The sequence below is a fragment of the Piliocolobus tephrosceles genome, chromosome 11, assembly GCF_002776525.5.
Source record: "Piliocolobus tephrosceles isolate RC106 chromosome 11, ASM277652v3, whole genome shotgun sequence".
NCBI lineage: Eukaryota > Metazoa > Chordata > Mammalia > Primates > Cercopithecidae > Piliocolobus > Piliocolobus tephrosceles.
Genome location: NC_045444.1, coordinates 105,844,778 through 106,074,106, shown reverse-complemented (window position 1 = coordinate 106,074,106; position 229,329 = coordinate 105,844,778). Strand labels below are relative to the sequence as shown.

Sequence of the window (229,329 nt, the reverse complement as noted above, 5' to 3'; positions counted from 1 at the left end):
CCCCCCTCGCTCGCCCCATCTACCCCCTCGCTCGCCCCACCCATCTACCCCCCTCACTCGCCCCATCTCCCCCCTCGCTCACCGCATCTCCCCGCCTCACTCGCCCCATCTCCCCCTTCACTCGCCCCATCTCCCCCTCGCTCACCCCATCTCCCCCTTCACTCGCCTCATCTCCCCCTTTGCTCGCCCCATCTCCCCCCTCGCTCACCACATCTCCCCCCTCGCTCACCGCATCTCCCCAGTCACCTTCAACAGGTACAGCCTGTGGTCAGACACAACCACAAGGCACATGAACTCCCCGGTGTGGCCTGCCAATGCCACTGGCACCTGAGGGAAGAGGAAGTTGGTGAGACACCTGATGGGAGGTCTGGGGAGGTGGGGCCAGACTGAAAGCCGAGTTCCTGGTGACAGCACCCTCGGCCTGACCTTCCCACTGCCCACCCACCAGTCTAGGGAGCTTCCCTGACACTCGACAGCCTCTTCATCCACCATCGCTCCGTGCCTTGCAGCCCCTGCCCGCTCAGACTGTAGGCAGCTGGCTTCCCTGCCCGTCACCTCACCCACTCCACGCTCCACCAGACTAACTGTTCTAAGGCACAAAACTGACCATCAATGCCCCATTTCAAAGCCTTCAGTGGCTCCCGGTGGCCCTCAAAACCAAGTCCAAACTCCTTGGCAGACACAGGAGGCAGCTCCTGACCTGGCCCCTGCCAGCCCCCCAGAGTCCTCTCGGGACCCTGTCCCTCACCCGGCACATCCAGATGCCTTCATCCTGGGCAGTTCCCCCTACCGGTGACAGTCTTGGGCCTCCATGCATTTGCTGCTTCCTTTACCTAATACATTCTTTTCCTCCCTACTCCTTAACTTATCCTTCAAGACTTAGCTTAGACATCACCTCCCAGGAAGACTCCTTGACCCACTCAAGCTGGACCAGATACCCCTTTTAGGGCCTTAGCCTGATTACAGCACTTGCATATTGCACAATCATTGTGAACTTCTCAAACCAGACTGTAAGATCAAGGGCAAAATGGATCTGTAGATCCTCAGTGTCTAGCACAAAAGGTGCACAACAAAGGCCTAACAACATCATGGGTTTAAAATAATGCTAGGAGGCCCCATTGATGAGTGCCAGGGGCTGGGCAGCTTTAACACGACCTCTGACGCAATCCAGTGTGTAAGGGAGGCATCGCTATCTCCATTGCAGATGGGCAACAACTGGGACTCAAATACCAAGGAATGGGTCCACAGCCACACAGCAAGCAGCTGCTGGGGTTGAAACCAGAAGCCAACATCAGGTGACTCCAGAGTGTTTGATCTGACTCAGCTGGCTATGATGGAAACGAGTGGGCGCCCTGGCCAGCTGGGGGCATGGGCAGTGTCAGGGAGCACAGACCTTGAGGCAGCACTGGAACTCCTCCTGGGCATCGCTGAACACCTCAACATCCAGGAAGAGCCGGAGTCGGTGGTCCACAGAGCGGAGGCCACAGCGCTCAGGGGCTGAGGGCAATGATGGGGCATCAGCCTGCCCGTGGCAGGCCCTGGGCTCCATCTCCACCTCCCCATCAGTGTCCCTTCCCTTCCCCAAACCCATCTATGTCTTGTTTTGCCTATACTCACGGGGACTGAGGCTCCAACTACTGTGGTCACAGGTGCTCGGTGCCTGAGGTGGGCTGTTCTTGGCCCTGTCATGGTGGTCACCATGGCCAGGAGGGTGGCAGACAGGGCTGGCAGACGAAGAGGGAGGTAGAGACTGCTCTCCCTGTTTCTGCTCACTGTTGGGGGTTCCCCCGGACACAGTCAGGAGAACCACGTGGTCACTACCACAATTAGGACACACAGCAGGAGATTCTGGAGGGAGGATGGACACGGTCCCCATGAGCCTCCCCCACAAAGTGCCACAACTCCCACCATGCTCACGATGTTCCTTCCCCACTCTCAGGTCTTCCCCGAGCCCAAGTCTCCAGCTTCATACACAACCACCACGCCCCAGCCCACCAGCTCCCCCTCTCCCAGCATAGCTGCCGACTGATCACTCCCCATCCCAGGGAGGGATGAGCTAACCCTGGCCCACTACCTCCTCAAAGTACACTCTACCTTCTAACTCTAGGCCCTCTCTGACTGGGTCAAACACAACCAGGCCCTGCTCTAACGCCCTTCTACAGACTTGGGCTGATCAAGTACTTCAGGGCTCTCCTAGCAACGTCTGAGGGACCAAAATCAACAGGTCTCGAAAGACAGAGAGAACTCTCTTGCCATATTTGGGTCCAATTCTAGGCTCCATCAATTAATGGCTCTGTAATCAAGGGCAAGTCATCTAAGCTCTGTGAACCTGGTTCCTCGTCTATAAATTAGGGATGACAATGGAGTCTTTCTTATACCCATCCTTAGTGTCAGGAAGCCGGGAAGGAATCAGGACATGGATCAGCAATGAGAGAAGCAGCACTCTGAGCAGCTGCACTGTGCTGGGCGTGTGCTGGCTCCCATGCCAGTATGATCTCATTTCATTACCAGAGAAACTCTCCCTATCCCATTTTGCAAAGAGGAAAGAAAAGATTAAACCCTTTACACACGCTGCCCAGGACCATATAGCTTGGGGCAACAGCAGCAGCTACCATTTACAGGGGACCTTTGTGTTGTGCCAGGCCCTCTGCTTGGTGCCTTACTGTCACATCGAAATAGCATAACAGCACCATGGGGTGAGTTCATTCCCTTCTTTGTTCAGAGGAGGTAACTGAGGTGCAAATGAAAGAATGGTTGGCCAGGCACGGTGGCACATGCCTGTAATCCCAGCACTTTGGGAGGCTGGCAGATCACGAGGTCAGGAGATTGAGACCATCCTGGCTAACACCGTGAAACTCCTTCTCTACTAAAAATGCAAAAAAATTAGCTGGGCGTGGTGGCGGGCGCCTGTAGTCCCAGCTACTAGGGAGGCTGAGGCCGGAGAATGCCGTGAACCCAGGAGGCGGAGCTTGCAGTGAGCCGCAGTCGTGCCACTGCACTCCAGCCTGGGCGACAGAGCGAGACTCCGTCTCAAAAAAAAAAAAAATGAAAGGAGAACAGAGCCCACAGTAGTGTTCACTAATAACGCCATCATGGAAGAGGCTCCAGAGTCCACAGCGACTCATGGTGTAGAGCCAGGGTCCCGGAGGGTCTGGCGGCTGTTTCTGTTTGCGCTGTGTCGCTAAGGCTGCATGCCCAGGCCAGTTCACAGTGGGGAACAGAGCTGGGCTCCATTTTCTGAATAAAATGTAAACCCCTGCTCCAGCTGCCGCCAAGAAGAGAAAACTGGCTAATAAAATTCTGGCATTTCCACATAGCTGTTACCAAGAATATTTATTTCTTCTTCAATGTCTTCTTCAAAGATAGTACTTTCTGACTGGTCTACAACAGAAACAATTCTTGTTTTAAGGATTAGCGCATGAAGAAATGCCACAGGACATTATGTAGCTTCCAAGGTCAGCCGGGAAGGACAAACCAAGCCAACTCCCTGAGCATGTCACTCAACAGCTACACTTGCTGGCAGGTGCAGCACCACCATCCAATACTGCGTGAGGGCTCGTCAGGTTTTATGTAGTGTCTGAAATATCAGCCAAAAAAAACCCCAACACAACAAGGTTTCAAGTTATAAAAAAATAATGAGTTCAAGCACAGTTACAGAGATTGCACTTCCTGACTTTTAGAATTAAAAGAAAAAAATCAAAAAAAAACAAAACAGGATATAGTTTCTTCTTTTTTTCTGTTTTCCTTTTTGTAAATGCAGCAGGCAGGCGGTTTTCTTTTTCCTCCAGGCAGAACAACTGGTCTCCACTCTAGCCCCTTCTCCCTGGGGCTCCCCCTTCACACTCCCCTACACAGAGCCACTTTCCCTGCAACCGTGGAGGCGTGTGGGCAGAGAGGTCAAGGGCAGGCCTTGTACCTGTCTTTTGGAACAGAGGCCTCCAGCCTTCCTCACTGTCCAATCCCAGCCTGGGCTCCTCTGGCTTGAACTCATGGCCACAGCGTAGACACTGGAACCTACCCAGCAAGAGGTCCCTGGCCTCCCCAAGCTGTTCCCGAGCCACGTTGGTGACTGGGGTCAACACGGCCAGCAGCTCCTGACAGAGGGTGGATCAGAGGCAGCTGTGAGCAGGCGGACCCCAGATGGACACCTCCCACAGGCCCCTGGCCCTCAGGCCTGCTGCCACTCCCCTCTGGCTGTCTTAGTCCCCACAGCCTCCTGGGCCCCTACTCTAGGCCCCATCACCTGGACAGCTGCGTGGGCATCAGGCTCCAACACCAAATAGCGACGCAACTGCCGGTCAGGGCAGATGTAGGAGAAGCGCAGACTGAGGACGGGGGCTCCAGGGAGCACATCTGAGCCCTGCACAGAAGAGGGGGACCGGGTGAAAAACAGCAGGAGCGGTGATCAGAGGGATGAGGGGATGCTGAGAGCGTGGAGGACGGCAGGAGCTCTGGAGCCTGTTAAAGGCCTGTGCTGACGTTCAAGCTCGAGCACGGAATCCCTGCTCCTCAGCCAGCCTCCCGAGCGCTTGTGACCTCTGAGGCTCCCCTCCTCGACTCCTAGTGCCTAGGAGAGACTGTGGGAAATGCCCAGCCCAGTGCAGGGCACACAACAGCCATGTGCCCATAGCTGGCTCCTTCAGAGCCCTGCCGCCCCCAACTCACCGTGGGCCCAGGTGACCTCTGGGCCTGGGCCTCTAGCTCTATCTCAGCAGCCTCCAGACTCTGGAGCTCCAGTCGCTCCAAGGTGCGAGCTGCTTGGAGTTCCACCTCAAACAGGTGGGCAGAAGTGACCCTGAGAAAGCATTCCCTGCCCCGCATGCCCTCAGGCCCCTCCAGGGGACACACCAACATGGGGCGACAGAGCTCCGCTGTGGAGAGACCGAGAGAAGCCCTGCAGGGAGGGAAAGTACCCACACGCTGCCCTCCCCCGTACTGGCCCTCCACCCACCAGGCCCCACCACTCACAAACATCCCAACGGCCCCTGGCCCAGCTCGCCCCAGCCCACAGCGGGCTCACCTTCCACTTCCTTCTGGTCCTGCTCCTCTTCTTCCTCCTCTCCTGCCTCCTCTTCTCCCTGTTCCACCATCTCCCCCTCCTTCTCCTCCTCCTCCTCCTGTGGCTCCGCCTCTGACATTTTTTGTGGTGACTCCCGGGGGCCTCTGGCTTCCTCCTGCAGGGGTGAAGGTCTGGGTGTAGTGTCGGGGCCCTGGGAGCTGGCTGGAGGTGCGCTGGGGGCAGGAGTGGTGGGGGTGGCCGGCAGAGGGTTTCCAGAGGCCTCCAGGTGACTCCTGTACTGCAGCCAGTTGCGGCCAAACCGTTCCCGGAAGCTGCTCATGAGCTCCAGCTCCCGGTGCTGCTGCACGAACCATCCTGGGCAGGAGGAGAACCCAGAGCTGAGCAAGCCCACCCCACACAGATGGCCCCAAATCCTTCAATGGTGCTCCTCAGCAATGAGGGGGCAATGGACTGTGTATGGGGACAGGGGCAAGGGAAGCTACAGGCGTCTCCTCCACGGCATGTACTGAAGTGTGTCCTATGGAACACTGTGGTCAAGTGCAATCAATCCAAGCTGTGCATCCTATGCTGCTTCTGGAGACTCAGCATGCATGACAGCATCCTAAAGGTCCTGAGATGGCCTGCAGCGAACACATCTATTTCTCTTCAACCTCACATTTCCCAAACTTCTCTGGCCACAATCCTATTATTTATTTATATATATATATGTACTTTCTTTTGGTACTTTATATACACACATATGTACTTTCTTTTGGTTTTGGGTTTTAGTTTTTTTAAGAGATAGGGTCTTATTCGGTCACCAGGTTAGAGTGCAGTGGCACAATCACAGCTCACTGCAACCTTGAACTATCAGGCTCTAGCGATCCTCCTGCCTCAGTCTCCCAAGCAGATAGGACTACAGGTGCACACCACCATGTCAGGCTAATTTAAACATTTTTTTGTAGAAATGGGCATCTCTCTATGTTGCCCAAGCTGGTCTCAAACTCCTGGGCTCGGGCAATCCTCCCACCTCGGCCTCCCAAAGTGCTGGGATTACAGATGTAAGCCACTGCACCTGGCCTACATGATCTCTTGACACCCCACAAAATTAACGTTCCTCGAAAAGTTTTCAAAATGCTCCCAGAAGCAGTCTTCTCCTTTCTCTAAACGAAAAGAAAAGAAGAAAGACTAAGAAGCCCTCTATAATACTCTACCAACAAAAAATAACATTTCTTCCAGCAGACCTTCACCGTAACTTAAAAATCAGAGTGAGCTGGACGTGGACAAGAGAGGTTAGTGGGGTGAAGCTGACTTACCAGCTGGAGAGGGGTTCAGAGTTCGGGGCTCCGGGTCCGTATCACTGGGTTCAGAGATGCTTGCCCGCCTTACACGGACTCGGCTCTGAGGTTAGTGGAGGGAAGAAGTTCTGTGAAAGCCAAGCCTCCAGCCCTGCCACCCACGGCTGGCCATCCAACCTATCAAAGAAACCCCGACCACGTGCAAGCACAGTTCCTACCATTCCCTGCCCACTGCAGCCCAGAGTCCCCAGAGAGACACCCAACCCACCCCAGGCATGAGGCAGTGGAAGACGCTGCTTACCTTAACCTTATGAAGTGGGGCCTGGGCCAAAACACCCCCCGAGGAGAGGCTGTCACTCAGGTCAGGGCCACCTGAGGTTTCAGGAGTACTCCCCACTGGCCAGGGCAAAGGTGGGCCCGTGGGGCTGAGCCCCAAGGATGTGTGAGTCTGGTATTTGACAACAGGAAGGAGAGAGAGGATGGAGACTGGGTGCACCTCTGCCTTGCCCAAGCCAGTCAAAAGGCGGGACCCTACTTTCCACTGACCAGGAAGACCCTGTCACCAGCCAGCCCTCTGTTCTCTCCCCAGGGCCCTCCCTTCAAGTCTTCCCCAACAGTTCTTGCCCCCTGACCACACCGACCTGAGAATCTGTCAGCGACAAGACCTTGCCATCGAGAAGGAACTGAGCAAAGACAAAAAGGGTGGGGAAGGGAGTATGTGGTGGGACCCATCCTGCTGAGTTCCAGGTATTGACAACACAGTAAGCAGGGTCCAGGTCCTCGGCCCCTCACCCAGGGATGGCAAGAGGGTGCAAGGTAGGGGAGGACTGGGCAGGAAAGAGGAAGCAGAGTGGACACAGGACGATCACTCACGCCAGTAGCAGCCTCCCTGGCCCGAGGTGACAAGTACTGGGCAGTGGTCACTCGGTGCGCAGGGTGGAACCAAAGAGGGTTCCCCTCCAGGTAGAGCTGAGGGGCAGGAAGGGGAGAATGAGGAGGGCCTGGGGCCCTGGCCCTCCCTGTGTGAAGAAGGCACTGACCAAACCAGCATGGGGGGGTGGGTGCAAGGGTGGCTCTCAGGCCCCTGATGCACTGCCATCTTACCTTGCGGAGCTCAGTCAGCAGCCACAGTGGCGACAGCTCCCTATGTCCTTCCAGTAGGTTGTATGCCAAATCCAGGTGCCGCAGATTCCTCAGCTGCTCCAGGCCTGGGACGGGGGCAAGAAGGAAGGAAGGGCATGCGGATGAGTACGCACAGGTGAGTGTGGTACATGCACTCGGGGAGGGTGAAGCAGAAAGACCAGCCGGAGCACCCCTGCACTCCCCATAAGCCCTCTCAAGGCTCTAGAGGCACGTGGTACCCAGGCCAGCCCGAACCTCACTCTCCCCCTTCCCCTCCGTGCTTGCCCCATCACACACCCCCACTCACCATGCAGGCTCCGAAGCTCGTTGCCTCGCAGTATCAGGATCCCCAGAGCAGCCCCTGAGGGTCCCATTCTTGGCACCAAATGCAGGCGATTATAGGAGATGTCCAGATGGTGGAGTTCACACAAATCCTGGCAGGGGTAAAGGGGTGAAAAAGATTCTCTCATTGACCAAACTCTAGTCAGGGTCCTCTGAGATCCCTTCTAGACTAGGCCTCAACCTTGGCCTATATAAAACTGCACACGCTCGGCACAAATGATTTCATCCACCCCTACTCCCACGTTAAAAGACTTGAACAACACCAGCACTGTTCCTAACAGTTCAAGGTCACATCTTGAGCATGGCGACTCCAACCCCCTTAAGTTCCTGCCTGGGAAAAGTCAAAGCTGCCAAAAGAATTTCCCATTTGTTTCAGCCAGCTCCTAAAGATAGGGCCCCATCTCCCAGTCTCTGTAAAAGGGTAAGGGTCTTATTTTGATAAGTGCCAGTTAGTTAGCAAACCCAGATGGGTTTCACGTGGACCAACCTGATTTCCACTTCCCCAGCTCTGCTCAAGGCCCCACCATTCCCCTGCCCACTCCCCCACCTTTTAAAATGCCCAACTGGCCAGGCACAGTGGCTCACGCCGGTAATCCCAGCACGCTGGGAGGCCAAAGAGGGCAGATCACTTGAGGCCAGAAGTTCGAGACTAGCCTGGCCAACATGGTGAAACCCCATCTCTACTAAAAATACAAAAATTAGCTGGGCGTGGTGGCACACACTTGTAATCCCAGCTACTTGGGAGGCTGAGGCACGAGAATCACTTGAACCTGCAGGCACCACTGCACTCCAGCCTGGGTGACAGAGCAAGACTCCATCTAGAAAAAATACATAAAATAACAGTGACCCCTGCACAAAAATGGGCTACACTTGACCCTCTTCACTACTGCAATTGTTTATTACTGATTAAAATCTAGTGTCCAGCATTATCCATGACAGCCACCTAGTGCCATGACTTGGATTGGGTCAGATTCATTGTCAGACACCCCCAGCCCTCTTACTTGGGACCCCAAGCTGCATACTTTTGATGCCTTTGCCTTCGCTCCTGACTGATCAATGGGGATTCATCAGTGAGTCTGACTCCCAGCCCAGTGCCTGTGACAAACGTCCACTGAAGCACAGTGAGGAAGCTTTTGACTCTCATGATTCCAAGTACACTCACGAAGCTTGGTTAGAGTCCCAAGCTTGATGTGAAAGGCACCTCCTAGGCTGGAAGTTCTTCCTCACTCTGTTTCAAGCAAGAATTCACTCCCTGACTCCTGGGCTAAAAGTACTTCATGGCTGTGTTTTGAGTCCTCTCTGTTTTCCATCCTTGATCCTGTTCCTCCCATGAACTTCACAGCCAACTGAAACCCTCTTCTCAAACCACTGCTGACTATACAGTATATGTCACCACTACGGCACTAACTCTGTCCATTTCCTTTCCTGTTGGCAACACTCTACTAAGGATAATCTGGAACTTCAACGGCTTATTTAGGAAACTTAAGATCTCCCCAGTCTGGCTCCTCTAAGAGCCCCCATCCGCATCACCTCTTCTCCCCTTTCCTCCTTCTCCCACCTGTCCTCTTTCCTTCAGCTCCCCTGACCCCTGACAGGTTACCCTTCAAGTCCCCTCCTTCTTCACCCCTACTCACCCTGCTAGACCTTTCCCTTCATATTCCAGACCCTCAACTCCCTACAGTCACTCAAAGTTTAGGTCCTTTGCCCCCACTGGGGGTCTCAAGGGACTCAGAGACCTTCAAAAGCAACCAACTGAGGGTTTAAAAAAAAAAAAAAAAAAACTCATGGAATCAGACCATTTAACTCTTGTCATCCAGAGAGTTACTGCTTTACCCTGCTTCCTAAAAGTTCTTACAATTGGCTACAGCCCAGAGTACTCACCTTCAACAAAAAGAGACTGTTGCAGAGACCCATAGAAAAGGACTATGCTAGGTCCTCCAGGGCAAAGGCTTCTGGTGGTATTGCTTAAACAACTTTGATTATCATACCACTGGACCAAGTCAGAATTTCCAAAACTCTAATGAAAAAGCTGATGGATTCATAACACTGCTAACCCAAGATCAAGCACAGTAAGAATTGACTACATAAAACTGAATGAACTGGTGAAGAATGAGTATAGTTTTAATGGCTTTTGTTTAAAATACTGTTGGTTCTTGAATGTCCTATTTTCTGGATATAAGGAACCTCTTTCCCTTTTCTTTTATGTGATCTATCACATGAAACAGTTTAGTAAATTATACTTTTATAAAAAATATATATGAAGCATTTATCTTTTCTCCATGCCTGATCCCTCCAGAATTCAGGAACTCCCATTGGACATTCTTATTTACGTGGCAATATGGTTATTTTCACAGGTTCAGTAGGGTCAGCCCTCCTTGTAACAGGACATAATTGGGAAAATTGGTTACATAACTAGGTTTTGACTGGACTTTTAAAATATAACTGGAATGGCATGTTTTAAAATAATACATAAAATCAGATATGGCCAGACAGTTTTAAGGAACTAAAGCTGACTCTACGGAGCCAATGCTTACAAAGCCCTCTTGGAAAAACCAGCCTGCTACTTGGCTTACAGGGTTCCCAGACTTACAAATTAGTGGCAAAGGCTAGATCCTGGCAGGCCCAGGAATCTTAGGATATTTTGGAGACGTTAAGAAGAGAATTCACAAATCTACAGGTACTCTACGTGAAGTCTGATGGCACATTCGAGGTTGGCTTCCTAACCTCGAGAGGGTTTAAAAGTCCAGTCTGAGAGTCCTTATAAAAAGTTCCAGGAAAGCAAACTTAAAAAGGGCCTCTGTGGTCAATTACCATTCTTACTACACTGATGTAAACAGGCAGACCAAATCTAACAGGATCAGACTTATTCTGTAAAAAAGAATAATCCTACTTTCACTGTTTTTAATCAAAAGGGGAGTGACCTTAGAGAAATCTGTTTTAATGAAAAAACTATTAACATATCCTTATGGGTTACCAGATTCTAGTCCTGTTCATGTTCTTTGAAGTTGTATTATCTACCTGTAAATTGGAATGGGTCCTGCTAACTTACACATCAGCCCTTACCAAAGTCTCAATTCTTCTCCTTTTCTTCATTATTTGGCTGCAATTTTCTAAACTAACATTTCCAATTTTCTTCCTCCCAACTTGGCATCACTGAGAACTAAAACCTGAGTGCCCAGATCCTTAGTGGAATTTTAGGTGACTTATAGCTGCCCTTTCCCCCAAGGATCTTTTTTTTTTTTTTTTTTGAGATGTAGTTTCACTCCTGTTGCCCAGGCTGGAGTGCAATGGCGTGATCTCTGCTCACTGCAACCTCCGCCCCCCGGGCTCAAGCGATTCTCTTGCCTCAGCCTTCCCGAGTAGCTGGGATTACAGGCATGCACCACCATACCTGGCCAATTTTGCATTTTTGTAGAGATGGGGTTTCTCCATGTTGGTCAGGCTGGTCTCGAACTCCCGACCTCAGATGATCCACCCACCTTGGCCTCCCAAAGAGCTGGGATTACAGGCATAAGCCACTGCACCAGGCCTCCCCCCAGGATCTTAACAAAAGCCCTATGAGCTAAAGCTGGACTAGGTGATACAAACTTCAAAAGATACATCATCTACAGATCACGTGTGGATAACCTACATGCCTGGAGCTACTGTGATATGAGCCCCTTAGAAAGTCCACTGAGGCCGGGTGCGGTGGCTCACGCCTGTAATCCCAACACTTTGGAAGGCCGAGGCAGGCAGATTACCTGAGGTCAGGAATTCGAGACCAGCCTGACCAACATGGAGAAACCCCATCTTTACTTGTAACCCCATCTTTCACTTTTATTTGTAAAAATACAAAATTAGCTGGGTGTGGTGGTGGGCGCTACACAGGAGGCTGAGGCAGGAGAATTGCTTGAACCCAGGAGGCGGAGGTGACGGTAAGCCGAGATCGTGCCATTGCACTCCAGCCTGGGCAACAAGAGCAAAACACTGTCTCATTAAAAAAAAAAAAAAAAGAAAGAAAGAAAAGAATAGAAAAAAAGAAAGTCCACTGACACTCCTGTATCTTCCAGACTCTGTTCAGGGAAATAAGCATGACTGCAACACTGTCTATGCCGTCACCACAAACATTCAAACTACAAACCAAGAAAGCCGTTGGTTGCCACCGCTATCCTCATTCCACCACCTAAAGAAACATAGAGCTCAACACCTAGAAATCTCAACTGGCTGCCCTCTGGACTCAGAAAATGGATTTACAGTCTGTTTCAACCATTCATCTGTTTTCCTTTTTGTTTCCATAGAAATGTCCACCATTAAATGCCCGGTCACTCGCACCATCCAGCAAAACTCATCCTCTACCAACTCCCAACGAATGGCTCAGTTGGTTTTCAGTGAATAAAAGGAAGTGATCAAGGAAGAACAGGATTGATATTGTTCGGGGGAAGGAGGAGTGTCTCTTCTTTCCTCGAATTAGAGGAGGGACTGACAAAAATTCTCACCTTGATCAAACCCTACTCGGGCCCCTCTGGGCCTTCTTTTTGACTAGGCCTCAACTTCGGCCTGTTAAGAACTGCAGACTTGGCTGGGTGCGGTGGCTCACGCTTGTAATCCCAGCACTTTGGGAGGCCGAGGCGGGCAGATCACGAGGTCAGGAGGTCGAGACCATCCTGGCTAACACAGTGAAACCCCGTCTCTACTAAAAATACAAAAAATTAGCCGGGCGAGGTGGCGGGCGCCTGTAGTCCCAGCTACTCGGGAGGCTGAGGCAGGAGAATGGCGTAAACCTGGGAGGCGGAGCTTGCAGTGAGCCGAGATCGCACCACTGCATTCCAGCCTGGGCGACAGAGCAAGACTCCATCTCAAGAAAAAAAAAAAAAAAAAAAAAAAAAGAACTGCAGACTTGTTTAGCGCAAATTCAACAAAATTCAACACAAATTATTTTTTTGACTCCTCCAACCCCCACAGTAAAAAACTTGAACAAAAACAGCAAAGTTCTAGCATAAGGATGCATCCCTAGAATGGCGACTCTAGCCCCCTTAAGTTCCTGCCTGGGAAAAGTCAAGGCTGCCAAAAGAATTTCCCATTTGTTCCAGCCAACACCTGATGACAGGGCTCCCGTCTCCCAGTCTTTGTGGGAAGGTAGAAGCCTAACTTTTAGCAAACCCGGAAGGGCTTCATGTGGTCCAACTTCCACTTCTGCTTTTTGTACATTTCCACTTCCCTTACACTGCTCAAACCCTCACAGTTTCCCTTCCTATTCCCTCGCTCTCCTTTTAAAATGCCCAGTCACCTCCGCACAAATTAAAGTGGCGTTCAGTTCACATTGCACCCTCCTCCCCGCTGCAATAGTTTATCACTGATAAAAATCTGTCCTTACCACTTTAACTAGTTCGGCTTTATCTCTGACAGGTGGATGGGAGGACCCAGAAGAAAGGTTCTTCGTCATGATCACAAAAGCTGCCAGTTTCTGAGCTAGGCACTAGACTAAGTAACATTGGGTACTTCTTCACAATCATTTTAATACTATAAAAGCAGGTATTTGGCCAGGCGTGGTTTGGGAGGCCGAGGTGGGTGAATCACTTTGAGGTCAGCAGTTCAAGACCAGCCTCACTAACATGGTGAAACCCTGTCTCTACTAAAAATATAAAAATTAGCCAGGTGTGGTGGCATGGGCCTGTAGTCCCAACTACTTGGGAGGCTAGGCAGGAGAATTACTTGAACCCAGGGGCAGAGGTTGCAGTGAGCTGAGATTGCACCATTGCACTCCAACCTGGGTGACAGAGCAAGACTCCGTCTCAAAAAAAAAAAAAAAAAAAGCACGTACTCTTGTGATTTCTACTTTACAGGTAAAGAAACCAAGAGGTAACTAACTTGCTCCAAGTTGTACAGGTATTAGAAGTTGAGATTTGAACTCTGGTTTGTCTGATGCTAGTGCCTAAGCAGTGCTATCTCCCAGAATGCAGCTCCACCCTCATGGCAAGAGCAAGGTGGGAGTAAAAGCCAGTCATGGAGAGAGAGTGAGAACAGAGCAATCAAAGACCCATGGTGTACCAGCTGCCAGACTGCCCATACTCACCATCAGGAATCCCTGACAGTCCTGGACTTGATTGTGGCTTAGGTTCAAGAAACGCAGAGCTGACAAGAGGCGCTGAGAGAGATGGGAAAGAGGCAGAGAATCGATGTTCACTACAATACTATCTGGTCAACCAGCTGGCCCTCCTCCCCAAAGGCCTGGCCTTGCCCTTCCTGGAAACCCTCTCCAGGCACTCACCAGGGAGCTGTCTAAGGCGGTCAGTGCATTGTAGCTGAAGTTGGCAGAAACCAGAGCCAGCCAAGGGAGGGCAGAGCAGAAGTCACCGCCGCAGGCTGAGAGGAGCTCCTGAGTGGGCAGATGGGTGCTTCATTACCCCACTCTCCCCCTCCTCCCCATGCCAAGGCCAAGCTCTACCACCCAGTCACTCATTCATTTTTTATACACTGAACTCCATCTGAAGATACAGGCTTAAAGCCCAGGTCCCTGACCCAAGAACTCACTGTGGGGAGAGTGGGAAAGTAGACACTAGAATATATAATGTAATACAGTAGGTACGACTATAAATATACAGGCAGGTACTGAGTGCCGTGGGAACACAGAGAGGGAGTGGGGACACTGTCTAGCAGGAAGCAGGAGGCAGGGAGAGCTGCAGAGAGGGAAGAACATCAGAGCTCGGTCCTCTACGTCTCTCAGGATGAGGCGTCTGAGCTCACCCCTCACCCTCCTTACCTCTAATGTCTGGAGGCTCCTGCTGCAAATCAGGGTCTCCAGCTGGGAGTAGATGCCTCGGAGACCATGCAGAGAGCGAAGGGGAACACCTCGGAGCTGGGACAAGGAAAGGGGAGGGAGGAAGGCAGAACCCCACAGAAGACAAAGACCTCATCCCCATATCTCCTAGTTGGGAGGAGGGAGAAGACCACAAAGCCCAGCTATGGTTTAGGGAAGCAGTAAATGGAAAGACAGTGGATATCACATTACTGCAGAGCAATGGGTATACTCAGGCCCGGCCTCCTCACCGAAGAGGCCCTTCTCTTTCCCATCCCCAAGGGGCATCCTCAAGTTGGGTGCTGTGCACCAACATCCCCCCGTGTCCTCATACCTCCAGGTGCCGAAGGGATTTGAAGGGGAAAATCTTGATGGGCCCTGGGGGGCCAGGACCAGGAACATGGACCAGCTGAAGAAAAAAAATAAATAAATAACTCCATTTACTGAGGCACAGCAGATCTCCCTGTCCTCAACATTCCTTTCTTAGCACAACCACTGGTACCTCTGATATCCTCTGGATCCTGGCAGTGCAGACTTCTGCACCCCCACCCTACCCCCAACTTCCATCATTCTCTTGGGCTCCTTGCACATCCTGCCCCTTCCCCACACCCAGAACCTTGAGTGAAAGCGTTTTCTGCAGCACATCGAAGAGAAACTGAAGCTGAAGGATGACAGGGGAGTCAGCAGGATGAGAGGGCAGAGCCACAAAGCCTGTCTGGCCAGGGCCCCATGGCCCCAGGTGCAGCTCAAATACATGGTTCAGCTGTTGCAGTGTGGGAGTGAGTAGGCTCAGGGTGCTACAGCCACACAGGACCACATCCCCTGCAGAAAGAGGGGCAGACAGGAGGGAAGACACAGTGAAAAGATTTTTCCCTTTATTCTAAGACTCTGCTATGCCAAAATATACCCACTCCAATCCATATTGTAGATGTTCTATTGCAGGATCAAATTTTCTATCTCCTTCACAGCTCAAAAGCATTCAATGGCTCCCCTCATCTTCAAAAAAAAAAAAAAAGTCCTACCATTTCATTCAGCCTAATGAGACTGCTTGGCTACACAACTCCAACCAACTCTTCCAAATTTTCTTTCACCTTCTGCTCAAAAGAGCCTCATCTACTGACAGTGCTGGAAATACAGCCAACTTGGTTCACAGTTCTCTCATGTTCTGAAACACCCCCTTCCACCACCCAGCTTGAGACCAGCCTCCTCCAGGAAGCCGCCTCAAGAAGTAATATTGCTGAATTTTCACATTGCAGTCACTCATTATTACATAAAAGTTAATTGGATGTCTTATCTTTATTTCATTTTCTGATTGCAAAGCACATCTGTAGAAACTTTCAAACAATACTAAAAAGTATGCCATAAAAAGAATAACTATTTGTTACAGCACTAAGGCATTGTTACCGCTGTCTGTTAAAAATGCTCTCTCTAATGAGACTTTCATCCTTGAGGGCATCTTTTGATCACCCTGGTATTCATCACTGCACCTAAAAAAGTGCAGCTACAAGCTAGGCATGAAGGAATTTTTTTTGGCTTAAAAAATACAATAAGTATAGAGTCAAAGGATGTTGCAGAAACAGTACAGAAAGGTCCCCTATATCCTTTACCCAGTTTTCCCTAACGGTTACATTTTATATAGCTATAGTACAATATCAGAGTCAGGACACTGAGCTGGGCGCCATGGCTCAGGCCTATAATCCCAGGACTTTGGGAGGCCAAGGCAGGCCTTAATCACTTGAGGTCAGGAGTTCAGGACCAACCTGGCCAACAAAGTGAAACCCCGTCTCCATTAAAAATACAAAAAATTATTCTAGGACTCTAACCTCGTCTCTACTAAAAATACAAATATTCTAAGCTGGGCATGGTGACACACGCCTGTAATCCCAGCTACTCGAGGGGCTGAGGCAGGAGAACAACTGGAAGCCAGGAGGCAGAGGTTGCACTGAGCCGAGATTGAGCCATTGCACTCCAGTCTGGGTGACAGAGCTAGACTCCATCTCAAAAAAAAAAAAAAAAGGGCAGGCGCAGTGGCTCACGCCTGTAATCCCAGCACTTTGGGAGGCCAAAGCAGGTGGATCACGAGGTCCGGAGTTCAAGACCAGCCTGGCCAATATGCTGAAACCCCGTCTCTCCTACAAATACAAACATTAGCAGGGCATGGTGGCACACGCCTGTAGTCCCAGCTACTCCTGAGGCTGAGGCAGAAGAATCACTTGAACCTGAGAGGCGGGGGTTGCAGTGAGCCAAGATCACACCATTGCACTCCAGCCTGGATGACAGAGCGAGACTCGGTCTCAAAAGAAAAAAAAAAATCAGGACACTGATGTTGGTACAATATGTAAATATAGCTATATGCTGTTTATATACATTCCTGCAGCCACGCAATCAAGATACAAAACTATTCTGCTGCCATAAAGCTCTTCTCCTGCTACCTCCTTGTAGTCACACATTCACACACCCACCATTCATCGCTGAATAAATTAACAAGTCCTGCAACCTGACATGAAGGATTCTGTATGTACTAGACACTGAGGATGGATACAGACATGGTTCAAGGACTCTTCCCATGCTCAAAGGGCCTCCTAGTTGTCTCCTCCCAGAGAAGGATATAAGACATTTGCAAAGTTATCAATACAAGCCAGGAAATAAAACTACTGGCCAGGTGCCGTGCCTCACGACTTTAATCCTAGCACTTTGGGAGGCCAAGGCAGGTTAATCACTTGAGGTCAGGAGTTCAAGACCAACCTGGCCAATATGGTGAAACCCCGTCTCTACTAAAAATACAAAAATTAGCCGGTCATGGTGGTGCACACCTGTAGTCCCAGCTACTCAGGAGGCTGAGGCAGGAGAATCACTTGATCCCGGGAGGTGGAGGTTGCAGTGAGCTGAGATTGCGCCACTGCACTCCAGCCTAGGTGACACAGCAAGACTCTGTCTCGAAAAGAAGAAAAGAAAGAAAAGAAAACTGCTAGAAAGAGAGCTTCCACAGATATCATCAATAGGAGCATGGAGTGATGGAGGACAGCTAACATTAACTGTAGTATGTGCCAGATGACTTTGATATCTCATTCAAACCTTCTCAGAATCTCCCAAAGAGCACTGTTAACCCCATCTTACAGATATGAAAATTGAGGTTCAAAAAAGTGAAAAATCTTGATTGAGATCATATAATTGGCAGGAAGTTACTTCTCCTATTTAATCTCAAAGCTGAGGCTTTTTCTACCACAATTAATGCCAACCAAGTACTCAACAACTACTGTGGCTCCACTATGCCCAGGCACAGTGCCAAGCACCAGGGAAGTCATTACAATAACAATAGCTCCCAAGTGTAAGCAGTTACTATACTTGCAGGCATTGTACTAAATACATGAATTACAACGAATCCCCACAACTGTTAAGTACAATCATTTTGGCAATGTGTGAGGAAAGCTGAGCCTCAGGAAACAGTTTGGCAAGTTTGAAAGAGGGTTGATATTCCAACCCAGATGGGTCCGACTCCAAATCTCGTGCTTCCATCTACTGTACTTAGTACCTTGCTACACAACGATTATGACCGAGATCAGTCCCTGGTCCTCAGGGGCTTTTAGTCAGGTAACGATCACTTCCTTCTGACAGAGTCAGAGAAGGCACAGAGGGAGGGAGTTTGGCCTCAAAGGACGGCTAGGGTTTGGGGCTATCACAGGCAAAGGTCACTGTAAGGGCGAACAAACCTGGGAATAGTAAAGAAATTGAACTCTGACACCTGGTGACCCTACCAGTCGTAACTCCGTGACTCTCAGGGCGTGTCTGCAGAAGGCACCACCCCCACCTCATCCGAGGCCCAGCTCAACCGGAAGTCCACTCACCGGACTCCCGCAGCAGCCCCGCGAGCTTCCACACCAGGGAGTCCCGCTGAGCGGTCGTCATGGCCACGGGACGCTATGGGGCGGAGCCTGGGGGGGAAAGAGGAAGCGGAAGAGCCTCAGGTGGGCGGTAGTGCCAAAAGCCCAGGGCGTCCACGCAAACCGAGGCGTCGTGCACAGAAAAAGGCGAGAAAGAAGAGCGAGGAGGAGCATCCTCCTGGCCGCCCTTTGGAGGAACATAAGCCCTGGTCAGACATACCGACCCTCCCCGTTTGGTCCTCCTACCAGCTCAGCTGCCCGGCGCCTATCAATGATGGAAAGGAAGTCCCTCCCCGGAAGAAAATCGAGCCAAGGGACGACCGGAAAACACGCCTCTGCCGCCGGAAACCGCGCCCTAGGTCATGCAAACGAATCGAAAAGGGGCGGTGCGGGGGCTGGCTCGGGAGGGGCGGTCTCTCCGCGGTTGTGGCTGCGGTGGCGTCCTGGGCTGCATGTCCCCTATCTGGGCCCCCATTATTCCCCCGCCCTGCGCAGCGTGGGACTCTCGCTTGGCTTTTGGCGAGCCTACCCCGCCAGTGAGGAAACCCTGACTCGTTTGCAAACTGGGCGGGGAAGCCAAGTTTAGAGAAATGGAGCTTTCTGTTAGAGAATAATTATTTCAAAGCAGTCATTTTCCAGTGGAAGGAGAGCGTGTCCGCCGTAGGATGGACTTAGATCGTGTAAAAGCTGAGGCTACCAAGGATATCACCTCTGGGGTCCTTTGCTGCTTTTCCTTAGTCTCCCTCGAAACTCGTGTATCTTTCCTTCAGCAGTACTGGGCTCCACGCGAACCTAGTCCTTTGTCTTTACCCTAGTACCTTTCATAACATCCTAGTTGAAAAGTAGTTATTCAACCGCGTTTGAAAATGAGAAAACAGGTTCACAGAAGCTAGGTTACTTGCGAAGGTCGTTCAATTAGTAACCAGTAGCGCCAGGACTGCGAAAGTTTCCTGCTTCCGAATTCTCATAGCTTTCACCAGGCTCCCTGTCAAATGCTATCGTTAACTACTGAACTACAGTAGCAAAAAGGTCTTTTAACACAATTCCTGGTTTTCAGGGAAAGTTTCTTTCATGTAGTGCCCCGTTTCTACAGAGGAAAATCAAAATGAATCATAAGCCAGTGGAAAGGAGGAATAGGGTCATAGTCATCTTTATCCCAAGTTGCCAGATTTGAAAGATTTTATTTTCTTAAGACAAAATATTTGAAATGGCAAATATTTTGAATATTTGAACCACACAATTTTGCATTCATGGCATACTAGTGCTCTGAGCTGAAAGCCTTTTAGGTTAAATAAAGCAAGTGGAGATACATCTGAAGCAGTGTTGGAGCTCAGAAAAACAATACCCCAAAATATGGCGCTTTGGCATGCTGACTATTTTGAACGAAAAGATACTGGAAGCCTCAGGCACAGTCTCCCTGACCTTCTCCTGCCCTCCTGTCTCCCAGCCTTCTTTCTCCCCCAACGCAAGCCATAGAAACCAGAATTCCTCTTCCCCAAGATGAGTCATAGAAACTAGAAGCCCTCTCCTGCAAAGCCAGCCATAAAACCTAAACTTCCCCCACCTTTCTATGTAAGAGGTGGCTGTGGCCAGGCATGGTGGCTGTAATCCCAGCACTTTGGGAGGCCGAGGCTGGTGGATCACCTGAGGTCGGGAGTAGGAGACCAGCCCGACCAACATGGAAAAACCCTGTCTCTTCTAAAAGTACAAAATTAGCCTGGCATGGTGGTGCATGCCTGTAATCCCAGCTACTCAGGAGGCTGAGGCAGGAGAATCACTTGAACCCGGCAGACAGAGGTTACCGTGAGCCAAGATCACACCATCGCACTCCAGCCCGGACAATAAGAGGGAAACTCCATCAAAAAAAAAAAAAAAAAGCTGGCCATAAAGAACTTATCTGGCCTACCTTATCTGATAGTAGGCCAGTAAGACCCTCATTTTGGAAAAGATCCTGCCTTGTACCTGGGAGGAAGGAATGCTACACAGAAAGGCTTTGTTGGGTTTCCCCCTGCTGTCTGTTACTATTAAGTGGCACACTTTTTGCCCAACCACATTACTCCAGACTGTCCATTCTTCATAGAATCTAAGCATTAGAAACAGTTTTCCCTGGCTCTTTGGGTAGCCATTTCTGAAGGCTGTGTCATGTAAAACTTTGATTAAATAAACTTCTTAGTTTATTTTAGGTTTTTCTCTTAACCTATCTTTTGTTATACGAGTGTCCGCTCTGACCCTTATGATGAGGAAGAAAGGTATCACACCTTTTCAGCCCCTGCAACAGCTAACTAGTATGCAAATATAAAGTCAGAGTAAGAGCTCAGTATATTTTGTCGAAGCATTAATCCCATAACCTGACGATTGTCAGTCCCTGTTTATTAATCATCTAGAACTTAGAAGGGCAGATTCTCCCAAACAGTAACTGCCAACTCTGCCCCTCTTGGGCAAGAAACAGATACTTTTGAAGTCCCTGACATCGCAGTGTCTTGATATCCGTTTCAGCCGTGCCTTTTCAACCCATAGTTATTTTCTGAGAATTGCTCCACCTATATGGGTAGCCCCTGTAGCCAGGTTTGCTCTGTATCCCTTTGCTTCTCAGAAACGTGGAAGTGGGACAAAGGCAGAAGCAGAGAAAGCTGAACTACAGAGGGAGAGAAAACTAGATCTACCAAGGGAAAGCAACAGGAGACTCAGTAGTTCTTGTTTCCCTCCCCCTTGTGAGGCCCACTCTCCTTTCTACCCTTGGCCTGTAGGGGAGGCCTTGGCTGCCTTCCAGAGAATTCTCCCCCGCTTTTTCTGTTTTTGTTTTTTCTAGGCCTAAGAATCTGAATGTATTTCTGTAAATTGCTACCATAAGAATCTCAACTAAGACAAAACGTTTATAAAACAAAGTCTAAAAGGGAAAAAAATTCCCATTCATCATAGCAGTCAAAAAATAAATTCTAGATATAAATACACATACACGCATGCTTATAACGTTTTGAGAAATAAGCCAGATCTATGTGAAGAGAACAAGAGAACTTTAGGACATTAAAAATGACCCAGCCAGGCACAGTGGCTCGTGCCCAAAATCCCAGCACTTTGGGAGGACAAGGAAGTGAGTGACTTGAGGTTAGGAGTTCGAGATCAGCCTGGCCAACATGGTAAAACCCTGTCTCTACTAAAAGTACAAAAATTAGCTGGGCGTGGTGGCAGGCGCCTGTAATCCCAGCTACTCTAGAGGCTGAAGCAGGAGAATCACTTGAACCCGGGAGGCGGAGGTTGCCGTGAGCTGAGATGGCGCCATTGCACTCCAGCCTGGGCAACAAAAGCAAAACTCCTTCTCAAAAAAAAAAAAATATATATATATATATCTTTATTAAAAAGGTATGCAGCCGGGCATGGTGGCTCCTGCCTGTAATCCCAGCATTTTGGGAGGCTGAGGCAGGTGGATCACGAGGTCAGGAGATCGAAACCATCCTGGCTAACACAATGAAACACCCTCTCTACTAAAAATACAAAAAATTAGCCAGCCATGGTGGCGTGCGCCTGTAGTCCCAGCTACTTGGGAAGCTGAGGCAGGAGAATGGCGTGATCCCAGGAGGCAGAGCTTGCAGTGAGTCGAGATCACACCACGCACCCCAGCCTGGGTGACAAAGCAAGACTCCATCTCAAAAAAAAAAAGGGTATGCAATGCCATTTCAAAAATTCATGTTGCTGGAAAGTAGCATAACATATATGGGCTGCTATTGTATAATTTCATGCTATCATCAATGAGTTTGCGTTTCTCAAAGGCATGCTATGATATCACTGTTAACTTGCAAACACTCTTCTAAGTTTTAGTCCCCAGGACTAGTACTCCACCTAAAATCAGAAATGTCCAGTTGGTTCTTCCAAGCACCAACACCAGCTGCACATGACGAAGAACTCCTGGTACTCTGGTACTAGAGAGGCACTACTTATCTGCCTGGGGCTCCACCCCCATGTTATTGTGTGGAGACAGAGCGGCTGCTGGTAGCTTCCCTGCCACCCCTGAGTTTCCTGGAGTAGGCTCTACAAAGTGCTGACGATTAAAGAGGGTAAGGAAAGGTGTGCTTGTTACTAGCTTAGGTTTCAGGGATGAAAAGAAGGTAGAAGGCTGGTGTGATGGCTCCTTGTGTCCGGAATTGGTTCCTTCCTGTGGGTTCTTGGTCTCGCTGAATGGAGCCGCAGACCCTCACAGTGGGTGTTACAGTTCTTAAAGATGGTGTGTCCAGTTTATTCCTTCAGATGTTCAGATGTGTCCGGAGTTTCTTCCTTCTGGTGGGTTCGTGGTCTTGCTGACTTCAGGAGTGTAAGCCGCAGACCTTCTCAGTGAGTGTTATAGCTCTTAAAGGTGGCACGTCCAGAGTTGTTTGTTCCTCCCGATGGGTTCATGCTGTTGCTGATTTCAGAAGCAAAGCCACAGACCTTCGCAGTGAGTGTTACAGCTCTGCGTCTGGAGTTGTTTGTTCCTCCCAGTGGGTTCGTGGTCTCGCCGACTTCAGGAGTAAAGCCACAGACCTTCACAGTGAGTGTTACAGCTCATAAAAGTAGTGCAGAGCCAAAGAGTGAGCAGCAGCAATATTTATTGTGAAGAGCAAAACGAACAAAACTTCCACAGAGTGGAAGGCGACATGAGCAGGGTGCCACTGGGGGGGTGGCCAGCTTTTACTCCCTTGTTGGGTTAGCCCACATCCTGCTGATTGGTCCATTTTACAGAGTGCTGATTGGTCCATTTTACAGAGTGCTGATTGGTCCGTTTTTACAGAGTGCTGATTGGTCCGTTTTTACAGAGTGCCGATTGGTGTATTTACAAACCTTTAGCTAGACACAGAGTGCTGATTGGTGTGTTTACAATCCTTTTGCTAGACAGAAAAGTTCTCCAAGTCCCAACCTGACCCAGAAGCCCAGCTGGCTTCATCTCTCATCATGACTTTAGTCCCAGCACTTTGGGAGGACAAGACAGGTGGATCACTTGAGGTCAGGAGCTCAAGACCAGCCTGGCCAACATGGCGAAACCCTGCCTCACAAAAATTAGCCAGGTGTGGTAGCGTGCACCTGTAGTCCCAGCTGTTTGGGAGGCTGAGGCAGGAGAATTGCTTGAACCCAGGAGGCGGAGGTTGTAGTGAGCTGAGATTGCACCATTGCACTCCAGCCTGGGAGACAGAGTGAGACTCCATCTCAGAAAAATAAAAGAAAGAAAAAGAAAAGAAAAGAAGGGAGAAGAGAGTATCTTCATATAAGAATGAAAAATGACAGCCAACCACATAATACACATCTCAGATCCTGCTTGTTTCTGATACCTTGAACCATGTGAGACCCAGGAGCCTTGCCTACAGGGGAACAAATGTCATAGTTCACCTTTAGGATGTGAGCCATTTTCCTGGATCTAGACCTCCCCGCTCTGATGCTGCAACCTCCAACAGATCAGATAACTGAGACCTACAGATTCCACCAAAATGAAAATGTTACACTTGGATTGGGGGTGATGGGGGTGAAACTGAATGATCTATTTGTTTCATTTGTTTCATCATCTTGGTATCGTTAGCTGGGCATGGTGGTATGTGTCTGTAGTCCCAGCTGCTCAGGAGGCTGAGGTGAGAGGATTGCTTGAGCCCAGGAGTTCAAGGTTGCAGTGAGTTGTGATCACACCACTGCACCCCAGCCTGGGCAACAGGGTGAAAAAACTTGCTATCTTTGTGGAGTAGGAAAGGGAGAAGGATGGAAGAGAATGAAAAGGTATGACTATTACCTCCAAATATAGTTTTGGTAAAAAAGAGTTTGTACCAGAGAGGAATCCGTATGCGTAGTAGCCACAGCCCCAGGATTGAGTGGCCAGAGGTAGTTCTTTCTATAAGTAACATTGGCTCTGCTACTAGACTTGGCCACAAAAGACTGGCCCAGGAATTAACTCAGTTACCAAAGTCAAAAACATATAGGACACATCAGCCACACTGGAGGAGGTCTGGCATGAGAACTCTGAGTTAGACTGTGACCAGGCAAGCTCATCAGAGCCTGATTCTGAAAGAGATTTAATTTGAGGCACACAGAGGGAAAGCTTGAGAGGAAGAAACTAAGCTCACTGAGAAATCAGAGAAGCTGGGGCCTGAGAATGACTGACTGAAAAGAAAGCAACAGAATAACAATATTCCAGTGACCCAGCATCTGCTCTGCTCTCCCCTCCTGAGAGGACTTGACCATTCTGCACAAAATGAACTGAGGGCTTCCATGAGGAGCTCTGCAGTAAACCTGAGGTTATCTGAGAGTACCTTTGATTCTTTTCACTGTCTATCCTGGAAAGCCATGGAACCATTTGGGAAGAGGGTTAAGAAGGGCTATAAGAAAGACCAGAACTATGTGCTTCATTCAGGACATAAGAAAAGGAGAGATGAAGACCCCAAGAATATTGTAAATAAGTAAAAAAAGAAAAAATGGTCTTCAAAGGACAGAAACTTGATACAAAATATGGATAGAGGTGGTTATGGAGAAGAGAGGAAAGCAGACAGAATCCAAGACAGGAAGGAAAACACAACCTGCTATTTCAGGCATAACCCACAGAAGGCTGGTTGGTAAAATCACCTATAGTGTGTGACAAGTGTCTTCCATCTCAGTGCTCCCTACACACATGACCAGAGAGAGGAAGGAAATGATCCACAGCAAGGAGGAAACTGCACATAGAATAAGCAGTCAGCCAGGCGCAGTGGCTCACACCTGTAATCCCAGCACTTTGGGAGGCCAAGGCAGGTGGATCACAAGGTCAAGAGATTGAGACCATCCTGGCCAACATGGTAAAACCCTGTCTCTACTAAAAGTGTGTGGTGCACGCCTGTAGTCCCAGCTACTTGGAAGGCTGAGGCAGGAGAATCGCTTGAACCTGGGAGGCAGAGGTTGTAGTGAGCTGAGATGGTGCACTCCAGCCTGGCGATAGAGCAAGACTCCATCTTAAAACAAACAAACAAAAGAATAGCAGTCAACCTTGCAGTGTTAAGCATGGGCCGATGGGGAAAAGGAAACAAGGAAACTGAGATCACATGGCTTAGGGTCTCCAGGACTGAGGTAAGCGTAGAGGCTGCTTTTTACTCTCAAAACCTCTGGAGAACCACAAAGCTGGAGCTGTCTTTCATTCTTTTGTTCATTCGACAGATATTTACTGAGCCCTGACTGTGTGCCAGATCCTATGTTAGATTCCGGGTGAATACGCCAGGTGTGGTGGCTTATGCCTATAATCCCAGCACTTTGGGAGGCCGAGGAGGGCAGATCACCTGAGGTCAGGAGTTCAAGACCAGCCTGGCCAACATGATGAAAGCCCATCTCTACTAAAAATACAAAATTAACCGGGCATGCTAGTGCACGCCTATAATCCCAGCTACTCAGGAGGCTGAGCAGGAGAATGAATCACTTGAACCCAGGAGGTAGAAGTTGCAGTGAGCTGAGATCACGCCATTACACTGCAGCCTGGGTGACAAGAGCGACAACAAAATTTATTATCTTTACAGTTCTGAAGGTCAGAAGTCCAAAATGGGTCACACTGGGTTAAAATTAAGGTGTCAGCAGGGCTGTGTTCCTTTCTCACGAGGGGAGAACCTGTATTTTTTTTTTATTTTACTTTATTTTATTATTTTTTTTTTGAGACGGAGTCTCGCTCTGTCACCCAGGCTAGAGTGCAGTGGCACAATCTCGGCTCACTGCAAGCTCCGCCTCCCGGGTTTACGTCATTCTCCTGCCTCAGCCTCCTGAGTAGCTGGTACTACAGGCACCCGCCACCTAGCCCGGCTAGTTTTTTTTTGTACTTTTTAGTAGAGACGGGGTTTTACCGTGTTAGCCAGGATGGTCTCGATCTGCTGACCTCGTGATCCACCTGTCTCGGCCTCCCAAAGTGCTGGGATTACAGGCTTGAGCCACCGCGCCGGGCCTTTTATTTTATTTTTTAAAGACAGGGTCTCGCTTTGTTGGCTAGGCTGGAGTGCAGTAGTGTGATCATGGCCCACTGCAGCCCCAATCTCCCAGTCTCAAGAGATCCTCCTGCCTCAGCCTCCCAGGCAGCTAGGACTGAATGTAGGGGTGATATGACTGTGACTTCTGTCACCCCATTGATTACTAGGGTTGATTGGGCTAATCTGGTTGGCTAGGTGGGTGTCTCCTTCCTCCCTCACCTCTCCATGTGCGTCCCTTCTGAAGCTGTGTGCTCAGTTGAAGAGGATGGACATCCCTGATAGAGGAGGACTGGTCTTTGGTCAAGGGTATACAAGTACTGTGCTCCCCTGCTAGAACTTCCAAACAAGCTCCCAAGTAGCTAGGACTAGAGGTGTGCACCACCACGCCCAGCTAATTTTTTATCTTTTGATCTTTTGTAGAGATGGCTTCTTGCTGTGCTGCCTATGCTGGTGTTGAACTCCTGGCCTCAAGTGATCTTCCCACCTCAGGCTTTCAAAGTGCTGAGATTAGAAGTGTGAGCCACCATGCCTGGCCAGAGAACCTGCATTCTTGTCTTTTCCAGCTTCAAGAGGCTGCCATCTTCCCTTGCCTGTGACCCCCCTCCATCTTCAAAACCAGCAATGGCTGCCTGACTTTCTCATATCACATCACTCTGAGACTAACTCTCTTGCCCCACTCAACATTTAAAGACCCTTGTGATTGCACTGGGCCCACCTGTATAATCCAGGATAATGTCCCTACTTTATAGTCAGGCCAGGTGCAGTGGCTCAGACCTGTAGTCTCAGTGCTTTCGGAGGCCAAGGCAGGTGCATCACTTGAGCCCAGGAGTTCGAGACCAGCCTGGGCAACATGGGGAAACCCCGTCTCTACAAAAACTACAAAAATTAGCCAGGCATGGTAGTATGCACCTACAGTCCTAGCTACTTGGGAGGCTGAGGTGGAAGGATTGCTTGAGCCTGGGAGGTCAAGGCTAAAGTGGGCCATGACTGCACCACTGCATCCAACCTGGGCAACAGAGTAAGACCTTGTCTGAAAAAAAGAAAAAAGAAAACGATTTTAAGGTCAGCTGATTAGTACCCCTAATTCCATCTGTAATTCTCCATTGCCACGTAACATAACATATTCACAGGCTCTGGAGATTCAGATATAGGCATCTTCGGGAGGGGAACCATTTTCCTGCCTATTACAAACATGGGGCAAGTTATGGTAGTGATAGCACTGTAGGAGATGGTTCCAGTCCAAGACTGCAAGCTGAATACATGTCAGAGCCTCTCCCTCCCATCCCAAATGCCCAGAAATAGTAGTCCCACCTTACCCTCAGGGGGTTACTTTCTAAGACCCCCTCCACCGCCAGTTGGTGCCTCAAACTGCAGGTAGTATACTGCGTTGTATACCAGATAGAATACCAAACTTTCTATATACCATGTTTTCCCTACACCAGGGTGTCCAATCTTTTGGCTTCCCTGGGCTACATTGGAAGAAGAAGAATTGTCTTGGGCCACACCTAAAATGCACTAACACTAACAATAACTGAAGAACTTTTAAAAAAAAATCTTTTTTTTTTTTTGAGACAGAGCCTCGCTCTGTTGCCCAGGCTGGAGTGCAAAGGCATGATCACTGCTCACTGCAACCTCCACCTCCCGGATTCAAGCAATTCTCCTGCCTCAGCCTCCTGAGTAGCTGGGATTACAGGCGTGCACCACCACACTAATTTTGGATTTTCAGTAGAGACTGGGTTTCACCATGTTAGCCAGGCTGGTCTTGAACTCCTGACCTCAAATGATCCACCTGCCTTGGCCTCCCAAAGTGCTGGAATTACAGGTGTGAGCCACCACACCTGGCCCTCCTAATGTATTAAGAAAGCTTATGAATTTGTGTGAGGTTGTATTCAAAGTCACCTTGGGCCACATGTGGCCCACAGGCCGTGGGTTGGACAAGCTTGCCCTACACATAGAGACTATGATAAAGTTTACTTTATAAACTAGGCACAGTAGGCCTGGTGCAGTGGCTCATACCTGTAATCCCAGCACTTTAGGAGGCCTAGGCAGGCAGATCACCTGAGGTCGGGAGTTGAAGACCAGCCTGACCAACATGGAGAAAACTGTCTCTACTAAAAATACAGAATTAGCCGGCTGTGGTGGCATGCGCCGGTAATCCCAGCTACTCAGGAGGCTGAGGCAAGAGAAGCGCTTGAACCGAGGTGGCAGAGGTTGCAGTGAGCCAAGATCGTGCCACTACACTCCAGCCTGGTGGCAGAGTGAGACATTGCCTCAAAAATAAATAAATAAATAAATAAATAAATAAATAAATAAATAAATAAATAAATAAATAAAGACACAGTAAAAGATTAACAACAATAACTAATAGTAAAATATAACAATTAAACCATATGCTGTAATAAAAGTTATGTGGATGTGGTCTCTCTCTCAAAATATCTAGTTGTCCTATGCTCACCTATTTTCAGACCACAGTTGACCACGAGTAACTGAAACTGTCATGGTGTTCGAACCTGAGGGACTCCATCTTTGGTGAGGGCGAAGAAAATGAGGCTGGGACTTGCTAGGTTGCATTCCCAGAAAGTTAGGTACTCCTAGCCTCTAGAGGTTTACTAAACAGACCCAGATGTGGGAGTGTCCTAATATCCTGATTTTTTTTGTTTTTTTTTTTTTTGAGATGGAGTTTCGCTCTGTCGCCCAGGCTGGAGTGCAATGGCACAATCTTGGTTCACTGCAAGCTCTGCCTCCCAGGTTCACGCCATTCTCCTGCCTCAGCCTCCCAAGTAGCTGGGACTACAGGCACCCGCCACCACGCCCGGCTAATTTTTGTATTTTTAGTAGAGACGGGGTTTCAGCACGTTAACCAGGATGGTCCTGATCTCCTGACCTCGTGATCTGCCCGCCTTGACCTCCCAAAGTGCTGGGATTACAGGCATGAGCCACTGCACCTGGCCTTATCCTGATGTTTTGAGAACAGAAGCACTTCTAATTTTGCTTTAAAAACAGTAATATAGATTCTTGCAAAATATATTAAGAAAACTAATCCTTTATCACAAACCCTTGTAGCAGAGCATATCTCCCCATGATCTTTTTCATCCTATATAAAAACAAGTGGTGTACCTAGGGTGGACACGTTCCTCCTCTTACTTTCGGGAATGCCCTACTCTGTCTATGGAGGATCTGTACTGTCTTGCTCTTTTTTTTTGAGACAGTGTCGCCCAGGCTGGAGTGCAGTGGCACGATCTCGACTCACTGACACACACCCAGCTAATTTTTGTATTTTTAGTAGAGATGGGGTTTCACCATGTTGGCCAGTCTGGTCTCCCAGCCTCAAGTGATCCACCCCCTTCAACATCCCAAAGTGTTAGGATTACAGGCATGAGCCACTGTGCCCAGCCACCACTTTATTTTCTTAATAAACTTGTTTTGGTTTGCACTATGGACTCACCCTGAATTCTTTCTTGCATGAGATCCAAGAACGCTCTCTTAAAGGTCTGGATCAGGACCCCTTTCCTGTAACATCTTTCTGGCAAACCATGGAAGTGACAATACTGAAGAGACACCTGGTCCAAAGGAAAATCATCTGTGCACACCAGCTGACTGACTTTAGGTAAGTGGAGTTCATATACCTGGGTAAAGGATGGGATTGAGTTAGAGGCTCAACTTAGGGGACTTAGAATCTTTCCTAAGACAGAATGGGTTAGAAGGCCCTCTTAATAAAAGGGAAGGATGCTTGACCAGCTTTGGGTTAGAGGCCCAACTTAGGAAGGTTACAGTCCCTTCTAAAATGTAAGGGGTGAGAGGTCCCTCTCAGTAATGTCTCTCTTGGCGAAGAATGGGTTTGGCACCACAGGGTGTTAACTGCCATGCTCTTTGTATTAATCTGCCTTGTGCTCTTCATGGCATGAATCAATTTATTGGTGCTGTTTCTGTTTCACTGTCATTTTCAGGAGACTTTATTTAACTGGTCTTAGGGATTTTAACATACTCTTCCCCTCCGTGCCTCCCAATATCCATTCGTTTAATTGTGAAACATTGGGAACAAGAAAGCATTGAAGGCCCCATCTCTAAAATTGCTGATTGAGATTGGGTATTTAACAGCTGTGCGCAGTAAGATTAGATAGATGCGGTTATGTTTTAATGCCGCTATGCCTACTAGGTGTGATCTAGAGGCACTAGGATGGAAATCAGGGGACTTTTCTTCTTGCTGTTTGTTTTATTTTGCACACTAAACAAACACTTCCTTCCTTTCTTGGATTTGGCCAAACCAGCTTTGCCTGGCCAATCCACACTGCCACTATTGCCCAGAGCCTGCTTGCTCTGGTTATTCCCATCGAAATCCTCTCTTTTTCCTTTGCCTTATTCAACATTTCTTTTGTCAGAGTCCACATTGTGGTTTATCTAAGATTCACGGCTCAGCTCACTTATACTATTTAGATGGTATAAATAAGAGAATTCAATTTTTGGCAGGGATCCCCTCATTAATGCAGCTGGCCTTAAAAACCTCTTACCCTTTTCAGTGGAACTCAGTGAGTGGCAATACAATCTTGCAGGTTTGGAACTTTTCTTTCAACATCACCTGCCTCTTTCATGGGAACCACAGCATCCATCCCAAAGGACTCCCCACTAGGATATATTCTTGAACATTGGGACCAGTTTAAACTAAATGGGCTTAAGAAGAGAAAACTGTTGTTTCTATATAATACTATTTGGCCTCAGTATTATTTGGGAAAACAAGAGAAATGGCCTCCTACTGGAACTATGGCCTTTAAAACTGTACTTCAACTCGATTTGTTTTGTAAGCGGGAGGGAAAATGAGATGAAATACCATATGTTCAAGCATTTTTGCTGCTCAGTCCAGATGAAACCCTGTAGCAGGCGCATGCGTGTTTGATGAGAGGAAAGGAAGAAAAAGAACTAGACATCTTAGATGATCCTTTGACACAAGCTCCACCCCCAGTTCAGCAGGCATTTTTGGGTGGACAAGAACCTCCTTCTACCAGCTTTGAAGGTTCAGATTTTGTCCATCCTTTCTCCCTCTAGTCCACCTGAAAGTTCTGTTGAGAACCCTTGGTCCCCTCCTTCTGACCTGCCTAGTCCCACTCTATACCCACCACTCCCTGAGGAATTTGGCCCCTCGAGTACTACTCATAGTGGAGCCTCTTATCAACCTCTGAAGGGAAATCTTTGTCCCCTTAGAGAGGTGGCAAATGGGGAAGAAGGCACTGTGTGAGAGGACATGTCTCCTTTTCTATGACTGAGTTGGCTCTATGTAAAGAGAAGTTTGGTCATTTCTCTAAAGATTCAGGAAAATTCCTAGACGAGTTTGAGAAACTAACTGTCTGACCTATGGTTTAACGTAGCAGGAGCTGCATGTTTCATTGTCTCTGTGTTGCACAGTGGAAGAGAATCCATTTGCGGGACAGCCAGGACCCATGCAGATGAGGTATTGGCTCCAAACCCGAACCATAATGTATATCAGGCAGGAGGTGTAGCAGTTCCAGATCAAGATCCAGAATGGGGCTGGGCACGGTGGCTCACACCTATAATTCCAGCACTTGGGGAGGCTGAGGCGGGCAGATCACCTGAGGTCAGGCGTTCAAGACCAGCATGGCCAACGTGGCAGAACCCTGCCTCTACTAAAAATACAAAAAATTTAGCCAGGTGTGGTGGTGGGCACCTATAATCCCAGCTACTTGGGAGGCTGAGGCAGGAGAATTGCTTGAACCCAGGAGGTGGAGGTTGCAGTGGGCTGAGATCATGCCATTGCACTCCAGCCTGAGTGACAGAGTGAGATTCTGTCTTAAAAAAAAAAAAAAAAAAAAAAGATCCAGAATGGAACTATCAAAGGAGCAGTGAGGACACTTGGGGAGGAGAGATCATATGGTCACTTGTTTGTTGGAAGGGATGAAGAAATGTATAAAAATGCCTGTTAACTATGAAAAGGACACCAGGGCCTGTGGGGGGGGTGGGGGTGTGGGGAGGGAGAGGACAAATACCTAATGCATGTGGGGCTTAAAACCTGGATGATGGGTTGATGGGTGCAGCAAACCACCATGGCACATGTATACCTATGTAACAAACCTGCACATTCTGCACATGTATCCCAGAACTTAAAGTAAAATTAAAAATAAATAAATAATGAATAAAATAAAATAAAATACATAAGAAAAGGTTGAGGAAGTTTCTCAGGGTAAAGATGAGAATCCAGCTTTGTTTCAAGGGCGTTTAGTTGAGAGAATCAGAAAATATACTAACACTGATCCTGCCTCAAAGGAAGGATAAACCCTTTTGGGAGTACATTTTATAACCCAGTCTGCCCCTGATATCCGTAGGAAACTACAAAAAGCAGCTATGGGTCCCCAGATTCCTATGGAACAGTTTTTGGATGTGGCATTTTTTGGTTTTTAGTAACAGGGACAAAGCAGAGGAAGCAAAAAGAGTAGGAGGTACCTCCCACAAGGTGTAGTTCTTGGCTGTAGCCTTAAGCTCACCTTCCACATGGGGTTGCCCTCCTGGCTCTTGGCCTGAACAAGGGAAGCTAAAAGGTGGGAATCCCAAAGCTGGTGTCCGAGTCACTGTGCCTTGGGTGTAAATCAGTATGCACACTGTAAGAAAACTGGCCATTGGAAGGACTACCCAGCGCTTCGACAGGAGCCATTGGCACCTGAAACAATGATGGCTGAAATAGCCAGACCAGCTCAAGAGTGATGGGGCCGGAGACTTTCTGCCAGAGCCCCTGTCGGACAACTACATATATCTCCAGAGGAGCCATGAGTAACACTTGACGTGGCAGGTAAGAATATTAACTTCCTTTTGGATATGGGGACTGCTTACTCTGTTTTGACCCGTTATAATGGGCCTCTGTCACCCCAAAACTGTATGGTCATGGGGATAGATGGACAAGCTCATAGACACCATTTTACCTATCCTTTAAGCTGCTCTTCAGGGACTTTGATTTTCTCATGTACTTTTCTTTTCATGCCCTACCCCCTTGTTGGGAAGGGATTTGTTGACTCAGCTGCAAACAGTGGTATCTTTTGGTTTTTGTTTGTTGGTTGGTTTGTCTGTTTGAGACAGAGTCTCACTCTGTCTCCCAGGCTGGAGTACAGTGGCGTGATCTCAGCTCACTGCAACCTCCACCTCCCAAGTTCAAGCTATTCTCCTGCCTCAGCCTCCCAAGTAGCGGGGACTACAGGCTGCTTGCGCCACCATGCCTGGCTAATTTTTATACTTTTAGTAGAGACAGGGGTTCACCACATTGGCCAAGCTGGTCTCGAACTCTTGACCTCAGGTGATCCGCCCGCCTCAGCTTCCCAAAGTGCTGGGATTACAGGCATGAGCCACCATGCCCGGCCACAGTGGTATCTTTTGGAAACCACCAGGCAGACGAGGGATTGCTCTTTCTCCTTTCCTGTGATAAAGGAAGAAAAGCAATAGGGGACTTAGCTACTTTACCTATTGAAGTAGCCTCCCAAGTAAATCCTATACTATGAGACAGTAAGGTTCCAGGCAAAACATTAAATGTTCCCCCAGTTTACATCCAACTTAGGCCTGGTGTCCCATAACCCTGGAAAAGGCTTACTTAAAACAGTAAAGCAGATAACTCAGGCCTATGAACTATGTGCCTGGAATAACCCAAATAACCAATCTTTACCTCCTTCTTCAGTAAGGCCTGTTCAGCATAAGAGAATGTACCCTGGTGAAGACTGGCAAATAGATTATACTCAGATGCCCCCATGTAAAAGGTTTAAATATTTATTAGTATTCGTTGACACCTTTACTAGTTGGATCGAGGCTTTTCCTATGGGGTCCGAAAAGGCAATTGAGGTTTCTAAATTCCTATTAAAGGAAATAATTCCTAGATTTGGGCTGCCTAAGAGCTTGCAGAGAGCTAATGACCTGTGTTTCACAGCACTGATTACCCAAAACATATCTTCATCCCTAGGAGTTCAGTACTGCCTTCACTTGGCATGGAGGCCACAATCTCCAGAGGAAGTAGAAAGAGCCAATCAAAGTCTAAAAAGGACTCTGCCTAAACTATGCCAAAAACCATCATAAACCTGGCTATCTTTATTGCCCGTAGCCTTGTTATGGGTTCCAGCGGCCCCCAAGGGAAAGCTGCAGCTCAGCCATGTTGAAATAATGTATAGAAGGCCTTTCTTAACTAGAGACCTCCTAATAGACATAGATACTTTCAAGCTACAAAATTATGTAATCAACTTAGGACAAGTGCAAAACACACTCCTTGAATATGGAAATCAAAGACTCCCTTCCCCCACTAAGGAAGAGAATCTAGTTACAACCCAGCAGGGAGACTGGGTTCTACAAACACTTGGAAGGAAGGATCCCCAGCAGATCAACTTTTCCCAAAATGGAAGGGACCTATCAAGTTCTCCTTAGTACCCCAACTGCAGTGAAATTTCTGGGAATAAACAGCTGGGACCATTTATCTCGAATTAAACCTGTCTCTCATAAAGTCCCATAGGCTGACAGAACACAAGAGACTGATCCCACTTATTCCTGTAAGCCAACCAGTGACCTCTGGCTCCCATTCAGAAGAAAAGAAAGGGCTGGGTAATCTAAGGATATGGATTGGCATTCTGCTTTTGAGTACAAGTTGGAATCACACAGAGTAACTTATTTATTGAGTGGGCACAGGCTTTAGCCTCTACATAATCAGACCAACTGTTGGGTACATGGAGAATTGCCACTTCCCTCCGCTTCCAGATTGCCCTGGCATATTCAACCGGCCAACCAAAATTTATAGAGATTTTATTATGATTGAGAAACTGAATATTATAAACATAGTCCCTCTTTTCCCATGTATCACAGCTACACAGGCCATAGCCCATTCCCCTCCTGTGGAGAGACAAGAAGGCACCTTTTTTTTTTTTTTTTTTGAGACGGAGTCTTGCCCTGTCGCCCAGGCTGGAGTGCAGTGGCCGGATCTCAGCTCACTGCAAGCTCTGCCTCCCAGGTTCATGCCATTCTCCTGCCTCAGCCTCCCGAGTGGCTGGGACTACAGGCGCCCGCCACCTCGCCCGGCTAGTTTTTTGTGTTTTTTAGTAGAGACGGGGTTTCACCATGTTAGCCAGGATGGTCTCGATCTCCTGACCTCGTGATCCACCCGTCTCGGCCTCCCAAAGTGCTAGGATTACAGGCTTGAGCCACCGCGCCCAGCCAAGAAGGCACCTTTTAAACCTAATTAGGAAACAGCTAAACTCCATCCCAACTTCAGGTTACGCTATACATGATGAACTTGGCTAAATGACAGCTGTTCAAGTGCAGGTATTGGGCAAAGTGCCTCTGTGTTTTTTGTTTGTTTGTTTGTTTGTTTTTGAGACAAAGTCTCACTCTGTCACCCAGGCTGGAGTGCAATGGCACAATCTCAGCTTACTGCAATCTCCACCTCCTGGGTCCAAGCCATTTTCCTGCCTCAGCCTCCCAAGTAGCTGAGACTACAGGTGCGTGCCACCATGCCTGGCTAATTTTTTGTATTTTTAGTAGAATAACACTTTCACCACGTTAGCCAGGATGGTCTCGATCTGACCTCATGATCCACCTGCCTTGGCCTCCCAAAGTGTTGGGATTACAGGCGTGAGCCACCGCGTCCAACCACGCCTCTATGTTTTGAAAGGTGCAGTAATAGTCACCACCAGACTAGAACCCATGATATGGGATGGCTGCCACCTCAACAATGCAATCAAGCCGTAGTGCAGTGGTGCCATCAGGCTCACTGTAGTCTTGACCTCCTTGGCTTAAGCAGTCATCCCACCTCAGCCTCCCAAGTAGCTGGGACTACAGGCATGCACCACCATGCGTGGCTAATTTTTTAAATTTTTTTTCTAGAAACAGATCTTGCCATGTTGCCCAGACTGGTCTTGAGCTCCTGGGCTCAAGCAAACCTCTCTCCTTAGCCTCCCCCAAATGCTGGGATTATAGGTGTGAGCCACTGCACCTGGCCAACAGGAATAATTTTGTCTCCTCAGGAAGTATGCTTGAGGAGTGGAGGAGAGGTAATATGATTATAGTGGGGGATACATGGATTCTTATACCAGACTTCTGGAGTCCAAATCCTGGCTCCATCACTTACTAGGGATGTGACTCTGGATAGGTTTGGGTTTTTGTTTGTTTGTTTGTTTTTTGTTTATTTGTTTGTTTTGAGATGGAGTCTCGCCCTGTTGCCCAGGCTGGAGTGCAATTGCGTGATCTCGGCTCACTGCAACCTCAGACTCCCTGGTTCAAGCGATTCTCCTGCCTCAGCCTCCTGAGTAGCTGGGATTACAGGCACGCACCACCATGCCTAGCTAATTTTTGTATTTTTAGTAGAGACAGGGTTTCACCATGTTGGCCAGGATGGGCTCGATCTCCTGACCTCATGATCTGCCCACCGCCTCCCGAAGTGCTGGGATTATAGGAGTGAGCCACTGCACCCGGCTAAGTTATTTTATCTCTCTGTGCCTCAGTTTCCTCTACTGTGCAATAGGTATAATATGAGTGCCTACCTCAAATGGTTGTTACAAGGATTGCATGCGCTTTTAGTTCTAACATGCATAAGGCACATCATTAGTGCTATGTAAGTGTTCCGTATATAAATAATTGCCAGGCATGGCATGACACCATTTGTGGGGGGAAAAAAGGTACACACCAGATACGTACATGTGTATCAACTCATGGAAATGTGTCTAGAAGGATACCTGCCTCTGTGGAGGGGACTGGAATTGGGAATAACGATCAAGGGGAACTTCAGTTTTATCTTTAATATTTGAATATCTACTGTGATAATGTATCTCTTTGTGGCTTATGAAATCAAGAACAAGTAATTTTTTTAATAAAAATGTAAAAACAGGCCACGTCTGTTTTACATTTTTAATAAAAATGTAAAAACAGGCCACGCAGTGGTTCACGTCGGTAATCCCAGCACTTTGGGAGTCCGAGGCGGGCGGATCACAAGGTCAGGAGTTCGAAAACAGCTGGACCAACATGGTGAAACCTCGTCTCTACTAAAAATATAAAAATTAGCCAAGTGTGATGGTGCACACCTGTAATCCCAGCTACTCAAGAGGCTGAGGCAGAAAAATTGCTTGAACCTGGGAGACGGAGGTTGCAGTGAGCCAGGATTGTGCCATTGCACTCCAGCCTGGGTGACAGAGCAAGACTCTTGTCTCAAAAAAAAAAAATTTAATTAAAAAACAAAGTGACCAGGAAATAGTGAAGAAGGGGTGAAGAGCTTTGCCACCTGGGAGTGAAGGGGAGGATCACAGAAAAGATGACATCAGAATTGGATCTTAAAGGAAGCACTGAGGTAAGGGCACAGCTGCTCATGCCTGTAATCCCAGCGCTTGGAGAGTCGAGGTGTGAAGATTGCTTGAGTCCCAGGAGGTCGGGGCTGCAGTGAGCCAAGATCATGCCATTGCATTCCAGCCTGGGTAACAGAGCCAGACCCTGTCTCGAAACAAAACAAAACAACAAAAAAGGAGGTGTTGCTAAAGACATGAGCACTTGAGAAGAACATTATGTATGTGGAATATGTGTTACCAGAGTTTGGGTGTTGTGGTTGGGTGGGGAGAGGAAAGGAGGACTGGGTAGATCAGGCTGAAAGGAAAGGGTTAGGGTTGGTTGTCAAGGGGTTTCCCACCACATGAAGGAGGTTGAACTTTGTGTAGACAATTTTTTAAGCCACCCTAAGTAACATGATCACATCAGAAAAATCCCGTCAGCCATGTCGAGGGTGGATGGAGGGCAGGGAGTGACTGGTTTAAGAGGCTGCTAAATTGCCCAATCAAGAATTGCAAAATAATGTCTATGTAAGGAGAGACAAAGGGGTTGATTTGAAAGATAATTAAGAGGAACAACAAACAGTACTTGCCCCTCAGCATCTACCCCACCTTTCTGTGGTAACTGTCTCCTGCTTTGGGGACATCACCTTTTTTCACTTTTAGCCCTCGTGCTTTAGGCTGGAGGCTTTATAGGTAGGACAAGTGACCTAGGCTAAGGCATTAACGCAGGCCACCTTTCCTGGAGTAGCACATGACGTTAATAAGTCTAATCAGGCCATCAAGACCTGTCCTGGGACTTTTGTTTTGTTTTGCATTGTTTTAAATACAGACAGGGTCTTGCTTTGTTGCCCAGGCTGGTCTTAAATTCCTGGCCTCATACAATTCTTCTGCGTTGGCCCCCCAAAGTGCTGGGATTACAAGCATGAGCCACTGTGCCTGGCTTTGTCCCAGGACTTTTATAAGTGAACTCCTTCTTCCTGGACCAAGTTGCATAATGATGGAAGCCTGTGCTGCCTGGAGTTGCCACAGACCTGGGACGGAGCTGATCCAGGGAAAGTAGTCTATAGATAGATCCTAGTAACATCTTTTGAGCCCAGAAATGAGCCATACCTTAGCCAGCTGTGCCTGTGGATTTATCATGAGCCAATGAGCCAGTGCTGGTGAGGTTTTAAAACTTTTTTTTTTTTTTTTTTTTTTGAGATGAAGTCTCACTCTGTCACCCAGGCTGGAGTGCAATGGTGCAATCTCTGCTCACTGCAAACTCCGCCTCCTGAATTCAAGTGATTCTCCTGCCTCATCCTCCCAAGTGCTGGGATTATAGGCAAGTGCCACCATGCCTGGCTAATTTTCATATTTTCTGTAGAGATGGAGTTTTACCATGTTGACCAGGCTGGTCTCGAACTCCTGACCTCAGGTAATCCACCAACCTCAGCCTCCCAAAGTGCTGGGATTACAGGCGTGAGCCACCGCGCCTGGCTTAAACACACTTTTTGATCTAATCCAGTTTGAGCTGGGTTTTCTATTTAAACTGACTCCATACAAAGGGTATTCACAGTACGTCCCTAATGATTAGCATTGGGAACAGGGAGCATTTTTGAAATTCACTGCCCTTGGGTTGGTGTCATGATGAGGATAGAAGACAGAACGATGTCTGTAGCCACTGTCGAGCCCCTTAGGGAACTGTGAACATCCTTCCTAATTCACTACATTGGCAGAATCTAGGTCTTAGAGACCTTAGAAGGGGTGGCTCCAAACAGTGCCTGTCAGACGTTGGGATCTCACAGATTTCACAGAGCAACAGAATTCCAAAGAAAAATCTTAAATTCCAAACTAGAATTGCCAAGTTTAAATTTTGTTGGGTAAAAACGCAAACAAACAAAACCACTGCCTTCTACCCTCTTCATAACATCGTGAAAGAGCCAACACTGTCACACACCCACAAGCAGAAAAGGTAATAGGTAGCAATGAAAGATAGCCCTTATAAAATGAATCTATTTGGCTTTGTGAAAGACTCACTCATACTCACTTTTCTCATTTTGTCTCAGACATGTGCACGCTTTTCACTTGCAATACCAGTCTGCTAACTGGCCTCGTGGAGAATCCTGTGCCCCTCAGTAATCTGCCCCCAGCCCTCAGCACCCATCCTCATCCCCAGGACAGGGAGCATCTGGATAACACAGGGTTCTAGGGGGCCCCAGCAGGAAGAATGAAGAACTGAAGCCTAGCAGGAAAATTGAAGGTCCCAGTGAAAGACCTCACTGTTTGCGCAGGGAGGATCTAGCCAGAGAAGCCAGGCAGGCAGCACATAGAACATAAACAGGCTTGGAAAAAACCTCCCCTTCCCACCACTGGCAGAGCCCAAGCAGCTGTCTCCCCAGCCCACTGCCTAAATAGGGATGCACAGAGCCCTGAGCACAGAGATTCCAATGCTGGGTCAACATGAAGGTCCTGGGAGAGACTGGGGACTGTGAACAGGCAGGTTTCCCCCTCCAGAACAGCCTCCTGGAGGACTCAGTGTCAACAGAGACAGGCGTTTACAGGAGCATGTACATGGCTCTGAAGGCTTCTGTGCTACAGGGAACAGTGGGTCATTCAGGTTAGCTCCAGTGGGGGAGGGGTGTTGGTGTAACTGTGATTCTTTCCCACCATACCGCTCACTGGAGCAGGCGCTTACCCTTCCACCCCATCAAGCCAGGCTGGTAGAAGGGAGTCTTTGACCAGTAAAAGACTCTGGTTGGATAAATACACACTGTAGTTGTACAGTCAATATCAGAAAGTGTTCTCAAGTTCCAGTCTGATGGACCCGAACATCCCAGCCCTCCCCCTAAGCGCGCACGGGCACGCACACACACACACACACGCACACACACACACGTTGGAGACTGGATGGAACCAGCGACTGAGAGCAGGGACCCTGGGGTGGAGTACAAGGATAACAAGACCCAGGGGATAACGAGGACAGTGATAAAAGCAGGGAGGAAGGCCAGAGGAGAGAGGGTTCCCAATGGCCAAATCCGGAGACAGAATGGACTGATAGGAAACGCAATGAAAAAAGGAAAGTACTGTTTTGCACCGTGCCCTGCACGCGCAAATTCACAAAAGAGCTTTTCTATTTTCTGGCAATAGCCTCAGTCTTTCCACTCTTCTGATGCTAAGGGCTGAGTTAAGGGATTATATAAAGATGTACAGGGGACATCAAGGGAGCCAAAGAGTTCATGAACTGGAATCCTAGTGCAGGAGATCTCACGGTCTACAGCAAGAGTCAGTGATGGATTCAAAGAAGGGCCCTCGGCAAACCGAAATCCTCAGGTCTTTTGGTCAGGTGATCTGACCTTAACACAACACACCACCTCTTTGCCCTTGTTAATTTCTTTCTGATGCTGCCAACACATATATCTCTCCCTTACATCCCACCCAAGCTTCCCAAGTGACTCCAAGATCTGGCCAACTCTGGACAATTGTCTCAGTGTGGCTCCAAAGGTCACAATCTCTGACCAGGCTACAAATCACCTGACCTTGGGCTAAATGCCCATCAGCTGGGGCGAAGAATGGCAGGGGAGGGGACTTATGGCTGCATTGGATGTGGGCACGTGAGTGCAGCAGTCTCCCTTAGGTGTGCAGGGAAGGCACCCTGATTGACATGTCTGGTTCAGCTTGCATGAGTCCAGTTCTGTCTCCAGGGTGGCTCTCCAAGGAGCACTATTGTGCCATCCCCAAGCATTGTAGATTCCCGACCGATACACATCCAGTTATAGCTCTTGAACTTCATGTCTCCAAGGTCAAGTGTGGCTGAGTGACCTGGGATCTCACAGTCCCATGCTCCTGGGGGCCCAACTCCATATCGGAGAAGCTGGAGGAAGTATGCCAAGTTGTATGCACCGTGTTCTTTATTGAGACAGAAGTGGGATGGGGAGGGTAACCCATAGGCAGAGAAGTGAAAGGAGGGAGGAGTGGAAGCAATCTATTTTCCAACTCTGCCTTTCCTCCCAGCTGATGATGGTGGGGGCTTGGCCACCAGCCATGGGATTAAGGAAGACCCGCCCCCCTTAGACCCCTTAGATACAAGCACAGTGTTGCGTGAGAAGGTTGGGCACTGTCTCATACTTGAAAGAGTAACCTCCATCCGAGGTGGTGCGGACATGTAGGGGCCTCATGGTCCCTGGGAGAGCAGCACAGCAGGGCTGGGCCCCTGGCAGCAAGGAAGGGGGCTGGGCTGGGGTAGGGGGAGCCCCAGGGACCGGAAGGGGCAGGTTTGGTGGGATGTGCAGCCCACAACCACCATGGCAATAGTGGAAGATAAAACTGGGAGGGTACACGATCCACCGTTCCCAGCCCAGCTCCTGGAAGGAGATGTTCAGTGCTACTCTGTGGCAGTTGGCGTGGGCAGCTGGTTCCTCCGGAGGCCTCTGCAGCAGGCGCAGAGCAGAAGGAGACCAAGGCCAGGACATCGGGGGAGTTGAACGTCGGGCTCTCTCCCCTCCACTGGGTGGTCTGGTCCGAGTGTGGGCCACCAGGAAGGGCGTGGCCTCAGGCTGGGCTGAGCAGGTACAGAGGGGACAGCGCAGCAGCAGCACCAGGACGGGGTGGGTCAGCAGAGACAGGGCGGAGGTGGCCAGGTGCAGCACGGCCCAGCGAGGGGGGGCATGGCCCAAAGACATGGGCACAGCCACGGATCCTGCCGGTGACAGTGCCAGCAGGCCTAGCAGGGGCTCAGAGCTATTGGAGGCTGCTGTGCCCTGCCTGTCCAGCCCAGTGTAGAACCACAGCTGGGCTGAAGTCACTTGGCGGCTGCGTGTGTGCTGGGATGGCCGGAACATATATGTAAAGAGGCCCTCCTCGGCCTCCTGGGCCAGCCCTCCGGCAGTTGGCTTGTCCTCACAGCTGGCACCTGCAGGAGACAGAAGAAAAGGGAGAGGGCAGCCCTGACTGGCAGGGCCTGGCACCCCTCCTCTTCAGCAGAAGGGATGTGGCCACCAGTCATGAGCCAATGATAGGCTGCACTCTGCTCCATGCCCTCCAGGATGTGGGGACTCTCCTGAGTTTTGGGAGAGCTTCTGTAGGCTCCCCATATTTAAATTTCATCATGAAAGGACTTTAAAAAATAGAAGACATTGCCAACTTCTCTCTGAAGTGGTTTTACCAATTAACATGCCCATCAGCAGTGTGTAAGAGGCCCTGTCTCTCTCCACTTCACCAGCACTAAGAATTGGTATTAGACTTCAATGCTTACTCACCAGACAGTGTTAAACAGTATCCTGAGTGGTGTCTACATGGATGGTTGTTATGTTACTTTTTTTTTTTTTTTTTGAGACAGAGTCTTACTCTGTCACCCAGGCTGGAGTGCAGTGGCATGATCACGGCTCACTGTAGCCTCTACCTCCTTGGCTCAAGCAATCCTCCCACCTCAGCCTCCTAAGAGACCACAGGCGTGTGCCACCACACCCAGCTAACTTTTGTGTTTTTTGTAGAGACAGGGTCTCACTATGTTGCCCAGGCTGATCTCAAACTCCTGAGCTCAAGCAATCTACCTGCCTTCGCCTTCCAAAGTGCTGGGATTATAGGCGTGAGCTATCACACCCAGCCATATTACTTTTTTTTTTTTCTTTTGAGATGGAGTCTAGCTCTGTTGCCCAGGCTAGAGTGCAGTGGCGCCATCTCGGCTCACTGCAACCTCCGCCTCCGGCTCTGCCTCCCGGGTTCAAGCAATTCTCCTGCCTCAGCCTCCCAAGTAGCTGGTGCCACTATGCCTGGCTAATTTTTTGTATTTTTAGTAGAGACGGGGTTTCACCATGTTAGCCAGGATAGTCTCGATCTCCTGACCTTGTGATCCTCCCACCTTGGCCTCCTAAAGTGCTGGGATTACAGGTGTGAGCCACCGTGCCCGGCCCATATTACTCTTTATATCTTTGGCATGTCAGAAATATTGTATAATAAATTCTTTAAAATAATTCCATTTTTAAAAGACAGGTTTACACCAAAAAAAAAAAAAAGAAGGAGGAGGAGGAGGGAAAGGCGAGTGGGAAGGAAGAAAATGGAGAACAAGGAGGAGGGGGAAGAGGAGGAGGGCTGTAACTCAGAACAGAGGGGAGTCCTTTCAAGAATGTGTAGTTGGCATCCTCACACTGACACACTCATAGACTATACTAATCATCCTGGAGCAGCACCCGTTGATGGACTGGCAAGTGGAACTATACTGTTACATGACTTCTTTCATTATCTAGTCACAATTGGTCCATTTTGCAGGTAAGGAAATTGAGGCTTAGAGAGGTGAAATGACGTTCAACGACTAAGTGGCCAGGCTGGAATTTCGCCTGATCCCAAAGCCATCCCTCTCCCCACTGTGCTGCTAACGGACTGAAGTGAGGGAGGCAGGGGTCTTCTCTAAGAGAAAGGTGGACCAGATGACAAGAAAGCCCAACCGGAGGAGGGCTTATCCATTCAGTCAGTGGAACAAGGGGACACACATATGTCGAGACAGGAACTCAAGAGAAGATAGACTAGTTTTCCAGAAAAGTTTCCCAACTAATCTTTTGCCTGTATCTCTGAGAGCTTCTCAGTCTCAGCTGAGAAGTAAAGAAACAGGGTCTAGAGCAGCGAGCAGAGGCAGAGATAGGAGGAAAGGTGGCAGGAAGGGGCCCAAGCCCAGACATCTCCATCTCTAGAGACCCCTGGTCTCCCAGCGCATACCTCCCAAATGCCTCCCACCTGCCATGCACTCTAGGTACAGCCTCTCACTTAATCCTGAGAGGTTGGCATTATCGCGCATTTTACAGATTGGGAGATAGAGGCATAAGGAGGTTTAATAACTGGCCTATTGTTGCAAAGTCACTGAGTGGTAGGGCTAGGATTCAAACCCAGGTCCATCTGGCCCGCAAACCCATGCTGTGCCTTGCTGCTTCTCAAAGTCACCCTGCCAGTTCCCCCACCCTCATTACCTGTGGCTGGGAAAAGGATGGCCTGGGAGACATCCTCCTCCTCCTCGGGCTCAGAGCCCCTGCGTGTGAAGCCCCCCAGGGCATGTCTTCGGGGCAGTCGCCTGACTCCAGGGTCCTCACCTTCCCTGGTCACCATGGGGGACCCCAAGGCATCCAGGAACAGGGCCCTCACCTTGGCCAGAACAAGCTCCCGGGCCAGCTCCGGCCCTTGGCAGCTGTGACCACCCTGTGGGGCCAGCAGCAAGAAGAGCAGTAGGGGCAGCACCATAGCTCACCTGGCCCTGCTAGCGGGGAACCCACACCCTCCCCCGTACCCTTTCTGCCAGGGTCTGCCCAGGGCCCCTCCACTCTCCCCTTCCCATCCCACACCCACCCTCTTCTACCCTTGTCACCCAGTCTTCTCCAGTCCTTTCCACGCCCCACAGTCCGAGTTGCCCCTGCCCGTGGCATTGAGACCTCCTATCTCTGACGCAGATGTCTGTGGCCATGAGCCTTATCTCCCACTCCCGCCAGAGATGTGGGGGAGGGGCTGGGGAGGATTTCGCCCTAAGCGACCTCACACAAGCAAACATACAACCCTTTCTCCTACACACACACACACACATGCACTCTCTCTCACACACACACACACACACATCCAGAGGTTTACATCAGGTGGTACAGGAGCCTGGGAGCTGCAGCCGGCCAGTCCCGGAAAGTGTCATTTGTCAGGGAGACACAGTGCACCACCCCTCAGACCTTCTGAGGCCCCTTTGAATAAGCAGCTGCTGGGCCGGCCAGCCCTTGGGGGAAGGGCTGGAGCCGGGGCTAGAACCCGGGCTAGGGCCGGGGGCAGGTGGTCCTGCCTGCTCTATACTTAGCCCAGTGGAGCCAGTCTGGGCTCTTGTCCTCCAGCTGTGTCATCAGAGAATATTTTTGGGATTGGCAGCTGCAGGCGCCTCTGCCACTCAGGCCCAAGCCTGGCGGGCGGCTAGGGACCTGGCGGCTGGAGGTGGGAGGGAGGAGGGGGAAGAGGCCCAAGCTGTGGGAGGGGGCTGGGAAGAGAGGCTCCCAAGAGCAGGAAGGCTGCGGGGCCCCTCGCTGGAGAGGCAAACAGGAAGGACTGCCCCCTGAGCGCCAGGCTTCGGCCCGGGAATCGCCGCCGCCGCCGCCGCGGCAGAACTGCAGCTTGGGGCCGAGGGTAAGGAGGCGAGCCGGGAGCGGGAGGCCCGGGAGAGCTTCGCGGGTTCCCGCGCCTGGTCCCCAGCCGCGCCCCGGCCCTGCCGCCCCCGGCCTCGGCTCGACCTCCGCCCACCCTCCCCGTTCGCCGCTGCAGGCGGTCTGAGACAGCCGCGATGAAGGCGAGCTCAGGGGACCAGGGGAGCCCCCCGTGCTTCCTGCGCTTCCCGCGGCCCGTGCGGGTGGTAAGTGGCGCCGAGGCGGAACTCAAGTGCGTGGTCCTGGGGGAGCCGCCACCGGTAGTGGTGTGGGAGAAGGGCGGGCAGCAGCTGGCGGCCTCGGAACGCCTGAGTTTCCTGGCGGACGGCGCGGAGCACGGCCTGCTGCTGAGCACCGCACTGCCTACTGACGCCGGGGTCTACGTGTGCCGCGCCCGCAACGCGGCCGGCGAGGCCTACGCGGCGGCCGCCGTCACCGTGCTGGAGCCACCGGCCTCCGAGCCCGAGCCGCAGCCCGCCGAGCGCCCGCTGCCACCGCCGGGGTCCGGGGAGGGCGCCCCGGTCTTCCTCACGGGGCCCCGATCCCAGTGGGTGCTACGGGGGGCGGAGGTGGTGCTGACGTGTCGGGCGGGGGGCCTCCCTGAGCCCACGCTGTACTGGGAGAAGGACGGGATGGCCCTGGACGAAGTGTGGGACAGCAGCCACTTCGCGCTCGAGCCCGGCCGCGCCGAGGAGGGCCCCGGCGCGAGCCTGGCGCTGCGCATCCTGGCGGCTCGGCTGCCGGACTCCGGCGTCTACGTGTGCCACGCCCGCAACGCGCACGGCCACGCACAGGCGGGGGCGCTGCTCCAGGTGCACCAGCCCCCCGAGAGCCCGCCCTCGGACCCCGACGAGGCCCCAGCGCCCGTAGTGGAGCCGCTCAAGTGCGCGCCTAAGACTTTCTGGGTGAATGAGGGCAAGCACGCCAAGTTCCGCTGCTACGTGATGGGCAAGCCCGAGCCCGAGATCGAATGGCACTGGGAGGGCCGCCCGCTGCTCCCGGACCGCCGCCGCCTCATGTACCGCGACCGCGACGGCGGCTTCGTGCTCAAGGTGCTCTACTGCCAGGCCAAGGACCGTGGGCTCTACGTCTGCGCCGCGCGCAACTCCGCGGGCCAGACGCTCAGCGCGGTGCAGCTGCACGTGAAAGGTACGGCGGCGCCCGGGGCCTGGGGACGGGCCTCTCGTGTCCTCTGAGGCCCTCCGAACACCAGCCCTCCTCGGTGCCCAGCGCTGCCCCGAAGACTGGAGGAGAGGAGGTCCGCGGCAATATTAAAATACCAAACCCGCCCGCCTCCCGCTCTCCAGGGATTCGGATTTAGTAGGCCTCCCGGGTACTCAGGAACTTTTTAGCAAATTCCCCAAAAGATTCCGAGGCAGATGGTGGAACACCACTAAGGAGTGATTGATGTACAAACCCGGAGGGCCGTAGAACTCTTCTCCCCTAGTGGTTTTCAACGTCTTTGTTATTGTACTTCTCCTTCCCCAACTGAATTCACAACCAGAGTCCCAATATATGAGACAGATAAAGGAGTATTTTGTGGGCCTAAATTGCTAAGCCTGCATGTATAACAGGTACTTCTAAAGCATCAGTGAGAATAAGGAGGCTATTTTATTGAATACAGGCATTTGAAGTGAAGACTGCATTCATGAGTCCAGGCTCTGAACCCTGTGGGGACAGCCTGGCTGCATCTGTCACCTTGAGAAACAAGTGATTCAGTAGAAAGCTAGACGAGGGAGGACAAATGTCCTGCGTGTTTTTACTGTTCTTTGATTAAACTGCTCCCCACGTTTGCAAGAAGAGGAAGGTGAAAGAGAGAAGGTTTATATTTCAGTGTTGAATCGCCAACAATATCCAATAAACACTTACATTCTCATAAACAGAAAATTCAAAGGGGAAAAAAAAAGCACACCCCAAACTCACCATTAGGTAACGCTCCCCATAATAGGATTTCATCACAACGCAAAGGATTATACCTTCACTAGTTATTGTCCAGATTTTTCTCTTAGAGGAAAAAAAAGTTGGTAAATTCTCCTGAGTCCTGCCTGGCATGCAGTCAAGCATGTGGCCCCTGGGCTGCGGTGGTGGCCTCACTGGTACAGTTCAGTGGGCACAGATTTGTCAGGCTGGTGCTGATCTGGACCTCCATCAGGAAAGAAAAGCCCCGAGGGGAGGCTGGAGGAGCTTCCCAGAGTTGCATACACACACACTGAAACTGCTTCTCCAGCAGCCCCAGTTAATTCTCTAGTTTCCAACATCCTGTTTTCTTTTCTTTCTTTCTTTTTTTTTTTGGAAATGCACCTTTGAAAGGGGTTAAAATAGCCAGGCGAGGTGGCTCACTCCTGTAATCCCAGCACTTTGGGAGGCTAAGGCAGGAGGATCACCTGAGGTCAGGAGTTCGAGAACAGCCTGGCCAACATGGCGAAACCCTTTTTCTACTAAAAATACAAACTAATTAGCCGGGCGTGGTGGCACGTGCCTGTAATCTCAGCTACTTGAGAGGCTGAGGCACCAGAACTGCTTGAACCCGGGAGGTAGAGGTTGCAGTGAGCCAAGATTGCACCACTACACTCCAGCCAGGGCAACAGAGCGAGACTCCATCTCAAAAAAAAAGAAAAGAAAAAAAGAAAAGGGTTAAAATACTTTAAATTCTACTCAGACCCTTGTGGAATATGTGAAATGCCTGGGGCGGGGGGCCCAGGGAACAGTTTGGAAATCACCAATCTAGGGCCTAGAGGACCCCAGAGAACAGTTTGGAAATCATCAATCTGATCCAACCCCTTTTCTCCCTTTACCCATTTTACAAGTAAGGAGACTGAGGCCCAGAAGCATTGAAATGGACTTGCTCAAGGTGATGTGGCTAGTGTCAGGGCTGGATGAGAACTTAGGTCATCTTAGAAACCACCACTTCCCTTCTGGTAGTTTTCTGTGATTCCACAGTGCCCGCTGGCTCTGCATGAAGAGCACACAGCATGAGCTAATGCACTTTGAGGCGTCCTACTCCTAGTCTGGCCCTTCTCCAGAGCCCTCTCTTGTCTCTCCCCTCTCCACAGAGCCCCGCCTCCGGTTCACACGGCCCCTGCAGGATGTGGAGGGCTGTGAGCACGGGATTGCCGTGCTGGAGTGTAAAGTACCCAACTCCCGCATCCCCACGGCCTGGTACCGTGAGGACCAGCGGCTGCTGCCCTGCCGCAAGTATGAGCAGATCGAAGAGGGCACTGTCCGGCGCCTCATCATCCACAGGCTGAAGGCAGACGATGACGGTGTCTACCTGTGCGAGATGCGGGGCCGAGTGCGCACCGTGGCCAACGTCACAGTCAAAGGTCAGCTGGCCTATGGGGAAGAGGCTGAGGTGGAGGCAGGCAGGTGCTCAGATTCCAGGCTGATGGATTCCCGTCTGCATCTCAGGGCCCATCCTGAAGCGCCTGCCCCGGAAGCTCGACGTCCTGGAAGGAGAGAACGCGGTGCTGCTGGTAGAAACTCTAGAGGCCGGAGTTGAGGGACGCTGGAGCCGTGATGGGGAGGAGCTGCCGGTCATCTGCCAGAGCAGCTCAGGCCACATGCATGCCCTGGTCCTTCCAGGGGTCACCCGAGAAGATGCTGGCGAGGTTACCTTTAGCCTGGGCAACTCCCGTACCACTACGCTGCTCAGAGTCAAATGTGAGGGCAGGAAGGCCTCTGGACGGGCAGGGCAGGGCAAAAGGTTGGCCAGATGCTGCAGTTGGGTTGGTGAAGTAGATTTAAGGTGGAAGGGCTGTGGAGGCCCGAGCAAGGCCGAAACACATCCCTGCCTTGGTCTCAGGTGTCAAGCACAGTCCCCCAGGACCCCCGGTATCAGCAGAGATGTTCAAGGGCCACAAGAACACAGTCCTGCTGACCTGGAAGCCTCCCGATCCAGCTCCCGAGACCCCATTCATCTACCGGCTGGAGCGGCAGGAGGTGGGCTCTGAAGACTGGATTCAGTGCTTCAGCATCGAGAAAGCCGGGGCCGTGGAGGTGCCGGGCGACTGTGTGCCCTCCGAGGGTGACTACCGCTTCCGCATCTGCACAGTCAGCGGACATGGCCGTAGTCCTCATGTGGTGTTCCATGGTTCTGCTCACCTTGGTGAGTTGGTCCTGCCAGACCCGCCCATCACTTCTCCTCCCTTCCCCAGCCCTCAGTGCTGATCCTCTCACAGGCCTGCCATCTGCCAGCCTCTGCCCTCTGCCACCCCTTCTAGTTCTGACAGCTGCAATCTGTCCCTGTCGCAGTGCCCACAGCTCGCCTGGTGGCAGGTCTGGAGGATGTGCAGGTATACGACGGGGAAGATGCCGTCTTCTCCCTCGATCTCTCCACCATCATCCAGGGTACCTGGTTCCTTAATGGGGAAGAGCTCAAGAGTAATGAGCCAGAGGGCCAAGTGGAACCTGGGGCCCTGTGGTACCGTATGGAGCAGAAGGGCCTGCAGCACAGACTCATCCTGCATGCCGTCAAGCACCAGGACAGTGGTGCCCTGGTTGGCTTCAGCTGCCCTGGCGTGCAGGACTCAGCTGCCCTCACAATCCAAGGTTGGTACCAGTGGGGACCTAAGTGGGCAGAGAGGGTGAAGACACAGAAGTCCTGTTGGCAAAACGAGGCAAGTTGGTCCCATTTCTTGTATCGGGGCCAGGAGAGCAAGGAGCATCCGTGATGGGCTCAGGTTGAGGGCTCAGAGGTCCGGAAGGCCAATTTCAACTTACATGCAACATCCAGGGCATTGTTATCTTGATATATGTCAGCATTATATCCCAATTCTCTGGAGTGCTTTGTGGTTTACAGAATTCTGTCACATTTGTCATCTCATTTGAAAGACACAGACCCTGGCTGCTAGTCCCTGACCGCCTCCTGCTAAGTTGTCTAATTGCTGACACTGTCACTGCAACTTTCTACCTGCCAGGCACAGTCCTAATCACCTTACATATATTAACACAATCTTCTCAATGGTCCTGCAAGATAGGGTTTTTTGTTTTGTTTTGTTTTGTGTTTGTTTGTTTGTTTTGAGATGGAGTCTCGTTCTGTCCCCAGGCTGGAGTGCAATGGCGCGATCTCAGCTCACTGCACCTTCCACCTTGTGGATTCAAGCGATTCTCCTGCCTCAGCCTCCTGAGTAGCTGGGACTACAGACGTGCACCACCATGCCTGGCTTATTTTTGTATTTTAGTAGAGACAGGGTTTCACCATGCTGGCCAGGCTTGTCTCAAACTTAAGATAGGTTCTTTTGACATTCCCATTTTACAGCTGGGGAAACAAGCACAGAGAGGTTAAGTGACTTGCTCAAAGTATGGAGCTAATGAGCACAGGTGCTGAATTAGGAACCCAGGCAGTCTGGCTCCTGATCACACTGTGCCACCTGTTGAAAGGGGGAAGGAGGGGAACAAAGCATCCCTGAGGAGGACAGCTGGAGGTGGGGCGCTGAAAGTTCAGGGATCACGCTAGCATGTGCCATGTCACCATTGCTGGAGTTTGTAAGACCAATCAAGGAATCTGTTGGCACCCATGTGCCGGGTCTTGGGGTGATTCGCTGTCAGCATCGCAGGCGGAGGGCCAGGTGAGACCTGACCAGCAACCAGAGCAGCATTTCCCAAAATGGGCACCCTGCTCACTGACATCAGAACCACCTGGAGGGCTGGTTTATAATGCAGATTTCCTGGCCCCTGCATGCTTGGGAGTCCAAGAATTCTGCATTTTTAGCAGGCTCCCTGGGAATTCTTACCCACAGCCAAAGCACTGCTCTTAAAGGTTGGTGTGTAAGCCTAAGCCTATTTTTAAAAACCCCAACAACAGCAGTGGTTCCCTCTGATGCATCCAACAGAGCCCATGCACCGTAGGGAGGGGTGCTTATCTGTGCTTCTCTCCACACAGAGAGCCCGGTGCATATCCTGAGCCCCCAGGACAAGGTGTCATTGACTTTCACAACCTCAGACCGGGTGGTGCTGACCTGTGAGCTCTCAAGGGTAGACTTCCCGGCGACCTGGTACAAGGATGGGCAGAAAGTGGAGGAGAGCGAGTTGCTGGTGGTGAAGATGGATGGACGCAAACACCGTCTGATCCTGCCTGAGGCCAAAGTCCAGGACAGTGGCGAGTTTGAGTGCAGGACAGAAGGGGTCTCGGCCTTCTTCGGTGTCACTGTCCAAGGTCAGGAACCACACCAGCCTGGGCTTCTGCAGCCAATTGTGTGTGGGGCCGCATAAGCCATGCCCTCTGGTCTGCTGCCTACCTGGGGGAGTCCTTTACAGGGAAAGCCCAGTGGCCCAGGGGACATGTTTCAGATAACTCTGCATTTGCTGCTTTTTTTTTTATCTTTTTTTTTTTTTTTTTGAGACAGGGTCTCACTCTGTTGCCCTGGCTGGAGGGCAGTGGTGCGATCTCAGCTCATTGCAGCCTCCGCCTACTGAGTTAAAGCGATTCTCCCACCTCAGCCTCCCAAGTAACTGGGACTACAGGTGCGTGCCACCACACCCAGCTAATTTTTTTATTATTCGGTAGAGACAGGGTTTCACTATGTTGGTTAGGCTGGTCTCGAACCCCTGACCTCAAATGATCTGCTCGCCTCAGCCTCCCAAAATGCTGGGATTATAGGTGTGAGCCACCATGCCTGGCTTTCTTTCTTTCTTTCTTTAAGGTGAGGGTCTCACTGTTGCCCAGGCTGGCCTTGAACTCCTGTGCTCAAACGATCCTCCTTCCTCAGCCTCCTGAACAGCTGGGGTTATAGGCGTGCGCCATGCACCGCATGCCTTTGCCTCCTAAACCCCTGATACACTAACACTGTCTTGCTGTCCACATAGCCTCTGCTGGGTTGGGTGGCGGAACAAAATGCACTTAAGGGGAGGAGAGATGGGAGCGAACACTTTTTGGCACTTACTCTGAGCCAAGCGTTATGCTAAGTATTTTCAGTATACACTGTTTCATTTAATCCTCACAACTAGATGAGGATATATCTCTTCATCAACTGCAATATGTCTCCAATTCACAGGCAAAGAAACAGAGGTTGTAAGAGATTTTGTGACCTCTGTCACACCATAGCTTGGAGACACACACAGGATTGTTCTATTCCTGCTGCCTCAGATAGAGTCAAACAGAAGTATTGAGTGCAGTCACCCCGTGGTTCTCACAAGGCAGTCCATAGGCTGGCTGCTTTAGGAAGCTCCTAGAAGCTGTTTATAAATCCCTGGACTGTCCAGAGCCCCAATATCCAGGGTGGAGCCTGAAGATCCTCTCTTAACAAGTGCAGACTCTCTGAGAGAGCAGCTTGGGAAGCACAGATCCCACTCATCTCACTGAGTGGAAGTCCTGTTTTCCACACTATTGCCAGGGGCCACACTGGGGCCCTGCCCGAATGCACCCAGTGACAGGGCACCCACTACTTGGAGAGTGGCTGTCTCACTGTTGCCACTTGTTGGATCATCCTTCACCTCCTCCCTGCCCTGGGGTCTTGTAATAGAGGCAGTAAGCATAGCCCTGATGTGACTTGTGACAGTGACCTCCCTTCAGCCTAGACAAATGGTGGCTGCCACTCTGTGAACTCTCTGTGCCTCCTTCTCTCCATGTACTCACTCCACCACCTCTGATCCTTTGGGGACCCACAGAGCACTCTGGTGCCACATGATCTCCTGCCACGCCTTACCTGCCATGCCCTCAGCATTCCTTGTCATTGTCCCTGAGTCCCTACACAGCAGGGCCTTAGCCCTCCCCCAGCGTCCTCCTGTGCAGAAACAGTGTCTCCTGGCCACACAGCTAGTTTGGACTCATTGTGCGGGGGTGTCTGTGCGATGCCATCTCTGCTCCCCACCCAGATCCCCCCGTGCACATCGTGGAACCCCGAGAGCATGTGTTCGTGCATGCCATAACCTCCGAGTGTGTCATGCTGGCCTGTGAGGTGGACCGAGAGGACGCCCCTGTGTGTTGGTACAAGGACGGGCAGGAGGTGGAGGAGAGTGACTTCGTGGTGCTGGAGAATGAAGGGCCCCATCGCCGCCTGGTGCTGCCCGCCACCCAGCCCTCAGACGGGGGCGAGTTTCAGTGTGTTGCTGGAGATGAGCGTGCCTACTTCACCGTCACCATCACAGGTGGGGGGCCAGGGGGGCCTCAGAGGCACAAGGGAAGGTGCCCCTGCTCCTGCTGGGGCAGCTGCCACACCTTCACTCCTGGGCCACTGTTCCCCGCCCCTGCTGCCCTCCCACTGGCAGATCAGACCTCCTCCCTTTCTCCTCAAGCTATGGTCTAGTCACACACAAACGTGTTATCATAAGCACATTGGTCTTGGCTAAGGAAGCCCTGCTTTCTCTGTTCTTCTAAAAACCTGTACCAAGGGAAATCTTTGGGGACATTGAGTTTATTGCAGGGTAGGGCAGAGTCTAGGGCAGGTGGTCTCAGGCACTAGAGGGGCCAAAAATTCTTGGAGGAGGAGACCCCCAGCTCCATCTGGGAACCCAACCCTCCTCTCCTCAGTTCCACCCTTCATACCATCCCTGTCCCAACCCAGAGAATGTGGAGTGCTTCTACAGCCGAGGCTGACCCCGTGGTCCCCGCTGTGCAGCTCCTGTGCAGCATAAAGTCTGCGTGCTTTTGTGACAGCTGTATTCATGTGTCTCTAGCTGTGAGTAACTGTTAGCTGCTGTGAGATGCAGTCTCTGGGAGGTCCCTCTTCAACACATGGCCTACTTTCCAGGGGTAGGGGACACAACTGGATCAGGGAGGGCGGCAGGGCACACCTGGCCCACCCCTCATGCCCGGCAGTGGCTGTCCCTGTCCTCCAGACGTGTCCTCGTGGATCGTGTATCCCAGCGGCAAGGTGTATGTGGCAGCGGTGCGCCTGGAGCGTGTGGTGCTGACCTGTGAGCTATGCCGGCCCTGGGCGGAGGTGCGCTGGACCAAGGATGGAGAGGAGGTGGTGGAGAGCCCCGCGCTGCTCCTGCAGAAGGAAGACACTGTCCGCCGCCTGGTGCTGCCTGCTGTCCAGCTCGAGGACTCCGGCGAGTACTTGTGTGAAATCGACGATGAGTCGGCCTCCTTCACTCTCACCGTCACAGGTGTGGGCCCAGCCCAGCTCCCTGGGGTCACAGAAACAGCCCTGAGCCCTGGAGGAGCTGGCCACATAGCCCCAGCTAGCACCCTGGGGAGGAGGGAGGTGTGTGCTGCAGGTGCATGTGCCAAGGTTCTTGCTGAGATGAGCCCAGGGCCCCTATTCAAGGAAATGAGCCCCTCCCCCGTGCCCAAGGCCAGGCCTAGCTCTGCTCCACAGCTCATTTACTGAGCACTTTCCCTGGATCAGGCACTGGGAGTAGCAGGTGAGTAATGCAAACACGGTCCCTATTCTGAGAGAGCTGCCAGGCTAGGTGAGGAGACAGCTGTTTACCAGGGGTCGCAAACAGGCAGTCCTGGGGCCCTGTGCATTCCACACATGTGCTTTGTTTGGTCTGCAGAGTCTTACCAAAGTCAGGACAGTTCAAATAACAATCCGGAGTTATGCGTCCTCTTGAAAAAGCCGAAGACCCGGCGGCTCTGGTCCCGCTTCCCCCCATGGCGACGAACAGCTGGCACTGAGTAGCAGCTGCCCCCATAGTTTGGGGCCCACATTCCTCTGTCCCACCTCCCTGCCATTGCTTTTTGCCTTTCCCCAGACTGCTTCAGCCACTAACCTAACCTGGTCCCTGTGGGCATTTGAGTTTGCGACCCCTGTGTTAAACCAATAAACATGCAAATAAATGTACAGTGACACCTGGTGATAAGTACTGTGAGGGCCAAGGGCAGAGGGCTCAAGAGTGCAGAGCAGAAGGGTCAGGGAGGGCCTCGGAGAAAGTTGCCCTTCCACACACAGGAGCCAACAGCGCGCAGACACAGCTGCTTCCCTCCAGGAGTGCACAGCCTGGCAGGAAAGCCAGACGCCTTCCAGGATCTTACAGCATGGGTTGTCGAGGGTCCCTGGGCTGGGAGCCACCACCCTGGCCTGGCGACAGCAAGTGCTTTCAAAGCTGATACTGGAGCTAAGTGGGGTGGGGTGTGGGCAGGAGGTTGGGTGAGAATATTCAAAGCGGGAGAAGCACAGGACAACTGTGGAAGTGACGGAGGTTCAGTGCTGGAGACTTCGGGGTGACGGCTCACAGCATCCAGCCCAGTGTGTGTGTCTGGGGTTGGGGGTCCATAGGGCTAGGCAGCTCTGGGTGGCACAGAACCCCAGTGGCTGCATTGGAGCCCCCATCCTACTGTGGCTATAGTCCTGTCCTCCCTTAGCCCTGCCCTGAAAGTCATGATTCATGCTGAGCTGTTTAGGGCCCCCCACTCCCTGCACCCCAGCTCGTGCACCCTGCACACACAAGCCCACAATGCCTAAGAGGCCTTCTGCACACATTCTGCCCTGTAGTAATCACCTTCACCCTGTCCCACTCAGCCGTGGCCAGCCGTAATGGCCACAGACACACAAACTCCAGCCCACACTCAGGCTCCCCACAAAACATCAGTCTCTTCACAGGGAAGTTCACACAAACACCACCTCTGCTCTAGGCCAGAGCAAATCAAGTCTGACACCAAGCTGAGGTCCCGGGGCTGGGTGGCCACCCTGGTCCCCTCACTGATCCCTGTTGTCACTCCACTGCCCTCATCACCTTCCCCGCTCCTCAGGCAGCTGCATTCTGGTCTCTCCTGGCCTTGCTTGGCCCCAGAGGACCAGCGTACATCCCCCAGACCCTTAGAGCAAGGAAGTCCATGGGGGAGGCGGGTTGTGTGGCTCAAGGCAGGAATCTCCATGGAGGCGGGGGTGCTGAGTGGGGAGCTTGTGGTTATCCCGGCCCATGAGTGTCCCTATAAAACACCCCGCAACCCTGGCCCCCCACCTACTGGGAAGCTAGCAGTTTCTCAGCTCAGCCACCAGGGGGCTAGAGGCTAATGGAGCACTAGTCTCCCTGAAACTTGAAGATTCTGGGGGAACCTGGGGACAGCGGGGGTGTGGGCAGGCCTGGGCTCCATGCACTGGTCACGTCTAATATTGACATGGTTCCCTTTCTGCAGAGGAGTGACCAGAACTTGGAGATGAGCTCTCAGAATCAGCATTTAGCACCCCTGGGGAACTCTCAGACAGACGTTGAATGCAAAAAGCATTATTGAGTTCCTGCAAGCCTTGGCTTGGAATTCCTGCCACTACCTGTGGGGTCTGAGCCTCCCTTTAACAGAGGGTATTTCTTCCTCCTGCCCCAGAGTGGGTGCAGCCAGTGTGACCTTAAGGAAGTTGTATAATCACTCTGTGCCCAGTCCCTTATATGGAAAATGGGGATAAAACACTACCTGCCTCTTAGGATTGCCGTGACAGTTAAATGTTTCAAGTGCTTGGGACTGTTCCTGGACCTTAGGAAGCGCCATATCAATGTTTGCTATTGCAGATCCACCATCTCTTATCCATAGTTCCAAAATTCCAAAACTCTCAAAATTGAAAGGCTTTTTGTAAGTTTTGTATTCCAAGTCATTTCAGTAAAACCTGAGCTTGATTGCTCTGAAGCTATTTCTATGCTTTAATTATCCTGCCGAGGGTGAATATCGCTATAGCTATATAGCTATAAGATATGAGTGTCTTATAGATATATTCTTGTATCTGTAAGATTCTGTATCTTTCAATATATCCTGCTTAGGGTGAATGTAATATGTGTTACACCATAGACATGTTAACGTGACTGATGAAGGGGGAGGCCCCCATGGGGGCTGAGGAAGGTATGTGATAGATGAGAAATGCATCATTTCTGGAATCCAAAGCATTCTGGATTCTGTAACACCTCTGGCCCCAGGGATTTCAGAGAACAAACTGTGGACCCATTATTGCTTATTATTATTATTATTTTACTTATTATTCTCATTATCATGTGGGTGATGGGGACTTCATGCTGCCAAATGGCTCCAGAGAGGCTGACGGTGAGCTTGTGACAGGCTGTGGTTGTCCCCACCGTGCAGAACCTCCAGTACGGATCATATATCCCCGTGATGAGGTGACCTTGATCGCCGTGACCTTGGAGTGTGTGGTGCTGATGTGTGAGCTGTCTCGGGAGGATGCCCCTGTGCGCTGGTACAAGGATGGGCTGGAAGTGGAGGAGAGCGAGGCCCTGGTGTTGGAGAGGGATGGGCCACGCTGCCGCCTGGTGCTACCTGCTGCCCAGCCTGAAGACGGGGGGGAGTTTGTATGCGACGCTGGAGATGACTCGGCCTTCTTCACTGTCACTGTCACAGGTGGGCAGTCTCTGCAGCACACAGAGGAGGTAGAGAGGTAGGGGGCTAAGGGACAGACACCCACCTAGCCCCACTTCCCCCACCCCATCCTCAGCCTTCCCCTTATCCACCTTCCTCGTGTTCGGCCATCAGAATCCTGCTTAGCCACATCAGGTCAGGACCAGAGGCCTGGTGGGAGGGTGCCCAGCAATTAGAACCATTTGTTCATTCATCCATTCATTTAATACTCATTGAGCAACTACTATGTGCTTGGCACTGTTTTAGATGCTGGGGATACAGTAGTGAACCAATAAGACTAAACCTCCTGTCTTCACAGAGCTTACACTCTAGTGAGGGTGAACAGACAAAAAATAAGGGATGGTTTGTCAGGTGGTAATGAGTGCATCAGAGGCAAGGCAGGGAAAGGGGATAGGAAGTGGGGGTGGGTATGGAGTGAGCTGTGTAGATCTGGGTGTGAGTCTAGATCCGCCTCTTTCTGTCTGTGTGACCTTAGGCAAATCCGTTTCTTCTAAAAAGGCCTCAGGTCCTCAGCTGTGAAGTGCAGCCAGCAGCTGTGCACCTCTTGGGGGTGGTCAGAGTAACTGACTGAAAAACACAGGGTTCTTAGGACAGTGCCTGGCACACAGCAGCTGCTCCATGGACTGCAGCTGGCACCGTTCTCAAGAGCTGGGCTGCCAGTGGGGAGGGCTGAGGATCTGGTGGGTGAGGCAGGAGAGGCCCGCTGGCCAAGCCCATGTACCCCTCCCTCTGACCACCCACCAGCCCCACCAGAGAGGATTGTGCACCCAGCAGCCCGCTCCCTGGATCTGCATTTTGGGGCTCCAGGGCGCGTGGAGCTGCGCTGTGAGGTGGCCCCAGCTGGGTCTCAGGTGCGCTGGTACAAGGATGGGCTGGAAGTGGAGGCATCAGATGCCCTGCAGCTGGGTGCTGAGGGGCCCACCCGCACCCTGACCCTGCCCCATGCCCAGCCTGAGGACGCCGGGGAGTATGTGTGTGAGACCCGGGATGAGGCCATCACCTTCAATGTCATCCTGGCTGGTGAGTGCTCCTGGCCAACCCAGGGCAGGGAGGCAAGGGCAAGCATGCGCTGACACCCTCCTCTCTTGTCCAGAGCCCCCAGTGCAGTTCCTTGCTCCAGAGATAACCCCAAGTCCGCTGTGTGTGGCCCCGGGGGAGCCAGTGGTGCTGAGCTGTGAACTGTCCCGGGCTGGCGCCCCTGTGGTCTGGAGCCACAATGGGAGGCCTGTGCAGGAGGGCGAGGGCTTAGAGCTCCATGCCGAGGGCCCCCGCCGAGTCCTCCGCATCCAGGCTGCAGGCCTAGCCCATGCAGGACTCTACACCTGCCAGTCAGGAGCAGCCCCAGGAGCCCCGAGCCTCAGCTTCACTGTCCAGGTGGCTGGTGAGTACAGCCTCGGCACTAAGCCTGAGAGTGGCACCCCAAACCCTGTAGGATTCCTGCTTTTCCAGCATGTCCTGCCCATCCCTGGCCCTGCTTCTCTTAGTACCCTCCCCATTATGCCTCCCCCTGCCCTCCTCAAAGCCCTGAGCCTCTCCCTCCCAGTGACCTCCAGCTCTGACTCCACAGAGCCCCCTGTGCGGGTGGTAGCTCCCGAGGCAGCCCAGACGAGGGTTCGGAGCACCCCAGGCGGGGACCTAGAGCTGGTGGTGCACCTCTCCGGGCCAGGGGGCCCTGTGCGCTGGTACAAGGACGGGGAGCGACTGGCAAGCCAGGGGCGGGTGCAGCTGGAGCAGGCCGGGGCCAGGCAGGTGCTGCGGGTGCAGGGGGCACGAAGTGGGGACGCTGGGGAGTACCTGTGTGACGCGCCCCAGGACAGCCGCATCTTTCTTGTCAGCGTGGAAGGTAACAGTGTACCCCTCAAACCCTGTGGGCTCTGGCACCCCAAGGACCACCTGGTATACTCTAGGGCTCCCTTACCCCTCCAGCCCCGCTTTGCTGCCTCTGGCTCCAACCAGGGTGTGCATGACCATCACTTGGATAGGGGCTCAGGGCTCCCCTTTCCAGAAACCCTCATGTGAGAGGGTTAAAAGCATAGACTGGTGGTTAAAAGCAGGGGTTCTGGAGTCCACCCAGCCAGGTTCCAGCCTGGATTTTGTGCCCCAGTAGCTGTGTGACATTGGCAAAGTTGTTCAACCTGTGTGAGCCCCAGTTCTGAAAAGAGGGGACAGTGCTTGTCTTACAGGCCTGTTGTGACAAGTAAATGCTGTAAATAGGGTCCCTGGTAAATGATATTATTAGTGTGTCACCGAGGTGGGGTGCTAGGCTAGGATTGCGAGGAACTGACTAAAAGAATTGGCAGGGAGCTGGCATCTTGTCCTTTGGGCCACTCGTGTGGTCGATACATAGTAGGTCCTCACGGAAGGTTTGTTAAATGACTGAGGATGAGGGCCTGTACCCTGAGGAGGGGATGAAAAGGAGAGAGGAGAAAAGACCCAGCCCAGCTCACTGCCTGACCGTGCCCCTCAGAGCCACTGCCGGTGAAGCTGGTCTCGGAGCTGACACCACTCACTGTCCACGAGGGCGATGATGCCACGTTCCGGTGTAAAGTCTCCCCACCAGATGCCGATGTCACCTGGCTGCGCAATGGGGCTGTCGTCACTCCAGGGCCCCAGGTGGAGATGGCCCAGAATGGTTCAAGCCGCATCTTAACCTTGCGAGGCTGCCAACTGGGCGATGCGGGGACCGTGACTGTGCAGGCAGGGAGCACGACCACAAGTGCCCGGCTCCATGTTCGAGGTTAGGTCCTGATGAGGATGAGATGCTCTGTGTCCTGTGCCTGTACTCCCAACTCGGACCCCAGCAGCCTTGCCCGTCTACCTAGGGACAGACCAGTGGGTTGGAACAAGGGGCCAACCTCCAACCCCACCAGGCTCCATGGCCTCCTCCTTCTTCCCCACCAGAGACAGAGCTGCTGTTCCTACGGCGGTTGCAGGACGTGCGGGCAGAGGAAGGCCAGGACGTGTGTCTCGAAGTGGAGACAGGCCGAGTGGGTGCAGCGGGGGCTGTGCGCTGGGTACGAGGTGGGCAGCCCCTGCCCCAGGACTCTCGCCTGTCCATGGCCCAGGATGGGCACATCCACCGCCTCTACATCCATGGTGTCGTACTAGCTGACCAGGGCACCTACGGCTGCGAGAGTCACCACGATCGCACCCTGGCCAGGCTCAGCGTGAGGCGTGAGTGCCCTGTCTTCTCTTAATGCATTACCCACCCCACAGCACAGCCTTTTCTGGCTGTCCTGGAGTCCCTCAGGCCCCCACCAAAGTGCCCCTCACCGCTGAGAAAAGTCACCCATGGCCGTCCCAGCAGCAGCCTGCCCAAAGCAAAACTTTTCTTTTTCTAATATTTTTTATTTACCTTAGAAGTCCATGTGGATTTTGCATTCCATTGCATATTTCCAAGTTGGCTTTGCTATAAACACAAATATTCTCCATAAAGACTTGCCGTGGGCATCCTTCAATCATGTATTCTAGGGATACACATACCCACTTAAGTAGCAGGGATGACTGGCAAACAGCACCCCACATGTCCTACCCAAAGCTGGAGCCCTCTGTTTCCTGTGTGACCTCATGCAAGTTAACCTCTCTGAGCCAAGTCTCCTTAAAAATGGGGCTGAGACCAGGTGCAGTGGCTTACGCCTGTAATCCTAACACTTTGGGAGACCAAGGCAGGAGGATCCCTTGAGGCCAGTAGTTTGAGGCCATCCTGGGCAACATAGCAAGAACCCGTCTCTACAAAAAAAAAATAAAAATTAGCCAGGCATGGTAGTTACTAGGGAGGCTGAGGTGGAAGGATTGCTTGAACCCAGGCGTTTGAGGCTGTAGTGAGCTATGATCATGCCGTGGCATTCCAGCCTGGGTGACAGCAAGACCCTGTCTCAAATTTTTAAAATGGGGTTGATCCCTGTCTCAAGTGTCTCTGGGAACATTAACTGAGATGAAAATTCTTACACAGAGATTGGTGAATGGGTGTCATTGGTGACACATCTGTTCTAACTTATTTCGTTCAAGAAATCATCACAATAAACCGTGTCCCAGTGCTATTCACCTTGTACAGCTGGGGCAACTGGGGCCCAGAGAGGTCAGGCCATTTGCCAAAGATCACACAGCACACAAACTATGTGGTAGAGCGAGGTTCCATTCTAGTGTGTCTGACTCCAAATTCCGTGCTCCTTCAAGTGTCACAGTACCCCTCACCCAGACTCCATGACCCCCTAACTACACTTCTCCCCCTTCCTGTGCCCTCATCTCCTAACCCTAATATAGCCCTCCCCCTGCCAAGTCTGTCCGCTGTGCCCCTTTCTTCCTGCACACTGGTTCTGAACTTTTCTGGTCAGGAACTTAGGTTGGGTGTTGGGAGGTTTAGGCAGGGCCAAGGGATGAGGATCGACTGCAGTCCCTGCCCAGAGCTGGAGGCCTCATCCTCCCTTTCTCCATCTCCCCTGGCCAGCGAGGCAGCTGAGGGTGCTGCGGCCTCTGGAGGACGTGACCGTCAGTGAGGGAGGCAGCGCCACCTTCCAGCTGGAGCTGTCCCAGGAAGGTGTGACCGGGGAGTGGGCCCGGGGTGGAGTCCGGCTGCATCCAGGGCCCAAGTGTCACATCCACTCAGAGGGCCACAGTCACCGATTGGTACTCAAAGGCGTGGGCCTGGCCGACTCAGGCTGCGTCTCCTTCACGGCGGATTCCCTGCGCTGCGCAGCCAGACTCGTTGTGAGAGGTGTGGCTCCAGGACCACAGCCTGCCTGCTGACCTGTGTGGCCCTACTAACCCCAGGCATGAATACTGATCCCCGACTTGTGTGACCCCCACTACCATGCCTGTCTCAGTGTGGCCCTCATTGACATCCCTGCCAGAGTGTGACCCCCCCCCCGACTCTTAGGCCGTGTGTGGCCCCAGAGACTCCTCTGCCTGAGTATGGCCCCTGACTGCCCCAGGCTCAGCCAACCACTGACTCTGCTACTGTGAGCATGCCTGTGCCATTGTGGTCACTGCTGTCTGCCCGCCTGCACACCACCCCACTGACCACTCTTAACTGTGACCCTACTGGCTACACTGCCTGCCATGGCTCCCTCTGCCTGCCTAAGTGTGGGCCCTGTGACCACTCCAGTCCCTCAAATCCACTGACTGCCTGAGGGTGACATCACTAGCAACTCTGCTTGAGTGTCCCCCATGTTTGCTTCCAGCCCCAGGCTGTTCCCACTGACCACTCCACTGGCATCTCTGCTTGTTTCCCCATTGCCCTCTGGCCCCCAGCTTCTCCCCCACTGACCACCTTAAAGTGTGACTCCCGGTTGGCCACTCCTAACCCATTGGCCCTGCCCATAGCCCACTGCCCACCACCGCCCCCCCCACCCCAGTCCCCACCACTGACAGATCCTTCTTGGACCACTTGTCCCAGCTCATCCCCCACTCACTAGTGTCCTCTACTGACACCTTGTGCCCAAGTGTATGTCCTCCTTGTCCCTACAAGATGGGTCCCCATCCTGCTCCCTCTGCACTGTCCTCCCTCTCCCACTCCCAGAGGTCCCAGTGACCATCGTGCAGGGGCCACAGGACCTAGAGGTGACTGAGGGCGACACAGCTACGTTCGAGTGCGAGCTTTCCCAAGCTTTGGCTGATGTTACCTGGGAGAAGGTCAGATTCCAGCCCCAGCCCAGCCTACTTCAACATAACACCAACAATAATAATGCCCCAGACAGAAACAACTAATACTTAAGTGGATGTGCCTGGCACTGTGCTAAGATTTGCATTATATTTTATTCCTTACTCCAAGGACAACTCTAGGAGGTAGGTCTTGTCACTGTGATACCTATGAGGAAACTGATGCTCAGTGGAACAAATTACCTACCCAAGGGCAGACAAAAGGTAGAGCCCATATTTGAATCCAGATTTGCCTAACTCCAGAATCCGTGCCCATGTCCCCTGTGATCCATCCCTGGCTCTGGGCTTCCCGAGCACCTTGGCGGCCCTAAGGTCCCCAAAAGGTGACACTTTTTCAAAGAGGCTCCTGGCACGACCCCAAAGGCGTGGGGACAGCCCGACCCCAGCCTGGGAACACGAGACACGCATAAACGCGCCTCGAGACTGCTTGGCATTAACAGAGGGTGTTGCCGCCTGCCAGGGCCGGGGTCACCTGTGCCCAGCCAGGCCCGCCCCGACCCTCTGCAACTCCCGCCCCTAGGACGGGAACGCGCTCACTCCCAGTCCGCGCCTCCGGCTCCAGGCCCTTGGCACGCGCCGCATTCTCCAGCTGCGGCGCTGCGGCCCCTCGGACGCCGGGACCTACAGCTGCGCGGTGGGGACGACCCGCGCCGGGCCGGTCCGCCTGACCGTGCGCGGTGGGTATGGGGTGATGCGGAGGCTGGGCACTGCTTTGGGCACTAGACTTGAGAAGCGGTCTTCCCCCGACCCTGCTGACAGCGCGTGCTTCTAGAAAGGGGGCGTGGAGGGGGCGTGGCTGGTACCTGCCCTCCGCCCCGCCCCGCTCACGCCCCGGGCTCCGCCCCAGAACGTACGGTGGCGGTGCTCTCCGAGCTGCGGTCGGTGACCGCCCGCGAAGGCGACGGCGCCACGTTCGAGTGCACTGTATCGGAGGTCGAGACCACAGGGCGCTGGGAGCTCGGAGGCCGCCCGCTGAGACCCGGAGCCCGCGTCCGCATCAGACAGGAAGGTCTGGCCTCCTGGTTACCCTCTCGGGCCCCTCGCTGCCCCGCCCAGGCTCGGACAGATCCCGCCCCACCGGGACAAGCCCCGCCCCTGACTCGGACGGGCCCCGCCCCATGGCCCTTTGAGCCTCGTCCCCGGTCTTTCCCTCGCCCCCAGCCCCGAGTCTCGGACCGCTAGTCTTCCCGCTCGGCATCCCAGTTCCGCCCACCCTAGCCTACACTAACGGTGTCCGAACCGACCCAGGGGCCTGCTGCGCCCCCACCTTCGTCCCTAGGGCTCCTCAGAGGTGGCTCCGGCCGCGCTAGCGACCCCCTCACCCCCAGGGAAGAAACACATTCTGGTGCTTAGCGAGCTGCGCGCCGAAGACGCCGGTGAAGTACGCTTCCAGGCGGGGCCCGCCCAGTCCTTGGCTCTACTGGAAGTGGAGGGTAAGCACCTGGGGCGGGAGCGACAGAGAGAGTATATCCTCTGTCTCCTGCCATGGGACTGACGGACTTGGGACTGGCCCCAAGAACGCTGCCTCTCTCTTTCCCCTCCCCCCGAGAGGCTGTCCTGGGCCGGGTCACAGAGGGCAGCGCGTTTCCCCAGGAAGAGGAGACTTTGGGTCTGAGGTGCAAGGGAACGGACTGGTGGCATGGAGGGCTAAGGCCAGGAGTGGAGGCTGCTGGGAGGGAAGATGCATCTCTTCTCCTGGGGGCCATGCGTGTCTCTATTAACTTAAGCTCCTGCCCCGTATCCCCAGCATTGCCTCTCCAGATGTGCCGCCACCCCCCTCGCGAGAAGACCGTTCTGGTGGGCCGCCGGGCGGTGCTGGAGGTGACTGTGTCCCGCTCGGGGGGCCACGTGTGCTGGTTGCGGGAGGGGGCCGAGCTGTGCCCGGGAGATAAGTATGAGATGCGCAGCCACGGCCCCACCCACAGCCTGGTCATCCATGACGTTCGACCTGAGGACCAGGGCACCTACTGCTGCCAGGCCGGCCAGGACAGCGCCCACACACGGCTGCTGGTAGAGGGTGAGTAAAGTCAACTGGGCAGAGGCAGGAGGGCGAGGGCGCCTAGGAGCTGATGGGTTAAGCCACACCTGGCTTTCCAGGACTTGGGGTGGCACCGGGTCCTGGGATACGTTGGAGGTGGGGATGGGGGAGGGGAAGGGTAGCGCACACCCAGGGCTGGAAAGCCCTGGAACCGCTTGGCTCAGATCAGCTGCTCCTAGTCAGCTGTTCCCACCTTTCTACGCCCCTTCCTGCCAGGCTTCTCCTCTCTCCTGCCACTGGACTATGTTTGTCTCCCTTGAACAGCCCTATTTCTATCAGTTCCTTTCCTCCCCACTTCCCCAGCACTGCCTGCCTCCAGCCTGTCCCTCCTCCCTCCTGCCCTCTGCCCAGCTTGCCTCTACCCATCTCAGCAAGTTCCATGTCAGCCTTGGCAGAAGCCTCTTTCTTTCCTCTTCCACCTAGGAGACATCCCACCTGCTATCCCAAATCCCAGCATTCCCTTCAGGTGCTGTGCTGTGCCCCATCCCTAGCTGACCCCCACCTTCCTGCTGCCAAGACAGCCCTGACCAAGACCCAGAAAGGGTAGGGCAGAGCCTGAGGGCCCAGCTCTTCCTGTACTGGTGTCCAGGCTCTGCCAGGGGAGAGGAAGGTGGTACCCACTGTCTCCCCAGCCCCATGTGGAGTCATTCCTCTGCAGGTAACTAGGAGGACCGAACCAGGCCAGGCGGGTGCCCTTGGACAACTTGGAAGGCGTGCGCCCTTACCCTGGGCAGGGGTAGAGAGACAGGGAAACCAGAGGTGTCAGGAAACAATAAAAGTGCTACAGCTCATTTCCTTGCCTCTCTGAGTGATGTGGGAAGGCAGACCTTGCCTGGAGCCTCTGTGCAGTGAGCGACACTGGGCACCGAGGGCTGTAGTGCTTGTACCTGGCCCATGAAAGTGCCAGCCACCAAAGACCACCATTCCTGGCAGAGGCCACGCAGTTTGGCACATTTATAAAAGATGTAAAACAGAGTGGGGTGGGGGAGACAGAAGCATGAGGTGTCCAGGTTGGCATGACAGACACCAGACATGCACCGTGCATTTCAGCCCCTCCCCAACTCCCTTCCCAACCCAGCCCAGAGCAGTACCCCCCACCCCCATCTCCTGCCACTGCCCTCAGGCTGGTGGCTTTGCAGAGGCCAGGGGTCCAGGGTGAGGGGTGCTACAGTTTGCCCCGTAGACAAGGACAAGAACCCTTAGATGAGTCTGGCTGGGAGGCAGGGCGATGGAAGGAAGGCAGCCCCTCCGCAGAGACATGCAGGAGGTGGACCATGGGACCCCGGCAGGGGGTGAGGAGGTGGGGTTGAGCCTGGAGAAACCCTACCAGTCAGAAATCTAAGGCAAGGGTCCCAGCGTCCCCTCCAAGCCCACCCACCCCTGCACACATACACACAGACACACGGGCAGCACACTCACAACCCTGAGCACACCCCAATGGGGTTCACACCCCGAGTTCCTCAGGAGCCTCTTGGGAGCTTGGGAGGGGGCTTTCCTCTCAGGCCAAGACTCGCCTGAGACAATCCTCCCTTCTAGTGACCAGGCCAGCCCTCTCCAGGCTGGGGAGAGGGACAGCCAAAGCCAGGGGGCTGAGTGGCAGCCTAGCAGGCCTCCCCGAGCTGGCAGAGCTGGTGACTGCAGAGTCTAGACAGGCAGATATGGCTATACCCGCACCGGGGGGCCTGAGCAGGCTGTCAGAGCCCCCCGGGACCCATACTCGTAGTCCGCATCTGTGGGTGAGGCCATGAAGGAGCTCAGGGAGCTCCCGGTCTGCCGGTCTCGGAAGCTCTGGATATAGCTCTGTGGGGGAGCAAACATAGGTGTTGAGAGTCCCACCGCAGAATCCTGCCCTAAAAGCCACCTCTTCCTGAATTCCTACACGCCTGACACCCCTATAGACTGCCATAGATCCCGAGTCCACAGCCCTGAGACCCCACCACATAACCATATCCCACTTAAAACCCATACTGAGGGCACCTTTCCCCCAATCCCCCCATCAGCTGGACCCGCCAAGCCCCTGGTGCATGGCCTCCGATGCATGGACAAACAGGCCTTCTAGATAGCAACCAGTCCATGGGGAAAGCCCAGTCCTGTTTGGACAGAGTTTCCACTCTTCCTTCTCATTCTGGCTGAATGGGCTCAGGGAGCTCACCGGGGAGAGGACGTCTCCATTGAAGCGTTTGATGGGCACTGGCCTGCGCCGATAAGCAGGGTCTGGGGGCCCAGGTCTGGGAGGAGCCCGGGGACCTCTGGGGGGAGCCCGAGGAGGTCTCTTTTTCCGCCTTTTCTCTTTGCGATCTTCCTGCTGCCGAATCCGCATCAGTTGCACGCGTCGGCGCTGCCGGCTGATGACCACTGTGGTGGGATGCGTAGAGAAGGAGCTCAGAGGACTGTGCGCCTTATTTCCCCTGAGCCCTCCCTCTCTCTTCCCACCTGGGGCTCTAGGCTTCCAGATTCCTCTTGTCCATAACCCCTTACTCCCACCCTGTCACTTCCTTTCCTGGTCTCCTGCCTCTCAGAGAGGACTTCCCGCTCTTGTTGTTTTCTTCCATAGGTCTTTATGGAAGATTCCTAGGCTTCCAGGTACCCCCTTCCAGGCTGTCATCCCTCTCCCAATCACCTAGGCCAGCCACCATCATCTTTCCACTGGACAATCACAGCTGCTTCTTCACTGGTTTCCCCTACATTTGCTCCCTCTAATGCTTTCTACACTCAGCAGCAGAATGAGCATCCCCAAAACTAAATTAGATTCTATCCTCCCCTACTTTAAACTCTCCAGTGGTGTCTCATTGCCCTTCCAATAAAATGTGGAGTGCTGCTTACGACCCAGAGGGTCCATGCAATCACCCTGGCTCCCATACCTCACCTCCCATACTCCTGCCCCATTTCCTCAAACAAGCTGAGCTCATTCCTTCTCAGGGCCCTCGCCCTTGCTGTTCCCTCTTCTCTAGCTCTTTGCATGGCTGGCCCCTTAGCCTTCAAGTTCCTGCTTACATATCACCTCCTTCAAGTAGCCTTCCCTGACCACCCTAACTCTAATAGCTTCCATAGGTCACGCTTTCACATTACCCTGCATGTCTCTGTCATATCACTCTACACAACTGGAATCATCTTGTTTGTTTGCATCTCTGTTATCTGTCTCCTGCCTGCCCTGAATGTACACCCGTAAGGACAGGAACCTTGTCTGTGTTATCTCTGCTGTATCCCTGGTGCCTGGAATGGTGTTGGTGCAGAGCCAACACTCCATATGTTGTGGAATGAATGATGGCACCTGGGTCCTATCCTCCCAGACCCTGAGCAAGTCAGCTCTCTACAGCCATCAAGGCCTTCTGCTGCTGTCCCCTACTCCCCAGTCACTCAGCCCCCCAGCCATCCCTGGCCACCCACTCCTCTCATGTCCACCTTGTCCTGTGCCCCCTTACCTTCCGTGTGGGAGTCCCCCTCAGCTGTCACCCGCCACTGCACCAGAATGCCCATGAGGCTGAGCAGGGGCCAGAGTGCCAGCAGGGCCCAGCTTCGCCAGCAGAGGGGGGGCACAGGAGCAGCCCGGAGTCGCTCCACCACGTAGCGCCCCAGCAGTAGCAGCTCGGCAAAGTAGTCAGCGGCAGTGGCGATGAGCGCAGCACCAGTCACGGCGGTGGCCAGGGTGGTGAGTGGGCGGGGCCAGCGCAGAGTGAGCAGGGCACAGAGCAGGCCGCCCCCCAGCAGCAGCCCCAGTGGACCCCACACGGAGCCTGGCTGGTAGTAGGGTGCGGAGCCCAGCAGGGCAGCAGCTGCGAGCAGCAGGCCGAGCAGCAGCCCCACCAGGAAGAGGCCCACGCTGCGCACGAGCATGGCCACCAACCCGCAGAGCAGCCCGATGCCCAGCGCGATGCCCGCGCTCGCCCCAGCACTCAGCTGTGTCTCTAGCACCCGCTCTCGGTAGCACAGGAGGAAGATGACCACCGAGCCAAACAGCAACCCAGTGAGGAAGAGCACTGCCTTGAAGCAGCGGTAACCTGGAGGGGAACAGGGGCTAGTGAGGGGCCAAGATGAGGGCACCAGGCTGGAGGGAGCAGGTCTGAGGGGTCAAAGACATGGGATCCCGGGGAACCAGAGACAAACACACTAAGATCAGAGAATTGAGGGTCACTGGGGTCATGAGGGCATCAGTGATGGGGCCATTGAGGTCAGGGGAGGTTAGAGAGACAGGGCTGTTGGCAGTCAATGGGAAAGCAAACATAACCATTGAGATCATGAGGGTTGATATATTCGAGGATCACAAGAGTTAGGATGAATCTTTCGAGTCAAGGGTGAATTCGTGCATTGCTGTCATTGGGATCATAGGAGTCAGAGAGATAAATCATTGGGGTCCCAAGAGGATCAGCAAAAGACTCAATGGGGTCTTTGAGAAGGGATTGCTCACAGAGATGAGGTATTTGGAAATCATCATAAACTCGAGGGCCGGGCGTGGTGGCAGCATTTTGGGAGGCTGAGGCGGGTGGATCACAAGGTGAGGAGTTCGAGACCAGTCTGATGAACATGGTAAAACCCTGTCTCTATTAAAAATACAAAAAATTAGCCAGGCATGGTGGCGCACACCTGTAATCCCAGCTACTCAGGAGGCTGAGGCAGGAGAATCACTTGAACCCAGGAGGCAGAGATTGCAGTGAGCCAAGATCGCACCATTGCACTCCAGCCTGGGTGACAGAGCGAGACGCTGTCTCAAAAAAAAAAAAAAAAAAAAAAAAAGTTGAGAGGTGAGGGTCACACAGGTTCAGAAAGATGAGTTTTTGAGGGTCACAGGGCTTCAGAGATATGGCACCACTGAAAGGTTACAAAGAGGACAGGAAGCAGGGATATTGGGGAGTTGTCCTGGAAAATGAGGTATTTGTAGGTTAGGGAGATTGACAGAAATAGAATCATTGAGAGTATAAAATGATTTCCAAGAGAGAGGAACACTGAGACCAAAACAAGGAATTACTGGGATCACAGTATGGGGAGGGGTGATCAAATGATGAGGTTACAGGAATTAGAGAGGAGTAACCAGGGATCAAAGCTAGGAGTAATAGAGGGGGTCAGAGGGATGGAATGTAATGACATAACTGGAGGTGAGGGGAGGTGGAGGTCACTAAGGCTTACATGAGGTCACACAGAATCAAAGAGAAGGAAATAGTGTTTGTGGAGTTTCAGAAATAAGGAGGTTATAGGGCCATTAGGCCCATTAGAGATACCTGAAAGGGTGAGGGAAGTGGAGATTGTGAATAGTTGGAAAGATGGAAATCAGAGGTGGGGGTCAAGGAGTCAGGGAGAGCCGAAGAGAAAGATAACAGAGGAGAGTCACTTCCAGGAGTAGGGGGAAGTATGAGAGTCCAGGAGGCTCTGTGAGCAGAGAGAGGAGTAGGGCGTGGACAAGGGCTGAGTCCATGAGCCTGGGAGTAGTGGTATACCAAGAGTGGTAGGATGTCAGGAAGCCCAGGAGAGGGAATATGAGGTCGCATCGAGCAACATGCAGAGGGAGTGGGTACAGATATGGAGGGGGTGAGGTGATACAGAATCCTCAGAGGCCCAGAATGTGTCCTGAACCCTTGCGGGGGGCACTTCCTCCTGCCTACTCTTCAGTTGTTCAGCCCAGAGTTTGGGGGAGGAATGGGAGGGACCATCTGGCTCCCAACCCTGTCTACCCACCCATTGTAGGAGGAGGCTGCAGAACACAAGTCTTGCACTACCTCTGCCCAACCTGGAACCCCAGCCCCCAAGCTTCATTTGCCCCCGACAGGTCCCGCTCACCTATAATTCTCCTCCCGGAGGCTTTCTTTGGGCCCCCAGCCCACAGAGCTCACTCTCCTCTCTGAAGTTCTGTAACTCTTGCTGCAGAGCCACTGGTCACTTACTCCCAATACAGTGGGCCACTAGCCCATATGGCACCTTTATGCATATTAGAAAAAGGTGTGCCTTTCTCTAGGCAAAGCAGCTTTGTGCCAAGGCCCAGATTTTGTCAGGTAGAGCATGAGCTGGACTTTAGCCCCCACTTGCCCACTCAGCTGAGTTCCCTTAGTTAGTACCCATCCTGTACAAGTATTCACAGAAGCTCTGATTACCGGAGCCTGCCTTATAGGCTGGATGGATGTGTGTGACCACCATCAGCCCACTCTAATATGTATCCCAGGTGTAAATGCCCCAGGGAGTCTCCTCCCTGTCAGATGATATGCCCTATTGTAAGGGACCATGTGTAATGACCCTGCTAAGTGTTTTCAGCGCCTACCTAGCACAGTGACCCAAACACATCCTCACCACAATAGCTACTATTTATTGAATACTTATTAATTCTTATAACACTACATGAGACAAATGTAATCATTGTTCAGATGAGAAAACTGAGGCTCAGACAGATTAATGTGCCCAAGACATCACAATTAGTAACTGCAAAGCTAAGTAAATTCAAACTCAGGTGTGCCTAATCCAAAAACCTGTGTTTCCTATAATCTAGAGTCTAGACAATCTATAAATGTGTGGGATGAAAGAAAAGGAAGAATTATTCACGATGGTAGAGGGATTCAGAGAAGACTTGGGGGGCCCAGAAAAAGAACTCGGGAAAACACTGGGGAGCCCAGGTGAGGGATGAGATGGGGATCTCACCGAAGAAGCAGTAGACGACTCCAAACAAACAGCACATGATGCAGACGAGGGCCGGCAGTGCCTGGTACCTGCGCTCCAGGGGCTGTTCACAAGGGGCACCCCAGAAGGCATCATCTGGCTCAGGAGGCAGCAGCTGGAACCGCAGTGTTGCCACAGTCCCCGGCATAATGCTGGGAATAGAAGGGAGTCACCCTCCCAAGTTAACCTGACAGAGGGAAAGTTGGGGTCACAGAGGAGTCCTGGGTCCCCACCAGGATGGGGGTGGGAGAGGGGTTGGGAGAACTCAGCAAGGACAGTGGACAAAGGAGTGGTATCCACATTTGTGCAGCTCTGGAAGCATCTCTGGAGTGGAGAGCAAAGACAAAGGGAAACAAAAGTGCCTGGCTAGAGGAGACTGGGATGAAGTTAAAAGAGGGACGGGAGTCAGGGGGGATGAGGGGAGTGTGCTGCCAGTGAGAAGAAGGCAGCCAAGAGATTCGTCTGTGGGCGGCTCAATATGGGATTGTCCAAGATTTACCTGGGCTGGAGGCGACCTGAGCTTCTGAGTGAAAGAGACTGTGTAGAGGCCCGAGGGGCCGGGGTTGCGGGGCGCCACAGGCTCCAATTGACTGGGGTCCAGGGAAAGTCCGTCGTGCGAGGAAGGGGGCTGCTGGGCCGCAGAGACTGGTCTCGGCGCGGTGGCGGCGCCGCTCCACCTCCAACACCGGCTGGCACTCCAGTCCCGCGGCGTCCTGGAACTCGGGCTGGGCCTGGGGAAGGGGAAGGAGCAGGAGCCGGGGCTCGGGCCGCCCCAGAACCGCGGCCCCATGCCCTGAGCCCGCCCGCGGCCTTTGGTGCTGATGGACAGCTCCGGCCTCTGCTCCTGACGTCACTCAGGGCGCACCATCCAGGCAGGGGCGGGCTGCTTCTGACGTCACCCGGGACGCACCAACCACGCCGCGGGAGGCAGGGGACTCCGCCCCCGGCGTCTCCCTCTCCCGCACCGAGGAGGGGGCACTTCCGGGGGTCCTTCCCCTTTAACCTCCCCCTTCTCCTCCCTCTCCGGTAGCGGGAGCTCGAGACCCCACCCCGGGGGCGGGGCCCTTGCAGTGACACGTCGGACAGCTGCGGCCGCGGCTGAGGCTCCGGGGCCGAGCTCAAGAACCCTGCGCAGCCCAGAGCAGCTGCTGGAGGGGAATCGAGGCGCGGCCCCGGGGATTCGACTCGGGTCGCTGGCTCTGCTCTGCGGGGAGGGAGCGGGCCCGCCCGCGGGGCCCGACCCCTCCGGATCCGCCCCCTCCCCGGTCCCGCCCCCTCGGAGCCTCCTCTGGCTGCACTGGGGCTTCGCCAGGGCCCGGGACCCGCGGTCCGGGCGCCATGCGAGCATCGCTGCTGCTGTCGGTGCTGCGGCCCGCAGGGCCCGTGGCCGTGGGCATCTCCCTGGGCTTCACCCTGAGCCTGCTCAGCGTCACCTGGGTGGAGGAGCCGTGCGGCCCAGGCCCGCCCCAACCTGGAGACTCTGAGCTGCCGCCGCGCGGCAACACCAACGCGGCGCGACGGCCCAACTCAGTGCAGCCCGGAGCGGAGCGCGAGAAGCCCGGGACAGGCGCAGGCGCCGGGGAGAATTGGGAGCCGCGCGTCTTGCCCTACCATCATCCCGCACAGCCCGGCCAGGCCGCCAAAAAGGCCGTCAGGTAGTGATCGGCTGCGCCCGCTCCACCCACTCGGCAGCGGCTGGGACGCGCGCGGGGAAGCAGCCCGGGCCCGGGTCGGGCTCCGGAAGGAAGGGGCTGGCGAGCCAGGAAGTCTTTGGGCCCCGATAACTTCCGATGGCCCTGCCTTCCCCGAGAGCCGTGGGGCCAGTCCGAGGCTTTCTCTGGGCCCTATCCCGGCCTGGGCTGAACTTGCTGGCCTGTGTCCTAAACCAGCTCGACCCGATGGCTCCCCAAAGATCCTACTAGCTCCCTGGCTGGTCTTCTGGGGTTAGAGAAATGACTTGAGTGTATAGAAACAGGGAAAGAGAAAGGCGAGAACTAGGATTTACCTGGATCTCTTGTTCCTGAGTGGGTTACAAGGGCCACCTCAGGGTGAGCTGGGGGAGGGAGCGCCCATCCCATTAATGTGTCTGCTGATGAGTTGAAATAATTTCTAAGTAACATTGGGTTCAAATGCTGGTTCTGCAATTTACCTTCTGCTTTAACAAAGGTAAGTTCCTGGAGCCCCTGAGTCCAGTTTGCCCCTCCCCGCAAAAACACTCAGTACACCCCTATGCCAAATGTTCCTTTATATCATTTCTGCGAGGCATTTGTGGCAAAATGACGTATTTATATAGAAATGAGTAGATACATGGTATGTCCAGCATTTGGCTGGACAGACAGATATAATCAGATATAATTAAACAGATATAATCAGTCTCATTTTACAGATGGCTCAGGTTAAATAACACGCTTAAGGACGTAACTACTAAGTAGCGAACCCTGGAATCAGACCCACAATATCTCTGTCCTATCTGGGTGGGTATTGCCATCTCCCAAATGCAAAGAACTACCTGGGTAAGACCATTTCGTTTAAATCCTCATGACCCCTGGGAGTGAGGGTTTATTCTTATCCTATTCATAGGTGAGAACACAGATGCAGAGAAGACGTGACCTGCTGGAGTTTGTGCTGACACCCCCTCCACCCCCTCCATCCCCCGCCCCGTTGTCTTTTTGATAACCTTGTGCCATCTCCTCCTCTAGGACCCGCTACATCAGCACGGAGCTGGGCATCAGGCAGAGGCTGCTGGTGGCGGTGCTGACCTCTCAGGCCACGCTGCCCACCCTGGGCGTGGCCGTAAACCGCACGCTGGGGCACCGGCTGGAGCGTGTGGTGTTCCTGACGGGCGCACGGGGCCGTCGGGCCCCACCTGGCATGGCGGTGGTGACGCTGGGCGAGGAGCGACCCATCGGGCACCTGCACCTGGCGCTGCGCCACCTGCTGGAGCAGCACGGCGACGACTTTGACTGGTTCTTCCTGGTGCCTGACACCACCTACACCGAGGCGCACGGCCTGGCCCGCCTAACTGGCCACCTCAGCCTGGCCTCCGCCGCCCACCTGTACCTGGGCCGGCCCCAGGACTTCATCGGCGGAGAGCCCACCCCCGGCCGCTACTGCCACGGAGGCTTTGGGGTGCTGCTCTCGCGCATGCTGCTGCAGCAGCTGCGCCCCCACCTGGAAGGCTGCCGCAACGACATCGTCAGTGCGCGCCCTGACGAGTGGCTGGGTCGCTGCATTCTCGACGCCACCGGGGTGGGCTGCACTGGTGACCATGAGGTGGGATGAGAAGCTATCCCGCTGATACCGCCTGTCATGTTCAAATCCCTCTGAGAGGCAAAGGGGTGGTGGAGCTACAGGCCTGATTTTCCATGCCAATTCGGGCATTTATTTTCTATCCCTGTGACCCCGGGTAAATTACTAAATATCCTGGGCTTCAGTAGCTTCCTCTGTGCCAATAGAAATAATTATTGCTCGGAGTTGTTACAAGGATTAGAGAAAATAAGGGAGCCTTGTACATAATAGGCATTTGATGTTAGTTATTGTTTTAGCCCTTGGACAGCTCTGAGACAGGACGCATGCCCATTTCGCAGATGAGCTAGCAGAGGCATGCTGAAGGTCACACAGACTCACAACTGGTCAAGGTAGATTTAAACCCTCAGACTCCAAGTCCACAACAGGTCATAGACTGAGGAGATGAGACACTCACTATGAGACAATGGAAGACAATGCCAGCTCATAACAGATCCCCTCCCTTCCTCTCCCCAGGGGGTGCACTATAGCCATCTGGAGCTGAGCCCTGGGGAGCCAGTGCAGGAGGGGGACCTTCGTTTCCGAAGTGCCCTGACAGCCCACCCCGTGCATGACCCTGTGCACATGTACCAGCTGCACAAGGCTTTCGCCCGAGCCGAACTAGAACGCACATACCAGGAGATCCAGGAGTTGCAGGTATGGTCTAGGTCTGGGATGGTGGAGTGAGGGGCACAGGATCTGAGAGGTCACAAAGATCCCAGAGAAATGAAAAGTTAGCACTAGAATCGCAGAACAAAACTACTTCCCAGCCCCTGCCTGCTTCTACATTCTCTGATGAGCCTCCAGGCTCTTAGGCGGTCTATGCTGGGAAAATGATAGGTATGGACCCTGGGGGGCAGGGGACTAGGGACCCATCCTGAGTGGCACCTGCTGCCTACCCAGTCCCCCAGTTGTGTGCTGCTCCTCTGGTCTGCCCCTTACTCATGGCCTGTTTCTCTGATCCAGTGGGAGATCCAGAATACCAGCCGTCTGGCCGTTGATGGTGACCGGGCAGCTGCCTGGCCTGTGGGCATTCCAGCACCATCCCGCCCGGCCTCCCGCTTTGAGGTGCTGCGCTGGGACTATTTCACGGAGCAGCACGCTTTCTCCTGTGCCGATGGCTCACCCCGCTGCCCACTGCATGGGGCTGATCGGGCTGATGTGGCTGATGTTCTGGGGACAGCTCTAGAGGAGCTCAACCGCCGCTACCACCCGGCCTTGCGGCTCCAGAAGCAGCAACTGGTGAATGGCTACCGACGCTTTGATCCGGCCCGGGGTATGGAATACACACTGGACTTGCAGCTGGAGGCACTGACCCCGCAGGGAGGCCGCCGACCCCTCACTCGCCGAGTACAGCTGCTCCGGCCGCTGAGCCGCGTGGAGATCTTGCCTGTGCCCTATGTCACTGAGGCCTCACGTCTCACTGTGCTCCTGCCTCTAGCTGCGGCTGAGCGTGACCTGGCCCCTGGCTTCCTGGAGGCCTTTGCCACTGCAGCACTGGAGCCTGGTGATGCTGCGGCAGCCCTGACCCTGCTGCTACTGTATGAGCCGCGCCAGGCCCAGCGCGCAGCCCACGCAGATGTCTTTGCACCCGTCAAGGCCCACGTGGCAGAGCTGGAGCGGCGTTTCCCCGGCGCCCGGGTGCCATGGCTCAGTGTTCAGACAGCCGCACCCTCACCACTGCGCCTCATGGATCTACTCTCCAAGAAGCACCCGCTGGACACACTGTTCCTGCTGGCCGGGCCAGACACGGTGCTCACGCCTGACTTCCTGAACCGCTGCCGCATGCATGCCATCTCCGGCTGGCAGGCCTTCTTTCCCATGCACTTCCAAGCCTTCCACCCAGCTGTGGCCCCACCTCAAGGGCCTGGGCCCCCAGAGCTAGGCCGTGACACTGGCCGCTTTGATCGCCAGGCAGCCAGCGAGGCCTGCTTCTACAACTCCGACTACGTGGCAGCCCGTGGTCGCCTGGCGGCAGCCTCAGAACAAGAAGAGGAGCTGCTGGAGAGCCTGGACGTATATGAGCTGTTCCTCCACTTCTCCAGTCTGCATGTGCTGCGGGCAGTGGAGCCGGCGCTGCTGCAGCGCTACCGGGCCCAGACATGCAGCGCGAGGCTCAGTGAGGACCTGTACCACCGCTGCCGCCAGAGTGTGCTTGAGGGCCTCGGATCCCGAACCCAGCTGGCCATGCTACTCTTTGAGCAGGAGCAGGGCAACAGCACCTGACCCCACCTGTCCCCGTGGGCCATAGCATGGCCACACCCCACCCCACTCCTCCCCCAAAACCAGAGCCACCTGCCAGCCGCGCTGGGCAGGGCTGGCCATAGCCAGACCCCAAGCTGGCCCGCTGGTCCCCTCTCTGGCTTTGTGGGTCTCTGGGCTCTGGACAAGCACTGGGGTAGGTGCCCCCAGAGCCACCCCCTTCTCGCCCCAAACCCAGTTTCCTTGCCCCCTGACGCTGCTGATTCGGGCTGTGGCCTCCACATATTTATGCAGTACAGTCTGCCTGACGCCAGCCCTGCCTCTGGGCCCTGGGGGCTGGGCTGTAGAAGAGTTGTTAGGGAAGCAGGGAGCTGAGGAGGGGCATCTCCCAACTTCTCCCTTTTGGACCCTGCTGAAGCTCCCTGCCTTTAATAAACTGGCCAAGTGTGGACTCGTGATTCAGAGGTTTTGAAAGGGTAGACGGGCGTGGGGGAGGGAGGACTCGCTAAGCACACAGGCTCCCCTGCCCCTGCTGGGGCCTGCCTTTCCTTTCACCCGGGACCAAGTCATGCATGTGCCCAGCCTCACCCCAGCCCCCAGTGCGTGCCTGGTCACACATACGCACAGAGAATTCTTTATGCCTCTTTATTCCCAATCTCATCAGCACTTTACAAAATCAGACTGGAGGGAGAGAGGCCTGAGAAGGCTCCCTTCCCACCCTCCAACCTCAGCCCAAGTCTGGAAGGTCTCCTGCCCCCTCCCTATAGAAGGGACTCTAGGGGTGGGGCTGGTGCAGGGGGAACTGGGAGCTGGGCCAGGCCTGCTGGGCCATCCTCTCCCCCTGCCAAGAGGGGAGCTGGGCCTGGAGAGGGGCAGGAAGTAGGACCAGTCCAGCACTCCTGAGTCCTGGGGCTCTCCCTTTCCTGCTGACATTAGGGCTGGGACCCTGGCTGTCCCTAAATCACCCACCCCTGTAGCCCTACCCACCTTCTACATCCGTATCCCCCCCCCCCCCGGCTTTCCCTAAATATATACAAATGTACAGAGGGCTCCCCCTCCCCGGCTGGGATGAGCTCTATCCTCCCCTCCCTCTCTCCTTCCTTCCCTTCCTCTCCATGAGGGCCCATGGCCTGGTTTCCAGCCCTCCCAGGGCACCAGCCTGGGGGTAAGGGGTGTGGACAAGAAGGACCTTTGTGCAAAGCAGCTGACATTAGGGCAGGGGAGGACAAGAGCAGGAACTGAGTCCTGGCCCTCCCAGTGAGCACCGCCCCCAGGCCTTTCCCAGGAGCAGGAGGAGAATGTGCTGGGGATCCCAGGAGGGGTCTCAGACTCCTGGAGCCTTTCAGTCACAGCACCATCCTAGCAAGCGAAATCTTCAAAGAGACCTCCTGGGGGACCATGGGGGTGGTGATGGTTGGGGAGCAGGCTGCTGGCCCCCCGACCCTCGGCATGGCCCCGGCTCGGGCAGGGACTCTGCAGGAGAAAGAAAAGAGGGAGTGGGATAGGGAGAACTCGTGGGGGCAGGGACTCTGCCGAGAAAGAGTGGGACAGGGAGAGGTCAAGTGCTGTCCCCAGGGCTCACACCGCCAGCCTTTCCTTGTCACCTTGGGCAGAGGCTCCAGGGCCCACTCCACAGGCTGGTTCAGAAACCATGGGGGTATCAGTCCTGGGGAGGTGTGGCTGCATGCTCTGTAGAGCTCGTCCTCACCTGTTCCTTCAGCTCCTGAAGCCCCAAAGTGGAGATGCCCCCAGTGGAGGTCCGCAGGGGGGTCTTGGGACGCCTCCATACCCGCTTCAGTCGATCCCAGGACACCTTGAGGTTCAGGGTCGGGGACAGCAGTGGGCTCAGGAAATTGGTTGAGGAGAAACGTGAGCCTTACCATGCCCAGCTGCCCACAGGACTCACTGCCACAGCAAACTCCCAGTAGGACACCCCGTCCTCCTCACCTATCCCCTTCTCCTGACTCTGAGCCCTCAGGCCTGCCAGCCAGTCAGGGGACCCTGGCAGAGAATCCTGAACCTGACTTCCCAGCCAGGCCAGCTCCACCAGGCACCCTGCACTGCCCCCTTCTGCTTTGCCCATGGCCCCCACTCCCACCCTGCCTTCCCGGGGCCCTTGCCTCATAGATGTAGTCAAGGATCTCCAGCAACGTGAGGATGCTGGCCCCAATGAACAAGCCCATCTGTCCCCCGAGGTCTCCTGGGAAGCAGGAGAGCAGTGTCAGAGGGAGCGGCCGGGTTGATCCACCCACACACAAGCTGAGGGGGACACCAGTCTCACCCAGCAGGGCTGACAGGCCATAGGCTGCTCGCTGCTCCATGGCTTCAGAGGTCAGGGCCTCAAAGAAGACGTCTAGGACCAGGAAGTTCTCCCTGTGGAGACAGGAAGCAGGGTATCCGTGTGGGCCTCGCTTCCTGAGAAGGCTGGCAGGGGCATCCTGGATCCAGCAGATCCTGATCAGAGACCTCTGCATGGGGAAGTCAGTGACCACCCCCGGACTCCCCAAGGCTGTGAGGGGAGGCAGCCCCGGATGTGTGTCAGCTTCATCTTTTGAGGGGTAGCAAAGGGCCTGGGAGAGCAAAACACAACTCCTGGACCTGAAGGAAACCCTGCTCCCTCCTCTAAAACAGCCAGTGGTGTTGCCTTTGCCTCCTCCTCATGCCTCTGCGGACCCTTCAGTGACCCCTGTTGCCTGTCAGTCCACTCCACAATGCCCCTTCTCAGTGTCCTGGGCAGCTGGTGGCCTGTCCCTGGCACCTTCTTCCGCAGCCGCTGTCTTTTCGCCTTCCTCCACACAGCTGCCTATGGCTGAGGCTCCACACCACACCACTGCCCCGTGCCACACCACCCCTCTGCCCCATGTCCTCTCACTGGACACCTCTCCATCGCCTCCTCTCACAGACCCAAACCCAGGGCCCTAAGAGGTGAGTTCATGCCTCCCCAGCTTCCCTCCCTGACTGAGGCCTGAGAGTCAGTCCTACGTTATCAAACGTGGGCTCATTGACAAATTGTGGCATGGATTTTGTGTCGTAATCATCTGTCCCCACAGAACTCAGCACTGGGCTTGGCACCCAGACCATGCTCCGAAACTGTAGACTGGCAAGAGGGGACCAGACCGAAGGCTCAGGGCGGTCCCTCCTGCCTCCCCTTGCAGGGTACTGTGTTTCTCTCCGGTCTCATCCTGTCCCTCTCCCTTAGAGAAGGGGAGGAAGACGCATAAGCAAAGCACTCAGAAACGTGGCATATGTGTGATGATGGAGATCTGTATGGGTGCTGGGAGCTCAGATGAAAGGTGTTTGGACCTGGAGGTGGAAACACTGAACATGACTTGAGCAATGAGCCGTGCTGCTTAGAAGAAAAGGGCTGTGGCCAGGCACGGTGGCTCACACCTATGATCTCAGCACTTTGGGAGGCCAAGGATGGTGGATCACTTGACGTCAGGAGTTCAAGACCAGCCTGGCCAACATGGTGAAACCTCATCTCTACTAAAAAGACAAAAAAATAGCTAGGTGTGGTAGTGGGTGCCTATAATCCAGGCTACTTGTGAGGCTGAGGGAGGAGAATTGCTTGAACCTGGGAAGTGGAGGATGCAGTGAGCCAAGATTGTGCCACTGCACTCTAGCCTGGGTGACACAGCAAGACTCTGTCTCAAAAAAGAAAGAAGAAGAAGAAGGAGGAGGAGGAGGAGGAGGAGGAGGAGAAGGAGAAGAAGGAGGAGGAGAAGGAAGAGGAGAAGGAGAAGGAGAAGGAAAAGAAGAAGAAGAAGAAGAAGAAGAAGAAGAAGAAGAAGAAGAAGAAGAAGAAGAAGAAGAAGAAGAAGCAGTAAAGGGCTATGAAAGGCATTCCTGGAAGAAGACTCATCATAGAGATGCGGCCCACTCCCCACCTCCATCATGCCCAGCGCCTATTGAGGGCAGCCTCCACCACACACACACACACAGACACACATTCTCTCACACACATACCCATTCACAGATACACACAAAGTGTGCATGTACACACACATACCACACATTCACATACACATACACTCACATACACACCCACAGGAAACACACACGCCCCACACAGATACACACAAACATGCATGCACACACACGTACACACCCACATACACCCCACACACATACACACCCACAGCCACATACACACAAACACATACACACATATGCTCACACACACATACACACACACACAGCCACCCCCCACAGACACACATACCGTATGTAGGTCTCATTGCGGTTGTACTTCCTCGCCAGGTACCGGGCTGAGCCCCTGTTTGGGATCCTGACCATGGAGATTTCTTTCCCGTAGCGCGTCAGGTTGCAGGGGGTGGGGCAGAAGCACGGGCCCTCGGGGCCCCCACCCAGGGAATCTGCAACACAGAGGCAGCAGCTACAGTGGGAGTTGGAGAAGGGTGGTCCAGTGGCCCACCAGCTGCAAAGGGGAGGCCAGGGGGCTGTCCTGAGGCAGACACACCCACACCAAGGGCCTTTACTGGCCAGCCCCGGTGCTTCCTAGAGGGGACTGGCTGCAGGTCCCCGCCTGAACCAGCTTCAGACTGCTCCAGAGAGCAGGTGTAAGCAGAACCCCCCAGCACCCTCCCAACCCCCAGGACTGGGGGGGTCCTCATGGCCCAGAGGGAGAACAGAGCCCATCCACCAGAGCTAATCAACTATGTGAGGCCTCAGACACACAAGGAGGTGTGGAGAGGATGCTGGGATGCATGGATGGGTGGGTGGGTGGATGGATGGATGGATGGATGGATGGATGGATGGATGGATGGCAGATGGCCAGATCGATGGATGGGCGAACAGAAGAACAAATGGACCGACAAGCTTCCCAGGCTCAATGCGCTGGGCTTTCCCTGCCTGCCCCTTCAGTTCCACTCTCCACTCTTCCACCTTGCTCTACACCCTACGAGGCTGATCTCTGCCAAATGCATCACCTCAACTCCCTTGTCCTTTGGCTTTGGGTTGAGTTTGGCCAACAGGAGGCCCTGGCAGAAACAGAAAGTGAGAGGGAAGAGATGCCAGGGTATTTCTCCTGCCGCCTGGCTTCCTCACTGCCAGGCCGTAGGTGGCAGAGGCTGTGCTGCTCCTCCAGCCATGCTGCTGTCAGTCAGCCCTCTCGGACAGCCACAGGTCTCTCCTCCTGCAGGCCTGGTGGGGATGAAGGCTCCCCATGTTACCAGCTCTGTGGTCTCCCGCTGTGTCTTGCAGGTTCTTTACTCCTGATCACACATCTGTTCCTTCACTAAACACCTCCAATCACCCCTGTGACAGATGCAGGTGGTGTGGGGGACAGAGAAGGGCTGGATGTGTGTCTGGCTGCCCAGTGTCTCAAACCCAGCCCCACGGCCCCAGGTGTCTGGATTACTGCAGCCAGCTTGGCCAGTCCCTGACTTTGAGTTTCCTCCCCTCCTACCCATTGTCCACATCTCATTGGACTCACCTGGCATTCCTGCCTTGCCAGCGGCCTTTGTGGGCTTCCTAGAGCCTCCCTCCTCCTTTTTTTTTTTTTTGAGACAGGGTAATTCTATAGCTCAGATTAGAGTGCAATGGTGTGATCCCAGCTCACTGCAGCCTGGACCTCCCAGGCTCGAGCCTATCCTCTTGCCTCAGCCTCCCAAATAGGTGGGACTATAGATGTGCACCACCACACCCAGTTCACTTTTTTAGTTTTTGCAGAGACAGGGTCTCACCATGTTACCCAGGCTGGTCTCGAACTACTGGGCTCAAGTGATCCACACAGCCTGGCCTCCCAAAGTGCTGGGTCTACAGGTGTGAGCCACTGTGCCTGGCCTCCCTCCTCCACTCTTTCCACTCCCTCCCCTGTTCTCTGCCCTGCAGCCACACAGATCTTTCAGTGCCCTGGACACAGCATGCTCTTTCTGTCCACAGGTCTTTAGTGTATGCCCCCCTTTGTACCTGGCTCTTATACAGCCATCAAGCCTCAGCTAATGTGTCCCTTCCTCTAGGAATCCTCCCTACCTTCCCAGGCTAGGGCTGCACACCCCTCCTTGGGGCCTTGCCACACACCCGAGGCTCCCCTCTCCAGGAGTTGACGGGCTGTGTGGGAATGGCTGCCCACAGCCCTGCCGGGCTGTAAGCTCTCCAAGGGAAGGGCTGTTGCCCCCACTCTCACCTCCAGTACCCAGCACAGGCTGTAAAGGTCTGGAAAATGCACGAATCGATGAATGGATGGATAGATGGATGAACTGCAGATCAGGCAAGATCTGTGGACAGATGGGGTTTGCCTTACCCACACCGATAGCCAGCAATGCATTTTTCCTGAGACCAAGAGAGAAGTCATTTCACTTTCTCAAAGTGGGTGAGCTCATTGGTTGAACCAAGATGAGAAGCCCAGCCCTTCACTCCCAGTCCTGGCTTCTCTGCAACCCCCCCACCCTGCTGCCTCCACTTACCCGAGTGTCTGTACCTGCAGAGGTCTGCAGACCTCTCCCCGACCCCACTGAAGTATGGGCTAAGGCTCAACCCCCAGGAAGAACCCTCCAGGAAGAGATTGGGAGGGGAGGAGCCAAGACAGTGAGGAGAAGAGTGGACAGAGACATGAAGAGGCTGATGGAGAGGTAGGGAAGGGTAGGCAGCACGGACCCAGTGTGTGGTCGGCACACTCGATGTAGATATTTGGTGGGCAGATGGTCTCATTGCCTGAAAGGAGAGAAGATTATTCCTAGAATCTACGATCACTTCCCCTGTCCCCCACATGCCCAAATGTAAGCACATACATGCATGCACACACATATGCACACATTTGCATAAATGTGCTTGAACACCACACACACAACCCCCACAAATATGCAACCATGGATATAAATGAGCATACACATACACAAATACATATTAACATGCACACAGGCATCTGCATGCCAGCATTCCCACAGGCATACGTGAAACCATGTTTAAAAGTCCCAAACACGCACATGCACACTCATACAGGTACAGACACACACACATGTTGTATACATGCGCCTGCCTGTGCACATGAGCAGTGCCTTGCCCCAGGAGGCTCTGGAGCCCAGCAGGGTGGCATGGAGGGCTGGCTAGGGGTGGGATGCCCACCTGGCATGTGCACCATCCGGCAGTGGCAGCGCTGAAGCACAGCCTCCTTTTCACAGCGCAGCCGGCAGGCAGACACACTGTAGGCCGAGTAGCCCTGAAGCTCAGGCTCCCTGAGCTCACTCTCCGTGCGGCAGTTGCCCCAGGGCTGGGGCAAGTAGGTCAGCTGCAGAGGTGCGGTATGATGAGGTCATGCTCAGGAATCCCACCCGGTCCTCCAGTGCCCACAGCCCCAGCAAAGTCAATACAGCTGGCAGGCTGTGAGCTTCTAAAGGGCAGGTTTGCTCTGCATCCCCTCTGAGCCCAAAGGTGAGCCCTGTGCCCAATCCAGGGCCTGGCAGGAGGTGCTCACCCGCTGTTCCTGGCAGGACACAAAGGTCTGGAAGCCTGGGGACACCCCGAACCCCAGCTGGTGGATGTAGGGCGGCTCCTCCTGGCTGTGGATCTGCACCCGAATACCTGCCTCAAACGACGTCTCATCTGCACAGCAGAGATGGGGACCTTTGGAAACCCATCCCGGGCAGAGGGCCCAGGCCCCAGTCCCCAAGATGGCCCTTGTCCCTTTCCGGCCTGCGTACTTGTCTCCCTCCAGATGGGCAGGTACTCCTCCTGCTGGATGTCCAGCATGATCTCCAGGCCACTGCCCATGCCCCCTGCCCGGCTGGGCAGCGAGTTCCGCGGGTCCGCGTTGAAGGTGTAACACTTCCCATAGCGAGTATAGACCTGGGAGGTGGGGTGAGAGAGCAGGAGGGGAGATGAAAGGAGTGGCCAAGGCAACTCCGAAGTTCCCTGCTCCCCGTCGAGGGCCACCAGATCTGCTTGGACACTCCAGTGCCATATCCTAGCAAGCAATGCACAGCCCAGTCTCTCCAATGAGCGCCAACTTTTCCACCGATGGCCTCCCTTAGATGATTAAAAGGCATCTCCAACTTAACATATCAGCACATCAACACCTTCCCAAACGCTGCCTGCCCCACACCATCCTCCTCCTCCCTAGTAAACCACCCCACTATATCCATCCAGTTTCTCAAGTCGGAATTTCTAAAATCTCCCCTTCCGTCATCCCTGCTTCTTTTTCTTTCTTTTCTTTTTTTTTTTAGATATGGTCTTGCTCTGTTGCCCAGGCTGGTATACAGTGGCATGATCTCGGCTCACAGCAGCCTCAACCTTCCAGGCTCAAGCTGTCCTCCTGCTTCAGCCTGACAAGCAGCTGGGATTGCAAGCATACGCCACCAAGCCTAACTAAGTTTTTTTTTTGTTTTTTGTTTTTTGTTTTGTAGAGACAGGGTCTTGCCATGTTGCCCAGGCTGGTATTGAACTCTTGGGCCCAAGCAGTCCTTCTGCTTTTGGCTTCCCAAAGTGCTGGAATTACAAGCATAAGCCATCGCATCCAGCCTCCAGGCCACTTCTGAAATATATTTAGAATCCATCCACTTTCCTTCCTTCTCCAGCAACCCCCATTTTGCAATCTCCTTCTAACTGGTCTCCCACCTTGGTCCACCCTTGCCCCTCCCTACTGGAAGCTATGGTGCCCAGTGCCCAGTGCTCAGATCCAATGAAACCACTCACTGACTTACCCAACAATAGCTTCCCATTTCCCACATAACGAAGTCACGCTCCTTCCCTAGCCCAAAAGTGCCCATGTGATGTGGCCCTTGTCTGCCTTTCCACCACCTCCCCATATCTGACAAGTTCAGACACGTGGACTCCTTTCCTCCTCAGGCTTTTGTTGTTGTCCCCTCTCCTGGAATGCCACTGCACACACACTCTTGGTATGGCTAGCTGCCCATTGCTGAAGCCTCAGCATGTCACACTCATACATCACACAGACACGTTCAGTGTCACCGTCCTTGCTTCCACATGTCTGTTGGTTTGCCCAAAGTACTTATCAAGACCTGAGATGATCTTGTCCATCTACTTGTCTCCTGTCCATTGTCCATCTCCCTCAATGAGCGTGTATGCTGCACAGAAGCAGTGAGACTGTCTGGTGTCCCCAGCCTCCGGCCCAGTGCGGGGCACAAGGGACACTTAAGCTGTCTCTGCAGCAGAGAAGCCAGGCTCCCTTTTCCTCTGCGGAGAGTTCTCCTTTATGGACAGCAGATGGCGCTGGCGCCCCGGAGATGGACGCCCAGGCTCCTGCTGGGGATTTAGCTGCCGCCAGGAGCTGCGCAGCGGCAGGGGTGGAGAAGAGGCTGAGGGAGAGGCGGGTTCTAGTTCCCCCCTGCCAGGCTTCCCCAACAGAGCCGAGCCCCTGGGTCAAACCCATCACAGGCAGCACCTTCCCTGGGGGCAAGGGGTCGGCGCACTCAATCACTCTCTCCCGCTCCCCCTCCCCTCTCCTTGGGAGCATTTCCCACTGGTAAAAGCTGGGAGAAAGAGCAGGAAGCAGTGTGGAAGGACACAGAGATCCTGAATGCCTGGTTTCACAGGGGGAGTGCAGAAGGGAGAGGCGCCGGGTGGAGAGCAGCGAACCAACTGAGAGTCCTCCCGAGACCTCCTAGGGGTCCCCATCCCTGAGAACTAGACCACCCTGCTGCGGTGCTCTGGGAGCTGCAGCCCTGATCCTTCCCTCTCCCACAGTTCTTCTACCACTCAACCGCCCTGCCTCCCGTTCCCGAAACAAAAACGTGTGCACCACAAACAAAGCACCCTGAGTTTACAGAACATGGTGCCGTCTACCGCTGCCCACATTCCCTCAGTACCAGCTAGGTGTAGTTATCCCGACTACTGCAGATGAGGACATCACAGCTCAGAGAAGTGAAGTGACATCCAAAGTCACACAGCTGGGAAGAAGGAGAGGTGCCCCTCATCCAGGGGCCAGGGGCAAGGCTCCAGCTGCTCCCGCAAACCATTGCTTGTACCCCCACCCCAAGCCTACCCTACCTCAGGACCCAGCTCCTGCCCCAGCCCCATCCAGGTAGATGAAACAGGAATGGGCCCCAGGCCCATCCCCTTCTCTTCTCCCATTCCCCTTTTGCTTCTGCACCGTTCCTCTTGACCTTCCTCCCCCTTTCTTCTCCATATCGGCTTCCCTTCAATTCCTCACCTGTCCCCCGAGTCTTCTCCTTTCCTAACACCCCCCACACACCTTTACCAGCTTCCAGGTTCAAGTTCTTGACCCCATTGGTATCACCCCTGCCCTCCTCCCTGTTATGTGTCCATCTGTGGGGCAGGAGTGGGTGTCACAGACAGCTCAGGAGCGCTCAGTATGCCCCATGCACTGTGCTAAATGCTTCACATGGTCTATCTGGATGAATCCTCACAACTACCCTGTGAGGTGGGTATTATTATCTCCCCATTCAACAGAGAAAGAAATGGAGGCTCAGAGAATTCAGCTTGTTTCCCCAGATGTTCAAGCTCAGGGCTTCTCAAACGCTATTGTGCACATGAATCAGGGGGATCTTTTTAAAGTGCAGATTCTGATAGAACAGATGTGGGGAGGGGGTTGGACAAGGCTGAAAGTCCATGGACCACACTGTGAATAGAAAGGCACTAGATGAAGGGGGAGAACCCAGCAAGACAGCCCGACTCTAGACCTGTGCTCTTATCACAGGTCACTGGAGGTGGAGGAACCCTGAAGTGGGCTGGGTGCAAGATTCCTCTGTCCCATCCAGGTGCAGTGGTTCACACCTGCAATCCCAGCACTTTGGGAGACCGAGGAGGGCAGATCACTTGAGGTCAGGGGTTCAAGACCAGCCTGACCAACATAGTGAAACCACATCCCTCCTAAAAACACAAAAATTAGCTGGGCGTCGTGGTGGGCACCTGTAATCCCAGCTACTCGGGAGGCTGAGGTAGGAGAATCGCTTGAACCCAGGAGGCGGAGGTTGCAGTGAGCTGAGATCATACTGTACTGTAGCCTGGGCAACAGAGCGAGACTCCATCTCAAAAAAAAAAAAAAGTCCAGGCCCTGGGGCCCATGCCTGTAATCCCAACACTTTGGGAGGCCGAGGCGGGTGGATCACAAGGTCAGGAGTTTGAGACTAGCCTGGCCATATGGTGAAACTCCCATCTCTACTAAAAATACAAAAATTAGACGGGTGTGGTGGCGGGCGCCTGTAGTCCCAGCTAGTCAGGAGGCTGAGGTAGGAGAATCGCAAATGGCTGAGATTGCACCACTGCACTCCAGCCTGGGCGACAAAGTGAGACACTGTCTCAAAAAAAAAAAAAAGAAAAAAAAGAAAAAAAATTCCTGGTTCCTGGTGGTGTGGAAAAGGCAGATGGGAGGCATATATTAGTATTTGTAGAAATCTGAAAGTACTCAACCTCTTCCTAATTCAAACCAAGAAAATGCTGGAATCAGCTCTTGCTGACACAGCCAGTTTTGCGTATACGCTTCAGTTGAAAGGCTAAAGAAGGCATGGTCGACGTGGGGTACCCATGTTATGAGCTCCTCACTCGTGTCCCTCAGCATTCAGCACCACCTCGGCGGAGCCCTGACTGTCAGGCACCATTATGGTCTCTCTGAAGCTCAGCCTTACCCATGGGACCATGAACTCCATGTGACCAGGAGTCCTGTTTCCCTCTTGGCATCCCCAGATCCCAGCGAGATTTGCAAAAGGAGGTGTGAGATGGGAGGAAGGAAAGCAAACACTATCAAACATCCCCACTTTGTACCAAGTCCTGTGATAGGTGCTTTTGATCTATTTTCTCCTTTGAGTCTCCAAGAAACCCATATGAGCTAAGTATTGTTGTCCCCATTTAATGATTAGGTACCAGAAGCTCAGAGAAGGAAAGTGACTTGGCTGAGGGCACACAGAAAGTAAATGACAGCCAAGATTCATACAGAACTGAAGCCCCTGTCAAAGCACAGTAGGTGCCTATAGAACACCTGGTGGGTGTTCAGTGAATGAATGACTCTTGGAGGCTCCTGACTCTCGGAGGGGCTGGGGCAGCGTCCCTACCTGGTACCTACAACAGACACACACAGACATATGCTACATGGCACCGAGCCCACCCCACACAGGGCAGAATGAATGCCCAGCTGGCGAGGGTGGTGGTTCCTTGGCACACAAACCCTCAAGGTGGCTGTGCAGAGTCAGGGTGACAAAGGGAGACGGGTGGAAGTTGTCTGGGTCTCAGGGATACTCTGCAGGGAACAGACCGGCCAGACTGGCAGGAGGAGGACACTTGCACAGCCTGGGTCAGTCATGACGGCTGGTCAGAGCACAGTGTTGCCCAGGAGACAGTCCCTGGGCCCGGCAGGCAGGGGCGGATGGAGCCATCAGCTTCTAAGTGGCAGACCCCTGGTGGCAGCACAGCCCACGGCTTCTTCCATGGAGACGGCACGGCAGCTCTGCCACAAGGTCCCACAGGTTGTCCTCTGCTCCCTCCCCATGGACTGGCCCAGGAAGGGGGGGGCACGGTATGGAAAGGAGTTGAGAGTCCAGGGTCCAGTCACAGAAAGGGGAAGGTTGTGGGCCAGGGAGTGTCCTGATGGCAGAGGGGCTATCTCCAGATCACCAGCTCTCAGTCTCTGGGCCCTGTCCCCATCTCAGACCCCCACCTCCTCCTTTGGTCTGTCCTTCCTTGTCTCTCTGCCTTAGCTCCAGGCACACGCTGCTAGCCCTAGCAGGGGCACGTGGCCTCCCAAAGCCCCTCGGCCTTGGCTGACAGCTCCTAGACAGGACTATGTCTGTGCTGCACACAGACCCTCGGGTCCCCTCCCCCACCTTCCTTCTGGCCAGCCCCTGCCTGTTCTTCTCTGATCACCTCCCCTTTAGTGTTGGCCTGAACCCCGGCCTGGGTCTGTCTGCCTCGCTAGCCTCTGTTTCCTGATCTCAGTCTGTCTCTCAAGTCCTTCCCTATCCGCCTGGCCTGTCTGTCCCTGCCTCTGATTTGTTATCCACTCGGACTCTGTTTCTCTGCTCCTGCCCTCTGTTGACCTGTCCCCTCCCCTTGGCCTCTTTCTCTCCCATTGGCCTGGATGCCCCCTGGCCTTTTTGTCCCTTGCCTACTGCATTCTGTATCCTATTTGCTTCTTCTCTATCCATCCCTTAGTCTGGCTGTACAGTCTCAGCCTCTTGCCTTCCTACTAGACTTTTCCCTGGGCCTGAGGCTCCCTATCCTGACCCAACACATCAGGAACCCCTCTCCAGGTGCCCTCCGCCTCCTTCTCCCTGGCCCCTCTCTCTTAGGATCTGCCTGAGACAGTGATGAGCGGTTGGGAGAGAGCTGTCCAGAGCTTGCTCCTCCTGACAGCGGTGGCTTCTCTCAGCCCTCGGAGCTCCATCCTTTCACAGCTTCCATTTCTCCAGAAAACTCTCCCTGGCTGGCTTGCTCGCTCGCATCCTCCCTCCCTTGCAGAGCCCACAGGGTTAACAGGCAATTAGCGGGGCCAGGGCTCAGAGCTGCAGCGGGGAGAGGGCCCTGGGCCTCCAGGAGATAAGAAGCAGCCAGGAGCTGCCGAGGCCAGGCTAATCCCAGAGCTAATCTTCGGCCTGGGCTTTATCTCCACTGCCTTCTGGGCATCCTGCCTCTGGTCCTGGCACCTACCCCCCGACATTCTTCCATGGTGTCCCTTCCCCCAAATTCTATCAGCTCTCCCCTTGATGGGGTCCACCCCATGCCTCTCACTTAGGCACTCCTAGAATGAACTCTTCTGCCCCTAGGTCCAGAGTGGGCTAGTGGAAGGGGGTGCATCTTCATCTGCTCTGGACTGTGACCAGCACCCTGGGGTGGAACAGCTCCCACGGCCTGGCTTTATTCAGGGGTGGCACAGTATCCAGATTCAAAGCCTCTTCTTTCCCTATCCTTTCCAGGGGCAGAGGAAGGAAGATGGCACCAACCAAAATGCCTAGGGTGTCTGCACTGCTCAGAACTTCGAGATCACTCAGTACTTCGAGGTCACTCAGTCCAATCACTCATTGTACACAGGCAGAAACAAGCCTAGAGATGGCAAGGTTCAGATCCAAGGGCATGCATGCAGAAAACAGGGGCAGATTCAGAAGTGGACCCCAGGTTCACAGGCCAACATCACCTCCCTGGGAGTCAGCAGGCCCTGGTTTCAGCCCTGGTTCCACCACTGACAGCCTGTGTGACTTAGGTTAGTAAAGTGATTTATCAACTTCTCTGGGCCTCAGTTTCTTCATGTGTCAAGCAGAGACAGAAATCCCTGCTTATTTCACAGATTAGTTGTACATCTCACAAGAGTGGAAGTATGTAAAAGGCATTTACAAAGTGCAGTCATATACATATACCAGTAATAAGGGTTTTGTAGAGACCAGCATGAACCAAGCTAGGGCAGAGACTGATCACTATGTGGTGCTAGAAATGGATACACAGAAGGCTCATAACATGGGGAAAGGGGCATATATTTTGTAGCCTGACAGAACAGGGTTCAAATCCAGCCTCTCCCACCAACTTTGGACAAGCCACCTCGATGTGTGATTGAACCTCTCTGAGCCTCGGTTTGCTCATCTGTAGAAGGGGAATGGTAATTCCTCCTCCTAAAGTTAGATGAGTGGATTAGAGATCAATCCAGTGATTCCTGGCAGATGCTCAAGGGAGGGGTGAGGCCCTTTGGGGAATGGAGCTTCCTGCCAGGATGGTGCAGTCATTTTCATCTTGGATCCCCACTGGGCGCATCCTCACAGGGCATCAAGCACCTTGCAGGCTCCCTCTGCAATTTGGGAGTGGCTTAGAGGATGAAGCTCTGTCACAGCGAAATCCCCAGGCTCTGAGATATGCCTCTCCTACCAGATGGAAAGCCCAACCTAGTTTACATCCAGGCCTTACCCTTAGTTAAGTCTGTGGGATTCAGATTCAATCGATTAACCTCTCCCATCCTCCATTTTTCATCTGTAAAATGGGAATAACCACAGGCGCCCTTCAGTGGCGTTATGAGGAAAGACAGAATGCACGTAAATCATAGCAACCACTAACATTTACTTAGTACTTACCTCTGTGCCAGGCACAGGTCTAGGTACTTTATATAGATTAACCCCTTAATCCTCACAAAACTCCTATACTGGTGGTAGTCCTGTGGTTTTCATTTTACAGACAGGGTAACGGAGGTACAGAGAGGATAAGGAAACTGACAGGGCAGGCAGTCTGGGCCTGGAGTCCACCCATAGCCACCGTGTGACATACACCTGGCACACAGTACCTACAAATAGTAGGCGCTCAAGAACTGGTGAGTGTTCAAACAACACTTACTTTGTCCAACACTATTCATTGAGCCTGTGCTCAACAGTGTCAGGCACTGTGCTTTGCGTTGGACATACAACAGGGAACAAAACAGACAGCCTCTACCCTCAAGGAGTTTGCTATCTGGCTGCAGAGACATTCATTCATTCAGAGTACTTACGGGCCAGGCACGGTGGCTCACACTTGTAATCCCAGCACTTTAGGAGGCCAAGGTGGGAGGATCGATTGAGCCCAAGAATTTGAGACCAACCTAGGCAGCATAGCAAGACCTCATCTCTACAAGTAATAATAAATTAGCCAGGCATGGTGGCTCACACGTGTAGTCCCAGCTACTCAGGAGGCTGAGGTGGGAGGATCTTTTGAGCCCAGGAGGTTGAGGCTGCAGGGAACCCCCGTGATGGCACCACTGCACTCCAGCCTGGGCAACAGAGCGTGACCCTATCTCGAAAAAAAAAAAAAGAAAAGAAAAAGTGCTTATGGGGCACTTACAACATAAACACTGTGAACTGCACCAGGCATGTTCACAAATCCACCAGTCACACAAATGGATAAATTATTACTAGTTGTGATCCTTGTTGTGATCCTTGTTGTGATGGAGTGACCTAGCCAACGCCACCAAGGTGGAACAGGAGCTCAATTTGGCTGGCAGGGTCAGGAAAAAACTTCTCTGAACAAGCCACCTGGCTCACCCAGGAGGGGCATCAGACCACCCCACACTCAAGAAAGAGGAATACACAGCCGCCCTCAGCAGGCCTGGTTCTACACGTGCATACAGGGGCCCCCCACCTCCTCGCCTCCACCGCCACCCATGAGCTTTTCAGGGCCGCTTCCTCCCTGCGGTGGATCTAGGAGGCAACGGCCGCGGTGTTCGTTCGAATGTAAATGTGTGAGCTGTGGTGGAAGGGACAGGGGAGCCCTAGGAGCCAGGGAGGGCTGGGGCCGTGGAAGAAGGCTGTGGTCCCCGGCGGGCGCCGCGCTTCCACGGTAGAGGAGAACGGGAGGATGAAGGCCTCCGGGACCCAGGTTAACAGTTCCCCGGGCAGCGACCGCTTAGGCCTTACACCCTAGAAAGTCAATTTTAATTGGTGAATTGGTAACTAAGTCCTTCCCTGACATTCCCGCCCCTCGATGCAAAGTTCCTCGTCAAGAGTTTTGCTTACACATTGGAGCACACACCCACAACCAGGCGGGAGTTCAGGAGACAAGACAGAAGGAGGCGGCGGGGACGGTGGGTGGGTGGGTGGGTGTGCGCCCGCCGGGAGCCCTGGCCCCTCGCCCTCTCCCGCACACACAGTCTGGCCGCCCAGGCCTGGCCCACCCGCACCCAGAGGGCCGCACCCACCGGCTCGCGCTCCTCGCCGCCCCCCACCCCCTCAACTCCCTCCGGCGGGGCCGGCATCCATCACCGCGCCCGAGCGCCCTCCCTCCCATCTCCTCTGGGCTCCCCCGCTCTCCTCCCTGGGTCTGCCTCATTTGCATTCATTCCCCCGGCTCCCGGCTCCTCAGCAAAGTGACCTCCGCACACAGCAGCGCCAGAGGCTTCCACGGCGGAGGGAGACACCGCCGCCCGCCCCCGCCGCGGCCGGAGAGGAGGCGACAGGGGCCGGGGTCCCAAGGAGATGGATGCGGAGCTGGGCCTGACTGGCTGGCCTGAAGCGGCCGAAAGGCCTGGGGCCGAGGGGCACTGAGGGACTCGGGTGCTCGGGTGGGATTTGAACCTGCGACCTCACTCAGATCCCCAGCCAGGCGGGAGTGAGATATGGAGATCAGCACGAGGCCCGGGAGGTTGCGGCCAGAAACGGAACCCCTGCTGGGAACCCGGGGCTCCCCAACGTCCCGTTTCCTTCCCCTGTGAGCCCCCACTGGGGAGAGGCCGGCCCCACCGGGCCGTCGCCCAGGGGTTCCCAGCTCTCCCGGGGGCCTGCCCAGCCCCCACCTCGCCCCCAGGGCCCGCCGAGCCGCCTCCCCTCCCCCCCGTTTGGTATTTACACCTTCCACACATTTGTAAGCTATTATCCTGTCCACGCTTAGTCACCGCTGAGCCAAGCGCCACGGATTTAGCTCCTTTAATCTTTCCTCCTAAATCAATCCTCCATTTCCCCTTAATCATCCCGTGGCTCCTCTCTGAACTCTCGCTGCCGCCTCGGCTGCTGCAGCCCGTGCCTATCTCTCTGGAACTGCTCCCCCTCCAACCCAACACCCACGGGTGTCCCAAGGGCATGGTGAGCATCTGAGGGGTGGGTTGGATTTCCAGCGCTGCCAGCCCCAGGCTAGGAGCCAGGGGAAGAAGTGCAGACCCCTGCCCATCTTTTCCTGGAAAACACACCACTGAACCTTCCCATCTCCACTCTCAGGGTCTCTGCCCCTCTGTCCTCCTCCTGCCTTCCCACCCTCACTCATCCTTCTGAAGACCCTAAGTCTCCACCACGATTTGCAAAACATCAAAAAACAAACAAACGTGGCAGATCTTCTCTCCTTGGCCCTCCTGCCCCCAGTGCTGGCCGTTCCCACCTCCTCTTCCCAGGTGCTCAAAGGAGGTGGGCTGCAGGGCCAGCCTGGAAGGGCAGGGAACACTTATAACTCAGCAGCCTGAGGCTGGCCTCTGTTCCTTCCTCCAGAGTGGCCGTCCATGTCTCCTGGACCACCGCAGGCTCCACCACTTTCACTTCCTCCCACCTCCCCATGGGACCCACTGACTCAGGGACTCAGTAGCTTGGGTCTTGACATTCCAGTGCTCCCTGTAGTGCTCCCTGGGTGTCCCTGTCTCTCCATCCCTGATCCTTTCTGCCCCCTGCCTGCACCTAGCAGAGGCAGCCCTGCCACCAGCCACAAGAGGGAGCAGATTCCTCCCAAGAAGCAGAAGGGCAGGGGTGGGGGTCCAGGAAGGAGTGGGGGCAGGGGAGACAGAGAGAGGATCAGAGGGGGACAGGACGTGGGGCCATTTCTTCAAACGCTAATCAGCATCTTCCGGCAGTGTCTGAGAAGCTGAGCTGATAATGAGCCCAGCTCGGGGCTGATTCCTGATTAATGAAGAGGCTACGGGGCTGCTGAGTGGGGCTGGGTGGGGCATGTCCCTCAGGGTCCTCCCACTGCCCTTGAAGACCAGCCCTCTGAGACAGTAACAGTCCCTGCCCTTCCCTGCCGGACCACACCACTTACATCCCTTCCAACCACTCCACTGCCCAAACAGACAGGCTGACCGCACCCCTCCAGGAGGGTCTGAGCCGCAGCTGGTGTGGGGTGGAAGGTGGGGAGGGTGGGTGGGTGCACCTGGTTCTGCAATCTGAGGGGTTGGCAGCCCTCAGTATTTTTTAAATCAGTTACTGTTCTGTTAAAATAATCACGATTTGAAGCTGCTTTTGACACACTGGAAGACCCAGCCATCCTGGGCTCCTCACACAGGGCAACAGTTAGCTGGGGCTGAGGAGCAGCTGCATCCTTCAAGACTAAATGGTCTTCAGTTGTCCTCAGACCCCACCCTTCCCTACTGTATCCCCCCACCCCAACCTGACCTGCCTGGCTCCTGAGGGCAGCATCCGCCCTGAACCAGATGTTGAAATAAATGTGCTTAAGGCTCATGCTTCAGGAGAAGCTGGGACCACGGGGAAGAGAGAGCTGGACAGGCAGGGGGAGTCAGAGGGACATCTGTGCAGCAGATTAGAGGCTTGGACCCACCTCAGTGGACACCCCCTCCCTTCCACAGCCAACGGGGCAAGGGGCAGCCCTTGGAACCTCCAACCCAGTGGCAAAGGTGTGGAGTTGGGATGGAGTGTGGAGTAGCCCCTCCCAGGACCAAGGCCAGGGGGTGGAAGGCAGAGACTGTCAGTATTGGCCTGACCACACACTGGGAAGAGAAGGGGCTAAGGAGGTCGCTGGGACAGAAGGAGTGGATGCTGAGGAGCCCGAAACTGGGTCCTGTGACAGCCAGAGAGAGAGAGAGAGAGAGAGAGAGGGCTTTCATGCTGTTCTGTGCCTCAGAGCTGTCCTGGCTGGTGGTTGGGTGGGGCAGGGAGAAGAGAGGAGGGCAGGGAGGGGGACTGCCCAGCTGGAAGAGGCCTTGTCTAATTGTGCCTGATTAGTAGAGAGGAAGAGAACAGGGCGAGTGATTAATAGTCACGGCAGTCACCAGCGTGTGGGGAAGGAGGGTCGGGAGGGGGAGGGAGACCGGAGAGCCCAGAGGGGATGGAGATAGTGAGGCACCCACAGGGCCCCGGGCTCCTGGCCCTCCAGGGGCTGCCTGGACCCTTGAGGACCCTGAGGAGAGGGGCTGGCTCCTACCCATGCCTCCACAGGGCTTCTCCACCTCCCCCAGCCTCAAATTTCCAGACAGTAACAAGGAAAAGACCAAGGTCACGTCCTGCACCTGGGAAGAAAGGCACCTTTGCTCACATAGTGTTTCCAGACACCCCACTGCCCCCAGCCCCCAGACACAGACCCTATCCTCAGCTCCATCTGAGATTGCAGCCCACGGAGTAGATGGCGTGACTTCTAATCACAGCCTGCAGCTACCCCCCTATACTCTGTGGTAATCCCAGCCCTGCCCTACCCAGACAGTCTCATTCCTAGGGCCATTCAGAGCTGTGCTGTCCAACGCGGCAGCCTCTAGCCACGTGTGGCTCTTTGAATTAAAAATTAATTTTCTCTGTTGCACTAATCACATTTCAAGTGCTCAACGGCCACATGTGGCTAGTGACTACCATGTTGTACAAGCACAGGTGCACAGCGTGTCCATCACCACAGAATGTTCTATTGGCCAGCACTGATCTAGACAGTGTGTGCACACTTCTGCACCTATGCACTCGTGCGTGCATATTTTGGAGGGCTGAATAGAATGAGAATGCTAGAACAGGGCAGAGGAGGGTGTGGGCCATAGGGTCAAAAGCCGGGGGACGACGAGGTAATGGAGAGTAATGAAGATGCCAGTACACAGGTCGGAAACCAGTAGGTGGTGCTGAGAACAGTCAGGTTAAAGATAGCCAGGAGTTGGGGTGGCGGCATTTATAACAGCTGACGCTTACACAGTGTATACGATGTGTGTGCCAGGTAGTGTGCTAAGCTCTTTAGGAGCATCTCTTTAATCCTCACAGCAACCCCCAATTTTTAGGTTCTAATATCCTATTTAAAGAATACACAAACTGATGCTCACAAAAGCTTTTTGGCTTCCCCACGGCCACAGAGCTAAATGGGTAGAGCCGAGGTTCGAATCCTGGTGGTCCCCAGGTGAGAGGAGATGCTGAATTTTAGAGCCACCCTTGCATTTTACAGCTCAAGAAATGAAGCCTAGGGAGAAAGAGGGATTTCTGCCTTTTAGTAAGAGGGCAGGCTGAGAGCAGGCCGCAGTGGGGAAGGTAGAACTGGGGCTTGGAGGAAGGGGGTGTGGGTAGCAGATGGCGGCAGGAATCAGGGAGGAAGGGAGAGCTGTCTACAAGACTGGGGGTGGGGGACATACAGGTGGTAGAATGGGTAGGAGTGAGATGGTATGAGACTGAGCGAGGAGGGGAGGGAGGAGAAGAGAGGAGCAGAGGTAACCAGCTAGAGCTAGCCACGGTGGAGAGCACTGCCTCCCAGGGCCCTCTCCTCTCTCCCCTCTTCTCCTCTCCAAACTGTGCCCAGCCTGCCTCATCCCCTAGGTCTTCCCAGCTCTCCTCCACCCAGAATGGCCTCTCCCTCTCTGAACTCAGCCTCTTACTACCCATGCACCTCGTCTGGCAATGGATTCTGGCACCTTATGACACCACTTGCATGGCTGATTAACTCTTGCATGGTCGCTTAAGCTTCTGAGTATCCCTGTCCCCACTCTACCATGAGACTATAGGCTGCTTGAGGACAGGGACTGGGGACAGGGCTTCCCATCTTTGCTGTCCTCCACAGCTCTGAGCAGGGAGTCCAACACATAGTAGGCACGCAGAACTCCATGTTGATTGACTGACTGATTGGGAATGCATGAAGGGATATTAGGGAGCGTGGGGGGAGAGCGATTGCAGTGGTAACAGAAGCAAGAGCAGCAGCAGAGGGGACTGGGGGAGGGCACATTACCCGGAGTAAAAATAGGCTGGAAAATGTGACATTTATTAACTTGGATTCCGGAGGAAAGGTCACAGCAGAGTGGGGAGTGGGAAGGAGGAAACAGGGAAAGCAACAGAAAACACATAACAGCCCCTTGGTGAAGCCTGTCCCTGTCTCTGACCATCTCACCACCCATACCCTGGCAGGCTCCCCACCAACCAGCTCACACAGCCATCTTCCCACCACAGACCCCAAATCCCCATCATTGACTCCAGGTCCTCACCACAGAGCTGATTATGGACCTCATGTCCTTTTTGGAGACCCCATATCTTCATCTCCTTCCCCCTTCTCCAGCCTTTCCCCTGTAATACACCCCATCTTCCCCATTGCCATGGATCACGGGCCCCCAGCCCAATCTGTATTTCCAGACCCTGGTGAATCTGCAGCAGACTCAGCCCTTGAATGCCAGACCCAAGAGAGAGTTACGCTCAGCAGACGGGGGATGCAGTGTGTGCAGAAGGGTAGGAGGCTGGGCTGGAGACAGGGGAAATGGAAATCCCAAAGGGGAATTCCTGTCCCCCAGTGCTTGCTATGCCCTCTACCCCTCACTGTCCTGCACCAGGGCCAGAACCTCAGCCCACAGACTTCTACCATCCTCCTCTCTCCAGCCCCAGGGCACCAGAGGGCCTGTGGGAAATCCACCCACACTCCTCCGGGCCATCCCCAGGATTCCGGGGACTCACCAGCCTTGATCAGGGGATCCCTGTTCCTGTATCCTCCGGGCACCGCCTCCTAGCCTGGAGACCAAGCAGAACCCTCTGCCTTCCTCCCCTTACTTCCTCACCCCCTCCAGCTCTTCCTCTCCTTTCCTCCCACTGAGGTCTCATCACCCTTCCCCTTTCCTGCCCACCCCCAGCTCCCGCTCAGGGACACAAAGACCCCATTGATTTCTGCCCCAACAGCACCTGCTGAGCCTGAGCTCTGCCCAGCCCCCAGTACGGAGTGGTGAGGATCGAGGACAGCAGAGTCCTGTGGATCCCAAAGGCCACACTCACCCTCCCTACCCCATATCCTCCTCCTCGGGGACTCTACCAACCTTGGCTTTGGGGAGCAGTGATTTTCCCTAGGAGAGGAGGTGTACAGCCGGACAACAGGCCAATACCCCTGACTCTTCTCCCTGCACAATGCTCCCCCTCCTGTCCCTCTGTTTCTACCTAACTCCCCTGCCCAATGGCAGGAGGCCCCAGACACTGCAGACATGGTGGGGGCCAGGAACCTTGTTGGCTGGAGCATGTTTCCTGGCGATCCTGAGGCAGCGGGTGAGTGAGAACCTGGTGGGGGTCCCTATCACTGGGGCTGGCTGCTGGAGGCTGGGCCGGAGTGGGCACCATGTTGACGCCAAATATTTGCATATGCACTGGGCAGCGGTAACAAGGATGAAACATACACGCACACAGACACACAACGCTGGGAGCAAACTGTGGACTGGGGACAAGCATCTCGAGCACCATGAATACTAGATACCCTGTGACTGTGGGTGAATGGAGCCCTGACACACAGGCGGCGTACAAGACACTCCCACCGCCCTCACATACCTGACTGTGGGAGGCGTGCATGGGAGAGCAGCCCAAGCTCACACCCCTCTCCTGGAGAGGGTGCGTGTGTTTGTACTCACACATAGGAGAGAGATGGCGCCAGCAGTCTCCAAATGGGGAGCAGCAGTTGGGATAGACGGTGGGGGGTGTCATGAGAAGGGATGGCATCCACAGTGGGACCCTGTGCTTGGCAGCTAAGCGAGAGCTGGGAGCTAGGAATGGAGATGAGTAGCTCTCTGGGTGTGGGTGTGCGGGTGTGCGGGTGTGCATGTGAGTGTAGTGACAGGGACAGTGAGTGTGTGTGAGCGAGGGAGTGTGCAGGAAACTGTGTCCCCCAGCAGTATGTGTGTGTGTGCGCGTGCATGTGTGCATGCACCCATGCTGGGGCAGCAGTGAGGGTGAGTTATGCACGTAAGAGTGAACCAGTGATTCCCAGTGTAAGAGCCAGATCTGGGCATGGGAGCCGCTATAACAGGAGACAGAGGGGGACTGGCCCCCGGGAGGGCTGGAGGGCAGAATGAAAGAGGGATGTGTGAGGGAGTCTGTGAGGAGGGCATGTGAGAGCCACAGAGATCCAGAAGAGACACTGGAACCTAGTGTCCTGAAGACGGGCTCTCTGCAGCCTGCCCACCAGGCCCGCTCCCCAGGAGGCCGCCTGGGGTCCTTCCCTAGATGGAGCCCCCCAAACCTCCCCTCCCCATCTCCTTCGTTTGGTGGGAAGAATCCAGTAGGCTCGGAAGAAAAAGGGAGCAAGAGAAAAGTAGGAGTCAGTTGGTCTGGCCTTGGGATGGTATGTCCCTTCCCTGCAAGCCAGCCAGCTCCAGGACACCCGGGCCCACCCCAGGAACCCCCACCCCAACTCCCAGACCTGGGCACTGCAACAGCAGCAAGACCAAGAAGAGTAGCAGCAGGCGCCCCAGGGTAAGCCCGTATGAGCGGCCACTGCTCCATGGCTGGGAAACCAGAGGGAGATGCCAGGCTTGGAGAGACACGAGGCCAGCCTCTGGTGGCGGAAGGAAGGGAAGCCCTGTTGAGGATGCCCCTGCACACCACTGCCACCACTCCTTCCCGCTCCCCAGCCTCCAGCCACCCCAGGCCAGGCAGCCCAGCTGGCAGAACTCACCACAGAGAAGTTGCTGGCGGAGCAGTGATGCCCACTGAAGTTGCAGCTCTTGAGCATGTCGGCGAGCTGGTGGCCAGTGCGGTTGAGGATGTCGACCATGTCAGGCTCCGGGTAGCGCAGGCCAGCGGCACGGTGCCCATCCCGGTCTTTGGGGGGCAGCCCTGTCAGATTGGCCAGGTGGAAGATGTCGGCATCGCTGAGTGCCGAATGCCGGAAGCGGTTGATATTGCAGAGGGTGACAGCCGGGAAGCCCGCCACTGGGGCTGGGGCAGCGGGGTCCATTGCCACCAGGTGAGGCCGGGTCAGGTAGCCCCGGGCCAGGCCAGCCGCCTGGTACAGGAAGGCAGCCAGCGAGGTGAGTAGGGCCAGTGCCCACAGGGTTCTGCGTAGTCCGTGGGGGCCTGGACCACAGGCCCGGCCCAGTCCATGCAGGGTGCTGGTGCTGGCAAAGGTGGCCAGGTCCCGGGGGGCTGCTGCCCCCCGAGCAGCCCCGAGGAGGCTCTGCTCATCCCCTGCCTCCTTCTCCTTGGGTTTCGCATCCTCCTCAGCAAATTTGATTTTGCACACAATCTCGATCGGCATCTGTCCCCGGCTGCTGGGACTGGCCAGAGCCTCCCTGCCCTGTCCCTCCCTAGCCAGCAGCCCTGGTGCCCTCCCGAGTGGCGGTAGTGGCAGCGGCTGCTCTTCTAAACTCAGGGCAAGCGGGAGGAGGACAGGGACAGGGTGGGGGCCCGAGATGGGGGAGTCACTCCCACTCCCAGCAGCTCCGCAGCCCTGGTGCTGCCTCTGCCGCTGCTGCCTCTGCTGCCGCTTGTCTCTCTCCTCGATCGTCTCCTTGTGGCTTCCCTTATCAGCACCAGCACAGCTGTCAGCCCCTGCGTGTGTCCCTGCGAGCGAGCGAGTGAGCGAGGGAGCGAGCGCTGCTCCGCCACGCCGCGCAGCCCCAGCCGCTCCACTCAGCATGTGCTCCGGAGCCCACCCCGTGCTTAATAATTCAGGACATGTCAACAGCGTTTCACCGGCAGCACGGGCGTCAGGAGCCAGGCCAGGGGAGGGGGTAGTCCCCAGCCCAGGACAGGGATCCCGAGACTGAGGCTATCCCCCAAACTCCTGCTGCACCCTAGCCGCTCACTGGGTCCCCAGATCTCCCCACTCCCTGGCCACCCAGGGAAGGGTGCCGTGCCCAGGGTCCTCAGCTCATTCTTTGCCACTTTCCTGGCCCACACCCCATGAAGGGTCAGCCAACTCTATCCCCCCACCTCCTGGCCTCCGAGACTCCTGACTCCAGCACCCAGTCACCACCTGATCCCTCCCACTACCTGACTCACAGCAGCTTCCAGAAACTCCTTGAGAGAGCCACTTGTTTGAATGAGGGAGGGGAGGGGGGCAAAGGAGGGCAGGCTAGACAGACCAGGGGACAACTGTGACTCCAAGATTCTCAGCTTCCCTGGAGCTTTGCTCCTGATTTCAACACCCACCAGCCCCTGCCCCCTCTGGGAGGCTGGCTGCCCTCACCCTCATTTTGCCCCCAACCCCAATCTCAGTCATTTATACGTCTGGGACAGAGAGAACCCTGGCCAGCTTGCATATCTGTGGCCACTTTGCTTCCCCAAATGTTCCCCAAATCGCTTGCCACAATCAGGCTTCAGGGGAGGGGTGTTGGGTAAACAAGCCAGGGAGCAAAGGGGAGGTATGTTTCGGGGGTGCTGTGTATGTAGGGGGACAGGGCATTCAATGAAGGGAGAGGAAGCGCCCCAGTGGGGGCATAGAAGGGAGCAGGAAGATGTGCTGGGTGTCAATGGGAGCAAATGCTCTCCTAAGTAAACGGGTTTGAGGGATGCCTGGCAGAGTGGGGCAGGGGAGCCCTAATGGGTCTGCTGTGTTCTTGTGGAGGGGAACAGCCATGTGGGCCATCATCATAGGCGGGGGTGGGAGCCTCAGTTGACTGGCCAGTAGGGGATGCATCCTTGCCCCCAGGGTGGGGGTGGCAAGAATCAGTGCTTGTGCCCTGGGGCCCCATGTGAGAGCATGTGCCCTCACAGGGGAGGAAAGGGGGGCTGATTAATCCGGGCGCTAATGAGCAGCAGGGAGAGGAAGCATGGACGGGCGGGGGGAGGTGGCTCCATCGATCCAAGCCGCGGAACCAGCAGCTGAAAAAAAAGTGAGAAGGGAATCGATCTGAGGGAAACGGCAGCTGCTGGGGATTAGAGCCCGAGGTCCACCAGCGGCCCAATGGCCACCCCGCCCCCTGCGTCAGGCCTGGCCCTGCAGCCTCTGCCTGGCCCCAGGGGAGGGGTCCAGGGATGGCTCCCTTGGCGGCCAGGAGCCACTTTGCCCACCCTGGCTGCAAGGCCAGGTCAGGCCCCATCAGGGTCACCCCAGCATGGAACCTGCCCACACACCCAGCCCTGGCCATGCACGGTGCCATGCCTAGGTTGTCCCTAGCCTTTAGGCAAAGTGGCTTCCCCAGGGACCCCACAGTTGGGCTTCCCCACAAGCCTCCGATGAGTCTGGGTCAGCTGGTTCCCCAAGCTGGGAAGATAAGACCCCTGGGGCAGGGTGCTGCATCTGGCTGGGACATAGTGTCCCAGAAGGGAAAGTGGGATTCGCATTGGACGAAGCCGCTGAGTTAACACTGAAAGTGGCCAAGTGACCACAGACAGCCCCCACTCTCTGTCCTATGCCCAGGCAGCCCCCTCCTTCGCTCTCCCCTTCCTGGTAGACTTCCAGACCTTTCCAGAGCTCACCCCAACTGTTCCTCTCCATCCTTCTCTCTCTTCCCCTTTCTCCTAATATTGATTTTTCTTTACTGTTTTTTTTTTTTTTTTAAAGGTGACTTAATTGCTTTTTAAGGTTACTTCAGTCTCGGGCCCTGCCAAGAAAGCGGGGAACTGCCCCCCAAACTCTCCCCAGCACTCGTTACTACCCGGAAGTGCATACGTGTCTCTGAATTCCCCCACCATCCATTGAGATCTTGGGGTCACACGTCCCCGACAACATACTGGCCTCCATCATGAGACAAATCACACCCTCCTTCCTCCTGAGGGATGGCAGGACGCCTTCAACCTCTATAAGGAAACAAATCGGGTGGTAACTGGGTATAAGGGGCATGTGGGGGGTGCTGTGAGGGGAGCTCCAGGCTGCCAGGAAGTGGAGCAGCAATTAGCTGCATGCACACCCCCACCACTGCCCCACAGCCAGCTGTCTCCAATTGTCCCCAAGCCCCCAGCTCCAGTCTCCCAGATCTCCAGGAATCTGGTGATGTTCTGGGGGAGTGCCCCCATCCTTCCAGCTCATCTCTTGACCTTTCCCTCTACTTCTCACCAGGCTCTCCGGCCCCCTCCCTGTCTCTCTATATCCCCTTCGCCTCTGGCCCCGTCCCCTCTCTCCTCCCTCTCCCCGCTTCCCTGCCTGCCTCCCTCTCTGCCCGGCTGCAGTTGGGTGATAATCTCCCTCATTTAGCCTCCCGGCTGCTTCCCCGGCTCATTGCCCAGCTGGTCCCTGGGGCCCGGCCCAGCTTCTTCCCCACCCCCACCCCAGCCCTGCGCCCAAGCTCCCCCACCCCTCCCTGCTTCCCCCACCCACTCCCGGGGGACCAGCTGCCCCTTGCAGTGAGGCATCAGGGACAAGTGTGGCTGGCCAGGCCCTTAGCTGGGTGTGAGCAAAGGGGGCGGGGCTGTTAGGGACCCTGAACTGGGAGTGCGGGGGAGCTGGGTGTTGCGGGGTCAGAATGTGAAGCCTCACCCCAGGTTCCCCTGCTCTCCGGTTGTCCCCATTCCTCAGATTTATTCCCAGTCCAGTTCACCCGCCTCCACCCCCCAGGGCGTGTCACCATTCCTGACAGTGAGAATGAGTGGTCGTTGGACTGGGACGAGGTTTGGTAACGGGGTTGGGTGGGGGGCGCGTGCAGAGGGGGAGAGAGACGGGGGGAGCAGTGGGTTTCTGGCTCAAGGTTCCTGGGAGGAGGCATGGAGATTTTGTTTGGGCAAAATGCCCCAAAGGCAGACCCAGAGACCTCCCAGGATCCAACTTGGGGGGTTCCAAGGGCGCTTTCTCAAAGCACAGGAACCCCCAAACTGATGCCCAGATTCCTTGCCTGGCTGGCCCCATTCATAAATGCTATGACCCCCCGAATTCCTAGACAGCATTCTCCTAAAGGTGCCCAGCCTCCCCCTGCGCGCAGAGGACACCCTCCCCAGCCCAGACACCTGGCCCTGGTGCGGACCAAGTGGTGAGCCAGTGTGGGACAGATGTGGGCGGGAAGGGACCAGGAATGGGGGGCTGGGGCCGGGGCTAGGCCAGGCCTGGCTGGTGAGCACACAGCGGTGACAAACGGGCTGTGCGGGGGCCGAGGGGCGGGAGGTGGACGGCAGCTGATTTATCTGGGTTATTTATGCCGTGGACGAGGCAGGAGAAGCAGTTAATGAGAGTCCCAGCGAAGGGGGATGGGGAGGCCCGAACGTGATCTGAGGCGACTGAAGTGGGTTAGCGTCCCGCCACCAGGCCCTGCCCCCACTGTCCGCCAGTACTCCCTGCACCCCCACCCCATCTTCCTAGGGCCAGCCCAACCCAGCACCTTCTCCCGAGTCTCATACCAACACTTCCCATCTCCTTTCAGGTACTCCCAAGCCGAGGCAACGGGTCCCTGGGACTATAAGGACACCAGGTCCAAGACGGGATGGGCACATCAGGAGGAAATGGGGAAGACACCAGGAAAGGGAGGGCAGGAAGATGAAAAATCCTGGCTGGCCAGAAACTAACAAAGTCTGTGGGGCCTGCAGGGGAGGGCTGGGTTGGACACAGCCATCGTGGGAGTGGGTGTGCAGCTGACAGCCTCGGAGCTGAGGCTGCGGAGGGTAAAGGGCATGGGGTAGAGAGGCGGTGTCAGCCAGTAGCCACAGCGGGGGCCTGAGTGGCAGAGACAGGCTGGCCGGGAGGGGGTGCTGGTCAGAGAGCGGAGAGAGCCAAGGAAGGAGGGGGAGAAGATCCAGGAAGGAGGGGAAGAGGGCTTTGCAGCAGTGAAAGCTGCTGGGAGCAGATAAGGCGGCACAGCAGCAGGAGGGATTAGAGCTCAGAGGGGAATGTGGGGAGCGGCGTGGGATGATGGGGCAGGGAGGAGAAGGTTGAGGGCAACACACTAGGGCCAAGGAGATAAGTGGGAAAAGTGAGGGCTGTGAAGGTGGCAGGGTTTCATCAGGGGCCAAGAGGCAGCTATCGACAGGGAGCGCAGAGAAGGAATTCCTGATCCTTCTCTCCTCTGTCTTGGGAGAGGGGGACCTTTCTGCCACTGACGGAGCCCCCCCTCCACCACACCCCATGCATGTTGGGGGCAGCAGAGAGACGCACTACCAAGGGTCGAGAACGGGGGGATTTTGGGGTGAGGGCAGTGGCAGGGGCCAACCCTAGCAGCTGAGCTGAAGGCTAGACTGAGAACACACAGCACCCCCTTGAGGTGGCCAGTGGAGCACAAGGGTGCCGCAGCGATCAGTGCTGGCACCGAAACCTTGTAGTGCCCAGGCTGTGGCAAAGATCAGTTTCAGAGGGGGCTTCTTCATGGGGAGGGGTGTGGGCTTGGAAGGAGGGCAGATGGCTTCCTAGGGATCCTGCCCCAAACTCTAACACCCCTCACCACCCCCTGCCCTCCTGCTCTCTGAGCCTCCCAGGATGTACTTGGGGTGGGTGAGGCCCCCCACTCCCTCCAGAGCAGAGCCCAGGGCGGTTCAGAGGTGGCCTTGGCGGCAGAGGGGAGCCTTGGGGAAGGAAGGGGAGCAGGAAGGGCTGGGGGAGGGGAGCGGGGGTGGCGGGCGGGGCCGGGTAATTGCATGTTTGCCAGTTCTCCTGTCTATGCACACAAGGGAGCGTGTGTCGGTGGGTGTAGCTTCGCCTCAAGGAGTATGTGTCTGTTGGCAGAGGTGTCAGTGTGTCTGTGTCAGGGGTTTGGGCTCTCCCTGGCCCCCGCCCACCCCTTTCCCCGCTTTGTGTTTTGGGGAGTGCAGCTCTGGGCACACCCAGCTGTGCTCCGTGCGGATGCAGCAGATGTGGCGGGGCCCCAGCTGTGCCTGCTTCCCGGAGAGGGGGAGGGGGCTGCAATCTGCTCCCCCGATAATGGCTGCTAAGTGCCAGGGGGAGGGGATTGAGATGGAGGTGGGACTGGGTCCCCCGGCAGCCTGGCTGAGGGGACGGGAGGGAGATGAGGGCTCTGCCCCCACCCTACCCTGTCCTGGCCAGCCTCCCCCAAGTCTGTGTTCTTGGCTCAGCCTTTCCCCCTTGGCTGGCTCCTGAAGCCCATCCAAATTTCTCTCCACACTCTGTCCCTGTCCCCGGCTCTCCTCCCCTGTCGCCCCATCCAGCTTGGTGCCAGGGACCCACCCCCTCCCCGGCCCCCAGCTTGCTCCCCCTCGCTGATTTTACAGAATAATCTTTTTATGGAAACTGAAAAAAGCACTAATGGTAGGAGCACACCCCTCCCCCGCATCCCTCCCCCGCTCATCCCCCACTTCCCACCCCAGTTCCCTCTTGTTTCTCCCTTCCCAGACCCTCCCCAGGCCGGTGCCCTCCTACCCCTACATGGCCAATGACGGTTGGGCACAGGGTCCCAGCAGTGGTGGACAAGGGGGCTCCCTGCACCCCATCCAGGGGCAGGTGCTCCATCTTCGGTCTCTCAGAGATGGATGGGACTTTAGGCCCCTCCCAGCACAGAAGTGGGATGGGGAGGAGTGGGGGGGCATGTCCTTCTTAGACGCCCCCCAACAACAGTGACTGCTTCAACCTGGGGGGCATGTTACAAAGACCTCAGCTTCACTTGCCGCACCCCCCTTCAAACACTGACCCTTTCCCCTTCCAGTGCCTCTCCCCACCATGTCCCCACCCCCACTGGGTCTAGGAGGGGGATCCCGGGGGCCAGGGCCCGACACAGACTTATTGGATTTCACGGTGTTTTGCTGAGAAAATAATTAAATTATCATATTTATGATAGAGCTGCCATGGCCTCTGCCAACCACTCGGAACAGAAGGGTCAGGACTCGGGGGGAGGAGAGGGAAGGGACCTAGCTCCTGGTCCTAGGGCCCACCCTCTCCCAGCCCCTTCCTTGGGGTGATGACCCCAGCCCAGAGTGGGGACCTGCAGCCCCTACCACTCCCACCAAGACAGATAATGAAGGTCTGGGCTGGAGGCCAGGACAGGAGGAACTGAGGAACTAGGGACAGCTTATAGGTCAGGACTGCTACACCATGTAGATCATTCCCCACGCGCTGGCACATAGCCCACGGGACCTGAGGGACCTGGGAGGTCACATCTAGCCCAATCCCCAAGTCACCCTCAGTCCAGCTCCTGAGAAAGTGCAGCTTCCTAACTGCTGGGCTACGAAGCTATGAAACCCTGGGCTCTGTCCCGGAGCCTGGTGCTGATAACAAGGCCCCGGCACCCTGCCGCCTGCCACCCCTGCCTACTGCCGGGACCCCCTCCTTTCTCCCACCCACGCCCTGCACCCCCCATTCTCTTCGGGTAATTAGATTCCTCTCAATTAGCAGATTACGATCATTACCAGCTCATCTGGCAACACAGCTCCGCACCCACAGCTGGGGAAGGGGGGCACCAAGAGGGGCACATGGGGGTCATGGGCAAACAGGAGAGATGGCTGGGAGAGGAGGGCTGAGGCCTCCCGAAGGGCAGGGCCAGGACAGGAGGTGGTGAGGGCCTTCCCAGAACACGGTGCCTCCCACTGTGCTTCGAAGAGAATGGCACCAGCTCAGGCCCACCCAGCCTGCCAGGGGAGTGGAAGACAGAGACATGAGGCCTCGGGTAGAGGGGAAACCCCCACCCTGCCAAAAGCCAAGCTGGGAGCAGATGGAGCTGGCAAAGCGGAAAACCGGCCAGGGCTGGGCTCGGCGGGAACTGAGCAGAGCGGGTTGTGGGGATCAGCCTCTGGGCCTGTGGCCCCGGTTCCTGTGCCCGCTGCCCAACTGAAATCCTTCACCCTTCCCTTCGGAATCCTTGCACATGGGGGCCTGAGCCAGGCTCCGTGGGGAGGAACAGGGAGGCAGGAAGGCAGGGGTGAAGGCGGGGGCCAGGCAGGCTGGGGAGCCTTGAGGGCCTTCCTCCCGAGCAGCGCACGAGGCTGAGGCAGTGGGAGGGGGAGATTTACCAGGGCTCCAGATTCATTATTCATGAGCCCGCAGCAACGACTCCAATTTAAATGCTAATGTGGGGGGGCCTGACTCAGCTGCCCCGCTTCCGCCCCCACCCCCAGCCCAGACATAAGTAGAGTCCGTGCTGGCTCCAAGGTTCATGGGGTTTATTAGGGAGTCGGGAGGGAGAAAGCCCAGGAGTCCCCAGGCCACCCACATTGCTCCCCGGCGTGTGACGATCCTGCCTGGCTTTCTCTGGTCCTTTCTAGACAGAGGCTGGCCAAGCAGGAGGCAGCCTCAAGGGGAGCGGGTAGGAGCTGGAGGCCTTCTGGCAGCCCCACTCAGAGGATGATCTGGTTGGTGAAGCTTCGGCTCAGCTCCTTGTGTGGCAGAACAATCGAGTTCAGGATGAGCACCTCGGCAGGGATCCGGACTCGGCAGCCTGCAGCGTGAATGAGGGCATCAGGGGAGGTCATGGGAGGGGAGACAGGAGCAGGGAGCTGGGGGCCACTGCCAGCAGAGAGGGACCCCTCCTGCCCATCTGTGCCCCTGGCCTCATGCCCCTGGTGACTCACACAGGGCCTGGCACACAGCAGGCCCCTGGTAACTGTTTGCTCAAAGAAGAAACACGCGTGCACACAGAGGAATGAATGCTCCCCAGAGTCACTGGCCATCAGCTGTGGGGTTCCCCCAGCCCTGGCCCCCAGGAAGCCATACCCAGGATGGTGATGGCAGGCAGCAACTTCCCATCCTTGAAGAGGCTCTCACTGTCCATGCGGGCTCGGGGATCATTGGGGTTGGGGTCATTGGGGGTACCCTCCACGCGGGCCCAGCGTCCCACAGTGCTCCCCCAGCCCACGATGCTATGCAGAACACACGTGTGCTCCTGCCAAAGAGGACGGTGAAAAGTAAGGGGAAGGGGTAGGAGGCAGCAGGAACCGGAAGGTGTGAGGTGGGGCCAGATGCAGAGCCCATGGCGTTCACCCTTCTCTGTTCTTGGGGGGATACCCGGGCCCTCCCCGCAGGCTCTTGGGGTGTCACATGAGGCTGTGTATGCTGGTGCCTACCTGCAATGTGGCTCCATGGAGGACAATGCTCTCCCGGAGCCGCACACCCTCACCCACGGTCACCCCCTTCCCGATGGAGACATTGGGGCCCAGCTGTGGAGAGAAGCACACACCATAAGCCCTGGAGGGACTTGGAGGATCCCCAAATCCAACTCCCTTCTGGAACAGATAAGGCAGAATCGACCTGCTCGAGGCCACACAACAGGCTGTGACAAAGTGAAGAAACCAGCACCCAGAACTCAGACAGTGGGGGCACCCTCCATCCATCCGACCACCGCCTTCCCTCCCTGGGGCTGGGCCCAGCACTCACCACAGCCGAGGGGGCCACCTTGGCGGTCGGGTGGATGTACACATTCCCTAGAAGCAGAAGAGAGGCCCTGGGGGCAAATATCCCAAACCGAATTTGGATCAGGGAGGGGCAGGGATTGAGGCTTCAACTCTGGACTCGAGGTCAAGAAACCTGGTTCAGAGGGCAGAGGGGCTGGGGTGGAAGCCAAGGTTAGGAATTGGGGCAGGTTGGGTACCTCGGATCCGTGGGCCCCCTGGGGTGTGCTTGGCCAGCCGTTCTGGGTGAGTATCCTGGTATCGGCTCAGGTAGAGGCGGGAGGCGTAGAGGGCTGAACTGGGGGCCACAAGGGGGGCAGGGGCTCAGGGCTCAGCAGGGCCTGTGCCCACCACCCCAAAGTTTCAATCCCCAGGGGACCCAGCCTTCCATACCCTGCGGACTTGATCTGGCTCCAGATACCATCAGTGAGATGCACGTATATCTGGCCCTGCCCTGCCAGGGCTGAAAACACATCCTGCTCTAGGCGGATGGTACCTGCCCCTGGCCACAAGCCTGGTGAGTCCTCCCTGGCAGAGAGGAAGAATGCTGACATCAGTGCCCCAGCTGAGCCCCGGCTGTGGGGCTAACACGGTCTCCCAGGGACGGGAGTGGGAGGGATTCCCACCACCTCTCTAAGCCCCTCTCTCCAGGTCTGGTCCGGTCCTTTCCAAAGGGCTGCTCACATCCCAGGAAAGTCTCCCACCCAGCCCCAGCTCGGGTGGGTGCTATCACAAGGGAGCCCCAGGCAGAGGCCTGCTTCCCATCCCTGCCCCATTTCCAGAAGGAGTTCCCCCCATTTTCACATTCTCGTCCCCATTCAGCCCTTTACCCCCTCCAAGTTACCCTCCCACTCATTGGATGGAATGAAACACAGACAGACTCACCCCAGAGCAAGGCAGCTGGTGAGGGCAGAGACAGTCACAGAAAGAGAGGGAGAGAGAAATGGTAGAGATGCCAGCTCAGCAGAGACAGAGACAGAGACAGGGAGGCCAGGAGAGATGGAGAGGGAAGCAGAGACACGGGTGGGAGTGAGAAATGGCTATGAGCGGAGGAGGCCTTACATGGGGCGATGTGGGGGTAAGGCAAGGATCCCTAGAAGCGAACAGCTTCTAGCCCTAGGAGGGAAGACCCTGGGACTGGCGAGCAGAGCTCTAGGTGCTATGTTCCAAGGGGAGCCTCAGCCTGAGAGTGTGCATGTCTGTCTGTGTGTGCACGTGCACACGTCTGCACCCGAGCGTGTGCGCGCCCAACTGTGTGCTGCCGTCTGTTCTGAAAGACGTCTCTGGGACACTCAGGGCTTGGCAGAAATGGACCAGAAGGGGAGTGGGCAGGCAGTGACAGAGGAGGAACTGGGATGGATGAGGAAGAGGGACAGAATGAGGTTAGAAGGGGAGGGACTCAGGAGGCTCTGCTGGAGATGGCAAGTGGAGAAGGGAAAGGGGAGGAGGAAGGTGAGCAAGTTGAGATGGAGCCTGCAGAGACTGGTATGTGTTGGGGTCCGTGACTGGGGGTATTTGGGGTCACAGGGCTATGGGGCCTGCCTCACAATTGCCCATCCTGCTGATTACGCTGGAAGACATCCCGAAGAGGCTTCAGGGCTTCAGGAGAAAAGAGGTAGATGCCGCAGTTGATGATGTCACTGATAAATGTGCTGGGTTTCTCCACATAGTGCAATACCTGTGAACAGAGCAGGCTGGGTTCAGTAGAAGAAGGGACTACTGCCACAGTCCCCTAAGACCCTCTGATTTCCAGGCCCTTCCTGCCTCTCCTCCCTGCTGCCAGGGTGGCCTGGCTAAAATGCAGTGCGCGTCCGCATCCTACTGCCGCCTGGCTTTAAACCCTGAGATGACTGCCTTTCACCTGATTCACCTTCAGATAAGTCCAAAGTCCATGGCTTTCCCTGCCTGATCCTCCCCACCGCCTACCTCTCAGATGCGTTTCCACACGACTGCATGCCTGTGCCTGGAATGGCCTTTCTCATCTCTTCATCTGGAAAGCCCACCTTTCCAAACCCAGTTGACACTGTCACTCCCTCTGTGCGCCCTCTCTTGCTGGCCCCAGAGTTAGCTATTCATGCCTGGGCACTCCTGAACTCTGGCCACGCCTCACCCTTGGCATTGTATCATTTGCAAAAGTTGGCTTTTGATTCTGTCACTCCTATTAGACTAACAGTGCCCATGAGGCAGGGACTGCACCCATTTGGCTCTGTTTCTCTCACACCTACCTGGTGCTTAGCACAAAACTATCTATGTGTATGTGTGTACATGCATGTGTGTGTGTTTATATATATGTTTTATATTAAAGCACGAACAAATAAAAGGGGTATGTGAGGCCAGGTATGGTGGTGGCTCATGCCTATAATCCTAGCACTTTGGGAGGCTGAAGTGGGTGGATCACTTGAGCTCAGGAGTTCAAGACCAGTCTGGGCAATGTGACGAAACCCTGACTCTACTAAAAATACAAAAATTAGCCTGGCATGGTGGCACATGCCTGAATCCCAGCTACTCAGGAGGCTGAGGCAGGAGAATGGCTTGAACCCAGGAGGCAGAGGCTGCAGTGAGCCGAGATTACACCACTGCACTCCAGCCTGGGCAACAGAGTGAGACCCTATCTCAAAAAAAAAAAAAAATTTTTTTTGCTGAGCGTGGTGGCTCACGCCTATAGTCCCAGCTACTTGAGGGGCTGAAGTGGGAGAATGGCTTAAACTTGGGAGGTCGAGGATGCAGTGAGCCAAGATTGAGCCAAGATCGCACCAAGATCGTGCACTCCAGCCCGGAAGACAAAGTGAGACCCTGTCTCAAAAATAAACAAATAAAGGAGGGAGGGTTATGTGAAAGTCAAGAGGCGTAGGAGAAGGGAGTTTCCCAAACCAGGACAGAGCCCTGCTGCCTTGCCTATCATGTTGCTGCCTCCGGTATGTTATTTCCTACCTCCAGGCCTTTACACCTGCCATCCCCTCCGCCTGTAGTACCTTCCTGTCTCTGTCAGGTAGACAAATGGGACTCCGCTCAGACCTTGCTTCCTCCAGGAAGCCCTCCCTACTCCCACCCTGGCAAGGCTGGGCTGGGCCCCCCTTGGTGTTCCCATCATGCACTGTGCATACATTTACTACAGCACCACCTGCAGGAAAATTAACCATTCCCCCTCCCCCTGGTCAATCTCTCTTAAAGGGATATAAGATGATTAATCGGGAGCATCTCACCTGTCTGACAAGACTAGGGCCCACCCTATACTGTGCCAGTATTCTCTAGAGGCCTGAGGTAGAGGGGATGATGACACAGAGTAGGCACCCACCCAGCCCCCTCTCTGCTCTCACCTCATGTGTCTGTGGATTCTCAACGATGCAGCCGTAGTTGAGGGACTGCGTCCTGTTAGCCTGAAAGACAGACACACCCGAGACAGTGACCTGCCTGCTCCAGGGCAGCCACGTCTGTTTTTCCTTTCTTTCCCTCCCCTACAGCACCTGGCATGCAGCTCTGCCACTGACAGGCCTTCAGCAAGGGTGGAAACTGACAGCTGCCCTCCCCCTCCCTACTTCTAAACAGCCAGAGGGCTCGGGGTCTCCACTAACACTTCCATGCCTGCCAGAGCAGCGCATCTCCCTCCTGACATCAGCTCCCACACCAACTCCCAGGGCGCCCCTGCCTCCCCAACACCCTGATTCCAGGAAGCTCTTGGGATCACCTCCTCTACACCCTCCAGTCCTCCTGACCCCCTCACCGTAGTGCCAAGGAGTAAGAAAGGGTGACACTGGCGTCGGTGGGCTTCCAACATAGCACTCAAGGGGAAGTCGGAGCAGACATCAGCATTAAGCACGAAGAATGCCTCGGGGCTCCCAGCCAGGATCTGGTCTCGAAAATGGTAGAGACCACCCCCTGTGCCTAGGGGGGCAAATTCCTGCAGGTACCTGTCCCCAGGGACCCAAGAGCCAGCTCAGTGGATCTTAGGAAACAGATACCATGAGCCAGGGCACCTGACCCCCACCGCCTGCTCCCAGGAGTACCCCTGCCCAAGGCCCACAGAGAAACTCTATATATTCAGGGATTCAGTGATGTCCAAATAAGAATCCTTCTACTAGGTGAGGATGAACTCTGGCAAATGCTGACTCAACCCACTCCCAAGAACTCAGAGGCCTAGGGCATCCTCCCCACCCCCACATACGAGTGTGTGCACAAACACCTGACTGGAAGGTTAAACTCCTGCTGGGCAGCTTCTAGGAACTGGGTGAGGGGCTCATCAGGTTGGTAGAAGCCAATGAGCAGAATCTCCTGCATCCCAGGGACCTGAGGAAAAGGGAAAGGCTGGGAGGAAGAATGTCTAACAGGAGGTGATGTTGGGGAAATGCTTAGTGCTGGCCCAAAGTCCAGAAACCAGTTTTAGTCTCAGCTGTGGGGTCCCAGGGCACTCACCACTCTGGGCTATTTTCTCCTCTGGACAATGAGGAAGTTGGAGGAAGTCGGAGGCCTGATCTTTTTTTGTTTTGTTTTTATGAATAAAGGTCTCACTCTGTTGCCCAGGCTGGAGTGCAGTGGCATGATTTTGGCTCACTACAGCCTCCACCTCCTGGGCTCAAGCAATCCTCCCACCTCAGCCTCTCAAGTTTCGAGGACTACAGCCATGTCACCACCTGCCTCAGCCTCTAGAGCAGCTAGGACTACAGCCAGGCCACCACATCTAGCTAATTTTTACACTTTTTGTAGAGAAGAGGTCTCTTGATGTTGCCAAGGCTAGGCTAGAACTCCTGGCCTCAAGCGATCCTCCCAACTTGGCCTCAAAACGTGTTGGGATTACAGACATGAGCTACCATGCCAGGCCTGATCTTTCAATCAATTATTATTACCCCCACCAACCAGAACTGGGACTCACTCTAAGAAAGACTTTGCCTACCAAGCTGCATTAATCCATTCCCCACCCCCACCCTCATTTTTATTATCTGTCAGCCTAAGCTTGAGATCAGCATGAGGTAAGGGTACCATGTATCAAGGGTCTGTGTTGTACTAGGCATTTTACAAATGTCATTTCTAAGCTTCACCACCCAACAAAGTAGGTCTAATCTCCCCCATTTTACACATAAGGAAACTGAGTGTCAGAGAGGGTGTGTTATTTGTTGCAGGCCTCACAGCAGGCAGAGACTGAATTCAAACCAAAACCTTGCCTGTCTCAATACGAAAAGCAATAAAGAAATGAGAATCACGGTGATCAAGGATATGAATTTGTGCCTGGTTATCATTAAGAGTCTCCATGCTACGACTTTACATTGTCTCCAAGATCCTTGCCTGATCTCACATTCCATACTTTAAAAATAGGAGCAAAATCTGAGCAGGAAGAGGCCAGATGAGAAACTAGGGGAAGACAGCAGGGCAGCTGCACAGCATAACTTGAGGGGGCGCCATTCACATTGTCATCTGTGAATGATGGTCCTTGGCGTTATGCCTGGGGGGAAGAGATTATGGTTGGGAAAGGGGGAAACAAAGCATGAAGATGAGCAGGAAGTGAGGGGAGACAGGGGAGCCCCTGAGGTTACCTGGGCACAGGCTTCAATATGGTGTTGGATCATAGGGACCCCTGCCACAGGAAACAGTGGTTTGGGCACCTCAAAAGACAAAGGTCTGAAGCGAGTTCCTGGGAGAGGAGAGAGAACGTTTCGACTTCCTGCCTTCCTCTGCCCCCATTCCGCCTACCACACCAGCCCAACCTCCTCCCCCCATTCCCCTGGCACCTCACCCTTTTGAGGGCCTCCAATCAGGATCACCGCTTTGAGCATGATGGTGACTGCTACCTAAACTTCAAATCCCAACAGAGAAATCAAGCTCAGATCTCATACCCCAACCAAGCCCCAAAACCCAAATAGCAGCACTTAGCCCTCTCCCAAGATGTAAACCCAAAGCTCAATATAGTCTCTGCCTGGACCCAACACCTCACAAATCCCACACATCTCAAATCCCAGCGGAGAAATCAGGCTCAGATCTCACACCCCAACCAAACCCCAAACCCCAAATAGCAGCACTTAGCCCTCCCCCAAGATGTAAACCCAAAGCTCAATATAGTCCCTGCCTGGACAGAACCTCACAAATCCCACACATCTCAAATCCCAACCCAGATTCCAGTCGGCCTTCAAACCTCACAGTGATTCCTCCCAAATTCTGAAATTCACGCCCCACAATTTGATCTCTAAAAGGCTTCCCTCTGGCCATGAACAAATTCTGCAAATTCAGAAACCTGGCAGAGACCCCCTTCTCAGACCCAAACCTAAAAATACTGAAGCCTCAAACTCACTGATTCCCAAACTGTTGTGTCTTCATTCTAGATATTAAGCTCTGAATCCCAATAGTGAACCCTGAATATTGAAAAGCAAACCCCGAGTGAGCCTCCGATATTTAACTTAAATCCTCAACGTAACCCCCAAGTACTGAACTAACACTGATCTGAATTTGACGAATCCCCAATCCCAGCAAAAATCCTCTATATGCTGAACATGAATCCTAAAACTAACCTCTATATATTGAACCCCAAATCAAAAGACAGGTTTCCTTGGCATCTCAAACACTGAACCTACTGACCCCCCTCCAGTCCTAACACGGATGACTGGCTGGGTCTAAATCTCTGGATTCGGAGGACTGCTTGATTGCTGACCCTCTGAACCCCACAACTGACTCTGTCCAATAAACCCTGGCCTCTCATGGCCAGGGATTGTGGGACCAACACAGGCGCGGGCGCACCCACGGCCAGCCAGGACCTCGGAGCCCGCCCTTTGTCTAGAGGCTGTCCCCTGCCCCTTACCCCTTCCGTCACCCCTCCACCAGCTCCCTTTACCACTAGCTCCCTTTACTCCAGCTCTGCCGCCCGCTACTGCAAGCTTCTTCCGCGCACGTGTCTTCTCGCAAGTCGCGAGAGCTCATTCGCAGGTTCTGCCGGGAATTGTAGTCTGAACCTTTCACCGCTTTCAAACATAATGGGAGAGGAGAGCGGTGCTGTAGTCCGGGGGCGTGGCCAAGGTATCGAGGGGCGGGGTTAAATGAGAAGAAGGGTGGGGCCTGAGAAGCACAGCCTGGAACTTAAAGACTGGAACCAGAGCTGTCGGGGAATGGGCCCCGGGGCAGCAACCGAAGTGAGAAACTGGGTCCCAGAGGAAAACGGGACTAAGGACAGCAGGGGGGTGTGGCTAGCCCTGGAAGGGGCGGGGCCGGGAGCAAACAGCCACCAGGAGCTGGGGCTGGAGGCGCACAAAAGAGGAGAAGGCGGGGTCCCGGGCCCAGCCCCCGGTCCCGCTGGGAAGTGAGGGCGCCTTGGACGGTGAGGGCAACTGTATCAGGTTGACTGTCTGAAATGCAGCACCGCGCTAGGCGCTCTCCAGACTTCCCTGCGACTCCAACAGGCTGTGACCTTGGCTTGGGAGTCTGGAATACGTGTGGGCGCGGGTGCAGGGGAGAGGGAATGGCGACGTGGAAGAGCAGAACAGACGCGGAGAGTCAGAGAGCAGCTTTATTAAGCAAGCTGGAGGAAGGCTGTGGGTCCCACCACCCCCAGGCTTGGCGCCAGGGCGGAAGGTCCGGGGGTGTCGTTCAGGCTACGTCCACGCGAGCGAAGCTCTGGTCCATGCCCAGGCTGTTCTCCACGTACACCTCGTACTTGCCGCTGTCCTGGGGTGTGGCCCGGCGAATGGTCAGCGTCGTGGTGGTGCTGCCGATCTCGAAGAACACCCTGCGGAGGGGCGGCGGGGAGGAGGGCGGAGCCGCGGTCAGTACAGGGGCGCACTAGGCCGGGCTCCTTAGCCAACTCTGTTCCTCGCCGCCCAGTCCCCGCCCCCGTCACTCCCGTCAGATTTCTGGGCTCAGTCCCACCCAAGTTCCAGCCCCAGGCCCTGCCCGTGCCGCAGGTCCCAGCCCTCGCCTGTCATCCTCCTCAATGTCCTCCCCGTCTTTGGTCCAGCCCACGTCGGGCGCAGGCTCTCCCAGGATCTCCGCAGTCAGCGTCACGGTGGCGCCTTTGCGCGCCTTAGTGTTGTCGGGTCCCTTTTGAATCTTTGCCGGGACTAGCGGAAGGAAAGGGGAGCGAAACCCCGTGAAGGACCTGGAGATGAGGCAGGGCATCACTTCTCCAGCTAATACCTGGCACTAAATAGAGATGCATTTAAACTCGCAGGGTGACGTTGAGCAAATCATTAGCCTCTCTGGTTTCATCTCCTTGGCTGTTAAAGGGACTTATCCCTACCTCTCCTCCTTCTGGGGGTCGAATAGAGGATCAAGAGATAAGGCAGGCGAAAGCACCTGAATGTTCACACATCTCACGGTGCCTCCGAGACCGCTCCTGGTAGTGGAAATTGCCCAGAGTTGGGAGCCAGAAGACCCGTGTCCAACCCTGGCTCTGCCTCTGGCTTGCTGTGTGACCTTGGGGACCTGGAGCCGCGTGATGGAAGCCCACAGAGGATTGCTTAGCCCGGGTGGGGCTGGATCCCGAGGTAGGGAAGGACGCACTTGGCTGGCGGCGGCAATGCGCCCAGGCCGTGCCCGGCGCTGGGCTGGTGGGGACCCTATAGCTAGGCCCAGAGGTAAACGCGCAGCTGGACCGGGCTGCGCACTCTGACTGAGTGGTGCTGGTCTGCGCCCTGGCGCTGCGCCCGGGGCGCGCGTACCTTCCACGAGGATGCGCGCCGAGTCGGAGCACTGGCCGAAGGGGTTGGTGACGTTGATGCTGTACTGGCCTAGGTCTGCCAGCTCGCCGTCGCGCACCACCAGTGCCACCACGTCAGGGTCCTCGAAGACGTAGCGGTACTTGGGCCCGTCACGTAGCTCCTTGCCGTCTTTACTCCAGCGGATGAATGGGTCCGGGAAAGCCGAAATGCGGCAAGTGAGCTTGGCCGCGCTGCCCTCGATCAGCACCACGTCCTTCAGCGGCTCCAGTACCCGCGGCGGCCCCTTCTCGCGCAGCTCCTTCCGGGACCTACCCCCGGGCCGAGTCAGGGTCCAGAGCTCCCAAGACAGGCCCGGCCGCAGCCCTTTCCGAGAGTGCACCATCTCCTGCCTGCCCCCTGGGCCCGCCAGACCCCTAAACGTGTGGCTTGGTAGGGAAGAGGACTGCTCCTGAACTGCTGCCCTGATAGGATGATGCATTCCTGCCGGCCACTCCTCCACATCTCAGTAAAGACCCTCCCCTAAAACCGATCATTCTAGAGGCTGCTGAAGCCGCTCAGCCCTTCCCCAAACCCCATTCAAGAATGCACTCTCTGCAGCTCCCTTCCTCCACAGAGCTCCGGGGTTCCCTCTTACCTGTGGCCTCGGTAAGAGGCCTGGATGCGAATGGCCGCACTCTGGACCTGCGGGTCATTGATGTCCAGGGTACATCCAGGAGGTGGGGCCGCAGCCACTGGCTTTTTGGCAGGAGCTGCTTTAGACATCTGGAGAGTGGGCGACAAATATGGGGGTCCAGGTTGAGGCAGAAGGTCCCACCTTTAGCCCTTTCCCTCCATGGTCAGAACATTCAGGGGGGTGGAAGAATGAGAGTAGAGTGTCTGCGGCTTCTCTGAGGATAGGACTTACCATGGAGGGGTTGACCTAGGGACTTGAGTCGCCTGGCTGGATTGCAGGCAGCACAGAGCCCTTCTGGATGGCACAGTAGGGGTGCAGGCAGGTGCTCAGCCCTGGGCCAGGTTTTATACATCGCTCCCCTCCTTGCCTTGTTTGGCGTGGTTGCCCCAAGCCCCCCGGGACCCCATCCCCCTCCCTCTGACCCAAGCAGGCTCTTTATTTAGCCTGCGGATGCCTGGGATGCTGGCTCAGCCCCTGGGCTAGGCCCGTGGGGGGAAACCCGAGCGGCTCTGGGGTGCACCTCGCGTCAGCACCTGGACAACTGGACAGCTGGATGCTGCCCTGTCCCCTCCCAGGGCACGGGGTATCCATCCCACTCCCAGGAGGACCAGATTCAGCCCCTAGCTGACAAGAGATCCGGCTTCCTACTGGGGCAGTTTTTCACTCAGGTTGGGCTCTGGGTAGTCAGACAACACACCTTGTTGGTAAGGGGTTTGAGTGTTTCGGGGGTGTCCCTGAATAAAGCCAGAGTAGCGAGGGGCTTGGGCCTCAGGGCCCCTACAGCTAATGGCAACAGGGCCAGGTGGCTGTCAAGACCAATCCAGAAGCTCCTTGCTCTTACCCTACTCCCAACCCCAGGAATCTAGGGTTGTCACTTCCACACTGTGCCCCCTGGTGGTAAACTGAGATAAACCGGGAAGGGACCGGAAAGATTTTTGAGAATAGCAGCCCCTCCATTCACTCCCCTCGATGTCACATGGTAGGGGCTGTTTAGACTGCACTGTCCTTGGAGATTAGCACCACTACTGGCCCCAACCCTAGGTCTGCCCAAGTCCTTTTTGGGGGCATAAATTGGTGCATCGGGGCATCAGACCACCTGGGGTAAAGGGGTTCAGTTAACCCCTCTGGGGCTTGCCTGGAGGCCAGTCTGCCCAGGCTGGACACCTGGCAGAAGCATTGCTTCCATTCATTGGAACTACTCGCCCTAGCGTGGGGGCACTGTCACCTTTTGATCAGAGCAATTTTGACATAGCTCTGCTGACATAAATTACCTTTGCTCCTCCGGGTTTGGAACAAGCAGTTCACATGCCATTTCCAATGGAGATGGGAAGGGAACTCAAGATCAGAGGGGGGACGGGAGAGGAATTTTACCATTTATCAAGATACGAGTTCAGGCACCTCATTTTTATACGAAACACTTGCAGTGTGTAGGGGATTGGAGATTCTCACAGGCAAACTGTATATCTTCATCGCTAAAATGACAGGTAGGCAAGGCGTTGTTCTGGTCCCTTCCAGCTGGCTTTAACATCCTGTTATTTTATGATGATGAGGCTTGCCTCTTCCCTGGGGTCCTGAGAAGCTAGAGAGGCTGGGCTGGGCTGAGCAAAAGGGTTGTCTGAGCTGGAGTCAAGGGGCCCTCAACCTCCATCAGCAACACAGCGGTGTCAACTCTCTCTACCCTGGTCAGAGGCTTTGTTCCTTTTACTTTGCCAAGAGCAGAATTTTGAAGGTGGGGATGAGGGGAGCATTTCCTCTGGAGACAAGGAGATCTGGGTCCCCGCCAACCCCCCAACCCCTCATCCCCAACCTCAGCGCAGGGCAGCTCAGTCCTAGATCCCAGTGACCATTCTGTAGCATTGCAGGGTTGTGGCTAGAATCGAGGTGCTTTAGCACCCAGCAGACCTCCTAACTTGCCATGCGGACAAGAAGGTCCAGGCTAGCGTGTCCCTTAGTCCTAGGAAAACGCTGGACACAGCAGACCAGAGCACTCCCAGCTGGTGCTCTCCATGTGCTCTGATTTGTGCTGTGACATGGAGGGTGAGGGGCGTGGGCCTGTCCTAGTGTTTCTTTTTGAGATGGAGTCTTGCTCTATCGCCCAGGCTGGAGTGCAGTCGTTGGCTCATTGCAACCTCCACCTCCCAGGTTCAAGCAGTTCTCCTGCCTCAGCCTCCTGAGTAGTTGGGATTATATGCATGCACCACCACGCCTGACTACTTTTTGTATTTTTAGTAGAGATGAGCTTTCACCATGTTGGCCAGGCTGGTCTTGAACTCCTGACCTCAGGTGATCCAGCCACCTTAACCTCCTTGTCCTGGTTTCTTCTGCAGCTCCTCACACTACCCACTCTTGCCAACCATCAGGATGAAACCCACTCTGCTCCAGGGGTCAGGACCAGAACTCCTGCCTGTCTTCTGGGCAGAGTGAATGAGGCTGAGCCAGGACTGGGGTGAGGGCTGGCTGGCCTATTTCAGAGCCCAGCATCCCCCACATTGTGATGAGGGAACATGTGACAAGAGGTGGGGGCTACCAGAGCCTGGTTACAGGGGTTCAGTGGATCTGCCAGCATTCCAGAAACTGCAAGGGGAGAAGCAGACCACAGTCTCCGCTCCCTCCAGGAATGAGAGGTGAGGGGCCAGGAGGGTCAGAGGAGGGGGTTGGAAGGACCCAAAGTGCTAGCTGGTATATTCTGGAATGTGTGTGTTGGGGAACGCCCAGAGAGGGCTAAATGCCCCTGTCCCGGACTCACCCCTTCCCAGCAATCTTCCCCTCCAGCCATGCCTCCCAACAGACACACAGGTTATGCTGCTTGCCATTTTTATTTCCTTGTGACAGAGAGACAGACAGCTGGATGGCTGGGAGGGATGGTCAGGACAACATGGGCAGTAGGGATCGGATGAAAGGGGAAACTTCATAAAAGTCAATAAATAAATAAATATGAATGGGAAGAAGGCCAAAGGCCATGGAGGGGTGGTGGGGACATCCTTGGGCCAGCAGAGGGTGCCCCGGGCTGCATCCACTGGACAGGAGGACAGAGCGAGCTGAGTGACTGCTGGCCTCTGGCTCTCCATGTTTCTCCTCTAAGGGATGCTGACAGCTGGCCCACCCCACCTCCACCTGAGTCCTCTCTTCTCCCTCCACCACCTCGCTGCCTTCTCTCACGTCCCAGCCCTGGGCCCTTGCCACTGTATCTGTGTCCTGCCCCTGCTTTGCCACACTGACTCCCAGACTACTGCCCTGACACCCTGGGTTCCTTCCTCTTCCTCCTCTCCAGCCATGCCCATCTTCCTTGGTTCTCCCTGAGATGCACTGACCCCCAACCCAGAACCTTCCTAGAGCCTCCTCCTTCCTGTCCCTCGACTTCTTTTCCTCTCCACTTTCCCATCCCCCTCTTGTCCCTCTGCCTGTTCCCACCCTGCCCAGCCTGGCCAACAGGTCTCCCACTCTGGCTTTGGCCTGGGGTGGCATCAGGTTGAGGCCCTGGGGTCTCTGTCCTTGCAGGTCTATGAGGTAAGAGCCCGGCCAGATGCTGCTGCTGGTGGTAACCGAAGCCCCAGGCCCGCCTGGCTCAGCGTGGGCTCTGGAATGTCCCGTGGCATTGGTGGGAACCCCAGTTGAAGCCCGAGGCCTGGCTGTGGTCCGTGCCTCTAGGGGCCGCCAGGGTAGGAGCGCAGCAGCACCTTGTGGCGGGTGGCGGCCTCAGCCCGGCGCCGCCTCTGCTCGCCCAAGAACTCCTTGAGCCGGTTGGTGGTGAAGGTGAGCGTCTGGCGGCGCAGTTTCATCAGGTAGGCGTCCTGCAACCATGGATGGGCCAGGCAGTCCTGCAGGGAGGGCCGGCTCCTGCCAGGCAGAGCCAGGGATAATGAGCCTGGAAGGATGGCTCTGGGAGCTGCCAGGGCTCTGTCGTCCTGCAGACCCATGTCCCAATCCTGGATCCACCCCTACATGTGTGATCTTGGGCAGCTCAAGAGCTCAGTTCCCTAATCTCTGGAATGGGGACAGTGATTCTGCCTTGCATGGGGTTGCCTCAGGCTTTAAATGGTAGGTAGCATGACCATTTAGTAGAAGCAGCAGACTTCTTCCTAAGAGCAGGGGAGGAGCTGGGGAATCTCTGGCACAGGCCCGGCCAGGGGCAGGTGACACTGGGGGATGGCAGGTGTGGGGCTCACTCACCAGGGATGTACTGAGAGGACCTTTCGCAAGAAGAGGGTGGCGCTCTGGGATGTGTTGGGGTATAGCTGGAAGGCATCAAAGCGGCCCCCCACAATCCGAGCCTCCGTTTCCTGGGGGTCTGGCTCATAGAACGGGGAGCGTCCACTGAGCCTGTTGGGGAAGATAGCTTGACTGACATAGGCAGACTGGAGGCCAACACCCAGGCCCGGAAGGACATTAGTGTCGGGTGCACAGTGCTCAGGACCATGCTACTCTGTAGCTGAGTGTGAGTGTGCGGTGTGATGTGTGTACAGGGGAGATGGGGCATGGGGGAGAGGGTGTTGGCAGAAGGTGAGTCTGGGAGCTCACTGTGTGGGCAGAGAGGGCTGTGGCGGGTAGGGGACACTCACATAATGTAAGTGAGCACACCCGCTCCCCAGATGTCCGTGGCAGAGCCGATGGGTTCTCCCTTCACCATCTCCGGAGCTGACAGGAGACAGAGGCCAAGCTGACCCAGCTTCCTGGTGGCAGGGAAGTGGGGGCGGGGGAGGTCCCTGGGTGCTTGAGCAGCAGGACAATGCCCAGGTCATCAGACCATGGGAATGACCAAAGTAGCAGGCCCTGAAGGCCAGTAGGCAGGACAGAGGTGGTGGCATACTCCAAGAGACATATGGGACACCTGAGGAATTAGCCCGGGCACAAAATGGAGGGGGTCCCCAGAACTCCAGAGGGGCTGAGAAGCAGGGTGACAAGCTCCCTTGGATCAGCTCCAAGGTATGGCTTCCATTCACAAAGAGTGTGGCTGACACCAAGATTAAACGCCTTTAAAATCAGCCTGGCTGGTTCTAATCCCAGGCCTGCCCTTTCCAGCTATGGGACCCTGGGCGATTTACTAAACCTGCCTGGCTCTCCATAGCCTCATCTGTAAAGTGTGGCCTGTAGAACCACACTAAGGAAGAGAGATCATGAACGTCAAGCATTTAGCAGGTTGCTCAATGATAGCTGGTTCTCCTTATTCAAATCAAATAATAATTGATTCTCCTGCTTTTTGGCTTTAGCAAATCCCACCTCTAGCGTTTATAATTGTCTGATTGCACAAATCCTTAACATCAGATGTACACCTCAGTTTCCTTATCTGTAAAAGGGGGCTAATATTGTGCCACACTCCACGGTTATTGTAAAGATCAATTGGAAGAAAAATCCACATACTTCATTCATTGCTTGCATACAGTAATCACTCAATAAGTGGCACATATGTAAGTGAAGTGGGGTGAGCCCTGGCTGCTGCCTCTCTGGCAGTGCCCTGTCCCCACCCTGGCTGGCAGCTGGTCCCCTCACCCATGAACTCCAGCGTGCCCGTGCGGTGGCCAAGGGACTGAAGGGCCTGGGGGTTGTAGGGCTGGGCACTGCCGAAGTCCACGATCTTGAGGGCGTTGTCAGGGGCCAACAGCAGGTTGTCTGGCTTGATGTCTAGGTGGAGCACATGGCGGCTGTGGAGGTAGTCCAGGCCTTGTAGCAGCTGCACCACATAAGTGGCCACGTCGTCCTCAGAATACCGGAACCTGGGAGAGCAGGGGTGCAGCGGATGATACCCGGCCCAGCCTCCCCTACCTCTTCCTCCCTACTCCCCCAGAATGCCCAGCTACCTGTCACTGAGCCCACAGAGGAGCTCCCGGTTGCCGCAGCTCTCAGCAATGAGCACGAGGTACCGAGGGGTGATGTAGGCCTCGTGCAGGGACATGATCCGCTCGTGGTGCAGGGTCCGCAGCACCTCGTACTCCTGCAGGACCCGCCGCTTGCCCTCGGCAGCATAGGGCACGATCTTGGCCACGAACGTTCGCCCCGTGGCGTTCTCCCGGCACGCTCGCACAACACCGAAGCGGCCCCTGTGTGTCGGGGGGAGGGTTACCACAGGCTCAGAGGAGAGGAGGGGAACACTTCCACAGTGAAGGCTAACGGAGGAGAGCAGGGACCCCCAGGGGCAAGAATGCAGCAGTTCCGGTGTGGGCTCCAGAGTTCAATCCTAGAAATCAGGCTTCGAGTCCCAGCTTTGCCACTCACTGGCTCTGTACCTTAGGTAAATCCCAGAGCTTCTCTAACCTCAGTTTTGCCACCTGTGAAATGGGTGATGCTAACAGCGCGGTGTCTCTCAGAGTTGCGAAGATTCGATGAGATCACATAGCTAAAGCCCGCAGTGTAGTCTGGCACATTTAAACTCAATGATTCTAATAACCCAGGTCTCAGCACCTCCCCTCACCCCAGCCAGTACCGCCTGGTCTTCTCTCCGAAGCCATGCGCTGCAGACATGTGACCCACTCCCTATGTCCTCTTCCCTTCCCCAGCCCTGCTTGCCTGGCTTTCTCCTCCAGGAAAGTGTAGGGTTTCTGAGGGGGGCCCTGTCGAAGAGTGGTACCCTCAGGCCTGGGAGAGCTTCGGGGACTGCTCCCAGGGGGGCTGACCCCCTCCTTGGCTGGGCTGAGACTCCGCACAGTCACCTTGGTAGGCTCAGGAGGGGGCTCAGGGGCTGGGGGCTCAGGGGCTGGTGGTGCAGACACGAAGGAAGTCACCACATACACAGGAGTAGAGGAAGACGCTGGTTTAACCCCTTGAGGAGCAGAGGCTGGGGTCGGGGTCCCAGTGTCAAGGACGAAAGACTTGGGCTCACTTGGAGTGACCTGGGTACTGGGTGGGGTGGGCTCTGCTTGCCGGGCAGCCTGCAGGCCCCTGTGTCTTCGTGGAGGGGTCTGGGGTGGCGGACCCACAGCCTTGAGCGAGGACAAGGCCTGGCTGGGGGCTGTGGGGGGAGATGAGGGGCTGACAGTGACTGACGGGGGGGTGGGGGCAGCAGGAGCTGGGGGTGGGGCCAGTGAGGTAGGAGAGTAAGGAGGCGGGGCCCTGGCTGGCCCTGAGGTGACAGGGGCCTCTTGGTGGGCAGCAGATGGCACAGCTGAAGAATCTAAGAGACAAAGAAAATCATCACCACGGTGCCTTGGGGCAAGGCCATGGTGCTCCACAAGGACCCTACGCTCAGGGCCCCCTTCCTCCCCCACCCCACACCATTGCACTGACCTTGAGCGCCCCTGACAAAGACCTTCTCAGAAGGGTTGCTGAAGGGCCCCTGCCCAGCACGGTTGGCACAGGCCACACGGAACCTCACAGTCATGCCAACTGGCAGGTGGCTCACGTTGTAGTAACAGTCGGGGATGCCTGAGCTCACAGGGTGCCACACAGACTCCCCTAGAGGCAGTATGGGGGAGGGGCTGAGGTCACAGAAGGGGTGGCCCCAGCTCCCACAGTGCTATCTGTGGAGCCCGGGAGGGCACTGGCCTTCCCAGACTCCCCCTGCCGCTCCCCCCACCCTCCGGCTGCCCCATCCTCACCATCCACTCGCCGCTCCAGGGTATACGTGCAAGGTGCCTGGCTGTCTCCCGGCTTCCACAGCACCAGCGCCGTGTCCTGGTAGGTCTGGGGCACCTCTGGAGGAGCTAGCTTTCCTGGGACTCCTGGCAAGAGAAAGAAGAGTCCCAGTGAGCCCCTACACCCCAGCTAAGAGCCCCTCAAGCCCTGCCCCGCCATCCCCCTCACTACCCCCCCGGGGCCCTGCCCCAGGCTCACGGGCCACAGCCACGGTACAGGAGCTGGTGATGCTGCCCAGGACGTTGGTGGCGGAGCACTCATAGAGCCCGGCGTGCCGCTTGCCCACCCGGGGGATGCTGAGCAGCTGCCGCCCATCTTTGCAGGACACGATGATCACTGAGGGCTCTGACCTCAATGACTTCTTGTCTGGAGACAGGGAGAAGCAGGAGGAGCTGCTGAGTGAGCTAGCACATGTCCAGGCCCCCTCACTCACTCCCCACTCCAACATCCCCGCAACCATGCCCAGCCCCCACCCTGGCCTAGCCCCTCCCATCCCCTGGGCTCAGGGCCATTTGCTGGCCTCCCTCTCTGTGACAGGCAGTTTCCTTACCTTTCATCCAGGAGATGTGCGGTGCAGGGCAGGCTGCTGGCAGGCAGAGCAGGGTGGCTGCCTCCCCCTCCAGCAGCACCTGGTCCTTGAGTTTGATGTGGAAGACTGGGGGGAAGTCTGGAGGAGAAGCAGAGACAGCCATTCTGTCTGTGGGGGCCCTGACCCACTTACCGCTGAGGGAGGGGTGGAGAAGGCCTGCAAACAGCCATCAGGAAGCAGCGTGAAACCTTGTCTCTTCCCAGGCAGATGTGGAAAGTGGAACCCCAGGCCATGCCTTCAAGAATTTCCTTTGGGGCGAGCGTCACTTTCCCCAGGCCCTCACTGTGCTGGACTGCTTTTTCCTTGCACTGACTACTGATGATGCTACTTATGTCATGGGTTTGTAAATCACTGAGAGCAGGGCCTGGCACTAATTAAGTGATCTATAAGCATTTGTTAAATAAAATAAAAGCAAACGAATACTGAAAAACTATAATGGTTAAGATCCTGCAAGACCCACCCTCTCTGGGGCACAATAGGGCAAGTGAGAAAAGAATTGAGATGAGTTAGTGACCTGAGCTGAGATGGGACCGAATGAGGAATGTTCTTTCAGAACATGCAGTCTCAAAAGAGTTGCAGTCTAGGAAAATGTGGGCAGATCCTGGAAGCGTGTCGGCCTCCAGGCCCCTCTTCCCACCTGCCATCCGGGGACAGGGTCGTAGGTCTCCTATATACTCCTTCAGGTCAATTAAGTGGTGAGAGCTTTTGAAGGGGCAAGAGACAGTATCTGCCTGACCTTGGGCAAGTCATTTACTCTCTCAGAAGCTCCATTTCTAATCTATAAATCAAGGAAAATAATACCGCGCCCACAGGATTCTTGCTGTGACAATTACAAAGGCATGTCAAGTGTCTGCCATACAGTAACTGATTATAAATACTAACTTTTCTTGTTGCTAGCATTATCTCAATAATATGGCCAGCAGAGAAGCATGGAGCAGACCCCCAGAGAAAGGCTGTTTCAGCAAAGCAGAGAAGCTGCCTTCACAGCTAGCTGGTGGCTGTGCACATGGTAGGGCTAGGGATGAGACCAGTTTTCCTTCCTCCAATGTAGCCAGCCTGTGACTCCTTAGTGCCCTGAGGATTTGAGTGCATGATCCCTGGGAATATCCCTTTAGAAGAATCCCAGTTCGGCCATGGGGGTGGTGGGTGAAGGGTGGGGATAGGGGAGGACTTGGGGGTGGATTTTATTCACCTGGGCAGAGAAAGCTGAGGAGCCTTGGGAGCCCCAGCTGCTGCCTGTCTGAAGAATTGTGGGGGACTGGGAGTGGGGATGAGCCAGGCAGGAGAGGAGTACTCAGCAGGAGTGGTGATCAGGATGGCAGTGTGCCCCCTTCCCGCTGTACCCCACTGCTCCCCAAGGAGGGGTCCCACACTGAGGCTCCAACAAGGCAATGTGAACACAGTTTCTCAATGGCTGCCTCCAGGCCAAGTGAGGGTACTGGGTAGCAGGGAGAGAGAGACAGAGGCCACCTCTCTCAGAGGTGAAAGTGACCCGGGCCCAGCCCTGCCAGCCCCGCCAGCCCCACCCCCATTCCCAGGGGCCAGCCCTGGTTGTTAAAGTGGACTAGGACAGCCTTGTTTCTGCAGAGAACAGGGAGCGGATAAGGTAAGGGGACACTGCCTAGGCAGGAAATCAGCTGCATAAGCAAAACTGGGCCGGGAGGGAGGCCCCAGGTGGGAAGGGATCAGCTGTCCCCAGGCCTCTCTGCTGGCTGATTGCTTTCTTTCCCCCTCATTCTCCACCCTCCCTTCCCCACGAGTGGCCCTTCCCTCCCTCTTTTTCTCTCACTGCAGCCCCCTTTGCCCTGGCCAAGGCTGGACACAATCCCTACAGGCCCAGCTGAGGCAAGACTCGACAGCCACTCCATTCTGAGTTTTACCAGGAAATGGGGGAAGAACAGGACTGGTGGCTTGTCAAGATCCTGCACATAGCCTGGCTTCACGGACTCTCTCCTTTCCTGCATGCTGCTCTGGAAAACCCAACCTCCCGAAGCCTTTGCTTGTCATCCTTGAGTAATGCGCCTTTTTCAGGGGGGATGGGGTGACCCCACGTGGGGAATGCCTCCCTATCTGGAACTCCAGGACACTCAGGCAGAGAAACAGAAGAGGGCAAAGAGCTAGCAAAGAGCTCCGAAGGCTGCTTTTCTGTACAGAAGGGTCAGGGAGGGGCAGTCAGGTGTTGGGAGCTGCAGGGCAATGGAGACTTAGGGGGCACAAGACAGGTCGTGGTCCTCTAGGCTGGAGAGAAAGTGAGTGTCTTTGGGTACACACCCAAGCACACACACATCTAAAGCGGGGACTGTGGGGGCAGGAGAGCCCTGTATCTTGAGCTCCTTGAAAAGTGCAGCCAGTTACAGAAACCTTCTAGGGTCTCCCAGGAGAGAGGAGGCCAGTCCCTGACAGACATAAGTATGGTGTCCTGAAGCCGTTTCCGGGACCTGGCTGCAGAAGGTCACACAGTTCAACTTCAGCCGCTCCACTTACTAGCCCTGCGACTTGGACAGATCCTTAGCATCACTAAGCCCATTTCCTCACCTGTACAATAGAGACAATGATACTAATATTTCCCAAGCAATGCTGCAGGATTGAATAAGGCAGTGCTTATAACGTGTTTAATAGAATACTTAGCTTCTCTAATGAATGGCAGCTACTGCTATTGTTATAGTTGTCTGAGCAGACCCCTTCCACTAGACTTGTCAAGGTGGCCCACCTCTCACCAGCCATGACAGCTCCCTGATATGGGTAGGGGAGAGCAGGAGGGGAGGAGGGTCCTCACCCAGCAGGCCTCTATTACCTGACTCACTGCGCACGTACTGGTGACCCAACTCCTCTTGGACGCTGGCAGACAGGTTTGATTGCGATAACCCCTTGTCCTTCCGCTGCCGAGAGAAGCCCCAGCGGAGCCGGCTTCGGCTTTCCCCTGGAGCTGTGAAGACCCAGGCCCGTTAGCACTTGCTCAGTCGGTACCAGCAAGTTCACACCTCTCTGCAGCCCTCAGCCCAGAGAACCAGAAGGAACACCTAGCCCCACCCTGCCCTGCTGCCACCCCAGCTTTCCTCCCCTCCAGCCTTGCCGATTCCACCCTCGGGGCCTCAGCCTGCCCTCTTGGGTGTCCCCAGCCCCTCTGCCTCTCTCCAGCGCACCCCACCCTCCTCTGCAGCTGCTGCCCTCCCCCTGCCCCTCCTCACCTGAGGAGCCCGACGTGGCGCTGGCCTCGGAGCCCAGGGACTCCGCGGAAGGCGTGGTGGCGCCGGCCTGGGCGGCCAACTGATTGTGCGGAAGGCCGAGGCGCCGCAGACTCTCGCCCTCGGACGTGGCCCTGCGAAGCCGTCCGAATAGCGGTGTGCTGCGGCCCGACGCGCCCCCCGAGTCCTCGCTGCTGCCGCTGCGCTGCAACCGGCTCGACAGCCGCTCCAGGGTGGAGCTCAGCCGCCTGCGCATCGCCAGCACCGGGGAGCCCCGCGCCGAGCTCCCGCCCTCCGAGCTCTCTCCGTCCCCGCCGCGGGCCTCCCAGGCCGGGTGGCGCTGCGCGGGAGGGGTCCGCCGCAGACGCTGGGACAGTGAGAGCGAGAGGCGGCGGACGAGGCCCGGCTCCCCGACTGCCCTGAGGTCCTGCACCGAGCGCGAGCGCTCAGGACGTCGCACCAACTCCAGCGGGGTTCCCGCTGGACTGGGACGGTATATGCCATCCTCCTCCTCGGCCCCGCGGAAGGGGCCGCGCTCCTCCGAGCGGGAGCGGCTCAGCAGCCGCAGCCCCCGCGACAGGGGCGACTCGCGGCTGCGCTTGAACTTAGCCTCGAACACGGCCTCCGACTCCAGGTTTTCGATGCTGCTGCTGAGACTGCTGCCTGGCCTGGGGGGCACCGTGGGAATTCGGGCTTTCTCGGCCAGCACCGGGGGAGTCCCGGCTGAGGGCACGCGCTTCTCAAGGGCTCCCGGAGGTGGGGAGGCCACCCTGGCAAAGACAGCCGCGTGGGGCTTGAGCTGTGAAGGCGACGCGGCAGGGCCCTGCGGAGGGCCCTGGGCGTGGCCTGCCAGCTGGAGGGACTGAATGATCTGGGCATAGGGCGTGAGGGGCAGCGCTAGGGTTTGCAGGGCCTCAGGGCGTGGTGCAGGCTTGGAGGCTCGCACTGGTTCTGGCCTGGGCTCTGGGGCCTTGTCTTGGGCAGGCTGGGGTGCGGGGGGCTGCGGAGCATCACTACGTGTGGTGGCAGAAGGTTCTGCAGACTTAGGGGCACTGGGTTTGGGGACGCTGGGCCGTGCAGGGCTGGATGGCTGGGCCTCACTGAGGGCAGACAGGGAAGGAGACTCCTGTAGCCTACGGGCCCCAAGCCTGGCCACGGGGATCTCGAGGGGCGCCCCCGCTCGGCGGTGCCGGCCCCGGGGCTCTGCCTCACCCTGGGAGAAGCTGCTGCTCTTTTGCAGGCCCCTGTTCTCGAGTGGGGGCTGGTGGTGGGGCGCTGCCTCGCTGGAGGCAGCTCGTGCCATCCGGGGATCCCGGGCACGGCCCCCCAGGCTCTCCAGCAGGGGACCCCTGAGGCCGCTGACCTTGCCATCCTCGGGGCCTCCCCGCAGCAGCCGCTGGCGCAGGGCCTGCAGCCTCTGGGCATACTCGCCCTCACCCAGGCCTCCCCGGGCCAGGCGGGTGGCTCCCGGGCTGGGGCTCCGGCGCTGCGGCAGTTCCACAGACGCCGCCTTCTGCAGGCCCCGGCCCGGCTCCCGCCGCCCGGCCCGGGGCAGGGCGCTCTCAGCCGAGCTGCCCCTACGGAGTTCTCCCCGCCTGGGGCTAGCCCCAGCTGCAGGCTCCTGGCCTAGGGAGGGGAGGGCCTCCGGGCTGGGAGCCTCCTGGTCCTGAGAGGGAGCCCTTCCCTGCTCCTGCCAGTCCATGGGGGTGGCAGCCCCAGTCTCTGGGGTCCCCAGGGCCTCATCCTCAGTGGGAATATCGGTGAGGGACACCCGGGAGCCTGAAAACTCGGGCTGCAGTGGGCGGGGCACTGAGGGCAGCTCTTCCAGCTCTTCCTCTTCAGAATCCGAGGAGGATGAGAGCCCCCCACTGGGGGGTGGCCTTCTGGGCATGGTCACCCACACCCGCTCTGGGGGGGCCCGCAGCAGCTCCGGGATGGGGCGCAACACCAGGTGGCATTTGTAGCTGATCTGGGAGCGCTGGAGACAGGGTACTGGAGTCAGACCTGAGGGACCCCTGGGGCAGGATTGTCCCCCCCAGCCCCACCTCAGCCCTGGGGAGGAGGCCTGAGCATGCAGAGGGTCAGGGAACAGGCAGGAAGCTGGGCATGGAGCCAGTGAAAGCTAGAAGACAGGAGCAGGAGATGAAGACCCACGGGAGGGGGAAGGCGGTGCTAGAGAGGAGGAGAAGGTGGAAAGCATAGAGGCTGGCCTGCCACACTCACCTGCCACCTCCTCCGGGAGAGGAATAGCTTCAGGTGATCCGTGCTCATCTCTGCGCCCTTTGCCTGAGTCTGCAAACCCCGGAAAGAGGGCTTGAGGGAAAGCTGTCAACCTAGACCCTCCAGGTTTGGCAACAGAGAGACAAAGTCCACGGGGCGGGGTGGCAGGGGAGAGTGGATCAAGCAGCACTGAGTCTGGGCTCCTGGGGGTCCCCTTCCCCTTGGGTCTGTCAGGACAATGCCTACAGCCAGGGTGTCCTTAGGGACAAATCCCCTAAAGCCCCCAAGGGAGAGGCAGGAAACTGGTGGCTCCCAGAGGTAGGCTTCTGAGCTTCCACCAGGGCTCATGGCCCTGTCCTGGTAAACCAGCTGCCCTGGGAGGCCTGTGCTCTTAGGCCCCTTACCTAAGCCCTGGCTCCCCAGCTCCTCTCTGTCTCCATGTAGAGCCAACACCCAGACATCTGGAGCCTTGGTGGTCCAGACCAAGACGGATGCTTCCCTCGGCTACCCACCCAGGCTTTCTCTTCCGGAGCTCATTTCCGGTCTGAGAAAGGAGGCTCTTAATTCAACTCCTGACACCAGAATGACCTCAGCCTTCAAGTGACCTGGCACAACCCTCCGTGAACAGTTTATTCAGGCGCTCTTTCCAGACTCATTTGCTGAACCCCCATTCCCAAATCCCCAAGACCCCATCAATGCCTGGCACTGTGCCCTGAGGCACTGGGGTTTGAAGATGAATGAGTGAGAACCGAGAACCTGCCCACATGAGCTCATAACCGAGGGGCTGAGCCTGCCTGGTCACCCCCAACGCTAGTGTGTGGGACCAGTGCCGGACAGAGATGGAAAGGCAGAAGTCAGGAAGACCAGGGTCTGGTCTCAAGCATGGGGGAGAACTCCACTGAGGATGCCCAGGATGGAACAGGTCCAGATGTATGCCCTGCAGTCCAGGATACCCCCAACTCCATCCCTGATTTGAGCCTGTTTCCTTGTCAACAAAATGGGACGAATAATGTCTTCCTTTGCAAAGCTATTGTGAGGCTAATAGGTCATACGTGTATTCAATGCCTAACGTGGCTACTGCACATAGTAGGTACTCAATAAATAGAACTGTTAGTAACATTCTCTCTCCCTCCACCTTTTGTGCCACCACTTTGCAGACCAGACTCACTTTGAACCAAGGATGTTCTAGGGTCTCCTCTGCGGTAGGTCTCCTGTGAATGAATGAGGATTAAGAAGGGATTTATCATTCAGTCATCCAGTCAGTCAATAACTGTTTGAGCTAACAGGGCTCCTAAGGACTTGGGGGCTTGCATGTCGAGCAGCAGGAGTTTGGGAGGAACAGGCAAGTGGTATGAGGGTGACCCTGCAGGTGGGGGCTCCCAGGGCCTTGTACTCACAGCTGGTCCTGCACCAGCACTTTGATGAGGAAGCCCCGGGCCTCCCTGCTCAGGCTCAGGAATGTGGTCTCCTCGAAGGCCACGTTGTAGTTTCGGATGTTCATCAATGTTGTCCGGTCATTTTCCCCAACAAACGGGGAGATTCCTGTCAGACTGCAGAGGTGAAGAGGGCTGTCGTGAGGGGCAGGTGGGGACAAAAGGGAATGCCAGTGGAGGCACAGGGCTGGGGACAGGTGGAGGCTCCGGGGTTGTTAGGATGACAGAGGCTGGGCAAATCTGGGTAAGAGGTGAGGCTGCAGACTCTCTTCTGCCCTGTCCCCTCCCCAGCCCCCTGATGGGCAGAGAGGTGGTGCTGCCTTGGGGCCTAGTGGCCTGTGCTTTAGAGGACCTGTTCCATCCATCCTCCAGTGTGGCCTCTCCATGAGTGAAGAGTCTGTGCCAAGGGGATGTGCCCACCCTGAGCTCCACTCCCTTCGAGTCCAAGGTTTAGACACTCAGAGCCAAGGAGTTCCCTGCCTCCATGGCCCTGAGCCTGCGCTGGGCTCTCTCCATCCAGGGTGCCCACCTCTTATGGAGGGATGTGGGGACAGGCAGAGTGTGAGCATGCAGACCAGGGTGTCCACCTTCATGCACATGAGGCTTCTTGCAGTACAAGAAGGAGTGGGGGGTGTGGAAGAGAAGGGAGTGGGCTCTAGCCCTGCAAAGCTCAGGGGTGGACCTGCCAGGAGACTGCTGGGACACTGCAGAGGGGTCCTTACCAGAGGAAGGCAACGACGCCCACAGGCCTGTGAGGAAAGGAGAGTGATGGGTAAGAGGACTGCACCGCTCTGACTGGAAGGGAGCAGTCCTTTGCTACTGCTGACCTGAGGGAGCTGTTACCTCCCTGGGAACACTGCCATGGACAATGGGCACAGGAGTGGCTTCTTCAGGGAGGACCCTGAACCCACAGGTCCAGATATGCCTGGAGAAGTCCAGGGTCATGGCAGGGCTGGCCCAGGAAGCCCAGGGAAGTCTGGAGACCAATGGGACCATGCCTGCCTCACTGGAGGAGGCATGCTGGCTGCTGAGGGCAAGGCCCAGCTTCCAGGGGAGACGAGGAGTCAAGGACTAACAGGGCTGAGGCCTTGAGAGAATGGGGCAGCCCTGACTCATGACGGGCAAGGAGTAACATGGGCAGGAAACCCTGCAAGCAATGCCTCCAGCCCACCGTCAGAAGGAATCCAGGCTCGGCAAATCTCCCTGCCAGTCAGCGCATCCCCAGCACAGCCCCAAGGGCAGCTGCCCTGGCCCGCCTAGCCCAGCATGCCAGCCTTACCAGATGTCAGTGACTCCAGACACGGGGCTCTGATTGACAATCTCGGGTGCTACAAACTCAGGTGTGCCATACTGGCAGTACTGGGGCTCTCCTGGAGTCAGCTCCTGGGCATTCCCAAAGTCACAGATCCGCACCTGCTCTTCACCCGCGGCACCATCCCACACCAGCAGGTTCTCAGGCTGGAAGACACAAGGCGAGGTGTGGGGGCCAAATGAACAAGGAAGGACAGTCCACCTCCTGGCTCCCACAGGGCCTGTCTGCTCTCCAGTCCCCACCTCACCTTGACATCGAGATGCAGCACGTGGCTCTGGTGCAGGTAGTGTATTCCCGCTAGCACCTGCCGCATATAGGCCCGGATCTGTGGAAACAGGGGGCCCAGAGTCTGTGGGGGTAGGGTGATATGTGTCTGATCACCTCCAGGGCGGCAAGCGGTCAGGCTGTGCCTGTAGAATAGCCTTCAGATGGCTCATGGAAGGGGCTGAAACACAGGTTTGGGGTTGCAAAGATCCAAAGCCACCATGTGCACCGGAGGGTACAGCACAATTATAGGGAGGAACCATCGCATAATAATAAGTAGAATTGTGCAGTGCACAATATGTACAGCCTGACATGGCAGGACTGCAGCGAGATCAATAAAATCTAGGTGGGGCTCCCTCCAGGAGAAATGTTTGGGGGATGCTTATGTGATGGAGTGGGAAACAACAGTTAGGAACTGGGGTGGGTTTGCTGAGATTTAGAGACAACAGCGCAAGTCCCAAGTAGATGGGGGTATGGTATCATTGGATGGGGACTCTGCTGCCTGCCTAACAGTGCTCTCTGCCTCCACCCCTGGCTTCCTGTGGGCACAGATGGCACGCTCAGGACCCATTTTGTTGATTCACAAAGCTCAGGTGGGTGAAGGCCGGTGCCCAACCTGGCCCCTACCACCCACTGCCCTCACCTCAGACTCACACACGGTGGGTTTCCTGGCCATTCGCTCCAGCAGCTCCTCTGTGCAGCTACGTCCCAGATCAAGGAGAACAGTGCCCATTGCCAACTTCTCAACCCACCCCAGAGCTCAGGGCAGGTCCCAGCTCAGCATGAGGTTCTCCATTTCCTTACAGAAGACCTGATACTAGTCAGAGACTCTCTCTCCCCTCCTCCACATGTACCGCCTCCCCACCTCCTGTCTTCTGAGGGCACAGGTGGGACATCCCTGCTTGAACTCCCACTTTCTATGGGATCTCAGACAAGTCACTTCACCTCTCTGAGCCTAGGTTCCCCCAGGAGTAATATGGGAATGAAATTTCCTCTCCTGCCCACCCTGTAAAGCATTTGTAGGGATCAAATTACAGCAGAATTTTGTTGACTGTGGATGGGACTTCTTGACTCTATTTGAGAATGACCTAGAAGGTCCATGACACGGAATAATTTGTCATTTTGCTGAGGTTTGAATTCAAACAGTGCAGGCAGGAGGCTCAGGAGCAGGTTACGGTCACCCTGCTACTGGGGTGATGAGCCGATCACCCAGCATCCTTACCTTAGTGTGCCTTTGCTTAACCACAGCCTTCATGAAAGGGTAAAATCTGTTCCTTATGAAAACAGCCTCCAAATAAAGACAAGTATTGATCTGAAATGGGGTCACTTCAAATATGCAGATGCATTGTACTGCATTTCATGATGAAAAGCATAGGCCACGTGCTAGCTGTGTGACCTTGGGCAAGTTATTTAACCTCTCCGTGCCTGTCTCTTCATCTGTAAAACGGGGATAATACAAGTTAATGATAAAATTCTAGGAGATAGGAATATATGAGGATTAAATAGGTTAATATTTGTAAGACTCTTAGAACACTGCCAGGCATACATGAAATGCTATGTAAATTGAAGCTAACAATGGGCTTCAAACTGTTGGTTTTCATAGCAGTCTCCAGATGTATCCCTCCCAATTGTCAATAGGACTACTTTGTAAACTGTAAAACATGTTGCCTATTGGATGTTATAAGGACCAGTCATTTAGGCTTGGATCCCCCCAGCCACCAGCCTGTCCCAGGATACAGCTCAGTGACAATGACCAGTCCTCGGCGCCTCTCGAAGGCCTCATGGAAGTAGAGGACACAGTCGTGCTGGAGCCTGGCCAGCAGCCGGGCCTCCCGACGCGCTGATGCCTTTGGCTTGGCCTGGCTGGGGATGAACTTGGCCGCAAACTCCAGGCCGGAGCTACGCTCCACTACACGCCGCAGGTAGGAGAAGGCACCCCTGGTTGACACAGGGAGGGGGTCAGGGATCAGCCATCACTGTGGCCCTCTCCACCCCTCCCAGCCCTCAGACCCAGCAGCTTCTCTTGGCCCCCACTGGCTTCCCTCCTAGCCCCACACCTGCCGATCTCCTGGTGGATGTCATAAAAGTCGCTGAGTCTCCTTCCTCGATGGTCCTCATCCTCCCCGACCCCCTCGACCTCCATAGCTGTCTGAGCTGGGGCAGAGATGTCATGGTGTTAAGTGGGAGGGGAAGAAAGCAAGCAGGCCAGAGACTGGGACAGGTGGACAGAGGAAGGAGACAGAAGAGGTGCAAGAATGTCGGGGGCTCAAGGTGGAGGGCTGGGCTGGGGGTGTGGTGGCTGGGAGTCCAGGGCTGACTGCTTCCTGGGCAGAGCATGGCGGAGGTGTCACATCAGATTCCAGGAGGTGGATGCTTTACCTTTCTCCGGAACACGTGCCCACCTGAATGCACAGCCAACTCTGCTTTGCAGGAGACCTCGCCCGCCAGGTTCCGGGCGGTGCAGGTGTAGACGCCTCCATCCTGGGCCCCCGTGCTGAGCACCACCAGGGAGCACTCATTCTCCTCATACACGAAGCTCACATGGCTGCTCTCGATCAGCAGCACCTCGTCCTGCAGAGTTGGGTCTCACCTTCAGCCTGGGCCTGGCCTCACCTCTGCCTTGGGGCCAGGAGCCGCTGTTCCAGACCCCGCCCTCATCTACTCTGGGCAGCGCATCTCTTCCCAGGACCCAGAATCAGCTCCTCCCTTATCTTCCACAGAAAGCCCTGAGCCCCTCAGCTAGGCAATCCTCTGCATCCCCTTTCCTCCTCCTAACCACGCCTCCGCCCGGGCTCCGCCCTCCTAAGCCTCCCAGGACCCTCCCACGCCCCCAGGGAGCCCCTCCTCTCCCTCCCAGGATCAGCCAGCAGCACACTCTGACCTTGTACCACATGATGTCCGGCAGTGGTTTTCCCTCAACCACCACGGCAAAGCGAGCAGTTTCCCCAGCCCCCACCTCCACGTCCTCCATGATGGACTCAAACCGAGGGGCCTCTGAAACACATGGGGATGGGAGTGGAAAGAGAGGGGTCAGAGGGTCGGCGTTACCCAGCCTCCTCAGCCCCTCCCTAGAGCCCCCATCAGCGACTGGCTCAGGCAGAACGCTAGATCCCCGCCTCCCAGCAAGCCACCGTCCCCCACCCCCCACCAACTGGGACAACAGAGTTCCCCGCCTGGACCAAGAGCCCCCGCCCCCGTAAATTCAAACGTGATGTTCTCCAAATCTCAGGAAACTTGGCACAAGGTGCAGGCTTGCTTTGTTCGACCTTCAGTATTAATTTGGCAGCTTTGAAATTAGGAGATTTTCACACACAAAAGAAATCTGGATTTCCTGCCTCTCTTGAAAAATCAGGACTGGCCATCCTGTGTGGCTCCCGTCACTGCATGAATCCGCGGGCGAGGAGCGGCTCAATGCTGCCCCCTGTGGGTGGCCGCCCTTCTTCACAGGGCCACCCGCTGGCTTCTGACTACCTGAACTTGGTCCCTGCAGGTGGCTCAGCCTGTGACCCTGAATTAAGCTCATGGATGGCATTGCCTCTATCTTGGAGTTTTTCCTCTGAATCTTTGAAAAATGTTTAGAGGAGCTTCTATTAATAGCACCTGGGAGATGGCAAGATGAACAAACAAGTAACCCCCAAATACCAAACCGTCTAGAAATGGACTCTATCTCCCACATGTGGTTGTGATTTCATTCTCCATACATATCACGTGGTCATATGATTTCCTGGTAAAGCAGCTTCTAATTCTCATGATGAAATTAAATACATATTGCAATGTGCTTTGCAAAGGAGCCTGTGACTTCCAGGTGTCCTCCGCCAGCCCCCACCCACCACCCCAGCATGTTTGAGCATCTCAGCTTGAGAAGTAGGATGAGTCAGGCACTTGGGAAGGCAGGGTGGCCAGGTGTGGACCCCCACCCTTCACAGGCACACAGACAATGGGGGAGGCCATCCTGGGGGTGGGGAAGACACTGCAGTGGGGTTGACATGGAGGAAGGGGGCCACCACTCCACTTGCCCTGTCTGGGTGTGGCGGGGTGGGGTCTAGTGGAATAGGGGTGTCAGTGCAAGCCCCAGCTCCATCTGAGCCCTGGCTGACTGGACTCAAATGGGGCTCCATCAGTCACTGTTCCAGCTAGGCTGTGCTGCAGGGCTCTGAGGGCCAGGGGTCCCCCAAACTTCAGGGTTGCTCCTATATCTGGGAAGAAAGGTGAGTCCTGAAGATGAACTGTCAAGGAGTAAAGTGGTGACTGAGTGGAGAGTGCTAGGGACAGGACAGGCAAGGAGGGAGACACTTAAAAGAACACCCAGCCACCCCACCATCTTCACAGCAGGGCCGGAAGGGTTCTCTGTCTCTTCGTTACACGCCCTATTGCCACTTCTCTTCCACTTCACAGATGCCTCCCCTCCCCTCTAGGAATCCTATGCCCCATGGGCTGGGAGGTGGTAGGGGCAGTCTGTGAAGGTCAAAGCACCTGAAAGTTTCAAGTGAGCTTCAATGGTTTTTTGAAAGCACCAGAAAATGTCCATTTACCCATGATAAGATTGCCTGTTCTAAGTAAAATGTCACTTTCTTTGCTTTTGGTTGGAATTGTATTTACTCAGCAGGTAACCCTGCTTAGCCTATGTTGATCAAGAGTTCTGAGTGGCAGTTACATATGTCTAGAGTTAATTAACAAATTAGAAAACCAAACAGTTACTACCTAATGCATTAGATAGCAACTAGTAGAGAGGCTACACCTTTAAAGGAGAAATTATAAAAAGAATCCTAAGGCCCGGTGCGGTGGCTCACACCTATAATCTCAGCACTTTGGGAAGTCGAGGTGGACGGATTACTTGAGGCCAGGAGTTCGAGGCCGGGAGTTCAAAACCCGCCTGGCCAACATAGCAAAACCCCATCTCTACTAAAAATACAAAATATTAGCTGGGTGTGGTTGTGCATGCTTGTAGTCCCAGTTACTTGGCAGCCTGAGGCACAAGAATCACTCGAACCTGGGAGGTGGAGGTTGCAGTAAGCCGAAATGGTGTGGGTGACAGAGTGAGACGACTGTCTCAAAAAAAGAAAAAAGAATTCTTGCTGCAAACATTGGGAGGCTCTGTCAAACAGGCCTGTGCCAAAGGGCCGCCAGGATCCTCAGGGCTGGCAGTCTGGTGCTAAGATGTGCTCATGGGTTTCTTTAAAAACCAACTTGGTCTTCTCATGTTTGTTATATCTGAGATACTATTTCCTATTATGTTTAACACAGGAGCTAGGAGTCAGGCAGCCACACTTGAACCCAGTCCTGTACTTATTAGGTTCTGTGAACTTGGGCCAGTTACTCTTAGCCTCAGCCTCAGTCTCCTCATCTGTAAAATGGGGATAATAACCAACCCCCATCTCACAAGGCTGATGTAAACATTAAATGAGGCAATACACATAAAGTGCTTAGTACTGAGACTGGCACACACTAGGCTCAATCCATCTTTTTTTTTTTTTTTTTTTTTTTGAGACTGAGTTTTGCTCTTGTTGCCCAGGCTGGAGTGCAATGGCACAATCTCGGCTCACTGTAACCTCTGCTTCCCAGGTTCAAGTGATTCTCCTACCTCAGCCTCCCAAGTAGCTGGGACTACTGGCGCCCACCACCACGCCCGGCTAATTTTTGTATTTTTAGTAGAGACAGGGTTTCACCATGTTGGTGAGGCTGGTTACAAACTCCTGACCTCAGGTGATCCACCCATGTCAGACTCCCAAAGTGCTGAGACTACAGGCGTGAGCCACCGCGCCTGGCCAATAAATCTTATTAGTATGATTGTTGTCATTATTACTAGTATGGTATTTGTATAGCCATGACATGGACAGGCCTGACTGGAGGACATGGGTTTGGATCTGCAGCAGTGTCAGGCTGGTTGTGTACCTGAGGGTGTGAGGAGAGAGCTTTGGGCCTTGGAGGGAGGCTAGGAAGAAGGACCCGCTGTCACCCACCTGCCAGCTCCAATGTGACTGAGCAGGTCTCCGTGCCGTGACGGTTTCGGGCAGTGCAGGTGACGGCCCCCATGTCCCGGCGGCTCACCCGGCAGATCCGAAGACGGTACTGGTCATCATCTGGCTGGCTCAGCTCGTACACACCTGCCCGTGCCTCTAGGAGGGCCCCTCGGCAGCTAAGGGACACACGACAGGGAGGTCACCCAGATCTTGCCCCAGGGAATTCTGGCCAGGCTGGGCCAGACCTGGGCAGCCACATGTGGGAAAGGGGCCCACCTCCTCCAGACGACCTGGGCCTCCACATGGTTGAATGTGACGGTGACACTGGCAGGCTGTCCCTCCACCACATACACGATGTCCGGTTTGTCCAGCACGGCAGGGGCCTCCTCCAGGGGTGGGCCTGGGAGGAGGAGGGCGCAGGCTCTGTGCTGGGCTTGATGCCAGGTCCTCAGCACACACCACTCCTTTAACACCCCTCATCAACACTTGAGCTCCATTTTTATAGATGGGGAAGCTGAAGCTCAGAGAGCTTTAGCAATTTGCCCAGGGAACACAGCCAGGGAGCGGCAAAGCTGGGGTTGTGGGGTTGGACCCCAGCAGGCCCGATCCCAAAGCCTGAGCTTTGGCCACTGTGTCCTGCTGCTTTCAGGAGGGAGAAGGAAGTGTATAGATGGGACAAGGTCCTGCCCAGCCTGGCTGCTCCTGCCAGTTACCATGTCCAGGCCAGCCCTTGAGCCTCCACCACAGGGCCCTGTTCCCCATCCCAGCATCTCCCACTCCCACCCAACAGGAGCACCCAGGCTCACCGTGCTCCAGCAGTTGCACAGGCTCAGAAGGGGGTGAGGGCTTGCTGCTGCTCTTGATAGTGGTGCTGAGGACCCGGAAGATGTGCTGGACCCCCTTACGCAGCCCCGTGGCTGCCCACCCTGGCTCCCGCAGGCCTGTGACCAGTGCCGTCCACTGGTCCGAGCCCAGCACCTGGTGCTGCACTGTGTACGTTAGGGAGTCCGGGTCTGGTGGGAGAGGAGCTACTAGAGGCTGGTGTTACAGGAGCAGCACCCCCTCCCCATCCAGCTGGACTGGGACCCTGGAACTCATCATTAGTCTGCTCTGAGGACATGCCTCAGTCCCTGCTGTTGCTTCCTGCTTGTCCCCCCATCTGCCCTTGCCCAGCAACTTCTCTGGGAGGTTTGGAGCCAACAAGATACCAGTTATAGGCACAGATGGGGCTGGAATTGAACTGTAATTCCTTGATACCTGAGGCAGGGAAACTGAGGCAGAGTGGGAGGAGATCCTGGACAAGAGGAAGAGAGGGCATTTGCAAGTCCCGACCCAGGCACCCAGTCCCTCTGAGAATGGGAAAGGAATGTGGCAGTGCCCTGTGCCTCCTCTCCTGACCCAGAGCGAGAGCACCATGCACCATGGAGAGAAGACGGGCAAAGCTGTTCCTGCCAGCATTCCATCAGCTCCTGCCCTGCCCATCCGCTTCTGGGGTCTGGCCCCTATGGTGCCCTGCCTGAGCCTGCCCTGTCCACACCCCTTCCCCACCATGGCCCTGTGCAGCCCTGACCCACCGATGGCCATGTCCAGACTCCTGGGGGGGTTCCATGTGAGTGTGACCATCCTCCCCGTCACAGCCACCACCTGCGGGGCACCATCTGGAGGGCCTGGGACCACATCTGAAAGCCACAGGTCAAATGTCTGCTGGGTCCAAGGGCCCAACAGCCCCACAGGATCACCAAGCCTCAGGGCAGGAGTCTAGGGCCTGGGGTCTCAGCCGCAGGGGCAGGGGCAAGGGCAAGATGGGGGGGGTCCCCAGGGGATGGAGGGGAAGGGAGCTGATGTGGAGGTCCCTTTCCCTGAGCCCCCAGGTAGTGCCAGAGGCCAGGCTGTGCATGCAGCTGACCACGAGGGTGCCTGCCTCACCTGTCACATACAGGTGGGCATAGCAGGCAGCTTTGCCCAGCTTGTTGGCGATGACGCTCTTGTAGACACCGGCGTGCTGAGGCCCCACAGCAGGGAACACCAAGCGATGGACATCCCTGTCTGGTGGGGGAGGGACAGTGACACTAGGCCTGAGCCTGAAAGATACCTTGAGGGGTAGGCCTATGCCATCCCGGGCCTGGTCCCTCATCCCCATCCACTGTAGGGAGGAGGCGAGTGGGGAAGGATGGGGCAAGGATGGGGCAGGCAGCAGGAAGTGCATCCACAGCAAACTCCGGGTCCCGGCCCGACCTGGCTTCCAAGTCTACATCTGCCCTGACCCCTCTGGTCTGTTCCTCCAGTGTGTCAGGCCAGGCAACTTATCATCTTCTCTTCCTCCTACACTGGGCACCCTCTGGGGTCCCTGTCCCTGTTGACCGGCCCCTCATCTCCCCACCTCTGCAGGGTCACAACCTCTATGTCAAAACTTGAACAAGGCTTTGTTCCCAAGGCCCCTCCCCTAAGCCCTTCTTCTCCATCCCCAGGCCACTGCCATTCTGTCTCCAGCACAGCTGCAGGGAAGCCCTCCAGGAGGGCAGCAAAGCCCTCAACCCGAACTCCCTGCCAGCCACGTCTCTGCTGCTCCTCTGCATCTTGATGCTGGCAAACCATCAGGCCCCTGAACGAGCCGCTGAGTTCCATCTCCAGGTCATTGCTCACAACATTCCTCCCTTGTGGAATGCTCTCCTCTTACCTGAGGCTTCCTTGTCCTTCAAGACATAGTTCAAGTGGGTGCAGCCCATGAAGCCCTCCTGCCCCTGGCCCGCTCTCTGCCCCTCATCCTCGGACTCCTCCCAGGACCCCAACCCTCTCGCCTGCACATCAATGGGCACTGGCCCACACTGCTTTTCACGGGTGGGGGCTCTTCCTCTTGCATAAGTCACAGCTCCTGACCTGGCCTGCAAGCTCCTTAAAGACAGGGCTGACTTTGTCAGATCTGCTTGTCCCACCAGACCCAGAACCTCACACACAGTAAGTGCCAAATACATTCTATGATATATTACAAGAGTTGCCTGCTCTGTGTCCAGCCTGTGCCAGGTACCTGACATGCTTTCCCCACCTGGAATCCTCGCAACAACTCTACAAAATTATCCCCATTTTACCAATGAGGTCAGAGATATTGACTTGGTCAAGGTCACATGGCTGATAAATGATGGCTTGACCTTGGTTCCATGTGATTCCAAAGCTCTTTCTCTACTCCCTGCTCCCTGGATGATAAGGAGGCTGTCTCTGGCGAGGACACAGAGAGGAGGCCTGCACTGTCCTCCTTTGTGTCAGGGCTGTCCCCAGACACCCCTCCCTTCTCTTTGCAGTTATCTCCGCATAGAACAGTCACCCATTCATTTATCTCTGCTGACACCATTTATAAGAGAAGAGAAGCCAAGGGCTGCCAGTGACCCCAGACACAGGCAGAAGCGGAGACGCCAGCTCAGATCCTGAGACAGACACTCACCCAGGACCTCAGAGCAGACTGGGAGACAGGGAGGCCTGCTGCTGAGAATGACAGTCATGGGAGGCTGAGGGCAGGGGTGGGAGCACAGGAGGCATCACTGGACAGGGGCGGGCAGGCGGGCAGGGAGAATGTAGCATGGGTGACAGGGACATCCTGGTTAGGAGCTGGGCACCAGGGTCAGACAGTCCTTTCTTGCCTCTGGGCAGCTTCCTGTATCTCTTTAAGCCTCAGTTTCCCCATCTGTAAATGAGGCTAATAGTAGCCGCCTTACAGGCCTGTGGCAAGGTAAGATGGTCCTTGTCATACCTTTGGCTCTCAGGGCCTGGCACTTAGAAAGCACTTAATGAAGGTGATCTCTGTCATGTTGCAGCCGTAAGAGGAAACCGTCGTGGGTCAAAGAGTGGGCACTGTCTTATGGGAGGTGGGCAGACCTTCTCACACAAGACTCAGATTCCTTCAAGGATGGAACTGAGATGCTCCCATGAGAAAATGTCCCAGGCTGAGAGGACACCAACCCAAATACGTTCCTCTGTCTCCCCTGGCCCCTTCTTCTTTATTTGCTATTTGTTAACAACCCTGGGCAGAGCACCCTTTCCATGCCAGACACTGCCCGCACCTGCTTTTTCATTGCAATGTCTCCAGGAAGTACCACCGCTGATGATAATGGCTACTAAAACAGGAACGGTGAGACGTCACACCTCCCGACTGCTTGCCAGGTGTCAGGCCCTGCTCTAGGGCTTATATGTATTAACTGATTTAGTCTCATAACAACCCAATTACAGAGGAGAAACTGAGGCACGGAGGGCTTCTGTAACTTGCTCATGGGCCCCATGCAGGTTAGCAGCAGGCTGTACTATCTGCCCAGTCAGTGCTAACAGGCACCAAGGGGTGACTCAGCAGATGAGTGCTGTGCTGTGCGGGCTTGCAGGGGAGGCAGTGACCTCACAGTCCCTCTGGTTTCCCTTCCCCCAGGTGCCCTGTCCCTGGTCAGGCTACAGAGGGAAGGCCTGAGGAAAGCTGGGGAGAGGGGCAGGGCATTGCGAACCAAGAGGATGCTGCAGGGGACACTCCCGGGGTCCTTCCCAGACACGTACACTGTGTCATGCGCCGGTCGTCACTGCTCTGGATGCGGTGGCCATTGTGGAACCAGCTGATGGTGGGGTAGGGCAGGCCGGTCACCTGGCACTCTAGCATGGCCTCCTTGGCCAGTCCCACCTCCAGGTCCTGCAGTGGCCGCAGGAAGTCGGGAATGGACAGCCGCTCCAGCTCACCCTGCTCTGGCTCCTCGGGAATGGATGGCATCTTCTCCAGCTTCGAGCTGCAAGACCATATGGCTGCCCAGAGGCCCAGGGCCGTGCCTCCCACCCCAGGGCTGGGCTGGCCCCTCACAGGCAGCCCAGGCATCATGTGGGGCCCCGGTGGTACCTGGGGCCTGAGGCGGCTGTCCGGGGCTCTTCTACATACAGCTGGGCTGAGCAGTGGGCCTGGCCGTGGTTGTTAACAGCACTGACCGCGTAGAGCCCCTCATCCTCGCTGCCCACATGGGCAATGTGCAGTGAGTGCAGACCCCCGTCCTGCCGGAGCCGCAAGTTCTCACTCTCCTCCATGGGGTGGCCTGCAGGAGGGAGGGGTGGGAATGCAGAGCAGGCACAGTGACAGGCCCTGCCCTCTGGGTGTACCCCATCCCCACCTGGGCCCTTGGGGGGCCCTCAACACCTACAGCATAGGGGCCGTACCAAAATGAGTCCAGGTAACAACAGGGGGTGGGGTGCCGCTGATCTTGCAGTCGAAGCGGGCAGCTCGGCCCTCCAACACCTCCACATCTTCCAGCAGCCGTGTGAACAGGGGTGCCAATGAGGGCCGCACGGTCAGCCGGGCACTGCAGGTCAGCTCATCTGGGGGTCAGGGGGCAGCTCAAAGATAGGGAAGGCCAAGGAGGCCCAGGCATCCCAACCCGCCACTCCTGACCTAAGGCTGAAGCTGGAGCCTGGGCAGAGCCCAGCAAAGGCTCTGGGTACCCAGGGGAGGCAGTAGGCACAGATCCAGAGACCAGACCTTCTCGAGAGGATGGAAGTCAGCAAGGGTGGGCGCAGGCTGCCATGTGGGCTGGGGACTCCATAGGAGCCCAGGGCCTGGCCCCAGCTCTCCCCTCTTCCCCTCACCCTGCCCACCCTGGATGAAGCACAGCCCAGCTCTGACAGGGTCCTAGAAGCCCAGCCCACCCCTCTTCCATCTCCATCTCAGAATTCTCCTCTGTGCTGGGATCATGCCCATGCTCCTAGCCACCTGCCCCAGACGCAGAGCAGATGCCCCTTGGCCCCACTCTACCAAACTCCAAAGAAGCTTCTGGAAGAGATAAGGGTCCCTTATGCTGACTCGATGCACCCTCCTGCTTCGAAAGCCCCTCCAGCTTCTGCTTAGGTCTTCATCATCCACAACATGGCGAGGCAGATGCCATCATCTCTGCCCTTCCATGAGGGCAGGCCCAGGTCAGAGATAGCATCACTGGTAACAATGGCTGGCATTTATTAAGCAGGTGTGCCATCTGAAACCCCTTTTCTGGAATGGTCGGTGCCCTACCCTCTCCTGGAAAGGCCCTTTGACAGGCCCTGTGCTTCGTTCTTCACATACACTATCTCATTAATCCTACCAATCCTTCTACACAAGAGGCATGATCACCATCCCTGTTCTACAGATGAACAGGCTAAAGCTCAGAGAGATGCAGTGACTTGTTCAAAGTTATGTGACTGGTGACTTGCAGGGCAGGCGTTGGAACCCACATTCACCTCAGCAGACACATTCCCTCCTAGGAACAGCTAACCGTGTTGCGGCCTTTCCTTTGTGCTACGTACTATTCTAAGTGCTCATTTTACTGAGGCCAGGGCAGTGTACTAGCTCCCACCCCCTACACTTCCCCTAGGGGTTGGAGCTCTGTTTCCCGGGCATCTTATTCTGCACCTCCAGTCCCCTCCCTCCAGCTCTTGGGCACCCACGGCAGCCCTAAGGCCTGAGTGGGGAGTTACCTTTGGCTGTGCTGAGCTTGCAGGTGTAGACGCCACTGTCGTCCTCATGTACAGATGTAAGCAGCAGCTTGCATTTGCGGCCATCAAAATGCATCTTGCATTTGAGCAGTGCAGGCTGCAGCAGGCGGCCACGGCACAGCCAATCCACCTCCACATCAGTGGGCCCCGCCACCAGGCACTCAAACAGCGCCATCTCCCCGGCCCCCACGTCCACGTCCTGCAGGGGGGCCAGCACGGCCAGGGACCGGCTTTCAGGGTGTGCTGAGGGGAAAGCAGCCACGGGGGCCACGCACAGAGCAGAGACACACAGGGTGAGGGAGACACACATACGCACGCACAGAGAGACAGACAGACACAGAGAGAGAGATGCATTTTGTTCTCTGGAGATGGGGAAAGCCCACCCACCTGGCCAGGACAGCAAGGCATGCCCAGACCTGGCTTCCAGATGTCAATCCAAGCTAGGCCAGGGAGGGTAACTCATGGAGGCAAGAGGGAACTGAGGGAGGGGAAACCGAGAGGGCCACGTGGTGGCAGAGACAGCGGCGGGGGAAAAAAAAAAACACAACACACCACCTGGGTACAAACTGGACTTTATTTGAGTTAAGAAATAGGTGTTTCCAAATCTCTCCACACTCACTACAGTGGCCCCTTGCCCCTGCTCCTGCACCAAACCTGGTTAACTCCCTCATTCCCAGACAGAGCACCCCCAGCCCTGACAGGGAAGGAGGGAGCCCCAAATGGTCCCTAAACCTGCCAGGGCCATAGCTCAGCCAGGCTGTTCATCAGCACAGAGCCTGGGGCCTCTGGCTTTTGGTCTTTTGTGGAATAGAAAGTGTTGTGCCATTTGAAACCCACTAGAATGGTCAGTGTCCTAACCCCTCCTGGTAAGGTCCTTGTCAACAGCCCCTGCTCCTTGGGCCCCTCCACGCCATGCCCTAATCTCTCCCATTCTGTCTCACCCCACCTTAGCTCAGAGGCATCCTTCCCTGACTGTCACAGACACACAGACAGACAAACAGATAGACAGGCCTGCAGCAGCAGTAGCACATGCACTCGCCCGGTGCTCCCCTTCAGGGAGAGACTCGGGGGGATGATACCCCTCACAGCCGCCCCTTCCCAGCACTCAGTCCATCTGTGGGCCTCCTGGCCTGCACAGCCATGTGTCCACTTGGGGAGGGAGGATACACAGGGGCCCATGGGCTATCCCCCTGGGGGCTGCATGGGGTGGGGAGGGGAGGCTGGGACGGGTCCGGGCCGGCGGGCCTGGGTCTGTGGGCAGGAGGCAGTGAAACACAGCGAGGTCCGAGAGGTGCCTGAGACAGGGGCGCGGCTCGGAGGGTAGCGGGGGGAGCGCAGGTGGCCCCCTGAGCTCACTCGCCTGTGTACAGACAAAAACCTCAGTCAGCAAGCGGCAGGTTAGTGCAGCATACGCGCACGCCCACACACACACACACATGCGCACACACACACATGCACGCACACATGCACGCACACATACACACGCACACACACATGCATACGCACACATGCACACACACGCATGTATGCACATGCACACGCACACGCACACATGCACGCACAGTCACGCAGACCTGGCTAGGTCCCTTCTGCATAGAGGGCTGCCCCTCACACTGCCAGGGCAGCACTGCCCCTCTTGGTTCCCCCAAGGTCAGCTCTGGGCTGGGAGGGCCCGGCAGCTAGTCAGAGACTGGTTCCTCGGGGTTCCTGGGCAGGCAGAGACCCCGGGCAACCAGGCATCCATGGGATCAGGAGCATCCCGAAGCCTGGGGGTGTCAGAAGGAATCCCCAAGAGAAAGAAGCACCGAGACACGGGTTAATACAGAGAAGTGAGGCAGAGCCAGGCCCTGGAGAGGAAGCAGGCCGAGGAGGAAGGCTGAAGAATCTGGAGACCAAGGAAGTGGCAACTACAGGAACGGCGGGCACAGAGGAGGGGAACTGAGGCAAGGGGGCCAGCAGAGGGATGATGACTGTCAGGGTCCGAGCTCTGAGTCTTAGGGAAGGTCAGGGGCCGGGGGCTGAGTGAGAATCGAGGAGAGGCAGCAAGGAGCCATTCAGGCGAAGGGTGAGGTGGAAGGCAAGATAAATGGTTGTGGCCTTCGGGGAGGAAAATCCACGGCCCTCGAGGGCCCCCTAGCCAGGGCCTGTCATTCCTGCTGCCTGAGACAGCCCCTTCACATAATGCCCCAGGCTCTGAGGGTCTAGGCCTCTTCACACGTCACAGCTGTGCTCACCCTGGCACCCTAGGGTCCCTGTGATGCTCCAAGCCTAAGCCACCCCAAGGGCCCCTCCGAACGGGTCCAGCCACCAGACTCTCCCCACCGCTACCTCACAGTAACTTCTGCACAGCAATGGGATGGGAGGGTGGGCAAAGGGGTGAGAGGAGACAGGGACGGGGATGAGGGAGGGTCCTGGGCAGAGCAGGGTGACAAAGGCTCAGAAAAGTGTAGAGAGAGCTCGGCCAGTGGCAGGTGCAGGGTCTCTGGCTGCCACCAGGGCTCCGTGATGGAGCAACAGGGAAGGTGGTGTTGTGTAGTAAGCTGAGCACAGAATAATGTGCTGTGCAGCTCTGGGCAGGTCACTTCCTGTGTCTGGGCTTTGGTTCACTCAACAATAATATAAGCAGCCGGACTAGGGGCCCCTTAAGGCCCTTTCAGTGGTGGCGCCCTCTAACTGAGGCTGCGTGAGAGCGGACCGTGGGGGCAGGAAGGGGCTAGGGCCAGGTGGGCGTTCATGGAGAAATAAGGTACTCACCTCGGACCTCCAAGCGGGCCTCGCATTGCCGAGCGCCATACTCATTGACCGCTTTGCAAGTGTAGAAGCCAGCATCGCCACGCTCTGCAGCCAGGATCCGCAGCCGGCACAGCCCACCCTCAGCCTCCTCCGCAAAGCGCCGCTGGTCCGGGCGCACCGGCTGGCGGTTTCTCAGCCTGTCAGAGGGGCGAGAACTCAGTCCCAGGACCCAGGGGCCTGATCTGTGTGCACAGGAACTGGGGCTGCAGCACTGTGTAGGCCTCTCCTTCCCTGTGTAGTTTGCCCAGTCCCCAGATCTGTCCCACCGAACGTAGGCATCCCTGGTTTCCAGGGCTAGGTTTTTACCCACCCTCTGCCATCCCACCCGCCTCTAGGAGCTTCCAGGTCACTTCTAACTGCCTGGGAGCTCTCCCTTCTCAGAACCCTGCTGCACTCAGAGTGGAGCCGTGCTATTTAGCTCTTTTTTCTTTTCTTTCTTTCTTTTTTTAAACAGGGTTTCGCTCTGTCACCCAGGCTGGAGTACAGTGGCACGATCACAGCTCACTGCAACTTCTACCTCCCCAGGTTCAAGCGATCCCCCCACCTCAGCCTCCTGAGTAGCTGGGACTACAGGCACCGCCACCATGCCCCCCTAATTTTTGTATTTTTTGTAGATACAGGGTTTCATCATGTTGCCCACACTGGTCTTGAACTCCTGGACTCAAATGATCCTCCTCTCTTGGCTTCCCAAAGTGCTGGGATTACAGGCATTGAGCCCTTATGCCTGGCCCTATTTAGCTCTTAATAATTCTTAAACTTCCCCATTTCTTATTTTTATTTATTTATAGTGGATAGATAGCTTTCCCACTTCCCAAAAGGGATATGAAAAAACTTACAATGTTAAAAAAAAAAAAAAAAAACAGTGGGGGCTGGGCACGGTGGCTCATGCCTGTAATCCCAGCACTTTCGGAGGCCAAGGTGAGTGGATCACCTGAGGTCAGGAGTTCGAGACCAGCCTGACCAGAAACCCTGCCTCTACAAAAAATACAAAATTAGCTGGGTGTGGTGGCACCCAGCTACTAAGGAGGCTGAGGCAGGAGAATCCCTTGCACCCAGGAGGCGGAGGTTGCATTGAGCCCAGATCACGCCACTGCACTCCAGCCTGGGCGACAAGAGTGAAACTCCATCTTATAAAAAAACAAAAACAAAATCACAGTGGGGACCAGATAATCAATTAAAAATGAAAAACAGAACTCAAAGCAATAAAAAATTAACAAACTGAGTAATCCATGTTCCAGGCACCTGGGATGAGCAAGGCCCCTCCGCTTAGACCCACATTGAACTCTGGGCTGCTGGCAGCTCAGAAACAAATTGTTGTGTGCTTTTTTTTTTTCCAGCAATAGAATCTCACTATATTGTCCAGGCTGGAGTGCAGTGGCGTGATCATAGCTCACTGCAACCTCAAACTCCTGGGCTCCAGTGATCCTCCTCCTCACCCTCACAAGTAGCTGGGTCTACAGGCATGTACTACCATGTCCAGCTAATTTTTAAATAATTTTTTGTAGAGACAGTCTCACTATGTTGCCCAGGCTGGTCTTGAATTCCTTGGCTCAAGCAATCCTCCTTCCTTGGCCTCTGAAATCTCTTGCTACTTGCCAATTTGGAGAGGGGGGTGTTTTTGTTTTTGAGACAGGGTCTCACTCTGTCACCCAGGCTGGAGTGCAGTGGTGTGATCTCAGCTCACTACAGCTTCCACCTCACAGGGTCAAGTGATCCTCTCGCCTCAGCCTCCCAAGTAGCTGGGATTACAGGCATGCACCACCACATTTGGCTAATTTTTTTGTATTTTTAGTAGAGACAGGGTTTTACCATGTTGGCCAGGCTGGTCTCAAACTCCTGACCTCAAGTGATCCACTCACCTTACCTCTCAAAATGCTGGGATTACAGGCATCAGCCACCATGCCCAGTCATTTATCCCAAATGGACAGACATGAGATCCAAACCCCTCCCCAGAAGGGGAAGCCCTAAATAAGCCTGGAACGTGGGGCAAGGGACAGGGTGCTGGGGGGAGTACACTGCTGTCCCTAAGATGAGGCCCCTGAGGCAGATTATGGGGAAGCTCACCAAGGTTCCATTTTCTTCCACCCAAAGCCAGACCTCCCAGAGCCAAGCCTAGCACAGAGTCGCTGGTGGGTGGTGGGAAGTGCAGCTACTCACCAGGAGACCACAGGCTTGGGTTCCCCCTGCACACGGATGCTCATGATGACATCTTGGCCTTCTCTTACCGACTGGTCCATAAGTGAGACCTGAAGGGGGTACCCCAAAGTGTCAGGGAGAGACAATCAGGGCAGAGCCTTGGGTCCTGGGGGCTGTGGAATCTGAGACAGAGGCCTCTTCCACAGCCAGACTGAGACTGGCTCTGGGTAAGAGGGTTTGAATGAGAGCCAAGTTCCAGCTCTTGCTGGTGCCTAAGCATGGCCCCAAGAACAAGGGGTCACCCAAAGGAATGGGGGCACACAGGAGGCTGGGCCCCAGCCTCAGGGGTCTGACCTTGAAGGTGGGGGGTGCCTTGGAGCCAGTGTCAGAAGAACGGCGGTTCTGGCTGGGACTGGGCTTCATGGTGGGGGTTCGAGGCCAGGTCTCCCCAGGCTCTGGAAACTCCTCTGGAGGGCTCAGGTACTCCTCGTCCGAGGTGATGGGGCTGCTGAAAGGGGATGTAGATCCACCTGGAGAGAGACAAAGATAGCTGCCAGGGACGAAGGTGCGCAGACAGCCTGGGAGAGCTGGCTGGAATGTCGCCCAGAGACCAGGAGTTGCGGCAGCTCCCCACAGGCCGGCCCTGCCCTGACTTCACCCCCAGGCTCCTGTGACCTCGCCCAGCTGCTTCCCTTCCCTGAGCCCCTGGAACCTCGTCTGCCACTGGCTCTGCCAACACCGACCCTGCTGATCCTCCCGGGAGGGGACACCATAGGGAAAGGCCTGGGACAAAGCGTTAGGGCAGCAGAGGCCACTCCTGAGCCTGGCAGGAGAATTCCACTGGAGCAGGGAGCCCACATTCCTGACATGGACTAGGGGCCTAAACTACCAACTGCAGGCTCCGAAAGCAGGGGGTGCAGGTCTATGGAACCCTGGAGCAGCATGGCTAGGACGCCCATTTCTTGGGCAAGCTGGGTCTGGTGCAGAGGAACACACACCACAGACAAGACACATCCTGACCTCGGTCCAGGGCCAATGAGGTGGCACCATCTAGCCTGCCCCTCCCCCTTTCCCTTCTCAGCTTCCTGCCATGCAAACCCCAGGGGCACCTATTGGCCACAGCCCTACAGCCTGCACCCCCAAACGCTCGAGGGATACAAAAACAGAGCTGGAGTCATCCACAGAAAAGGGCAACTCAGCCTGGGGAAGAGGAGGGGGGCACCAGAGTCAGCCTTGGGGGAGGGGTGTCCCCAGGGCCCTGACGCCCTCCCCTGCAACTGGCCAGGGGCCCAGTCTCGCTGAGCTGGCTCCTATCCGACTGCCAAATACAGACATGAAACTGCCACAGCCCCCTGGCTTCTCCCCCAGGTCCCTCCAACCCAAGCCCTCAGCAGGGCTGTACCCCAACTCACCCCGAGGCTCTGCACACAGACGCCCAGCCTGCGCCTGTCCTGAAGGCTCTGCCCTGGCACCAGGCCCTTCTGCTGCCTGCCCACTGCCCACCCCAGCCTGTCTCCCCAGGGAGCAGGAGCCCAGCCTGCCCAGCCCCACTCACTCGGCTGACCCAGCTGAGGCCCTACACGGAGAAGGCCCTGGGGGAGGGGAAGGCGCCTGAGGAGGGGAAGGAGGAGGTTGGATGGCAGGCCGGCAGGCAGCTGGCTGGGAAGCTGGTGCCTGCCGAGACCACAAGCAGCCTGGGCCCTGGTGTGGAGGGGGAGGAGAGGGGAGAGGGGAGGGCGGAGTGTGGCCGTCTGGATTTAGCCACTCTGCTCACTCCCAAGCTGTGGGATCTGTCTTTCCTCTCCTTACAGCTTCGGACCCTGATAAGAGCAAAGCCAGCTCTGCAGCGCCTTGACTCAAGGTGTGGGGCCTCCGTCCCCGAGCAAGACAGGGGAGGGGTGGCACTGCACTGTGCCAATCGAGACGCTTGCCCTGATCCATTTGTTCCAACACATCCACCAAAGGAGGTGCCTGTGGGAAATGTTCGCTGTGTTGCCCCTTGCTCTGATGGAACCACCAAGATCCCTGACATGGGAATGTGCTAACGAGTCTCAAACACTGCAGAGCCAGGGCATACCTGTTTTCTTTGGCCCCAAAAATCAGAGAACTGTCAAGACCTTTGCCCTCCGTGGGGGAAGAATCTGAGGGGGCCCAGAATCCCACCTCTGCCCCTTCATCCCTGCCATGGAAGGTCTGGCCAGCAGCCATCCCAGGGCACTAAGCCCACATCCAGCCTTCCTACCCATTCCCCCTGGGCACCTGTTGGCAACTTGCCCACCACCCATCAGGCCTGCTAGGGAGGACAGCAGGGGCTGCCTCCCCCAAATGGCCCCTTGTCATGAGCACCCATTTGTATCTGGGTTGGGGAAGGGGCTTGGACACGGAGCCTGAGAGAAGGGGGCTGTTGAGCAGGGGTCACATGTCCTTCTCCCTCTTCCTATCACCTCACCCCCCGCGGTGACACATTCCCAAGCCATGACCTGTGTTTCCCAGCATGGCCAGTGAGGAAGGAGGGCTAGGGGCCGGGCAGAGGAGGGGTCCATTGTTCAGGGGGGCTGTCTTGAGATAGGGTTGTGGAGGGAAGTCAGAATGGCATTTGGTGCTTACGGCAGCTGATGGCTGAGATCACAGGCATGGCCCTGCAGGTGGGCGGTCCTACCCCTCTGTGGAGCCTGGAGTCCTGCCCCAGGGTCACCTCCAGGCTGGACAGTACTGAGGAGGCTCACGGGCCCAGGGACCAGGAGCAGCAGCACAGCTGAAGGCCAGATGGTCAAGGTTTGCAGGGAGCCTCAGAGACCCCTGGTGGTGGCCAGGGGAACATCATGCTGGAGGGCATCCAGTCACCAAGTGAGCCCCTATCCTCAAGCCCCTTGGACAGAGAGACTGTCAGAGCAGCCCAGGCCTCTTCCAGACAAGGCAGTAGCCCCTGCCCCTCCACACCTCCCAAAGTGAGTGACCAAGGAGGCTGATCAAGGATTCCTGAGGCTCCATACCAGAATCCGGTGCCACCTAGTTTTTTCCCTGGCCCCATAGCCAAAACCATCTTTGGAACCAGTCCCTGACATCCCAGCCCTGCTCCACCTACAAACCCAACTCTCACTGTGGGAAATACAGTTACATCAGCCAGGAAGGAGGGGGCAGGTGACCCCCTAAACCTAAGAGGCACATACACTCAATGGCCCTGAACAACCTGCCACGGAAGTACCACCCCTTCACACTGGCTCCCAGTCCCCCCACGCTGACCCAGTGCTCATGTCTGCCCTTCCAACATCACTCTCAGGTCAAACTCATTTGATGAAAATACTGGCGTTAGGAAGCACACAGGGAACTCCCTCTCCTCAGACCAGCACATCCACCGGCCCCAACTGTTTCAGTGTCCCCTGATGTGTTCTCACAATAGACAGAGTTGCAGCCACAACTGTGACTATCTAGTACATAAAAGGTGTCACACACGGCCCTTTGCTTCAGGGCTTCTCAGAATGATACTTGACCTCCTCACATCAGGACCACCTCGGGCTCATTTAAAATATAGATTCTTCGGCCGGGCGCGGTGGCTCAAGCCTGTAATCCCAGAACTTTGGGAGGCCGAGACGGGCGGATCACGAGGTCAGGAGATCGAGACCATCCTGGCTAACACGGTGAAACCCCATCTCTACTAAAAAACACACACAAAAAAACTAGCCGGGCGAGGTGGCGGGCATCTGTAGTCCCAGCTACTCAGGAGGCTAAGGCAGGAGAATGGTGTAAACCCGGGAGGCGGAGCTTGCAGTGAGCTGAGATCCGGCCACTGCACTCCAGCCCCGGCGACAGAGCGAGACTCCGTCTCAAAAAACAATAATATAAAAAATAAAATATAGATTCTTCAACCTTACTCCAGCCTGCAGAATTAGATTTTCTGAAATTAGATGTCAAGAAACTGCATTTTAAAAAGCACCCCAGGTGACTCTTAGGTACATGAAACCTTAGGGACCACTGCTGACCTACATGGGAGGAGGACAGCCCTAAGAGGTGCCATCACTGAGCCCCTCTTCACTGGGCCATTCAACCTCAGAGCAGGGCTTTGAACCTAGGAGGTTTGGCTCCACAGCCTGTGTGCTTCCCGTGGCATGACCTGGCCTCCCATCTTGGGCACAATCTCTAACTCTATGGCAGTGGTTTTCAAAGTTTTCTGTTTATCAGAATCACCTGGAGGGCTCCTTCGACCACAGAGTGCTGGGCTCCACTCAAGGAATTACTGATTCAGTAGGTGGGGGCTGGGGCCAATAATCTGCATTTCTTAGGAGTGCAAAACGCTTATTGGAAAAAAAAAAAGAATCTGCATTTCTAACACAAACTCAGGTGAGGCTGTTGTTGCTGGTCTGGGGGCCTCACTCTGAGGACCACCGCTCCATGGTCTTTTTCCCAAGCTTGCCTTATAGGCAGAGCCTCATGACCCTTGTGGCTGGGTGTCATGCCCAGCCTCACCTCTGTGAGTCACCCATGTTGTTCAAGGGCTTGAAAAGTCATGGGGGTCTCTGCCTACTCACTGTCACCTCACATGCAGCTCTGCAGTCCACACAGCCCAGCCCCTGACTGTCCAGAAGGGCCCCCAGGCACAGCTGCCAGTGCTAAGGAGTGGCAAAGACAGTCATGTCCTCAGGAGCCTTCCGGGTGGTGGGGAAGACAAGCCAGATACACACGCGACTATAAGAGCAAGCAGGAAGTATCAGGTAGCAAGAGAGCAGCAGGTAAGGGGCGTGGGAGTACAGAAGGCAGGAGATGACTTTTGGCTCAGGGAAAAAGAGAGAACTGAAAGAAGAGGCAGTATTGAAATTGCAGTTTGCAGGAAAAAGGGAAAAGTATTACAGGCAGAGGAAAGTGCATGCAGAAAAGTTTGAAGCAAAAGGCATGTGTGCAGAGGACTATAGCTCAACTGTCTGTCTATAAACTGGATAAAGAAGTAAGGAGAGGGGCATCCGCTGTTCAAGCACGTGCCTCCCACTGCCACCCGAGGGCCAGCCTCAGGCCTCTGGCTCCTTTTGCCCTATGGGTGCAGATGGTAGAGGCCACCTGAAGGTGTGCAGCCTTTACTCTGCAGGCAAGGCGCACTCCTTACAATTCTCTTTTGGTTTGTTTTTGTTTCTGTTTTTTTGTTTTGAGACAGTCTCACTCTGTCGTCCAGGCTAGAGTGCACTGGCGTAATCTCAGCTCACTGCAAACTCCACCTCTGAAGTTCAAGTGATTCTCCTGCCTCAGCCTCCCTCAGTAGCTGGGATTACAGGCTCCCACCACCACACCTGGCTAATTTTTGTATTCTTAGTAGAGACATGGTTTCGTTATGTTGGCCAGACTTGTCTCAAACTGCTGGCCTCAAGTGATCCACCTGCCTTGGCATCCCAAAGTGCTGGGATTACAGGTGTGAGCCACGGACCCAGTCCATAAACAGTTTTTCTCCTTATGATTCTTGAGGAACAGAGTGATAGGCTGCAGGATAGCCAGCATTTGCCTGTGGCTTAGCCCTTCCCAGCTGGCCCTCCACATGCGCTATTTCAGTAGGTCCTCCACAGGCAGTTCTTGAAACGTCTGCTGTGGTAACTCCACTGTGGAAAAGTCAGGGAAAGGCAGGACATGGCTAGCCAGGAGGTGGGCATTTCCACAGGGTGCTGACATAAACATTTCCTCTTGGACTGAGAATGTTTCAGTCTTAGTTCAAAATGTACAAGCTGTCAGATCATTTCACATGTTCAGCCTGACCTAGCCCCAGAAGTGAAGTGATTAATTTTTCTCTTTTTCTTTCTTTTTTTTTTTTTTTTTTGAGACAGAGTCTCGCACTGTTGCCCAGGCTGGAGTGCAATGGCGCGATCTTGGCTCACTGCGACCTCCACCTCCTGGGTTCAAGGGATTCTCCTGTCTTAGCCTCCCGAGTAGCTGGAATTACAGGCGCCCGCCACCACACCCAGCTAATTTTTTGTATTTTTTGTAGAGATAGGGTTTCACTATGTTGGTCAGGCTGGTCTTGTACTCCTGACCTCGAGATCCGCCCGCCTCGGCCTCCCAAAGTGCTGGGATTACAGGCGTGAGCCACCGTGCCCGGTCATGATTAATTTCTTACATATGATTATGCTAGTTTGCTCCAGGTGAGAAAAAGTGGCTGCATCAACAGTAAATGAGCTCTCCATACTTCTGACAGGCTGTGAGTGATGGCCTCCATTCTAGGTACCAGCCTCGGGGCAGCCACCTGTCAGGCAGGCCTGTTTCTGGCAGACAGGAGGGTGGAGGAAGGGCTGAGTCTGGGCAAGGGGACCACACCACACTGCTTTGTCAGGTGTTGTCCAAATCCTCATCAAGGACTGACGATGGGGGCCATGTGGTATCCTCCCCATCGGCAGCCACCACCATCACAAGGGACAATCTGTAACTATGACACAGGTGGCCAGAGACCAGGGGCAAGAGAAGACAGGGACTGACATGGATGCCAAGGTTTTCTTCCTTGTTTTTGTTTTCATGGCCCCCAATAAACAACCTATTTTGTGCTGTGGTCATGTTGATTCCATGAGTGGGACCGGAATGTGCTTTGATGAGCTATATCCCCTGTCCCAAATGTCCTGAGTCAACTCGCCCTCCTCACAGACCCTCAGGAACCTCACCGAGTAGGTAGCCTGACTGGTACGAAGATCCTCACTTTGCCGCCAAGCAAACCATGACAAGCTAAGGTACAATGAAGAGGCCAAGGTCTTGGCTGGAAAATGCTAGAATCTTGGGCTCAAATATAGGAGACCTGTAGTTGAGGACTGGAGGTGGCAGGATGAGGCCCAGGCCCATGGGGCCTCCCATATTCCCGCTTCCTCCTGCCCAGCACCCAGAGGGCCTCCTCTCCAGGCACATGGTGGGGAAGCTGGGTGTGCTCACATCAGGCATGCAAGGAAACAGAAGGACCACAGCTGTGCCAGAGGTGGAGAGTCAACAGAGGAAGGAGAGAAAGCCCCGTCTGACCCACCCACAGAGGACATCACCAGTGCCCTCGCAGTGAGCTCATGAGCTCCGTTCCAGCTCAATCTCAAACTTCTTCAGAGCAACAGGAAAGGGGGTGGGAGAGTGTCATGGTTAGGAATGCAGGCTTGAGAGACCAAGACAGTGCTTCAAATCATAGCTCCAGCCTCTAGCTGGCCCTAAGCTCCTAGAGCTGACCATCCCAAGAAAGCAGCCACTAGCCACCTGAGACTATTTAAACGCAGTTATTAAAATGAAATTAAATTTAAAATGCAGTTCCTCAGTCACTGCAGCTGCATTTCAAGTGCTCACTAACCACGTGTGGCTAGGGTTACCATGCTGGACCACGCACATAGAGAGCATCTCCATCACCACAGAAATGTCTATTGATCAATGCTGCTCCAGACAATACTGCTGGGATTACAGGTGTCAGCCACTGTATCCAGAGAGCAATTTGCTAAAGTTTTCCAAGTCTCAGTTTCCTCATCCGTAATGTGGGCATAATAATAGAACCTACCTCATAAGGCTGGATTAAACAAAATAATCCAATCAACACAGGGCCTGGTATATACGAAGCACTCAGTAAGTGCTTACTGGTCATGTATTATTTATTTATTTATTTACTTATTTATTTATTATTATTTTGAGACAGAGTCTTTCTTTATCACCCAGGCTGGAGTGCAGTGGCATGATCTTGGCTTATTGCAACCTCTACCTCCCGGGTTCAAGTGATTTTCCTGTTTCAGCCTCCAGAGTAGCTGAGATTATAGGCATATGCCACCACGCCTGGCTAATTTTTTGCATTTTTAGCAGAGACGAGGTTTTGCTGTGTTGGCCAGGCTGGTCTCGAACTCCTGACCTCAGGTATCCACCCGCCTCAGCCTCCCAAAATGCTGGGCTTACAGGTGTGAGCCACCGCACCCGGCCTGGCCATGTACTTTTATTTGCACCCCATACTAAGTTTATTTGCTTCATGAGCAGTTACTTCCATCACCCTAAATCACTTGTTGCTGATAACATCCCTAGGCAGATTGCAAGTGCTAAATAAAGGCTGCTGGCCTGGTGCTAGCTCTACCTCACTTTCCTATCCACATTTTTGTCTTCTCATCCATAAAATGGGAATGTCACCACCTGTCACACGTCCCTCCAAGGGATATGTATGGCACAATGTTATTGCCAGGAAGAGATATGAAAGGGCTTGAGAAAGTCGATGATACTCTCCAAACAGAAGAAATTGTTTAGAGAGATGTAGCACTTGGCACCTAGTTGGCACTCAATAAATACTTGTGTGATGGATGTGGGCAGCGGTGCGGAATGCTTTGCTTTGGTTAAGCACACTTTTCACACTCCCTAGCCACCCGCCCCCATCCACACATCCGCTTTGGGAGAATGACTGTGGTCTCAACAGAATTATTCAGTGGGGTGGAAAGGATGGGAGGGAACTGGGGAGCTGGTAAGGACCAGGTCCTGCCCGCACAGACCCTGCCCCCTAAACCACGGTCCATGGGGCCGCATTCTCTAGTTATCCATTCCCTGGTTCCCATGGCTCCCAACCAGGAATTGAGATCTGTAGACCCTCAAAAGCAGGCCCTATTGGGGTGGACCCCAATAGGGGACTGGGCAGCCAGCCCTGGTTACCATAGCACTGGGCAGGGGGAGGGTGAGGAGCAAGAAGGGGAGGGGGAGGAGCAAGAGAGGGCGGTGGCTGCACGCAGGCCTCTTCCCACAAGACACTGCCCACTGCCTCCCTCTACCTACTCCCCAGTGGGCCCACAGGCAAACTGCTGGACACCCTCCCCTGATTCCACCCCTCACTCCCTGCAGACTCCAGGCCTGGGACCACCCCTTGCCAGATGTCTGTGCCATCCCCAGGTTCCACCCACTTTTGCTGCTCTCAAGTCCACTGGCCCCTGTCCAGCCACTCTGGACTAAACAGTGCCTTGTAGGGTAAGAAAGTCAGCTTGCTCTACACAGCCAGAGCCAAGTCTGGATCCACATGCCTGGTCCCCAGGTCCTGGGGCCCCCGAGCCAGCCTGACTTAAGGAGGTACTGTCTCGCTGCAATGCCTGACGCAACAGACTAATGTGATGAAGGCTTTCTGGCTCCACAGAGATGCTGTGATGAGCTGAGGATACAGGGGCTGGGAAATATGGAGGGTCTGCAGGATATGGCCTTCCAAGGGGAGAGGTGGAGTCCCCAAGGCACAGGGTTTCACAGGGCTGAAGAAACGGACAGAGAAGGATAAGGCACTTCCCAGATCCTCGTAGAAACCTGAGCTCTTGTACACAACATCACCCGTTAATAACGCTAACAACTAACATTTGTCTACAGCTTTACAGTTCATAAAGCTCGTTCACACATTCGCTTTCATCCGTGAGGACGGTGTCGTTATCTCCGGTTTACAAATGAGGAAACTGAAGCTCCAGAGGTTCTATCCGCAAATACAGAACTCCCAGTCAAGGGCTGACAGCTGCCTCGCCCTAAGCTGCCTTTCCAACCTTAAAAGGCTCCCAAACGGCCCTGAGCCAATATCGGGGCACCCCCCATCCCACCCCTCGCCAAATTTCAGCCCAAGCCAGGTATTGACCGGAGTCCTGGAGCCAGGCCTGGGCCCCCTCAGGGGAGCTGGGAGCTGAGTCAGAAGCCAGATCCCAGAGGTGATGGAAGGACAGAAGCATGTGGTGGAGGGATGGGCATGATTCAGCGGGGTAGGAGGGGTAGGAGGAGGAGAAAGCCTGGAAAATGGGCTCCTGGGAGGGATATGCAGCTAAGGAGGATGAAGACCTGCGGTGGCACAAGCCAGACCATGCAACCAAAGGCTCTGTTGGAGCACGAGACTGTGATCAGACGCATCAAGAACTCCCTCACTGCTCAGGTGCTGAGGCCCTGGGACGGGCACACAGGCTCTGCCATCTTGTCTCCTGCAGCCCTTCGTGGAAGAAAGGGACAGAACATCGTGTGCTGTTCCCCATCTTGGCATGTCCCGCCTTCCCCGTGCCGGTCTAAATCCCAGCCTCCTTCAGGGCGCCAAAGTTTCTCAGCGCAGGCATCCCAGAACACTAAGCAACTGCTCGGATGTCCTCAGCACTAGATTCATCTCCCCCACACTGTCCCCCAACCTGGGTCCTCTGAACCAGGTCTGGTCACCCAGTGGGAACCCCCTTGAGGGTTGAGTGTGTTTTCCTCCTGTAATGCCCCCTGACCATCCTCACCTCCCCGAACCCCAGGCCCGGGGTCAGTGCATTGTCAGGCCCAGCAAGCTGAATGAGCTGAACTGGCCATGTACACCGACACTGATCCAGCTGAACCAGAAAGAAACTGGGCTGAATCCCAAAGAAAGTAGTCTGACACCAAGTAAGGGCTTTCACAAAAATAGAAAACAAGGCGGTCTCAGCACTGCCAGCCCCTGAGAAGTGCTCTTTGCTGTACCCTTTTTACGACTTTGGGTTCGAGAAAAGGAGGGGGGAAGTGGCTTGTGGCACTCGAAAGCATCTCTTTTTACTGGGAGGGGGGACCGTCTTACAGGGGAAATGACTTCAGAAGGCCTGTGAGCAGAGAGATTCTTTTTCCGGGAAAATCAAGGACAATTTGCTTTCCCCATAGGACCCTGTTCAGGGAAATGCCATGGGAGGATGGCATTTAGAGGATGGCTAAAGACAAATTTCACTGACTTCATGAATTGGCCAGCCTTGTGTGCGCCTTGGGGATTTGGCCCCTGCCCTGAGGCCAGGGCCATTTAAAATGCTTTCACCAGAGCTGCTGACATCCAGAAGGGACTGCACGGACTGTGCACGCTGGCGGGGAGCCCGAGCTCAAGGCTGAGAGTAGGAAGGGAGGGGGATTGGACCTGGGCCAGGGAGGAGTCAGTTTGCCCCCACCCAGTCCCAGGGTTGATGGGCTCCCTACCGGGTCTCACGGTCAGTGAGGCGGCACAGGTGGCCTGGCCCAGCTCGTTGGTGGCAGTGGCCATATAGCTCCCGGCGTCCGCTGCCCGGGCCTCCCTGAGCAGCAGGGTGTGCCGCTCACCCTCAGCCCGGAGGAGGAGGCGGCCCTCGCTGCGCAGCTCTGACCCATCCTTCTGCCAGGACACTGTGGGAAGGCACGGGGACCCAGCTCGCCACGGCCCACGGGCACCCACCGAGAATCTCTCACTCCTACCCCACACACTGCACAGGAGCCCAAACCTTTCCTCTCAGCACCCCAGGGAATCCAGAAAAGTCCACCCTCATTTCAGGAAGCCCAGGTTGCCCTCCCCTCTCTCGGGGGTCCCGGGAAATGTCCCTGAACACACACAGAAGTCAGGACAGCCCCATGGAGGGGATCATTTCCCTCCTTCCCACCCCTCCCTGGGAGGAGTCGGGAGAACCTCCCCTTCCCTTCTCACACGCCCCCTCCCAACCTTGACCTCACCTTGGCCCAGTGCTGGAGCTCACCTTGGGGCAGGGGGTTGGCAGTGACGATACACTTGAGCAGCACATCTGCCCCTGGTGCCACCACCACATTCTGCAGGGGGATCTCAAACATGGGGGCCTCTAGGGGCTCTTCTCCAGCGGACACATAGGAGTCATCCGAAGACTCTGTGGGACACAGGAGTAACGGGGTAAGGGGCCATGATCCCTGCAGGGATGACAGCGGGAGAGGGAGTCCTGGTGGCCTGCATCCTAGAAAGTCAAACCCAGACAGAGGGGTTTCTAGAAAGCAGAGACTGGGGGAGAACAGGTTCTGCCTCCCGAATGTCGGTAGGGAACAAAGGAAGTCAGAAGGAGCATTCTCAAACAGGTCAGGGCAGCCTTGACTCCATGGTAGTCTGACTGTTCCTCAACTTCATCCACAGTTAGAGCGTTGGCTTCTGGAGGAAAACAGGACCGCACTGCATATGTCTTTAATACATCAGCCATCGTATATGGCGTACCACGCCCTGTGCAAGGCACTTGGAGGGGCACAAGCTTTCAAACAGACAGCACAAACTAACAGCAACCTAAGACTTAAGCAATAACAGTAGTGGCACAGGGCAACACGAGGTGAATTGTCAAATGTGTGAAGCCATCAGATTCACAAGAGTGAATGGTAGGCGGTCTGAGAGGCCTACGAAGATCAGATTTGATTTCATCCATTCACCAAATGGTGACCCTGTACTCCCGGCATACTGAGTACTGTACGGGTACCAAGAACACTAGAGGAAGGACCATGTGGTCCCTGCTTACAGGAAGCTCATACACACAGAGAGATGACAAACTCCACTGTCATGGGTCTCTCTGGGCATTCTCCAATTCTGACATTTCGTAAGCTAGATAAAGGATGATGTATGTAGCCAAAACAGCAGTGAAAATCCCAGTTCTGCTGTTTTCCGGCTACAAAACATTAGGCAAATTAGATAGCCTCTCTGAGCCTCAGTTTTGTTATCTGTAAGATGGAGGGGATAAGACTCTGAAACTGACATATAGGCTGAAATGAAATAACATCTGTAAGGGCCTAGTTAACACAATGCTGGCACATGGTTGTGTGTTTGTAATAATGGTGGCCAGGAGGATGATGGACAGGGGCCTAATTATCTCTAAAGATTCTGCGGTGGTAATATTTAAATGCAAAATAATTTTGATGAAGAAAAATACAGAGTAGTAAGTGCAATGAAAGAGATCCTGGCAGGGTCTCCCAGGAGCAGCAGGTAGAGGCATCTATTCTGGAGGAGCAGTGGAAGTGGGTCAAGGACACCTTCCGCTGCCTCTCTCCAGGAGTGGGCCTCCAGCTGGTGCGCAGGATGAGGGGTGGGGTGCAGAGTCATTCTCCTGTTGGTGATGTTGGTCACCACCCATGGGAAGGTTGGGAGACAACACACAGGCAGTCATTGTGTAGGGACCACAGTCAGCTCAGCCATGCAGGGTGTAAGCCTGGGTGAGGAGGCTAGAAGGGGAGGCTGGATGGCCACACATGGATCAGGGGATGGTGCCTGGGTGGGAGAGGCAGAGTAGAGTAATCTGGCATAAAGCGTGTCTGTAACAGGAATTGGCAAATTATTTCAGACCATCTACCATCTCTCCCCAACAGAGGGATTGGGGGCATGAAGGGGAGCCTTAGGCTCCCACCAGTGCATCCCCCTCAGTAGTGGTTCTTGATCCAACAGCCTAGCGGGCCACTGGACCCAGGGGAGCTATGGCGGGCATCTGGGCACCAGTCTTAGCTCACAGCCTCACCCAGCCTCCATCACAACACTCACGCTCCGCCTCACCAGTGGCAGTCCTAGCACAAGGACTTTCACAATCCTGCACTCAAAGTGGAGCCTGTGTCTGCGCCTTCTCTGGCAAACCCACCCTTGCAGCTGACTAGCAGCCCCAGGCGAAACCCCCGACCGAACCCCCCTCACCTCCCCCCGCTCCTGCTGAGCCGTCTTGCTCTCCACAAACGCCCCCCACCGACCTGGTCCAGGCACCTCGTCAGCCCTCCCTGAGGCCTTACCGAGCTCAGGGGAGGTAGGCCGGGCCCGGCGACCTTTGCCCTGGCTGCGGGCCCCTCGGCGGTCCCAGGGCCCCCAGGGACCGTCCTCCTCTGGCCCTCTGCGCAGCCTCTTCTCTGCCTCGGGCCCCGCCCTGTTCTTCTCCAAGGTCTGGGGTACAGCAGCGCCCTCCAGGCCAGGCGTGGCCCAGGGCAGGAAGCGCACGGCCTGCGCCGGGGGCTCCCGCTTCCGACCAGGGGGTGCTTTCGTCCTGGCCTCGGGAGGATCGGCGGCGGGGGGAGACACAGGGCTCCTGCACTCCTGGATGGCTCTGCTCCGGGTCAGCGGGAATTGGTCCCGACGCCTAACCTCCTGCTGCGGGCCTTCCCCCGGCTCTGTCCTGCCTGCCGGCCCGCGGCTCCTGGGCCTCCCAGGCTCGTCCCCCGGCTTCCCCGCGCTGCTCGGAGGGGGCGGCTGGGCGGCGGCGGGGCTCACGGCCCGCGATGTCTTGGGGGTGGAGGGTCGAGAGAAGAGCGGGGGCTCGCCGGGCTCTCGAGGGGATGGGGCGCGCTGCAGCGTGGCGCGCAGGGACTCGTGCGAGCGCACCAGCTCCTCCCGCGACGTGGAGCGGCGGATGCGGCCCAGCTCCTGGGCGAAGCGCAGCTCGAGGTCGGAGGCCGGGCTGCGCTGCCGCGTGCGCTCGTCCAGCGAGGCCGCTTTCTGCTGGAACAGGCGGCGCCGCTCGGCCACGCTGCCCGGCGCCCGCAGTTCTTCCTGCGAGGCCCCGGGGGTGCCCCACGGCGCTCCGCGCTCCGACTTGGGCTGCTCCAGAGAGCGGGCCTTGCGCAGGGGCACCCAGGGCCGCAGGGGCGCCGGTGGCGAGTCGCTGCGCTCCAGGCTGCGCCGTCGCTCCTCGAAGAACTGCAGCTTGTCCAGGATGCGGGAGCCGGCGCGCACCAGCCTAGGCGAGCGGCCCAACGCCGACAGGCGGCCCGAGGCCTCGCTCAGTGGAGTCTGGGGTCGGGATTCCGCAGTGCCCGCCAGGGAGGGCCCGGAAGACTTGGACTTCTTCCCTCGCTTCTCTTCGGTGGTGGTGTCCTCGGGCAGCACAGGCTCCTGAGTGCGGCGGTGGGGCGACGTGGGGGTGGCCGCGGGCTGGGCCTGGGGTCCCGGCGGGGACCGCTTCCCGACCCGAGGGGACGGTGGGGGGAGCAAAGCGGATTTGGAGGGAGGCGGCTGAGCAGGGCGGCGTGGGGCTTCGCTGGCCAGCTGAGGCTGAAGGTCGGGCTCCTCCCTGCGCAACCCGCTCTGAGGGACGCTGCTGCAGAACCAAGATGGAGAGGGGTAGAGGATTCAGAGGGCCTCCTCTCCTAGACCCTTAGCTTGTGACAGGAATTGGGTGGTGGGCATGCTGGGCAGGCTTGGGGGTGACATGGGCCAGATCCTCCTGTCCCCCACCCCCCACCCCCACGAAGAGCGCACAGCCAGAGCAGGTGCTGGGGAGAGGCCGGCGGCTCTGGAACCACAAGATTGGGCTAATGGCTGGGTCTTGGTACAGACTCAGCCCTAGGACTCGGGCCAGCCTCCTCCCCCCAGCCCTGGAAGCCGAGAAACAGCGGAAACAGAACTGAGCATGAGGGAGAGAAAAGAATGAGACTTAGGACCCAAAGGATGAAGTGGGGAGGGAAGACAAGAAGGTGGGGTGGGGAAGGGCGCTCTCAGGAATGCAGCCGCCCACTCATTCCAGCCCCCAGCTGGCCCCCACACCCCTGCCCATCATCAGCAGGGCACACCCCTTCCTAATGGTCCCTGGAAGCCAAGCAACAGCCTCCTGGACCACGCACAAGCCTTTGGGGAGCAGTGTCCCATCCCTGGGATTCCCTAGCTGCTGTGTTAACCTCAGCCCATACCTGCCGCCACCACCAGCACTGATGGGACACAGCAGGTGGCGACGGAATGCCCAGGCTCCTACTCCCCTTGCTCAGTCTGCCCCCAGGATAGGCCTTTGACTTGCGCTTCCCCTGGGAAAGCTATCTTGAGTCCTTGGAAATCCCCCCTGAGAAGCATAGAAGGCCCCCCACAGGGGTATACTCTGAAATAACTCAGCTCGGAAATAGCTACTAAGTGGGCCTGAATAGGGAGTGTGGGCGAAAAGGAGGAGGGAAGGAGCCAGTTACCCCAGAGTATCTCTCTCACTTAACAGAGCTTTGGTGCCCAAGAGAACTGGGTCTCAGTTTTCCCCATCTGGACCCTTGCCGGGGCTGGGGCGGGTGAGGGGGCACATCACACATAAAGATTATAAAGATTAGCAAAAAAAAAAAGGGGGGGGGGAATTAGATGTATTATCATACCTGACACATTAGAGAGAGCTTAATAAAAATCTGTAAAATGGCTCATTGAATATTTCCTGAGTGCCAGGCTTGTACCAAGTGCTTAAAATGCATTGAATCATTTAATATTCACAACAGCCCTGTGAGGTAAGGACTGTGATCACCCCCATTTACAGATGAAGAAACTGAGGCGTAAAAAAGGTTAAGTGCCTTACCAACGTGACACAGCTGGGAAATGATTGGTGCTAGGATTGAAACCCAGGGAGTCAGAATCCTGAGCCCTTATTTCCTCCAAAGTGTCTGGGTTTCCAGGGGCACAGAAGGGAGGACAAGTAGTAGGGTGCCAGTCACAAGCAGTTCTAGGGGTCCCGAGTTAAGGATATTTTAGCCTACCTGAGTCAGCCACCCACATGACAGACCTGCCTCTGACTGGGGCTAAAGGGGACGGTGGCAATGCAGAGTGCCCTGAGAGACAGAAACCCCAGCCAGCCACCTGCAGGGAGGAAGTGTCTTCTCTGGGGGAAGGGCCGCAGAGTCCCCAGGGAAGGGCCTCTGGGAACTGGGTGAGGCCTGGAGAGAAATTGAGGACAGCAGAGGAGGCCTGTTGCTGGCAGCTCTGAGCTCCAGGCCAGTCTCTGTACCATAGACATCACTAAGGAAATGGGTTCCTCCGAAGTTGCCATAGCAACTCCAGGCTCTGGCTGGGGCCTGGTAAAGAAAGGCAGGAGGGAAAGGCAAGCCCAGGGCACAGGAGCACCGGGTAAGGCCAAGAAGATAAGCCAAGGGAGCCTCCCCCTGGCCATGGCCCAGCCCTGGCCCTCTCCCCTGCCCACCAGTAGCCACTCTAATCACCCTCAAAGCAGCCTCCCCCACCAGGCCCCTTCTTTCTCCTGCACGATGGTGCCTGCCCCCACACCCATACCCATCACAAACCAGGCCCCTCTCAGCTCCCCAAATGCCCCCAGTACCTCTATCATCAGCCACTCCCCTCTTCCACTATAGCACTCCCTCATGTATCTGCGAGCCCCAGATCTCCAAAAATGGCTCCAGTGCCTCACTCCAACACCTCCGCTCCTCACACTCCCTCCCAGGACAACCTTGAATCCCACCCTCAGGGACTTAGGGGTTTCCCATCAGAGAAATAATTGCAAGCCCCCTGTCACCATCACTCCCGCCCTCTCCCTCCAGCCTGGCCCCATTTCCAGCCCTTCCCTTTCCCAGCCCCCTGCCGCCCCCAGCCCACGGCCTCCTGCTTTCACAGGCCCCTTGCCCCATCTGCCCCTGGCCACCTCACTCTCTTCTCTCTCCTGCTTGCTGGCTTGTTCCCCTGCTCTCTCCTGCTCTCCCGGGAGCTGCCGTGTGGAAAGGTTCTGTTCCTCCCAGAAAAAGGCCCACATGGGAACAGGAATGTGCAGAGAGATGAAAAGGCAGCAGCTGCTGAGACAGCAGGCACGGAGGGGGCCCCCGGGTGGGGGGAGGGATCCTGGGGACAACTGGAGCCTGAATGAGTGAGGCAGAAGAGGACCCCTGAGAAACTGGAGATCTCGGAGGAGACAAGGAAGGGACAGAGGGTCCAGGAGACCATGGAGATGGCGTGGTGAGCCAGGACAGGTGGGAGCAGGGGGATGTGGGCGGTGATGGCTCAGGAGGAGGAGGGAGCAGTGTGGGAAGATGGAGTGGCAGCAGGGGGTAGAAGTGCACAGAGAGATGGATGGGGCAGGGTGATGGGTGGAGGCTAACGGAGCAGTGAGGGCAGCGCAGGACAGCATGGTGAGATGGGGCAGTTCAGGCCCAGGTAAGGCCGTTACTTACACGTGGATAGAGAGCGCCCGTCCTCTGTACAGGCTGAATGCGCTGCCGTACAGGTCACTGGCCACGGAAAGGCTATCCTCTGACCCCCAGCTTGCGCCCACCAGATTAGCTCGAGATGCCCGCACCAGCGGCTCCACCCCCAGGTGCCGTGGCCCGGCCCCGGTTGCCTGTGCTTGCCTTGGGCTGCCCGGGAGGCGGCGGGTGCCACCCCCACTGCCCGCTTCCTGCTCCAGGACCGTCTGCCCGCTGCCCCACCAGCTCACTTGCTCTTCCGAGGTGCCTGTCACGGAGGTCGGGGGTGTGTCCAGGGAGGTGCCCACCAGGGTGTCAGAGCCCCCTAGAGAAAGGAGCACCATGAGACTGAGGCACCCCTTGTGGGAAACCCGCCTGCCTGCTCTTTGTACACCCCAGGAGCTCACCCGTGGGGGTGCTGAAGGCCCCGTCATCCCGAAGCTCCAGGCGCTGGGTCCCCTGCACATCGCTGATGTCATCCTCAGCCGTCTCTGAGTCTGGAGAAGAAGGGGTCTGTGTGGGCAGGGCCCTCCTCCCTCTGCCTCCAACTCTTCCCTATTGCCTTCTGCCTCTCTGCCAACAGCAGGCTCCATCTTATCACTGGCAGGGCTGCCAGCACCTCCTCTCTTTTGCTCCCCATATCCCCTGCCTAGCCTGGGCTGCTCAGGATAACCCCTCCCATGACAGTGCCGTGGCTCCATCTCTGGGCCCCTGGTTACTCACGTTTACCTCCGTAGGGCCCTCCAAACTGCCACCCCCTCCCCGTCTGCCAATATCTTAATGGATTATCAGGGCCTCCTCCCTTCTCCCTCCTCCCCTTGTCAGTGAAAGCTTAAGCCCCTGTGCAGCCCCCAAAATCATCAGGTCCTAGGTTCCAAGGTGCTAAAGTCTGGGTTCAAGCACCCCAGGAGCAAAGAGGAGTCACCTCAGAGTCATACCGCCAGGGCACTCGACCAACCACAGGGCCAGCCTGTCCTCTACCCCAAACCAGCTGGAAGGCATCGGGTGCAGCTGAGGCAGGGTGAGGAGAGGCCGGGGCCGGGTGGGAAAGCGGGGGACGCTGGGGGCTAGAGCAGGAGCCAGTTTCCTACCGTAACTTTGCTTTCTGCAGGAGCGGAAAACTTCGCTTCCATAGGAGCAGCAGGAGAGAGACAGGGACAGACTGTTATCAGAGCGTTTGTGGGGCAGGGCATGGAGGGCAGTCAGGACAGAAGGGGCGTGAGGTACCCAGTCTCCAGAGGTGCCCTGTGGCAATGGGTGGGGAGGGAGATACCTGGGATGTACCCAGCACTGGGGACCCCCATACTTGGGCTGGTTATTCCAGCTGCCCCAGTGGTTCTGGTATCCTTGGTACTTACTGGTGCCGCCACTGGCCACACACACACACACACACACACGCACACCTGCTTGTGTTCAGTCCAGCCGCAGACCTGGGCCTCCCATTAGGAGTCAGGCCCACCCTCTATTACAATATTTGCATTGTGCTTTGACCCCTCCTTGCAAACCAACCCCTTAACTGTCTGCATCATAATGTGACAGGCACCTTCCTCAAGGTCCCTCTCTTCTACTGTTGAATTGTCCTCAAAAATGCCCAGTGGTTAGGTTAGGAGCAAAGGTTCCTGGGAGTATTTTCAACTTTCCCAGATTCTATCAGGTTCTGTGCCTCAGTTTCCCTCTGGCTGCCATGACAAGCAGGAGCCACGTACTGGTTGCCAAAGCATGGCAATGAGCTCCTTCCCACTAGGCCTCACATGGAGAACAGGGCACCCAGTGTGCTAGCGAGCCGCCCTCCCTGCTGCCAGGTCCTCTCTCAGCTGTAGGGCACAGGGGGCCTGATCAGGTGGGTGGTCGATAAGTGTGGGGTGTGTGGGAGGGTCCCACATCTCATGGGCTGTCTTCAAGGGCCTTGATGCCTCACAGAGGGACAGGGACCAAGAGGAGGAGTAGGCATGGGCTAGAACAAGGACGCCCACGGTCCACGCACCATGGGTGAGTCGGCCAAAGGCCCGGCGGGAATGGCCGGTTTTCTGAAAGAGAAAAGCCAGAATGAGTAGTTGAGGGGGAGGCTGTTCTTAAGGTCCCTGTGCCTCCCATCCAGTACTGCAACATCAAGCAGAAACTCATTCCCTGGCCAGTGTGTGTGTGAGAGGGGAGGTGGGCAGAGACCCAGAGTGACCAGCTTCCCCCGTAGGGAATGGCTCCCCTGCCTTCTTCCAGGGTACCCAGCTGGACTCTTGGGAGGAGCGGGGGAGGAAGGAGAGAATGGCAGGCTGCAGGTGGAAGCTGGAACATCCCACTGGACAGAGGCTCACAGCCTGGGACGAGGGCAACAGCCCCAGAGAAAGAGAATAGAAGACGAGGTAGTCAGGCTCAGTGAGGAGGAGAAGATGGAGATGCGGGGGGGCAGGGTGCTTGAGTGACTGGGAGATGAAGGAACGAGGGCACAGATTCCTGCTGGGGGAGGACAGATACCTGGGTAGGTGTGGGGGAGGGATGATGGGGGCAGAGGGCCAGAGCCTCACGAATGCAGGAGGCCCAGGTGCGCGGAGGACAGGGCAGGGCTTGGGGAATGTGTTGAGCTCAGCGCGGATCCGTGTGCGTTGCATTCAGGAGCTCCGGAAGATGGAAGGCTCCAGAGTGGGGGGCTGGGGCAAGCCGGGCGGGGGGCCGGGGCCCGGGGTTGAGGTTGGACAGAGGAGAGAGAAGAAGGGGTGGCAAAGAAGCAAGTGGGCGCCCCACGCCGAACGCTGCAGCGGGGGTCTTCCCCGGTGGTCGCGGGGATTGCGGGCGATCGAGGAGCGGGGGGTCTGCCCTTCAGCGCGGGGAGGGGCCTGCGCGCCCAGGACGCAGACCCGGGAGCCCCTAGATCGCGCCCTGCCCGCCGCCCTCAGCGGGGCTCGGGTGGGGCAGGCGCGGCTCCAGCGCCCCCTCCACCGGGCCCAGCTGCGGTGACCCGCCCTCCCTCCGGGGCGCCCAGGCCTCCCTGCCCCCTCCCGGCGCCGCCCGCCCCCGGAGCCCTCACCTGGAAACGCTTCTTCACCCACAGCTTCTTCATGGCGGGGGAGGGGGCCGGGCCCGCGGCCGGGCGAGGAGGGGACGGGCGGGGGCGGGGCGGAGTCGGAGGCGGGGCCGGGGGCGAGCTGGGGAGCTGGCGGGAGCCGGCTCGGGTGGCGGAAGGAGCCCGGGGCCTCGGGAGCCGGGTGGGGGTAAGGCGGCGACGGCGGCGGCAGCAGCAGCGGCGGCGGCGCTGGAGTCCGCCCCTCCCTCGCCAGCCTGCACCCCACCTGGGGCCCCTTCCTTGTCCTGTCCCCCTGCTTACCCCGGGGCGGCCCTCACCTGCCTCCCCACACGACCACCAGTCACCTCCTGACGCCGAGAGCCGCGGACCCCCACCCTGTATCTGCCTCCTGAGCCCTAGGCACATGAGGAAACTGAGGCACAGAAAGGGGTGCAATGGCCTCTAGCTCAGGCCACTTTCTGGCAGCCCAGCGCAGCCTCCTCCCACCCTCACCTCCTCCCACGGGGCCTCTCTGGAAGGTCAGCAGCATCTCTACTTGCTCATTCCACAAACATGCGCGCACACACACTGTGCCAGGCAGAACCGAACTCGCTGAAGGGCACAGCGCCGGGTGGGGGCGCCTAGGTCAAACGCAGGGCAAGGGTCCTGGCGGGTGTGGACTGCGTGTTAACATGGACTCAGACTGTGAAAACCCCCAGGGTTCTCAAGAAAGCCAGAGAGGGCTTTATCTTACCTTACCTCTCGACTGTCCCATGTGCGGCCCCCTATCCCCATACATTCATACACACAAGCAAAGGTGCACAGAGGTACCCCCGTTATTCACAAAGTTGGCCAGTGTTCTCACTCACAGGGAAACACACTCACCAAATTTTTTGTGTGTTCCACCCGACCCCTGCCCTGTTCAGCACCATGCACACTTGGCATACACAAAATTCTATCCTCCCCGTGACCATTATAGGTATGTTTCTTCAGCAGTTACTAAGTGCCAGGCACTTTACAAATGTTACCTCATTTACAAAAACCCCATGAGCTTGAAACCCTTATGAATAATCCTGTACCCATTTAATGGACAAGTGACTGAGTCTCAGAGAAGTCCTATCACTTAGACAAAGCCACACAGGTGCTGGGATTCCATGTGTCCTGGAGATGGGAATTATCATCCCAGTGAGCACAGGGAGTGCCAATCCTGGTTTCTGAGTTGTGACTACTGAGTAACTATTAACAGTTATTGCATGTTTGGTATGTACCAGGCATTGTGCTAAGCACTCTATGTGAATGAGCTCAGTTAATCCTCATGAAAAGAGGAAGACTGAGACACAGAGCGGTTACTTGCCCAAGGTCACAGTCAATAAATTGAGGGAGCCAGGATTCCAACGTAGGCAGATGCATGAGAATCACTTATGCCCAGGAGGTGGAAGTTGTAGTGAGCAGAGATCGCACCACTGCACTCCAACCTGGGTGACAGAGCAAGACTCTGCTTCAAAATAAATAAATAAATAAATAAAATATAGGGACAGACTGATGAGTTTAATTCAGCCTGCACAATGTTTGGGCTGGGGCAATCATGTCTGAGCTCAGCACACCTCCCTCATTATCAGTTTCTCCTTGACCCCTGCAATTATTTGAGTTTGTGGGCCCTTTATTTTATTTTAGATTTCTTTACTATTTTAGAGACTAGGTCTCACTCTGTTGTCCAAGCTAGAGTGCAGCGGTGCTATCATGGCTCACTGCAACCTTGATCTCCTGGGCTCAAGAGATTCCCTCCACCTCAGCCTCCTGAGTACCTGAGACTACAGCTGCATGCCATCATGCCCAGCTAATTTTTAAAAAATATTAAGTAGAGATGAAGTCTCATTATGTTACACAAACTGGTCTCGAACGCCTGGGCTCAAGCTATTCTCCAGCCTCGGCTTCCCAAAATGCTGATATGATAGGCATGAGCCACTGTACCTGGCTGCTTTTTTATTCTAAAGTTTAGGTCATGTTTTATGCATTCTGGGTGCATACAGGTGTTCTTGTTTCCTAGAGCATTGAGGCAAATTACAAGTACAGACACATGCACAGGGACATGTGCTGAGAGGGCATATATGTGTGTCCACCTCGTTCCAGCCAAAGGACCCTGGACACCCATGGGCACTTTCCCTGTACACCCCTAAACACACCCACTCATAAATGGGGAGCTGAGTGAGGAGAGGGGGTAACTTGAGCCCCTGTTCCCCAGGAGAATCCGAGGGGCTGGCACATTCCGTGGCAAAAATAACCAATGGGCAGCGGGGGTGAGTGACGGGACAGCTGGGCCCAGGAGGGGCGGGCAGGATTCTGTGTTCCTGCTCTGGGTCGGCACTGCTCACTCTGAAGGGCTGGCCTGGAACGTATTCTATGGGTGGGCCTCCCCAGCTGGTCCCAGGTTGCCCCATTTTTCTCCCATAGCTGGGCAGCTGTGTCTCCCTGCCACTCACCCAAACCCAGACTTCCAATTTCTGCACTGCCAGCATTTCCCTCTAACCAGAGAAAATTCAAATCTTCATCCTATGCCACAAGCTCCCACCCCATCTCCCTTTTGTCTCCTCTTTCCTGACTCAGTTGAGTTTCTCCCTTCTCCCCTCATTTACCACCCTGCTCTGTATTTCTGACATACTATGTAATTTACCTATTTACTATGTTTATTGCATATTGTCTGTCTCCCCTCACTAGAAAGTTATCCCCTGGAGGACATACATTTTGGTATCCCTCAACCCCCTGACTCGTGTATGGAAAGCACATAGTAGGCACTCAATAAATATGGGAGGGGGTGGCAGAGCTGCAGGTGGAGAGGGTAAGCAGTGATGGGAATGGGGACAGTAAATCTTCCTGCAACCGCTTCCATTCATCCAGACTTCCCTCTTCTCTGTCCTAACCCAGACTCTTTCCCAAGAGGTCTTCAGCCAGAGGAGTGACTATCTCTCGTTCCACTCAGGATTCTCCTGGAGAGGGTCCCAGAGCTCCTCTCTGCTCCCACTCTGGCCTCTCCCCCACTCGCTGGTCGGCACTTGGCCTATGTGGATGTTGACACTCCCCATACCCATTCCCAGCTCCATACTACTTTCCACCTGGCTTCTCTAGCCAGACATTCTAAATTCCAGGTGAAAAAGAATAACTGCAGAATATTCCTCAACACAGGTTCTGGTACATTCCTCCACCCTTTCCTTGCTTCAACTGGCCCTCTCTCCCTATCTCTAAGCTCTCCCCTCCAAGCCTTCAAGTCCCCAGGATGGCCATGTATTGATCTCTGGCCCTTCTGATTAACACCAGAATCTTCCAGACCCTGGCTATGAAGCTCCAATTAACACACCATGTGAGCATCACCAGTTCACCTCTTCTCTCAAATGTGCCTTCTCCTGCTTCCCCTCTGCCCTTTACTGCAGGTCTGCCCTTCAACCACACACGCACACCCACAGCTTTGAGGGTAGCACTTGTGCAGGTGGGAGCCTGATATTTTGAAAAAGAAGAATGCCTGCCTATCTTGGAGATTAGGCCAGAGATTAATTTGGGAATATTGACAGAAAAAGATGGTGACGATGACAAATCCTTGACAGTTTTCCCACACTTCTCTTTCTATGGACAGGCAGTGTGGACCCAGACTCAGATACCTGACTTTCAGACCTGGCTCTGACACCTCACTAGCCATGGGAACTTGGGTAAATTTCCTCTTTGAACACCAGTTTCTCTATATAAATAATGGTCATAACAGTAACCTAGGGTTTGGAAGATTAAATAATTAAATGAGACAGGGTACTTATGCATGTTAAGGATTCTACAAGTATCCTGCATTTCTGCCATCTTCACCCCCTTTGTTTCCTATTCTTTCCTCATTTCTACATCCCCCAAATATCAGCACCACCACCTCCAGTTTCCCATCCTCCAAACTCTCCAGGCTGTAGCCCACTCGCCTTCTCATGACCCCAACCTCCCAGAGCCATGCCCAAATCCTTCCATCCTTGAGCTAACATATCCGGCTTCAGGAGTGCCAGGAACCTAGCATCACTCTGTCTTATTGAGCCAGCAATCCCAGCCAGGAAAGCGTGTCCTTCCCTCTGCAGCCAGGTCCTTGCTTGGCTTCCTCGAGTACCCTGAAGTCCTCCTGCTGTTGTTTCCAACCAAGAAAGTTTTCCATGAGTAAGTCTGAGCAATGCCGAGCTGCTTGCCCGGCTGCCCTGGAGCAGGAGCTACCACTGGGCAGGGACTGGTAGAGGTGGGCAACAGAAGGGATAGGAAGCCAGATTCACCCAGTCAGTCCCCAGCATCACCAGAGCAAAGCCCCTCCCTCCTCCAAAGCATGTGGGATAGGTGTAATAGTTATACACATGGCTCTTTGCAATGGGACAGACTGAGGCCTCCACCTGTTCTGCTACTTTCTATCTGCACGACCAGGACATGTTCTCAAAGGTTATTTGCTGCAGTCCAATCCTCTTCCTATTCTCATATGAATGTCAAAGGGCCCCTGATCTGGCCCCATAGCACCCAGGGCCCTTTTCTCACCCCAAGCCTCTCAAGCCTGCTGTTCCACCAGAGCAGCCCAGCCTGCACACTGTCTGCCTGGCCTCTGTCTAGGTATGTCCAGCCAGGCTCAGCTCTGCTGACCACACCACCAAGACTGCAGAGGGGCTGAGCAAACAGCCCTGCTGGGGGCTCTTACACCTCATCACCGCTTCCCACTTTGAGGGACCCAAGTCAGGCCAGGAGGCACCCATCTGGAGAAATGCCAGGCCTGGGCCAATCATATGGCAGCTACTTTCCCAGCACTCTCCCTCCCTCTCTCGCTCTCTTCTCTCTCTCCAGAACTTCTTGAGGAGTACAAAACCCCCAGAGCCAAAACCAGGAGGACTGGGTTCTTAGCTCTGGGATGGCCATAACTAGCTATGTCTCTAACTAGACTAGTACATCTTAGGCAGAGCTCCCTGATTTTTGGCCCACAGTGTCCTTGCCTGTGAAAGGATGTGGTTGGAGCTGCAGTTCTCTGTGGTCCTTTCCAACCTTAAATAACATTATAACCATTACTCTCATTCTCAGCTCTTTCTTTCCCTTCGCTAATCTCTCCCCCAGTCGTATTGTCATCAACTCATCTATCTTATCCTTTGATCTATGTTCTATTTTCAGTCCCCTTTGCCCCTGGGAGGACCAGAGCTGAGATCCCCAAGGAGTCCACGCCTTCCCCAGCCCCAAAGTCTGCTAGAATGCACCCCATCCCCTGATCCCAGGCTCAGGAAGCCTGTACCTGTCCAGGTGCTAGGCCAACCAGGAGAAGCCAGCCATGGTTCTCTCTGGCCCAGGCCTGGCCACAGAGACTCAAGGAAGGTGGGCAGAGCAGGCTGGGGGAGAGGAGATGCTGATGGAGAGAGGCCACCTCGGCTCCCTCTCCTGACTCGGTTGTGCCCTAGAGACTTCTTGCCCACCCGCTGCTGAGGGCTTTCCTCTCTGTGTCTCCTCCCCAGCCTCCAAGGATTTACCCCTGCACAACAGCACCCAAGGGAGTGACATGTCCCTCTTAAAAACGCCCAGGGGAGTGAACCCTCAGCTCCTTGCCATCTCTCCCAGCTGTAGCCTACTTTCTCAGAATTCTGTTTCTCAGGGCTCCACCTGCCAAAGGCTCTGCCTTTGGCTAGAGAAGAACCACTTGGCTTACTCAAGGGCTGAGGAAATCAAGAAGGAAGCCCCAAAACGGACCCAAGGCTAACAGCCCTGGCCTGGCCTCCATGGTAGCCCCACCTGAACCATGAGCACTGGGCCCAGCCTCCTGCCCTCCCCTTCTGCCTCAGGCCCTCAGCCTTTTCTTCACATTGCACCTGGAAATCTATGGGCGGGGGTCAAGCACTGGTCCAGAGCATGCCCCTTCCATGCTCTGGAAACATCCACCCTAGAAGCTCAGGTAGACATGGTCCACGAGCTTCCCATACCAGCTCCACGTGCCCATACCTCACCTGTTTGCACCACCACACAGAATCCAGAGCCCTCCACAGCGCCTAAGCAGGCACACGCCTGCATGTAGATTCTCAAGCACTCACCTCCATTCATGCCCATGGGGCCCTGGCCCTGGCTCCACCTCCTCCGACCCTGGACCCTGTTCACACGTGGCCACCCATAGGCCTCTTTCACCCTGCCTAGAGCTGACCACGTCAACCCTGCCACGGCAATAGCCTGCAGGAAGCTCTGAGCCATCCCTTCAACAGTGCAGCCTGGACCAGAAGAGCTGTCCCCCTCCTTCGGACGTGCACTCCCTTGTTAAGGGGCTGATCGGAGTGTCAATCTCACGTTTAAATTATGGAGCTGAAGGACACCCTTTTCCCCAGGAGACTTTTCTCTGCAGGAGGATGAGAACTTCTACCCCAGAATTACCTGAGAGGCTGGAGTGGGTCTCAGGCTTGGCTTACCAACTGCTTGCTGCCCCTTGACCTCTGACCTTCCTGTGGGGAGCCTCTCTACCTTGACACCCCATTCCCTGTACTTGGCTCTTCATCTCACTTCTGGGCCCGGGCAGCCAAGAAGCCAGGGCACCTGGGAAGAAGGCGGAGGAACCAGTATCCAGTACCTTACCCACGTGGCCTGGGCAGCCCTTCTCTACCTCTGAGCACCCCGCCCCTGCCGGGCGCGGACCCCACCTGCCCATTACCTCCGACCTCCAGCACTGTGAGCACTGCCTCGCAGGAGGCCCGGCCCCGCTCGTTCTGGGCCGTGCAGCTGTACACGCCGGCGTCCTGCGCCCCGCAGCGCCGCAGCCACAGGCAGCTGGGCTCGGGGGCCGGTGCGGGCAGGAGTTGCCCATCCCGGAACCAGTGGAGGCTGGGTTGGGGCGTCCCGCTCACCACCACCCGCAGCCGCACGTCGCTGCCCGCGCACACCGCTGCGTTCTTCAGGGGCCGCAGGAAGACCGGCGCCTCGGCCACAGCCGCGGGAGCCCCGCCGCCGGCCCCCACCTTGGCCCTCTTCGGGGGCACCCCGGGGCTGGGGGGTGCCCTCGTGCCCGCGTCCTCCCCTCGCGTGCCCCGGGCTTTCTGCATGACCACCGAGAGCTGGGCTGGGGGGACGCCGGAACTGGGCTGCCACGGGGGCACCCGCGGGACGGTGCCCTAGGAGACGATTCTGGGGGGCCGGCGGCCTGTCTTCCTGCTGCCCGCCCGCCTTCGGCCTGTGCTACCCAGAAGGTCACCGGGGCGGCCGGCGATTGCGCCTGGGGGCTATTTTTAGGCCCCCCGGCTCGGGTTGCGAGGGAGCCGTGGAGGGAGGGGGCAGCAGAGGAGGGACTTGACTTCACTCGGCTCTTTCTCTCCCTCCAGGAGCCCCCATTGCCGGCCCGGCTTAAGGGAGTCCCTGGGTATTTGTTCCAGGCTCTCTCCTCCGTAGTGTGCCTGGCCCCCCATGACCCACTGCAGGGAGTCAGGTTATCCCTGGGCTTAATCCCATTTCCCTTCCTCCCTCCTCTCAGACCCCTCATCCCTGCCGGACTCGGCTGGGAGGGGAGGAAAAGGAACGGTCCTGGTGAGATGCCTGAGAGGTGGATTGGGAGGCAGGCCCAAGTAGAAGTGAGCAGACAGCTCCGAAAAGTGACCATGGCTTCCCCCAGCGCCTCCATTACAGCTGGCGAACAGTAAGACCAGGATCCTGGGAGTCAGGTGGATTGGGGCCCCCAGTGCGCCCTGCCCTTACTTGCTGGGTGACACCAAACCTCTCTCAACCTCCAAGTCCTCATCTGTAAGAATGGGTGGTGGAATAGGGTTGCAATAGGCAGAAAAGAGTGGGCAGGACATTCCAGGCAGAGGGAACGGCATGAACAAAATGAGCCTGATGAAAACAAAGGCGTTCTGGGACTTAGAGAGGTTTGGAGGGATTGAACCGCAGTGGGTGGGGTGAGTGGAAGAAGGGAGGTGGGGCCTGGAGAAGGCTTTGGTTGCTAAGGCTTTGGTTTCTCTACCCTGAAAGCAGGGGGCGCCACTACACAGCTTTAAGCGGCAGAAAAAAGAACAGTGGGAGCTGTGTCTTAGGAGGATCCTCTTGGCGGCCACAAAGTGGAGGATGCATAGAAATGAGGGCCAGTTCAAGTAAAGGCGAGATTCCCAGCCTCTTTGCCCCACACTGGTTCAGTAGCTGAGCTGGGAGGAATCTGCACATATAACAAATGACTCAACTGATTCTGTTGTGTCTAAGTGTTGCACGTTGAGAAACATCAAGAGTCCAGATGAGACCTTTATGATAGAACAGTTCTGTAACTTGGCCGGGCGCGGTGGCTCACGCCTGTAATCCCAGCACTTTGGGAGGCCGAGGTGGGTGGATCACTTGAACTCAGGAGTTCAAGACCAGCCTGGCCAACATGGTGAAACCTGTCTCTACTAAAAATACAAAAAATTAGCCGGGTGTAGTGGTTCATGCCTGTAGTCCCAGCTACTCAGGAGGCTGAGGCAGGAGAATCACTTGAACCTGGGAGGTGGAGGTTGCAGTGAGCCTAGATGGCACAACTGCACTGCAGCCTGGGCAACAGAGTGAGACTCTGTCTCAAACAAACAAACAAACAACAATAAAAAAAAAAAAAAACAAGCAAAAACAGAATAGTTCTGTATCTTGACAGTGGTAGTGGTGGTGGTCATGTGGATCTACACAAGTGATAAAATTGCATAGAGCTAAATGTGCATTTGCGTTTGTACACAACACTAAGAGTGCATGTAACACTGGTAAAACTTGCAGAAGGTAGGTGGATTATACCAACCCCCCTTTCCTGGTTGTGATGCTGTACTATAGTCATACAAGATGTTACCCTAGGAGGAAACCAAGTGAAGGTAATGCAGGATCTCTCTGCATTATTTCTTATAATTGCATGTGAATCTACAGTTATCACAAGGTAAACATTAAGAAGTCCAAGTAGGAGACCCAGGCCTGACCTTTAGCCCCGAAGGATGAAGCCCAGGAAGGGCTGAGAGGAGCCATGAGAATTCAGAGGCAGAGAATGTTACTCTTACCCTTGCGTCCTCTTCCCCATCCTCATTCTGAGATATTGAAGTCAAAGAGAAAGAGAGAGAGCGCGTGAGAGAGTGTGTAAAAGGTATAGGAGGAACCATTTAAACACTGAATTACATCTATAGAGATTAAGAACCTTGAGGAATAATTTTTTTTTGTAGTTTGCATACATTAAAGCTTTTCTTTTTTTTTTTTTTTTGAGACAGAGTTTCACTCTTGTTTCCCAGGCTGGCATGCAATGGTGCGATCTCAGCTCACTGCAACCTCTGCCTCCTGGGTTCAAGCAATTCTGCTGCCTCAGTTTCCCGAGTAGCTGGGATTACAGGCATGCGCCATCACACCTGGCTAATTTTGTATTTTTAGTAGAGATGAGGTTTCTCCATTTTGGTCAGGCTGGTCTCAAACTCCCGACCTCAGGTGATCCACCTGCCTCAGCCTCCCAAAGTACTGGGATTACAGGTGTGAGCCACCACGCCTGGCCTAAAGCTTATTTTTCTGTGAAGTGCAGTTCTCTGGGCTTTGATAAATGCATAGAATCATGTATCTGCCACTCTAGGACCATACAGAGCAATTCCATCACCCCAAATATTAGCTCGTGTATCCCCTTTGGAATCATAGACTCTACCATAGATCCCCTCCACCAACCCCTGGCAACCACTGATGATGAATCGAATTCTAAAGTGTAAATTGAATTCTATCTAGAAGGTGAAAATATGGGGGAAGTCATTGCAAAGAGATGGTACATCAAGAGAAAAGGAATAGAGACTATTTTGAAAAACAAATAACCCAAAGCCACCCAATATTCTGCCTCTAAATGTGTGTGGAATGCACTGTAAATGTTGGCTGGTTAGTTGGTTGAATAAATGAACCACATGGGCTGGGCGCAGTGGCTCACGCTTGTAATCCTAGCTCTTCGGGAGGCCGAGGCAGGTGGATCACAAGGTCAGGAGATCAAGATCATCCTGGCTAACACGGTGAAACCCCGCCTCTACTAAAAATGCAAAAAATTAGCCAGGTGTAGTGGCTCATGCCTGTAGTCCCAGCTACACAGGAGGCTGAGGCAGAGAATTGCTTGAAACCAGGAGGCGGAGATTGCAGTGAACCGAGATCACACCACTGCACTTCAGCGTGGGTCACAGAGCGAGACTCTGTCTCAAAACAAACAAACAGACAAACAAACAAAAACAATAAATGAACCATGGGATCTCAAGCAAGTTACCTAGCATCTCTAAGCCTCAGTTTCCTCATCTATAGAACGGAGGTAGCACAACTCGGGGTTTTAATTATTTATTTGTCCATAACTTTTTTAATTTATTCATCCACAAATTTTTTTTATTATACTTTAAGTTCTAGGGTACATGTGCATAACGTGCAGGTTTGTCACATATGCATACCTGTCATCCACAAATATTTTCAAGTTCCTAATATGTACTGGCACTGTGCTAGGGACTAGGAATACAGAAGTGAACAGACGAAGATTTCTGCTCTCATGCTTTTACTTGAGAAGAGAGACGAACAACAAATACGAAGAAATAGGCTGGGTATGGTGGCTCACGCCCGTAATCCCAGCACTTTGGGAGGCTGAGGCAGGCAGATCACATGAGGTCAGGAGTTCGAGACCAGCCTGGGCAACTTGGTGAAACCTCATCTCTACTAAAAATACAAAAATTAGCCAGGCCTGGTGGCACACGCCCGTAATCCCAGCTACTCGGGAGGCTGAAGCAGGAGAATTGCCTGAACCTGGGTGGCGGAGGTTGCGGTGAGCCGAGATGGCACCACTGCACTCCAACCTGGGCAACAGAGTGAGACTCCATCTCAATAAGAAAGAAAGACAGATAGAAAGAAAGAGAGAGAGAGAAGGGAAGGGAAGGGAGGGGAAAGGAAAGGAAAGGACCTATAAAGACTGTTACAAGGAGGTAAATACTGTGGACAAAGCTTAAGGCAAATGTCAAGTGTGGTGGGAGATTGCACTTTCAAATAGGGTGTGGCTGGAGTTGGCCCTGCTGGGAACATTTGAGCCAGTCTTGAGTAAGAAAGCAGATGATGCAAACGTCTGGGGAGGGCTGCTTCTGGCAGAGGTGGAAATATGCCTGGTGGGCTCCAAGAAGAAGGCCAGAGAGGCTGGAGGGAGCAAAGGGTGGAGGGAAATGGGTCAGACAGGCGGCAGGTGCCAGATGGCCTAGAATTTTGCAGGCCATGGCGCTTTTGTTCCTGGTGAAATGAGAAGTCATCTTAGGGTTTTGAGCAGAATTACATGATCTGACTTACTCTGTAGTGATGGCATTAAATTATTATATTAAATATTCAAATGAATATTAACTATTTAAAAGAGCCTGGCACACAGCCTGGAACATGACTTTCTTCTGCCTTCCTAGATCCGTAATTGGGGCATTCGTTGATTTGTGTGCAGGAGTCTGTGGGCCTGGGTAGGGAGGGCACAGGTCCATGCGAGTCACTGGTGCCCTCTTCTGGCAGGAGCTCACACTAGCTGTGACAGCTGGAAGCCGTCAGGCTCTGGCCAGGTCAGGCACTTGGGACAGCTGGCTGCAAGTCACTAGTCTGTCTCTCAATGTGGGCCCCACAGTGCCCTGCAGCCTGGCGCCTGGCTGGGTGTGTGTGCTGCCAGTCTGCCCTGCCTTGCGATCACAAGCCTCTGGTGTCATGGAAAGAGAGCTGAGCTCCAGAGGCCAAGGAGCCTGGGGCCCAATCCTCCTTTGCTACAGACTGCTGTGTGACCTTGGCAGGTCACTCTACCTCTCTGGAGGTACCACTGGGCACTTCTTAAGCCATAATGATGTACCACATGCCTGGCACATGGGAAAAATCTCAGTAAATGTTCATTGAATCAGTGAATAAAGTGGGGGTCATCAGCCCTTCCTGGTGAATATTTAATTTAGAGAAAAGTAAGCAAAAGTGCGCAGTAAGTATTCATTCATTAAGTATTTAAATAGTTAATGAGTATCTACTATTTTTCTGGGCATTCTTCTGGGCACTTGGGATACAGTAGTGAATAAAATGGATAAAAACTCTACCCTTAGGTAGCTGACATTTTAGGTGTTAAATCGAAGGTTATTGATGTATTTGCAGATGCGCCTTGGGGGAGCTTGTGGTGAGAGGAAGGAGGGAGGGGGTGAATGAGTAGAATAGGACAGGGGCCTCAAGGGACGGGGAGGGGGAAAAGGTACCTGGAGTGGACAGACAGACAGGAAAGTATCTGCTGAGCCATCAGTCCTGGCATACGGTGTCTGTCTCCACAATCCCTTCCGTGCCATCCTGTCCACTGGGATCAGAACTGGTCTGGGCCTGGTCCCTTGCGTCCGGTGGGAAGCCAGTCAGCATTCTATGAGCCCTGTTACTTCTTGATGTTCAGAGTCTTGAAGGGTAAAACGCCAGAGGCCAAGGAGCAGGAAGAGGCTTTGCTGTGGAGGTGATGGGGTATGTGTGGGTATGTTTTGGGGAGGGACACACTGAAGAGTTGGTTGTCTATATACGGCCACACAGGACGCAAATCTTTATTTTATTTTTATTTTTTTTATTTTTAAGAGACAAGGCCTCACTCTGTTGTGCAGGCTGGAGTACAGTGGCGCAATCATACCTCACCACAACCTCAAACTTCCAGGCTCTAATGATCCAGCTGCCTCAGCCTCTCAAATAGCTGGGACTACAGGTGCACACCTGTAGCAACCCCTGCTTGCTTCGTTGTTGTTTTGGGGGTTTGTTGTTGTTGTTGTTTGAGACAGAGTCTCGCTCTGTTACCCAAGCGGGGGTGCAAACTACACCTCCCGGGTTCATGCCATTTTCCTGCCTTAGCCGCCCAAGTAGCTGGGACTACAGGCGCCTGCCACCATGCCCGCCTAATTTTTTTTTTTTTTTTTTTTTTTGTATTTTTAGTAGAGACAGGGTTTCACTGTGTTAGCCAGGCGGGTCTTGAACTCCTGACCTTGTGATCCACCCGCCTTGGCCTCCCAGAGTGCTGGGATTACAGGCGTGAGCCACCGCGCCCCGCCCCTGTTGTTGGGTTTCTGTTTTGTTTTGTTTTGTTTTGTTTTGTTTTGTTTTGTTTTGTTTTGTAAAGACCAGGTCTTGCCATTTCCCAGACTGGTCTCAAACTCCTGGGCTCAAGTGATCCTCCCACCCTGGCCTCCCAAAATGTTGGGATTATAGAAGCCACTGCAGCCGGCTGAAACCCAAATCTTTTTTGGTTTGTATTTGCCCATTCCCTGGGTACTTTTGGTCACTGCTCAGCTCTTAAGAAGAGAGGCAAAGATTAGAACCAGAATTTCTAGTTCCAGATAGGCTGTGCTCAAAGAATCCTTCCCCCGCACTGGGGGAAAGAGGGTGGCTCTGGGCCTTCTTTCTTCTCTGGGGACGAGTGGGTAGCAGTCACAGGAGACAGGTGTGCTGAGGAGGAAGAGCTTTATTTCAGAACTGTCCCCAGTTGGAAGGGGCCACGAAAGAAGCGGTGAGTTCTCTGGCTCTGGAGACATTCAGGCAGAGTTTAAGGAATGCTCATGAAGGATGTGGGGCAGGGTCGAAAAGGGGGTTTCTGCACCACAAGGATAGTTGCCTGGGAGCCTTCTGAGGTCTGACTCTGAGAGCCTGAGACTTCTACATTCCTTCCACCTTAGTGACTAGTCTGTACCTAAGCACTTGGTGAGGTGGGGGGCAGGAGGGGAACTGCCTCCAAAACCTCCCCTAACCCATGTGTCCCTTTATCCTTTGTGGGACAGATAAGTGCACATAACTCATTCAGGGAAAAGAAGGATTCCAGAAACTACTCACAGATATACACACCCCCTCTAATCCACCTGGGCCCAGCCCTGTCCAGGTGCTTCCAACACAGAGAAGCTGGCTCAGACTCCAGGGGCCCCAAGAGGCTCAAGGATAAGAAGCCCCTTACCCATCCCTCCTCCTCCATCCCAGTACAAAGACATTGGAAATGAGACATTCAATTTTATTTCCTGTGAGGGTCATTGTGGAGTTTCTCTACAGGTTGTTTGGGGTAGTTCTGGGGCCTGTAGGGTTCATCTTATTTGAGGACTAGGGGGAAGGAAATGACCATGAGTCACCAGTGGCAGAGGGAGGGGACCCGGGGCTACACCCCAGCTCCTCCCAGGGCAAAGCTGAAGAATACAACAGAGAAGGGGCCTTCTTAGAGCGAGGGGTGACTTGTGAGCCAGGGCCACATTAAAGAAGGGGAAGAAAGAGACACCAGAAAGGCTTTTGGAAGTTTCTGGAAAAGTCAGTTTGGAAGGTCAGATTAAGGACCTTAAGACTAAAACCTCCTGAGGTTTATTTCACATACAAACTGTCTGAGCTTATTATCTTTGTGATCTCTACCCTCCTCCTGACTCCTTTAAAGGATAATCCCTGAAATCTCAGAGGAGAAACTTGAAGGCTGAGGCCTACATGGATCCATCATTTCCTACATCTTTGATCCCCTAGAATATATTTTTTTAGAAGAAGTAAAAGAGAGACAGACTTCACTCTGCCCCCTACCCCACCTCTTAGCTATACAAGTGCTCCAAAACCTATACTGTGTCACTAAGGTTTCCCCATACATTCAAAATGCCTCCTTTAACTTATGTATGTCTCATGTATGTGAGTCTTGTTCTAAACACTCTATTTTGTTCATTAATATTTGTATATTTCCTCTTCATTAACTGTTAATTTTCATATCCTTCTAATAAATTTTGACATTTTATTCTACGATTTCCTAATTTTTTTCCTTTTTCTTTTTTTGAGACAGAGTCTCACTCTGTCACCCAGGCTGGAGTGCAGTGGCACAATCACAGCTCACTGAAGCCTTGACCTCCTGGGCTCGAGCTATCCTCCCACCGCAGCCTCCCAAGTAGCTGGAACTATAGGCTCATACCACCATGCCAGGCTAATTTTTTATTTTTTGTAGAGTCAGGGTCTTCTTTTGTTTTTTGAGACGGAGTCTCGCTCTGTCGCCCGGACTGGAGTGCAGTGGCCGGATCTCAGCTCACTGCAAGCTCCGCCTCCCGGGTTTACACCATTCTCCTGCCTCAGCCTCCGGAGTAGCTGGGACTACAGGCGCCTGCCACCTCGCCCGGCTAGCTTTTTGTATTTTTTAGTAGAGACGGGGTTTCACCGTGTTAGCCAGGATGGTCTCGATCTCCTGACCTCGTGATCCGCCCGTCTCGGCCTCTCAAAGTGCTGGGATTACAGGCTTGAGTCACCGCGCCCGGCCGAGTCAGGGTCTTCTTACATTGCCCAAGCTGGTCTCAAACTCCTGGGCTCAAGAGATCCTCCTGCCTCGGCCTCCCAAAGTGCTGGGATTACAGGTGGAGCCACTGTGCCCAGCCTCCTAATTTTTTTCATACGTCCTACACTCCCCTCCCATCTTCTCCAATTCTCTTAAAATTTTTATTTGGTATTTTAATTGAGATTGCATGGCATTGAAATTATAGATTAATGGAGAATGAATTGACTTCTTCAGAGTATTGAACCTTCTTATTGAAGCACAGAATAGATCTTTCCGTTTTTCCAAACATTATTTTTCCTGAATTGGCTCCTGTGTATAAAAATGGTATTGGAAAGAGTTAATAGAAAGAGGCCATTGGTGCACATCTTAATCCCAACACTTTGGGAGGCTGAAGTGGTAGGAGGAGCAATTGAACCCAGAAATTCAAGACCAGCCTCGGCAACATAGAAAGACCTTGTCTCTACAAAAAATAGAAAGTTAGCCATTCATGGTGGCGTGAACCTGTGGTCCCAGCTACTTGGGAGGCTGAGGTGGGAGGATCACTTGACCTCAGGAAGTCCAGGCTGCAGTGAGCCGTGATCATACTGCTGCACTCCAGCCTGGGTGACACAGGAAGACCCTGTCTCAAGAAGAAAAAGAGAGAGAGAGAAAAAACGGGCTGTTGACATCTTTGGAGAAGGGACTGGGGGAGCCCTACTTCAGAGCCAGTCAGTGGGGAGCAGCTACATCCTTCAAAAAGAATAGCAGGTGGTGTCCGCCCAGCCTGGCTGACCTGAAGGTGCAGTAGGGAGCACAAGGTGGGGCAGTCCTGGAATTGGGGCCTAATGAGAGGTATTTGTGGTTCCCCAACAAAAGCCCCTGTCCAGCCCTCCCTGCCCCATACGCTGCACACAGACAGCAAGGCCAGGAGGCTCTGGGAACAGAAGTGGGTGCGAGGCCCTGGGGAAAGTCTGGCTGGGCAGGAGGTCAGTACAGTCCATCTGAGGGTGACAGGTGGCATCACAGGGCCCCAGGGGCCCCACAGGAGACCTGGCAGTCAAGACAGCAGGGGCCAGCTCAGCTTGTGTGCGAATCTCTTTATTGTTTCTCTTCAGAGCCCCTGTAGCAGGGAAGGGGAGGGTGCGGGGAGGTGGGCGCCCCTCCCACCAGCCTGAGACCGCTCTCTGCCTCTCTCCTCTCCTCTCTTCTCCAGCATCTCACCCACTTTCTCTCCTTCTCAATATCCTGCTCCCACCTCCAGCACCTTCGGGGATTCCTTCTTGTAGCCCCTGCTTTCTAAGTCCACCCTGGGCTGGGGAAAGGACAATAAGAGACCACAGGGACAATTTCAAGCCCCCCAGTCTCCACAGGGGCTAGTCCCCCTGGCTACCTGCCTGGCTTTCTCTCTCCTGGGCTGGGAGCTGGGGAGGTCTGCAGGGCTCAGTCCTGGCCCTGCAGTATCCCAATACCCTGCTCTGGGGCTATCTCCAGAGCCAGAGGCTAGTGCCTGAGGTCATAGAGGTGGGAGGGACAGGGCCACTGCTCCAGCCTGGGCTCCATCCAGCACAAGAGCCAGGCTCACTCACTGCCAACAGCCAAGGCTCATGGTTGGGGCCCGCAGAGGTGGCCGGGGCATGCCCTGTGACCAGGCAGGGATGGGATATGTCCCTGTTGGGGACCACGAGGGATGGCCAGTGAGGAGGGGTCAGAGGCTGTGATGGGAGGACTGAGGCTGGGTGTGGTGTCCTGGGATGGAAGAAGGCTGGCTTCAGGGAGCAGTGAGTACAGGGGTGAGGACGGTCTCTGATGGCAGAGGGTCTCTGTCTTTAGAGCACTTCATGCTGCTGCTGTGTGGCCTCACTGACAACCTGGGGAAGAAGAGAAGCCCAGTCCAACCATGTGCTAGCCAGAGAATAGAGCCTCAGCCCGGAGCCATCCCCACCCCAAGGCCGCAGGATCTCTCTTGTCCCACTAGCCAGGGACCTAAACCAGCACAACTGGGTGGAAGACAGTCTCCCCAAACACATCCATAGCCCCCACCAAGGGTAAGGAGCCCAGACAGACCACTCACCTCCCCATCCCGTGTCTCGATGGTCTTGATCATCACCGTCTTCTTGGTATGAACCTCAGAACCCCTTTGCTCAGGGCTGGTTTCTGTAATAGGGTCCATCGCACACTCAGCCTGACCAAGTCCAGGCTGGGCTGTACCAGGGGCTGGGAGTCCATCTGGGGCCACACTGGGCAGAGCCCTAGCAGACCCCAACCCCCCTCCAGACAGGCTTGTTACTTCTTCAAGACTTTAATACCTGTCCTTCAGCCTAGCACCCAGCAGGTTGTTCTTCAGTCCCCAGGGCCAGTCCCATAGTTTAGAGGGTCTCAGGAGCCAACAGATTTGCTCCATGTGCAGGACGGTGCAGGAAGGTAGGGGACCCCTGAGGCCCAGGCTGCACAGCATTGACATTCCCCATACCTCCTAGTTCCTCTCCACCCCCGGGCCCCAGGAGAGCCCTGCACACATTTGTATCCTGGGACTCCCCTTCTTCAAGACTGAACCCCAAAGCCCAGTCTCAAGACACTCTTTAGAGGATCTTACAGTACCCATCTCCCTTTAAGATTTCAGGGCCGGGTGGGGTGGCTCATATCTGTAATCCCAGCAGTTTGGGAGGCCGAGGCAGGTGGATCATGAGGTCAGGAGTTCGAGACCACCCTGACCAACATGGTAAAACCCCGTCTCTACTAAAAAGACAAAAATTAGCCAGGCATGATGGCACGTGCCTGTAATCCCAGCTACTCAGGAAGCTGAGGCAGGAGAATTGCTTGAACCAGGGAGGTGGAGGTTGCAGTGAGCCGAGATTGCGCCACTGCACTCCAGCCCGGGCGACAGAGCGAGACTCCGTCTCAAAAAAAAAAAAAAAGTTTCAGATGAGCAACCTGATGTCTTAATCAAAGTGAGATGGAGCAGGAATCAGTCACTGACTCATTGTGCTGATGGTCAGTCACTTGCCATTCTGTGCCTCAGTTTCCTTACTGAGGACGCAGAGTGAAGTGGTGCCAACCATACTTGCCCTATCATGGCCACAAAGCTATTGATTTGGAAAGTACTGTGCAGTGTGGTTGGGGTTTTCTTGTACTATGAAGTTTTAAATGCAAGACTCATATTTGGTGTCCGTATAAACAACTAACTGAAAAGAGAGGCTCTGAGTTGTGTAGGAAAGGTCAAATGGAGGTCCTTGGTATTAAGAGTTTGGTGTTCACGAATTTCCTTAGCTAGCAACTAGCCTGTGATGAACGTTGTGACTCGGTGGAGCACAGCGTGTATTTTTTCCTGATGGAAATGTACATCGAAGATAGAAAAGCCTTGATCTAGGAAAGGAGAAGCTGCCAAGGACTCCGACTTGCTTTCCTAATGCATCATTATCGTGTGTTTCTCTGCTCTCTGGGGTTGGAAAGCCACCCGATCTGTATATTACTAATGTCAGAATGGCAGAATGCCCTAAGAGCTCGTGCTTTTCATTGTTTGGCTTTGCTAAGATTTGGCTTTTCTTTTCCAACGTGCATCCAACATCTTGCTCCAGCAAACTGGAGGTGTTCAACAAGCAACCAAGGCGGTGCTTGGCAATGTGCCAAACAGACAATGGGCCGTGGGTGCCTTAGAAGGCAGCTGGTATGAGATCCCCCTGAAGCCAGGTCCCCAAGGACACTCCTGCTACTTTCAGAGTTTGGGATTCAGAACAGAGGCTGCTTCCTGATGCCCAATACTCCAAGAAGGTGCAGGGGACATGGTAAATACAATACGATATAATCACATAAAAAGCTCTCTCTGTCATAAGATGCCTCATCCACCTCTACCTAAACTCCCCCACCTACCTGCAGGGGCCCCCTTTTTCTTCCCCAGACTCCAGGTCTGTCCTCCCTGGCCCCAGGGTCCCATCCTCCCTCCTGGCTGGCCTCAGGCAGTGCCCATGCTGGACTCCTGGCCCCTGCAACTCCAGCCTCCGCCTGCCAGCAGACACTCACCTCGGAAGTTGAGGGCAGAGAAGGTTTGGATGGGGAGATTGATCCTAAAAGGGAAGAGACCAAGCCTCCTAAGAGTTAAGAAACCTCCCATCGTTCCCTGAGACTGCCCATCAAGGCTCACCCTGGTCCTTTCTAAACCCCATCCTCAGCTGTCCCAGTCCCATGGACCCCAGCCCTCCCGCCACCCATACTGCTCAAGGCATGAGGTCAAAGGTCAGCTAGAGCTGTCCCAGGAATAGTCTCTTCTGGGAGGATCATTCATTTCAACTGTGACCTACTGGCATGACACCAGGATGTGCAACCCCACGGCGCCCTCCAGAGCACCAGGATTTCCTTCTTGCTTCTGGCACTGAAGGTCATATCAGTAGCAGCTGTGGGTGATATCCATTGCTCATGCTCACCCTCCAGCCAGGCCAGTCTGAGAGCTTACTATTTAGGCCTAATGCTGGGAAAATGTAACATGCCTTTAGCTACCTTCAAAGGCCATCACAAGAAGACGTCATTTTACTAAATCTGAAGTTTCTCTTTATGTGTATACCTATATCTAAACATGTCTTCTGTTTTTTAAAAATTTCAGATATTATTTTTATGAGTATCAGGGGGTACCAGTTTTTGGAGTAATTGATCTGTTTTAAATTGAGGTTAAATTTACATACAGTGCAATGCACAGATCTTTAATGTACAATTCAATGAGTTTTGATCAATGTTCACGTCTGTGTAACTACCAGTCCAAATCAAGATATAGAACATTTCTAGGCCAGGCGCAGTGGCTCATGCCTGTAATCCCAGCACTTTGGGAGGTCAAGGCAGGCGAATTACTTGAGGTCAGGAGTTAGAGACCAGCCTGACCAACATGGTGAAACCTCATCTCTACCAAAAATACAAAAAGTCAGGTGAGCATGGTGGCACACGCCTGTAATCCCAGCTACTAGGGAGGCTGAGACAGGAGAATCACTTGAGCCTGGGAGGCAGAGGTTGCAGTGAGCCAAGATCATGCCACTTGCACTCCAGCCTGTGCAACAGAGTAAGACTCTGTCTCAAAAAGAAAAAAAAAAAAAAGATTAGAACATTTCTGTTATCCCACAAGGTTCCCTGGTGTCCCTTTCCAGTTGTATATTGTTTTCTGTCTAGAGGTGGGTTGCTCTGAGCATGAAGTCTGTGTCTTTTCCTCCGAGCATGTGCGTGTGCTTACGTGTGTGCATGTGTGTGTACACTCATGCCTTTTGTATGCATCTCTTTACCTTCTCTTAGCCTATCCCTGTGCAAGGCTTCTCTCCCTCCCTCTCTCTATCTGCCTCTATCTGCTCCCTCTGTTTCCCGCCTCATCTCTCCCCATTCTGCTTTCATCTCTCCCTTGACTGGCAGTAATATTTTATTATTGGTTGCTGAATATGGTTTTTTGCTACTGGTTCTTAATTCTGAAGGTAGACAAGGGAATACTTATATTTCTCTTTTTATAAACGCTGTTAATTAAATTGCTTTTTACCCAGGTGGCCTTGGTTAATTCTCTGCAATTAATACAGCAGTGGCCTCCTGTATAAAGTTGTTTCCAGGCCGGGTGCAATGGTTCACACCTGTAATCCCAGCACTTTGGGAGGCTGAGGCGGGCGGATCACCTGAGGTCAGTAGTTCAAGACCAGCCTGGCCAACATGGTGAAACCCCATCTCTACTAAAAATTCAAAAATTAGCCAGGCATGGTGATAGGCGCCTGTAATCCCAGTTACTCAGGAGGCTTAGGCAGGAGACTCGCTCGAACCCGGGAGGTGGAGGTTGCAGTGAGCCGAGATGGTGCCACTGTACTCCAGGCTGGGCAACAATAGCGAAACTCCATCTCAAAAAAAAAAAAAAATTGTTTCCATGTCTTGTTGAGGTAGCCTCCTGGGGACAGGAATGTGCCACCCAGCACCACCCACTTCCCCGCTCCGGCTCCTGCCTGGCCCCTCACCGGCTCTCCTCTCCCTCCAGCAGCTTCCGGTAGGTGGCGATCTCCACATCCAGGGCCATCTTCACATTGAGCAGGTCCTGGTACTCGCGCAGGTGGCGGGCCATCTCATCCTTGAGGTGCCGGATTTCCTCCTCCAGGCGCGCAATGTTGTCCTGGTAGCCACTGGCCTCACTGGCAAATCGGTCCTCCAGTTCCCGCATCTGCCTCATCAGGGAATCGTTCTGCAGGAGAGGGGGAACCCAGGTCAAGGAAAGGAAGAGGACACTGGGAGCCCAAAATGAGGAAAGACACAGCTTTGGGGCTGGCAGGCAACTCCAGATGGTCAGGTCCAGGACATGTTGAACCCTGAACTCAAATGAAATCTGTATGTGGACACTCAGAATAAAATAGATAAAAAGGAACATCTGTATTCAGCCTCACAGTCCGCACACAGGCAGATGCCCCAGGAACCCCTGATTCTTTAGCATCCAACTGGAATCCACTTGTCTAGTTTTATCCCTATTGTAGATTTAATTAGATGAAGGCCCAGAGAGGATCTATGATGGGCTCAAGGTCACAAAGTGAGGGTGTGAACTGCAGACAGGAAGGGGCAGGGCCTGGCCAGGTGGGTAGGGACTCACAGTGCCCTTGAGGGCATCAATCTCGCAGGTGTAGGACTGGATCTGGTGTCGGTATTCCATCATCTCCTGCTTGGCCTGGCGCAGGGCATCGTTGTTCTTGTTGGCTGCCTGGGTCAGGTCTGACACCTAAGGGCAGAGAAAGGAGTCCAAAAATGAGGAGGATGCAGGGCACAGGTAGGGATGAGCAAGGGAGCATGGAGCCTCTGGGCTCTCCTCCCATGGATAATGCCACAGGCAGCACATCCAAGCTGGGACTCGGGGGGACGGAGATGCCAGTCCCTGGGTGAGGCCACCCACCTTCGATTTGTACCACTCCTCAGCTTCAGAAATGTTCTTAGCCGCGATAGTCTCATACTGAGCCCGGATGTCCCTGAGGGCGGCAGTGAGGTCTGGCTTAGACATGTCCATCTCCACCTGGACCTGCTGTTCCTGAAGCTGAGCCTGCAACTCACGGATCTCCTGTAGGGCATGGCTGGGCTTCAGTCCCCTCTCAGGGCCCACACAGCACCCTCACACCCCTATTCCCAGCCAGAGCCTCACCCCAGCCCCACTTTCTGGCTGCTTTCCCCATGGCCCAGTGACCCCAGGAAGAGGGGCCAAGGCATACCTCTTCGTGCACTTTCTTAAGGAACGCGATCTCCTCGTTGAGAGATTCGATTCTGCGCTCCAGGTCAATGCGAGCTAGAGTAGCTGCATCCACGTCCTGGGAGAGGCCAAGCAAGAAGGACATAGTCACCACCACCCAGGTAGGGTAGAGCAAGGCCAGAGGCCATGCGAGGGGAAAAGAAGGGCACTCACCGCTCGGAAGGCAGCCAAATTGTTCTCTGCTTCTTCTTTCAACTGAATCTCCTCCTGCAGCCTGGGTGGGACAGACAGAAAGACAGACAGTTGTGGGCGATAAAGCTGGCAGTGGAAACGACTGGCTGGGGGCTGACCAGGGAGTAGGTATGGGACAGAGCGGGAGGGCCTGGCTGCCGGGTAGAGACAGGAGAGAAAGGGAGTGGAGAGGCCCCACCCATCCAGGGAGGGCACAGGAAGTGGCCCAATCTCTGCCCAGGAGCCACACCCTTGAAGTCGATGTCCCCACCAGACTGTGTGACCTCCCTGGGGTTAGAAACTGTGTCTATTTTATCCGCCTCTGTGTTTCTGGTTCCCAGCTCCAGCCTGGCCAATGTAACTGCTCAATTAATATTTATGACTTTGGTGGCAGGAGGGTGACTCTGCTCACTTGGCCTGTCAGAAGTGGGACCAACAGCTATGCTATACTTGCTGCCCTTTTCGTTTCAGGAGGCTGGTGAGGCCAAAGTCAGGTCCTCCCAAGCTGTCTGAGAGCTGTGGCCCCCACCTACTCCCTTTTTCTGCAGCCTGTCTATTCACCTTGTAAAAATACACAGTCTCAGCAAGGCCCCAGGGTCGAGCTCCCTACTCCACCCTTCCTCCCCAGGGCCTCATCACAGCTGAGCTGAGAGCTGTTGCTTTGACTCTGGGCCCTTGCCCTGCTTTCCCTGTCTCCTATCAGCCTCCCTTCTCCCTCTGGCTACACTGCCCTCTGGGCCTCCTGCAGCCCTTCCTCTGCCCATCAACTACCTGACCCCATAAACATCGCCCCAGCATCTTAAAATGCTTTTTAAGGGGGCTGCCCAAATGGCACCGGGTCCCCTAAATTCTTCCATATCCACCCCCTGATCTATGTCCCCAAGAAAACTCCTATGCAAGATGGGATCGCAGGGGGAGAGACCTGGAGGTCACGGCCCCTTGAAACACACGGGTGGAGGGCCCTTTCCCCGCGTGGGGCAGGAGAGGGTCCCGGACCCCGGGAGAAGGCATGTGCTGACAGCGGGACCCCAGCCCCCAGGCCTAGCCTCTTGTGCCCTGCCCGCGGAAAGGGGAGTCTGGGGCGCCGGGCCCTCACTTGGCCTTGAGCCGCTGCAGGTCGTCGAGCAGGTTGTCGCGCTCGACGTCGACGCGGGCGCGCTGGTTAGTGAGCACCTCCACCTGGCGCCGCAGCTCGCGCAGCTCCTCCTCGTAGAGCTCGGCCACTCGCGTCGGCTCGCGGCCCTTGAGCCGGTTCACCTCGGCTGCGAGCGCCGCGTTCTGCTGCTCCAGGAAGCGCACCTTCTCGATGTAGTTGGCGAAGCGGTCGTTGAGTTCCTGCAGCTCCACTTTCTCGTTGGTGCGCGTGGTCAGAAACTCCTGGTTCACCGCGTCGGCCAGAGAGAAGTCCAGCAGCTCGCCCGCGCCATAGGAGGAGGGCGCGCGAGTGGTCCCCAGCCGGCTGGCCCGCAGCGACCCCAGGCCCCCGGCCCCGCCCGACGTGCGCGACACCTGGTACACGCGGGACGTCACCGAGCTGGAGGAGCCCTTAGAGCCGAAGCCCGCCCGCGGGAACACGGGCGAGCTCAGCGGGGAGCCGAGCGGGAAGCCCGGAGCCCCGCCGAAGGTGCGGCGGTAGGAGGACACGCGCTGGCTGGACGAGTAGGCCTGGCTCATGGTGGCGGCGCGGGCGAGGCTGGCGGGCGCACGGAGGAGGCGGCGGGCAGGCGGCCGGCCGAAGAGTGGATGCGGCGAGGGGAGACAGGGCCCCCAGCCGTCTGCACTATTTGTATGCCTCCTGACATCAGCCCCCGCCACCCCTCCCCTGACAGCTGCAGGATCCCGCTGTCCTGCCAGGAAAGGGCGGCCCCTGGCCGTGGGGGCGGGGAGGCCAGCTCCCCCGCAAGAGGCCTGCGCCCCTGAGTCAGCCAGTGGGGGTCCTGTGACAGGCAGGCCTGCCAATCCTTCGCCAGGGCAGCAAGCATGCCTGCAGTCCCCAGGGGGGGGCCTCTTTCAGCCCTGGTTATCTCCTCGTCCTGGCCGGGGAGGGGGTCAGGGGAGACAGCAGAAGAGAGGCTTCCCTTTAGTTTGAGGGCCTCCTTTTTGGTCAAGGAGAGACTTTGGGTCATTTCTTAAAGGGTCAAGGCCTGCTCCCAGGAAAGGCCCCAAACCACCTTGTTCCTAAACATTCTCTTGAAGTTGAAGAGGTTTGGGAGGTCTCAGGCAAAGACCAGCCTGGCTGGAGGGTGGGGGTCTCTAGGCAGGCAGGGAGGGCCGGGAGATGCCTGGCAGGCGGAGGGATCCTAGCCAAAGCCTGCCTGCCATGTATGTCTGCAGGCGAGCTGGCCCTGAGCCTCAGTTTCCCTCTGGACTAGTGCAGGCCCTCTTCCTCCCCCCTACTGTGGATGGCGGGGCCTCAAGTTTATAAACAGTAGGGTGATTTCCAGAAAGGGTCTGATGAGCTTTCAGTTTCCAATTGCTATGTCCACTCCCACCCCCCGCACAGACTTTGTCTGGCTCCTGCCCCCTGGGTCACCCGCCCCCTCCCTGATTCTTCCCCCTACTCACACCACCCACGCCCACACACACCAGGGGTTTGTGTTTTGTCAGGAGCTGCATGTCAACCCAACCATCTCCCTGGCAGCAACAGCTGCCAACCCCAAATACCAGAGTGAGTATTTATAGAGGAGAACGCATCGGCTGGGAAACAAGGCACAGGAGAGGAGCTGTGGGGGGCAGGGGGTACCTGAGGAGGCATGGGTGGGCGTCAGATAATCAAGGAAGGCTAGGGTGACAGCCCCAATCACTTCCCACCCCCTATAATGCTCCAGGACCTCCCGCCCACAAAAATGGAGCCCCACAGAGGGCCTGCCCAACCTCCAAAGCCCCCTCCTTAGTACAGGGCACTTGCTGACCCCTAAGGACATCCACCATTCTCCATGGGCACTGGCTGTGTCTCTACACCTCCACCTGGCACTCCAGGCTCCTCTTGGACCTGACCCTTTTGGAATGCAAACCCTGGAAATACAGCACTCTATTAGGAGCCAGTCACTGGTCCTACCCCAGCCCTGCCATCACCAGCTGGAGGGGTTACTAGTAGGCATGTCCTTGTCTGAGCCACAGCTCAGGGACGTCCTCTCTGAGCCCCAGCTTGTCAGATATAAAGTGAGAATGGTTAGCCTTGCCGTGCTACCCTATAAATGTTTAAAGAGGCTCAGGCCCTACTGATGCATGTAGCAACAATAATACCTTACATGTGCTGATCACCTAGAGTGGGCCAAGCTGCTGAGCACCTCACACCCATGACCCCCAATTCTCCAACCCTAGGAGGTAGGGACTAGCATCATTCCCATTTTATAGGCGGTCTGACCCCACAGCCTGTGCTTTGGCCCCAGGATGGGCGTGAATGTGCCAGGTAAATTGTAAAGGAGGCTTTGTTACTGAACTCTTTTCAAAGCCCTTTCCCATTAAGTGTCTAATTTTCATCCAAGTGACAAGCTTCTGAAATAGATGGGGGAGTTCCAGATATTCTTATCCAGCCCTCGAGTCAGTGCAAGCTGTTGTGTTCTCGTTATTTTTGTGTCTCATCTCCCAGACTGTATGCTTCTGGAGGATTTTGGAGACCATGTGGATCCTTAACACACTCAGGCAACACCATCTTTCTCATTGTCTTTCAAAGTAGCCTGCAAGCTTTCTTTTTCCATTTCCTTATTTTGATGACATGCTGTGCCTCCTCCCCATCCCTCCACCCCTAAAGACCCTGATTCCAGCCAGTCTTATTAATGCATCCCCCTGACTTCAGTGACTGGGTCAAGGAATGGGCCTGGGAATGAGCAGGGCCAATCAGAGACCTTCCCTGGAATTTATAGATGGAACTGGGATTCTTCAACTGGAACCTGTGGAAGCCATGTTTCCTGCCCCCTGGGGGAGTAGGAAGAAAAAGGTCAATATGCAAGACGCAGAGAATGTTGGAGAGGAGGAGTGGGCCAGCCCCCTGGTTCCTGCAGTGCTTCCCTCAACTTTGTGAGTTGAGCTCCCACACTGTCCTTCCTGGCCTTGGGCCAACAAACTTTCTGTTTTTGTTTGTTTGTTTGTTTGTTTTTTGTTTTCATTTAAGGCACCTGGTATTGCTTTGATCACTTACAGCCCCAAGAACCAGATTAATCTTCTGAAGGGGACTCTACATCCATTTCTGTGATGCTACTGGGACAACCTTTCTGGAGCTCTTCTCTATAAATGATCTCCAGACCACATAAGGAAATTGGCCTTTGGACCAGCCCAAGGCCTCAGTTCCTTGGTGAAATGAGGCAGCAAACAAATAAATCATGCCATCTATTGTCTAGTCAAAATCAACAACCACCAGACTTGGCCCCAAACCGCTTGGGACTGTTTTCAAAATTCAGTTCCACCCCTGAGGATTTGCTACCATGGAGGATTGCAAATCAACACCCCAGGCTTGGAAGGCAGGTGAAAGAGGAGCACTCCAAAACATTCTGTGAGCTGGGCAGCACCACTGGAGGGAGAGTTCAGCCTCCTGAGAGGACCATTCAGGATGGGACACACTAAAAATACCGACAGTTTATTTGCATGGGTAGTGTACATGGTACAAAATTCAAGATGTACAAAAAGACATAAAATGAAAAGTAAGTCTTCTTCCCACTTTGACGCCCAGCCACCCCAAACACCGATTCGGAGACAACCAGGTTTTGGTTGTTGTCGGTTCCTTTCAGAGATACTTCATGTACACACAACCACATTTGCTTATGTGGAGCCCCCACTTCTGAATCAATCTTTTTTCAATGACATAGAGCTTAGAGATGGTTCCATTTTAGTACATTGACAGCTAAGTGACTTTTACGTTGTGATAAAATATACATAAAATAAAATTCACCATTTGAGCCGTTTTTTGAAGTGTATAGTTCAGTGGCATGAAGTACATTCACACTGTTGCACAACTATCCCCACCATCCATCTGCAGAACTTTTTCATTGTCCCAAGCTGAAACTCCATATGTATGAAAAATAACCCTCCACCTTCCCCTCCTCCCAGACCCTGGTAAACATCATTCTACTTTCCGTTTCGACGAATTTGACTCTAGGTACTTCATGCAAGTGGAATCATACCATATTTGTCCTTTTGTGACTGGCTTCCTTCCCTTAGCATAACATCTTCAAGTTTCATCCATGTTGTGACATGGGTCAGAATTTCCTTCCTTTTTAAGGCTAAATAATATTCCATTGTATGTATACACCACACTTTGTTTATCTGTTGATGAATATTTGGGTTGTTTCCAACTTTTGGTTATTGTAAATAATGTTGCTATGAACTTTGGCATACAAATATCTGTTCAAATACTTACGTTCAATTCTTTTCTGTAGATACTCAGAAGTGGAACTGCTATATTATATGGTAATGCTATGTCTAAATTTTTGAGGAACTGCCATACTGTTTTCCACAGCAGCTGCACCGTTTTATATTGCTACCAGCAATGCATGTGGGTTCCAATTTCTCCACATCCTGGCTAACACTTGCTATTTTCTATTTGTTTGTTTGTTTTATAATATTAATAGTAGCCATCCTGATGGGTGTAAGGTGGTACCTCATTATGGTTTGTTTGTTTTTTTTTTTTTTTAGAGACAGGGTCTCACTCTGTCACCCAGGCTGGAGTGCAATGGCACGATCATCACTCACTGCAGCCTCAAATTCCTGGACTCAAACGATCCTCCTGCCTCAGTCTCCCGAGTACCTGGGACTACAGGTGCAAGCCACCATATGTGGCTAATTTTTTTACTTTTCTGTAGAGATGGGGTCTCCAAACCTATGTTGCCCAGGCTGGTCTCAAATTCCTGGGGTCAAGTGATCCTTCCACCTCGGCCTCTCAAAGTGCTGGGATTACAGGTGTAAGCCTCCACACCCAGCCTTATTTTGTTTTTTAAAATTAGGGTCTCACTCTATTGCCCAGGCTGGAGTGCAATGGCATGATCATATCTCACTGAGGACTTAAACTCCTAGTCTCAAGCGATCTTCCTGCGTCGGTCTCCCAAAGTGCTAGGATTATGGAAGCAAGCCACCATACCTGGCTGCTCATTGTGGTTTTAATTTGCATTTCCCTAGTGATCAGTGATGCTGACCATCTTTTCATGTGGTTATTGGTCATCCGTATATCTTCTTTGGCAAAATGTCTATTCAAATCCTTTGCCCATTTTTGAATTGGGTTGTTTGGGAATTTTTTGTTGTTGAGTTGCAGGAGTTCTTTATATACTCTGGATATTAATCCCTTATCAGATATATGATTTGCAAATATTTTCTCCCATTCTGTGGTTTCCCTTTTCATTCTGCTGCTAATGTCCTTTGATGCACAAAAGTTTGTAATTTTGATCAAGTCCTATTTGTCTATTTTTTCTTTTATTGCCTGTGCTTTTGGTGTCATATTCAAGAAATCATTGCCAAATTCAATGTCATGAAGCTTTTCCTCTTTGTTTTCTTCTAATAATTTTGTATTTTAGCTCTTATGTTTAGGTATCTTGTCTGTTTGTTGTTGTTGTTGTTGTTGTTGAAACAGGGTCTTGCTCTGTTACCCAGGCTAGAGTACAGTGGTGCCATCATAGCTCACTACAACCTCAAACTCCTGGGATCAAGCGATCCTTCCACCTCGGTCTCCCAAAGTGCCGAGATTACAGGCATGAGCCAACGCACGCCTGGCTGTTTTATCCATTTTGAGTTAATTTCTATGTATGGTATAAGGTAAGAGTCCAGCTTTGTTGTTTTGCATGTGGATATCCAGTTTCTAAGCACCAGGAAAGACTCTATTTTCCCCCAATGAATGGTCTGGGCACCTGGGATGAAAATAATTTAACCACATGTGTGAGGGTTTATTTCTGGGCTCTCTATTATATTCTGTTGGTCCGTATGTCTGTCTTTATGCTGGTACCACACACTGTTTTGATAACTGTACCTTTGTAGTAAATTTTGAGCTCAGAAAATGTGAGTTCTCCATCTTTGTTCTTTTTCAAAAATTTGTGGCTATTTGAGGTCTCTTGAAATTCCTTATGAATTTTAGGATGGATTTTTCTATTTCTGCAAAATGTTGGTGGGATTTTGATAGGGATTATACTGAATCTATAGATCACTTTGGGTAGTAGTGGTATTCTTAACAATATTAAGTGTTCCAGTTCACGAACATGGGATGTCTTTCCTTTGATTTTTGCCTTCTTTGATTTATTTCAGCAATATTTTATAATTTTCAGTGTACAAGTCTTGTGCCTCATTAGTTATGTTTATTGCTAAGTATTTTATTGTTTTTGATGCTATTGTAAGTGCAGTTGTTTTAATTTATCATTGAGATGATCATGTGGGGTTTTTCTTCATTCTGTCAACATGAAGTATGACACTGATTGACTTTTATATGTTGAACCATCCTTGCATTCCAGGAATAGATCCCACCTGATTATAGCGTGTAGTCCTTTAAATTTGCTGCTGAATTTGGTTTGCTAGTATTTTGTTGTGATTTTTACATCAATATGTACAAGGGATATTGGTCTGTAGTTTTCTTGTAGTGTCTTTGTCTGGCTGGCTTTAGTATGAGGATAATGCTGGCCTAATAGAATGAGCTAGAAAGTATTCCTTTCTCTTCTAATTTTTGGAAGAGTTTGAGGACTGGTGTTAGGTTTGTTTGTTTGTTTGTTTGTTTGTTTTGAGACAGTGTCTCACTCTGTCACCCAGGCTGAAGTGCAGTGGTGTGATCATGGCTTACTGTAGTCTCAACCTCCGGGGTTCAAGCAATCCTCTTACCCTCCCACCTCAGCCTCCCTAGTAGCTGGGACCACAGGCATGTGCCACCATGCCTGGAAAACTTTTTAATTTTTTTGTAGACAGGGAGTCTCCCTATGTTTCCCCAGGCTGATCTCAAACTCTTGGGTTCAAGTGATCTTCCTCCCTTGGCTTTTCAAACTGTTGGGAATGCAGGTGTGAGCCACCATGCCCAGCCAGGTGTTAGTTCTTTAAATGTTTGTTAGAACTCACCAGTTAAGCCATCTGGTCCTGCACTTTTCTTTGTTATGGGGTTTTGAGTCATTTTTCTTAACATCTTTATTTGTATTTCACTGCATAGACTTGGTATAATTTATTTGGCCAGTTCCTTATTGATAGACATTTATGTTGTTTCCAGTCTTTTGCTATTATAAGCAATGCTGCTGTGAACATCTTCAGGACACCTTTGAACATAAATTTTGGTATTTTTTTTTTTTGAGACGGGTTTTGCTCTTGTTGCCGAGGCTGGAGTGCAATGCGTGATCTCGGCTTACCACAACCTCCGCTTCCCAGGTTCGAGCGATTCTCTTGCCTCAGCCTCCTGAGTAGCTGGGAATACAGGCATGCACCATCAGGCCTAGCTAATTTTGTATTTTTAGTAGAGATGGGGTTTCTCCATGTTGGTCAGGCTGGTCTCGAACTCCCGATCTCAGGTGATCCACCCGCCTCAGGCTCCCAAAGTGCTGGGATTATAGGTGTGAGCCACCACACCTGGCCACTTTTTTTAAAAAAAATAATGTCACATTATTTAGTGGTCAGGCCTCTTCCTTAATTGATATTGGAAATGGAAAGGTCCACCAGGACAAACGATTTCATTCAGCATTTACCAGAAAAGGGGACAATTTATAAATTTGTGTATGTGGGATGGTGCCTTGCACAGTGGGTACTGACAATAACTTTTGTTAAATGAATTAAGGAAAGAAGTTAGTCCTGCTCTCTGTTTGAAATGTTTCCAGATTATTCAAACCTCAGAGTTTTAGAAGCTTACAGTTGGACCTCAGCAGGTCATGAGGCTGACCAGTCTCATGCTCCCACTTCTCGCTGAAGTCCAAAGTCTTCTTTACTGTGGCTCCAGCAAGCACTTGATCAGCTTGAATCCTTGCAGTCCCTGGAAACTTACTGTCTCTGGACCGCACATTCCATTCCTGAAGAGTCCCTGAGTACCTAACATGTCTCCACCACAGTTCTGCTGTTAGAAAACCTTTCCTTTGCCGGGTGCAGTGGCTCATACCTGTAAACCTGACACTTTGGGAGGCCAAGGAGGGCAGATCACCTGAGGTCAGGAGTTTGAGACCAGCTTGGCCAACATGGCAAAACCCCGTCTCTACTGAAAATACAAAAATTAGCCAGATGTAGTGGCATGGGCCTGTAATCCCAGCTACTCAAGAGACTGAGGCAGGAGAATCGCTTGATCCTGGGGGCATGGAGGTTGCATTGAGCCGAGATCATACCACTTCACTCCATCCTGGGTGAAACAGCGAAACTCCATCTCAAAATAAAAAAAAAAAAGAAGGAAAAGAAAAGAAAGAAAGAAAACATTTCCTTATACTCAAAGCCAGATGATATGTCTCTACTATGCCACATATTCTAACCTGGGAGCCAAGCAGAGCAAGAACCCCCCTTTCACGGATCTGCCCTGCACATATTTGGGGGCAGTGCTCGTGCCTTTTGTAACACTGCCTGTATCGTCACTCTCAGCTTCTCTCCTTTCCCTGACCGATTGAACCAGCAAGACCCAAACTTGTCATGGCCTCTAAGGGCCCCACAGGACTGGCCCTGCCCTCCCTTGTCAACTGCAGCTCACTCACCTCTCCTTCAGACTCCCCTTGCTTCAGCCTCCTTTCTGTTGGGTGAGGCTGCCCAGCTCTCTCCAGCCTCCAGACCTTGGCCTTTGCTGTTCCCTGCTGTCTCCAGAGCATGATATCTAGAGGGCATCAGGATGCCCCGGCAGATCTCTGAACCTCACAGAGGGTTCTCTGGAAGATGAGGGCCCTGGCTCTACCCAGGAGCCCCCAGATTCCATGCATGCCATGGATGGAGGGCAGGTGGCTAGTATGGGTGGATAGCTGAGGTGGCTTGGCTGGCATAGGGCATTTGGATTAGAAAAAACTGAAATAACTCAAAAAGGAGAGAACTGGCCTTTTACCCTGTCTGGGAGAGCATCACTTGCTCTGGGCTCTGGGATTCCAGGTGTGAGGCAGTGTTAATTCCTTCTGCAGTGCGCCCTCCCTCCATAGGCTAATACCCACCCACAGGGGCGCCTTCCGCTCCTTCTTCCAGGGCCCCTCTCCTCCTCTCTTTTTTTCCCAGCTGAGGACCTTGTGCTTCCACCCTGAGCTGGGTTGGGCTAGGAGGCAGCCATTGCATGAGAGAGCCTTGGGGACAGCATGGCAAGGATGAACTCTGGGGGCCTAGGCCCTCATCAACTGTAGCACTAGGTCATTGGCAGGGGGGTGAGGGGGCTGTGGTGGCAGGAGGCACAAGCATAGGGGTCGGGGGTAGAGTGGTCAATTGGAGGCGAAGATATGGGTGGACGTCCTGGGGGTTTACCAGCTAACTTGGTTTACCAAGTCCCTGGCCTCAGCCCTGTTGTGATCCCAATGTGAGAGAGGGGCCAGGTCACCTCTGGGGTCCCCTCAACTTCTGACAACCTGAGACTCTGGGTCCCAGCAGGGGGTGAGAACAATGAGTGGTCTCAGCTGAGTTTTTCTCTTGGGATTCACTGTCTGATGTCCCCCGGCCTCCCTGCCCAGAGCCCCTCCCTCCAGCAGCCCTCTGCCATGCATCCCCATCCCCTCCATTCACCTTCCCCCAGCTGGAGCAGCTGCTTGACCTCCACAGGCTGCTGAGGAGTCGGAGTGACTGTAAAAGGGAAGGAATGTCCAGAGGCGGCTGTTTCTGCCTGATATCACCCGGGGGGAGGCTGGAGAGTTGGGGGCCCAGCCGGGATGGCGTCAGGATTCTCCCTGAAACTCATCCCTCTCCTGGTGCACTGCCTCCTCCCCAGGCTCAGCCAGCAATCCACCCCCCTCCTATCGGCCATGCTCCACATCTTATTGGCTTAACACATTCGGGACATATCCTCCCTCTCCTAACTTTTTCCACCTCCAGCCCCCAGACCCTCTCCTGGGCCCCTTCCTTCACTGGCACCCCCACCTCAATTCTCATCAACCCCTCCTTCATCATCCTCATCACCCCCACACCCCGACCTTGCTCCTTCTCCAAGGAGGGCCCCACAGCCCCGACTCCTGCCCCCTCCTGCCCCACGCTCCTTTTACAGACACAGAGTGCTGTGGACTTTCTGCCAAAGTAGGACAAGTCTGGGGCTAATCTCACCTCCTCCCCAGCCCCCAACTTCTCCCACCAAATAGGACAGCTTAGCCCAGGAAGGAGGATAGGAGGAGAAGCAGGCTGGGCCTCAAGGGGGAAGAGCTCATGAGATGATAGAGATGAAAGGGCTTTGTGGACTCTCAGTACCCTGTAAATTTCAGGTGTTATTCGCCCAGTAAGAGATGACGGGGAGGAGAGGATGAGACAGAAGGGTGGACAGAAGGGAAGGGGGCTTTGGTAGCATTAAGAAAGGTCCCAGGACAGCACAGTGGCTCATGCCTATAATCCCAGCACTTTGGGAGGTTGAGGCAGAAACATTGCTTGAGCCCAAGAGTTCAAGATCAGCCTGGGCAACAAAGTGAGACCTCCTTGTCTCTACAAATTTTTTTTAAAACAATTAACCAGGTATGGTGGTGCATACCTGTAGTCTACTGCACAAGGGAGGCTGAGGCAGGAGGATTGCCTGAACCCAGAAGGTCGAGGCTACAGCGAGCTATGACTGAGCCACTGCTCTCCAGCCTGAGTGACAGAGAAAGATCCCGTCTCTAAAAGAGAAAAAAAAAGAAAACGCCCCAGGGAAGGCTTCCTGATGCATTGGGAGCACATGGCTGAACTGGGGGCCTGTCCTGGACCAGCTCTGAGACAAGCTGTGTGACATTGGACTGGTCACCTCCCCTTTCTGGGTCTCGGTTTATCCTTGCTTAAAGTGAAATATCCTTGGACATACCTCCCTACTCTGGCCCCAAAGAGAGGGTGAGAGATCTGTTTCTTTTTTCTTTTTTTTTCTTTTTTTCCTGAGACAAAGTTTCACTCTTGTTGCCCAGGCTGGAATTCAATGATGCAATCTCCGCTCACTGCAACCTCCGCCTCCCAGGTTCAAGCAATTCTCTTGCCTCAGCCTCCCGAGTAGCTGGGATTATAGGTGCCCCCCACCACGCCTGGCTAATTTTTATATTTTAGTAGAGACAGGGTTTCACCATGTTGGGCAGGCTGGTCTGGAACTCCTGACCTCAAGTGATCCACCTGTCTCGACCTCCCAAAGTGCTGGGATTACAGGCATGAGCCACTGCACCTGGGCCCCTTCTTTCTTTCTTATATTTCAACCTAGATGAAGAAAAGGGGTTGCACCCCCTTCCTTGGAATTCTCTGTTGGCATCTCGGTGCCATCACTCCATTCTCTCTTCTTCCTGATTCATCCCCATTCCTTTCATCTTGCCTCATAGGCTTTTTTGGTTCAGCCCCTCCAGTTTGGTCAGATCCCTGCCCTCCTGGGCCCCTTCCAGGTTTCCTACATCCCTCTGAGGCTGTGAGGCTTTAAACAGGGCCTGAGCAAGCTGGCAATGACCTCACAGGGCCACTATGCACAGCTGCTATTTATAGCCTTATAGGATCATCCTCCTCTTCCTCCAACCAGCTGAGTCACGGTCAGCTTGGGGTCCACTCAGACCCCAGGGCCTTCTCTGCCACTCCAAACCCCAGTCCACCATGGCACCCTGAACTGTTTTTGCTACTGTGCGAGATGCTTTATTCTCTGAACCATCCGAGTACACAATGAAGATGAGTGTTGGGTTCTACACAGTACCCTTTTATGGGCCTTCAGTGTTGTATGTTCTTGTAGCCCAGCCCTTCATCCTTCTGTCTTCTCACACCTGCCAGATAGGCAGCCCATGACCTCAACTCCACTGGACTCTACAGAGGGGTGGGCAAGGGGAGGAATTTGAGAAGCATCTGATAGGCCATGGCCGAGTTCAGATCCTGGGTCTCTCCCACTCCTGGGTTAGTTTCCTCACGTCTCTGAGCCTGTTTCCTCATCTGTGAATGGTAATTACAGCATTGGGTTGTTGGGAAGATTCAATGAGAAACTTATCTGCAAAGCACTCAGCACAGTGCCCAGCACACTTCGAGTGCTCAGTAAGTGCCCGCCATCACGAGTGTTTTTTGTATCCCCTTTTGACCAATAAGGAAACTGGTTCAGTGGGGGCCGAGGACTTGCTCAAGTCCTTGCTTCAGGTCATCAGGTCAAGGCCAAGATTCAGACCCAGGACTGCCTGACTCCAAAGCACTAGCTCTTCCTATGGGCTGTGGTGCCTCTGACAATAACACAGCTACCACTCACTGAGCATCTACTGTATACCAGGCACAGTATTATGGATAGCTGCCATGTAGAATCACTGTCTCTTTAATTCTCACAACACTGAAGAAACTCTTACCCCCTTTTTGGGGCTGTGGATACTAGCCTCAGAGAGGTTAGGTAAGTTTCCTAAGGTTGCACAGCAAGTATAAAACAAAGCCTGGATGAACCCTAGTCAGTCTCCTAGAAGTCCTGCTTATTTCTCTGTGTGGTCTCCAAGGCCTTACCACATACTGATTTGGCAGACACAGCCCTAGGTTCATCCCCTTTTAACTAGGCCCCACCAGGGACTCTCCAGGAAAAAGTCCCTTGTCCAGTATTGGACAAGTCCCTCCTAACATTCTGCTCTGCTCCTCTCTCCAAAACCCTTGCCCTCCAGAGAGGGTCTGGGCATGGAGGGGGAGGTTGTCAGGGAGTCAGGCCCCATTGACAGAGGAGTCCGAACTTTAGCCACAGGAAAGGCGGGTGGGGAGGACACTGGACATTTCCCATCCGAGGGATAAAGAATCCAGTGGGGGCCCCTCTGCCCTATGCCACTCACAGGCTAGTCAGGCACGGGGCTCCCCACAGGCTACAGAGGCTCCCCTCAGTCCACCTTGGCCCCAGACTGCCCCCAACCGGCCTGGGAGCAGCCTCGGGTAGCAGCATCCACACCTCTGTCCTGGAGAGGCTGCCAGGAGGACTGAGACCAAAGTCCAGGCTTGATCTGCCGCCTCAAATTTCCAAAAAGATTCTGGGGTCCACTGCCAGCCCCTGGGGATTCCCACTGCCCCAGCTCGTGAGTACCAGATGCTCCCAGAGTGCATCAGGAATGTCCCAGATACACTTCCCTTCCCAATTAAAGATGCCCAGAGTTACAATTTGCTGAAAACAGAGTGCTGGCCTTTCTCCCCACCCACAGCAGTCAGAACGGTATACCCCAACCATCCCAAAGGGCCCTCCTAATGCCCCCACCTCACCTAGCCTCAAAGAGATGGGGCAGGTGCTCCCTCTGCCCTCTCCCAGGTGCCCCAGCCACCCTGGGTACCGGAATAGACCACTGACAGCCTGCCCTTGGAGCTGGGAGGGGCCACAGCCGGTGCTGCCACTCAGGCTGGGGGAGGGATCGGGCAGAGAGGAGTGGGCAGGGTGGTGCTGGGACTGAGAGGGTGCTGGAGGGCTCCAGGCTGTTTCCAGCAGATCCTCTGTGCTGTGCAGTGAGCTCCCACCAACACCCTACAAGCAATAGTGCCCCCCACTCCCCGGCCAGAACAGGGCTTGGAGCTCCAGGCACCAGCTCAGAATGGGGCTGAATCTATGCTCCAACTTCTCCCAACCTCTCCTCTTCTCCTCTGGGACTCCACGCCAGCCCCAGCCCCATCTAAGTGAGGAGGCCCTTATTTGGTGACCCCACATTCTAGCTTTTTGGTGTTGAGAGGGCTTCCGGCCTGGACTAGGATCCCTGCCCCCACCCCTAGGTCCCAGGCTGCCTCTCCTGGCCTTCCAGCTGCTGGTCCTGTGCAGTTCCCTTCTTGGACACCTCTCCCAGGCCCAGGCCCGATTTAGCTCCTTTAATCTTCCCGGTAACCCAATCCGGCCATTTCCTGAGCACGCACTGCACTTCCCAAATGGCCCTTCCCTGGAGAGTGGCCGGGGCAGGGTGGCCTCAGCTCTTCCCTGGACTGAAGCACCACCTACCTTCCTGCCCCAACATTCTACTCCTCTCTTTTTCCCCACCCCAGGGCGTCTGGCTCTGCAAGCCTCTGTTCTGCTGTCCCAGCCTCTAAGTAGCCCAGGCCCGAGGCCTGAGCCCCCATCTCCAAGCCCAGCCCAAGTCCTCACCTGGTGCTTTCCTGCTTCCCGGCTTTGGTTGCTCGCACTTTTCCTCTGCTTGCAACACCCTCACCTTCACAGGGCATTTCTGTTTCTTCCTTTCTTTTTTTTTCTCCCGAGATGGAGTCTTGTTCTATTGCCCAGGCTGGAGTGCAGGGGCGCAATCTCAGCTCACTGCAACCTCTGTGTCCCAGGTTCAAGCAATTCTCCTGCCTCAGGCTCCCTGGTAGTAGGGATTACAGGCACCTGCCACCCACACTCAGCTAATTTTTATATTTTTGTAGAAACAGAGTTTTGCCATGCTGGCCAGGCTGGTCTCAAACTCCTGACCTCGGATGATCCGCCTGCCTCTGCCCCCCAAAGTGCTAGGATCACAGGCGTGAGTCACTGCGCCCGGCCTGCTCATGCTTTTCCTCTGCCTGGAACACCCTCACCTCCACAGGGCATTTCTTCCAGTGCAGTGCTTACCATCTCCCTCTCATGGCCAGCTCCAGCCTCATTTCCCAAGTTCTTCTCAGAGCCCAGAGTAGCTTGGAGCCCAGACTGGAACCAAACTACCAGAGACCCTGATCCCAGCTCTTCCTCGTTGTGTGACCTTGGGCAAGTTGCCTTCCTCCTTGTGTCTCCATTTCCTCCTCTGTAAATGAGGGTGATAACGTATTTCTCAGAGGGCGCCTATGAGGATTCATTGAGTTCCTTGATGTAAAGTGCTTTGAATAGTTCTGGGGACATAGTAAGTGATATTTAAATGTTAAATGAAAATTATCTTTCCCTGCCTTGTATTACTATGACTTTATTTCCTCCAAGTTAAGACACCATGAATTGTGAGACACTTCATTTATTTAATAACATCATTTCAAGGGAAAAAAGAAACATTACCATGTAATGTACAAATTATAAGTCATCTTCCTATTTCAGAATGTGTAAGTTGTTCAGGAACAATAATATTTGTGTGATGTGTGCGTCTTCCTGCTTATAAGAGAGTCCTCATTTCAGCCTTGTGTGCACTTATTACTTATGGTCAGTGCCCAAGGGCTTGAGTTCAAGTCCTTACTCCCAAATTTTATTTAGCTAAGCAATCTTGGGTAAGTACTTTCACTTCTTTAAGCCTTGATTTTTTTTCCTAGGTAGCCTAAGTAACTCACAACAGTTGTAGTGAATATTAAGCAAGTTCATATATACACGCACATATATATATATAAAGTGTTTAGCGCCATATTGGATATTCAACACAAAAGCGCTATCATTATGGTGTTGATTTTGAAACGTTTGTTGAATTGAATCACACATCTCCAAAGACCTGGGACACCGAGACGATCTGGTATCTCATGGTCCAAGTGCCCTCCAGTGGCCATAAGGGGAAGCTGCAGGCTTCCGATGAACTTGGGGGAGCCCTTCCTTAGCCAGCTGGGGAAATAATTCAGCCACGCCCACCCATAGTCAGGCTTACCCAGTTTTCCTGGAATTCTTCACATTATATTTCCTTTTACAAAGACCTTAAAGGGCTTCTAAAAAGTAGGATAAGAGACTAAAAGGCAGAGCTTTAGCCCAGGAAGGCTGTAGCCTGGCCATACACTATCCTCAAAGCCTGTAGGCCCAGGGCCCAGGCAGGCGGGCAGGCAGGATGGTGAAATGCCATGCCGAGCATCACTTCTCCTCTGACCCAGACACTGTGGATCTGTATTATGAGAGAACTCGCTTGCCCACATCCAGAAATCTAGCAGAAAACAGCATTAGCCCATTCTAAGAATCTGCATCCATGCTTTGACATATTTGTCATTTGTTTACTCATGCACTCCTTTCTTCCATTGTTCCTTCATCCATCAATATTTATTGAATACCAAGCTTGGCAGCCTCACGTCCTAGGTGCTGGGGGTTAAAAAGATCAATTTAACACAGACACAAACACGGCCACCAAGAGTTGTTCATAATGTCCCAGACACCACACGCAGAGTTAATCCTTGTATTCGAGTGTTTACAGCTTCTCTGTGTGGCTGAGGGGGCGGGGGGGGGCACAGGCAGAGAAGTGAACATCAGACCCAGGCTGCCTGATTTCCCCCGACGAAACGTATCCATCATGGGAGCTTTGTCTGGCTAGGTCAGGGAACTGACTTCTTCCTCCTGGGCCACACTGCTACTCTGAGAAATCCTCCCTGATCTCAAACACTGACCAAACTCCCAGCTGTATCTGTATCAGAATCCCTGGTCTCTCCTTCCCCACCATTGCCCTTTATCCAGGGCCCAGAGCCGGGAGTCAGGGGGGAGAGGTGTGTTTTTAACCCACCTTGCAATGGATGGCCTGGCCAAGGCTGTTACTTACCGTGACTTAGCAGCCACATGCAGCGTATTGCCATCTCTGGTCACTCCCCCTTGCCAAGGACTGAAATGAAGGAGCCTCACTCTAGAGCATTGCCAGGGGTGTGGGGGGGGGCAGGGCAGATGTCTGCAAGTGCCCAGGGTCTATCTTTCTGGAAGACGGCAGGAGGGAGAGGAAGACCTGGTGAGTGTCTATTACTGATTGTCCCTGGGACCCTGGTGGCCTCCCGGAACTGCCACCTCCCTCCTTCCCTTCATGATCAGACTTTTCAAATGTCCTCCCCACACCCATCTTCGGTTTCCCCTTGCAGGCTCCTCATTGTCCCATTTCCTCAGAATTCTTGCAGCTGCAGTCACACAGGCTATTGGTCCCCTGCTGGATCCTCTACTCCTAGACCAATGCTGTCTCATAGAAATACAATGGAAGCCACGTATGTCATTTTGAATGTTCTAGTGGCTGCAATTTTAAAATGTAACAAAAACAGGCCGGGGCATGGTGGCTCACGCCTATAACCCCAGCACTTTGGGAGGCCAAGGCGGGTGGATCATTTGAGGTCAGGAGTTCGAGACGAGCCTGGCCAACATGAAGAAACTTTATCTCTACTAGAAATGCAAAAATTAGCCAGGAGTGGTGGCAGGCGCCTATAATCCCAGCTACTTGGGAGGCTGAGGCAGGAGAATCGCTTGAACCCAGGAGGGGAAGGTTGCAGTGAGCCAAGATGGTGCCACTGCACACCAGCCTGGGTGACAGAGCAAGACTTTGTATCCAAAAAAAAAAAAAAGTAATAAAAACAGGTGAAATTAATGTTACTAATATAGCAATGATAGTATATTTAACAATGTATCCAAAATACTGTCATTTTAACCTGGAAGCAATATCTTAAAATGGAGATATTTCATACATTTTGTACATAATCCAATGTGTACATTGTTTTACAGGTATAGCACTTCTCAGTGTGAGAGGTACTTGAAGGTGTAGCCACATGTCAAGGGCTCAATAGCCCTATGTAGCTGGTGGCTGCTGTACTAGCCAGTGCAGTTCTAGAGCTTTCACCCTCTACTTGGCATCCACACTTTCGCTGAGTCCAGTAATTATTCCATTCCCATGTGACCTGTCTCCTGTGGGAGATTTGAAATCCATCCTCCCCCAGGGGCAGAGTCCTCATTTTACTCATCCCTCTGTCTCCCAGGGCACCATCAAACTGTGCGCCACACCCAGGAGGCCCTCAAAGCATGTTTGTTGATGGGAGTGAGCATTGGGGATTGATTTTTGTGGTTCAGTTATGGCTGTAAATGGTGTTTTATAGATTGCTTCTATAGAAGCACCCTGCTGCAATATTAGCAGAAACAAGCAGCAGTGGTTGTCAGCATAGGCAGAGGCCTCAGGGCAGATGGGGCTCCCTGAATCAAGCGGGGGAAATCCTGCTAGACAAGATACCATTTCTCTGGTTTAAGAGCCTGTCATTGCCACAGCGTGCTCCTCCAAGCAACCTCATCTCTGTTAGAGCTCAGAGATAGCCCCTGTCAGAGTGCATTACACAAAGGATGTGTCTCCAGCAGCCCGCCACCAGGTTGACTGCTCCTCAGGGCAGAAATAGAAGTTATTCAGGTCGACAAGAGCCTGGTCCACAACAGATGCACAAGGCATGCATTTCGAATGAATAAATGAATGGATGACCGGAGCCAGTGAAACCTCTCATTCATGTCTTCATGCCCCAGAAAGTCTTTATTGAGCACTTACTACATCAGACACTGTGCTGATACTGGGACACAGCAGGGAACAAGGAAACAGGGAGGGCCGTGTCCTCCTGGAGCTCACATTCTGATGGGAGAGACAGACAATAAAAAAGTAAACACGTATTAGTGAAATAATGAGAGCATTGGCTGGCAGGAAGCAAACAAAGGGGCCAAAATGGAGAATGAGGGAGGAGTTCTTCAAGGAAAGAAGAAAGTCTCTATCCTTAGTCTCCCAGAATACAAGACACCCCGCCCCCAGGTCAGGTGCCAACATTTAGACATTGGCCACCATACGTCAGCCTGAGGCTTGGGGTTCCCTGAGGATGTTACTGCTTCAAATTGCACTGATGATGTCATAATGGGCTCTAGGGATGATGGAGAGCCCTGGAAGTTGGGGCCCAAGGCAGGGGGATGACCTGGCAACAAAGGCACCTGGTTTAGGCCTGTCCACTCAGACCCAGTCTCCGGCCTTGGGAGGAGGTGAATAGGTCACCATGGCTCGGAGCCTCTCCACCACGTTCGTCCCCAACAGCTGGCTCAATGGCTATCACAAGGTAACCGGGGCCTGTCTAGTTCTGTGGTCAGCGGGAGTGTTCCAGCCAGTGCAGACACATGTTCCTGGGCACCGGCCTTCCGTGAGCCACGCACTGGCCTAGGCATTATGGGGATAAAGACATGAATGAGATGGGGTCCCCTGCTCTCAATCTGCTAACAAACTAGACCTCCAGCAAGTGGGTTGACAGAATAATACTCATCATCATCTTGGCTAACTTTGGAGGATTTAATCTTTCCAAACAACCTTGTCTGGTGCCCTATTGGCTCCACATTGCCCAACAACTGAGTTCAAGGGCAACCCACCCATCGGCACAAGTGTTTTTTGAGAATGTAGATGAGTGTTTCTCAGGGTGATCTAAAGATGGCAGAATTACTTGCAGCACCTGTTAAAAGTGGAGATCCCTGGGCCTCAGCCCAAATCTTCCCAATCAGGATCTTCAGGTATGGGGCTCATGAATCTGCATTTTAAAAAGCTCTCAGGGGATTCGCACCCTAAACACTGCCTTAGAGTTTAAACACCTGCCAGTTTCCAAGCCCCATGTCTGGTGGACCAGGGTGGGTCGGTTTCTGTTTGAGATGGGTGTTGGCCTTTGATATTTTTATTACTGATGAAAAGCCATGATTCATGAGCTGCTGGTGGCCAGCTGTCAGTTTGGAAAGGAGTCAGAGGCCACTGAGAACAGAATTTTCTATCTTTTCAACCCATCTATAAAATGCCTACCTGAGCAGACACTGTTTAAAAGCCATTAAAATAGCAGATACAGAATCACCCAGTCCCTGGAACTTTATAGACATATTTACTCAAACTCAAGTGCTTGCAAAGAGTAAATAAACGGGAAGCAAAATGAGTAAGCATCCCTAGAAACACGAACCGAAAGTAAACAGCCCTGTTCACTAAAATAAACAGGACAAATCCAGCGAGGATTAAATGACCTCTAGTCGGGTTGAGAGCCAGAAATGCCCCATCTTGGCTCCCAGAGGAAGGCGAGGGCCTGTGCCTGCCACCTGGAGGGGGTGCGTCAGAAGCTGTATTCCTTGGGGGCTCAGAGCTGGGCCTGCAAGGGCAGACATTACCCTCAGGTGGTAGGAGTGCACCCCAGGCCCCCTGGCATCCTGCTACAGGGCCTGAAAACCCTCATGTTTAAAGATTAAGAAGTGTGTCCTAAAAGTCTTCTGAAAAAGTCCACGTTTTCTAGAGGCATATTACCCCAAGTTACTTTTTTTTTTTTTTTTTTTTTTGAGATGGAGTCTTGCTCTGTCGCCCAGGCTGGCGTGCAGTGGTGCGATCTCAGCTCACTGCAACCTCCACCTCCTGGGCTCAAACAATTCTCCTGCCTCATCCTCCCAAGTAGCTAGGATTACAGCCATGCGCCACCACACCCAGCTCATTTTCGTATTTTTAGTAGAGACAAGGTTTCACCATGTTGGCCAGACTGGCCTCGAACCCCTGACCTCAGGTGATCCTCCCACCTCGGCCTCCCAGAGTGCTGGGATTACAGGCATGAGCCACCGTGCCCAGCCCCAAGTTACTATTATTTGCCATTTATTCGCTAATTTAGTAAACATTCATTGAGATCCTACTACATGTCAGGCCAGGCACTAAAGATATCAAGAAGTGGTTCATAGACCTGTGCTTAAGTTGCTCACAGTTTAAAATGAGAGATAATACTGGCTCACAAGTACCGTCCACTTAACTATTTGAAGAACTCAGTGATGAGCACCCTACATGCATTATCCCATTTACTCCTCATAACATGACGAGGTTATGACTATCTTCCTCTCGTTTACAGATGAGGAAGCTAAGGCTCTAAGTCTGTGGTGTGATGGTAGATGTTTAACAGCTAGCTCTCTGGGCCAGGTGTGATGGCTCACAACTGTAATCCTAACACTTTGGGCGGCCAAGATGGGAGGACTGCTTGAGTTCTGGTGCTTGCCACCAGCGTGGGCAACATGGTGAAACTCCATCTAAAATTAAAAATTAAAAAAAGAAAAGTATCCAGGCACAGTGGCTCACGCCTGTAATCCCAGCACTTTGGGAGGCCAAGGTGGGGGAATCACTTGAGGTCAGGAGTTTCAGACCAGCCTGGCCAACATGGCAAAACCTTGTCTCTACTAAAAATACAAAAATTAGCCAGGCATGGTGGCACATGCCTGTAACCCTTGCTAATCTCCAATCTCATGACTTTAAATAGCATCTGTACGCTGACAATTGTCAAATTTACATATCCCCAGCCCAAATATCTCTTCTAAACTATATATAGTCTCACATATCCAATTGTTTTTGCACAGTGTCCGTGTGGGCCTAATAGGAATCTCCAGTGTAATGTCTTAATCTGAACTCATTGTTCTCCAAACCTATTCCACCCACATTCTTGATCATGTGGAGACTACTTGGAAGGCTGAGGCATGAGAATCACTTGAACCCAGAAGGCAGAAGTTGCAGTAAGCCAAGATCATGCCCCTGTACTCCAGCCTGAGCAACAGAGAGAAACTGTCTCAAAAAAAAAAAAAAAAAGAAAAAAAGAAAAGAAAAGAAAAGAAAAAACAAACCAACTAGCTCTCTGGAAGAAAAAAAATGCCCTGATTTGTAGTGTTTGCCGATCTCAGTAGTGTAAATACTTGCAGGCCTGTCTCCAGCTTCCTGCCTGATGTCTCTGAATGTGGAACAGGAAAGAGATGGGGGTGGGAGGGGAGGGAAGCTGGCTCTGGCACAACACAGCAAACACGACCCACAGCTAATAAATGCAGGAGCCAGGTTGTGAACCAGGTGTGTGGATCCCAAGCCCACACTCTTAACCACTTTGTTATACTGTCACTAACTACACAAGAGCATTGACATTCAAGGGAGATACACCTTAAGACCTTTGTGAAGTGCCAGTTTTACAGTATTCCATAAAGCATGCAGGGTTAGTAACCAGCACTTTCCTATACCTCTTTGTTTTCATCACTAACAGGAGCAGTTGGTTTTCCTTTGAGGGCCATTCTAAAAACCTTTTTATTTGGAAATAATTTTACCTTCCCAAGAGGTTGCAGAAATTGTACACAGAGGTCTGTGTGCCTGCCACTCAGTTTGCCCAGATGGTTACATCTTAGATAAGCACAGCACAGTATTACACTCAGGAAAGTGACATAGGTAAAATGCGTGTGCATAGGGTTCGATGCCATTTTTTTCTAGGTTTGCCAGATTTAGCAAATGAAAATATAGGAAACTCAGTTAAATTTTGTTTTTAGTGTAAGCATATCCTATGCAATATTTGGGACATACTTATACTGAAAAGATTATTCCTTATCTTTTTTTTTTTTTTTTTGAGATAGAGTCTCACTCTGCTGCCCAAGCTAGAGCGTAGTGGCACGATCTCAGCTCATTTCAACCTCCACCTCCCAGGTTCATGTGATTCTCCTGCCTCAGCCTCCCAAGTAGCTGGGATTATAGGTGCCCACTACCATACCCAGCTAATTTTTGTATTTTTAGTAGAGATAGGGTTTTACCATGTTGATCAGGCTGGTCTCGAACTCCTGACCTCAAGCGATCAGCCCGCCTTGGCCTCCCAAAGTGCTGGGATTACAGGCGTGAGCCACCACGCCTGACCCTTGTTTTCTTAAATTCAAATAAATTGGGCGTTCTGTATTTCATTTGGCAACCCTAATTTTATCACGGGTAGAGTCATAACCACCACTATAATCAAGACATATAGCTATCCATCACCATTAAGATGTTCCTGAGCTACCCCTTCATAGTCACACACATTCCTCCCCGAATCCTCCCTAGCCCTGAGCAACCACTAATCTGTTCTCCATCTCTATAATTTTGTCATTTTTTTCACTCAGCATAAGGCACCTGAGATCTAGCCACGGTATTGCATTTAGCAACCACTTGTTCCTTTCTATTGCCCCTTCTATTATCCCATGAGGGTCCTTTATCACAAAGAACAATTATTTTTCAAAATTTCTTTAATTCAGTAAGTGTTTATTGTATATCCACTACCTGCCAGGCACCGAGGATTGCAGCAGCAAAGTAAAATTGATTACACGTCACAGGTCAGCAGATTACTTCCAGTTGACAGAGACTTCTTCCTGTGGATCCTAAGATAGGAGATGATACTGGCGCTAGGAGGGGAGGACTGGCCTCCCTGAGCACTTCCCTCTGGAGATGCTAGGGAAGGCTTTGTGAAGGAGCTCGGGAGGCAGGGTTTGCTGATGGATCTGACATGGGGTGCAAGAGAAAGAGATGCACCAAGGCTAACACCAAGAGTTATGACCTGAAATAGGAAGGACAGAGTTGCCATTTACTGAATGTATGGCAGACACATCTGACAGCAATAACCAAAGCACACTCTGAGAATGACCCTGAATGGCAGATATACTTGATATGTGTTTGGAGTTCTGAGCTGAGAAATCCTGGAGTGTGCAACCTAGAGATCCTCATCTATGAGGAACCTCTGAGCCCCCTTCCCATCCTGTGGAACAAGGGCCATACAGGGGATCAAAGCCCTTTATTTTGGGTTAAATGAAGGTTGCCAGGTGGAGTTTGTTATGGAGCGGGTGTTGAGTGAAAATGCATGCTTTCTGCAGGTGACAGTGGTTCTACGGTCCAGCTCACCACCACTGGACCATCTTGTATGTAAGCTCTCCTCAATAGACCCCATGTCAGCCGGGCCCAGTGGCTCACCCCTGTGATCCCAGCACTTTGAGAGGCCGAGGTGGGCAGATTGCTTGAGGTCAGGAGTTCGAGACCAGCCTGGCCAACATAGTGAAACCCCGTCTCTACTAAAAATATAAAAATTAGCTGGGCGTGGTTGTGCATGTCTGTAATCCTGAGGAGGCTGAGGCAGGAGAATCGCTTGAATCCAGGAGGTGGAGGTTGCAGTGAGCCGAGATCGCACCACTGCACTCCAGCCTGGGCGACAGAGGGAGACTCCCTCTCAAAAAAAAATCTTGTCTTGTTTGCTGGCTCTGGGTCTCTTCTTTGGCCTCTTGAACCTGGGGCCTTCCCTATTGGAGTGGACAGGGGTTCAGCACAACACTGAGATGGGAAGAATGTGGATGGAATAGGTTTGGGGAACAAGGAGTTCAGATTAAGACATATTACACTGGAGATTCCTATTAGGCACACACATGGAAACTGTGCAAAAACAATTGGATATATGAGAATATATATAGTTCAGAAGAGATATATGGGCTAGGGATATGTAAATTTGACAACTGTCAGGGTATAGATGCTATTTAAAGTCATGAGATTGGAGATTAGCAAGGGAGTGAGGGTAGAGAGATTTCTAAGCACTGAGCCCTGAGGCCTTCCATTTAAAGATGGGAGATGAGGCCAGGCACGGTGGCTCATGCCTGTAATCCCAGCAATTTGGGAGCCCCAGGTAAGAGTATCACTTGAGGTTGGAGTTGGAGACCAGCCTGGCCAACATAGTGAGACCTCATCTCTATTTTAAAAACATGAAAATAATAAAATAATAATAACATTAGCAATGGGAGATGAGGAGAAGCCAGAAGAGACCCAAAGGAGTGGTGGTGAGGGTAGTAACCGTCTAGGAGGCCAAGTGAAGAGCGTGTTCCCAGGAGAGCAAGCAGCTATGTCAAATAGGACCCATGGGTCAAGGACAATGAGGACTGAAAATTGACCATTGGGTTCAGCATTGTGGAGGTTGTTTTTGAACTTGACAAGAAAAGTTGTGGTGGAATGATGGTGGTAAAACCTCACTCTAGAGGGTTTGCAAGAGAAAGAGAGAAGAGGAATTGGGAAACAGTCAATCTAGATAGCTCTTTTTAAAAGAGATTTACATAAAGAGGAGAAGGAAAATGAGGCCACTGCTGGAGGGAGACTGGGGGTTAAGAGAGGATTATTTTTTCATGGGAGAAATTATAGCACATGTATATGCTAATCAGCTTGACCCACCAGAACTGTGGAGATTGATAATGCAGGAGAAAGGGAAGAACTGTTGACACGGTGCCCTTACGTAAGCAAGACGGGTGGAATCTTGTGCACAAGTGGAGAGGGTAGCCTTGGATAGGAGCACAGATGGTTCACCCACAGAAATGAGGACAGCAGAATATGGAGCTCAGATCCTGGTAGGAGCCTAGGCGTGGCAGCTTAAAACTTGCGGAAATTCTCTTTTGAAGGCTTCTATTTTCACAGTAAAATGGGAACAATGGTCCTCAGCTGAGAGTGGGGATAGAGGAGGACACTGGATGAAACTGTCCTCCAGGAGAGCAAAGCAGCAAATGGTCCAGGAGATGCAATAGGACCTCTGGGCAGTACAAAGAACACACTTAGGTTAGTGGTTGAGTTTAAAGCAAGCTTGTCTGGCTGGGTACAGTGGCTCACACCTGTAATCCCAGCACTTTGGGAGGCCAAGGCAGATAGATCACTTGAGGTCAGGAGTTCAAGACCAGCCTGGCCAACATGGTGAAACCCCATCTCTACTAAAAATACAGAAATCAGCCTGGCATGGTGGCTCATGCTTGTGAGCTGCTTGAGATGCTGAGGCAGGTGAATCGCTTGAACCCAGGAGGCAGAGGTTGCGGTGAGCTGAGATCACGCCACTGCACTCCAGCCTGGGCAACAGAGTGATACTCTTTCTCAAAAAATAAAAAATAAAAATTAAAAAATTTTTTTTAAAAAAAGGGCAAGCTTGTCCAACCCACCGCCCATGGACGGCGTGCAATCCAGGACAGCTTTGAATACAGCCCAACGCATATTTGTAAACATTCTTAAAACATTATGAGATATTTTTGAAATGTTTTCAGCTCATCAGTTATTGTTAGTGTTATTATTAGACCAATTAGCTATTGTTCATGGCCAGTTCAAGACCAGCCTCGCCAACATAGTGAAACCCTGTCTCTACTAAAAATAAAAAAAATTAGCCAGGCATGGTGATGCGTGCTTGTAATCCTAGCTACTCAGGAGGCTGAAGCAAGAGAATCGCTGGAACCCAGGAGATGGAGGTTGTGGTAAGCCAAAATGGCACCACTGCACTCCAACCTGGGCAACAGAGTGAGACCCCATCTCAAAAAAAAAAAAAAAAATTAGGCCGGGCGCGGTGGCTCAAGCCTGTAATCCCAGCACTTTGGGAGGCAGAGACGGGTGGATCACAAGGTCAGGAGATCGAGACCATCCTGGCTAACACGGTGAAACCCCGTCTCTACTAAAAATACAGAAACTAGCTGGGCGAGGTGGCGGGCGCCTGTAGTCTCAGCTACTCGGGAGGCTGAGGCAGGAGAATGGCGTAAACCCGGGAGGCAGAGCTTGCAGTGAGCTGAGATCCGGCCACTGCACTCCAGTCCGGGTGACAGAGCAAGACTCCGCCTCAAAAAAAAAAAAAAAAAAAAATTTAACTGGGTGTGGTGGCGGGTGCCTATAATCCCAGCTACTTGGGAGGCTGAGGCAGGAGAATCACTTGAACCCAGGAGGCAGAGATTGCAGTGAGCTGAGATGGCACCACTGCACTCCAGCTTGGGCTACAGAGTGAGTCTCCATCTCAAAAAAAGAAAAGAAAAGACATACGTATCCTATCAACTCACACTGAAGTGTATGTAATAACTGCTATGTTCACACAAAAGTATTTGCACTTTAATATGTGTTAAACCAAAAGGATGAATGAATAACGCTAGCATTGTAAACATCAGCTAAGATCTGCCAGGGAAGATTTTCTCAGAAGGCCAAGGGCAAGAATGATCCTTAGAAACTTTTTCTTTCTTGATCTCTAGTCATCCCATGACTTTCCCACCTGAACTCCAAATCCATTACCATTCCCTTACCCAGAAGTGACCATTATCCTTCCAAACCTGTTTCTATCCATTTACATATGTATTTATATAACATCTAGAAATATAAATTTAGCTCATTGTGTGAGTTTTATCTAAATGTCCTCACTTTACATTCTAGAAATTGCTTTTTTTTTTTTCACTCAACAGTATATTTGGAATTCTTTTCTGTAACAGTTCCTGAAGATTGACCTCCTTTTTAAAAAATTTTATTAACTGCTACACAGCACTTTAAAATACTGTGTCTCAAGCATTCAAATCATCTAGGAATCTTGTTAACATGCAGATGCTGATTCAATAACTCTGGGGTAAGCCCTGAGGTTCTGCATTTCTAAAAACCTCCCAGATGTTATTGATGTTGCTGGTCAACAGATCACACATTTAGTAGAAAAGATGTACAGTATGAGTGGAGTAGTGTGCTGGGGCCAACTTAGACAAGCTCATGAGAACTGATTGTCAAATTTCCAGGAATTTGGTGAGTTTGTTGTTAAACACAGCAATCATTAAAAAAAAAAACTAAATTATATACACTTACAATTAAATACGTTATATTACAGATAATAAAAACCAAAAATCCATCACTTTTCCAAACATTTTACTGCCTTCTTAAATCTACGCTGTTGATGTTATGTCTATCTATTGTGTCTGCGTGGTGGAAATCTACATAATGGCATGCTTCTGCACAGCTCTTCCCAACGCCATTCAGTGACATCATCTCGACAGCTTGAAATCGGCCATGGGGAACATTTACACCACAGAAATTTGGGTATAAAAGTCTTCTGGGGTGAGCAGGTCTATGCAAACATACCCCCAAAGTTCAGGGAAGCTGAAAAGTCGAAGAAAGAGGCTGACATATCCAGTCTCTCAGAAACATTTCATAGGGACTAATGAATAGAGGCCATAGTTTCAGAGATGAAATGGTAGATTACCCTGCAAACCCAGGGCTCCATAGGGAAATAATGTGTTGAATAATTGAAGTTGAACCCTCAGGCAAAGTCATAAATGCTATGTGAATCTGCCTAAGGGCAGGATTTATGGTAATAGTAGGTAAAGTAGAAAACTTAGAGTCATTCCTGGAACAGAGGTTGTTGAAAAGTCAACATGGCAGATTAGCTTCCCAGATGGAGTTGCTTTAGCCTCCAGAAAACGCTTGCATTACCCCAAGCCTTCTCCAACACTTGATATTACCCATCTTTTCCATTTTTGTTAATCTGCTAAATAAAAAGAAAGGTATCTCATTTTTTTTTATTTATTTATTTTTTGAGATGGAGTCTTGCACTTGTCGCCTGGGCTGGAGTGCAATGGCATGATGTCGGCTCACTGCAACCTCCACCTACCAGGTTCAAGCAATTCTCCTGCTTCAGTCTCCTGAGTAGCTGGGATTACACAGTTGCCCACTACCATGTCCAGCTATTTCTTTGTATTTTTAGTAGAGATGGGGTTTCACTATTTTGGCCAGGCTAGTCTCTAACTCCTGACCTCATGATCCCCGCACCTTTGCCTCCCAAAATGCTGGGATTACAGGCATAAGCCACCACACCCAGCCAGTATCTCATTTTTGACTTGCATTTTCCTGTTTAAAAGTAAGATTAGGTGTCTCATATGTTCATAACCAGAAATTTAACAATATTTCTTGCTCTTATAAATACAGCCTTTTTACTTTTTTTTTCTTTTTTACCCAAACCAAAAATGGTCAATAAGAACCTTTTTTACTTTTATATTTTCTAGGTAATTATTGTACAAGAAAGTCAGTGTTTTTTAAATTAGGCTACCCTTCCTACCAGTTCTAATAATAGCTTGATCGTTTATTTTCTTGGGGATTCTAGGTAATCATATAATCTATAAATAATGACCAATTTTACTTTTCCGCGTATACAATTGTTAATTTTGTTTTGTGGTACTGGCTCTGACTACAGCTCCACATTGTCTAGCAGCAGTAATAGCTCATCAGTGTCTCACTTCTGATTTGAATAGGAACACTTCTGTATTTCCCTACTAATGTTTGCTCTAGATTTCTTGTAGATGTCCTTTATCCTCTTCCTGGTTTCTTAGGGGATTCTTTTTTTTTAATCAAGAATAGAGGTTCAATTTATCAAATGTTTACTTTCACTTTCTTTTTTTTTTTTTGAGACAGTCTTGCTCTGTCGCCCAGACTAGAGTGCAACTGCGCAATCTCTGCTCACTGCAAGCTCCGCCTTCCAGGTTCACACCATTCTTTTGCCTCAGCCTCCCGAGTAGCTGGGATTGTAGGCGCCCACCACCATGCCCGGCTAATTTTTTTTTTTTTTGTATCTTTAGTAGAGACGGGGTTTCACCATGTTAGCCAGGATGGTCTCGATCTCCTGACCTCGTGATCTGCCTGCCTTGGCCTCCCAAAGTGCTGGGATTACAGGCGTGAACCACCGCGCCTGGCTCACTTTCTAAGTTATGCGTTTTGGTGATGTTTGAATCTATTACACAAGCATGTACTCTTTTCTGTGATCAGAAAGAACATTAAAGGTGGTTCCTTATTCAGGTTGTCTCCTTCCCTTATACTTTGTAGCCTTATTTCAGCCCTTTCACTGTCCTCCTTGAATGTGTCCCCTCCCCAGGAGGTGGAGGACAAGAATGTTCTCTCCATGTCCTGCTCAGCACTGAGCTTTATACATAATGGTATGTATGTATGTATGTATGTATGTAGAGACAGAGTCTTGCTCTGTCGCCCAGGCTGGAGTGCAGTGGCACGATCTCGGCTCACTGCAACCTCCGCCTCCCGGGTTCAAGCGATTCTCTTGCCTCAGCCTCCCAGGTAGCCGCTGGGATTACAGGCACGTGCCACCACGCCCGTCTAATTTTTGTATTTTTAGTAGAGACAGGGTTTCACCATGCTGGCCAGACTAGTCACGAACTCCTGACCTCAAGTGATCTACCCGCCTCGGACTCCCAAAGTGCTGAGATTACAGGCGTGAGCCACTGCGCCAGGCCCATAACGGTATTTCAACAAACGGTTAGGGAATGCCATGAATTTCAGCCAGCATCTAGTGCGTGAATTCTTGAAAACTCCCCTGCCATATCTACTAGTTTGAAGTGAGGGCTGCAGGACCTTTCCAGCCTCTCCCTATCCCACCCTGTCACTCCCCACCCCACATATATAGACGGCAGGCTGCTCCATAAACCTGTGATCTCTGGAATTTTGATTGGACCCCTGGTAGCTGGGCCCTGTTTTGGATCTAGAGGCCACCAAGAGTCCTGATCAGTTCCTGCATCTAGGAAGGTGCATAGGGTTTAAAAGTGCTACTCACTACTCCTGACATGGGAATACTGGAAATGCCAATAATGTGGAATTTTTTTTTCTGTTGTTTTAACAAATGGAAAGGGCACAGACATCAGAGTCAAATCCCAGATTCACCCAAACAGCTATGTGATCTTGAGCAAGTCAACTTCTGTGTCCCTTGTGGACCTCCCGTGTAACATAACACTTACCAAAGTGTACAGAAAAAGGTCCAGAAAAAATCTGAGAGAAGCCTGTAGGGTTGTTCAAAGCCTCTGCAATCAAATTGATGGAGCTCAAACCCCACCTGTGCCATTTATTACTAGACGGATCACACGTCTCCGTATCTCAGCTTTCTTTGTTCATGCATAAACTGGGGACAGTAAGAGTACATAGTTGATGGGGCAGTTGTAAAGATTAAACGAGGTAACAAGCCAAGCTTTATCATAAAGCTAAAGCTCATCGTGAGCTCCCCATGGACATTAGCCTTATTGCTTTCATTGTCACAAGGGCGGCTGTGGCGAGAGACAGCACTTTGTACTGTACCCGTCGGACCCGGTGAGCTGGAGTGAGCGAGTTTTTTATTGGCCTCGCTGCACGGGGCACGGGGAGGGGGCCGTCCGCGGCTGTCCTAGCACCTCCGCGGCTGCAGAGGGCCCTGGCGGCGGCTGCGGGTCGCGCGGCGGGGGCGATGGGGGTAAGGGGCGGGGCCTGACGAGCAGCCCCCCGCAGGGGCGGAGACGGGGGCGGGGCGGAGGCGGAGGCGCGGCCTGGAGAGGGATGGGGCGGAAGCGGGGCGGACGGTGCAGCGAAGGGCGGGGCGGACGAAGAAGCGTGACGAGAGGCGGTGCGTGTGGCGCAGACTGGGGAGGAGCGGGGCAGAGTGGGCGCCACGGCCTGACTAGGGGCGGGAAGCGCAGGGAGG

At 54.1% G+C, this 229,329-nt stretch overlaps 11 protein-coding genes across 23 annotated transcripts in view; 3 read left to right on the top strand and 8 right to left on the bottom strand.

The window, feature by feature from the left end:
* STK11IP (serine/threonine kinase 11 interacting protein) overlaps positions 1-18,737 on the bottom strand; it is a 22,409-nt gene extending 3,672 nt beyond the window's left edge. The window contains exons 1-20 of one of the 3 annotated variants that reach the window (XM_023222095.1): positions 18,664-18,737; positions 18,382-18,468; positions 15,153-15,358; positions 14,871-14,945; positions 14,501-14,596; positions 14,009-14,116; positions 13,814-13,885; positions 7,727-7,853; positions 7,402-7,505; positions 7,171-7,266; positions 6,939-6,980; positions 6,599-6,745; positions 6,316-6,400; positions 5,021-5,374; positions 4,666-4,871; positions 4,244-4,360; positions 3,917-4,094; positions 1,618-1,848; positions 1,394-1,497; positions 230-327 (exon numbers count right to left, since the gene is read on the bottom strand). In XM_023222095.1, coding sequence (XP_023077863.1) covers positions 230-327; positions 1,394-1,497; positions 1,618-1,848; positions 3,917-4,094; positions 4,244-4,360; positions 4,666-4,871; positions 5,021-5,374; positions 6,316-6,400; positions 6,599-6,745; positions 6,939-6,980; positions 7,171-7,266; positions 7,402-7,505; positions 7,727-7,853; positions 13,814-13,885; positions 14,009-14,116; positions 14,501-14,596; positions 14,871-14,945; positions 15,153-15,358; positions 18,382-18,442 — 2,507 coding nt within the window. In that variant the 5' untranslated portion in view covers positions 18,443-18,468; positions 18,664-18,737. Of the gene's footprint in view, positions 1-229; positions 328-1,393; positions 1,498-1,617; positions 1,849-3,916; positions 4,095-4,243; positions 4,361-4,665; positions 4,872-5,020; positions 5,375-6,315; positions 6,401-6,598; positions 6,746-6,938; positions 6,981-7,170; positions 7,267-7,401; positions 7,506-7,726; positions 7,854-13,813; positions 13,886-14,008; positions 14,117-14,500; positions 14,597-14,870; positions 14,946-15,152; positions 15,359-18,381; positions 18,469-18,637 lie in introns of all 3 variants that reach the window. The other 2 variants (XM_023222084.1, XM_023222091.1) reach the window with 2 other exon arrangements.
* Positions 18,738-41,489: 22,752 nt separating this feature from the next.
* Positions 41,490-44,970, bottom strand: INHA (inhibin subunit alpha). The gene is made up of 2 exons (XM_023222070.2): positions 44,560-44,970; positions 41,490-42,512 (listed from the first exon to the last, which is right to left on the bottom strand). The coding sequence occupies exons 1-2, from the start codon at positions 44,825-44,827 to the stop codon at positions 41,680-41,682; spliced, it is 1,101 nt and encodes a 366-aa protein (XP_023077838.2). The 5' UTR covers positions 44,828-44,970; the 3' UTR covers positions 41,490-41,679.
* A 648-nt stretch (positions 44,971-45,618) lies between these two features.
* Positions 45,619-66,487, top strand: OBSL1 (obscurin like cytoskeletal adaptor 1). 2 transcript variants are annotated; one of them, XM_023222052.3, is made up of 21 exons: positions 45,619-46,905; positions 48,810-49,079; positions 49,165-49,416; positions 49,559-49,861; positions 50,008-50,304; positions 51,638-51,910; positions 53,569-53,841; positions 54,532-54,804; positions 57,710-57,982; positions 58,745-59,020; positions 59,094-59,381; positions 59,568-59,843; positions 60,468-60,737; positions 60,902-61,174; positions 62,448-62,714; positions 63,519-63,631; positions 64,179-64,335; positions 64,506-64,667; positions 64,987-65,091; positions 65,406-65,675; positions 66,355-66,487. In XM_023222052.3, exons 1-21 carry the CDS (start codon positions 45,894-45,896, stop codon positions 66,360-66,362), a joined length of 5,691 nt encoding a protein of 1,896 aa, XP_023077820.2. In that variant the 5' UTR covers positions 45,619-45,893; the 3' UTR covers positions 66,363-66,487. The 2 variants fall into 2 exon arrangements, with proteins under 2 accessions (XP_023077820.2, XP_023077826.1); XM_023222058.3 differs by lacking the exons at positions 57,710-57,982; positions 58,745-59,020; positions 59,094-59,381; ... (8 more) ...; positions 65,406-65,675; positions 66,355-66,487 and adding an exon at positions 55,198-55,490.
* Positions 66,488-66,619: 132 nt separating this feature from the next.
* On the bottom strand, positions 66,620-73,063 carry TMEM198 (transmembrane protein 198). Its single transcript, XM_026454826.1, has 5 exons — positions 72,832-73,063; positions 72,315-72,519; positions 69,119-69,694; positions 67,849-68,051; positions 66,620-67,496 (listed from the first exon to the last, which is right to left on the bottom strand). Exons 2-5 carry the CDS (start codon positions 72,478-72,480, stop codon positions 67,359-67,361), a joined length of 1,083 nt encoding a protein of 360 aa, XP_026310611.1. The 5' UTR covers positions 72,481-72,519; positions 72,832-73,063; the 3' UTR covers positions 66,620-67,358.
* Positions 73,064-73,314: 251 nt separating this feature from the next.
* On the top strand, positions 73,315-78,277 carry CHPF (chondroitin polymerizing factor). Its single transcript, XM_023222003.2, has 4 exons — positions 73,315-73,987; positions 75,032-75,605; positions 76,095-76,274; positions 76,584-78,277. The coding sequence occupies exons 1-4, from the start codon at positions 73,671-73,673 to the stop codon at positions 77,841-77,843; spliced, it is 2,331 nt and encodes a 776-aa protein (XP_023077771.2). The 5' UTR covers positions 73,315-73,670; the 3' UTR covers positions 77,844-78,277.
* A 173-nt stretch (positions 78,278-78,450) lies between these two features.
* Positions 78,451-102,911, bottom strand: ASIC4 (acid sensing ion channel subunit family member 4). Of its 2 annotated transcripts, XM_023222017.2 has the most exons (10): positions 101,775-102,911; positions 85,481-85,625; positions 85,255-85,382; positions 84,906-85,068; positions 84,438-84,494; positions 82,042-82,195; positions 80,101-80,192; positions 79,940-80,019; positions 79,528-79,632; positions 78,451-79,292 (listed from the first exon to the last, which is right to left on the bottom strand). In XM_023222017.2, exons 1-10 carry the CDS (start codon positions 102,735-102,737, stop codon positions 79,179-79,181), a joined length of 2,001 nt encoding a protein of 666 aa, XP_023077785.1. In that variant the 5' UTR covers positions 102,738-102,911; the 3' UTR covers positions 78,451-79,178. The 2 variants fall into 2 exon arrangements, with proteins under 2 accessions (XP_023077785.1, XP_023077794.1); XM_023222026.2 differs by lacking the exon at positions 84,438-84,494.
* Positions 102,912-110,047: 7,136 nt separating this feature from the next.
* Positions 110,048-118,196, bottom strand: GMPPA (GDP-mannose pyrophosphorylase A). Of its 6 annotated transcripts, none has more exons than XM_023221948.2 (13): positions 118,107-118,196; positions 117,018-117,077; positions 116,818-116,915; positions 115,473-115,576; positions 115,014-115,200; positions 114,610-114,669; positions 112,840-112,970; positions 111,686-111,820; positions 111,493-111,590; positions 111,279-111,325; positions 110,969-111,061; positions 110,619-110,787; positions 110,048-110,343 (listed from the first exon to the last, which is right to left on the bottom strand). In XM_023221948.2, exons 2-13 carry the CDS (start codon positions 117,055-117,057, stop codon positions 110,243-110,245), a joined length of 1,263 nt encoding a protein of 420 aa, XP_023077716.1. In that variant the 5' UTR covers positions 117,058-117,077; positions 118,107-118,196; the 3' UTR covers positions 110,048-110,242. The 6 variants fall into 6 exon arrangements, with proteins under 6 accessions (XP_023077716.1, XP_023077739.1, XP_023077732.1 ...); XM_023221971.2 differs by having other exon boundaries at positions 117,018-117,072; positions 118,107-118,180; XM_023221964.2 differs by having other exon boundaries at positions 117,787-118,163.
* A 561-nt stretch (positions 118,197-118,757) lies between these two features.
* SPEGNB (SPEG neighbor) lies at positions 118,758-120,687 on the bottom strand. The gene is made up of 4 exons (XM_023221934.1): positions 120,560-120,687; positions 119,926-120,233; positions 119,184-119,325; positions 118,758-118,994 (listed from the first exon to the last, which is right to left on the bottom strand). Exons 1-4 carry the CDS (start codon positions 120,685-120,687, stop codon positions 118,856-118,858), a joined length of 717 nt encoding a protein of 238 aa, XP_023077702.1. The 3' UTR covers positions 118,758-118,855.
* Positions 120,688-123,398: 2,711 nt separating this feature from the next.
* On the bottom strand, positions 123,399-182,274 carry SPEG (striated muscle enriched protein kinase). 3 transcript variants are annotated; one of them, XM_023221923.3, is made up of 41 exons: positions 181,752-182,274; positions 172,494-172,583; positions 172,075-172,411; positions 167,956-169,253; positions 165,936-166,079; positions 165,409-165,591; positions 154,888-155,063; positions 154,555-154,643; positions 152,359-152,534; positions 149,587-149,847; positions 148,300-148,458; positions 147,989-148,178; positions 147,658-147,881; positions 145,054-145,173; positions 144,702-144,806; positions 143,934-144,140; positions 143,404-143,527; positions 143,128-143,303; positions 140,049-140,161; positions 139,570-139,738; positions 139,225-139,321; positions 138,905-139,105; positions 137,811-137,868; positions 137,151-137,228; positions 136,871-137,049; positions 136,314-136,340; positions 135,556-135,708; positions 135,327-135,369; positions 134,162-134,230; positions 131,942-133,916; positions 131,548-131,679; positions 128,715-128,831; positions 128,363-128,530; positions 128,128-128,250; positions 127,817-127,984; positions 127,100-127,703; positions 126,394-126,633; positions 126,086-126,309; positions 125,158-125,233; positions 124,769-124,918; positions 123,399-124,435 (listed from the first exon to the last, which is right to left on the bottom strand). In XM_023221923.3, exons 1-41 carry the CDS (start codon positions 182,137-182,139, stop codon positions 124,243-124,245), a joined length of 9,804 nt encoding a protein of 3,267 aa, XP_023077691.2. In that variant the 5' UTR covers positions 182,140-182,274; the 3' UTR covers positions 123,399-124,242. The 3 variants fall into 3 exon arrangements, with proteins under 3 accessions (XP_023077691.2, XP_026310607.1, XP_026310608.1); XM_026454822.1 differs by lacking the exons at positions 123,399-124,435; positions 124,769-124,918; positions 125,158-125,233; ... (28 more) ...; positions 149,587-149,847; positions 181,752-182,274 and adding exons at positions 150,163-150,964; positions 173,178-173,191; positions 174,071-174,113; positions 175,109-175,141 and having other exon boundaries at positions 172,252-172,411; XM_026454823.1 differs by lacking the exons at positions 123,399-124,435; positions 124,769-124,918; positions 125,158-125,233; ... (33 more) ...; positions 172,494-172,583; positions 181,752-182,274 and adding exons at positions 150,163-150,964; positions 155,946-156,122.
* A 9,101-nt stretch (positions 182,275-191,375) lies between these two features.
* DES (desmin) lies at positions 191,376-199,547 on the bottom strand. Its single transcript, XM_023221911.1, has 9 exons — positions 198,791-199,547; positions 197,677-197,737; positions 197,486-197,581; positions 197,176-197,337; positions 196,879-197,004; positions 196,259-196,479; positions 194,313-194,356; positions 192,367-192,449; positions 191,376-192,163 (listed from the first exon to the last, which is right to left on the bottom strand). Exons 1-9 carry the CDS (start codon positions 199,366-199,368, stop codon positions 192,122-192,124), a joined length of 1,413 nt encoding a protein of 470 aa, XP_023077679.1. The 5' UTR covers positions 199,369-199,547; the 3' UTR covers positions 191,376-192,121.
* Positions 199,548-229,202: 29,655 nt separating this feature from the next.
* Positions 229,203-229,329, top strand: part of DNPEP (aspartyl aminopeptidase) — a 15,579-nt gene continuing 15,452 nt past the window's right edge. Inside the window, exon 1 of one of the 2 annotated variants that reach the window (XM_023221855.2) lies at positions 229,203-229,251. The gene's annotated coding sequence lies outside the window, so the exon portion shown is untranslated. The remainder of the gene's footprint in view (positions 229,252-229,329) is intronic. The other variant, XM_023221885.2, reaches the window with a different exon arrangement.

Excerpts from the sequence above, each read along its gene's own strand:
- INHA (XM_023222070.2), bottom strand. The coding sequence starts at position 44,827 with ATGGTGCTGCCCCTACTGCTCTTCTTGCTGCTGGCCCCACAGGGTGGT. Across the intron at positions 42,513-44,559 it reads CATCCTTTTCCCAGCCACAG|GTGCCAGCTGTGAGGACAAG; the intron begins GTAATGAGGGTG and ends TGTCTCCTGCAG.
- OBSL1 (XM_023222052.3), top strand. The coding sequence starts at position 45,894 with ATGAAGGCGAGCTCAGGGGACCAGGGGAGCCCCCCGTGCTTCCTGCGC. Across the intron at positions 49,862-50,007 it reads CCATGGTTCTGCTCACCTTG|TGCCCACAGCTCGCCTGGTG; the intron begins GTGAGTTGGTCC and ends TCCCTGTCGCAG. Across the intron at positions 59,844-60,467 it reads CTTTCTTGTCAGCGTGGAAG|AGCCACTGCCGGTGAAGCTG; the intron begins GTAACAGTGTAC and ends CGTGCCCCTCAG.
- TMEM198 (XM_026454826.1), bottom strand. The coding sequence starts at position 72,480 with ATGCCGGGGACTGTGGCAACACTGCGGTTCCAGCTGCTGCCTCCTGAG. Across the intron at positions 68,052-69,118 it reads GGGGGACTCCCACACGGAAG|TGGTCATCAGCCGGCAGCGC; the intron begins GTAAGGGGGCAC and ends ATCCCACCACAG. Across the intron at positions 67,497-67,848 it reads ATGGAGACGTCCTCTCCCCG|AGCTATATCCAGAGCTTCCG; the intron begins GTGAGCTCCCTG and ends GCTCCCCCACAG.
- CHPF (XM_023222003.2), top strand. The coding sequence starts at position 73,671 with ATGCGAGCATCGCTGCTGCTGTCGGTGCTGCGGCCCGCAGGGCCCGTG. Across the intron at positions 73,988-75,031 it reads GCCGCCAAAAAGGCCGTCAG|GACCCGCTACATCAGCACGG; the intron begins GTAGTGATCGGC and ends CTCCTCCTCTAG. Across the intron at positions 76,275-76,583 it reads AGGAGATCCAGGAGTTGCAG|TGGGAGATCCAGAATACCAG; the intron begins GTATGGTCTAGG and ends TCTCTGATCCAG.
- ASIC4 (XM_023222017.2), bottom strand. The coding sequence starts at position 102,737 with ATGCTGAGTGGAGCGGCTGGGGCTGCGCGGCGTGGCGGAGCAGCGCTC. Across the intron at positions 84,495-84,905 it reads CCGGATGGTGCACATGCCAG|GCAATGAGACCATCTGCCCA; the intron begins GTGGGCATCCCA and ends CTCTCCTTTCAG. Across the intron at positions 80,193-82,041 it reads CGCAATGAGACCTACATACG|GGAGAACTTCCTGGTCCTAG; the intron begins GTATGTGTGTCT and ends CTGTCTCCACAG.
- GMPPA (XM_023221948.2), bottom strand. The coding sequence starts at position 117,057 with ATGCTCAAAGCGGTGATCCTGATTGGAGGCCCTCAAAAGG. Across the intron at positions 114,670-115,013 it reads TCTTACTCCTTGGCACTACG|GCTAACAGGACGCAGTCCCT; the intron begins GTGAGGGGGTCA and ends TCTGTCTTTCAG. Across the intron at positions 111,062-111,278 it reads AGGTGGCCCCCTCGGCTGTG|CTGGGCCCCAATGTCTCCAT; the intron begins GTGAGTGCTGGG and ends TTCTCTCCACAG.
- SPEGNB (XM_023221934.1), bottom strand. The coding sequence starts at position 120,687 with ATGTCTAAAGCAGCTCCTGCCAAAAAGCCAGTGGCTGCGGCCCCACCT. Across the intron at positions 119,326-119,925 it reads GGCGCGCATCCTCGTGGAAG|TCCCGGCAAAGATTCAAAAG; the intron begins GTACGCGCGCCC and ends TCCTTCCGCTAG. Across the intron at positions 118,995-119,183 it reads GACATTGAGGAGGATGACAG|GGTGTTCTTCGAGATCGGCA; the intron begins GCGAGGGCTGGG and ends GCCCCTCCGCAG.
- SPEG (XM_023221923.3), bottom strand. The coding sequence starts at position 182,139 with ATGCAGAAAGCCCGGGGCACGCGAGGGGAGGACGCGGGCACGAGGGCA. Across the intron at positions 172,412-172,493 it reads GGCCTTCAGCACCCCCACGG|GGGGCTCTGACACCCTGGTG; the intron begins GTGAGCTCCTGG and ends TCCTTTCTCTAG. Across the intron at positions 124,436-124,768 it reads GTCCTCTCAGTACATCCCTG|GAGCCGGCCCTCCCTGCAGG; the intron begins GTGAGTGAGCCC and ends TCTGCCTGGCAG.
- DES (XM_023221911.1), bottom strand. The coding sequence starts at position 199,368 with ATGAGCCAGGCCTACTCGTCCAGCCAGCGCGTGTCCTCCTACCGCCGC. Across the intron at positions 196,480-196,878 it reads TTGATGCCCTCAAGGGCACT|AACGATTCCCTGATGAGGCA; the intron begins GTGAGTCCCTAC and ends CCTCTCCTGCAG. Across the intron at positions 192,450-194,312 it reads CTCTGCCCTCAACTTCCGAG|AAACCAGCCCTGAGCAAAGG; the intron begins GTGAGTGTCTGC and ends ACCCTATTACAG.